This window comes from Malus domestica, chromosome 02, assembly GCF_042453785.1.
Source record: "Malus domestica chromosome 02, GDT2T_hap1".
Lineage (NCBI taxonomy): Eukaryota > Viridiplantae > Streptophyta > Magnoliopsida > Rosales > Rosaceae > Malus > Malus domestica.
The window spans coordinates 7747953-7986176 of NC_091662.1; the positions used below are offsets into that span (position 1 = coordinate 7747953).

Here is a 238224-nt window from a genome sequence, read left to right on the forward strand (position 1 = left end):
TACAACCATGCCTCCGCCGAGGCAAGGACATATCAAGGGAAACCCCCTACAGTCACCCCTTATCAGCAAGTAGGGAGTGAAGGCCAGATCCAACCAAATGAGAAGACCTCAACCTTCCAAACGGTAGCAGCACACCCCCCTGCCTCATTTAATGCTTCGCCAAGTCAGCAGACATATCAATCCCAGGGCAAAAGGAAAGATTTCCATCCTCACCAATCTCATTTTAATAAAAAGAATAAGGGGCACTATCGCGATAACTCAGGATATCGTCACAATAACGCCCGTCCCCAGGCAGTCAACGCAGTGGACCAATCACGTGCCAAGACAGGCCCTACCCCAAGGTATGAGACATACACACCTTTGAACGCTACATGCGCGTCTATCTACCCCAGTATAGCTCACCTGATACCAAAGCCAAAGCCAAGACAGCCAGATTACAAGTCCACGAAGAACACGGGCGTGTTTTGTTGCTACCACGAGTATAATGGCCACGATGGCGAGAAGTGCATCATCCTCCGTGATCATATTGAAGCTTTGGCACGTGACGGAAAAATTGATCAGTTCCTTCTTCACCCTCCAAGGGATAACCGTAACCAACGCCAGGTGAATGTGATATATTCCATAAGCGGCGGCACACCCATGTTTGAATCTTCCAATAGGGCCATGAAAAACAGTGAACGAACTTTGAGACCTGGCCATCAAGTGTTTCACGTGGAAGACATCAGGGGAAACAAGTATCAAAAGCCTAACTGGGATCCAATATGTTTCTACCCTGAGGAAGAAAGAGGTATCATCTACCCTCACAATGACCCGCTGATCGTGGAGGCTCACATAGCAAATTTTGATGTGAAACGAATCCTGATAGACACAGGTGCTTCAGTCAATATCATGTTTGTTGAAGCTTTCAAGGCACTCAATGTAGCTGAACACTTGCTCGATCGCTCGATTTCTCATCTGATAAGCTTCTCTGGCGATATCGTACAACCTTTAGGGAGTACACACTTACCCGTCACCATTGGTACAGGCCCCTACACAGCTACTATTACCACTAACTTCCTAGTGGTCAATTGCCCGACGGCATACAATGTCATCTTTGGGCGCACAGGCATCAATGATCTCAAGGCCATGGTATCCACACATATGTTGTTGATGAAGTTTCCAACCCCTTTCGGCAATGGATACATCAGGGGAGATCAACTTAGTGCTCGATCATGTTACAACACTTCAGTTAAGCAACAACACCTGCATGTCCCCAATGAGACCCTCTCTGTACATAACCAGGTAGTAAAGACCAGTCAAGATGAAGCCAACTCAGATTTTCATGATAGCAACAGTCAACCCGACGACCCTCGAGATGACTCATTCACCCAGCAAGCACAACCCGCTGAAGAGTTAGAGAATGTCTCTATCTCCAAAGACCATCCAGATCGCATGGTGAAGATTGGCACCACTTTGTCACCACCCCTTCGGTTGTCGCTGATCTCATTTTTACAAGAGAACGCCGAGGTCTTCGCTTGGTCATATAAAGATATGCCAGGCATCTCTCCCGATATCATCTGTCACCACTTGAGTATTGATCCCAAGACCAAACCAGTAAAACAGAAGCGAAGATCTTATGATGTTGAACGATACGAGGCGATGAAAGCAGAAGTTGAAAAACTCAAGGACATAGGCTTCGTCCGTGAAGTCAATTACCCAACATGGGTAGCAAATGTTGTCCTTGTTAAGAAAAATCCGACCAAGGAAAGTCTCCTGCTTTAAAAGGTCTTGTGGAGAATGTGTGTCGACTACACTGACCTAAACAAAGGATGCCCGAAGGATAGTTTCCCTCTTCCTCTCATTGATAGACTTATAGACTCTACGGCAGGGTGTGAGCTCTTGAGCTTCATGGACGCTTATTCAGGATACAACCAAATCCTCATGAACCCTTCAGACCAAGAACACACGGCCTTCACTACTGACAGGGGACTATATTGCTATAAAGTCATGCCTTTCGGCCTAAAGAATGCAGGAGCAACTTATCAGAGACTGGTCAATTCAATGTTCGCCGAACAGATTGGGAAGAGCATGGAAGTTTACGTTGATGATATGCTAGTCAAGAGCAAACATGCTGACCAACACATCACCAACCTATCTGAAACTTTCACCATTCTAAAGAGGTATCGAATGAGGTTGAACCCCAACAAATGTGCCTTCGGCGTGGGCTCTGGCAAATTCTTAGGCTTTATGATTAGCCAACGAGGCATTGAAGCTAACCCCGAAAAGATCAAAGCAATCCTCGACATGAAAGAGCCAATAACTTCAAAAGACATCCAAAGCCTTATTGGCAAAGTGGTAGCCTTAACCAGTAAGGTTACAGACAGATGTGCTCTTTTCTTCAAAGCACTCAAAGGAAATAAGAAGTACATTACATGGACGGAGGAATGTGCCAAGGCATTCAGGAACCTCAAAGAGTACATGAGTAAAGCCCCTCTGCTCTCCAAACCAGAAGTTGGTGACACTCTCATTATCTATCTATCGGTTTCGGCTTCAGCAGTCAGTTCTGTTCTTATTCGAATGGACAGTGGTGTCGAACGGCCCGTCTACTACGCTAGCAAGGCCCTACAAGATGCGGAGACACGATACTCCAACATTGAGAAATTAGCTCTAGCATTGGTCATGTCTGCTCGAAAACTTCGCCCTTATTTCCAAGCACACGCCATCATCGTGCTTACCAATCACCCTCTTCGACAGATACTCCAGAGTCCTGACACGTCTGGACGAATGATCAAATGGGCGATAGCATTGGGTGAGTTTGACATCTCCTACCAACCAAAACCAGCCGAAAAAGGTCAAGCAGTAGCAGATTTCATCGCCGACTTCACATATCATGTTGACATTGCTTCTACACCTGAAGCAGTAGCTTCATTACCATCGAAAGCTTAGAAAGTAGAATCAAAGACCCCAGCATGGAGTCTGTATGTTGATGGCTTATCCAACCAACAGGGCTGCGGAGCAGGATTAGTCCTCACTACCCCCGACAAAGTGGCGATGGAATACGCTCTTCGTTTCAAATTCAAGGCATCGAACAACGAGGCCGAATAAGAAGCCCTTCTAGCAGGCTTACGTTTGGCCAAACACCTCGAGGTTAAACGAATTGATATCTTCAGTGACTCCCAATTAGTGGTCAACCAAGTCACAAACAACTTTGATGCTAAGGATAGCTCCATGGCAGCATATCTTGCGCAAACGCGACTTTTGCTCAAGCACTTCCACTACCAGATCACCCAAGTTCCTCGAGCGGAAAACAGTCATGCAGACGCTTTGGCTCGCCTTGCCTCTGCAGTGGAAGACAAGATTGGGAGAAAAATTCATGTCGAATTGTTGGCAGAACCAAGCACCATGGTCGCGGAGGTGTGCAATTTACAACAAGAAGATAGTTGGATCACCCCAATTTATAAATTCCTTGCTCATGGCACCCTCCCAATTGACAAAGTCCAAGCTAAGCAGATTCGATACAAGTCTGCCCGCTACCTGATCATTAATGACCAACTCTACAAGCGCGGTTTCACCCTGCCATACCTAAGATGCCTTACACCTGCGGAGGCGGAAATTGTCCTTCGGGAAATACATGAAGGAGTCTGTGGAGATCATGCTGGGTCTCGATCCCTAGCACACAAGACTTTTCGCCAAGGATACTATTGGCCAACACTCCACCAAGATGCCATTAGAATATCTCGCTCGTGTGATAAGTGTCAACGTTACGCAACTATCCCTCACTCCCCTCCCGAGCCGTTCACTCCTATGATCAGCCCTTGGCCCTTCGCCCAATGGGGACTTGATTTGATCGGCCCAATGCCTGCATGGAAGGGCAAGGTCCGCTATGCAATCGTTGCAGTTGACTACTTCACAAAGTGGGCTGAAGTAGAACCCTTGGCAACCATTACTGAGGCAAAAATAGAAGACTTCGTATGGAAGAACATCCTCTGCAGATTCGGCATTCCCAATGCGATAGTCACAGACAATGGGCGGCAGTTCGACAACAAGAAGTTCAAGATGTTCTGCTCTAAGTTCAACATCAACTTATGTTTTGCCTCTCCAGCCCATCCCCAGTCTAATGGACAAGTCGAGGCCGTTAACAAAATAATCAAGCGCACTCTGAAAACTAGCTTAGACAAAGCTAAAGGTTGTTGGCCAGAATTCGTACCCCAAGTTCTTTGGTCATACCGCACTTCATATCGGACTTCCACAGGAGAAACTTCATTCTCACTTGCTTTTGGTACAGAAGCAGTTGTCCTGGTTGAGCTTGAGCAAGCAACATACCGAATCCAGAACTACATGCAGAGTGAGAACGACAAACAACTCACCCTCAACCTGGATCTAGTCAAGGAACACAGAAATCAGGCTCACCTGAGGAATGTCGCCTACAAGCAGCGCATTTCCAACTACTATGACTCAAGGGTCAAACCTCGCTCTTTCAAAGTGGGAGACTGGGTACTGAAGAAAAGATTACTCTGTGATAGAGTCCCGAGTGAAGGAACACTCAATCCTAACTGGGATGGACCATTCGAGGTCGTCGGCATCAGCCGCCCTGACTCCTACAAGCTCAGAAGCTCCGACGGCAAAACCCTTGGCCATCCATGGAATGCTGACCACTTGAATTACTATTACAAATAGACTCACATTGTACAAGTGTTAAGCTACAGCCGTTCAGCATCCTATGTAACAAAGACCATTTGGTATGAATTCAATAAAGAGGTGATTTAGCCAACTCGGCCCTAAACTCTTTTACATTCTGAGCAATGAAACACTCAAGTGTTGAAGCTTCAACGCAAATGTTTCCAATACAAAACAAAATCTAAGTATGTGTCAACAAGACTATACAAAGGATCTACATCATACATTCCAACACATTCATACATAAACATCATACATTCCAATACATTCATACATAAACATCATACATTCCAACACATTCATACATAAACATCATACATTCCAACACATCCATACATAAGCCAACTGTGCTTCGAAAGGGTTCAACACACTTTGTGTCATTCGACATTTGCCACAATGTGCCTTGACACATTGCCCTTATTCTCACCAACTAGGTGATGAAGGAACTCACCTTCGTGCCACCAACTAGGTGATGAAATGTACAACCCGTACTCTGATATTATTTGGAAACTTGCCACCCTTATCACTAATCAGGTGAAGAAGGAACTCATCTTCATGCCACCAACCAGGTGATGAAATGTACAACGTGTACTCTCCTTCATGCCACCAACCAGGTGATGAAATGTACAACGTGTACTCTCCTTCATGCCACCAACCAGGTGATGAAATGTACAACGCGTACTCTCCTTCATGTCACCAACCAGGTGATGAAATGTGATGAAAGGTGATTAAGGAATCCACATTCGTACCACCAACCAAGTGATGAAAGTAACCCACCATTCATTCCACTAACCAGAAGACGAGTGGTACAACTTGTACATGTGAACTCCTAGCATTCACAAATAATAAAAAACCCTCAAGCTTTACAACTCAACTAGGGGAGCACTTATGCTTAACAAGAGCTATAGTCATCAACAAAGTCTTATTGCAAGCCAACAATGGCTTCAGTGCATGGTATACGAAGATCAAGCTCTTCAGCCCTCTTGCATCTGCTTCAGACATTTCTCCTCTGTAACAATGCAAACACTACAACTCATAGAAAGCTTCACACGCTCTTGATCAAGACTGTTCGAAGCAAATTCAATTTATATGGTTCATCCAAACCTTCGACTACTACAAGATGTGGCTTGCATCACAATCTCTTGCTCAACAGTGTGGAAGCAAAATTTGTATACGTTGTCTCTCCCACATTTTCAAATTTCTAGTTTTCCAAAAAAAAAAAAAAAAAAAAAAAAGGAAATTGGAAATTAGGAAATTCAAAAAAGCTTCATCAATGGAGGACAAATATCAATCTCAAAAGCTTCGCACTATCTTCATCAAGATAGTGTGAAGCAAAATCAATTTATGGTGCCACCAAAAGCTTCATCAATGGAGGACAAATATCAATCACAAAAGCTTCGCACTATCTTCATCAAGATAGTGTGAAGCAAAATCAATTTATGGTGCCACCAAAAGCTTCATCAATGGAGGACACATATCAATCTCAAAAGTTTCGCACTATCTTCATCAAGATAGTGTGAAGCAAAATCAATTTATGGTGCCACCAAAAGCTTCATCAATGGAGGACACATATCAATCTCAAAAGCTTCGCACTATCTTCATCAACATAGTGTGAAGCAAAATCAATTTATGGTGCCACCAAAAGCTTCATCAATGGAGGACAAATATCAATCTCAAAAGCTTCGCACTATCTTCATCAAGATAGTGTGAAGCAAAATTAATTTATGGTGCCACCAAAACTTCACTTACAATACCAAATTTCAACACCAAAACTTCACTTACAATACCAAATTTCAACACCAAAACATACAAAAGCTTCACACATTCTTCATCAAGATAGTGCGAAGCTAATTCCAGTGGAGCTGAATTTTGGACATCTTATAGTTCTTGAGCAGATGAACAACTTTCACGAAGGAAATGTTTCTATTTGAGCGACGGAAGTTAGAGTGTTGAAGCTCCAAACATGACGGTCAGATTTCTGCAAGCTTCAAAGCTGCTGCGGTGTTTCGAAGATCTGGAAATATTCAACCGTTAGTTTGTTTTGAATTTTTGATATGTTATGGAAGAGACGAAGAGGAACAACTTCGATGAAGAAAGTATGTTGATCTGAACAAGAGAAAATGGAGTTTCGAAGCTCACAACAAGTCTGACGGGTTAACAGAAAAATGATGAACAGTTACTCATCATACCTGAATGTTTGGAGTTGTACTACTCCGATGGATCTCAAATTTGGGTATGTTGTAGTTCACACACTAAGGAACAATTTTCATGAAGACAATTTTGCGATTTGAGCTACAGAGGATGGTGTTATATTGAAGAGCTACCGCTCCCTCTACGCTGACTCCTTTGGGCTTGCCATTTTGGGCCCTCGCAAGCTAAAATCAGCTTGAAATATTTTTGGATAAGGCATATATGAAGGTGTGACATCAAAACAAGGCTTCGTTACTTTGACAAATTAGTAGCAAGCAAGACACCTCATTCGGCAACTCTCCTCGCCTGAAGACTTGGGGGACTCCCACCATATGCTACTGCACCTTGATACTCGGAAGTCTCACAATCACTCAGTGACTTGGATTTTTCAAGTCTCCAACCGAGAAATTTTCCTCACTCGGGAAACTAAGGGAACACTACCTCAAACTACATGCTTCACTCACAAAGCTTCAACAATACAAGTTTCGACAAAAGAAAAAATTCAGAGAACTTTCTGAAGAAGGCTTTGGTGTATTTAACACAATACGTTGAAATGAAGCAAAATTTATTTATTAATATTTCCGATAAGCTACAAATATGTACATATACATGAGTCAAAATAAACAAACAAGAGAGAGCCTTCACAAAGGTTGCTTAGGGGAAGTCTCAGCAGTCGGTAGAGCCCCAGAAAGAGAAAGCACCGGAGGGTGGTTATCCAGAGCCTCAGTACTAGATAGAACCCCAGAATGAGGAGGCATCAGAGGTTGATCATTTGGAGCTTCATTACGCGGTACAGCCCCAGAAGGCGACGGCAATAAATGCCTTTGGAACAAACCCACAAACCGCTAATGATCAAGTAAAACCTGACCATCAGATTCCTTCATCTGGTCAAGCTTCCTCTTCATGTTTGTAGCATAGTCATGTGCGAGCCGGTGCAACTGTTTATTCTCATGCTTGAGCCCTCTAATCTCCTGTTTGAGACTCATCACTTCAGCAACCAATGATTCAACTTGGCGGGTTCTAGCAAATAGGCGTTGGGCCATATTAGACACAGAACCTGCACACTGAACACTAAGAGCCAGAGAATCCTTAACAGCCAACTCATCAGATCGTTTGGAAAGTAGTCTGTTATCTTTGGGAGTGAGAAGGTTCCTGGCCACCACCGCAGCGGTCATATCATTCTTCATCACAGAATCCCCAACGGTAAGAGGACCAGTAGGGAATATGAAGGATGGGCGCCATATGTTGTCTGGAGAAGGCGTGGCTGTCTCTTCTCCAAGGTTCAAGTCAAAACGACGGTCGGAGGGGCCAGACATTTTCAAAGGTGTTGAAGAAGGAAGAGGTCAGACAAATCAAGATTTTAGAAGTGCAAGAAGGGAGCTTCTACTGGTGGAGATTCAAGTGTGTTGTGGAACTTAATGCCAACCTCTATAAAAATCTGCAATCGACGGAGCTTCAGAAATCGAAGAGGCGTTTGCTTTTTCAAAAGCTGGGCTGCTCAGAGAGCACGAGGGCCGATCTCAAAAATCGAAGAGGCGCTTGCTTTCTCAAAAGTTGGGCTGCTTAGAGACCACGAGGGCCGATCTCAGAAATCGAAGAAGCACCTACTTTTTCAGCCTCGTCAGCACCTGTCACATGCACACTCAGCTTTGCGAAAATTACGGGCAATCTGTCGAAGATTTCTGGTAGAAAGCACGTGAATCTTACTGTTCAATCACCACTCTCCACACGCACCATCAACTCCTCGAGTACCACGTATAACTTTGCCAAAGATCTCTGACAAAGTTTAGGCACGAGAATTTCGAAGTTCCAGCTACCCTACTATTACCCACAAGGGTAAAGGAACAGCACCACTGCTTGACAACTGGAAAGTTCTTATGTGTGTCGACCTCCGTGTTCCGTGGCAAGACAGGCTGGCAAAAACGTCCAACCTTTACTCACATTCGAGAAAAGACTCTCAACATAATTACTTTCTCAAAAACTGAAGCGGCACCGCTTTCCGAATCTCGAGAGCCAGATCCCCGACGGGATTGTTTGTTCGAAAACCGAAGAGGCACAGCTCTCAGAACTTTGAGAGCCAGATTTCCTTAGATAAAGCTTGTCTGTAATCTTCACACGCAACATCAACTTTCCAGATACCACATACCACTTTTTCAAAGTGCTCTGACAAAGTTAAAACACGTGAAGATGGCAGCTCCCACTACATTGCTATAACCAAGAAGGGTAAAGGAATAGCATTACTACTTGCTATTGGGAAATTCCTATATATGTCGACCTCCCTCCTCCACGGACAGACAAACCTGCAAAAATGCTCAACCATTTCTCGCATTCGAGAAGGCACCCTCAACATAACCTCTCGAAATACTCAGTTTTATTTCCCCCCGATAATACCTCAGCAAATAAGCCACGCCAAGAACAAGAGTATCTCATATCATCAGGGTCGAAAGCAAGAGTATCCCATATCATGCTTTCTCCCTGTCCTTGTCTTTGTCCTTGTCCACACCTGCATGATAAGGAGAGAGAGAGTAGTCAGTCGGAACCTGAAATCAAACCTCCAATCTGGAACTGACTGCCTGAAACCTTTGCCTGGTTGCTTACTTAGCATTGTTCTCGAGTACTCATCCTCAACTGCTGTCAAGGTCATGAATTCCACCGGCAAATACCTCATGACAGTTGATCAGATATTGGCTCTTTACACTGAAGCTGCCAAGCGTGGATGAGTCACTATGAAGGAATGTTCTGAATGACCATTTAAATGCAAAGGTTGCACACCACTTCTGCCATGCAAAAGATTGAAGCAGGAGGTTCAACGGTGAACTGAAACAGATCACTACAACACGACACCTTTCCATACCACATTCACTATTCCGTCAACAGCAAAAGTATCCCATATCATCAAGGTCGAACGTACTCTAGATTTGATGGACTTGTTTTGACCCTCAAATTCTTGAGTCGGCCTTATACTCTGGAGGGAACCAAAAAACCCTCCAGCATAGTTCAAGAATAAGCCTGTGGAAAGTTACTTCTTCAAAAGCAAAAGTATCTCATATCATCTCTTATCCATTTGCTTCTCCTTATCCTGGCAGTTGAATGAGAGACAAGGAGAAGGAGAACAATCATCCGGAAGCCGAAGTCGAACCTCCGATCCTGGGTTGCTTGCTTGGAAGTTTGATTGCTTACCTTGTCTGTCACCTCTTTCGGCAGATCTCTTAGCTCGGCGACTTGGGGGACTCCTACTATAGGGTTTGTATCGCACTTGACCAAGCCCGAAACTACAAGTAAGCTTCAAGTGAAATTGATACATTACCTTGTGCATCTTCATCGGTTAAAGATACCACCCCTGGATGGAGGAAAAGTACTTACAGAGAAGATGTCACATCTACATATGAGACAGATAAGGCAAGTGAAAATGATACCACACCTCGGTACTGAGAAGTTTCGTGATTACTCAGCGGCTTGGATCTTGCAAGTCCTCAACCGAGGAGCTTCCCTCACTCGGGAACTTAGGGGAGCACTGTTTGTACCATACTTGACCAATCCCGAAACTACTGAGCACCGGTCAACGTTATACCGTCAAGGACCCAGAAGAGCTTCCCTTCAACCAGGAGGCCAATCACAATGCGACACATGTCGACATCAGAAGCCAATCACAGCGCGACACGTGTCAACATCATAAGCCAATCACAACACGACACGTGTCAATGTTAGAACAAAACTAGAAATTCTCTTCTATAAATAGGGATCATTCTCCCACAATAATCTCTAATGTCATTTTGTACCAAACTATTCACTAGAACTCACAAAATGAGAGCTTAAACCTATGTATTTGTGTAAACCCTTCACAATTAATGAAAACTCCTCTACTCCGTGGACGTAGCCGATTTGGGTGAACCACGTACATCTTGTGTTTGCTTCCCTGTCCCTATTCATTTACGTACTTATCTTCACTAGTGATCGAAGCAACCAAGCGAAGGTCACAAATCTGACACTTTCTGTTGTACCAAAGTCCTCGCTGATTTTGTGCATCAACAGGTGATAATGATTAAATGTTATCATGCACGTGGCTTGGTGCTGATCAAGATGATGGAATAATCATGTACTTTCGTGGGAAATGAGCCAATCTCATGCAATTCATGCATGTGTGGGGTAATCAGCACAAGAGTATAAGGAAAATATGGGATAATTCGAGAGGTTTAGTCTCGGTTGGTTTCTAGGAAATCATCAAGGCCAAGGGATCCATTTGGGATAATTCGAGAAGTTTAAGTCTCGGTCGGTTTATAAGGTTAAAGGATCATGCATACTTGAGAGAATATTCCCAATATTTACATCGACAATCCTAGTGTTCTGCTACTATAAATACAAGGGGTCATGCATCATTTGATGGCCCCTCCAATTCAACACACAACTGCACTGCACAAACTCTCTCAACAACCTTGAGATTTTTTCTTTTCTCTTTTCGCCGACACACCTTCAGTTTGGATAAACAGCACTGGAGCTGTAGAACCAGCCGACCGTGGAGCATCTTCGGTTTGGATAAACAGCACTACGAAGGGGCCGACTGGTTATCTATCCAAGTCTCGGTCAAGAAGGATTTCTGAATCCTTATTGGTCGAGGTCATCTCATTAGTCTTCTCGACGAAGTGAGGTGTTACAAGTTACTACATTCGGAACATTGAAAGCCGAATTTGATATTTGAACTTCGCAAAACTAGCAGTCTTGTCTTCAGGCTCTAGAACCCAAAGGCCGAGACAAGTTCCTTCCTCGGCCACAATCGCAAGACGCAGAAGTCAGCAGCGCACCCAATGCGATATCAACAAATTTTACTCCTCAGCCAAGCTCGGTCGACAAGTTGGCAAGCCCCGCACATAACCAAAGGACATAGTTAGCTTATAGATTACTCGGCATGCGCGCCACGTAGACTTGGTAGTTTTTAGGGCCAACATATATGTACTTAGTTTGTCTATGAACATGATATTCAGCTTATATGATATACTCAGCTTGTCATTACATCGTGTCTACTCAATAATGACTTGATTATATTATCCAGCTTACACTGGCTACGGCTAGGTATGGTATTGTGTGTTATGTCACTATAAAATCAGTAATATTAGCAGTTTGTATATGTGACGTTGAGGCCTCTTCCCAAAGCTCTGACGAATTCTTACAAGGTATGTTATCTACTCAACTTTATTAGTAGAACTCGTATTTTGGCAAATATACTTTGAATATATTATTAGGCATGTAATAAGGGTTAGAGACCCATTTAAGTGTGACCCTTCGCAAATGTGATGAAATAAATGTACGTACCTGCATGTGTTTTGATTTATCTTAACCTACTTTAGAGAAAGTTTTGTTGAATTTTCAGTAGTTTTTAAAATTTAATAATTTTAGTTATGATTTCATGCATATTATGGCTTCGTTCGGGTGACAGCTAGCACGCCTCGATTTTGATGTTCACTGAACACCAGAGTTGGGTACAGCTTGAAGTAAAAACAGAAGCCAAAAATTGGAGCAGCCTAGAAAATTCTCGGTGGTGTCCATGTAACCTAGCGTGAGTTGGGGTAGGTTAGGTGCGAGGTATTAAATATCGATGATATCGGAAATATCAGTAGTCCAAAAACACTGAAATTTCGATGGAAATATCGGGATATTATCGATATCGATAAAAATTGAATAAATCACGGAAATTGTAAGAAAAACTTGGAAATTTTTATTGAAACTTTGCATGATGTTGATTTAGTCAATTATCTATTAGTTTATCACAAAAAATTGGAAGGAAATGCATTGCATGATAGATATAACTGATTTAAGTTGATTATATAGCGAGCTGGCAAACATTGTGAGTATAGAAAATATGTAGTAATTAATGAAAGAAGTTTAAACATACCATAATCATTTATATATAATGAATTAGTACAATATTTTACGCTTTATAAATTGCATGGTAAGATATATGAGTGACTTAGCAAGGTCTAAAATATCGATGATATCGGAAATATCGGTAGTCCAAAAACACGAAAATTTCGATGGAAATATCGGGATATTATGGATATTGTGAGCTGCAGCCCAACAACAGCAGATTCAGGCTGCAAACAAAAAACATGGTTTTGGGCTGGGGGCAAGCCTAGAAAGATAGCCCAGCAAAGCAGGTGCCCAGCAGAGCCGGAGTGGGCGGAGAAGAAGGCAGCCCAGCATTCATTAGGCTGCAGGCCTGGCAGGAAGAAGTTAAAAAAAAAAATTGGACTTGGGCTCGGTGGGCACAACAACCCTAAAACGTGTGCTGCGGGTCCGGACACCAAACGGTGTCGTTTTGGACAGTGGCCAGAGCTGAAGCTCGGCGCTGTTAGTGTTGCAGTGCAGCTCAAACGGCGCATTTTGGCTTGAGGCCATGCTAGGCGCAGCTCGGTGGGCCGCGGCTCAGCCGCTACATCCTTTTTTTGTTCTGTATTTTAGGGTTTACGAAACTTCTTGCTTCTATTTTCTTGTTTTTAATTAATTAATTTATTTTTTTATTTTTTTACTCATATTATTCAACATAGCAATATAGCATAACATAACATAACTTGCAAAAGAAAAAATTATAGCAATAGTCTCTGAATTATGACACAATTTGAGTAATAGTCCATAAACTAAAAATCCATTAGATTTGGTTCCTGACAAAATGAGGCATTTTCTAACCCCTGAAGAAAGATAAACAACAAATTCACAGTCCTGCTAAGGTCATAAACATATAAACATGATGGCGCTCTACATTAGCCCCACACTTTAAAATTTGCTGAACACACTTTAAAATTTGCATTAGCCCCATACTAAAACGAATAATTTTCACTGCAAATTAGCATGCAACTATCATATCCAATTCACTGCAAACCCACATGAACATACAATTTGCCAGTTGGTGGTGAAAAGAGATTAGCTTTTTCAATAACATGTACTCAAAATTAATACTTGTTTTGTGAACTATCAAATTTGACCTCACTTCTTGACATTTCACCAAAAAGGAATTTGGCCTCACTTCGTTCAACCAGGAATTAATTAAAAACAGCTATGCAATGAAATACCATTGTTGGTAATGAAACAAGTGAGGGAGGAAAAAAAGATAACTTTGGATAACAAGAACTGCGGAAATTGAAGATTTTTGTATTTGTAACAATTAAACAAGATCATTGACTGCAGGTATTACACCGATCTACAGTTGCACAAGACAAATCACAAATTTACAACAACACACAATAAAAATGGAAATTGAAATTGGGTACAAGAAATACGATTGCAATCTATCTTAAACGACGAAGCCGGATGAAGAGGGAGTCGAAAGAGGATCCGGTTCCATCCTGAGCTCGGTTGGGCTCTTTTATTGTGAGCCGTTGAGTTAAAATCTAACGGCTTAAAATTCGTCCGCACAATTGGTCCGCACCTTAGAAGTGGCGGTTGCGCAATAGGAGGTGCGCCCCGTAGCTTTTAATGCCTACACCTTTGCGGGAAGCATGTAACTTGACGAATATCTGGCTTTACCTCGAGGTCCCATGTTGTCAAAAGACCAAATGGTCGAAGAGATATACACAAAAGAGTGATCAGGAGGTTCTTTAGACCATGAACAAAAACCATTACAAATAAGTGTCAAGCAGGCTAGACGGTGCGCTGCTTCATTGGCTTGGCGGCATATATGGGTGATGTCAGCTCTAGTGATCTAATCTAGCAATGCCTTTGCATCCTCAACAGTAGAGCCGACTGGCGAGAGGTTGAGGGATTGGCCTTACAAAGCTAAGACAACCTGAAGAGAATCGATCTCCTGAATAAGATTTTGATAATCCATGTTTATCGCCGAAATGAGGCCTCCTCTAACCCCTGGACAAAGATGAACAACAAATTCACCGTCATGCTAAGTTCATAAACATATAAACATGATGGAGCTCCGGCATTAGCCCCACTTTAAAATGCAATACACACAATGGTCACCAAATCTCTGAACACTAAAACAACACAAAATATATTTCATAAAACTTCATTATTTTTGTTCAAGGAGAGACAAAAGCTCAAACCTCAACAAACCTAGCCCAAAAACAAGCAAACCAAAAATTTTAAATTCCAGCCATGGCCTCAAAGTTAACCAGGCCAAAACTATAAAGTGACAAACTAGGCCAAAACTTCAAACTAATTTTAGATTCGTAAAAATTAATTTCTGCATTTATAAACGATCAGTTTCACAATTCATGCATTTATGCAAGATTACTTTCACATTTTCTTTGCAATTCTGTAAGGTTAGTTCAAAATTTCTACAAGATTAATTTTAAAATTCCAACGCTTTGATAAGATCAGTTTCGAAAATTTCAGTACCATAGAGATAATAACGTAGGAGGAGGAATAGAGAGAAGTACGAAGAGAGAAGAGAAAGAAAAATACAAAGAAGAAGGTGGAGAGAGATAAAGAGACAAATGGGTAGAAAGGAGAAGGAAGAGAGATAGAAATGGACCAAGAAGAAATAATCATGATATCGCATGTGACATGAATAAGTTTAATTTCTTTCTCAAATAAATAAAAAACTTAGTCTCTCTCAAAAAATATATAGTTTTATTTAAATTACATGTTAACAAAATCTCTCCCCCCCTAAAGAAAGAAAAATAATAATGTAATCATTAATCACAAAATAAAATCATGACAATAATGTAATTTTGAACAAACGAAATTTTTACGTTTTCCTTTTTTTTCCTTCACCCACCCACATTAAAGCTAACATATCTCTAAATTTTTAAACTTGTTTCCATTTCTCTCTCTCACATTTCTCTAGAACTTCTCTACCTTCCCTATATTTTCCAACCAAAAAAAAAAAAAATCTTGTATATTTACGCTCACATTTTGTTTCATCTACTGTTTATATATTAACCAAGAAAAAATAAATTCTCCAGCTCGTCGAGAGCTCTCTCTCCAACTCGTCGAGCTCTCTCCCTCCAACTTGTCGAGCTCTCTCCCATGGCTTTTCCGTCGATTTTGATATGTAGAAGCTACGATTTCAGAGATATTCTACTTTCAATACAATTTCGACTCGTTTCCCACTAGTCCAGTCCGAATTCGATCTGCAGAGGACTCTGTTAGGGTTTTGGTCTGTTGAGATCCGAGGTAATTTTGAATCGTTTCTTATGATTGGATTGAATTGTTTCGATTCGCTTTTTTGTTTTTTTTCTTTCCATTTTTCTGAATTTGTTTTTTATTTCGTTTTCGAAGAACTGATTGGATTGATTTCAGGAATAATTTGTATTTCTATGATTTCAGAGATTTGAGGTTGCGATTTCGAATATTGGAGCTTCGAGTTCAGAGGTTTGAGACTGCGATTTTGAATATTGGAAGCTACGATTTCATAATTTTGAGGCTGCGATTTCTGGTGGTTAATACGTAAGTCACAAAACTAAATTCTCTATCTCTAAGTTTCGTTTTAAGTTTCGCATCATTAGAACCCTAGAAACTCCCAAATTGCCTCGTTTCAGTTCGTTTTATTTTTTTTGTTTTTTCTCCTGGCCGATGAAAACCTCATTCTGCAGTTACCCTAACGAATTTAATTTGGTTAGATTTACTGGGATGGAGTTTGGGTCCTCAATTGTTCACAAAATCAAGAACTGGTGGAGATAGAGAGGGAATTTTGTTGGAGTTTTATAATTTTAGCTTCACATAGATTACAACATTAATAAGCAGAGTATAAATCAAACCTGAAGAAGCCATTGCAACAGAGTTTGCAGAGGTAAGTCTTCTACTCAATGGGGACCTTATGCTTTCACTAGAATAGGGCTAGTTTACTGAATAAGAACGTGTTTTCCCCTTGAGCAGGGACTCAACCTTTATAGACATGTAATCTCAACCATTTCCTCCTATCACGGAAACAGTTTGATTAAACCCCACGTCCATTTGATTTCCAACGTGAGATATCCACTCTCTACCATGTTTATCCTTATAGTCCTACTTTAAAGGAAATAATATTTATTCATTTATTAACTCTAACTGATTTAGGTTTCCACTAAACTTAAACCCTGATGTGATAAGATTAGAGTCCAATAGGGTTCCAACATTCTCCCACTTGGACCTAAACTGATCACTTTCGTTCAAGCAATGTATTCACCAAAATCAATTCCTTAGTGATCACATGAGTTAACAGATGAACAAGCATTTCCTCACACATCGACCATGAGTGACTCAAGGCATAGAACTGCAGAAAGAACTTGCACAATAATAGCACAGTCTCTCTGTAATCACTAATACTATGAAGCCAATCACATATGATGCTTAAACATGCAGAGTAAAAAGAGTGCCATTTTTCACACTCCCACTGGATAAACCATTTCCTTAGCGTTGCAGTATCCTTGATACATTCCTACAAAGAATCATTAGCCATCACATGTGTATATATATAAAAAAGGTCGTACCCAGTGCACAAGGCTCCCGCTTTACGCAGGGTCTGGGAGAGGTGAATGTCGGCTAACCTTACCCCCATTAATGGAGAGGCTGCTCCCAAGTCTCGAACCCGAGACCTACCGCTCATGGACGAAGGCACTTGCTATCGCACCAAGTGCGACCTCTTCACATGTGTATATATATGTATGTACTAAATTATTCATACTCCTGATGTTTCGAAAAACAAATGAATAATGCAATGGGAAACTATAGGAAATATAGAACCTTATCAGGTAAATCAATAGCTATATGCCAATAACTCACATCAAAATGACACATGAATTATCATTCAGCATGTACTTTAACAACTATTTGCACTTTTACTCCCACATAGCTGCTGAATCAAACGATCCAATACTCCCATTTTTGCAACATGCATCTTGAACACAACAATTGGCAGTGCCTTAGTAAGTGGATTTGCTATCATGGAGTTGGTGTCAACATGCTCAATTATCACCTGTCCATTCTTCACATTCTCTCTAACTGAACGATACTTAATATCCATTAACCGATTGGCAGTAGACTGCTTGTTGTTTTTGGAAATGAACACAGCAGCCTTATTGTCACAGTATATTACAATTGACCTTGAGATGCTATCCACGACTTCCATAAGAGTGACCAAATCTTTAATCCACAATGCCTTCTGCGTAGCCTCAAAGACAGCGATATACTCAGCTTGCATCGTGGAGGTTGCAAGTGTCTTCTGTTTAGCACTCTTCCACGAAATGACACCTCCTGCTAGAAAAAACAAATAACCACTCGTGAACCTTCTATCATCCTCACACCCTGCAAAGTCAGAGTCTGAGTAACCTACTACTTCAAGCTTTTCACACTTCTTATACACAAGCATGCACGACTTCGTTTTTTGCAAGTATCTCAACACCTTTTTGGCAGCCACCCAATGTTGCTCTCCTGGGTTTGACTGAAACCTACCAAGCACACTTATTGAATATGCCAAGTCTGGTCTTGTGCATACTTGAGCATACATTAAGCTTCCTACCAAGGATGCATATGGTTTGTTCAGCATGCCTTGCATTTCCAGTTGATTCTTAGGACACTGAGACTTGTTTAGCTTATCACCCTTACTCATTGGCACTTCACCTCCAGAGCAACACTCCATATTAAATCGTTTCAAAACCTTTTCAATGTATGCCCTTTGTGAAATTCCCAACAAATTTCTTGACCTATCCCTGATGATCTCAATCCCAAGTACAAAGGAAGCTTCCCCGAGATCCTTCATGTCAAAAGTTCTTGACAACAATGATTTAGTTTCCAATAAAAGATTTAAATCATTGCTTGCAAGAAGTATGTCGTCCACATATAAAATGAGAAAAATAAATCTCGAACCAATGCATTTGAAATAGATGCAATCATCAACCTTATTTTCAATGAAACCAATTTCTATTACCTTTTGATCGAATTTCATAAACCATTGTCTTGATGCTTGCTTCAGCCCATATATCATTTTGCTTAATTTGCAAAGCAAATGACCCTTTCCTTCTTCTACAAAACCAAGAGGCTGCTCCATGTAAATATCCTCTTCAAGATCACCATTGAGGAAAGCAGTTTTAACGTCCATTTGATGAAGTTCTAGGTTGAAGTGTGCCACTAATGCCAAGATTATACGAAGAGAATCTTTTGATGAAACAAGTGAGAATGTTTCGTTATAATCCACCCCTTCCCTTTGGTTGAAACCCTTCGCTACCAATCTCGCTTTAAACCTTTCAACTTTGCCCTTCGAGTCCCTCTTCGTCTTATACACCCATTTGCATCCAATGGGTCTCATTGAATCTGTTTTCTCCACCAATGACCACACTTGATTAATATGCATGGAATTAATTTCCTCCTCCATTGCATGCTTCCAAGACTGAAAATTCTCACTGTTCATTGCTTCGATATAGGTTGTTGGATCAACCAACATTCCCTTGTCATGCTCCACTTCTGTAAAGTAGGTCACGTAATCGTTAGAGATCGCTGACCTTCGAACCCTTTGCGATGCTCTTCTTGGTATTTCATTTATTACTTGGGTTTCCCCAGAAACTTCCTCAATAACAGGTTCATGCATTGGCTCATTTGCATGGTCATTGATTATACCACCAATCTCAGGAATAGGTGGCAATACCTCAGGTTCGAACATAATGTTTTGCATGGCATCTGACCTTTGTTGATTATCTCCTCCATGAAAATCAGTGGGACCCTCATGTTCTTCAAACATAAAGCCATTTGAATCTCCTCCATCATGGCTGACTTCTTCTTCAATAAACTTCGCATTATTGGTTTCAAAAACTCTAGTGTGCAAGTTTGGAGCATAAAACTTGTAACCCTTAGATTTTTCAGGAAAACCAATAAAGCGACAGCTTACGGTTCTCAAGTCAAGCTTCTTTTCTTGTGGATTAAACATCCTAGCCTCTGCCTTGCACCCCCAAACACGAAGATGATTAAGACTAGGTTTCCTCGACGTCCAAATCTCAAATGGAGTTTTATTCACAGCTTTGCTCGGCACTCGGTTCAACACATAATTTGCCATCTTCAAAGCTTCTCCCCATAGAAAATGAGGGAGAGTTGTACGGCTCATCATACTTCTCACCATCTCTTTCAGCGTTCTATTCCTTCTTTCTGCGACACCGTTTTGTTTTGGTGTCCCCGGTGTGGTATACTGAGCTTGAATACCACATTCTTCAAGATATAAAGCCAATGGTCCTTTTTGTTGCCCAGCCTCTGTAAACCTGCCAAAATACTCCCCTCCTCTATCCGATCTCAAAACCTTTATTGTAGTGTCCAATTGGTTTTCAACTTCTGTTTTAAAAATTTTAAAACAATTTGGGACTTGTGATTTTTCTGAAATTAAAAAAACATATCCATATCTTGAAAAATCATCTATAAATGTTACAAAATACACATTTCCACATATTGTTTTCGTAGGAAAAGGACCACAGACGTCGGAATGGATCACTTCCAACAGTTTTTGACTCCTTGTTGAATTCTTCTTTTTAATTTTTGTTAACTTCCCTTTGCAACAATCCACACAAACATTCAGGTCGGTGAAATTTAAAACAGGCAAAATATTTTCTTTCACCAATCGTTGCATTCTTGTTTTAGATATGTGACCTAATCTTCTATGCCAAAGCATGGAAGAAAGGTCATTTGACAATGGTCTTTTAACTTGCAGTGAAGAGTCCATATTATAACAATTTAAATTATTCAAGACGGTGCAATCCAATTTCCAAAGATCATTGTCTAAAAGACAAACACCAAGCAAATAATTCAAATCATTCTTCATAAATAACCTTATGCTCTCATCGTCTCCGATGAAAGCAAAACCATTCCTTACAAGTTTTGAAGCAGAAACTAAAGACCTAGTTAATGACGGAACATAAAGAACATCAAAAAGTTCTAAAACAAATCCAGTAGATAGTCTAAGCTTGAGGTTGCCTATTGCTTCCACAGCTACTTTATTTCCATTCCCTACATGCACTTCAAAAACTTCATTACTTGTTGACGCTCTTCTTGAAGGGCCCTGCAAAGAATTGGTAATGTGTACCGAGCAATCAGTGTCAAACCACCAAGTATTTGGAGGAGCCTCAACAAGTAAAGTTTGAAAACAAACAAAAACATTGATAATTTTATTACCTTTCTTCACTGCCCATTTCTTTCTTTTCTCACAGTCCCTTTTCAAATGTCCCAATTGTTTGCAAAAATAACACTTCATATTTTCCAAGTCCACCTTATAGTTTTGAGGTCCTCTAGAGGAGGAAGCAATATTGGCAGCAACATTAGAGGTAGTATAGGGCTTAGTTTGCTTACCAATGTTCAGCATAGGCCTTTTCGTAGCATTGAAGTTCACTAAATTCACAGTCCCAGGCTTGATCTTGCTCAGCCTACTCTCCTCTTGCACACAAATAGAGATCATCTCGTCAAGTGTCCACTTTTCCTTTTGTGTGTTGTATGATATCTTAAGTTGTTCAAATGACTCAAGTAGTGATGAGAGTGCCATATGAACAACAAAAAAGTCATCAAGTGGCATCTCGAGATCCTTTAGCTTGGCTGCAGCGTCTACCAACTTCAAAATGTGCTCACGAACACTGGTTTTCCCATCGAACTTGAGTGACGTCAGAGTGGTCATCAAGTTGCCCATTTCTGCCTTCTCGGAAACCTTAAACTTTGCACCCACAGCCTCCAGGAAATCTTTCGCCTTTTCGCACACTGGAATCCCACCTCTGACTGTCTCAGTGATTGACCTCTTCATCACCATGAGAGCCATCCTGTTGGATTTCTCCCATCTTTCAGTCTTCATCCTTTGCTCATTGGTGCTGTTTTCAGTCACAGCAGGTGGCTGGTCTTCCCTCAGTGCAAGATCGTAATCCATCAGTCCTAGCACGATCTCAACATCTTGCTTCCACTTCTTGAAATTCCCTCCATTCAAGGGCTCAATGGAGGAGAAACTTAGAGCATTCGAATTCATTGAGGAAGCCACATAAAACAATCAAATAACTTCATTGAAAAATAATCAATCACAGATACATGTAACACCTTTGGGCAAGATACACGACTGCATTTTATGCATATGGACTGATCATGCATCCTTATTGTATAGCCTTCTTAATTAGGGTTCAAGTTACAACTAAAATTCTAATCTTTGGACGAGAAAATAGTTGACTCAAAGACTAACTAAAAACCTATACACTGATTAATAAAACCAACCAGTTAACTTAATACCCTTTGGATTATAGTTATCATGTCATGTACTACGAATCACCCTCCATGCAACCTCCTTAGTAAACAAAATTTTATTAAAATCCCACTTTGGTGTAGACTTTACAAACATTTGTTTTAATGGTTTAACAGCATGATTTCCTTTTGATGATAATGAGGTTGGAACTCATATCACGTTGAATCGATTTTGCTCCTGAAGAAGCACTCAAGAAAACACAACGTCAAATATCACAGCGGAACATATAATATAGAATACAGTGAATCTATGAAGAGCTAATAGAGGCTCTAATACCAAATGTTGGAGTTTTATAATTTTAGCTTCACATAGATTACAACATTAATAAGCAGAGTATAAATCAAACCTGAAGAAGCCATTGCAACAGAGTTTGCAGAGGTAAGTCTTCTACTCAATGGGGACCTTATGCTTTCACTAGAATAGGGCTAGTTTACTGAATAAGAACGTGTTTTCCCCTTGAGCAGGGACTCAACCTTTATAGACATGTAATCTCAACCATTTCCTCCTATCACGGAAACAGTTTGATTAAACCCCACGTCCATTTGATTTCCAACGTGAGATATCCACTCTCTACCATGGTTATCCTTATAGTCCTACTTTAAAGGAAATAATATTTATTCATTTATTAACTCTAACTGATTTAGGTTTCCACTAAACTGAAACCCTGATGTGATAAGATTAGAGTCCAATAGGGTTCCAACAAATTTAAGAGAGAGATGCTCTTCTTGTTACTTATTAATTAGAAAGTGAATGACTGATTTTAATGTATATGTGAAGGAGTTTTCTCACTTTAGATTATTGTGAACCCCAACTTGTGATTAAACAGTAATCCTACAAGTCTACCGTCTCTGCGTGGATACTTGATTAATAAAGACAGGAACAGAGGAGTAGTTGCTTTACATGTTCATCCAAATGATGTAGTTCCTTGATCACCTTGTAGAAATTTTGTACTTATAATCTCATTTCTCCTTGTAGCTTTATATATCTGAATAAAACCAAGTTTTTAGGTAATTAATGTTGAATTCATATTACTTCTTTCATTCACGTATCTGAAAAAGGTCCGGATTTAACTGAAAAGGTACACTTCATGCCTTTCTTTTGGATGCCCGACTGTTGTGGTTTCCATGTTTTTGTGATATCTAGAATATTAACCCTTCAATGTATCATCCTATTCATTTTTGTTCTCATTTATCAACAGATTGTTGAGGAGGCAATATCCTATTGATTCAACGTTATCCTTCAATGTCAGTTCAAAGTTACAAGTAAACTGAGGTATGCAAAGGGTGTACGTGTTAACTACTAGTGCAGATGTTCTCTTCCGATTCTCATGGTAACATTTTTCAAGTTAGTTCACGTAGAAGAGTTGTGAGTCATATAGGTGTTGCTTGAGCATTGCGGTCAAACTCATAGAGGAGTATGATGGTGGGTTAAGGTGAGTGAAAGAAGGGAAACAAATATGAAATAGTTTACAAAGTAAATAATTTATGTTGGAGGTAGATAAATTGGGGTGAAACGAATAGTTCTTTTTAGGTTTTATCAACTCTGTCTACTTCTGTGGTATATGAATATGAAGTATGTTTTCCTTCCATTGTTGTTTGTTTGAACTAATTAGAATTTGGTTTTGTTAGTCGAGGGATGTGACTTGCTCACTCACGGTCACAGATATCTTTAGGATACAAATGTGGCTTTTGTTTTTGTAATAACTAGCCACCTACAAATGAATTCTTTGTTTCTGCCGATTGAAAACTAATATTATATTACTGAGAAAAGCAAATGTTGGAGAAGCTTTTCTCCATTGCTGGCATTTGAGGACTGAATTGGAAGTTCCTAGATGGTTATTTGGAAGTCCGTTGTTCATGTTTTTTTCATAATAATGTACAAACCAGCTTAGCTCGGTAGATTTCGATTGATATCAACTTTGAGTTGATTTGTAGATGACTTTATCTGGTAGAAACGACTTTCCATTGATTTGATTAGCTTTATGATATTTCCGTTTTTTATTGGTGATATTTTTAGATTTAGGAAAGATAAAAGCAAGTGTAAGTGATAGAATGGAAGATATTAGTCTTTGATTTGAAGTTGTGATTAGTAGATTTTTGTTATAGTCGCTAGTTGTTACTAATTTTTTTTTATCATATATGAGCATATGGCCACCCACAACCACAAAGTGTGCATGAAAACTTTTTATTTTTGTTTCTAAAGTAGGAGGAGAGAGGAAGAGAGAGAGAGAATGTGGGGGTGGGGAAGAGAGCTGCTTTAATTTTTATTTTTTTATTTATTTTTAATTAGATATTTGTTAGAATCACATGTATATGAGGTTTAAAAAAAAATTTTGATTGTTTGAAATTACAATTATGCTCATATTTCTTATTCATTATTAAGTAGAGGGTTAAATTTGTAATTTCATAAGGATTTGGTTAGCAATGAGTTTTTTTTTATTAATATGTAGTTTATATATATAAAAAGAAAACAGAGAGGCAAACGCAAGTCAATAGAACAACCTGAAATGGTCATCAAACAACCTCTTAGTTTTAGAGATTAGGAAAGTGCAAACGAATATGTACGTACCAAAACTCTTTAAGAAATCAGAAATTGCGGATCATCTGAAGCGAATGGTTGCTCTTGCTCCTCATCCTCCTCAATAGGAACATTGGGATCAATCTGCCTGCGTTTTGGATGATCATCTGCTGGCTCCGAAGATGAGGAAAGCCATTGTTGTTGCTGATCATATTCATTGTCAAAGATATCTGAGGATCCACGTGGACGAGGCCTCTTCCCAAGGCTGCTCGGTGGTCTTAGAGACAAGTGAAGCAGTTCGTCTTGGTTCCGCAATAGGCAGTGCACGCCGCAGCTTTTAATGGGACACCCTTTGCTCAAACGAAATACAACTTGACAAATATCTCCCTGCTGCTCCAGCTCCTCTAAATTCACTAACGTAAACCTCACATGAGTTGCCTTTATGTCCGTTGCATACCATGGATAAGGTACACACGTTGTTTTTCCGTTGATGAAAATACACTTGTCATCAGCATAAATTTCCGTTGATGGTTCAAGAACAAAAGATAGAGCCAATCCTAATAACGTCTCCCCCACTTGTAATTTTAGAGGAATTTCAAAACGAAATTCTCTGCCTCCAAATTTTCGTTTCCTGTCATATTCATCCCATTCATATTCTGGTAGAGGTTGAATGGTTGTGGGATGATCTGAGGTATAACTGAACCACTTTGGAACTACATTGCCTGGGTAAATAATATCCAATCGAGAGTGCGGATTAATTTCCTGCAATAGTAGATATATATAGTTAACAAATTACAAACATTTGTGATCTATTTCTCTTTCAAGTATCAACAAAATTAATTTTCATTTGAACATAAATTAAGAAGAAGAGAGACCAACCTCATTCAACAAGTTGTTTTCCAACTTTGCCACCTTATCACCACTAAGTCCAGAGCAGTGACACAAGCTAAGAATCGCAAGCCCCACCTCATCACCACTAAGTCCAGAGCAGTGACACAAGCTAAGAATCGCAAGCCTCGGGGGCAGTTTTGGAATTTTCTCCAATGATGTGCAATCATCCAGATGTAACTCTTTTAGTTTTGGTGGAAGGACTGGAATTTCTCGAAGCCTCTTGCAAGCCATCAAGAGAAGTCTCTCCAAGTTGACAGCGTTGCTAATACAATCCGGAAGGCTAACAAAATTGTTGCTCGACAGATTAAGTTTTGTTAATGCGGACCAGCAATCAAGAGGCACAAGGAAATCACTTTCTGATAAATTGCATCCTTCCAGATCAAGAGACAGTCGTAAATTGGTTCTGCAGGATGAAACTTCTTCAAACTTCACCTTCTTTCCAAAAGGGAAGAGTTGGATATTTTGCAACTCACAACCATTTGCTTTCAATGTCTCAAGCCTAGTAAAATAAGCAATTGATGGCAATTCTCTTATGCCACTTTTTTCTATATCCAAATACCATACGGATTCCATCTTGCCCTCTATTTCTGGGAAACTCTCGAGCCTTCTGCAACCTCTGAGATCAAGTTCATATAAGGACCTCAATCCAAGTCTTGTTGCAAACCTCGTAAGCTTAGAGCACCCACTAAGATTCAATATTGCAAGTTTATCAAGGAATCCAACTGAATCATCAACCTCGACCAAACTTGTGCAGTCACTTAGATCCAACTCCTCTATGTTTGGGCATCTGGATAAGTTGGGGACATTTTGCAACTCACAACCATTTGCAATCAAGTCCGTAAGCCCAGTAAGATACGCAATTGATGAAGGCAATTCTCTTATGCCACTTTTTCCTATCTTCAAATGCCTCAGAGATTTCATCTTGTCCTTCTCTATTTCTGGAAATCTCTCCAACCTTGTGCAACCAGAAAGATAAAGCTCTTTAAGGGATCTCAATCCAAGTCTTGTTATAAACCTCGTAAGCTTAGAGCACCCACTAAGATTCAATATTTCAAGTTTATCAAGGAATCCAACTGAATCATCAACCTCGACCAAACTTGTGCAGTCACTTAGATCCAACTCAATTATGTTTGGGCTTCCAGATAAGTCCGGGATTTTTTTTAAGAATTCGCAACCACTTAAATTCATCCATGTAAGCTTTGCCAAATTCTATAAAACCAAAAACAAAGACAAAACAAAAGTTCACATGCTTTAAAAAGAATATAATAAAACACTTGAGTATTTTTTTGGGAAATAAAATATATGTTTAAATAATAATGATTCAAAATAATTTAAAGTATGTACCTTAGATTCCTTCAATTGTCTTATGCCACTGTATGACACATCAAAGCTAACAAGTTGTCTCGGATGAAAATTGGATGGCAAATTGAGCACATACGTATGCTTTTGATTAATATTGAATCGTCCACCGAATTCAATCAACCTCAAACTGTTGGGCAGGTAATCAATGCGTCCTGAAAAGTGTGCATTACGGTTTATAAAAAATTCAAGATTCACCATCTTCGAGAAGCTTTTTGCTTTCAAGGGTATCACATCTGGTTCGGACAGATTCACAACAGTGCCTCTAATTTTCTTTGTTCCCTAAGATGGAAAAAGAAATAATGTTAACGAACAAGTTACAATAAAATCTTTTTTTTTTCTTTTTCAAATTCATGCCAATTAAATCAAATGTAATTATGTAAGAACATATATTCTACTCACTCTACTGTCAATTAGAACATTGCGCACATCTTCATGATGCCACAACCTGCTTCGCTTGCCCGGTTCAGTGGGGGATTCTTTGTAAACTATATGCTTACCCATTTTTTCTAGCAAATCATGCATCAAAATCAGATTATCTTCAATAGTTATGATGGCTTTCTCAACAAGTACTTCAATACAATCTTGACGTACATTGAGCGTCAAACTTCTTAATATTTGTAACACGTCTTTATTTTCACCCTTAAAGAAACATGCAATGTCTAGAAAAACTTGTTGCAAGTCATAATCCCATGCATCATAAGTTTTTCGAAGTATTATTTGAATATCTGTATAAGGTTCTCCACCGTAAGAATCGTAACTGTTCAATACAGCTTGCCAACGACCTATACTCTTATTACACAAATAAGAACCTATAATATTAAGAGCCAACGGAAGGCCTCGAGCATAGGCTATTGCACTTCGTGCGAGGCTCAAATAATCATCTAGAGGTCTATTTCTTTCGAAGGCATTCCAACTAAAAAGCTCAAGTGCTTTGTCGTATCCCAACTTTTGGACTTCATTTCATATATCCACTTACCTCCATAAAAATCTAGCAAACTTCTATCTTTTGTGGTTATGATCACTCTGCTACCCTCACCGAAACAATCGACATCGACCCAGTCTTTTAACCGCTCCAATTTATCCACGTCATCAAGAATTAAGAGAATCTTCTTTTGACTCAACCGCTTCTTAATAATACTAATTCCTTCATGATCATCGACAATTTTCAACTTTGTACCACATAGAATTTTAGATAGAAGAGTCTTCTGTAGTTTGATTACGCCTCCAAGCGATGCCAGTGTTTCTCTAACATTTGCCAGAAAACAACTACCATGAAACTTATGAGCAATTGCATTATGAACAGCTTTTGCAATTGCTGTCTTGCCTATTCCAGATGTCCCCCAAATCCCAACCACACGACTATCATTTCCACCGACACCTAAAAGCTCTTCCACCTCTTTTACACAAGACTCTATTCCAACTGGGTATTTGGCCACATGCAAATATGTGCGATTTAATATTTGAGTTGAAATCTCCTCAACGACGTCGTTAATAAATGTAGTTTCATACCTACCAGATAAAAAATAATGACACATTTAATTATGTTGGCATGATACAGTAATGACAACCAATTTGGTGGCCTTAACCCTTTTTTTTATACTCCAATTCATTGATAACTTTTTTTAGCCAAAAACGTATTATTGTTATTTTTTTAATTTGAAGTTAGAACCCAAAATTTTTTAGTCGTAAAAGTGTCTTATCAATCATGATATAATACACACGTATTAAGTTATTACTTAACACCATTTTAATCATTGAGGTAATCTAATATGCTTGTTACCTATTTAGTTATAATCAAGATTCATCATTCACATTTCAGACACATTTAGTAAATTAAGCTATGCATCAAGATTTAATATACAAATTAAGCTTAAAACCAAATAGAAGTTACAAACTAAATAAAATAGAAGCTAAAGTTAAAGTTACAAACTAAATCAAAAATATTTTTTTGTTTTAAATTCTAAAAATACATCGAATATCCTATTAAAATACAATTATGAGATATAATATGCACATATATTAAATATAAATTTAATTATATAATTTTAATTTGTGTACATTAATTATATAAATTTAATTTGTGTAAGTATTAGTACTTTGGTATGATATAAAATATTACTTTTGGTATGTTGTGCAATTTTTTATTCGGTGTGTACCAAATTATTAGTGCATTGTGTTGTCCTTATTTTGGTACATACCAAGTTATTGGTAAGTTGTGTTGTCCTTATTTTAATTATAAAATGACTCTTATTTTTTTTATAATTTGTATAAAATGTTGAGTTGAAATTTGAAAAAATTTATATTTCATCCAATTAATCTGCATCCCACTAGATATAATTGAATCCTTAAATTGAGGAAGGGATGAGATACATAAAAATAGCAATTAATTAATTAATATTAGCATTTTTGATATGGAAATAAATTCAAAATTAAAAAAACAGTTAAGTTAAGAATATACCTATAATATAGGGTTTAATCAAAAGTTTGAAGGTAACAAATGTTTAGTTTATAAATGTCTAAAATGAGACATCTAATTCTAATTTTCTATGGCACTGTATATATTGATTTTAAATACCATTATCATATCAATTATGTTGGTATGGTACAATTAGCACACCATTACATATGGTTCAAAAATTGGCACAAAATTGGTGTGATGCAGTTGGTAATTTGGTTGGTACGGTAATATGGTGAAAAAATTCACCCCTAATAATGAATTTATTGCAGTTAGTACTCTTATTTGGTCTTATATTAATTTTATTATACCCATTTAGTACTCTTATTGGCTAATAACTAGATAAGGATGTTGAATATAAAGATATTGATATCATAGAGTTATATTAAAGTTTGATGACATGATGAATTATAGGATGCGTGGTTAGATGTACTAGAATATGAATAATATGTGGCAGATTTTGAATTTTTTTTGTTATTGTTGGACTACTCTAAGTGCTAACAAAGTAAAAAAAATTTAAAAGAAAAAATATTTGCTTCGGTTATGGGTTGGTTGGTATGCTTCGGTTTGTTTCAGATTTTTATCAAGTTTCAACCAAACTAAATCGTTATTTTGTAATTGATTTGACATTGTTTTGGGGGTAAACAGTAAACTTGAACCAATTCGGACCCTGAACACCTCTTAATTCTTATTTTTATTTCAGCACTTCTTAATTCTTCAGTCAACTACATAATTCATAGTAACAAACGATTTTTTTAGAAAAAAAAAGTAAAAATGCTATTTTTACCTTCTATTTGTATAACCTCCCTAATAAAGATGTATTCAAATGTGTTGATGGACTCTACTTCTATTAAAGAAATGATACAAATAAAAGGTAAGTGCAACACTATTTTTAAAAAAAATTCCAAATTCCCAACAATAAATGTTTTTCGCCATTTTTCTTTTGTTAGGAGAATACAATAATATCAATTGAGCCCTGATTTATAACAGTTATTCTCTTTTTGTTTGAAAATTATTGATTTTGCTTGAGTTGTTTTTATTAGCACACTACATATTATTAAACGATTTATATAATTACTGTTTAGGCCTAATAAGATTTAAAAATCAAACAAAAATTTTGAGTACCCCGAATCATTTTTAAGGTGTATCCCAAAAATTATTTTTCTTCAAGCTCTCAAAGCCACTCCCACCCTCCATTATAAACAAAACTCTAACCAATAAAAGTAAAAATCCATTGATAAACTTTATTTTATGCATTGTATGTCACTTTCTAATTTGAAATCAACGGAAATGCATGCATAATCATATAGTATGCAAGGTGTGTTCAACAATATGTGAATTGTATTTAATATGTGAGGTCTATTCAACCGTATGTGTGGTGTGAATAAAACAACCCTAAATGTCATTAGATTGAGAAAAAAGATTATATTTGTAAAAGGAAGTAGTAAATTCCGAAATATAGAGTAAAGCAACTCAAAAACCATATACAGGAAGGTTAGAAATAAACGTACTCTCCCTCATTGAGAGTAACTCCTTTTAGATTTGCTGCTTCTGTAAGAGCTGTCCTCCATCTTTGCACCTTCTCCAGGTCATTCTCATATTTGCGGCTATGGTTAGCAAACGCAGCACCATAACTATTTCTTTGGTGTCGGACATCCGATGGATCCACCTTGTAGAAAATTGGCCTTGTCATTTGTCCCTTTGACTTTCTACATTCAAGGATATGTACGAGCTCATCCAAGCACCATCTTGAAGAAGCATGGTTTTCAGAGAATACGATGACAGAAATTCTCGACTTATCAATTGCTTCGAGAAGAGTCGGTGATATTTCTTCTCCTGTTGGAAGTTCATGATGATCAATGACTGTGTGGATTCCATGACGGTCCAAGGCATGGTATAGATGATCTGTAAAATTGGTGCGTGTATCTTCACCTCTAAAGCTCAAAAAGACATCGTATGTCCATGAAGGAGTACTGCTGAAGGAAGAAGAAGGGACAATTTGATTGGCCATAGGAGAAATAAAGCCAGACCATAAGCTAAAGAAAGGAGCCTCTCAAAGAATTGGAATATGCAGTATGGTATGGTGTATGGACAATGGACTCTCTCTTGTTATATATATATATATATATATATATATATATATATATATATATATATATCTATCAGTCATCATGCTTTTCTCCCTACCAATGAAGCAGCTTCTTCCTTGCTACCTTTCAATGTGATTGTGATAAAGTGAAAGAATTAAAGTTGACACGAAACTTCTCGTTTCTTTCATTGCAATATCTTTTCATCAAACAGATTGTATTTTTTTTGTTCCTTTTTCGTACGCCAGATATTTATAAATCTAGTGATCTTGATTCTTGATGGGTCAATTCATCGTCCCATCACACTGTTATTAGTTGGGAACAACTCAACTACAATTATTTACTTTTTCTTTTGATTATATAATAAAATGATTCTTTTGAACAAATTATTTTTCTTTTTCATGCAATGAATGAAATGCAATTCCTTTTACATAAAAATTAAAAACATATTAATTAGCACCACAAATCTGCAGGAAATCAAATTAACCACCGACATGCCATAAAATGTACATGTTTGGATTTTTATTTTTACACAACAATATTTTTACACTATTAATCGACATTAAAAAAACTCATAAAAAGTTAGAAAGAATATAAAATACATAATAAAAATACACAAAACACACGAAATATATATATATGAAACATAAGAAAGAATATAAAATACATAATAAAAATACACAAAACACACGAAATATATATATGAAACACATCCAATCTAGCTGTGCTAGTGTTGTTAGTGTTTATAATAAATTTATGTATACTAGTATATGGATATATAACATCCAATCTAAGTTGACAAAGAATAATTTGCTTCAATTATACCAAAAAGAATTAATTATCCTCATTTCACCAATTAATTGACAAGTAATTAGTTAGTCCTCATTTCACCATCTCAATCACTTAAATGTTGTCACAGCCCGTCCCAGAATTATTAATTCCGAGGACGTGAAATTACAAAAATGACCTTAAACGGGATTAAGGTGCGTAAATTCAACATTAGTTTTACCTAAAGTTCCTAAACTATTGTTAATTAGAATATTAATTAGTGTTAGGAACTTAAACTAGGACTTAGATTTACATTTCTATGTATTAATTTTGTGTTTGGGGTTTAAGTAGGGCCTCACACCCTAATTCCCTCCCCATTTTCCGTATATTGTCACTCTCTCTCTTCCTCAGACACTCACTCTCTCTCTCCCTCTCGAACGTACGAGCAACCACCAAAATCACCCAAAACTTCTACCATCGTCAGATTTAAGGCTACCATTGCATTCCTGAGGACTCCACGATCACGTAGGTACCAATTTAAGGTGAGTTTTACTTGGAAAACCCTAGTTTCTAAAGATCCCGTGAATGTGTACTGTTCATGAGCTTTGAATTGGTTGTGTTTTAGGCCAAACTAAGCTCACAGTGAGCTTTAGGAAGTCTCAAGGAAGCTCGGAGTGTGTCGTTTGGAAGTTTTGGACGTCGGAATCACCTAGTTCGACGTTTGGCCGATTTCTTGAAATTTTGGAAGGTATGATCCCGTGGTTTTTAGTGCTTAAAACCATTCCATCGTGGTTCTACATGTTAAGGGCTTCAATTTGGTATAAAATTCGAGAAAAATGGACGAAAAACGAGTGAGAATAGTTAATTTGAAAAATTCCCAGTTTTCCGGTGACCGGAGTCCGGCGAGAGACCATCGGAGAAGAAACAGGAATATTCCGTTAGTTTTAACGGAATATTCCTAACGGCGTTAACGGTAACCGTTAGGTTTTAACGGAATATTCCCGGAATATTCCTGACGGCGTTAACTGACGCCGTCAACATGCAACGCACGTGGCCGCGCGCGGGGGCGCGTAGACCCGTGCCCAATTCGGGGTGTGGGGGCGCGTGAGACGTAGAAAAATTATTTTAAAAATATTACGATGCTCGTGAGGTTGTGTAGATCGCGTTAGAGTATTCATTTGTCAAAATTAAGCATCGTATGAGGAATTAATTGCCTAGTTTCATTTATGCGCTTTAAATGACGTTTTATAGTTGTTTCGCATATAGGTGAGACTTATAGCGAGGACGAGCACCTCCAGGGGCGTCAAAGGGGTTACGACCCGGCAACATACCAGTGAGTGGGCATTGCTTTTTATATATATACCTATATACTCGATTTCCCCAGAAATCAACTTAAATGAAAAGTATGTTGAAATGAGATATGAAATATAGTTTGGTTTGCCATGCATAGAATTTCATGAATATTATGAATTGTTGTATGATGCATATATGTGAAATGGTGATGTGGACGCACAGGTGAGTATCAGGTGAGTATTATTACTGTTATGATGATGTTGAGATATGTTGAGCTCATAAACTGCACCTGGGTATTAGTGCTTATATTATTCACCCTGCATCGCATGCTCACCTTGGATCCAAGTAGATGCTAGTCGTACAGACCACTAGGGGTGGTTCCGACATGCCAGTCGTATAGACCATTAGAAGGGTTCCGACTGGTAGGTGACCTTAGATTATGTGCACAGATGATTGATGAGAGAAGCACTAGAGCGTAACATTAACCATTAAGTCGTATAGACTACATTAGGTAGTTCCGACTTATGTGCAGTGTAGTGCCGTACAGGTCATACTAGGTGACTCCGGCTAGATGAGATTTTGAGCTCTAGATTCAGCCGTACAGGACCATTGTAGGGTCTCCGGTTGATTTATCCTTCCACCTGATTTATGTTAATGCATTCATACTAAACTGTTGAATTTGACATGGCACATTTTCTATTGAATCTGTTATGAGATTGATGATTGAGATGGTTGAGATATATATGCTTATATACTATTTTTCTGGGAAAGTATACAGGTTTTCAAAGAGGGGTTATAAATGTGGATTTATGAAATGTTTTGGAAAAGCTTTATTTTCGCCCACTCACGTTTTCTGTTTTGCGCCCCTCCAGGTTCTAGTTGAGGCGTTGGTGGCCTACGAGGACTTCTTCGACGTTCTGACAGACTAAATAAATGTAGGATTCACCCGAGGGTGTTGTAAATTAGTTATGGTCCTACTTGACTGCATCTAGACGCTTATGCTTTGTTTATGTGTGTTTAGTACACTCTTATGCACATAGAATGCTAGGTTGTTAATAACTGCAATTAGTGGTTTTTGTTGGTTCGTATTTTTTTATATTATCGTTTCCGCCTGCACTTATGGTTACGTCACGCTCATGTGACGGCCAGCACGTCCTAATCTTCGGGTTAGGGTGTGTCAAATGTGGTGAACGTCTGCCGTTGGATTAGTCAACAGAGCCATTGGGCTCAATATTCAAGCCAGTTAGTGGCCGTACAATCCACGTGGATGGGGTCACCTCCTGCAGAAGCTGACCGCATATGGGAGCATGCGCGTCAGTTTTCGTGTTTGTGTTTCAACGCATGGTTCTCCACTTGCAGAAGTGGGCCACTACAATAATATATCAGTATAGAAGAAAGGATCCTGGCAGCATTCTCTTTATAAGGATTCTGAGAATCCTCAAATAATATTCATTCATCATATATCGTGTGCTAAAAAATTATTATAAATTTTTTTATTTAAAATTAAATATAAACCGTACTTAACAAAAACTGATCGCACGATGTATGATGAACGAAAATAATTGGAAGATCTCCGAGATCCTCACAAAGAGAATCCGTCTCTCTCATTATATAACTCACAATTTTCAAAAAAGTAATGCTAGGAAAACTAAATTTATAAATTAAAATAGCAAACTAAATTACAAAATTTAATCTTCTTAACATTATTATTTACAAAAGTCAAACTTAAAACCATGCAGCTATAAGTTCAACAATATGACTTAATTAGTTGGGTAAAAAAAGATCTAGACTTTTAATTTGGGGAAAAAGAGTAGTGTTCCATTTTTATTTTTATTTTGGGTGAACAGACTTTCAATTGGTTACCCATGTCTTAGGTGAACCCTATCCCATATATAAGTTTTATTTGTGGATAGAAGCCAATGAACCAGAAACTGGAACAATTATGAAATTTTAATGGTTTAATATATTGATATTTATCTTCATTCGAAAATGAGAAATTTTAGGTTCGAATTTCGTGGATGACAAATTAGGCTGTCCATTACGTGAGATTTCATCATAAAAACAATTGACAATATAAGAAGTAAGTTAATTACTTATAAACATATGTAATGTTATTTTTTTACCCGATTTGAAATTCACTCTCAATATCAGTAAGTCATTCATAACTTAAACACATAAATTTTCATTCTCGTCTTTTCATCTTGGAAAATGATGGAGGATAAAATGTCTACATATCTCCTGGATTGATAAAACGGTAATCATCTGAACACCTAGATGAAACCTAACTTTACGTAAACAAAGTTTCCCAATCAACTGAGTCATGACCCAAAATCAAAAGAACAGCTTCCAGGACATTTCTTGGCCGGAAGGGGAGAAGGAGAGAGATTCGAGAGTGAGAGACAGAGAGCTGAGAGAAAGAGAGAGTCTCGGGGTGGGGGAAAGAGAGAAGAAGGGAAAGGGTTAGGGAACTGCCGCGTGGCAGCTGAAGAGAGGAGAGAAAATCTAAAAGGGATCCGGATAAGGTAAGATAGATGAGGGACCAAAATGAAATTCATAAACTTTTTAAGAGGAAAAGTAAAATTACAAACTAAATTTGGCGAGAGGTTTCACATATAAGCCCTCGCTTTTCTTCCTACATGCAAAGCAGTTTCCTACCTAATAACTTCAAATGTGAATGTAATCAAGTTAAAAGAGAATAATTTTCGTGACAACTTCTTTTCAAAAGTGATTTATACGAAACATTTTCATATATACCATCTTTTAATATGAGAGTAACTTTCGTGGCAACTTAATTTCATCAACAATGATTTATCTTTCTTTACTGACGCGCTCATTTTTCACCTCATGTCACCAGCACGATGCAATGCAACGTGATGCTACTATGTTTGTATGTCAAACCAATATTGCACATAGAAAGGTTACTTGAATACTGCAACAAAAGCACTTTAGATTGTTAAGTGGTTTTCTTCACACCTTTTTTTTTTTCTTTTGTACTCCTTTTTTTATTTGATGGCGAACCTGAGCACAATGGAAATGTTGCTCCATTGTGATCAAAGGTTCATAAGTTCGAGTCATGAAAACAACATCTTTGCAAAGCATGTGTAAAACTGCGTACGATAGACGTTCCTTCTCCAACCCTCGCAAAGCAGGAAACTTTGTTGGCTTGGTTTCCCTTTTTATTTCTACTCAGAGGTTGACTCCAATGAAGTTCACACTTGTTTATTTTGATTTTGTGATTTGTTTGGTGTTACACCCTTTGTCACACCACATGGGAGGAGACTTATGTTCTTCCTCTCTCATATGGATGCTACACACCACACACATTGTTCTCTCTAGTGTCTACCTCTTTACACAGAGAGGTGTTTGTACTCTCATCTTCGAACACATTAAGAATACAAGTCATAGTTCATACCAGGACCTTTTGTATAGCCTTTGGAATCCTCTTGGTATTGATATAACCATTTAGTACTCATGCCTTTGTTGCTTTCTTTTTTATCACGTAGACGCCATAAAGGTATTTTGTTTTGACCATTTTCTGCTCTGGAGATCTAAAATTGAACTGTTGTCGTTGGTCTTCTGAAATGCAACTCTGGCTGACTTTGGGTTTTGGACGACGCTGACTACAAGAAACTTTCATAAACACATATTAATTAGCACCACAAAACATAAATCTGCAGGAAATCAAATTAACCACTGGTAGTCTGGCATGCCATACAACAATATATTTACACTAGGAGATGAGAGGTTTAAACGATGAGAGGTTTAAACTAAGTTACATAAATAAATCCTTATGAAACTTGTCATTTATTAAAGTCGAACTTAAAACCCTACATGTATAAGTTCGACAACATGACTTAAAATTGGGGGAAAAAACAATCTAGACTTTCAATATAGGGAAAAAGAATACAGATTTTCATTTTTTTGTTTTTCGGTGAACAGACTTTCAATGTGGTTACTCATGACTTAGGAGAACCCCCATCCCATATAAAAGTTTTGATTGTGGATTGAAGCCAATGAACTAGAAACTGGAACAATCATCAAATTTTAATGGTATAATATGGTACCTGTAAAATATAGAAAGAGTTTAGCATCCTAGGGCTACTTAACACATACAAAACGTGTAAGTTAATCCGATGTGAGATTCATTCTCAAAAAGCTCTTTTATGTGCGGCCAATTTTCAAATCTAACATGTGGACAACATGAATCGAGTGACGTTGAGCTTGTATGGTCGTTGGGCTTCGCACATGCGACAACCTGTTGTAATATCATGAAGGAAGTTAAGATTTTATCGTAAAATTAATTGGCAATATAAGAAATATTTCAATTACTTATAAACACATATAAAGTCACTTTTTTGCCCGATGTAAAATTCACTCTCAACATCAGTAAGCCATTCAGAACTTAACATAGAAAATGGTGGAGAATAAAATGTCTACATATCTCCTAGATTGATGAAACGGTAAATCATCTGGACACCTAGATGAAACCTAACTTTTCGTCAACAAAGTTTCCCAGTCAACTAAGTCATGACCCAAAATCAAAAGAACAACTTCCAGGACATTTCTTCGAATATGCAGTATTGTATGGACAATGGACTCTCTCTTGTTATATCAGTCATGCTTTTCTTCCTACCTACGAAGCAGTTTCCTACCTACTACCTTCAAATGTGAATGTGATCAAGTTGAAAGAGAGGAACTTTCGTAGCAATTTCATTTCAAAAGTGATTTCTATGAAGTATTTTCTAACATACTATACTACCCTTCAATGTGAGAGTAACTTTTATGGCAACTTGCTTTCATCAACAATGATTTATCTTTCTTTACTGAAACATTCCTTTTTCACCTCATGTCACCAGCATGATGCAATGCAACATGATGCTACCATGTTCGTATGTCAAACCAATCTTGCACATAAAAAGTTACTTGACTTGAAATACTGCAACAAAAGCACTTTAGATTGTTAAGTGGTTTTCTTCACACATTTTTTTTTCTTTTGTACTCCCCTTATTATTTGAGGGTGAATCTTGGCGCAATGGAAATGTTGGTCTTTTGTGACCAAAGGGTCACTGGTTCAAGTTATGGAAACAACCTCTTTTCAAAGTAAGAGTAATGCTGCATACGATAGACATTCCTCTGCCGTCCCTCACAAAGCGGCCGGGGAGCCTTGTTGGCTTGGTACTCCATTTTTTATTTCTACTCAGAGCTTGGCTCCAATATAGTCTAGACTTGTTTCTTTTGATTTTGTGATTTGTTTGGTTAGAACTTTGTCACACCACATGCGATGGGAGGAGACTTATGTTCTTCCTCTCTCATATGGATGCTACACTAAACTACAGAAACGGAAACAATGCATATTTTGGAAGATATTAATTTCTTCCAATCCTATTCCCGTCCTGTACGGCTGTGTGGTGGTGGAGAGTATTACTCTCCCACTTGATGACTTTTTTTTTTCACCTTTTGTAATGTGAGCAATTGGTGTCATTGCCAGAAAAAATGGACTTCTTTCACCCATGTCTTGGGACTTTGCTTACAAAGTGGTCCAGAACTGGAGCCACATTTGAATAAATTCAGAAAGGAGAAACGCAATTTATTTTTATTTTTTTAACAAACAATAGTATTTACACTAAGAGGTGAGGGAGTTGGCTAGTCATAATAATGTAGTTCAACTTCGCTTTTGACGAGAATTAAATCTATAACTTTTCACTTATAAGTGAAGATAAATACCACTAGACCGTAATACTAAATGTCAACGCAATTATTAGTATTTATTTTTTAAAACGCCTATCCAAAGCTGATTGTGTACATTTGAGCTCCTTCAAGTCTCACAATTGAGGATGACACAGTGACTATCCAACACCTATTGTTTACTCGATAAAGCTACCAACCGGGAGTATAATGAAATGTTTGAGGAGAACGTACCTGCTGGTCTATATTTCACTTTCGAATTTGGAATTGGAGCTGAGACCAAAAAGAGAACGAATACAGCAGGGAAGAACGATGAACTGAACAACTCCATTTTCCCGACTTCAATTGTTTATGCTAAAATGCACTTCCAAAAATACTTTCAAGCCTTTTAAAAGCACTTCTAAACAAAATGATTTTGACTCTTCTTTAATTGGCGGGCCTATTTTTATTTTGGGCTTTGTTGTTAGGTTCGGCCCGGTTTCTAATAGCTCGACGTCTTGACGTTTATCACCTGATAATGCTAAGGAGACAAAATTTAAGAAATTAAAGGACATGAAAGTTGATGATTGACTTATTACTTAAGTATTGATAAAAGTGTTTATTCCTATTGGTGACACATCATTTAGTTTATAAATTTTGGGTAAATTACATAAAACTACTTCAACTATTGGGTTAGTCACAGTTTCATACCCTGTCTTTAAAAAATTTCAGTGTCATCATCTACGAATTTTTTACAATTTCATACATTCCATCAGTTTTCTGTCAATTCTTCCGTTAAATAATGACGTGGCTTGAGACGGAACCCACTATCTATTAAAAATTTAATTAAATATTAAAAAATTAAAAAAAATCATTTAATATATATTTTTTTGGATGGGGACCCACCCCTTATCCCCTCACACTTTCTTCCCCCTCCTGTTTCCCCAAACCCAAACCCAAACCCAGATCCCACCCACCCCTTCCAGTAGACCTGGCAATTCCTGACACGATCCGATAATCCGACACGACACGACATGAAATTAACATGTGTTTGGGTCGACACGATAACGAATCGGGTCGTTATCGGGTAACCCGATAAGCATCTATTAAGATAACGGGTTGATTCGGGTATACACGTGGGTAACACGATACACGATAAGCAGAATATTAATTTTATAATTTTATAACCCTAAAAAAATATTGTAATAATTATATATATTAATTTAACAATTTTATACCCCTAAAAACTATAATAAATATCTATATATATATTAAATTAACTATAATAATTATAATAATTATATATACTATAATAATTATACCCCAAAATATTAACTATCTATAATAATTATATATATATATATAGATTAAATTTTGAATTATAAAAACTATAATAATTATTAATTAATATGTATGCATCCATTGATTTGAATTTTGATTCCATAATTGATTCATTCCATTCCCTGCTGCAGTGTCGCCATTTTTGAAGAAAAAGGGAGGGAAAATGAAAATGATAAGAAAAGTTGAAAAGGAAACAAAAAAGAGAGGGAATTAGGGAAAGATGGATGGATAGGGTGGAGGGAAAAGTGAAAATTATATGAAACGTTGAAAAGGAAACAAAAAAGAGAGGGAAAAATGAAAATTAATAGAAGTGCAGTGGTGAGAATATATATTTTTTAAGTTATTAACTTTTTATCGCACATGATATATCCCACTATTTTTATAATGACACGTGATGTACTACTATGTGTACCGGTCAATTATACATACAAAATAAATAGATTTAAATCTACTTAATATATATATATACACACACACACATACATACACCATTGAACTTGATGGGATACGAATTCTCCGAAACAAATTTCAACGATCACAACCGTTAAACTTGTTTGTATATGCTTCGAGATCACATCACCAAAAAATCACAAAAAACAAACATTCAAAGATCAAGTAACGGGATAAATCTTTTCGATGGTTATAAACGAAAAATCACGATTTAACGGTTATTTTAACTCCGATTTTGATGATTTTTTACAGCTACACTCCTTGACCCTATATGAATACAATGAATGAATTCGATCTTCAATTTAAAATATTTACACAAGTGGATACCACAAAATCTTATGTTATACTTAATGAAAGTATAAATAAACTCTAAGTGTTAGTCAATCTATTATTTTGATGGGATACAAATTCTCCGAAACTAATTTCAACGATCTCAACCGTCAAACTTGTTTGTATATGCTTCGAGATCACATCACCAAAAAATCACAAAAAACAAACATTTAGAGATCAAGTAACGGGACAAAGCTTTTCGACGATTATAAACGAAAAATCACGATTTAACGGTTATTTTAACTCCGATTTTGATGATTTTTTACAGCTACACTCCTTGACCCTATATGAATACAATGAATGAATTCAATCTTCAATTTAAAATATTTACACAAGTGGATACCACAAAATCTTATGTTATACTTAATGAAAGTATAAATAAACTCTAAGTGTTAGTCAATCTATTGTTTTGATGGGATACAAATTCTCCGAAACTAATTTCAACGATCTCAACCGTCAAACTTGTTTGTATATGCTTCGAGATCACATCACCAAAAAATCACAAAAAACAAACATTTAGAGATCAAGTAACGGGACAAAGCTTTTCGACGATTATAAACGAAAAATCACGATTTAACGGTTATTTTAACTTCGATTTTGATGATTTTTTACAGCTACACTCCTTGACCCTATATGAATACAATGAATGAATTCAATCTTCAATTTAAAATATTTACACAAGTGGATACCACAAAATCTTATGTTATACTTAATGAAAATAGAAATAAACTCTAAGTGTTAGTCAATCTATTGTTTTGATGGGATACGAATTCTCCGAAACTAATTTCAACGATCCTAACCGTCAAACTTGTTTGTATATGCTTCGAGATCACATCACCAAAAAATCACAAAAAACAAACATTCAGAGATCAAGTAACGGGACAAAACTTTTCGACGGTTTTAAACGAAAAATCATGATTTAACGGTTATTTTAACTCCGATTTTGATGATTTTTTACAGCTACACTCCTTGACCCTATATGAATACAAAGAAGGAATTTAAAATATTTACACAAGTGGATAACACAAAATCTTATGTTATACTTAATGAAAGTATAAATAAACTCTAAGTGTTAGTCAATCTATTGTTTTGATGGGATACGAATTCTCCGAAACTAATTTCAATGATCCCAACCGTTAAACTTGTTTGTATATGCTTCGAGATCACATAAGCAAAAAATCACAAAAAACAAACATTCAGAGATCAAGTAACGGGACAAAACGTTTCGACGGTTATAAACGAAAAATCACGATTTAACGGTTATTTTGACTCGATTTTGATGATTTTTTTACAGCTACAGTCCTTGACCATATATGAATACAAAGAATGAATTCGATCTTCAATTTAAAATATTTACACTAGTGGATGTGGATATCACAAAATCTTATGTTATATATATACATAGTAAAAGTATGAATCAACTATAATAATTATATATATTAATTTAACAATTTTATACCCCTAAAAACTATAATTATATATATTAAATTTAATTTAAAAATTAATGACCATTTGGATCGGCTGAGATTTAATCTTTTGAGAAAGACTTACAACCTTGAAAACAAAAACTCTTTCATTTTGCATATCCTTGCACATTTAATATTTGTAATAGATTAGTAGTGTATGTATTATTTTTTTATTAGGCTCTTATTTTCAAGTGTAGTTATAATACTTAAATGACAAATGTTATAATGTTTTTAGGTAATATTTATGTGGCAATATGTGGTATGTGCAAATTTAAAAAAAAAAAAAAAAATTTCTTAACGGGTCATAACGGGTCGGGTCACTTTACCCGTAAAGTGACCCGACCCGTTAATGACCTGTTAAGATAACGGGTGTGACACTACACGACTCGTTAAGATAACAGGTGTTATACGAAAATGACACGAACACGACAGACACGACTCGTTTGCCAAGCCTACCTTCCAGCAATCCCATCCACCACACCCAACCCAAACCTAGAACCCGACCGGCATTACTCCGGCTCCGACCGTCGTCGACTGCATCATCTTTAACATCAATATCACCTTCTTGCTCGTTTTTCTTCTCTGCGCAGACCCGAGTTTGCGACCGTTGCAGTGAACGGTCCAAATGGGGACGGATCGAAGTGGGCAATCAGCGAGCTGGGGCCGGCCCGACGCGTCGCATTTGAGGGTGACACGGACAAGCTCGAATCACATCTCGTTGATTAGCTGGTGGGTTGAGACCGAGAGCTCAATGAGGAGGGTGGGTTTGGTGGAGAAGCGGTCGTGTTGGATGCACAACCATACGTGATCGTGGCGATGGCCAAAGATTGTGCCAATAACCATGGATTTCGACGGGCGAGTCTGCTGGGGCGGAATCGCCACGCCGTCATTTTGGGTGGACGGTGTGGATGAATGTGCAGAGGAGAGAAGAGAGGGAGAATGGAGGAAGGGTCGGGGGGGTGGGGTGAGGGAATGATGGATGTGCAGTGGGTGCAAATGAGATAAGGGAAGGAGGGTCGGGGGGGGGGGAGGCGGGGTGCAAATGGGATTGCTATAAGAGGTGGGGTGGGATCTGGGTTTGGGTTTGGGGAAGACGGGAAAAAAAATATTAAATGATTTTTTAAAGTTTTTAATATTTTATTAATTTTTAATAGATAGTGGGCCCGTCTCAAGCCACGTTACTATTTAACGAAAGAATTGACAGAAAACTGACGGAATGTATAAAATTGTAAAAAATTCGTAGATGAGGTATGACATTGAAATTTTTAAAGATAGGGTATGAAACTATGACTGACTCAAGGTAGTTTTATATAATTTACCCATAAATTTTGTTCCCAAATTTTATCTCCACAACATTACTCTTTATCACCCTGTTTCCTGTTTGTAAACTCAGAACGTGACTACCGCACGGGTGACACGCGTCTCCAACCCGACGTGGGTTCTAACTCCTGCCTCCCTGCCGGCCAACACCCAGGCACCAGAAATTCAAAAAATAGGAAACAAATCATTTATGTTGGCACTTCAGGTGCGGCTAAGCGGACGGAAATGTTAACCGAAATAACTGTTACTACCACTCACGTCTGAAATAGCCGTTACTACTTCCATCTCCGTCTCTTTCTAGCATTGCAGTTCTTCACTGGCACTCTGGACTTCGCCGACTATTCATCTCCCTCAACCTTCAAGAACTCCATATTTACAGTAAACATCTCCCTCTCTTTCTCTACCTACATATATATACATATATTTGTTCCCGATGATCACAGTGCTGTTAGATTCATGAAGTTTAGTACAGAAATTAAAGATTTTTTTTCTTCTGATTTTGTGTTTTTTTTTTCAGGTTAAATTTGTTGAGAGGACAAAAAATTTCAAGAATACGAAACGAGTCTGATAGATTCAGTTTTTATGATTTATGTTTTAGGTTTTGGCAATGAACATGATTTCTGTTGGAAGAAGCAGCTAAGGTAAGGTATGGAAGTCCAAATGGAACAAATCAATCAGTCCTACCTTACTCTCGGCTAAGGTATAGGTCTTATTCAAGATATTATTTCTAGCTTGCTTTACTCTAGAATTAGTTGGTAGCCCTTATAGGAGTGATTTAAGGAGACTGATTGGAGGTTGCTTGCCGGCTATTCCTTCTATCACCTTCTCATATGTATGCTTCAACTTTGTAAATGCTATACAAGAAAATATACATCTAAAATTCAACATGGTATCAGAGCAGGAATTCTAAAAATTCTGACTCTGAATTTGTTCGTTGCATCTTTTTTTTCTTTACGCTACGATGGCGGAAGACAATTCCTTTGAAGCTGAAAGTTCTCTGGCTAATGCAGCAGGTTCAAACGTTGAGGTTAATCCAAACCAACGTCTCAGTTCTGTCTTGTTGAATGAATTCAACTATCTTCCATGGTCTAAAGCCATATATCTCGCACTGGGAGAAAGATCTAAGCTGGGATATGTCAATGGGGCTATACGGGCACCGGCTGCCACAACTACTACATTTGAGGCATAGCAGTGTAAAGATCAACTGGTTATGTCCTGGTTACTTAATTCTATGGAGTGGAAAATTGCTGAAATTTTCAGTTATTTAGAGTCATCCATGCATCTGTGGAATCAAGTCAAAGAAATGTATGGGAGTAAAAACAACTCTGCTCGTGTTTTTCATCTAAAGAAAGACATTGCAAATCTGCAACAAGAAGGCAAGTTTGGATGACTCTGAAAGAAGGCATATTGACAAATATGCGGAACGAACTCGATATTTATCGACCCCATACCACTGATGCTACTGTCCTAATTAAAAGAGCTAAAGAGGATAAGATCCTTCAACTCTTGGCAAGCTTGGGGCCAGGGTTTGAAGATCTTAGAAGCCATGTACTGATGAATGTCGAGCTACTATCTTTCACAGGAGTGTGTGCTATCATTCAAAGGGAAGAAGTGAGGAAAAAAGTGATGAACTTGGAGATCAAGTCGAATATGCCTGAAACTAGGGCTTATGTTTCTAATCATAGTCGTAGTGAAGGAAGACCTTATAAAGGTAAAAGGCTTGACCTGAAATGCAACTATTGTGATTTTGTTGGGCATACTCGAGACAGATGTTGGATTCTTCATCTAGAGCTAAAGCCAAGCTCTTTAAAGGATAGCAAGGGTTCCCACAAAAGCTTGAATCATCCCCCCCCACCGAGCCAACCATGCAGCTGGTTCTTCAAGTGAAGGGATGATAAATTTCACAGCAAATCCTTCCGTATTGATCAACGAGTTCGCAGCCTATATTCACAAAAAACAGTTGCACAATGATTGTTTGGAAACCACCATGTCTGAAAGCAAAGATCACACTACTTTATTGGGAAAGTTTGCTGGATTTCTTGCAGAAACTGATTGTGTTCCACAAGGTGATATTCTAGGTATCTTAAGCTCCTTCTCAATTGCTCTTAATGCTAGACATGTGCATGATTATTGGATTATAGATTCAGGAGCTATGGATCACATGAAAAATCAACTCACCAAACTGCATGATTTCAAAACCATGTCCATACCATTTCACGTGTCAGTAGCTAATGGGAAATGAGCCTTAGTTGTAGGAAAAGGAAAAATCAATCTTCTTTCAGACCACAAACAGTCGATAGCACTTTATGTTCCTTCATTTCCTGGTCAACTCTTATTAGTTGGAATCCTCACAAAATCTTTGAATTGTCTAGCCATTTTCTCTCCTCACAACGTTGTTTTTCAGGATATCATCACCAAGAAGACGATTGGTGAAGGTTTTTTTTTTAATGGAATTTATTATCTAGCCAAATATTTCAAGACTTCCAAGCATTTTCAAGCTAGCTCCAGTATACCACAAAATCAACATCTTTGGCACCAACCGTTGGCTCACCCCTCCGAAAAAGTGATGTCTGTTTTGTTTCCAAACCTTTGTAAAGACAAGGTTCAATGTGATGCTTGTCACTTGTCTAAATCCGTCAGATTACCTTTTAACTTATCCTTGTCTAGGGCTAGAAATCCTTTCGAAATCATTCATTTCGATATTTGGGGACCAATTGTTGAGTCCTTTGATGGATATAGGTATTTTGTAACCTTTGTGGATGATTTTACAAGGGTCACTTGGTTGTACCTCTTAAAGTTTAAAAGTGAATTTGCTAGTGTGTTTCAAGATTTCCATAAACTTGTTAGCACTCAATTCTCATCTAATATTCACATATTAAGATCCGATAATGGCACTGAATATATGTCCAATAATATGTCACAATATATGAGCAATTATGGCATTCTTCATCAAACAAGTTGTGTTGGCACTCCCCAACAAAACGGGTTGCCGAGAGAAAAAATTGAGACCTTCTTGAGAAGACAAGAGCTCCTATGTTTCATATGCATGTACCTAAGAAGTTTTGATCACAAGGAGTACTTACAACTACATACATCATCAACTGTCTTCCTAGCAAAGTGCTAGGTTTTGAATCTCCTTATGAAGGGTTGAAGGAGAGAAAGATTGATTTGTCTCACTTAAAGGTCTTTGGGTGTATATGTCTTGTTCACACTCATCCTACTCACCGTGACAAACTTGATCCTCGGGTTGTTAAGTGTGTGTTCATGGGTTATTCATCCACACAAAAGGGTTATAAGTGTTATAATCCAATCACTAACAAGCTTGTAGTGTCTAGAGATGTTAGGTTTGATGAGTCAACTCCCTACTTACACAGGAAGTGGTTGATACAAATCAGGGGGAGTTTTTGCATGATTTATTTCCATTACCTAACATCCATTCTTTTCAAGAAAAAGATGCAGGGAATGACTCTCCAAGTCCACATACAAAGTCCTTATCTCAAATCTCCGAGCCACTGCCTCCAACACAAGTTCCAACTCGGAGGAATCCCACTAGAGATCGTCATCCTCTATCCAGGCTTGTTAATTATGTTACTTATATTACAAGATATCTTCTTGCAGATTTTGTCACTTCAAAAAAATATTCATCATCTTATGCTGTTTTTCTCAGTGCCCTAGATAATACTCATGATCCACAGAGCTTTCAAGAAGCAAAGAATCATGATATTTGGAAAACTGTTATGAAGAATGAACTTCAAGCTCTCGATGACAATGGAACCTGAAGTGTTATTAAGCTTCCTCAAGGAAAAAAGGCAGTAGGCAGTCGTTGGGTGTATAAGACAAAATTCAACTCTGATGGAACTGTTGAGAGACACAAAGCTCGCTTGGTAGCTCGTGGCTTTACTCAAACCTATGGAGTGGATTATAAAGAAACTTTTGCCCCAGTTGCCAAGATGAACACAGTGAGAGTATTGTTGTCTGATGCAGTAAATCAAGTTTGGCCTTTATATCAAATGGATGTAAAGAATGCATTATTGCATGGTGAGCTAGAAGAGGAAGTGTACATGAAGTTGCCCTCGGGTCACATTCAATTCCATGATCCTGACATGGTGTGCAAACTTCATAAATCTATCTATGGTTTAAAACAGTCTCCGCGAGCATGGTATTCAAAACTTAGCTCAGTACTTGAAGAAGTTTGCTTTTACAGAAGCAATGCTGATTCCCCTCTTTTTGTTCGAATTAGTTCAGTAGGTAAGTTAGTTGTTTTGATTTATGTTGATGACCTCATGGTGACAGGTGACAATATTGAGGAAATTAATTCCCTCAAGCATGCCCTCCTAGTCAGGTTTGCTCTCAAGGACTTGGGAACTCTCAAGTATTTTCTTGGCATTGAAATGGCCACATCTCATAATGGACTCTTTCTAAATCAAAGAAAGTATGTTCTTGATCTTCTAAAGGATGCTGGTATGGTCGACTGTAAGCCTGCTCGAACTCCCATTGATAGTAAATTTCAACTCGACATGCAAAATGATGCTTCCACCAATCTCACTGACTATCCAAAATTAGTTGGAAAATTGATTTATCTCACAATCACACATCCTGACATTTCCTATGTCGTGGGCCTTGCCAATCAATTCATGCATGCTCCCATCATTGCTCATTTAAGCATTGTTAAAAGAATCCTTCATTATCTCAATGGCTCTTTTGGTCGAGGCATATTGATGAAAAGGAATGGTAACACTGCTATCATGGGGTACATAGATGCTGATTGGGCTGGAAACTTCCTTGATCGTAAGTCAACCACTGGTTTCTGCATATTTGTGGGTGGAAATTTAGTCACATGGAGAAGCAAAAAATAAAGCGTCATAGCTCGATCAAGCGCAGAGGCTGAGTATCGAGCAATAACATCCACTGCGTGTGAGCTCATTTGGCTTAAAACTCTTCTATCAGATTTAGGGTTTCCAAGCAATCAGCCTATGTCTTTGTTCTGTGACAATCAAGCTGTTATGAATATCGTTTCTAATCCAGTTTTTCACGAGAGGACTAAACATATCGAGGTTGATTGTCATTACATTCGAGCACAAGTTCAATCGAAGGTTATCAACACTCATTACACATGCAATCATGATCAGTTGGCTGATATTTTTACAAAATATCTTCCTACTTCTCAATTTCAACGTTTATTGTTCAAGCTTAGCTCAACGAATCCCCTTGATCCAGCTTGAGGGGGAGTGTTGGAAGAAGCAGCTAAGGTAAGGTATGGAAGTCCAAATGGAGCAAATCAATCAGTCTTACCTTACTCTCGGCTAAGGCATGGGTCTTATTCAAGAAATTATTTCTAGCTTGCTTTAGTCTAGAATTAAGGGATTGTGTTCCCTTGTTATTGTAATTAGTTGGTAACCCTTATAGGAGTGATTTAAGGAGATTGATTGGAGGTTGCTTGCTGGCTACTCATTCTGTCACCTTCTCATATATATGCTTCAACTTTGTAAATGTTATACAAGAAAATATACATCTAAAATTCAACAATTTCTTTATGCTAATGCTTTGATTCTGTTGTTGAAGCTAGAGTTTCGTTTTCGCCAATTTGTATCGGTTAAATTTTGCAATCCAAGAAAAGTAGTATCTCTAGGAATTCTCTAGATTGTTCTAGATCGAAAATGTGAATTTTTATGATCGGTGATGATTTTGATTGATTTGGCTTCTGTTGTTCTTAGAGTGGAGGTTAGTAAGTGAAGATGATGCCGGGGACACCAGTAACTCTGTCGGCTAAGCTACGAAGGACTCCGTGCTCCACTCCGGGTGGCTCAAAAGTCAGGGAGGAGAAAATTTTGGTCACTGTTCATTTGAGGCCGCTGAACAGGCGAGAGCAGGCAATGTATGATCTTATAGCTTGGACTGCTTGGATGAGCACACTATATTTTTCAAGAATCCGGATCATGAGTGGCCTTCAAACCCGTACACCTTTGGTAAGCATTACATGAAAACTTTCATATTCTTCTTGTGCTTTCGCTAGTCTTATTTTGTTTGCTGCTGAATTCTGTTAACCACGCAGAGGTTTCGATGTGTGAAAATAATTTGATGTACGATATTGTAATTTTTGATACATTCCTTTTTGTTTTCTTCGAAGTCAAGTTTCTGAGAGAGTTTTTTTTACTCAAGTAACTCATTTGTTGTGATTTAAATGCGACAGATAAGGTTTTTGGCCTGATGTGCTCAACTCAGAAGGTTCATTCCTGCAATTACAGGAATGAACGGTAACTGAACGTCTAGCTACTAACTCGTACACTTCTATGTCATTATATCCTGTGCAACATGATATTCTGCCGATTCTAAAGTTGCCACATTTTCTTTTGACAACTAAAATTTTTGCATACGGGCAGACTAGTAGTGGTAAGACATTTACCATGAGAGGAATCACCGAAAATGCAGTGAGGGACATCTTCGAACACATCAAGAATGTAAGTCAAAGTTCATACCATGACCTTTTATATAGCCTTTGGAATCCTCTTGGTACTGCTATTGTAAGAATATGAGTATGAGATTGAGAAGTTTTAAGACCGATTATAGGTATTCAATTTGGATAGAAAGTCCTATTGATGAAAGGAATGCTGATCCTTGATAGAAAAGGACTTTATTTAGCATTGAGATCAGATTGCAGGACATGGAAACAAGTGTTTGTTTCCAATGAGGATTTTGATAGGAAATCCTGATCTATTTTGGTGAAGTCTATATGTATCAATGTTTTAAAAAACTCGCCTCAGGGCGCGCCTAGGTGCCCTTGGAGGCGGGGCTTCACCATTTTCGCCTCTGTTTTGTGGGAGTGGGCGAAATACTCGCCTAGGCTCGTCGGGGCGCGCCTAGGCGCCTGAAGCGTGCCTGAGGCGTCAACTGGGCATCAATTGGGCATCCCTTTTTCTTTTTTAGGTTGCAGAAATCTGGATTTCTTTTAGTTGCAGGGCTGTTTTTGAGTTGCAGACCAAGAAACTGGCGAAGGAGATGGAGATGGAGATGGAGACAGCGGCTAGGGTTTTTTAGGCTGAGTTTGTTTTTTAATTTTTGTCTTTAAATACCCTATAAATACTCCACTCAACTCTTTATTTTCATCATTTATTTCATTTTAAATACCTTATAAATACTTCACCCCATTTATTTCATTTTAAATACCCTATAAATACTCCACTCAACCCTTTATTTTCCTTAAACTCCCATAATTATTGCTTTATATCATTTTAAATACCCTATAAATACTCCACTCAACCTTTATTTCCTTTTAAATTACTTATAATTGCAACATTAAACCTTTATTTTGCTTGAAATTTTCCTATAATTGTGACCATTCATCCTTATTTTCCTTAAAGTTCTCTGTAATTGCTTACAATAAAATAAATAATTATAACATTTTGAGACTATATGACATAGTTTCCAAGTACAACTAGACTTAGTAATAAAGAAGATGATATTATCTTTGATTTAGTTATAATTATATTTGTTTTTACAAAGTATTATATTGTTATAAATATACTTACATATAATATATATTTAAATTTTAGGTTCCAAGAGGCTTCGCCTCACGCCTAGGCCGGGCTTCCCCTCGGACGCCTCGCCCACGCCTCACGCTTTTAATACATTGATATGTATATATATGTGTATATATATAGTGGCATCTCTTCTCATAGAACTAATGCTCAGATTGGACCATAACCTATCTGTGAGTCGAGCTCTTAATATTCTGCAAGAGAAGAGAAGGATACTGAGAGTTTGCTGCAATGGCTTCGAGTTCTGGTGCTGCTGCAGGTATGTTTTCCTTTCTGGTTTCTTGTGTACATATATTTGGGTTGGTTCTCTGTGTTTGTAATTTATGTTTTGGTCTTGGTGTTTGATTGCTCTATAAGCTCTTCCATGTGTTTGATTGCTCTATAAACTCTCTAGATGTTAACATTGGAGAGAAACAACTAGTTTTCATGATCCTCCAAGCTCTTCCAAGCAAATATAGTCATTTAAGGGTGTCTTATAACACTCAAGATAAGAATTGGGATATTGATGAGCTAATAGCACAATGTGTGCAAGAGGAGACTAGATAAAAGCAAGAGAGAACAAAGGATGTTGAAGCAGTAAACTTTGTGCAGTCAGACAAAGGGAAAAAAGCTTTCAACTCATTTTTTGGATACTCGAGTAAGAATTCCAATTCTAAGCCTACTTCTTTTAAGTTAAATGCACCTGCCAAAGTAAGGGACTCTATTAAGGGATCTAACAATCTTAAAGTCAAAACTAAAAATATCGCCAAACTTAGATGTTTCTTCTGCAAAACTAAGGGACACTTAAGGAAATATTGTCAAGTCTTCAGTGATTATCTTAAAAGCAAGGGTGTAGAAAATGTCAATGTTTGTGTTGAATCAAATTTGATTGAGATACCTGTGAATTCTTGGTGGTTTGACACTGGATGCTCAGTTCACATTTCAAATTCTTTAGAGGGCTTCACAATGTCAAAATAAACTAGATTCAAGAATTATAATGTCTTTGTGGTGAAGAAACTAAGGTTGCAGTAGGAGCGCTAAAGTTCACATTTCAAATTCTTTAGAGGGCTTCAACATGTTTTAAACACAAGCACTAAAAGGATGCACTGCGGTGATGATTCCCTTATTCTTTGGCACAAAAGATTATGACATATATCTAAAGAAAGAGTGCTAAAGTTGTCCAAAGCCAAGTTGATTCCTAAAATGAATTTTGATACTGCAACCGAATGTGTTGATTGTGTCAAGGGCAAGATGACTAATTTTAGAAAACTAGATGCTAAGAGAAGTCATGATTTGCTGGAAATTATACACATTGATATTTGTGGTCCTTTTCCAACCAAGACCATATGTGGAAACTCTTGTTTTGTTAACTTCATTGATGATTTCTCAAGATTTTGCTATACTTATCTGATATGTGAGAAGTCATCAGTTCTTGATTGCTTAGTCTACAAAACTGAAGTTGAGAAACAACTAGGAAAGGTCATTAAGATCTGATAGAGGAGAAGAATACTTTGGCAGGTACACTGAGGCTGGACAACAGAAGGGTCCCTTTGCTCATTACCTTGAACAGCAAGGTATTATGACTCAATATACCACACCTGAGACACCACAACAAAATGGGGTTTCTGGAAGGAGGAATCGAACTTTGATTGGAATGGTAAGAAGCATGATGACAAGGTCAAAGTTGCCTGGTTTTCTTTGGGGAGAAGCATTAAAGACAGCAACTTACATATTAAACAGAGTTCTTTCCAAGGCAGTTTCATCTACACCTTCAAAATTTGGAATGAGAGGAAGCCTAGCTTTGATCATTTTCATGTTTGGGGATGTAAAGCTGAGGCTCGAATATATAATCCCAATGAGAAGAAACTTGATGCAAGGACTGTCACATGCTACTTTATTGGATATTCAGAGAAATCTAAAGGCTATAAATTCTATTGTCCTCAAAGTCACACTCGAATTCAAGAAACTCATAATGCCAGGTTCTTTGAGGATCAAGATGTTGCAGAATTGTCACAAGGGAGATTTATATTTGAAGAACAGAATCACACTGAGGTTGCTTCTTCTGAAACCAATTATAGAGAAATCTTGATAACTCCCACATCTGCAATTCAGTTGGAGGAGAATCAGTCTATTCAAGACAGGATGGAACCAGATTTAAGTTTACAAACGCAAACACAACAAGATCAAATTTCCGGTTTTGAAGTTCAACAAGATTCAACCACTAAAGCTATTCATGAACTAATAGTTCCATTAAGACAATCAACAAGAATCAGGAAGACTACCATGTCAAATGACTATGTTATTTGCAGGAGAGTGAGTTTGATTTTGGCGATATAAATGATCCTCTTACATACTCCCAGGCCATGAACAGTCCTCAACATGCATTATGGAACAAAGCAATGAAGGAGGAATTAGAATCAATGTCACAAAATAAAGTATGGACATTGGTGGATTCTAATCCCCAAATCAAGGCTATAGGATGCAAATGGGTTGATAAGACTAAGAGAGATGTTCAGGGCAAAATTGAAAGGTACAAGGCTAGATTGGTTGCCAAGGGTTTCACTCAAAGAGAAGGCGTCGACTACAATGACACCTTTTCACCTGTTTCTTCCAAAGACTCCATGAAGCTTATAATGTCATTAGTTGCACATTTCGATTTAGAGTTGCATCAAATGGATGTAAAGACTGCTTTTCTCAATGGTGAACTCCAAGAAAACATATACATGATACAGACTCCTGGATTTGTTGAAAAGGGGAAAGAAAACAAAGTCTACAAGCTTAACAAGTCTATTTATGGACTGAAACAAGCATCAAGACAGTGGTTTTTGAAATTTGATCAGGTTGTTACAAGATTTGGTTTTGTGGAAAATAAATTAGATGATTGTATTTACATCAAATGGTCAGGTTCAGGCTTCATCATTTTAGTTCTGTATGTTAATGATATTCTCCTTGCAAGCTCTAACATAAAGCTTCTTAATGATACCAAGGCCATACTGAGCAAGAATTTGAGATAAAGGATCTTGGAAAGGCACACTACGTGCTTGGCATTGAAATCTTTCGAGACAGGTCCCAAAAGTTACTTGGATTATCATAGAAGGGTTATATAGAAAAAGTATTGCTGAGGTTCAACATGGAAAACTGTAATAATGGTGAAGTGCCTGTGAATAAGGGAGACAAGTTCTCTAAAGCTCAGTGTCCTAAGACATCCGTTGAGGTGGATAAAATGAAAAACAAGCCTTATGCCTCTTTAGTGGGCAGTTTGATGTATACCACCATTTGTACGAGACCAGATATAGCATTCATAGTAGGAATGTTAGATAGGTTTCAAGTAAATCCAGGAAAGTCTCATTGGATAGCGGCAAAGAAGGTTCTGAGGTACTTGCAAAGAACCTAGGGATATATGTTGGTTTATGGAAGAAAAGAGAATCTAGAGTTAGTTGGCTATACTGATTTAGATTTAGCTGGTGATGTAGATGACAGAAAATCCATAGGTAGCTATGTGTTTATGCTTGGAGGTGGTGCAGTCTCATGGAAAAGTGCAAAACAAACTATAATAGCAACATCTACTATGGAGGCAGAGTTTATAGCTTCTTTTGAAGGAATGAAACAGGCTGTGTGGTTAAGGAACTTCTTGACAGATTTAAGGATTGTAGATTCTGTTCAAAGGCCTATTAAGATGCATTGTGATAACAACTCTGCAGTATTTTTTGCCAAAAACAATAGAAGAACTTCAACTTCTAGATTGATGGATGTGACGTTTCTTAAGGTTCGAGAAAAGGTTAGAGAAGGGGCTATACAAGTGGAGCATCTAAGCACTGATTTGATGATAGCAGATCCCTTAACCAAGGCATTACCTATTGGGGTATTTAAAACTCATGTTTAGCGAATGGGGGTTCTTGAATCATTTGATCAGTGGGAGTGATCCATTGTTACATATTTGACTGTTTAGTTGCTGCTGTGAAGTTTAGAGAGCTGGTGCAGTGATGAAAAACAGGTGTTATGTATTTCAATAAAGCTTAAGGCTAATGTTTCGTTAGATAGTTTTGTTTTAGATTGTTTTATTTTCCAATGAGACTTGATATAATGGTCTGTTGTTTTTTTCTGAGAAATAAAACTTGATAGTTCATTTGATGCTTGAAAGACAGTTTGACTGTTTAAGCAGTTGTTATTGAATTATCGTTTCATGCATTGTTTGGAGCAATTATTTATTCTTGCTGTCAATGATGTGAAATAGTGGGAGCAAATTGTTTGGCTCATTTGATGATATTGATCGAGTTCACCATGGTAAAAATACAAATTGAATGTATGTGACTCTTGAAAACTATTTTGCATTATGGTTGTGATAAAGAGTTTCAGAGTTCTACATTTTGAAATGTATGTAAGATTAGTTGTAATTGAAAACTTTTGTTAACAGGACTTAGTGATCACTTCTATCTGAGTATGGTTGAATAAACTGAGTGCTTGAAACTGTTTTCATACTCAAGTGGGAGAATGTAAGAATATGAGTATGAGATTGAGAAGTTTTAAGACCGGTTATAGGTATTCAATTTGGATAGAAAGTCCTATTGATGAAAGGAATGCTGATCCTTGATAGAAAAAGGATTTTAGTTAGCATTGAGATCAGATTGCAGGACATGGAAACAAGTGTTTGTTTCCAATGAGGATTTTGATAGGAAATCCTGATCTATTTTGGTGAAGTCTATATGTATATATATAGTGGTCTCTCTTCTCACAGAACTAACGCTCAGATTGGACCATAACCTATCTATGAGTCGAGCTCCTAATATTCTGCAAGAGAAGAGAAGGATCACTGAGAGTTTGCTGCAATGGCTTCGAGTTCTGGCACTGCTGCAGGTATGTTTTCCTTTCTGGTTTCTTGTGTACATATATTTGGGTTGGTTCTCTTTGTGTTTGTAATTGATGTTTTGGTCTTGGTGTTTGATTGCTCTATAAGCTCTTACAGCTATAACCATTTTGTTGCTTATGCCTTTGTTGCTTTCTTTTTGATCTCGTAGACGCCAGAAAGGGATTTTGTTTTGAAATTTTCTGCTTTGGAGATCTACAATGAAACTGTTGTTGATCTTCTGAAACGCAAATCTGGCTCACTTCGGCTTTTGGATGACTCTGAGGTATTTACAAGAAACTATCATGATGGAGATCAAATGGATTCCTTTTCATGCTCTAACATTTCGTTCCCCCTTTTTAATGTAGAAAGGCACCATAGTTGACAAGCCACAGGAAGAAATTGTTGAGAATGGCGAACATTTGAGGCACTTAATTGGAATTTGTGAAGGTAATGTGTTAATTTAAGTTCATTGCAAATTGTAAGGTGTTTGTCCAAAACTTGAGATGATTTGTTGAATTGATGGTGTACAATTGTTGTTCCAATGAATAAATGTGGTGTTAACCATCTGATTGTAATCGTGTTTCCTAAGCTACTGGCAGTAACTTCTTATCATCCAGTGAACATATTTTCCCATTTGAATGAGAATTGGACACAAAATGTTAAAACCTTCATGCATTGCATAAGGTGATCCGTGCATCATATTTTCTGTTTTGTATGATCTAATTGTAAAGTTGTCTTTGCAGCTCAAGGGCAAGTGGGAGAAACTGCCCTAAATGATAAAAGCTCAAGATCACATCAGATAATAAGGTTGGTATACATGACGAATTTATATTTTTTAAAATGTTTCATGAAAGGTTGACTATTATATAGTGCTTCATGAAGACCGTATTATTAGCTTGTCATCCTCCTTTATTTTCGGTTCTTCCTTTCTTGAGTTGGAAACTAGGGTTACAAATTTTAAGTTGAGTCAAGTTTCCACTGCAGAACAATGTTAATGGTGGCAGCCATAAGCCATCATGCATACAAGCATTGTTTTACTCGAGCATGCATAAGGGTAAAATCACCAATTTGTTTATTTTTTTCCAGACCATAGAAAGCAGCCTCCGGGAGAGTTCAGGGTCTGTGAAGGCTTTTGGAGCGAGTTTGGCATGTTTATCCTCACTCAGGTTTTTTGGTAGCAAACAAGAACGAGATTTTCTTCCATGGAATTTTAGTATTTTACTAGAATTCTGGATATCTGCAGAACCTTGTGGACCTTGCTGGAAGCGAACATGCCTCCCAAACAAATGCAGATGGTACAAGATTGAAGGAAGGCAGTCACATTAACCGTAGCTTGTTGACACTCACAACCGTTATCAGGAAGCTAAGGTAAAGCTGTTGTCAAAACGTTGATGACTTAGAGCATCCGTAGCTCTTGTTCCTTTAGTTTTGTGCTATATAGTCACATTCAACTTATCCTAATCCTGCCTTTTCTTTTGGTGGAAACAAAAACCTTGAACTTATTTGCATTTTAGCATGGAAAGCTCCAATTTACGCAAACAGACACAAATTCGTGAAATTATACGGTACTCACTGTGAGCATGAAAGTCCATGCTCAGCAGTGGTATCTAAAAAAGAAGAGTACTTTTTTGAGATAATAATGGAGAATTCCTGTATTGTAATTTGTTGAAAATGTAAGTACATGCAAGCTATCTAACAAGTCTTTCTTTCACAGCGGTGGGAAAAGAAGTGGTCACATACCATATAAGGATTCAAAACTTACTCGACTACTGCAGTCTTCACTTGGGGGGAAATGCTCGGACAGCCATTATATGCACCATAAGCCCAGCCTTGAGTCATGTAGAGCAAACAAGGAACACACTCTCATTTGGAACTAGTGCCAAGGAAGTCACTAATAGTGCGAAAATAAACATGGTACACGAGTTAACTGCAATTCCCTCTCTGGATTGTGTAACCTCATATACCTTCTTGCAAATTAGTTAGTCTTAAAGATAAAACTAGCCTAACCTTGTGCATATAATTTGCAGAAGGAAGTAGCCAGACTTGAAGCAGAGTTACGAAGTCCAGAGCCTTCTTATTTGAGGTCTATACTGGAAGAAAAAGACTTGAAAATCCAACAGGTATGATGCTCGGAAATACAAAAAAATTTCTGGTTATCAAATATTAAATATTTTAGTCAACCTCGAAGATTGAAAATTGAAAATCATGCTCTTTGGCGTATATTTGAGTCCTAGAGATTCTGTTCAATTGAAGGGAACGAAGATTGAAAATCATGCTCTTTTGCGTATATTCAAAACTATGTTTGCTCATTTGGTTTCCATCCACCAAAGTTAAAATATGGAATAGTGATAAAAGGATAATTCCTCCCTGCCCCTATCTCCCAGATAAATTATCCAAAATAAATAATGTCCTTCTATGTATGCGCTTACTTTTAAGTTTTAACTGTAAAGAAACTTCATTTTACAGATGGAAAGGGAAAAGGAAGAGCTAAAGCGAGAAAGAGACCTTGCACAATCACTACTTGAATCAGTACGCAAAGCAAAGAAAGTGCAGAAGGTACTATTGTTTGTATGTTTATGATTTCTACTATGCATCTGGATTAATGTAATTTTTTGACATATCAAAATTCCAGGGGTCGGACCAATGTGGACCTTCTGGTCAAGTCGCTAGGTTTCTTTCTTTTCCTGGAGAGAATGAAATAGTTCCTACTCATAGTAGAGATACTCCAGTTACTCCACGCTCTCGAACCAGAGGCGCAAATCGAAGAAAGGCAATTGTAAGGAGATCAGTTACTTCAACAGACGCATCCATGCTTGTGAATGAAATTCGAAAGCTTGAGCAAAGACAGAAACAGCTTGGCAATGAGGCAAATCGAGCACTTGAAGTACTGCATGAGGAGGTAGCTTTGCATCTGCTGGGAAATAAAGAAACTGCTGAAACTATAGCAAAGCTTCTGTCTCAAATAAAGGAAATACAAGCCGTTAGATCCATTTCAGAAGAATCTGTGACTGGAGATGGGGCCAACTTGAAAGATGAGATCAGTCGATGGCAAACTCAGGCAGAAGATATTAAATCTTTAGAAGGGAAGCTTCAGAATGTTCAGAAATTGAAAGACCAGCTGGTTATTTCATTTTCAAATAGTGAGGAAAATTCAGAATGCAAGGCCCCTTGCTCACCTCTGAACCCTTCTCGTAGAGTGATGGATTATGAGACTGAGAACAAGGCGCCGGAGAACAACAATGCAACTCCTAGTGATGACACAGTGGCTGGGAGATGTAAAGTTACTTCACTAAAGAGTGATGAAAATGAATAATGATACCCGTAAGTCATCCAAAGAGGGAAGTTCTGTTGTGCAGCATTCAAGCACAGTTAATGTGAAGAAAATGCAGAGGATGTTCAATAATGCAGCTGAGGAGAATATCTGGAGTAGACCTAGTTTGGGAGTGAGGTGCTTAAAAAAAAGCACCCATGAAAAAAAGCTGTGAGGGTTTTAGGTGTTTGGTAAACTGAAAAAAAATGGCTTATTTTGGAAGCTGCTGTGAGAATAAGCTGAAATCAAAGGAAAAAGCTGAAGCTACTATTTGTAGCTTTGGAAAACTGGCTTTTTTTTCAAAGCACACGGAGCTTCAGTGCTTCTTTAATGAAAAGACCCACTATTAGACTGCTTTTTTTTCCAAAAGCACTTTTACAAAAAAGTTTACCAAACACTCTGCTGATTTATTTCACAGCCGCTTATTCTCACGGCAGCTTTTTTTCAAAGCACAACAATACCAAACCAGCCCTAATCTTATGTGACTGAGTTAAAAGAACGGGTGACCAAGCTTTCATACCAAAAGCACCTTCTGTTGTGCCAGGTAAGATACATTTCCTTGAGCATCAATTTCAAGAGTACTAGTGATGCATTGTTCGATATAATATATATTACTACATTGTATATGGCTTCAGGTTATTGCATTGGAGAAAGATCAAGAAGCTGGAATCGATGAGACGGATAATATTGATGAATCTCTTCCTGGGACATGGGAGTTGACTTTTGAGGAGGATAGGAAGGAAATCATCATGCTGTGGCATCCGTGCCATGTCTTGATCATACACCGCACCCCAATTTTATCTGTTATTCAAGGGAGAACCCTCCGACCAGATCTACATGGAAGTCGAACTCAGAAGATTGCAATGGTTGGAGCAACACTTCTCGGATCTTGGTAATGCAAGCACGGCACTTTTAGGCGATGAACCTGCAGGCTCCGTTTCGGCCAGGTAAATTCTTTCGAGTATTTTTAGTACCCTAATGACACCGATCATATATTTGAATTATAATCTGCTGAAATATTGATGTTCTATGAATTTGCAGCATCAAGGCTCTCAAAGCAATAGAGGGAGTACTTAGCTAAGAGGGTGAGTTCCAAGCTGATAGCGGACGAGAGAGAAATGCTGTACGCGAAATGGGAGATTCCGCCCGGAGGGAAACAGAGGTGAACAAGTGGTGGACAGACCCCCATAACATGCAAAACGTGCGGGAAAGCGCTGAAGTTGTTGCGAAGCTGGTCGGCTTCTGTAAATCGGGTGAGCACATTAGCAAGGAGATGTTTGAACTGAATTTCGCGCAGCCGTCGGATAAGAAGACGTGGATGGGGTGGAACTTGATATCAAATCTTTTGCATCTGAAACAAGTAGTGAAGTTGTTTCTGTTCACTGTTGTTGCAAATGAAGGTTTTGTTGTATATATTTTTGTCATGGTCAGGAATTGCCATATATGTATTACTTTGATGCAATGAATGTAAAGGGTTATTAGTACTTCTGTTCTGTATATCACTTGGGCTCCTGGATTCGAACACATGATCTCGAGCGTAAAAATAAATGATTTTTCAACTGTTTTACATTATCTGAGGAACCAAATGAGAAATTATCTTAAACCCTAAACTGTTTTTGTCACATCCCGGCCCGGCCCCCCACCACATCCGCGCTCGACTCCGCCATAGCACGATATTGTCCGTTTTGAGCCCCGGCCACGCCCTCACGGTTTTGTTTTTAGGAACTCACAAACAACTTCCCAGTGGGTCACCCATCTTAGGATCGCTCTTGTGCGCTACTCGCTTAACTTCGGAGTTCCGATGGAACCCGAAGCCAGTGAGCTCCCTAAAGGCCTCATGCTAAGAAGATATGAGAATATACATATAAGACATAGAAAATCCACTCCTTTGGCGATGTGGGATCTCGTAGTTTTATATAGGGTTTTTTTATTAGCACCCCACATATTGTTGAATACATCCCACATAAATATGTTTTATTAAATCACTCATGTATCTTAACATGAAATGACTATTTAGCCCCAAAAAATTAAAAAAAAATTGAATACACAAATTATTTACTAATATGAACCCTAACTCTAAATTGGTTGTCTAAACCCGAACCCTAAAATCCTAAAACCCTTAACTGACAAAACCCCCCAAATTGATAGAAACCTAAACCCTAAAAATAAAAAAATGTTATGAATTCGTAACCAGACGTACTTCATTATGGATTTTGTAAGAACTACAACATTTTTTTGTTATCAAAATCTATAACTACACCAAAACAAATTTTCGATTTCTCAAAAAAAAAAAAAAAGAATAAATCCATTATAATATAAACAATTTTTTCTCTAAGTGGTAAGCTTGGCAGTTGGCACTACTTTCTTTTAAATTTTGTACAATAAAAAGAATTGAACCCAATATAATCTTCCCATTATAATTTTGAAAAAAATAAAAATAAAAATTCACCCATTTCCTATCATTCTTTTTTGGGTCAAAATTTTGTGAGATTGACTCTAAAGGAGTAACAGAGAGGGATACAAATTTTGGATTTGTGCTCTACCAGTAAAATAAACCAACAATCGAATGTCATGTAGTCCACCTCATAATTAGCATTTACATGTTTAGCGAGAGTCTTGAAATTTGGAGGTGTGGTGAGAATGAATAATGAGAGAATGTGGGATGTATGTAGAAAGTTTGGGGTGTGAGGGTAGTATAGGATAGTATGTGGGGTGTACTAAGATAAATTTGATTGAAAAAGTAAATATGGGGTGTATTTAGTATGTGGGGTGTATTCAACAATATGTGGGATGTTAATAAAACAACCCTTTTATATATTGAAATATAATAAATATATAAATTGCAATAATTTTTTATGTTTAAATAGTTTTGTAATTTCCAAATCTATCATTTGACCAAAAAAAAAATTGTAATTTCCGTATGAGCATTCCAATATGATGTAGCACAATTCTTTAATTATGAATTTTTTATTTTTCAGATATTCATTTGGAAATAAAAAAAATTAGTAAACAACCAATTTCTCACATTTATATACTTCTTTTAAAAGAAGTATCCCACCATCCATTGGTGACATACCTCTCTCATGTAGCCTCGATGCATGAGGCAGAAACAAACTTTTGGTCTCCCGAGTCAAATAGTACGTCAAAATAGAGCCAGTGGATAAATTCATGCCCAAGGAGTACATCTAATGAGAATTTGAACTTGGATTGGAGCTCCAACTCTTTGCTCACTTTCAACTAAACAAATTCTTTGGGGTTAAAATTATATGATTTTTTTCTTCTTTCAAGAATGCTGTAAAACAACATAAAATTCTGAATTATGATCGAATTTCAAATTTATTTTCTCAACCAACCAAGCATAAACCTTAGAAAGAAAAATTATGACAAAAAAATAACGAATTTTCCAAACAAACAAAAAGAAGAAGAAAGGGGTATATAAGTAATTTGACATGCTTTCAATTGCTAACGCAGAAAGACTAGCAAGTGAGCCGTAAACCCTTCTCCCTTTGCTCCCTCCCTTTGTTTCCTCTACTTTTATTTTGTATAGGAGAAGAGCGACGATACAAAATTCACAGCAACAGATTCTTTCGAATAATCAAAGAGAAAAAAATTAAATAAATAAATCGGAGAATCATGGGAAGAGAGGTTCCACATCAACAGGCAGCAGTAGCAGGTGGCGCTCGCCGTGAATCCGTACAACCCCGACATCCTTCATGTTTGGATTAAAACTTGAACTTTGGGCTCAAGCAGGAGTTGGCCCAAAGGAAGGTTTGAAAAAGGGAAGAGCCCGAAGCCCAGCCCAAGCCCAGAAAGCAAAAAAGGCCTTTCCCGACTAGGTGCAGATCATTTGCACCACTTGCTCACCTGCCTAGAGACCAAGTGGTATAGACTAGCTAGCTAATCAGCCCAAAAGTACTTTACAGTGGCAGTACAAGTAAATAGCTGATGAGTCATTACCCTTCAAGCTGCATTCGGGCAAGATTATTGCTACAGGAGGCCAAACTGAAGTGTCTATAAAAGGAGAAAGAGAAATAAAAAATAAGGACACTCAATCAAACAAACAAATACAAGCACAAACTCTGCTTAAAACCAGATTTGCCTTCAAACGAAGCTGTAGTCAGCCCAAGCCTTCATCATTTTCGGGATAAATCTTCATAAAAAACCTTTGTAATAGCTCTGCTACCTATCCTAAAGCCTGTTGTAGTATCGATCTCTTTCTGTAAACTCAACTCCCTACTTCCTTTTCTAAACCTCTCAAACCCCTTGATAAACCACAAAGATAGGAAGTTGCAAGATGATCAGCCTTGCCCGACCCTCTTTGTTTTTGTCTTTTCATTCATTAGCCTAGCAATATGTTATATACTTTCAGTTGTATTCAAGTTATTTCTAGTAAGATGATGAAAAGATTCTCTTAGTTCTTGAATCTGATTTGAATATGTCTTCACAGTTCAAACCAGGTCTAAGTTCTAAACTTTCGGACATGTAAGATTGATCATTCAAAAGTCCTTGGCCTCAAGGCATAAAAAAGAACCTTATGTGGACTTAACCCATCCACGACACGCTTTGATAACAAGAAGTCCGAAGTTACTTGGGGCGCAAGTAATCACTTTATCGCTTAGTGTTATTTCTATTATATTATGATTGTAGTAGAACGTTTGAGTATAGAAGGAATTCTGATGGGAAGCGTCAAGGCCTATATCTAAGGCCCTACAAAGACACCTATTTGGGTTCATTCTGCTCTGCGGGCTCAGATAATCAAAAGTATTGTTAAACCCCACCCCCATTTTTCATCCTATTTCTATTTTCCCCTAGAACATAATTGTTATCTATCAATTTAGTCCCTTATTCTCTTTTAATCCTAACCTTTGATCTAGAAATGTTGTCTCTCTTAGACTGCCATGTGGCAGCTCTCATATCTCTCCCTTCTTCCCTCTATTCCCGAAACACTCCCCATCACAGAACCTTTCTCTTTTGTTTATTTTTTCAGTTTCTTCTCTCTCTCTCTCTCTCACTCTCTAAGCTCCGAGAGCTTCTCTCTAACTTTCACTTCACTTCCTTCACAAATCAAACCCCAAAAACCATATATTTGGAATCCTTAAGACCTAACGAACTCAATGGTACCCTTGCATGCGCCATCTGAGCACCGTGGGTTTTTCTGCCATTGAAGCCGAGAGCTTCAAAGCTCTAAAACTCGAACCCAGGTAAAGATTGTGTTCCTTCTTCAAATTTCTGGGGCTAATCATGTTATTTGTGTTGGTTTTAAGGTCAAAATCGAGGGTTTTGACCTTACCTTTTCTCTATGCCAAAAACCCGGTTCCGACGACGAACTCCGGCAAGTTCGTAGGTGTGTGTGTGTACAAGTGTGTGTGTGTCCGTGTGTGTGTATGCGAACTGTGGGTGTGTGTGAGCATGCTGTGCATGCCGTGTATACTGTGCGTGTATGTATGTGTATGTGCAAGTGTGTATGTGCGTGAACCGTGTGTGTGTGTGTGTGTGTAAGTATGCTTGCTGTGCGTGTGTGTGATTATATATATATATATATATATATATATATATATATATATATGCATGATGCTGTGCGTGTGTGTGATTATATATATATATATATGCATGATGCTGTGCGTGTGTGTGATTATATATATATATGCATGATGTCTGTGTGTGTGTTTGGTATGTTGGTGTATGGTGCACGTGTGTGTTGTGTATGTTTGTGTACTGTATGAAGAGTACAGTGTGTGCGTTGTGCAGTGCATGCTTATGCATGCCTTGTGTGTGTGTGTGTGTTTATATATGTATATATATATATATATATATATGCAAGTGTGTGTGAGCAGTGCATGCTTTGCATGTGTGTGTGTGTTGATAAGTATGGGTTGGGCTCAAGCCCAAACCACCTCTTGATCCTAACCTATCCAAATCCAAGGCCCATTTTCATTTCCTAGAATTATATTGTTGGGTAGTTTGATTAACTGTACGTTCTTGTACTTAGGGGCAATTATCGCAACGTTTCTGTCTTCGCTAGTGGCGCAGCTTTTGACGGAGTATCTGTGAGTGGACCACCTTCGAAAATTTGCATGTTTTATTGATAGAATTGCATAATTTAATAGCATGCCTTGCAAAATTATTGATTTGAGGAATACTTTACAGGAAGCATGATGATTTGATTATACGTGATTATATATATATGTTTTGAACTATTTCCATTATATCGTATTTTCTATAGAACCCTCATTCTGGTAGACTATCTGATCGATGACGATAGGATGCTAAGAATGTGTTTCAAATGACTTTCGAACACCTCTTCGTAGTATAGAGGATTGATGAATTTATGCTACGAAGTTGTATTTTAGAGATGAATTATGTTTTGTGCGTACCTAGTGAACACTATGCCGCCTGGGGCGAGGATCTGGTGTTGGCATTGAGGTCGGGAGAAATAATCCCTAGCGAAAGGCTGAGGGACACGGAGACAGGCATTGGGCCGGGAGGGAGATATCTCTGGCTACGGGTACAGAGACTGAGGTGCAGGCATTGGGCCGGGAGTATTATTATTCAGTGCACTCACTAGCAGCACAACCTGTGTTATGCTTCCTGATACGATTTCTGATATGATTTTCTGAGATTGATTTGCAGATGGATATATGAATTGTTTTATGGCATGCTAGAGTTTTCTGAAAAGCTTATCACTTATTATTCTAATAGTTTTCATTATTAAACTGTGGGGGTTAGTATGTTCATAACTGTTTTCGTACTATGTATATATATAAATTTGGTCCACTCACCCTTGTTTTGCGCCCCCATTCAGGACTTAGGATGAAGGCACATAATCCCGGCATCAAGGTACTTCCACAGCGGCATCTTCGAGTCCTCTCAGGGTAGGACCTACTCCTTGTTCATTCAATCTTATCTTAATTCTTGTTAGTGACTAGGTTTAGTTGTATGCTCTGAACACGTTCCTAAATTGTTAATTCATTGTTTTTAAATTCATAACCCATATATTTTTTTTATTCCTAGCTTTTGTATCAATTAATGGCTTTCGTCACCCTCGGGTGTCGGCCAGCACGTGCCTACCCTGGTATTCCGGGAATATCGGGGTCGGGGCGTGTCAAGTATAATGGTTATAACACTTCTGCAAATAATAAAACAGATATCATATAGTCGAGTAGTGTGCTAGTTCTTGATCGGAAGCCTCAAGGCCTACACCTAAGGCCCCACAAAGGCACCGGTCATAACTAGCATGGCCCCTTGGGTGTATGTACAACTAAAACTCAACATTCATTTCACATCTGCCATGCTAAATATGGCAGTGGCACGCCTGAGCACTTAAAAGTTAATCTTGATTGTGAGCCTCAAGGCCTATACCTAAGGCCCCACAAATGCACCTTTCAAAGTTAACTCTGTCATTCTCTTTCAGCCTTACCCGACAAGCCTTGCCCGATAACCCTACTAGTAAAGCAGAAGCCCGACAGAAAGCATCAACCGGCACCAACCTCTCGGGGAGCTGCGTGCTCGTCGGCTAGGAGACATCCCGACGGAAATTCTAGCCACGAACACTTCTCGATCTCGAAAACTACAGGTATGTATCTCTCTCTCCGTCTCTGTCTCTTTCTCTGTCTCTTCATTAACGGGAACCGATACTTGGGTTTGATTAATTTTGATTGAACGACTGGGTTTATTTGGTTGTTTTTCAGGTTTCTTCGCAAACCTACAGTCTCGATGCCAATCTCTGCCTTCTTCGCCACTATCAGGTAATTTGAGAATTGGGTTTTTAATTTTAATTGATTTTTGTTTTAGAATTACTGCAAAAGTGAATTCTTTTTAATTGGTTTATGTTTTGCAATCCATAATTTCCTGCAAAGATGAATGCTTTTTAATTGGTTTTGTTTTAGGATTCATAATTTACTGAAACACGAAATTTTTAGTTGGTTTTTGTTTTAGATTATATAATTTACTGCAAATTCTTTAGTTGGTTTTTGCTTTAGATTGTATGATTTACTGCAAAGCCGAATTCTTTGTAATTGGTTTTCAATTTTCGATTTTCGATTCTATAATTTTGTTTGCCAAGCTTTATTCTGTTTAATTGGCATTTGTTTTCGATTCTGTAATTTACTGCAAAACTGAACTTTGTTCTTTTTTTTCGCTTGGGGTGCAGTTTGAGCCGGACCGTATGAACACCCAAATTTTGCCTGCATCTTGGTTAAGGTCTGTGTTGAGTCTTGATGCTGTGAAACCTTTCTTTTAGTTGTAATTAAGTGTGTTTAATGTTTATGAGTGCTTTATTGATGTGCTGGCACTGATGGCAATGCCCTCTCCTGATTTCAGCCTTTGCCTCTTCTTAATTCCTGAAAGAGTGGTATAGCTCTCTCATTCATTTCCTCCCCCGTACAATGTCATTATTTTCGTTCACAAGTGATGGAGGTTCACATAGATTGTGCACATTGTGTCCGAGTCAAAATTGTAGAATGGTTTTCAGTTTCCTTGTTTATTAGTTTCTGGTTCTCGGTGTTTACATCTCGGTCAATTTTGCTATTAGAATTTGAGATATTTAGGGATATTGAATGTTATTCTGCTTTTATGGCCATCGAACATTATTCAGCTAGTTCCCTCTTTTGTTTCCTCTAATTCTTTATCAGCAAATGGAGGAGCAGTTCAAGACACTAATTGTTCTGTCTCACTACTTGGAGGTATGTTTCTGTCTGTAGTGTTTGCCTTCGGGTCCTCATTACTCATGCATAACTTATAAACCTACTCATTTCTGTTGCAGACTGGACGATTCAGTCAATTCTGGGATGAAGCATCCAAGAATCGTCACATAGTTGAAGCTGTACCAGGTATTTTTTGGACTTCAATTGCATAGCCGCAATACTGCAGAATTATGTTTCGGACTACTATTTCTCATAAGAAATCCGGACACTTTGCTTGATTTGTTTACATATTACAATTCCTTCTAAGTTCTAAGTTCTAAATAGGAATTGAGGTGGTGTTTCTTAAAATTTCAAAATCTCATTACCGCGCATTATATGAAAAACAGAGGCCTTAATCCGAAATTGACAGATTTATAGTCACTCATTACACAATGAATGTCTATGATAGTTTTGATGTAAAAAAATTTGGGTCGAAGATGCTCGGATAATGGTAGATCCATGAGTTTGGATTGGGACAAAAACTCTCTTAAGTTAGTTCAAGTACAAGCGTTGGGAGTCGTATAAGTGTCGCTTAAGCACTGCGGTCAAACTCATAGAGTATGATGGCAGATCAAAAAAAAAAAAAAAAAAACAGAAGGGCAAACACAAGACAGTAGAACAAGGAGAAATTATCAAACGAGTTCTTGATTTTTAGTTTACAAAAAAAATATAAACTAGAAATTAAAATAGTCATCAAACGGCTCGTTAGTTTTAAAGATCAGGAAAGTGCAAATGAACAAACAAAGTGAAACATTAATATATGCATATGTACGTACTCAAACATTAATTTCTTTGTGAGCATTTACTTCTGATTTACCAATTAACGAATAGGTGGAAATCTTGATGTGGTGTTGATTAATAAGATTTAGTACGGTTTTACTTCCTTGCAAATTCTGGGATGGAGTTTGGGTCAAATTTCAGCCTACTGTGTCTTTGTACATTTTTGGATTGGGACAAAAATTCTTAAAGTTAGTTCAAGTAGAAGCGTTGTGAGTTGTATAAGTGTTGCTTCAGTACTGCGGTCAAACTCATAGAGTATGATGGCAGATAAAAAAAAACACAAGGGCAAACGCAAGACAGTAGAACAAGGAGAAATTATCAAACGAGTTCTTGATTTTCAGTTTACAAAAAAATAGAAACTAGAAACTGAAATAGTCATTAAACCGCCCGTTAGTTTTAAAGACAAGGAAAGTGGCCCCTTAATTTTAAAGATCAGGAAAGTGCAAATGGCAAACGAACTCAAACATTAATATATATGTACTTATCCAAACTCCTAATAAATCAGTAATTTTCGATCATCTCATATGAAGTGGACGGTTGCTCTTAATCCTGCTCCTCAAGGTCAAGGGAAGCCGTTTGTTTTGGTTGCGCAATAGGAGGTGCACCCCGCAGCTTTTAATGTCTGCAGATTTGGGGAAGCGAAATATAACTTGACAAATATCTACCTGCTGCTTGAGCTTGGGTAAATACAAAAACTTGAGCCACACATGAGTCGCCTTGAAGGGACGCCACGTGAGTCGCCTCGGAGGTTCATCCTGTAGTATTCCGTTGATGAGAATACAAAAAACATATTCATGATAAGTCGGTAGTCCAGAATCATAAGTGGGTGGTTCAAAAACAAAAGATAGGGCCAATCCTGATAACGTCTCCCCCACTTGTAAATTTAGAGGAATTTCAAAACTAAATTCACTGCCTCCAACAAATTCTTTTTTAGTAAGATATTTCTTCCATAACGTCTCCCCCGCTTGAATGGTTGTGGGATGGTTAGAGGTATAGCTGAACCATTTTGGAACTTCATTGCCTGGATACATAACTTTCAATTGAGAGTGCCAAAGGGATTACTGCATGGGGTGTGCTATCCACACACCGCAAATTACTTCTCACACACCCCTTGTTAATTTTTGTCCGTTGATTTTCTTCAATTAATCTGATCCGACGGCCGAAAATTAGAAGGGTGTGTGAGAAGTAAAATGGGGTGTGTGGATATCATACCCCCAATAGCAGATATAAATGTATAGTTAACTTACAAACATTCGTCATTTGATATCTCTCTCAAGTATATATCAACAAATTTAATTTTAATTTCAACAGAAATTAAGAAGAAGAGAGAAGGAACTTGCGCATTCAACAAATTGTTTTCCAACTTTGCCACCTCATAGCCGCTTAGTCTATAGCAATTAATCAAGCCCAGATAAAGAAGCATCGGGGCAGTCTTGGAATTTTCTCCAATGATGTGCAATCATCCAGTGTTACCCATCGTAGTTCTGGTGGAAGGACTTGTGGAATTTTCCGAAGCCTTTTGCAACCAGTCAGTCCAAGTGACCTCAAGTTGACAAATTTGCTAATGCAATCCGGAAGACTTACAAAATTGTTTCCCGGCAGATAAAGTTCTTCTAATGTATCCCAGCAATCAAGAGGCACAAGGAAATCACTTTCTAATAAATTGCATCCTTCAAGATAAAGATATTGTAGCCCGGGAAGCGTTAACGTGATTGGTTTTGGGCAACCATGTATTTTTATATTTGTAAGGTTCTCACAACTCCTTGTTGTTAAATAACGAAGCCCAGTAAGGTAAGCAATTGATAAAGGCAATTCTCTTATGCTAGTGAATTGTATATCCAATTCATCTAGGGATTCCATCTTGTCCTCCTATTTTTGGGAAACTCTTCAGCCTTGTGCAACCACCAAGACAAAGGCTTTTAAGGGATCTCGCTCCAAGTTTTGCTACAAACCTCGTAAGCTTAGAGCACCCATAAAGATCCAATATTACAAGTTTATCGAGGAATCCAACAGAATCATCAACCTCAACCAAATTTTCACAATCACTTAAATCCAGGATTTTTATGTTTGAGCTTACAGATAAGTCGGGAATTTTTTCCAAGAATTCACAATCACTTAAATTCATCCATGTAAGCTTTTCCAAATTCTATAAAACCAAAAACAAAAACAAAACAAAAGTTCACATGCGATATTTTTTTGGGAAATAAAATATACGTTTAAATAATAATAGTTCAAAATAATTTAAAGTACGTACCTTAAATCCATTCAATTGTCTTATGCCACTGTATGACAAATCAAACCTAACGAGATGTCTTGGATTATAATTGCACGGCAAATTGAACACAACCGTATGCTTAATATCAATAATGGATCGTCCACCCAAGTCAATCCACCTCAAACTGTTGGGCAAATAATCAACGCGTCCAGAAAAATGTGCATTACGGTTTATAAAAATTTCAAGATTTACCATTCCCAAGAAGCTTTCTGGATCAAAGGGTATCACATCTGATTTGGGCAACTCCACCACAATGCTTCTAATTTTCTTTGTTCCCTAATATGGAAAAAAAATGAAGTATTGTTAACAAACTATGTCGTTTAATTAACAAACAAAACACAATCCCTGTTTTAAAATTTTTGTTTTTTCTTTTCTATATCATGCCAATCAAATACAAGAACATAGATTTTACTTACCTGGTTTTCAATTAGAACATTGTACACATCTTCATGAAACCACAACCTGCTCCGCTCGCCTGGTTCAATGGACGATTCTTCGAAAACTATATGCTTACCCATTTTTTCTAGCAAGTCATGCATCAAAATCCAATTATCTTCAATAGTTATAATGGCTTTCTCAACGAGTACTTCAATACAATCTCGACGTACATTGAGACTTCTTAATATTTGTAACATGTAGTCTTTATCTTCACCCTTAAAGAAACATGCAATGTCTAGAAAAACTTGTTGCAGACCATAATCACAGGCATCATAAGTTTTTCGAAGTATTATTTGAATATTTGTATAAGATTCTCTATCGAAAGAATCGTAACCATCCAATATAGCTTGTCAACGATCTATGCGTTTCTTACGCAAATGAGAACCTATAAGATTAAGAGCTAGTGGAAGACCTTGAGCATAGGCTTTTGCACGTCGTGCAAGGCTCAAATAACCATCTGGAGGTTTATTTCTTTGGAAGGCTTTTAAACTAAAAAGCTCAAGTGCTTTGTCGTCTTCTAACTCTTGGACTTCATATATCCACTGGCCTCCATAAAAATCTAGCAAACTTCTATCTTTTGTGGTTACGATCACTCTGCTACCTTCACCGAAACAATCGACATCAACCCAGTCTTTTAACCGCTCCAATCATCCACATCATCAAGAATTAAGAGAATCTTTTTTGGACTCACCCGATTCTTAATAAAACTAAAATTCTGTACCATATAGAAATTTAGATAAAAGAGTCTTCTGTAGTTGGATTACGCCTTCACGTGTTGCCGATGTTTCTCTAACATCTGCCAGGCAACAGTTGCCTTCAAACTTATGAGCCATTGCATTATAAACCGCTTTTGCAATTGTTGTTTGCCTATTCTAGATGTCCCCCAAATCCCAACTACACGACGATCGTTTCCACCGACACCTAAAAGCTCTTCCACCTTTTTTGCACAAGACTCTATTCCAACTGGGTATTTGGCCACATTCAAACATGTGCGATTTGATACTTGAATTGAAATCTCTTCAACGATGTGGTCAATAAATGTAATTTCATACCTACCAGTTAAAAAAACAATGATACATTTAATTTTGTTAGCATGGTACGGTAATGACACTACCAATTTGGTGGCCTTAACCTTTTTTTTATACTCCAATTCATTGATAACGTTTTTTGAACCAAAAACGTATTATTGTTATTTTATTAATTTTTAAGCTGTAACCTAAATTTTTTAGCTGTAAAAGTGTCTTATCAATCATGATATATTACACACTTATTAAGTTGTTACTTAACACCATCTTTAATCATTGAGGTACTCTAGTATACTTGTTACCTATTTAGTTATAATCAAGATTCATTATTCGCATTTCAGACACATCTAGTAAATTAGGCCATGCATCAAGATTTAAGATACAAATTAAGGTTAAAAACCAAAAAGAAGTACAAACTAAATCAAATAGAAGTTAAAGTTACAAACTAAACCAATTTTTTTTTTTAAATTCTAAAAATACATCAAATATCCTATTAAAATACAATTATGAGATATAGCATGCATGACACACCCCGACCGAAGTCAAGGCACATGCCGTCACGTGAGAGTGACGTAACCATGTGCACAGTGCAAAAGCACTAATGATATTGAGAACTACGAATAAATAAAAACCAAAACACTAGAAGTACTAGCTAAGATAAGGTACTAGTGCGAGATTAGATGCGAAATACACAATTCAGAGCATAAGTAGCCTAAGTGCAATTCGACAAAACAAGTACTAATTATACAACACCCAAAGGTGATCCTACATTTATGGTGAACTGTCAGAACCTCTGTCAAGCCCTCGTACACCACCAGCGAGCAAACCTACCTAAAACCTGGATGGGCTAAAAACATAAAGCATGAGTGGGCAAAAACAAAGCTTTTCAAAATCATTTCATTTCTCAAATGTACACACCAAAAACCCTACTGACACCATATATATTGTTGTGTTTGGCTCATATACTTATGAGTTGGCAACAATTTTGATAGTGTAACTTTCTGAGTGCTACAGGGAAATGGCAGTAGCCACTTTGTGTTTGGCTTTCGGTTGTGGCATGGATGTCTTGTTTCAAGAGAAGACATGGTGACTACCACAAGCAAAGTTGGAAGCAAGACTTGACTTTGTGGTTGCTTGCACACAATTGTGTATGTTTTATTGTGCATGTTTTATTTTATATGCATTAGATGACAAATGGAGAAAAGTTGTACTTTATAGACTAGGTATAGACTAGGTATAGACTTTGATGCATGCTAGGTAGGTTAGGTGATAATTATGTCATGTGAACTTAAGACTTTTTGGTCTTGTGTGTTGGCATAGTTGCTAGTGTATGCCTATAACTAGATGCAATATTTGTGCATTTAGAAATGCATTGAGAGAGCATCTGAAGGAGAACACAAAGGAGAGAAAATATAGAGTGAGAGTGAGAAACTCTTGGGGAGAGTGAGGCTCTTAGTAAAATTCTGTGAGGGTACAAGGGATTGGGGTTTGGGTTATGTTAATTTAACTCAAGTGTATCTTGTACTAGTTATTCTCATAGTGAAGAGTAATATCTCTTGGAGGACGTAGGCAGATTTTTGCCGAACCTCGTAATTTCTTAGTGTATTTATTTCTTGTAATTTAAAGTGTTCAACTGTGTATCTGTAGTTTGGTGAGACAATCTGAATCTCACTTTTGCACTGACGAACGACCAAGGCACAACAATTGGTATCAGAGCTTTGTTGGAAGCTTTGGTTCATTGACGGTTCAGATTTTTTATTCACCATGATGACTACAAACATGTCATTTTCAGTTGAGAAGTTTAATGGGAAATGTAGTTTTACTCTCTGGCAAATGAGAGTAAAGGATGTCTTGACTCAACAAGGCTTGGCTAGAGCTTTGAAAGGAAAAGATGGGAAGCCTAAAGAAATGACAGATGACCGGTGGGAGGAGCTGGAGTCGCGTTGTGTTAGCACAATTCGACACTGTATAGCTGCCAACATTATCAATAATGTTATGGATGAAGATTCTGCGCCTGCACTCTGGGAGAAGTTGGAAAAAAACTCTATATTGCTAAGAGTTTGACCAATAAGTTACATCTGAAACGGAAGATGTACAAGCTAAAGATGGATGAAGGCAGGAATCTCATGGACCACATGAATGTGTTCAATGGATACTTGGATCAATTGCGGAAAGTTGATGTTAAGGTTGAGGAAGAAGACAAAGCCCTCTTACTTCTTACCTCACTTCCAGATTTGTATGAAAATCTTGTGACAACCTTATTGCATGGAAAAGATACAGTAAGTTTGGAGCAGGTGCAGGCTTCTTTGGTGTCTTATGATACACAAAAGAAGAAGACCATTGTTGATGGTGGGCACGAGACTGCTTTAGCTGTTCAAGGTTGGAATCGTGGAAGAAAATTGGGAGGAGGATCTGAGAGAGACAACAGGTTCAGATCCGGTTCCGGAGGCAAGGGTCTACAATGCTACGACTGCAAAGAATTCGGGCATAAAAAGAAAAATTGTCCTTTGAGAAAAAGAAAGGATGATCTTGGTCCGGATTATAGCAATTTTGTGGCGGAAGACTTCGAGTTTGCCCTCTAGGTACTCGAAGCAACACTTTTCCTGGTGATGTTTAGTCTCAAGTGTTGCAGGGGTTTTGCAGCAGGTGGAGCTATGGGATTCACAGGTGATGCATTGGTCCTGAAGGAGGAGAAGTGTGTGGAATATTTGTCTGGCTCGACGGGTGTTTCTGGAAATGGGTGCATTGACAAGTTTCCAGGTTGCAGACAATAAAGAAGGGGAAAAACCTGCTGGAGAAGACGATGATGTGTCGAGATCCTGTCTGAAGCTAATTGGTGATTTTTAGCTTGCAGCAGCTGCACATGCATTGGCAGTGACTGAATCGGAACATGACCAACGAGGTTGATTCAGGGTGTGTATGCTGGTACGTAAGGCCAATGAATGCAAGGATTTTTGCATGGTATATTCGCCAAGGTGGAGATTGTTGTGTTTGGCTCATATACTTATGAGTTGACAACAATTTTGATAATGTGACTTTCTAAGTGCTACAGGGAAATGACAGTAGCCACTTTGTGTTTGGCTTTCGGTTGTGGTATGGATGTCTTGTTTCAAGAGAAGACATGGTGACTACCACAAGCAAAGTTGGAAGCAAGACTTGACTTTGTGGTTGCTTGCACACAATTGTGCATGTTTTATTTTATATGCATTAAATGACAAATGGAGAAAAAGTTGTACTTTATAGACTAGGTATAGACTTTGATGCATGCTAGGTAGGTTAGGTGATAATTATGTCATGTGAACTTAAGACTTTTTGGTCTTATTTGTTGGCATAGTTGCTAGTGTATGCCTATAACTAGATGCAATATTTGTGTATTTAGAAATGCATTGAGAGAGCATCCGAAGGAGAACACAAAGGAGAGAAAATATAGAGTGAGAGTGAGAAACTTTTGGGGAGAGTGAAGCTCTTAGTAAAATTCTGTGAGGGTACAAGGGATTGGGATTTGGGTTATGTTGATTTAACTCAAGTGTATCTTGTACTAGTTATTCTCATAGTGAAGAGCAATATCTCTTGGAGGACGTAGGCAGATTTTTGCCGAACCTCGTAAATTTCTCAGTGTATTTATTTCTTGTAATTTAAACTGTTCAACTGTGGGTCTGTAGTTTGATGAGACAATCTGAATCTCACTTCCGCATGACAAACGGCCAAGGCACAACATATACATGAGTGCTATGTGCTGCTGCAATGTAAGACTGCATATAGCCGAAATTCCCCTTCCATATTTCTGTGAAGAACATTACCATTCTCCATAACAAAAACCTTTCAAAACAATCGTACAAAACATAAACTTTATAAAACACTAACACGTCGCTCTGTAATCTGTGTGCATTAGGTTTCAAAATCGCAGGCCATAGCACTGTTGCCACATCAACCTCGGCGGCCTACTGGTACCGCGAAATGTACTATTTTGGAACCGAAGGAAGGAAAATGAGTAAACATCAACAATTTTGTTTGATTTGGCGGTGAGGGGTTCGATCGATGATTCGATATCGAATCTCAATCCTAAATATGGTGCGGCAATTTTGAGAGAGTGGGAAACGGCCTGTTCGGCAGCGATGTGGAGGAGAAGAAGTACGGCGGCGAGTATGGTTGCTGACTGATGTGGTCGAGTGGTGGCTGTCGTCTGGGTTGGGGATGAGAGTGGCTGATAGGTATTTTTCACAATTTTTCTTGAATATTTTGTTTATTTTTTATTATTTTAGATATTGTCAATTTAACAATGTTAGTTCTAGTAGGTACTGATTGATTATCTAATTCAAATCATGTTTAAATTACAAACATTAAATTTTGGCTGATATTATTAACTCTTCTCATGATAATTGTTGAAATAATATATGGTAAATGTTTTGGTGCACCTTGAACCCGACCATTTAGTATTATTATTTTATTTAAGAGAAATTAGCTTCTTATCCTTCATTTTGTTATTTTTTTCATTAAAATCTTATTTCTTTTTATTTTTTATCAAGGTTCTTGGTATTAATAACATCAATAATTATTTAAATAATAAAATATTTTTTATTTCTAAATATATTCATTTAATGTTAAAAATGTTACAATTAGTATATTTATATTTATGGCTAAATTTTTTTATCATATATTTTTATTTTTAGTTTGTACACATTTTTAATTTGCAACCTTTTTTTTTAATTTGTACTAATTTTCTTTTCAGTTTTAATTTGTACCCATATATTAATTTTTTTTTGTGCCCATATTTTATAAAGTTTTATTTGTATTTATACTCATATTTTTTTATTTATTTGTACCTATTTTTAATTTTGCTAAATGTACCCATGCTAATTATATGTACCATTCATATAATTTTTTTCGAATTTTTAATCTTAAAATGTACTTATTCTTAAATATACCAATTTGTTATATGTAAAATGTACCTTTTTTTATATAAAATATATTCAATTTTTTTCTAATCCATTTTTAAACTTGTATGTGTACATTCTTTTTTCTTTGATTTGAGAATGTATACATGTTAAGTTTAATCGAAGAAATTTACTAATTTTATTAAGCCTAATATCTTTTTTTTTTTTGTGATTTTGAAGAATGTACCCATGTTTATCCACACACACACATACTAGTATATTTATATTTTAATATTTTTAATCCCACAAATTATGATTTTTTTATTTAAAATCTGATTAATATAAACAACTATAAATTTCAAATTTTAATTTTAAAAAAAATATAGTAACGTACATAGAAATAAATTATCACATTAATTTCAGGGACTTGGATAAAAAATTGAAACCAACAAAGTTTCAGTCAAAGAGTATTCATAGTTAGGGACCGCATCCAAAGTCTCCATTTTATTTATTTATTAATACATCCTAAAATTGAGATATATCAACTATATTTTGTACTGATACATACCTATTTAATTTGAATAATGCTAGAGATAATAAATTTATAGACAAAATTTGCAAACTAAATGATATGTTAGCAATAGGAAATGAGCACGTTTATCGACGCTTAAGTAATAATCAAATCATCAACTTTTATATCATTTAGCTTATAAAATTTAGACTCTCAATCATTACTTATTTAATATACCTCCGAGTTGAAATTTTCTGCACTATTTTTGCCCGTGGCCCCTTTGTGCCTAGCTTAATTGAATGACACCTGTCCTTCTACTAACTAGAACTAACACTGTTAAGGCACATATTAAGGCCATAAACTCTATCCGGTCCATTTCCAGCGGAAGTATTGTACAGCTTGGAAACAGAAGGGTTTGAAGGCTATGAATTGAGCAGGCTGTGGAGGTTTTTGAAACGTACTATTTTCGACTTAGACATCATAAACCATCAAATAATAGTAACATATGCTTTGGATTTTCTGGGTTTTTATTTATTTATTTATGTTACATATGAGATTAACATGTCCCATAGATCACACAACTAGAATTAAACTTCATTGACTAGCCTGCTCTCCATATGTATGTATGCCTAATTTTCGGACATATCGAATTGAAATTATGAGTTTCATTTTCATTCAATTCCGTCATAAAAATCAAAATCAAAAAATAAAAAAAAAATCAAAACTTCAACATCCATCCTGATTGTAAAAAACTTTGAATTTCAGAAAAGGTGGTATCTTACATTTGAAAAATGGTTCAGCTTTTGAATATACCCAACATTTTGAAAGAATTTTTAACATCATACTATGTGGTTATTAGATTTTATTTATTCCATCATAAAGTTAATCATTGTGGTCAATATATTTCAAATATCGTAAATAATTAGAATTTTAAGATACATCCCAATTTCGATCCAAATTATTTGCGAATTTTGAACGTGAAATTCCATTCGATTGCAACAAAGTTGAAAATTTTCACCTCAAACCTTGGTCAGAAGTGGGTGAAATCGAAATTTCCAATTCAACTTGCACCTGTTCTAAATAATCTATTGGTTTGGACTTTCAAGCCCAAGACATAGTGTTGGTCCAACGCGAATCTGGCGGACGAAAATGCCCTCCATTATAAAATCCCTTCCGGTCAAACACGGTGGATACTCGGTTTCAAATACAAACGGGCAACAGTGCGCGCTTTCCCTCCTCGGACCTCAGTTAATGGCAATCGCTCTTAGAAGACTTGCGGCTGCATTCTGCACCTCGCCACATCTCCAATGCGTCCGAAGCTTGTCTCCGTTGTGCTTTGGAAATAGTTACAGTTCCCTCGTGCCTTCGGTTTCGTTTGGTATGCCCGGAACCTGCTTGTGAAAATGTCTCTTAGACAACACCTATTTTGTCATTAACTGCCATTTCTGCACTTGCTCTGTATTTCAAGATCAGAGGACAGTGCTCCAACTGGTCATCCGGAATTCCGACAATAGAGAGAGAACGAGAGGGAGTGAGATGTAGCTGAGCTGAGCTGTTGAAGGCGTACTAGTTATTAAAATTCTTTTTATTATTTATCCTAGTATTAATTAAAGTTTGTATAATTAATCCTACAGAAAGATACGAGAAAATTAGAGTATTGATCCCTAAATGGATCACAATGTAGCAATGGTTCTTTTGAGTAAACACTGTTTTATAATACCCTTCAAAATAAAGGGCTCAAAGGGAAAAATATGAACGGAATTATTCTCCAAAATAAAGGGTTAAAGAGGAAAATGTGAACATAATTAACGGAGTTACTAAAAATGATCATTGTTATAGATTGTAACAAGTTCTAGGACCAATATTCTAACTAACTTGAAACATATAAGCATGTAAAATAACACCACTCAAGTTATATTGGTAGTATATATACAGTGTATGTTATTACAAATTATGGAGATTCGAGATTAGGGAGTGCAGGGTAACTAACATTTACCCTATACAAATGACTAGGTGAAAGAAAAGCTTCCATTGATATTAACCTTATATTGTCATCGGTCTCAACGAGGAACATCGGTAGATATCGTCAAACCATTGGCTGAGCAATCTTGAGCACGCACTTGATCATGGTGATCAACATATCTCCCTGTAAAGAAGGCTGGTTTCTCAGGTCTGGAAAGACTAATAGTTTCAGTTTTTAACATATGAACAACTGATGACATGGTCGGCCTGTTGTTTGCATCCTCTTGAACACACAGTAATCCAATGTGGATGTACCTCAAAAATTCATTTGGACTGCATGAATCTTTTAACAAGGGATCCATCAACTCCAAACCTTTCGTTTCATTCCATAATTGCCAAGCCTGCAATCAATACCTCTCAAGGATGTAAGTCCTACTCCAGTTTCGATAGCTACATTAATTCAGCTCACGAATATTTTGTATAAGTATTCCAAGTAAAGAACTTACATAACCTATAAGAGTAGGTGCACAATTTGTGCGATGGAAGCCTAAAAAGTTCCTTCTCCCCGTTATGATCTCAAGCAGAAGTACTCCAAAGCTGAAGACATCCGATTTTACTGAATACAACCCTTCCATAGCATATTCTGGAGCCATGTAACCACTAATTGTAGGACCAAAATGGTTGAAATATATAAGAGTTTTGTTTGTACCATACTTGACCAATCCCGAAACTACTGAGCACCGGTCAACATTATACCGTCAAGGACCCAGAAGAGCTTCCCTTCAACTAGGAGGCCAATCACAATGCGACACGTGTCGACATCAGAAGCCAATCACAGCGCGACACGTGTCAACCTCACAAGCCAATCACAACACGACACGTGTCAATGTTAGAACAAAACTAGAAACTCTCTTCTATAAATAGGGATCATTCTCCCACAATAATCTCTAATGTCATTTTGTACTAAACTATTCACTAGAATTCACAAAAGGAGAGCTTGAACATATGTATTTGTGTAAACCCTTCACAATTAATGAGAACTCATCTACTCCGTGGACGTAGCCAATCTGGGTGAACCACGTACATCTTGTGTTTGCTTCCCTATCCCTATTCATTTACGTACTTATCTTCACTAGTGACCGAAGCAACCAAGCGAAGGTCACAAACCTGACACTTTCTGTTGTACCAAAGTCCTCGCTGATTTTGTGCATCAACATTTGGCACCGTCTGTGGGAAAGACACTTACTCCCACTCTCTTCAGCTTTGTTAAGCTGGTTTCCACCGCTCGTACACTTTCTTTTGGCCAAGCATCTCTCTCCAACATGGGGAGAGAAAGAAGCCATAGCACACAGAATGACACCCCAATTGGACCTAGTATGAAGCAACGAAGGCATGAAGGAAATAAAGTTACTTTTCAAGCTAAAGTCGATGAGCTAGCATCTCTCTCCAGGAGCAATATGAAAAGCTTTTCGAGAGGCTTCACGAGGCTAGGCATGCTCAAACACACAAGCTCGTCGCCCCTGTCGAGGTCAACAATCATCTGAATGCCCCCCAACACGGAGGGTCACCGATATCCAACACAGACATCCATGATAGGGATCGAGCTACACATCAATGTGATAATCAACATGAGACTTCTCTCAACCCAGCTGCTTCAACCCGAAGCAGGAGAAGTAGAGGAAAACACCTCTTCACAGAGGGAGTGGAAGGATCAAAAGCCGTCTATCGCGATTGTCGAGACTTCCTAAAGCAACGTCGAGAGAATCCCATCCACATAAGCTCGAAGATCAATGACCCAAGAGTTTCTGAAAGACTCGGTCCTCTTCCACGACCCAGGCCAGTCGCCAATCTAGGGAATGGGCAACAGGTCCCAGAAGAACATGAAGGTACAGGGGACTCGGAAATATTCCGACATACTTACTCTAGGAGTCATTGTGATGAGTCCAAGGAAAAATCACACTATCTTGATCAAACTTTCCTACTTCCAAGAGGCGATGGGGACTTACGGAAGAAAACTTCAATGGTGCACGGCTCAACTCAGGACCCCCTTGTCCTACAGCTCCTGGAGGAAGTAAACAAGTTGAAGGCTGAACGTCAAGCCGAGATACCTGACTGGAACCAACCCAGGCCTGGCCCCCTCATAAGAAGGATCCTCAACACCCCCTTCCAAGCGAAGACAAAGCAGAAGCTTGACTTACAACTCTATACTGGAAGAGAAGATCCGATTGAACACCTTAACCTCTTTGAGTCCACCATGGTATACCGGCGACACACCGACGAAGAACGGTGCCTTCTCTTCCCCTCGACCCTCTCTGGCGGAGCTTTAAACTAGTATTGCCGTCTTCCACCTGAGACAGTAGACTCATTTGAAGAGTTGAGGAAGCTGTTTGTCTCTCAACACATCTTTCAGACCGATCGCTTGCATTCTGCAGATGACTTGTACACTATTCGTCAGAAGCCGGACGAGTCATTACGAAAGTATGCTGGCCGCTTCAGCCATGAGTATTCTCGCTGCGCTGAGGCAGATGACAAGACCGCCCTCAATGCCTTCACGGCAGGCTTACGTGACTGTTTCTTCAAGTACATGATCAATACCAACACTTGGAAGACTTACTCTGAGGTGATGGCACAAGCTTACAACCATGCTTCCGCCGAGGCAAGGACATATCAAGGGAAACCCCCTACAGTCACCCCTTATCAGCAAGTAGGGAGTGGAGGCCAGATCCAACCGAATGAAAAGACCTCAACCTTCCAAATGGTAGCAGCACACCCCCCTGCCTCATTTAATGCTTCGCCAAGTCGGCAGACATATCAATCTCAGGGCAAAAGGAAAGACTTCCATCCTCACCAATCTCATTTTAATAAAAAGAATAAGGGGCACTATCGCGATAACTCAGGATATCGTCACAATAATGCCCGCCCCCAGGTAGTCAACGCAGTGGGCCAATCACGTGTCAAGACAGGCCCTACCTCGAGGTATGAGACATACACCTCTTTGAATGCTACATGTGCTGCCATCTACCCCAGTATAGCTCACCTGATACCAAAGCCAAAGCCAAAGCCAAGACAGCCATATTACAAGTCCACGAAGAACACGGGCATGTTTTGCTGCTACCACGAGTATAATGGCCATGATAGTGAGAAGTGCATTATCCTCCGTGACCATATTGAAGCTTTGGCACGTGAAGGAAAAATTGATCAGTTCCTCCTTCACCCTCCAAGGGATAACCATAACCAACGCCAGGTGAATGTGATATATTCCATAAGCGGCGGCACACCCATGTCTGAATCTTCCAATAGGGCCATGAAAAGCAGTGAACGAACTTTGAGACCTGGCCATCAAGTGTTTCATGTGGAAGACATCAGGGGAGGCAAGTATCAAAAGCCTAACTGGGATCCAATATGTTTCTACCCTGAGGAAGAAAGAGGTATCATCTACCCTCACAACGACCCGCTGATCGTGGAGGCTCACATAGCAAATTTTGATGTGAAACGAATCCTGGTAGACACAGGTGCTTCAGTCAATATCATGTTTGCTGAAGCTTTCAAGGCACTTAATGTAGCTGAACACTTGCTCGATCGCTCGATTTCTCCTCTGATAAGCTTCTCTGGCGATATCGTGCAACCTTTAGGGAGTATACACTTACCATTCACCATTGGTACAGGCCCCTACACAGCTACTATTACCACCAACTTCCTAGTGGTTAATTGTCCGACGGCATACAATGTCATCTTTGGGCGCACATGCATCAATGATCTCAATGCCATGGTATCCACACATATGTTGTTGATGAAGTTTCCAACCCCTTTCGGCAATGGATACATCAGGGGAGATCAACTTAGTGCTCGATCATGTTACAACACTTCAGTTAAGCAACAACACCTGCATGTCCCCAAGGAGACCCTCTCTGTACATAACCAGGTAGTAAAGACCAGTCAAGATGAAGCCAACTCGGATTTTCATGATAGCAACAGTCAACCCGACGACCCTCGAGATGACTCATTCACCCAGCAAGCACAACCCGCTGAAGAGTTAGAGAATGTCTCTATCTCCAAAGACCATCCAGATCGCATGGTGAAGATTGGCACAACTTTGTCACCACCCATTCGGTTGTCGCTGATCTCATTTTTACAAGAGAACGTCGAGGTCTTCGCTTGGTCATATAAAGATATGCCGGGCATCTCTCCCGATATCATTTGTCACCACTTGAGTATTGATCCCAAGACCAAGCCAGTAAAACAGAAGTGAAGATCTTATGATGTTGAACGATATGAGGCGATGAAAGCAGAAGTTGAAAAACTCAAGGACATAGGCTTCGTCCGTGAAGTCAATTACCCAACATGGGTAGCAAATGTTGTCCTTGTTAAGAAAAATCCGACCAAGGAAAGTCTCCTGCTTCAAAAGGTCTTATGGAGAATGTGTGTCGACTACACCGACCTAAACAAAGGATGCCCGAAGGATAGTTTCCCTCTTCCTCTCATTGATAGACTTATAGACTCTACGGCAGGGTGTGAGCTCTTGAGCTTCATTGACGCTTATTCAGGATACAACCAAATCCTCATGAACCCCTCAGACCAAGAACACACGGCCTTCATTACTGACAGGGGACTATATTGCTATAAAGTCATGCCTTTCGGCCTAAAGAATGCAGGAGCAACTTATCAGAGACTGGTCAATTTAATGTTCGCCAAACAGATTGGGAAGAGCATGGAAGTTTACGTTGATGATATGCTAGTCAAGAGCAAACATGCTGACCAACACATCACCAACCTATCTGAAACTTTCACCATTCTAAAGAGGTATCGAATGAGGTTGAACCCCAACAAATGTGCCTTTGGCGTGGGCTCTGGCAAATTCTTAGGCTTCATGATCAGCCAACGAGGCATCGAAGCTAACCCCGAAAAGATCAAAGCAATCGTCGACATGAAAGAGCCAGTAACTTCAAAAGACATCCAAAGCCTTACTGGCAAGGTGGCAGCCTTAACCAGATTCATCTCTAAGGCCACAGATAGATGTGCTCCTTTCTTTAAAGCACTCAAGGGAAATAAGAAGTACATTACATGGACGGAGGAATGTGCCAAGGCATTCAGGAACCTCAAAGAGTACATGAGTAAAGCCCCTCTGCTCTTCAAACCAGAAATTGGTGACACTCTCATTATCTATCTATCGGTTTTGGCTTCAGCAGTCAGTTCTGTTCTTATTCGAAAGGACAATGGTGTCGAACGGCCCATCTACTACGCTAGCAAGGCCCTACAAGATGCGGAGACACGATACTCCAACATTGAGAAATTAGCTTTAGCATTGGTCATGTCTGCTCGAAAACTTCACCCTTATTTCTAAGCACATGCCATCATCGTGCTTACCAATCACCCTCTTCGACAGATACTCCAGAGTCCTGACACGTCTAGGCGAATGATCAAATGGGCAATAGCATTGGGTGAGTTTGACATCTCCTACCAACCAAAACCAGCCGAAAAAGGTCAGGCTGTGGCAGATTTCATAGCCGACTTCACATATCCTGTTGACATTGCTTCTACACCTGAAGCAGTAGCTTCATTACCATCGGAAGCTCAGAAGATAGAATCAACAACCCTAGCATGGAGTCTGTATGTTGATGGCTCATCCAACTAACCGGGCTGCGGAGCAGGATTAGTCCTCACTACCCCCGACAAAGTGGCGATGGAATACGCTCTTTGTTTCAAATTCAAGGCATCGAACAATGAGGCCGAATACGAAGCCCTTCTAGCAGGCTTACGTTTGGCCCAGCACCTCGGGGTTAAACGAATTGATATCTTCAGTGACTCTCAATTAGTGGTCAACCAGGTCACAAACAACTTTGATGCTAAGGATAGCTCCATGACAGCATATCTTGCGCAAACGCGACTTTTGCTCAAGCACTTCCACTACCAGATCACCCAAGTTCCTCGAGCGGCAAACAGTCATGCAGACGCTTTGGCTCGCCTCGCCTCGGCAGTGGAAGACAAAATTGGGAGAAAAATTCATGTCGAATTGTTGGCAGCACCAAGCACCATGGTCGTGGAAGTATGCAATTTACAACAAGGAGATAGTTGGATCACCCCAATTTATAAATTCCTTGCTCATGGCACCCTCCCAATTGACAAAATCCAAGCTAAGCAGATTCGATACAAGTCTGCCCGCTACCTGATCATTAATGACCAACTCTACAAGCGCGGTTTTACCCTGCCATACCTAAGATGCCTTACACCTGCGGAGGCGGAAATTATCCTTCGGGAAATACATGAAGGAGTCTGCGGAGATCATGCTGGGTCTCGATCCCTAGCACACAAGACTTTTCGCCAAGGATACTATTGGCCAACACTCCACCAGGATGCCATCAGAATATCACGCTCATGTGATAAGTGTCAACGCTACGCAACTATCCCTCACTCCCCTCCCGAGCCGCTCACTCCTATGATCAGCCCTTGGCCCTTTGCCCAATGGGGACTTGATTTGATCGGCCCAATGCCTGCAGGGAAAGGCAAGGTCCACTATGCAATCGTTGCAGTTGACTACTTCACAAAGTGGGCTGAAGTAGAACCCTTGGCAACCATTACTGAGGGAAAAATAGAAGACTTCGTATGGAAGAACATCCTCTGCAGATTCGGCATTCCCAATGCGATAGTCACGGACAATGGGCGGCAGTTCGACAACAAGAAGTTCAAGATGTTCTGCTCTAAGTTCAACATCAACTTATGTTTTGCCTCTCCAGCCTATCCCCAGTCTAACGGACAAGTCGAGGCCGTTAACAAAATAATCAAGCGCACTCTGAAAACTAGCTTGGACAAAGCTAAAGGTTGTTGGCCAGAATTCGTACCCCAAGTTCTTTGGTCATACCGCACTTCATATCGGACTTCCACAGGAGAAACTCTATTCTCACTTGCTTTTGGTACAGAAGCAGTTGTCCCGGTTGAGCTTGAGCAAGCAACATACCGAATCCAGAACTACATACAGAGTGAGAACGACAAGCAACTCACCCTCAACCTGGATCTAGTCGAGGAACACAGAAATCAGGCTCACCTGAGGAATGTCGCCTACAAGCAGCGCATCTCCAACTACTACGACTCAAGGGTCAAACCTCGCTCTTTCAAAGTGGGAGACTGGGTACTGAAGAAAAGATTACTCTGTGATAGAGTCCCGAGTGAAGGAACACTCAGTCCTAACTGGGACGGACCGTTCGAGGTCGTTGGCATCAGCCGCCCTGGCTCTTACAAGCTCAGAAGCTCCGATGGCAAGACCCTTGGCCATCCATGGAATGCTGACCACTTGAAGTACTATTACAAATAGACTCACATTGTACAAGTGTTAAGCTACAGCCGTTCGGCATCCTATGTAACAAAGACCATTTGGTATGAATTCAATAAAGAGGTGATTTAGCCAACTCGGCCCTAAACTCTTTTACATTCTGAGCACTGAAACACTCAAGTGTTGAAGCTTCAACACACATGTTTCCAATACAAAATATAATCTAAGTATATGTCAACAAGACTATACAAATGATCTATGCAAACATAGCCAAACATTCATCAATGATAGGGCAAACACTTGAAGCTTGATAATGCAAACACTTGAAGCTTGATAATACAAACACTTGAAGCTTGATAATACAAACACTTGAAGCTTGATAATACAAACACTTGCTTGATAATGCAAACACTCATAAACATACAAAACAAAAAAAAACCCTCGAGCTTATAACATGGCACATGCCATACAAACAACAAACTAGTGCAGGCAGAGTACATGCAGAAAGTGAAAGCACTTCTAGTCATCCTCCTCTGAAGTTGAACCCCTGATCATATCACTCTGAGTCCTACCGCCATTTTCTGCATCTCCAACCTCATCATCACCCTGATGACTCTGCTCATCAGCACTAGCATCATCGCCCGACTCATCTGCACTGCTCGAATAAACTGCAAGGTCGAAGGTTTCACCTTTTCGATGATGCTCATCTATTTCTTCACGGTATTTTCGAATAACACTTCCATCATCATAACGATCAAGGACAGCCATCCACTTTCTTTTTTCAAAGTGCACTTCCCGGGTATAGCGAGGTCTAAGGACATGGAGAAAGGCCTGGGAACCCAAGAACTCATTCACAGCAGCTTCCTTCTCAGCCGGGATACTACTATTCAGCTCAGAAACCTCAACCAAGGCACTATCCAACTCCCCTTTAACCTTGGAAACCTCGAGCATAGTTGTCTCCAACTGTTTCTTAGTCGCTTCCAACTGTACCTTGAGTCTCAAGTTCTCACCATTCCGCCTCTTCAAACTCTCAAAATGTTGATCCTTGACTTGGATGGCCTCAGCTAAAGCTTTGCTCGTCTTCCTGGCATCATTCACAAGCTGCTTATTCTCTTTCAATTTCACCTTGCACCGTTCAGCCTCTCGCAGTCTGTCGTGATACTCGGCCATGACCTGCATGACAAGATGATCATCACTACTAAAATAATGCTAATAAAGAGGAGAAAACAAGGGAATGACAAAGTAACACTCACATATGAAGACAGCTTCAACATCCGGTCGCAATCCGATTCATCTTTAGCTAAGGGCTCTCCGAGCTCATCGAAAGTGAATCGACGCCTTGCCAGGCAATTGTTGATATACCCAAAGTCCTTTGGCCGCATGGCAACCTTCAAATCCTTCCAAGGGACACTGCCAACCTCTTCCTTATCTTTACCCTTGCTGCTAGAACTAGGATCACCTTCCTGCCCAATGTGTTCCCTAACTGGAGGAAAGATGGGATTAATAGTCGGAAGAGGAGGCAGCAATCGCCTATCTTCCCCGGCAACTATGGCAGCAGCACATCCAATGGCCTCAGCTTCAGCTTTCTTCGAGGCAGCAACCTTGAGGACTTCTTCTCGAGACTTAGTTTTAATAATTGGTCTCACTCGGTGCTTGCGAGCTTCCTTGTGAAACAGGATGTCTTCTGAAGGAACTAACATGGGCACTCTCCTCTTCTTGGTGCTAATCTCCACTTTCTTGCCCACCTTTTCCACTGAACAAGGAAAATCAAAGTAAGGAATACCACATTATATATCTAAAAAAAAAAATAAGGGAAGAACAAGGATCAAGTGAGGATACAACTTACTCGCTCGTCTCTGGCACTCGGAAACTAAGGGCTGGAAACCGTACTTTCGAAACAAGGGACGTAGCTTACTCAAGTGTCTATCTTCATTAGGCACCCTCAGCACTTTCTCTACATCAGCTAGCTCCTGTCCGGAGAGTTTGATGGTGCCTCGTGTCACTGCATGAAGAAAAATCTTAGAAACAAGAGAAAATCACAACAATAGCAAATAATGAGAAAATGGATACATTACAACCTACAGTCTGGAAGTGAGTAGGAACACGTCGCTCAGGCGTGACACCCTTAGCATGCTCCCAATCATTATAAAGAAAGCACCAACGTTTCTTCCATGTGCAGTACGCCTTTCTCTTATTAAAGACAACACGCTATCTCTCGCTCCGACATGCACATTCGGCATAACCAGTACATGCTTTCACCGGGCGCATCTTATAACAGTAGCGCCACTGATGGAAGGAAGGCTCACCTAATCCACACTCCATCCAAATAATATAAAACCCGATCAAGGTATCCCAAAAACCAGGGTTGAGTTGCCCAGGTGCATAACCAATAAAAGCCAGCATTCGTTGCAACCACGGATGCAAAGGTAAATTTACCCCCAAGGTCACTAATGTCTGGGTATAGAACATAACATGACCCTTGGGCGGCTCCGAAGGCAATTCTTCACAACGCACCAAACGTATTCCTACACTACGGGGGATACTACATGATTGCCTTAGGGCCTCAAGCTGCTTTTCGCTATTTAACAAGTTATTTTCTAAATGGTCCGTTGTGAACTCAGAGTGAAATATGGGTATGGCATCACAAACAACTCCCTCACCCACTCGTATGGAGGAAGAACCAATCTCGGCTAAGGTTTGACAATTGTGAGGATCAGAACGACATATGGGTATGGCGTCACAAACAACCCCCTCACCCACTAACATGGAGGAATAACCAATATTGGCTAAGGTTTGACAATTGTGAGGATCATCCAACGTTTCTTTTGTAGAAGACTCTAACAAAGGCCATGAAGACCCCGACATTGCAGGCTCAAACCTAGAGCCCGAGCTAGGGGAGCCCTCATCACTAAGACTTCCAGACTCCGACATCTACAACAAACAGAAACAAACTCTATCACTACATGCAGGATCAAAACATAAGGAAGTTCACAGGGCATGAAGAACAGCTCAACCAGTTCATTATGTTCTTCACAAAATACATGAACATTCCAACAATTCAACAAAAAGGAAAACATCCAATGTAGTGGAGAAGACTACCAACCTGAAGATGGTGCAGCAAAGCAATGCTAGAATCCCTCTCAAGTAAAAGGCACTCTGTCTTCAAAAATCACTACAAGATGAGCAAATGAAGGTAAGGTAAAGAATGGAAACTTATCCTTCTTATATATAGTTCAACATGGCTATTAACATTCAAAATTTAAATTCAAACCATGAGAAAGCCCCACATGGAAAATCTTCAAACTTCTAACATTAGGGAGTTTCAAATTTCAAATGTTTCAGTTCCCCCCTCCAACCAAAAAAAAAAAAATCCAAAAAAAAAAAAATCCGAAAAAAAAAAAAAAAAAACGAGAAGGGGGAACACAGCAGCTTCATCAATGGGATTCAACTCCCAATCTCAAAAGCTTCGCACTATGTTCATCAAGATAGTGCGAAGCACAATCAATTTATGGTGCCAACAAAAGCTTCATCAATGGAGGACAAATATCAATCTCAAAAGCTTCGCACTATGTTCATCAAGATAGTGTGAAGCACAATCAATTTATGGTGTCAACACCAAAGCTTCACCTATAAAGCTTCAACACCAAAGCTTCACCTATAAAGCTTCACCACCAAAGCTTCACCTATAAAGCTTCAACCCCAATGCTTCACCTACAATACAAGATTTTAACACCAAAACATATAAAAGCTTCGCACACTCTTCATCAAGATAGTGCGAAGCTAATTCAAGTTTTGTATCCTAAAAATAGCTTCAACTAGTCACGCTATATACCCAAGCAAAAATCTATAGTCAATAAATTTACCTATTAAACTATTTCCCAAACACAAAACCTTGTGACAAATAAACAACTTTTGTTCACAAAACCAAGATTCCCTTGAACTTGTACAAAAACATAGGTCAACACAAACATTTGTTTTGTTCTACACCCATAACATCCCTGTCATAAACAAACAAGCAATTATGTATATGTTTCCAAACATATTATAATAAATCAAACAACAAACCAAAATCCCAAATTTAACTAGAAATCCAACCCAAGCAACTTATTTCCCTCTCTTCCTCTTCCGCCTCCTTTCATCTATCAAATTTCTGCAACCTTTGCTCTTCTCCAGTGGAGCTGAATTTTGGACACCCTATAGTTCTTGGGCAGGTGAACAATTTTCAAGAAGGACTCGTTTCTGTTTGAGCGACGGAAATTAAAGTGTTGAGGCTCCAAACACGACAGTCGGATTCCCGCAAATTTAAAGACTGCTGTGATGTTTCGAAGATCTGGAAATATTTAACCGTTAGTTCTGCTGAATTTTTTATATGTCATGAAAGAGATGATAAGGAACAACTTCGATAAGAAAGTATGTTGATCTGAACAAGAGAAAATGGAGTTTCGAAGATCACAACAAGTCTGACAGGTTGACAGAAAAATGATGAACAGTCACTCATCATACCTGAATTTCTGGATTTGTACTGCTCCGATGGATCTCAAATTTGGATAGGTTGTAGCTGACAAGGTGCGGAACAACTTCGATGAAGAAAGTATGTTGAGCTGAATAAGAAAAAATGGAGTTTAGAAGCTCACAACAAGTCTGACGGGTTAACAGCAAATTGATGAACAGTTACTCATCATACCTGAATTTCTGAAGTTGTACTACTCCGATGGATCTCAAATTTGGATATGTTGTAGCTCACAAGATAAGGAACAACTTTCATGAAGACGACTTTGCAATCTGAGCTATAGAGAATGGTGTTATCTTGCATCCACTCAGGCTGATTAGTGGAAACGAAAAGCAATTCCACCAAAGAAAAGATGAAAAAGAGAAAAAAGCTACCAATTGCACTTGATCTTGTCTAGGCAATAGCATGCAGCATCAAACACACAAAAGTTGGAAATATTTTTAGATAAGGCATATCCGAATGTGTGACATCGAAACAAGGATTCGTTACTTTGACAAATTAGTAACAAGCGAGACACCTCCTTCGGCAACTCTCTTCGCCTGAAGACTTGGGGGACTCCCACCATATGCTACTGCACCTTGATACTCGGCAGTCTCACAACCACTCAGTGACTTGGATTTTTCAAGTCTCCAACCGAGAAGTTTTCCTCACTCGGGAAATTAAGGGAACACTACCTCAAACTACATGCTTCACTCACAAAGCTTCAACAATACAAGTTTCAACAAAAGAAAAAATTCAAAGAACTTTCTAAAGAAGGCTTTGGTGTATTTAAAACAATATGTTGAAATGGAGCAAAGCTTATTTATTAATATTTTCGATAAAGCCACAAATATGTACATATACATGAGTCAAAATAAACAAACAAAAGGGAGCCTTCACAAAGGTTGCTTAGGGGAAGTCTCAGCAGTCGGTAGAGCCCCAGAAAGAGAAAGCACCGGAGGGTGGTTATCCGGAGCCTCAGTACTTGACAAAACCCCAGAAGGAGGAGGCATTGGAGGTTCATCATTTGAAGCTTCATTACCAGGTACAGCCCTAGAAGACGAAGGCAATAAATGCCTTTGGAACAAACCCACAAACCGCTGATGATCAAGTAAAACCTTACCATCAGATTCCTTCATCTGGTCAAGCTTATTCTTCATGTTTGTAGCATAGTCATGGGTGAGCCGGTGCAACTGTTTATTCTTATGCTTGAGCCCTCTAATCTCCTGTTTGAGACTCATCACTTCAGCAGCCAATGATTCAACTTGGCGGGTTCTAGCAAATAGGTGTTGGGCCATATTAGACACAGAACCTGCACACTGAACACTAAGAGCCAGAGAGTCCTTAACAGCCAACTCATCAGACCGTTTGGAAAGTAGTCTGTTATCTTTGGGAGTGAGAAGGTTCCTGGCCACCACTGCAGCGGTCATATCATTCTTCATCACAGAATCCCCAACGGTAAGAGGACCAGTAGGGGATATGAAGGATGGGTGCCATATGTTGTCTGGAGAAGGCGTGGCTGTCTCTTCTCCAAGGTTCAAGTCAAAACGACGGTCGGAGGGTCCAGACATTTTCAAATGTGTTGAAGAGGGAAGAGGTCAGACAAATCAAGATCTTAGAAGTGCAAGAATGGAGCTTCTACTAGTAGAGATTCAAGTGTGCTGTGGAACTTAATGCCAGCCTCTATAAAAATCTGCACTCGATGGAGCTTCAGAAATCGAAGAGGCGTTTGCTTTCTCAAAAGCTGGGCTGCTCAGAGACCACGAGGGCTGATCTCAAAAATCGAAGAAGCGCTTCCTTTTTCAAAAGCTGGGCTGCTCAGAGACCACGAGGGCCGATCTCAGAAATCGAAGAAGCACCTGCTTTTTCAGCCTCGTCAGCACCTGTCACATACACACTCAGCTTTGTGGAAATTACGGGTAATCTGTCGAAGATTTCTGGTGAAGTAGAAAGCACGTGAATCTTACTATTCAATCACCACTCTCCACACGCAACATCAATTCCTCAGGGGCAAAGGACCAACACCACTGCTTGACAACTGGAAAGTCCCCATGTGTGTCGACCTCCGTGTTCTGTGGCAAGACAGACTGGCAAGAACGTCCAACCTTTACCCACATTCGAGAAAAGACTCCCAACATAATTACTTTCTTAAAAGCCTAAGCGGCACCGCTTTCCGAATCTCGAGAGCCAGATCCCCGATGGGATTGCTTGTTCGAAAACCGAAGAGGCACAGCTCTCAGAACTTCGAGAGCCAGATTTCCTTAGATAAAGTTTGTCTGTAATCTTCACACGCAACATCAGCTTTCCAGATACCACATACATCTTTTTCAAAGTGCTCTGACAAAGTTAAAACACGTGAAGCTGGCAGCTCCCACTACATTGCTGTGACCAAGAAGGGTAAAGGAATAGCATTACTACTTGCTATTGGGAAATTCCTATATATGTCGACCTCCCTCCTCCACGGACAGACAAGCCTGCAAAAATGCTTAACCATTTCTCGCATTCGAGAAGGCACCCTCAACATAACCTCTCGAAATACTCAGCTTTATTTCCCCCCCCCCCCCGATAATACCTCAGCAAATAAGCCACACCAAGAACAAGAGTATCTCATATCATCAGGGTCGAAAGCAAGAGTATCCCATATCATGCTTTCTCCCTGTCTTTGTCTTTGTCCTTGTCCACACCTGCAGGACAAGGAGAAAGAGAGCAGTCAGTCGGAACCTGAAATCAAACCTCCAATCTAGAACTGACTGCCTGGAACCTTTGCCTGGTTGCTTACTTAGCATTGCTCTCGAGTACTCATCCTCAACTGCTGTCAAGGTCACGAATTCCACCGGCATATACCTCATGACAGTTGATCAGATATTGGCTCTTTACACTGAAGCTGCCAAGCGTCGATGAGTCACTATGAAGGAATGTTCAGAAGGACCATTTAAATGCAAAGGTTGCACACCACTTCTGCCATGCAAAAGATTGAAGCAGAAGGTTCAATGGTGAGCTGAAACAGATCGCTACAGCACGACACCTTTCCATACCACATTCACTATTCCGTCAACAGCAAAAGTATCCCATATCATCAAGGTCGAATGTACTCTAGATTTGATGGACTTGTTTTGACCCTCAAATTCTTGAGTCGGCCTTATACTCTGGAGGGAACCAGAAAACCCTCCAGCACAGTTCAAGAATAAGCCTGTGGAAAGTTACTTCTTCAAAAGCAAAAGTATCTCATATCATCTCTTATCCATTTGCTTCTCCTTATCCTGGCAGTTGAATGAAAGACAAGGAGAAGGAAAACAATCAACCGGAAGCCGAAGTCGAACCTCCGATCCTGGGTTGCTTGCTTGGAAGTTTGACTGCTTACCTTGTCTGTCACCTCTTTCGGCAGATCTCCTAGCTCGGCGACTTGGGGGACTCCTACTATAGGGTTTGTATCGCACTTGACCAAGCCCGAAACTACAAGTAAGCTTCAAGTGAAATTGATACATTACCTTGTGAATCTTCATCGGTTAAAGACACCACCCCTGGATGGAGGAAAAGTACTTCCAGAGAAGATGCCACATCTACATATGAGACAGATAAGGCAAGTGAAAATGATACCACACCTCGGTACTTAGAAGTTTCGTGATTACTCAGCGGCTTGGATCTTACAAGTCCCCAACCGAGGAGCTTCCCTCACTCGGGAACTTAGGGGAGCACTGTTTGTACCATACTTGACCAATCCCGAAACTACTGAGCACTGGTCAACATTATACAGTCAAGGACCCAGAAGAGCTTCCCTTCAACCAGGAGGCCAATCACAATGCGACACGTGTCGACATCAGAAGCCAATCACAGCGCGACACATGTCAACCTCACAAGCCAATCACAACACGACACGTGTCAATGTTAGAACAAAACTAGAAACTCTCTTCTATAAATAGGGATCATTCTCCCACAATAATCTCTAATGTCATTTTGTACTAAACTATTCACTAGAATTCACAAAAGGAGAGCTTGAACATATGTATTTGTGTAAACCCTTCACAATTAATGAGAACTCATCTATTCCGTGGACGTAGCCAATCTGGGTGAACCACGTACATCTTGTGTTTGCTTCCCTATCCCTATTCATTTACGTACTTATCTTCACTAGTGACCGAAGCAACCAAGCGAAGGTCACAAACCTGACACTTTCTGTTGTACCAAAGTCCTCGCTGATTTTGTGCATCAACAAGTTTAAATAATAAACATATACTATTATGTTATCTCTTTATAATAGAGGTAAGTACATAAGTTGAAACAAATAATTGGAATGTAAGATTACTAATATTAGATAGAGGTATTTGTGTAAGTTGAAATTGTTGTGCGGAAGCGTCAAATATGAAACTAATAAGCTAATATGGCAAAATATGACAAGACAAATAATCCAAATGACATAAGGATTTATACTGGTTCGGTGTAAGCCTACGTCCAGTTCAGAAACGATGAGGAAATTCTACTAATAGTCAAAATGGAGATTACAAATAAAGTTGAACTCTCAAATCTCAAATCCCACATGCACCCAATAACTCTCACTCAACCAAAGAACAAATGAAGAAGAAGAAACACATATCAAAATCTCTTCTCACCCAAAAGCTACACAACGTAGCACCAACATCTTTGATTAAGTGATTACTAACAACGGAGGAAGCAGCAGCTCTTATTCAAATGGGAGAGCCGAATGCTCTCCCTTGTTTCTCTCATCTGCTGCCGCTGCTTTTCTACTACTCCCTCAAAACAAATGGCAGCTGCTGCTGCCTTGTAGAAAACCCTAGCCACACCCATGACTATTCACATGGACCAAAAAGGCAAGGCCCTTTAAATGGGCTGCTGGGCTTACAAATGACAAAGGCCCAAATTAATTGAGTCACAAAACCAACAATCTCCACCTTGACGAATTTCACATAGCATCACAAAGAGTCGAATCAACCATCTCCATAAGCAACCAAAGTATGAACTAGAGACAAAAGAAGCTAATTCAAATTCCACAAGTTCTCGGTACACATAATGATCTCCACCTCGACTCAAATTGTACCAAAGCCAACAAAAGTAGAATATTTCTCTACCGTCTTCTCCAAATTTGCAAACCATAAGTTATTTCTTTTAACAAATCATAACCATTTACATGAAGAACGAATCTGATATAGGACGGAATTGGTGTTATTTTAATTTTCCCCCACCTAAAATAACACCAATTCCGTCCCACATCAAAATCACACCATGTAGCACCTATCACAGTAAGAATCAATAGCACCTTTAGAAGAAAAATGAATCCGAGGGGCTAAAAAACATTATAAATTCAAATATAAATCTTCAAGCACTATTGAGGATAGACTTCAGTACGTTATCATGGAAACCTCATCTTCTGGTGTTTGACTAGGCGGATGTCACCCCTGAATTATTCTCCCGTCTCAAGGACATGTCGGATCCAATTCTACCGAGCTTATAAAATGCCTGTTGTGAGGGTACTGGAAGAGTGACTGAGTAACTATTAAGCATTAGGACTACAGGATTCATGGTTGGCCTATCAGCTGTATTTTCTTGTATGCATAATAACCCAATGTGGATGCATCTCGTCACTTCAGTTCTTGAACTAGTCCTCATTGTGAGATCTATTAGATTTAAAGTTATCCCTCCCCTCCAACTTTTCCATGCCTGCAACCATTAATTTGTGAATTTGTAGAAATATAATCAGTGATAAATTAATTATTTGTTTCTTGGTTGCATTACGTCTCAGTGACACCAAAACTACTATCTATGGGTGCAAAAATTAAGGCTCAAGTAATGAGCCACTTCCCATGAATCTTAAATTTGGGGGAATGGAGTTAGAATAAAGGAGCATGATCGAACACTTCCATGGAATGTGAAACATGGAGAAATACAAGGCGTGTGGAGCTTGGAGTCCAAGCATTTTATGTCTACAAAAAGGCTAATAATTACACAAGAACGGGGGGAGGGGAGAGGTAGGAGATCGTTCTATATTTTACAAGTATCCTGAACAAACACTAACTTGAGCGTCAGAGTGTTTTATTGCAGGTCCCCCTCCTCCCTCATTGATGGCGAGCGAAGATGGAGTTTAAAGCTTCTCAACGTGTTCAAGATTACTTGTTGGAAGAGAATTGAAGTACCTGAATTTTTCCGCTCAAACAGTATCTATTTTAACAAAGCTCAGAAGATCCTTCTCATTTTCTCCATGATGAAAGCGGCTAACACACCAAAATTATAGGCATCTGACTTAACAAAAAAGTGCATCGTATACACTGAAACCATATATCCATTGCACATCCATAAATAGAATGTTGTTTTCATCCAATCCGACGGATATCCCATACATTTTTTGTGTTCCGAACCCCCTTGACGGATATCTCATGCAAAATTAAACATTTGAACGAAAACTTGTTATTTGTTTTTGTTAACAGACGCTTTTTAATGCATATAGTGAAACACTCAAAGTACACAAAAAAAGTCTAACAATTATCCTGGAACAAAAACTTATAACCATAAAGAACTCATCACAGTCACAATTAAAAAAGTAATTAAACTAATCCCATTACATGAAGCACTACATAAACTATTCAGAGTCAGGATTAAGCTAGCTTAGTTTGACAAAAATAAAAAATAAAAACTAAACTAGCTTAGCTAATTAAGTACAAGTGTGATCATGATTAAACTACTTTGCTCTTCGAAGAACAGAAAACCTGAAGATGCACTTGGAAGTTTTCCAGTCCCAGTCAAGGTAAAGACCGATTTCATCATTTTCCTTCAAGCCTCTCCGAACCATAAACTCCGGTCTCCAACCTCCATTCAGAACGTAAAAATCACCAGAGTTCCAATGCTTAAAAGTTAACTCATGCCGGTTGCACGTATCCCAGTCCACAACTGTAACTGTTAAGCCCTCTTTACTGTCGACCATCTTGGCTAACTTGTCGTCCAAGTAAGACATAACGTGTTTTTGCACTGCCTCTTTTGGCATCAACAGCCTGCTCAGCTCTCCGAGGTCGCTCGCCGCTAGCCTTTTCCTGATTTTCCAAATAGAGTTGTAGTCCCAGGTCGGATCCCACAGATACAGATCGGTGGAGGGTTCGTGTCCTCCGCGAGGATCATTCAAACTATTGTCGAGGCCAACGCCGAACAGTCGTACTTTTGAAGGGTGGTGGTCTTCTTCTTCTAGTTTTGTTGATGCACAAAATCAGTGAGGACTTTGGTACAACAGAAAGTGTTAAGTTTGTGACATTCGCTAGATTGCTTCGGTCACTAGTATGGATAAGTATGTAAATGGATAGAGATAGGGAAGCAAACACAAGATGTACGTGGTTCACCCAGATTGGCTACGTCCACGGAGTAGAGGAGTTCTCATTAATTGTGAAGGGTTTACACAAGTACATAGGTTCAAGCTCTCCTTTAGTGAGTACAAGTGAATGATTTAGTACAAATGACGTTAGGAAATATTGTGAGAGAATGATCTCTATTTATAGAAAAGAGTTTCTAGTTTCATTCTAAGCTTGTAGGAGCCAGGGCGATTGATGCCAACAACTTCAAACGGTCCATCCCAGTTTGGACTAAGTGTTCATTCACTCGGGACTCTATCGCAGAGTAATCTTTTTTTCAATACCCAGTCCCCCACTTTGAAAGAACGAGGTTTGACCCTTGAGTCATAGTAGTTGGAGATGCACTGCTTGTAGGCCACATTCCTCAAGTGAGCCTGGTTTCTGTGTTCCTCGACTAGATCTAAGTTGAGGGTAAGTTGTTTGTCATTTTCTCTTTGCACGTAGTTTTGGACTCGGAACGTTGCTTGCTCAAGCTCAACTGGGACAACTGCCTCTGTACCAAAGGCAAGTGAGAATGAGGTTTCTCCTGTTGATGTCTGATATGAAGTGTGGTATGACCAAAGAACTTGGGGTACAAATTATGGCCAACAACCTTTAGCCTTGTCTAAGCTGGTTTTCAAAGTTCGCTTGATTATTTTGTTGATAGCTTTAACTTGTCCATTAGACTGGGGATGAGCTGGGGAGGCAAAACATAAGTTGATGTTGAACTTAGAGCAGACCATCTTGAACATATTGTTGTCGAACTGTCGCCCGTTGTCAGTGACTATCGCATTGGGAATGCCGAATCTGCAGAGGATGTTCTTCCATACGAAGTCTTCTATTTTTGCCTCAGTAATAGTTGCCAAGGGTTTTACTTCAGCCCACTTTGTGAAGTAGTCAACTGCAACGATTGCATAGCAAACTTTGCCCTTCCCTGCAGGCATTGGGCCGATCAAATCAAGTCCCCATTGGGCGAATAGCCAAGGGCTGATCATAGGAGTGAGCGGCTCGGGAGGGGAGTGAGGAATAGTTATGTAGCGTTTACACTTATCACATAAGCGGGATATTCTGATGGCATCTTGGTGGAGTGTTGGCTAGTAATATCCTTGGCGAAAAGCCTTGTGTGCTAGGGATCGAGATCCAGCATGATCTCCGCAGACTCCTTCATGTATTTCCCAAATGACAATTTCTGCCTCTGCGGGCGTAAGGCATCTTAGGTATGGTAGGCTAAAACCCCGCTTGTAGAGTTGGTCATTAATGATCAAGTAACAGGTAGCCTTGTATTGAATTTGCTTAGCTTGGACTTTGTCATTTGGAAGGGTGCCATGAGTAAGGAATCTATAAATTGGGGTAATCCAACTATCCCCCTGTTGTAAGTTGCACACTTCCGCAACCATTGTGCTTGGTGTTGCCAACAATTCGACCTGAATTTTTCTCCCAATCTTGTCTTCCACCGCTGAGGCGAGGCGAGCCAAAACATCTGCATGACTGTTTGCCGCTCGAGGAATTTGGGTGATCTGGTAGTGGAAGTGCTTGAGCAACAATTGTGTTTGTGCCAGATATGCTGCCATGGAGCTATTCTTAGCGTCAAAGTTGTTGGTGACCTGGTTAACCACCAATTGGGAGTTACTGAAGATATCAATTCGTTTAACCCCAAGGTGTTTGGCTAAACGTAAGCCTGCTAGGAGGGCTTCATATTCGGCCTCATTGTTCGACGCCTTGAATGTGAAACGAAGAGCATACTCCATTACCACTTTGTCAGGGGTCGTAAGGACTAGTCCTGCTCCACAACCATGTTGGTTGGACGAGCCATCAACATATAGGCTCCATGCTGGGGCTGTTGGTTCTGTTTTCTGAGCTTCCGAGGGTAATGAAACCACTTATTTAGGCGTAGAAACAATGTGAACAAGATAAGTGAAGTCAGCGATGAAGTCTGCTACTGCTTGGCCCTTCTCAGCTGGCTTTGGTTGGTAGGAGATGTCAAAGTCACCCAATGCTATCGCCCATTTGATCATTCGCCCGGAAGTGTCAGGACTTTGGAGTATCTGTCGAAGAGGATGATTGGTAAGCACGATGATGGAGTGTGCTTGGAAGTAAGGGCGAAGTTTTCGAGCAGACATGACCAATGCTAGAGCCAATTTCTCAATGTTGGAGTATCGTGTCTCTGCATCTTGTAAGGCCTTGCTAGCATAGTAGACAAGTCGTTCGACATTACCATCCTTTCAAATGAAAACGGAACTTACTGCTGAAGCCGACACCGACAAATAGATAATGAAGGTGTCACCAACCTCAGGTTTGGAGAGCAGAGGGGCTTTACTCATGTAGTCTTTGAGGTTCTTGAATGCCTCAGCACATTCATCAGTCCATGTAATGTACTTCTTACTTCCCTTAAGTGCTTTGAAGAAAGGAGCACATCTGTCTGTGGCCTTAGAGATGAACCTAGTTAAGGCTGCTACCTTGCCAGTAAGGCTTTGGATGTCTTTTAAAGTTACCGGTTCCTTCATGTTGAGAATTGCTTTGATCTTCTCGGGATTAGCCTCAATGCCTCATTGACTTATCATGAAGCCTAAGAATTTGCCAGAGCCTATGCCGAAGGCACATTTGTTGGGGTTCAACCTTATTCGATACCTCTTCAGAATGGTGAAAGTTTCAGATAGGTTGGTGATGTGTTGGTCAGCATGTTTGCTCTTAACTAGCATATCATCAACGTAAATATCCATGCTCTTCCCAATCTGTTCGGCGAACATTGAATTGACTAGTCTCTGATAAGTCGCTCCTGCATTCTTTAGGCCGAAGGGCATGACCTTATAGCAATATAGTCCCCTGTCAGTAATGAAGGCTGTGTGTTCTTGGTCTGGAGGGTTCATGAGGATTTAGTTGTATCCTGAGTAAGCATCCATGAAGCTCAAGAGTTCACACCCTGTTGTAGAGTCTATAAGTCTGTCTATGAGAGGAAGAGGAAAGCTATCATTCGGGTATCCTTTGTTTAGGTCGGTGTAATCAACACACATTCTCCGCAATACATTTTGGAGCAGGAGACTTTCCTTGGTCAAATTTTTCTTAACAAGGACAACATTTGCTAATCACGTTGGATAATTGACTTCGCGGACGAAGCTTACGCCTTTGAGTTTTTCAACTTCTGCCTTCATTGCCTCGTACCGTTCAGCCTCATAGGATCTTCGCTTCTGTCTCACTAGCTTAGTCTTAGGGTTAATACTTAAGCAATGACAGATGATATCGGGAGAGATGCCTGGCATGTCCTCGTATGACCAGGCGAAGACCTCAGTGTTCTCTTGCAAAAAAGAGATCAATGCCAACCGAATGGGTGGTGACAAGGTGGTGCCAATCTTCACCATGCGATCCGGATAATCTTTTGAGATAGAGACCTCTCTAACTCTTCAACGAGTTGTGCTTGCTAGGTGAAAGAGTCATCTCGAGGATCGTCGGGTTGACTGTTGCCACCATGAAGATCTAAGTTGGCTTCGTCTGGGCTGGTTTTTATGACTTGGTCATGTATAGAAAGGGTTTCCTTGGGCACATGCAGGTGTTGTTGCTTGACCGAAGTGTTGTAACATGATCGTGCACTAAGTTGATCTCCTCTGATGTAACCATTGCCATAGGGGTTGGAAATTTCATCAACAACATATGTGTGGATACCATGGCCTTGAGATCATTGATGCATGTGCGTCCCAAGATGACATTGTATGCCCTTGGGCAATCAACCACCAGGAAGTTAGTGGTAATGGTAGTTGTGTAAGGGCATGGACCAATGGTGAAAGGTAAGTGTATGCTCCTCAAATGTTGCACGATATCACCGGAGAAGCTTATCAGAGGGGAAATCAAGCGATCGAGCAAGTGTTCAGCTATATTAAGTGCCCTGAAAGCTTCGGCAAACATGATATTGACCGAAGCCCCCATGTCTACCAGGATTCGTCGTACTTCAAAGTTGGCTATGTGAGCTTCCACGATCAGTGGGTCATTGTGAGGGTAGATGATACCTCTTTCTTCCTCAGGGTAGAAACATATTGGATCCCAGTTAGGCTTTTGATGCTTGCATCCCCTGATGTCTTCCACGTGAAACACTTGGTGGCCAGACCTTAAATCTCGTTCACTATTTTTCATGGCCCTGTTGGAAGATTTAGATCTGGGTGTGCCACCACTTATGGAATATATCACATTCACCTGGCGTTGGTTACAGTTACCCCTTGGAGGGTGAAAGAGGAATTGATCAATTTTTCCTTCAAGTGCCAAAGCTTTAATATGATCACGAAGGGTGATACACTTCTCGCCGTCATGGCCGTTATACTCGTGGTAGCAGCAAAACGTGCCCATGTTCTTCGTGGACTTGTAATCCGGGTGCCTCGACTTTGGCTTCGATATCAGGTGTGCTATATTGGAGTAAATGGCCACACATGTGGCGTTCAAAGGTGTGTATGCCTCATACCTCGGGGTAGGGGCTGTCCTGACATGTGTTTGACCCACTGTGTTGACTGCATGGGGTCGGGGATTATCGTGGTGATACCCTTGGTTATCGCGGTAGTGTCCCTTACTTCTTTTACTAAAATGAGACTGGTGAGGATGGAAATCTTTCCTTTTGCCCTGAGATTGATATGTCTGTTGACTTGGCAAAGTATTAAGTAAGGCAGGGGGAGGCACTACTGTCGTTTGGAAGGTCGAGGTCTTCTCATTTGGTTGGATCTGGCTTCCACTCCCTACTTGCTGATAAGGGGTGGTTGTGGGGGGTTTCCTTTGATATGTCCTTGCCTCGGCGGATGCATGGTTGTAAGCCTGTGCCAACACCTCAGAGTAAGTCTTTCAAGTGTTGGCATTGATCATGTACTTGAAGAAACAATCACGTAAGCCTGCCGTGAAGGCCTTAAGGGCGGTCTTGTCATCTGCCTCAGCGCAGCGAGAATACTCATGGCTGAAGTGACCGGCATACTCTCGTAGTGACTCGTCCGGCTTCTGGCGAATAGTGTACAAGTCATCTGCAGAATGCAAGCGATCGGTCTGGAAAATGTGTTGAGAAACAAACAGTTTCCTCAATTCCTCAAATGAGTCTACCGTCTCAGGTGGAAGATGACAATACCAGTTTAGAGCTCCGCCAGAGAGGACAGAGGGGAAGAGAAGACATCGCTCTTCGTTGGTGTGCATCTGGTATGCCATGGTGGACTCAAAGAGGTTAAAATGTTCAATCGGGTTCTCATTTCCAGTATAGAGTTGCAAGCCAAGCTTCTGCTTTGTCTTTGCTTGGAGGGGGTTGTCGAAGATCCTCCTTGTAAGAGGGCCAGGCCTAGGTTGGTTCCAATCAGGTATCTCAGCTTGTCGTTCGGCCTTCAACTTGTTTACTTCCTTAAGAAGCTGTAGGACAAGAGAGTCATGAGTGGAGTCATGTACCACTGGAGCTTTCTTTCGTAAATCTTCATCTCCTCTTGGAAGTAGGAAGGTTTGATCAAGAGCATGTGATTTTTTCCTGGACTCGCCGTACTGACTTTCAAGGTATGTATGTCGAAACATCTTTGAGTCCCTTATACCTTCGTGTTTCTCTAGGACTTGTTGCCCCTTCCCCAAATTGGTAGCCGGCCTGGGACGTGGGAGGGGACCTAGTCTTTCAGAAACCCTTGGGTCATTGATCTTCGAGCTTATGTGGAGGGGATTCTCTCGACGTTGCTTTAGGAAGTCTCGGCAGTCACGATAAACGGCTTTCAATCCTTCCAACCTTTCTGCAAGAAGGTGTCTTCCTCCACTTTTCCTGCTTCAGGTCGAAGCAGCTGGGTTGAGAGAAGTCTCATGTTGATCAATGTTTTGATGATTAACTCGCTCCTCATCAGGGATACCCATGTTGAAGGAAGGTGACCCTCCTTATTGGGAGGCATCTAGATGATGGTTGATGTCCACAGAGGTAACAAGTTCGCGTGTTTGAGTACGCCTAATTCTTGGAGCATCTCAAAGAGATTCTCATACTGCTCCTGAAGGACCTCATTCTTCATTGCTATCTTGTTGTTTTGTGATTCTAGCTCATCGACTTTAGCTTGAAGAGCAACCCTCTTTCCTTCCTTATTTCGTTGTTTCGCACTAGGTGCAAGAGGGATGTCATCCTGTGTGTTGTGGCTTCCTTCGCTCCCCATGTTGGAGAGGGATGCCTGGTCAAAAGAGAGTGTACGAATGGTGGAAACCAGCTTAACAAAGTTGAAGAGAGTGAGAATAAGTGTCGTTCCCACAAACGGCGCCAAATGTTGATGCACAACATCAGTGAGGACTTTGGTACAACAGAAAATGTTAAGTTTGTGACCTTCGCTAGATTGCTCCGGTCACTAGTATGGATAAGTATGTAAATGGATAGAGATAGGGAAGCAAACACAAGATGTACGTGGTTCACCCAGATTGGCTACGTTCACGGAGTAGAGGAGTTCTCATTAATTGTGAAGGGTTTACACAAGTACATAGGTTCAAGCTCTCCTTTAGTGAGTACAAGTGAATGATTTAGTACAAATGATATTAGGAAATATTGTGAGAGAATGATCTCTATTTATAGAAGAGAGTTTCTAGTTTCATTCTGACATTGACACGTGTCGTGTTGTGATTGGCTTATGATGTTAACACGTGTCGCGCTATGATTGGCTTCTGATGTCGACACGTGTCGCGCTGTGATTGGCCTCCTGGTTGGAGGGAAACTCTTCTGGGTCCTTGACGGTATAACGTTGACCGGTGCTCAGTAGTTTCGGGATTGGTCAAGTATGGTACAAACAAGTTTCATTGCTAATTTTTCGATTGAACGTAAATGCTTGGAAAGTGTGGAAGATAAGAGAAGCACACTGTTGGTATATATAAAGATTTAATCATGCTTGGATTAGGAAAGTATTGGTTCCTAATTTCATCAGGAAACTTTTCCTTTTGTTTCATCTTTCCCTTTCTAATTATTCCTGGTTCGGGTAGGTGTTATGTGCAGCAGTGCTCTCTTAAGGTCCTATTTTTTAGGACTTGTGAGGACCTCTTTTATATGAGTCATAGGATTAATCTAACGGTAAAAAAACTTATGAGTTTATATAAACCTATTTCACCCTAAACAAAATAAAAACACGCTAACAGGCTTCACGCTCATCCTTCCTTCATGCTTCGCGAGAGAGAGAGGAGCAAAATTGCAACCCGTTCAATCTCAGAGGAAATCTTTTGTCAAGGACGTCGTCCCCACCCTCCCTCTCTACTGCTATGCTCCCACACTTGAAGATCGTCGCTAATAGTTCCAGATCGTCCCTGGGAAGATTGTTCTTCCATCATACAACAATCTGCAATTAAAATTAAAAGTGAAGCAAAAAAAAAAAGGAAGAATGGAGTCGAGGTTGAACCACCACCACAAAGGAATATAAAATAGAATGGTGCTATTAGGAGAGCATTAGATGAAACCCAATTAAAAGAAGAATGGTGATCTTGATTAAATTACAGCTTCCATTCTACTTTTTTTTCGACAACGGGGAGGGGGAAATTGGGAGAAATTGAAATCAATACAACCACAAAGGAAACCCTTTCGTAGTTTCGAAGAGAATTTAATTTTCCGAGGGCACTATGATTGTTGAACAGGGGTGTAGAAGAGGAATGATTGTTGAACAAAAACAATAAAAAAAATAATAAATAATTCTCATTAAATATGTGACACAACTCCAAGTAGTTAGATAATTTATTTTGAACAGTTCAGATTAAAAGAGCAGGATGAAATGAGAGAAATAAAAGGGGAGAGTCCAATTAATCAAAGTCGTCGTTTGATTGGTAGACTGGTCCCAAAACAGCTCTTAGTTTGTCTCTTATGCATCACAAGCCTTATTGCAATTACCTAAACCATTGAAAAGAAAAATGAATAAAATAAAAGGTAAATTACACATTATAATTTAAACAACAATGCAGTTTCCATCTTAAAGAGCTATCTAGGATGTACTTCGGTGATCAATGAAACCTCATTTTCTGGTGCTTTGACAGAGCTGCTCTTGGAACGATCCGACCCGGTTGTAATCACCTCCGAACTATTCTTCCATCCCAAAGACATGTCAGATCCAACGTTACTATCTCTGAAAAATGCTGGTTGTGAGGGTACTGGAAATGTGACTGAATAACTATTAAGCATTAGAACAACAGCATTCATGGTTGGCCTATCGGCTATATTTTCTTGCACACATAGCAACCCAATATGGATGCATCTCATTATTTCATTTCTTGAACCGTTCGTCAACGCGGGATCTATTAGATTTGAAGCTGTCCCTTCCCTCCAACATTTCCATGCCTGCATTGTGAAATTCGTAGAAATATAGTTAGAGATAAATTATTTTTCTTGGTTGCATTATGCATATAGTTTAAGTACTTACGTAGCTTAGAAGATGCTCCATGTTCTCGCCGTGACGAAAGGAATTAGTTTTCTGTCCGCTAACTATCTCCAAAACTAAGACACCAAAACTATAGACATCTGACTTAACAGAAAAGTCCCCCTGCATCCGATATTCTGGAGCCATATATCCCCTGCATATCGAAACAAGAATAATATATGTTGGTTTTATGATCACTAACTTAGATGAGAACTTTGGATTATTGGTATAGATTAACACAATTATAATATAAGCCATGTAGCCTTGTCGAGTACTTACTCGGTCCCCACAATTCGACTGGTATTGCCTTGTGTTTGATCAACCCCAAACAATTTTGCCATGCCAAAATCTGATATCTTGGGAGTCATTTCTTCATCTATCAAGATATTACCGGCTTTGAGATCACGATGAATAATTCTAAGCCGCGAATCTTCATGAAGGTAAATGAGCCCTCGAGTAATGCCTACAATGATTTTGTAGCGCCTATCCCAATCCAGTTGTGCGCGCTTGATTGGGTCTGCATGTTCAATTCAAACCAAGGTTACAATGTTTCTTATATGTTACAAGAATGAGATTTTATAGTAAAATTTTGAAGTTAAAGATAAAATTGTACAAAAAAGAACATTGAAGCATAAATACCAAATATGATGTGGTCCAGACTTCCATTAGGGACAAACTCATAAATAAGAAGCCTTTCAACACCTTCCAAGCTGAAACCCAAGAGCCTAACTAAGTTTCGGTGTTGAAGCTTTGCCACTAACGAGACCTCATTTTTAAACTCCGAATTTCCTTGTCTAGAATTTACGGAGAGCCTTTTCACTGCTATTTCTTCTCCATTCAATAACCTACCCTGAAAGAGTATCAAAACAAAAAGGTTGCATTCAAGGAATATATAAATGAAATTGGTGATGTTGCCCATATATATCATGATGTTCTTAAGATTGGCAGGTTAGGTTTTTTCCCAATAAAGCCGGCCTTGGTGTTATCAATAGTGGAACAATCACTATATATTGTATTTTATTTCGTAAGGTATGATGTGAGAATCTTATCTTCAATAGATGTGTTATATATTACCTTGTAAACAGAACCAAATCCCCCTTGTCCTAGTTCATTGGCTTCAGAAAAGTCATCTGTGGCAATTTTAATGGCGTCGAAATTGAATTGCAAGGATTCTGCACTTCCAATTTTGTCCGTGTCTTCGCCTGTGGTACAATTTTAACAAAAATTTCATATATGTAACATAATTAGATCTAGATGACGTTACAGTATTAGGCTTCCCACTTGAAGCAAATTGAGTTAAATTAATGTTACTATGTTTATTTTGTTACGGTACGTACCTGGACTTAAATTATTTTTAAGCTTTTTCTTTGCTTTCCGTATTCTTAGACAAATGCCCATGAACATTACTAGTACCAAAGAAGCAATAATTGGCACAACAATAATGACGACAGTCCGAGATTTGCTGATCTTCGATCCTGCAAAGTAAAATCAGAATTATATCTTCTCTAATCACATGACATTCTGAATAACATGTTTAAGTAATTGATCTATCAGAGAGAGGAGTTACCATTGATCAATTAAATTTTGAGATCAGTGTCAAGCAAATATACATTCATCGGCTTATGTAATGGAGTGTATATACATATACGTTGTGCGTACGTACCTTGTGAAGTGTTAGTTTTATTGGTTGATGGTGGAGGAGAATGTATTGGTGGCGGAGATGGCAGTTGTGTGACAGTTGTAGGGTCAATGAAGCTGTAAACCTCGAATCTAAAGTGACAGCTAGGTCTATAAACTCTCCCACCTTCTTTCCCGTCACAACATATGGGGATATCTCCAAAAGCCCCACCTAAGCACTCACTGCACTCTTGCTCTGATATGTCTGGCGTGCATTGCGCGAATGCATATATTGTTTGGAAAGTTGGGGTACTTGTGTTTCCGAATGCAAATTTCCGAAGAGAACCGCCAGCTGCAGCTTCACTTCTTATGCTGTACAGTACCGTACGCAGGTCTTGGTAGAATCCATCCTGGCGGGACGACAATATGTTCTTAGTGTTCCACAGATAGAAATGAGGACTAATTTCCATGACGCCATAGATGGAGCGGTTTGAGTAGCGTAACATGCAATTGTCATTCCAACCAATTGCTTCCTTCTGATTAGGGCAAAGCTTTGGGAGAGCATATCCGGAGTTATTTAGGCAGCTGCGGCAATCTTCCGCCTTGACATCTCCTCTACAAAGTCCGATTGCATAAATGTGCTCGTTCAACGAGTTTAGGGGATATGATGCATTGTAAAAGCCATACCCGTTGCCGCTTTCGTTGGAGGGCAGGGAGGAGAGGAGGCGGTTGAGGTTTGTCTGATAGATACTATTGGTGGTGTAGTTTCCATTTTCGTTTGTGCAATTGAGGGATAGAGAACCTGGAAGTTGACCAAGGGCTTGATTAATCATGAGGAACAGAATGGGAAAGAGGCAGAATAGAAATCTTGAGGAATCCATTGCTGGCATTATTTGATATTTTTGCTCAAATTGGTTTGTAAAAGAGGATTATAGTTATGATGGAAAACTTGCTACACGTCTATTTATGAAGAATGAAGTCAATGAAGTCAATGATCATCAGCGAGGTTTCACATTGTTATAATTGAAGATGCTGATATAGACGGTAGTGCTCAATTAAATATTTAAGGAAGCTTCTTCCGAGACTGGGCGTTTGTTGCACCGGACTGTCTCGGACTAGACTAGATGCAGGGACTCAGCTGGACTGGCTTAGATTAGACTAAACTGTACTAGCTTAGTGAAACGTTTAGTGCAGTGTCGGACTAAAAAGAAAGATAATAACAAACTACAATATTATATTTTTTTAATTCATATCTAATAATATTATATTAATTAATTCTACCTTTTTTATTCTAATAAAACTCTCCCTCTCTCTGGAAGCCTCCATCTTTTTCTCCCCCTTTATCTCCCTTGTTCTTTCCTTCCCACGCTCTCATTCCCTCCCCTAATTTTTCCAATTAATTGCCAAATTTTTTTTCTGCAAAATGAAGAATCGAGCTTGATTTTTCAGGTTTTTGTTCGGTGCAAGATTCGAACTGGAGAGAGCTTTCCAAGTCTGTGGATTCAATCGGAGCCGAAAGTCTATGGAGCGGCGGAACCAGCCTGCAGCGATGCTTGGCGAGCTGACCGGCGACGAGTCGGGGTTTGTGGAGGTGAACAAACGACGGCAAAAGCAGAGAGAGCAGAGAAGAGAGAGAGAGCGCGCGACTTGATTATGGGTTCTTCGAGATTCAAAACGAGCAAAAGAAGAGTTGGAGACTCTAGATTCTCTGCGATTCAAACCGAAATCTCGTACCCGATTTTTTATGCTCCTCTCGTCAGCAAAGCCATGGCGACTCCATTATTCTCTCTTTTTATCTCTTTGATAGACGTTTCTAACTTTTCTGGTAGGGGAAATACGGCGAAGCTCAATTGGGATTTCTGGGAAGGGAAGGACGGCGAAGCAGGGAGGGGTGAAGCGAAGCACATACGAGCAGTCCGCTCCGTTTCGGGGTCTCGCTAAGACCCCCTGGCGAGCGTTTTTGTCGGAGCGAGTGAGACTTAGTCTCATTAAACCTAGTCCATGTCGGGAGCAAACATGGGACTGGACTAACCCTAGTCCAGTCCAGTCCAGTACATTTTAGTGAGGGCAAACAAACGCCCCATACTATTAGGTTTCACACTGTTATAATTGAAGATGTTGATATAGACGGGAGTACTCAATTAAATATTTAAGGATCCCAGACTTATAGTATTCAACCATTGGAATATGAGTGGTTGGCTGGGCCAACTTCTCTTTTGCTTCACAGGTGCGAGAAATTTTTAGTTGTGACGGGAACACAGGTGGTACACCACGTGTCTTTAAGTAAGTGGTGGGAAATTTTATTTTTTAAGTTATTAACTTTTTAACACACATATCCCACCATTTATATAGCGACACGTGGTGTACCATCCCGTGTGACAGTCACACTGAAAAATCTCTCCACGGGTGCATGCATTCTCTCAGGCCATCCTCCAACCGAAGGGTCCAGAGGGCCGAAAATAGCCCGAAAATCGTCTCCAACCGAGGGCTAGGCCAGAAGGCTCATGGGCCCCACGGAATCTGAAAGGGCCAGAGGGCTGGCCCCTTCCAGCCAGCCCTAGGCTGGCCAGAATTTTGTAAAATTGTGTCGGATTTCCTTTCGGATATAACCGACATGAATATTTTTTAATATTGCAATAATCCGACATGAATATTTTTAATTATTGCAATAGTGTCGGTTATAACCGACACGAATAGTAATTTGAATACAACGACTAGACAGGAATAATTTTGATTAATTGCAATAGTGTTGGTTATAACCAACACGAATAATATGAAACAATTTGAATACAACGGCTAGCTGACTGCAGCTAGCCGTTGTATTCAATTTTTTTTTTTTATGAATTTAAACCTTTTTTTTCTATAAATACCTAAGTCATTCCTACACCATTTCTCACATAATTTTCACCCTTCCATACTATCTCACTTCATTATATTTCAATTCTTCAATTTTTTCAATAATTTTCAAATGGCCTTATCTGCAATGAAAGGTAGGGCTTGGACCCGAAAAGAAGATGAAGCTCTTTGCAGGGCTTATAGATGGGTCTCGGAAGATAGTGTGAGGGGGATTTCTCAAACAAGTAAAGGTGTTTGGACTCGTGTGTCCAAAAAATACTTAGAGTTCTACAAAGGCACCATTCCACCGAATACCCAAAACCACGAGAGTTGTTCTTCAAGATGGAAGAAACATCTTCATCCAAGTTTGAATAAATGGCATCAAGCACTGTTAGCAGCTGCAAGTAGACATGAAAGCGGCGCCAATTACTACGACGAAGTTAGTGTTTTCATAGTTTATTTTAAATGTTTAATTATATTACATTTAATTTCATAAATCAATTTCTTTTAACTTTTGTAATTATATTTAATTATATTACATTTAATTTCATGAATTAATTTCCTTTAATTTTTGTAGTTATATTTTCTAGGTACGCCAAGCAGAGGAATTGTATATGTAGGGCAGCTCAAAACCCTTTCAGTTTCGCAGTTGTTGGGAAATTTGTAAAGGGTGGGTGTTATTTGAAGATCCACCTCAACATAGAGTAGGTCATACGCCGATGTTCGGAACTGCATCCCCAGCTGTAGATATGGATGAAGATGGATCTCCTACCATTCAACAAACAAGGGTAGAAAATCCATTTCCGAGCGAAGGTTCTTTACCTAGGGTTATGGGACGAAACAAGGCACGAAGGTTGAAGGAAAAGGGCAATGCAAATGATGATTACACCGCTCAACATGAAGTGGCGGCCTCATTGCAATTAATGGCGGAGCAAAATGCCCGTAAGGTGGAAGAAAGGAAGTGTAGGCATGAAGAACGGGCCAAACAAATACAAGAAGAGATTGATGATAAAAATATGGAAATGAACACTTCGAATTACACTCCAATGAGTAAGGCTTATTTTGATAGGAAAAAAAAATTATGACTCGGCAGCAGTTGTTTACCTCTAACTATACTCCAACAATGGCGAATGATGATGTTGATTATGAATATTAAATTTAAGTTGTTGTAGTTTTTAAATTTAAGTTAATGTTGTTTTTAAATTTAATTTGTAGTTTTAAATTTAATTTGTAGTTTTTAAATTTAATTTGTCGTTTTTAAATATAAGTTGTAGTTTTTAAATATGAGTTGTAGTTTTTAAATTTAAGTTGTTATTGTTTTTAAATTTAAATAATAAATTATGTTTGGCCCGTTCTTTGGTTTTTAAACCCATGCACATTTTTTTAATCATTTTTTCCAACAACAAATTTCTTTGTAATTTTTCATCTTTTTTTGTGTCACAAACCATGTGACGGGTTTAACTCCTGACAACTTTAATAATTTATTTTATCCTTTTGTCCTGCAGCCTATTTGTTTATCATTTTTTTGTCCAAAAACCAATTTGTTTATCCACAGGGTAAAACAACTTGTTATTGTTTTGTTTATTATATTTATAATTTTTTTTCTCATGAACTCTCTGTCTATTACAGCCTGTCTCTCTAAAATTGGGTTCTCTTTGCTTTGCATGTTTTTTTTTTTTTTTTTTTGAAAAATGCATGTTATTTTGCTATCTATATAAAACACAAACACTCGGTTACTGTTTATTAACAGTAAAATGTCTGAAATGTCTGAAAGTTGGTTTTTCCTTTGCATGTTATTATTTTATTATTTATATTATCTATATACTAAGACCTAGTGAAAAAGTACTGTTCATGAGCAATGAATGGAAAAGAGGCAGAATAGAAATCTTGAGGAATCCATTGCTGGCATTATTCGATATTTGTGCTAAAATTGGTTTGTAAAAGAGGATTATAGTTATGATGGAAAACTTGCTACATGAGAACGAAGTCAATGAATACCTCACTTTACGCAAGACGCGGTGGTGGGAATACCAGACTTTTAATAATAGCTCTAGCTACGATATGGTATTAGTACTTGCTACCATTCCTCTATACATGCATGTTTAAGTGTTCTACATGATATCTAATTATCTAGCTTTTCGTTTACAACTTTTTCACGTATCAAGCCTACGGAACTCTTATGAAAAAAGAATGCTATTGTGGCGGTCTCAAGCCACTAACACACTGTCATATTGGTAAGTTGAAATTTAAAATGCATAGTAATCTCAAATCAAATACTATATGATTAGTTTAAAATGCTACTACAATAACATCATTGTATAAGCAAGTTTCTCTTTTATATTATATCTTTGTAGGTATTCTTTCATCAGCGAGGTTTCACACTGTTATAATTGAAGATGCTGATATAGACGGGAGTGCTCAATTAAATATTTAAGACTTATAATTGAAACTGCAAGGAGGTTTCACACTGTTATAATTGAATATGCTGATATAGAAGGGAGTGCTCAATTAAATATTTAAGACTTATAATTGAAACTGCAAGGAGGTTTTCTTAAACGAATATGATATGCTATGAAACCGAATGAAGCTTACGGTCTTTTATTCTCTTTTGATAATTTCGTGGTAAGTTTCTATAACACTCATTAGTTATGTCTTCGAGGTTCTGATGGCTAGAAATGCTGATGTAATGAATTGTGGAATATTGTAATAGTTTATGGTCAATGTGATCCCATATCTATTTTATAATTGTATCCTTAGATCATGTGGGAAGACTAGCAAGTAGCAATGATACTTCTTTTTAAGTTAGTTTCTCTTCTTAACAAAACCATTGGGATAATAACCTTGCATGTACATCCTTTCAAAGCCATCCATATGTCCATATTGGTAAGCATAGTTTTCCTATTTTTCTTTTATTATATATTTCATCAAATTGTAGTATTTTGACCAACAATTTGTTATTATAAAGGAATTAGCTTCATTTTTCACAACTTGATATTTTCAATTTGGTGGCTGCACTTCATGAAGTCACAGTCGACCATGTACACACATTTTTCAATTTCAAGCCAAAATTTGGTGTTCCTTTCTTTTGGCTGATAGCATTATTGCCCTTGGATTATATTTTATCCCGCTAGGGTTCAATATAATTTCTATTCGAGAAGCATGAGTATTGATTAGGCTTATTACCATAAGATCGTAACCTAGCTAACGAACACACATGATGATAATACCAAAAAAAATCAAAGTTCAAACAACTCGCCAAATCATATAACATTCTCTGTTACCGTTTTTACAATATTTCTATTGTTTTTTATTTTCCATTCTTGGCCAATAAATTTTTCTAGCAACTTACTATATGCAACTTCCTTTTTTTCATTCTCTACACCATGGATTTGTGTCATTTGATAAGGATATCGTACAATTACACCTTTTGCTATAGTTTTTCAAATGTGTTACAACAGTTTTACATCACTATTGATATTCTACGTCTCCACCTTGCAAAAATTACACGGTACGTTGCCACTCCTATCATCTGCTTATCTATCATCTAGATAATCTTAACAAACATTATGTAATCCGTATTTAGCAAAAAAACCTGAACTTATATAAAAACACAAAATAATTATGTATAAAAATGAACATAAACAAACCAGTTCATGCACAGTTTATGTAACTGTTTGTTTCAACATTTCCACATTCGTTCATTTGATTGAAATATTGTTCTATAACAGGTTTAAACTTTGTTTTTCCAATACCTTATAACATAATTCCACCTTGGACAAATTACAAGATATGGTATTACTACTTGCTACCATTCCTCTATACATGCATGTTTTAAGTGTTCTAGATGATCTCTAATTATCTAGTTTTTCGTTTACAACTTTTTCTCGTACCAAGCCTATGTAAATCTTATGAAAAAAGGATGCTATTGTGGCGGTCTCAAGTTAATAACACATTATCATATTGATAAGTTGAAATTTAAAATGCATAGTAATCTCAAATCAAATACTACGTGATTAGTTTGAAATGCCACTTCAATAACATCATTATATAAGCAAGTTTCTCTTTTATATTATATCTTTGTAGGTATTCTTTCATCAGCGAGGTTTCACACTGTTATAATTGAAAATGCTGATATAGACAAGAGTGCTCAATTAAATATTTAAGGATCCGAGACTTATAGTATTCAACCATTTGAAATAAAGGAAACCACAGATTGGAACAGGAGTGGTTGGCTGGGCCAACTTCTCTTTGCTTCACGGGTGCATGCATTCTCTCAGTCAACAAAGTAAATCAATTATAATATGCAATTCTGACAATTATTTACTCGTTTGGTTCGATATTATCTATATACTAATTTCTTTGTAATTTTTTTATCTTTTTTTTGTCAAAAACTATGTGTCGGGTTTAACTCCTGATAACTTTAATAATTTTTTTTGTCCTTTTGTCCTGCGGCCTATATAATTGTTTATCCACAGGGTAAAACAACTTGTTATTGTTTTGTTTATTATATATAATTGTTTTTCTTATGAACTCTTTCTCACTGGCTGTTGCAGCTTCTCTCTTAAAGTGGGTTGTCTTTGCTTTGCATGTTATTATTTTATTATTTATATAAAACCCAAACACTCGGTTACTGTTAATTAACAGTAAAATGTTTGAAATGTCTGAAAGTGAGTTGTCTTTTCTTTGCATGTTATTATTTTATTATTTATATTATTTATATACTAAAACCGGGTGAAAAATACTGTTCATGAGCAATGAATGGGCGAAAATAGCCCTCACCTGCTTCCTATTCTCAGCTTATTTTTCTTAAAAAAATTAATAAAAAATTTTTGAAAATTTTGAGTTTTAATCATAAGGACAAAATAAAAGATAAAGTGGATATAATCATGATTGACTTTTTAGTGTAAAAATATAATTTTTTGTTAAAATAAACAGTAGCACGAGTTTTTCGTTAAAGTTTTTTTTTGTATTGAACAGTTAATTTACGATTTTGCCCCTCCTACACACGTGTTGTTCATCGTGGAAGGGGAGAAGGATGGAACCAGAGTCTTCCATTTGCTTCCGGGCTCTTCCATTTGGTCTTCATTTGCTTCTAGAAAGAATCTCTAGACCTCTCTCTTAGAACAACGAAACATCCTACTCTCTTCAACAGCGTCTCCTTCCTCCTCCTCCAATGGACAACATCTCCCCTCCAGGCTTCCCTCATTCCTTCTCCTCCGTTGGACAACATCTCCTCCGCTCTTTCTCTGGGTATTTATTTCATCTCTATTTTCCCTCATATCCCTTCTTTTCGTTCAATTTTTTTTTTTGATCTCTCAGAAGCGTTTTTATATTTCTGTGTTTGTCTACATCATTTTTTTGTATTACTGTGTTTGGATGTTAATCAATTGAATTGCTCCAACTAATTTAAAAATATAAATTCGGATATCCTAGTGGGTTTTCTGTGCAAATTTCGTTTTAGTTATGATAAGGTGTTTATGGATTTGGAATTTTATGTGTTTATGGATTTTGGAATTTTCAATATGATTTCCAATTTCCTTTGCAGCATTCTTTTATAGGTTTTTGAAGTATCTATGTGATTTATGTACGATGCATGGACACGCGAGAAAGCCACCGTATCCTGTATCTGACACGCTGAGGATACGGATACGCGGATGATACGCATGGATACGTGTTCGATACGTATGGGAGTGAAAGGAGTGAAAGGATACGTTTGGGATTGATGAGATACGCGTATCGTATTGTTCGGATACGTGTATCCTACTTTTCGGATACATTTGAAACTGAAATAGGAGGATAATCACAAAAAAAATCACAAAAAATCCACATAGAATCGTGATTGATTGAACTTAGTTAACTGAAATCACTCTAAAATCAGAGGATAAAAAGGTCGTACCCAGTGCACAAGGCTCCCGCTTTACGCAGGGTCTGGGAGAGGTGAATGTCGGCTAGCCTTATCCCCATTTATGGAGAGGCTGCTCCCAAGTCTCGAACCCGAGACCTACCGCTCATCAGAGGATAATCAGAAAAAAAATAAAATTCGGATTTACCTCTCAGAAATCACTCTGTTTGGCAGACTTTCACGAATCCCCATTGACCGTCATCTGCAACTGTTCTGTGACCCGTCGTCTCCATCTGCACCTGCGCCGTCGTCTCCCTCTTCTTCGTCTACAACTGCTCCGTCGTCTCCTTCATCTGTCTGCAACTCCTGGTGAGTGGTAACCGGTGAGCTTTCGTTGTTTTCGCCAATCTCAGCTTTTACTGATTCAACCCATTCGAAGACAATAATATTATAATACCCATTCGAAGACAATCTAATTTCCCGAGCACAATAATATAATATTATAGTACCCATCCATTCCACTACCCCATAGTCCATTCAAATCTGACGACTTTTGCTTTTCTGTTTTTAACTTTTTAGTTATTATAATATTATTGTATTTTGTATATTATAATATATTATTAGGTAGTAGTATGGATATTTAGATTATAATAACTTTGTTTTTCAAGTTTTAAGACTAATTGCTTGTTGGATAGACTATCTTTCTTACTGTTTAGAGTTTATTGAATAATAAATTTGAATGCTTATTTTATAATGTTTTAGATATATTTATTTTTATTTATTTATTTATTTATACATATTTTTAATTGCCGTATCCCTAACGTATTGTGTCCTCGTTTTTTGAAATTTAACGTATCCTCATATCGTATCGTGTCGTATTCACGTATCCGTGTCCGTGTCCATGCATTCCAAGACATCATGACTTCAGTACACATCTGATCTCCATCTCTGCTTTGTTCATACAGTTGAAAGATTAGCCTAGAGTCCCCGTTAGTTCTTATTTCCTAAATAATTGTGAATTAATGGTGCAGGGGCAACTCCGAAGTTGGTTCTTCAATTGATGAATTTTAAGGGTCTGGGTATTACTCATGTCAAGAGTCATCTTTAAGTAATTGATTTGATCCAATCAATTTCATGATCTATATATATTTTCTGTACTAATTGTACTATATATAAGATTCAATACTTTGATTAAATATAAATTAAGGGTTCATCTCTGATTAATATTGTTCTACATTTTCTGCTTTGATTTTCATCATCAGATGTATAGGAGCAAGAAGATGGAAGAGCCCAATCAAGGTGAACAAATTAACAAATTGCACAGAGGCTCATCTACTCTTCCAATCATTAATACAAAAGTTAGGGTTTACATATTTATAAACTTGAGAGATCTTGCTTTCTTATTATATGACAGATCTAGCATAATAGCTCCAATCAAACGCATAGTGTCTATTTTAATTTTCTCAGTGTTAAATGGCCACTTCTCCTTTACAAAATGGTGCGCTGATGAGCAGATATTATATTATATATTTTACCCTATTCTTAGTTATAATTTATTAGTTTATTTTGGTGAATTTTGATACTTTTGTGATGTATTTTCAATTTAGGACATCCGACTTCCTCTTGAGAAAAAAAGTGATCAAACGGACAAATTTTGTAGTGATTCCAATTGGAGGATGTTCGTGAGTCTTTCGAGATGATTGTATCAAAATTCCAGGTTTCTCTACGAAGCCGTTTGACCGTGATGATGAAATAAAGATCCAGCGCGCAGCTTTCCCAGATTGATGTTTCTGAACGTTTTGGATATTTTGGAGGTCAAGATGGCATATTTTGAGTAAGATTCATTCTTAGGATTTGTAGGGGACGTTTTCAGCTTTTAAAAGAGATATTTTGGGACCAAATCGGAATTGATTTGGTCGATCAAAAGACTAATTTTATGATAATTCCGAATTTTAGTTCAAATAGGAAATCTTTTATTTTCTGTTTTATTATTTTATTATGTTTCTTAGTTTTATTCTAAGGAAAACTAATGAAAATGACTTGAAAACTTTGAGTTTTAATGATAAGGATAAAATAAAGGGTAAAATGAATAGTATCATGTTTGACTTTTTAGTGTAAAAATGTGGTTTTTCGTTAAAGTGAATAGTACCGTGGACTTTTCGCTGAAACTCCCTTTATTCTAAGACCTTTTCTAGGTAGGATTTTATTTTATAATAGTATAAATAAGGCTTTTTAGCCATTAGGGTAAAAGGACGCAACATTGGGGGAAGGGAGCACGCACTAATTTAAAGAGTCTTTCAAGTTTATTTTCTAGTGTTTTCTATCCTTATTTTTAATAATATTTTGTTTATGGTTGTTTGTAACTAATTTCCGTTTGCTAGGGCGAAGTCTTGAGCCTTAGCATGAATATGTAGTCTTTATTCAATTGCTTATGATATTATGCATGTATACTTTGAATTATTAATCACTGTGCTTAAACTGTCTTTGTGCCTTAATGCTTCGCGACCATTAGGATGTTTAGATAAGTAATTTGATGCAATTTGGTTGGAATATCACCGGAGGATTGAGTATTACTTTTTGTGATTAATAATTGTAATTTCACCTAAGACGAATATCACGCTCTTAAGGGTTGCATGGTTTTTCAAAAGGGTTTTCCACAAAACTTAATGAGTCTTGCATGTTCATATTTGATCTGAATATCACAGACGGATTGCATGTTAGATATACGTTCTTGCTTGAATATTACGAGGAGAATATGCATAAGGAAAACATAACCTTCAAAGTTACATGTGTAATTTATAAGTAAATGGTAAAACTACATAGGATTGTTAGGAGGACGGCGGAACCCTAGGCTTTTACAATTTGGTTTTCAAAACTATTTTCTTTAGTTTTTCTTTGTCAATTTATTTAATTGTTTTTATTAAATTCGTTTTTATTATTTTAGGTCATAAATCAAACATTTTCCAAATCTTGTTTTAAATAGTTAATTAAGAATTAGTTTAAATACAAATTATTTATTCAATCACTGTGGACACGACCTTGCTTGAGCCGTTTATACTACAACTACCTTGTTCTTTTGCAAGTATTTTTAAATGTTTTTATCCTTACTTTTGCAGGTGGTAAAATCCTTATCAAGAAATTAGTACCGTTGCCGGGGATTGTTTCAAATAATTTGTGTTTATCATATTCTTATTTAATTATTTTTGTAAATATCTTTTTATCTAGTTGTTGATCTTATTTTTATTTTTGTAGGTTATTGTTTGATTAATTTTGAGAGCAATTCAATGATGAAAGCTACCGGAAGGAGGATTGCCTTTATGGGTTTATTTAGCAGAAAAGGGATTTTATGGATTTAAACCTACAGTTTGTGCCCTTTGTTGTTTAAAGAGCTATGATATTTTGCAATGCCCTGAAAGAGAATGTTTTCCTGAGTTTGTCGAAAAGTATATCAATATGAGAAACAACTCAAAAAGGCATTGGAACAATCCCTATTCAGAGTTCTACACTCCAGGTTTAAAAAAACATCTTTATTTTATGTGGGCATGTAATCAACAGTGTTTTGAGCAACCTAATGTGCCAGAAGAGCTTCCGGTGGAGAACAAAATTTCTATCTTATTGGAATCAACTGAGTTGTACATTAAAAGAATCAATTAAGGATTTCAGATTCAACCATTAAACTGTGGGAAAAGTTATGATGATCAAGAGGAAATTGGTGTAGAAACGGAAGAAGAGATTGGTGTAGGAACTGAAGAGCAATCTGCCACCCATTCACGTCCAGGGGAGAAAGCGGCACATGCTGACCCTATAATCCCACTCGAACTGCTACCCATGTTTATGTACCACCACCAAAACCTTTCCCACAAGGCCTGCAGGAAGACATGAGTGTTAATATGTTAGGGGAGGTTCACACAAATTTAACATCCAATATGTCGCATGATCAATTCTCAAATACACTGATCGATTTGAATACGGGGCAAACAATTACTGATACAGTTTTTGTTGCTGAATTAGACATTCCAGCAGCACAGCAGGCTCAGTTCTACAGTTTTTGTTGCTGAATTAGACATTCCAGCAGCACAGCAGGCTCAGTTCTACATGGGAAAGAAGGGGCAATTTAATGGTAGCCAAATTCTTCGGGCAGTGCAGAAATTGTGGTGCTAAATACAAGGTTTAAGTCAGTTCAGCGGAGACGTAAGCCTTGCTGGAAGGGACCTTATTTGATTTCAAGGACTCAGTCTATGAAAGATTTAGCAACGGAATTTAAATGCACAGTTCAAATCACTCCGTACCAATTGCTAACGTCTGATGTTGTTAAGGAGTGGATAATTCTAAAAGAGCAAGTGATGTGATCATCAATTCTTTCCATCTACGTCCAATTATAACGTTAACTAAAGCGCTAATTGGGAGGCAACCCAATTTTTTCTAACTCTTTTCTTTTTATTTCGTTTATTTTATTTTCCTGTTTTTATTCCTAATTACAAAAATCACAAAAAATAAAAAAAAATCGGAAAATTGAAAAAAAAATGCAATTTTTATTTCTTGTTATTTTTCTCTACTTATCTAATTACGTTTCTGATTTGTGATTGCAGGTTACATTTGGAACTGATTCAGCCTAAACACAACTACTCACGGATTCAGTTTTTGTTGCTGAATTAGACATTCCAGCAACACAGCAGGCTCAGTTCTACATGGGAAAGAAGGGGCAATTTAATGGCAGCCAAATTCTTCGGCCAATGCAGAAATTGTGGGTGCTAAATAAAAAGTTTAAGTCAGTTCAGCGGAGACGTAAGCCTTGCTGGAAGGGACCTTATTTGATTTCAAGGACTCGATCTATGAAAGATTTAGCAACGGAATTTAAATGCACAGTTCAAATAACTCCGTACCAATTGCTAACATCTGATGTTGTTAAGGAGTGGATAATTCTAAGAGAACAAGTGACGTGATCATCAATTCTTTCCATCTACGTCTAGCTATAGACATTAACTAAAGCGCTAATTAGGAGGTAACCCAATTTTTTCTAACTCTTTTCTTTTTATAACGTTTCGGATTTGTGATTGCAGGTTACATTCGGAACTGATTCAGCCTAAACACAACTACTCGTGGATTCACAGCATTCATCTGTTCACCTCAGTATGCATTCAACTATCCAGTCATCACAGCTTTGCATTCAACATTAAGGTGCAGAAATTTAAAAGGAAAGCCAACTGGAGTTTGAGTTTCAAAAACGTTACAGTAGGTTTGCAAAGAAGACTTTGTAATACTTGGACCCACTCCACTCATTCACTCTCGTTTCAATATAAAAATAATAATACCACAATACAAGTTTGGGGGTGGACCGAGTAGTACAGAGGAGACCAGTACTCAAGCTAAGTTCAGATCCAGATTTTGCACGAATTTTCTTCGACTCATCATTCATCACGATTCATGCAAGCACATGAAAAGCAATAAATAAGCATATAGAAATTCACTGATCTAACACATGCGAGAACAGATCAAAGAAGAGGGAGTCGGAAATTATACCTTTGGCTTTGGATCCGAGCATTTCTTGTTTTGTTTTCCAGTGCATCGCCGGATCTGAGATTTTGTAGCAATTCCGTTGTCTCTTCCATGGTACTGACGTCAGCTCAAAGTTCCTTGCACAGAGAAAGACCACATGCATGTGTTAGATCTTGCTACATTTCACTGAAAAAAATCAATCTGAACCGAAACTAACAAAATTTGAGGATGATTTTACCTTCGATATCCCCTCTTCTCAGCTCACTCTGGTATGCTGGGTTTACAGTGATTTGGGGGGGGGGGGGTGTATGTTGCTGCTGGGGTCTTAGTTGCAGCAGGAATGACTACATTAGAGCGAGATTGGAGCGGCTATGGAATGGATGGGTTGTGAGACTGGGCGATGGGCTTAAGGTTAGAGACATGAGAGCATTTCTCATATTTTAGAGAGCGAAGGGGCTGAGACAAATGAAAGAGAGGGTTCTGATATGGAGAATTGGAGATGCAAAGCTCGGGTGTTTTAGCTTTTCAATTAGCATCCTAGGGAACTCACCATCTGGCTGCACGACACGTGTACAAATCTGGAGCCTTCCCTGTCTATCCGAGAAGGCTGTTTTGAAATGGGGAAATAAAGAGCCGTTTGGCCCTGGGTTTGATGAAAAGATGAGCAGTTGGCTCTGGGCAGAGCAAAACCCAAAAACATGTACTGAAAAGTCATGTACACTTTGTGTTTTTGGGTCCAATTCCAAAACATAACCAGAATCATGACCCATACATTAATCCGCAACTTAACATTTACTTTCTTCTTCCCCACCTCTTACTGTAGAAGTAAATTGGCGCATTAGAGGAATCCAATTATACTTTCATTGGACATTATATACTAGTAAAAGTGCGACAAGGGGAATGGAAAACAACATACCACGCCCTCATCTGGGTTTTCCAGATTGATATTTGGATGTATCCACCCAGTGCGGTTCGCCTACCCAAAAAGAAGATAACATGTCAAGAACTACACTTCGAGCCAAACAAACAAGAATTGTATTTGGTCCTTACGTATATAAGGTCTGGAAACTGTACAGTTTTTCCAAGTTGAAAACATCACGTAAGTTACCTGTAGTGCTGCAACAGCTTCTACAGCACCAGATGCTCCCAGTAGGTGACCAATCATGGACTTTGTAGAGTTCACTCTCAACTGTAAAACGTAAAGATCTCATCGAACATGGAAATACAGGAATCAAGAAAACAGACGATGCATGTTATGTACTGTTGTTACCTCAGGATTCTGGCCAAAACAATGAATCAGAGCATTATACTCCTTGACATCTCCGGCCGGCGCGGATGTGGCATGTGCATTAATGTAATTAACATCTTCCCTAGACACCCCAGATTGTTCTAAAGCCTTTTCAATGCAGAGAATAACCCCGGCCCCTGTTTCCAAGGACATCAATAAAAAAAAACCATATTGCATAGTAAGATAGAGATGAATGATTAGAAAACGTGTTTGTGAGACCATAGAGCTTGAGGGAACCACAGGATACGTCCCTACGGACTTTGCACCTTCAACCTTACAGACGATGTGATCCTATACAGAAAGAAAAAAAGGATATCCAGACAGACACCCAAGTGCCATTGCCAAGGTCATAGATTTAGAAGATACCTTAGCATGTTCTAACTCTTCTAGATGCAAAACGCCAGCTCCTTCCCCCATAACAAAGCCATCACGGTTCTGTCCAAAAACCAAAAACAAGATTTCGTTAAAAACAACACCTGTTAAACGTTTAACTTATTCTTTCGCAATGCAATAACTTTGCACTTGTTAAACGTTTCTAAAATTAAGAAACTCAACTCTCAAGCTCTGTAGACATGACTAGGTTTAGATATAAATTACGAACACATCATTTCAAAAAAGCTGACTAGATTCCAACACAAATTTACATTGAGACAACCAATATATGACATGCCTTTCGATGATTTTTACCATTATTGTTCTTAACAATATTTACAGAAGTTTCATCATATAACCAATCACAGTGGAAATAAAAGAATAAATGAATCTAGCATAGTTATTGGTCGCATTACACTATCCCAAGGGCGTGATGCTTTGGTCGGATCATTGTTTCTTTGTGACAGTGCTCTGCATGCGACAAAGCCTCCCAATCCTCCAGTAATTGCATAAGAACTAGATTATTGTACGTGCAAATCTGAGTAAAACTAAGAAATAACATTTGCAAAGAATGGGAGCAATGTTGACTTTGTATTTTAGGTAGGATTCCTAATTGATATCAATTCCGTGTAATCTCCTGTAATCTCGTGTAATTAGTTTTCTTCCTACGTTAGGGTTGTACACCTTGTATAAATACCTCTCATTGAGAAGAATAAAATCATCACTCAAAGCATTCTCTTCTTGGCACCAGAGCTAGGTAAGAAAAAAAAAAGCAGTGCGCTGTGCGCAGAAACAAAATCACCAGCCGCGCAGCCAGTTGTGTTGCGCCATCCGACCAGCGAGCGACGCCGTCGTTGCTGACCTGAGAACCCAGAACTACCAGCCGCACATCCAGTTGTGCAGCGCGCCGTCCGACCAGCGAGCGACGCCGTCGTTGCTGATCCGAGTTCACCGAGCCGCTCCCTGCATCCACCACCACAAACCAAGATTTAACCCGCTACCTGAAGTTTGTCCCAGATTCCGGGTAGACCTAAATCGCCATCGCCTTGAACCACGGCTTTCTACTGTTGGTTTCATCTGCACCACAAGATTTCGACCGCAAATCTATTTTTTTTTGTGCCCAGACTCCGTGACCCACTTGCTGCTATCTTGAAGAACAGCAGAAAAAATGGTGCTATTGCGAAAAGAAAAAGGAAAAAGAGTTGATGTGCTATTGCAGAAAGAAGAAAGAGAAAAGGGGTTTTTTGTTTTAAAAAAAAGTAGGAGGGACGGATGAAGAAGTAAAGAAAGAGGAAAAAGACAAAAAAAAAGGGAGAAGAAAGAAGGAAACAGCAAAAAAAATAATAATAATAATTTGTTTGTTTTTTGGTCATTGTTTTACAGGACCTTTGGTTGGAAGTTTGGACGTTACCAATCACCCATACACATTGCAGCAAACTCATCCAGAACAATGGCGGTCCAAACTCATGCACTGATTGCCAAAGCTAAGGTAGCTTCTAAACATACAGACAACGATGGTAAGACTTTAAAAGTTTCTGCATCTGTTACGAATAATACATGGATAATTGATTCCAGTGCTATTGAACATATGATTTGTGAGACAGGTACAAATCCTAAAACCATCCACCAAAACCGTTGTGAGTGTTGCCAACGGTAATGTTGTTCCCATTATTGGAGAAGGCACTGTCTCCCTGTCAGATACCCTTAGTCTTGATACCGTGCTTGTTGTTCCTTCTCTTGACTATAATTTATTATCTGTTGCTCAAATTACTGTCGTCCTGCATTGTCTTGTGATTTTTTGGCCTTCCTTTTGTGTTTTTAAGGACATTCGGACTCGCAAGACGATTGGTTATGGTATTAGGAAGGGGAAGCTCTACTACTTGGAGCTGACATCGAACAGTTCCCGAATGTTGACTCACACTCTTGCGGTGGAAGGAAATTAGGGGGATATGAATAAAGCTTCGGAGGTTTGGTTGTGGCATCGTCGACTTGGACATGCTTCTTTCGGCTATTTACGGAGGTTGTTTCCTAGCCTATTTGTTAAGCATGATGTTTCTAGCTTTAAATGTGGTGTTTGTGAACTAGCTAAAAGTCATCGTGCTTTATTTCCATCCAGTTTGAATAAAAGTTCTGTTCCATTTATGATAATTCATTCTGATGTTTGGGGTCCATCTAAAATTGCTACATTTGGTGGTGCTAATTGGTTCGTTACTTTTATTGATGACTGCACGCGTATGACTTGGGTTTGTTTGATGAAATTCAAAAGTGAAGTTACTTCTTTATTTCAGCAGTTTTACAAAATGGTCCAAGTACAATATATATAAGTCACAAATACAGGTTCAGGTTCTCAGGAATGATAATGGTGGCGAATATGTTCTCAGGAATGATAATGGTGGCGAATATGTTAACTCTGAACTTCGTGCCTTTCTTGACCATCATGGGATTGTTCATCAAACTACATGTCCATATACTCCACAACAAAATGGGGTTGCCGAACGCAAGAACCGTCAGCTTCTGGAGGTTGTTCGTGCTTCTTTACTCGAGGCGCATCTTCCGTTATCCTATTGGGGAGAAGCTCTCACCTTAGCTGCGTATCTCATTAATCGTGTTCCATCCCGATCGGTTGATTTTTAAACACCTCTTCAGGCACTTTCTTCACATGTTGATGCTCATGCAGTCCCTAATCTTCCACCTCATGTGTTTGGTTGTGTGGCCTTCGTTCATCTTCATGAACAACAGCGAAGTAAGTTTGAACCTCAGGCCTTACGATGTGTGTTTGTGGGGTATGCATCTAGGCAGAAAGGATACCGTTGTTATCACCCTCCGACGAATAAGTTGTTTGTCACTATGGATGTTGCGTTTCATGAGAATGATATGTACTTTGCCAATCCCGAGTCTTCACTTCAGGGGGAGAATCAGAAAGTAGTTCAAACTCTTGATTATACTATTTCAGATATAGATAGAGTGAATGATTTGGATTTAAGTGGTGATGTCTTGGAAATAAGTGGTGATCATTCACACGAAAACAATGATGTGAATGAATTGGAATTAAGTGGTAATGTCTTGAGGACAAGTGGTGATCATTCACATGGAAACAATGTTGAAAACCTTGAAAGGGACGAGTCGACATCGCCAGATAACTCATTACCTGATAGCTCACTGCCAGTTTCCTCACCACAGGACAGCCCTGTGTCGCCAGCTACCTCACAGTCGATCTCAAGTCCCAATAACCATAATCAATTGTCTTCGATCCCGGATGCACCACTACCACGTCGTCTCCCTGATCGCGTTAACCGAGGTATTCCTAAACTTACTTATGAAGCCGACCCTAAATGCGAAACTAGGTATCCGGTGAGTAAGCCCAACCCTGAGTCTAATGTGTTATACCTGTTAAGTAATTATGTGTCTACCAGTCACCTGTCAAAATCAAACAAGTTGTTTGTGCATCAATTATCTACTGTATCTATTCCTAACAGTGTGCAGGAGGCTTTAGCTGATCCACGTTGGCAAACAGCAATGAATGAAGAGTTGAAGTCTTTGAAGAAGAATGCTACCTGGGAGATCACAGATTTGCCAGCTAGCAAGAAACCTGTGGGATGCAAATGAGTCTATACTGTGAAATACAAAGCAGATGGGACAGTGGATCGTTTCAAGGCAAGACTGGTAGCAAAAGGATACATCAAAAATATGGAATTGACTACACAGATACATTTGCACCTGTAGCCAAGATCAACACAGTTCATGTTTTGTTGTCCTTGGCTGCAAATCTTAATTGGCCCTTACAATTCGATGTGAAGAACACCTTCTTGCATGGAGACTTGACAGAAGAGATTTATATGAATCTTCTACCGGGATGTAATGCTCCACATAAAAAAAAGTGTGCAGGTTGAAGAAATCCTTATATGGTTTAAAGCAGTCCCCTCGGTCATGGTTTGGAAGATTCACAAAATCTATGAGAGCATTTGGCTACAAACAAAGTCACTCTGATCATACTCTGTTCCTGAAAAGACGAAATGGGAAACTTACTGCACTTAGTGTGTATGTAGATGATATGGTGGTAGCAGGTAATGACCCAGAAGAACGTGCAGCCTTGCAAAGATATTTGTCTACAGAATTTGAGATGAAAGACCTTGGATCCTTGAAATATTTTTTAGGGATTGAGGTATCGAGAAGCAGTTCAGGAATTTTCTTATCACAGAGGAAGTATATTATTCATTTGTTGCACAAAACTGGCATGTCAGCTTGTCAACCAATAGCTACACCATTAGAAGAAGGATTGAAGCTTAGTGTTGATCCTAATCAGGTACCAGTTGACAAAGGGAGATACCAAAGGTTAGTAGGTCGTTTAATGTACTTGGCACACATAAGACCGGACCTTGCTTATGCCTTAAGTGTAGTGAGTCAATACATGCATAATCCTGGAGAACAACATATGAATGTAGTGATGAGAATTTTGAGATATTTGAAGGGAAGTCCCGGCAAAGGAATTTTGTTTAAAAGGAATAATCATCTTAGAGTTGAAGGTTATACTGATGCAGATTGGACAGATTCAATTGATGATAGGCGCTCAACATCAGGTTACTTTACATTCGTTGGGGTTAACTTGGTTACATGGAGAAGTAAGAAACAGAATGTGGTTGCCCGTTCCAGTTCAGAAGCTGAATATAAAGGTATGGCTTTGGGGATTTGTGAAATTATGTGGCTTAAGCTCCTACTTCGTGATTTGGGTATACTACATGATCAGCCCATGAAATTATTTTGTGATAATAAAGTTGCCCGTGACATTGCACATAATCCGGTACAACATGATAGAACAAAGCATGTTGAAGTTGATCGGTTCTTCATCAAAAAAAAAAATTAGAAGGAAAAATAATTGAGCTACCGACAATAAGAACAGAAGATCAGTTGGCAGATATCCTCACGAAAACTGTTTCAAGTCATTAGTTTTCAAGTTTCTTACACAAGTTGGGCATGAGTAACATATATGCACCAAATTGAGGGGGAGTGTTGACTTTGTATTTTAGGTAGGATTCCTAATTGACATCAATTCCGTGTAATCTCCTGTAATCTCGTGTAATTAGTTTTCTTCCTACGTTAGGGTTGTACACCTTGTATAAATACCTCTCATTGAGAAGAATAAAATCATCATTCAAAGCATTCTCTTCTAGCAATACCAAGAGGTATCATCACTGAATCTGAACCATCACAGAGCATAAGGTCCTGCGTAAGATTTCAAAGAAAATTGTATATCAGTTATTATAATATACTTAAAGATCGTTCATCAGTATATCATTATTTTCAATTTTGCATCGAAACTACCACTAAATTACTTCACGTTGTAGGAATACTTACTGCATTGGCTTTAATGATATGATTTGCCGAATTCAAAGTACAGAAGCTGCTTGTAGCACAAGCAGTAGAGGTTGAATAGTTTGGGACCATCCAACCCTGCAAGTGTAAGAGTAAATATCAGTTAAAAGGACAAGTACAAAATCAGCAGCCATCACGAAGTGTAAGAGTATATATATTATAATCTCACAAGATCCATTGCGAGCATGGCAGAACCCATATTTGTGGTTGTGAAAGGTGCACAGAAAGGGTTCACCTTCTTATAGGAAAACCGTAAAGCTTCAATTGCATCATAGAAGATCCGTTCAATATCAAAACACAAAATGGATTTATCAAACATGACTGAAGTGATGAAAAACGCATCAGATCTTGTCCCAAAATCAGATTTTGTGGATCAGTGTGAGATTATCTGGCTTGGAATTTAATTTCTGTGAAAAGAATCTTTTGCGTTTACAAGATGTTTTACTACAGGGGAGAGATACTAGAAGAGAATGTTTTGAATGATGATATATTCTTCTCTATAAGAGGAACTTATAGGTGTACAACCCTAACATAAAAGGAAAGAAAACTAATTACAAGTGATTACATGGGATTACATATCAATTAGGGATCCTACCTAAAATACAAAAGTCAACACTTCCCCTCAAGTTGGTGCATATATGTCGCTTATGCCCAACTTGTGTAAGAAACTTGAAAACTTGTGACTCGAAACAACTGTTGTGAGGATATCTGTCAACTGATCTTCTGTTCTTATCGCCGGTACTTCAATTATTTTCCCTTCCAGTTTTTCTTTGATGAAGAACCGATCAACTTCAACATGCTCTGTTCTATCATGTTGTACCGGATTATGTGCAATGTCATGAGCAGCTTTATTATCACAAAATAATTTCATGGATTGATCATATTGTATACCCAAATCACTTAACAGAAGCTTAAGCCACAAAATTTCACAAATCCCCAAAGCCATACCTCTGTATTCTGCTTCTGCACTGGAACGGGTAACCACATTCTGTTTCTTACTTCTCCATGTAACCAAGTTACCCCCAACAAACGTAAAGTAACCTGATGTTGAGCGTCTATCATCAATGAAACCTGCCCAGTCTGCATCAGTATAACCTTCAACACTAAAGTGATTATTCTTTTTAAACAAAATTCCTTTGCCCGGACTTCCCTTCAAATATCGCAATATTCTCATCATGACATTCATATGTAGTTCTCTAGGATCATGCATGTATTGACTCACTACACTCAAGGCATAAGCAAGGTTCGGTCTTGTGTGTGCCATATACATCAAAAGGCTTACTAACCTTTGGTATCTTCCTTTGCCAACTAGTACTTGATTAGGATCAACACTAAGCTTCAATCCTTCTTCTAATGGTGTAGCTATTGACTGACAAGCTGACATGCCAGTTTCGTGCAACAAATCAATAATATACTTTCTCTGAGACAAGAAAATTCCAGAACTGCTTCTCAACACCTCAATCCCTAAAAAATATTTCAGGAATCCAAGGTCCTTCATTTCAAATTCTGTAGACAGGTATCTTTGCAAGGCCGCACGTTCTTCCGGATCATTACCTGTTACCACCATATCATCTACATACACAATATGTGCAGTAAGCTTCCCATTCTGTCTTTTCAGGAACAAAGTATGATCAGAGTTACTTTGTCTGTAACCAAATGCTCTCATAGATTTTATGAATCTTCCGAACCATGCTCGAGGGGACTGCTTTAAGCCATACAAAGATTTCTTCAACCTGCACACTTTTCTTTTGTATTTATCTGGAGCATTACATCCCGGTGGAAGATCCATATAAATCTCTTCTGTCAAGTCTCCATGCAAGAAGGCGTTCTTCAAATCGAACTGTTGTAAGGGCCAATTAAGATTTGCAGCCAAGAATTCAAAACGAGTCTGATAGATTCAGTTTCTGTGCTTTATATTTTAGGTTTTTGGCAATGCACATGATTTCTTTATGCTAATGCTTTGATTCCGTTGTTGAACCAATTTGTTTCTGTTAAATTTTGCATGCAAGAAAAGTAGTCTCTTTGTCACCATTAGGAAATCTCTCGATTGTTCTAGATCGAAATGTGAATTTTTATTATCGGTGATGATTCCGATTGATTTGGCTTCTGTTGTCCTTAGAGTGGAGGTTATAAGTGAAGATGATGCAGGGGACACCAACAACACCTTCGGCTAAGCTGCGAAGGACTCCGTGTTCCACTCCGGGTGGTTCAGTTCGTTTGAGGCCGCTGAACAGGCGAGAGCAGGCAATGTATGATCTTATAGCTTGGGACTGCTTGGATGAACACACTATAGTTTTCAAGAATCCGAATCATGAGCGGCATTCAAACCCGTAAACCTTTGGTATGCATCACTGGAAAACTTTCATATTCTTCTTGTGCTTTCGCTAGTCTTATTATGTTCGCTGCTGAATTCTGTCAACCGCGCAGAGGTTCCGATGTGTGAGAATATTTTGATGTACGATATTGTAATTTTTGGTACATTCCTTTTTGTTTTCTTCGGAGTCAAGTTTCTAGGCAGAGTTGTTTTTACTCAAGTAACTTATTTGTTGTGATTTAAATGCGACAGGAATGAACGGTAACTGAACATCTAGCTGCTAACTTGTAGACTTCTATATACATTATATCCCGTGCAACATGGTCTTCTGCTGATTCTAAGTTGCCACATTTTCTTTTGAGAGCTACAATTTTTGCATACGGGCAGACTAGTAGTGGTAAGACATTTACCATGAGAGGAATCACCGAAAATGCAGTGAGGGACATCTTCAAACACATGAAGAATGTACGTCATAGTTCATACCATGACCATATAGCCTTTGGAATCCTCTCGTAGACGCCAGAAAGGGATTTTTGTTTTGAAATTTTCTGCTTTGGAGAACTACAATGAAACTGTTGTTGATCTTCTGAAACGCAAATCTGGCTCACTTTGGCTTTTGGATGACTCTGAGGTATTTACAAGAAACTTTCATGATCGAGATCAAATGGATTCCTTTTCATGCTCTAACATTTCATTCCCCCTTTTTAATGTAGAAGGGCACCATAGTTGACAAGCCACAGGAAGAAATTGTTGAGAAGTTGGCGAACATTTGAGGCACTTAATTGGAATTTGTGAAGGTAATGTGTTAATTTAAGTTCATTGCAAATTATAAGGTGTTTGTCCAAAACTGAGATGATTTGTTGAATTGATGGTGTACAATTGTTGTTCCTATGAACAAATGTGGTGTTAACTATCTGATTGTAATCGTCTTTCCTAAGCTACTGGCAGTAACTTCTTATCATCCAGTGAACATATTTTCCCATTTGAATGAGAATTGGTGACAAAATGTTAAAACCTTTCTGCATTGCATAAGATGATCCGTGCATCATATTTTCTGTTTTGTATGATCTAATTGTAAAGTTGTCTTTGCAGCTCAAAGGCAAGTGGGAGAAACTGCCCTAAATGATAAAAGCTCAAGATCACATCAGATAATAAGGCTGGTATACATGATGAATTGATATTTTTTAAAATGTTTCATGAAAGGTTGACTCTTATATAGTGCTTTATGAAGACCGTAATATTAGCTTGTCATCCTCCTTTATTTTCGGTTCTTCCTTTCTTGAGTTGGAATCTTCCTTTCTTGAGTTGGAAACTTGGGTTACACAATTGAAGTTGAGTCAAGTTTCCTCTGCAGAACAATGTTAATGTGGCAGCCATAAGTCATCATGCATACAAGCATTATTTTACTCGAGCATGCATAAGGTAAAAATCACCAATTTGTTTATTTTTTTCCAGACCATAGAAAATAGCCTCCGGGAGAGTTCAAGGTCTGTGAAGGCTTTTGGAGCGAGTTTGGTATGTTTATCCTCACTCAGGTTTTTTGGTAGTAAACAAGAACAAAATTTTCTTCCATGGAATTTTACTAGAATTCTGGATATCTGCAGAACCTTGTGGACCTTGCTGGAAGTGAGCATGCCTCCCAAACAAATGCAGATGGTGCAAGATTGAAGGAAGGCAGTCACATTAACCGTAGCTTGTTGACACTCACAACCATTATCAGGAAGCTAAGGTAAAGCTGTTGTCAAAATGTTGATGACTTAGAGCATCTGTAGCTCTTGTTCCTTTAGTTTTGTGCTATATGTTCATGTTCAACTTATCCTAATCCTGCCTTTTGCTTTGGTGGAAACAAAAACCTTGAACTTATTTGCATTTTAGCATGAAAAGCTCTAATTTACGCAAACAGACACAAATTCGTGAAATTACATGGTACTCATCTGTGAGCATGAAAGTCCATGCTCAGCAGTGGTATCTAAAAAAGAAAAGTACTTTTTTTGCGATAATAATGGAGAATTCCTGTATTGTAATGTGTTGAAAATGTAAGTGCATGCAAGCTATCTAACAAGTCTTTCTTTCAGTGGTGGAAAAAGAAGTGGTCACATACCATATCGGGATTCAAAACTTACTCGACTACTGCAGTCTTCACTTGGGGGAAATGCTCAGACAGCGATTATATGCACCATTAGCCCAGCCTTGAGTCATGTAGAGCAAACAAGGAACACACTCTCGTTTGCAACTAGTGCCAAGGAAGTCACTAATAGTGTGAAAATAAACATGGTACACGAGTTAACTGCAATTCCTTCTCTGCATTGTGTAACCTCGTATACACTTCTTGCAAATTAGTTAGTCTTAAAGATAAAACTAGCCTAACCTTGTGTAAATAATTTACAGAAGGAAGTAGCCAGACTTGAAGCGGAGTTACAAAGTCCAGAGCCTTCTTATTTGAGGTCTATACTGGAAGAAAAGGACTTGAAAATCCAACAGGTATGATGCTCGGAAATACAAAAAGATTTCTGTTTATCAAATTTTAATATTTTAGTCAACCTCGAGTCCTAGAGATTCTGTTCAATTGATGGGAATGAAGATTGAAAATCATGCTTTTCGGCGTACATTCAAAATCATGTTTGCTCATTTGGTTTCCATCCACCAAAGTTACAATATGGAATAGTGATAAAAGGATAATTCCTCCCTGCCCCTATCTCCCAGATAAATTATCCAAAATAAATAATGTCCTTCTATGTATGTGCTTACTTTTAAGTTTTAACTGTAAAGAAACTTCATTTTAAAGATGGAAAGGGAAAGTGCAGAAGGTACTATTGGGGTCGGACCAATGTGGACCTTCTGGTCAAGTCGCTATGTGTCTTTCTTTTCCTGGAGAGAATGAAACAGTTCCTACTCATAGTAGGGAGATCAGTTGCTTCTACAGATCCATCCATGCTTGTGAATGAAATACGAAAGCTTGAGCAAAGACAGAAACAGCTTGGTGATGAGGCAAATCGAGCACTTGAAGTACTGCTTGAGGAGGTAGCTTTGCATCAGCTGGGAAATAAAGAAACCGCTGAAACTACAGCAAGGCTTCTGTCTGAAATAAAGGAAATACAAGCCGTTAGATCCATTTCAGAAGAATCTGTGACTGCTGAAAGGGCCAACTTGAAAGATGAGATCAGTCGATGGCAAACTCAGGCAGAAGATATTAAATCTTTAGAAAGGAAGCTTGAGAATGTTCAGAAATCAATAGACCAGGTGGTTGTTTCATTTTCAAATAGTGAGGAAAATTAAGAATGCAAGGCCCCGTCGAAAAAGAAAAAGATCCTTCCTTTCAACTTGAGAAACAGTCCAAACATGCAGCATCCAATTCGTTCCCCTTGCTCACCTCTGAACCCTTCTCGTAGAGTGATGGATTATGAGACTGAGAACAAGGCGCCGGAGAACAACATGCAACTCCTAGTGATGACACAGTGGCTGGGAGTGGTAAAGTTACTTCACCAAAGAGTGATGAAAATGGTACCCGTAAATCATCCAAAGAGGGAAGTTCTGTTGTGCAGCATTCAAGCACAGTTATGGGTGATGTTTCTATCACTATCTTGTGTTCTTGAGCTTTAAATCCTGTTGTGTTGCAATTATTGTGGTTTAATTCAAGGGCTTAATTCCCTGCATGCATCCCTTTCTTTTTCCAGATTCCGACAAAGGAAAACAGACGAATTCGAGCCAGGTCACCCTCATGTCAGCCACACATCACACAGCCCTCAGGCTCTCGGGTGATGGATTCCCGCCTGGCCTGTCCACCGGGGCTCCCCTGAGCCCCATTGCCTGCATGGGCTGGAGCCAATTGCTAGGGCAATTGGGTGATTGGAATCGCCGGTCCATCGGGCTAAAGAGCACGCTGGACTTGCTCTTAATTGTATTTAAATGTATATGTGAAGGAGTTTTCTCACTTCAGATCATTGTGAACCCCGACTCGTGATTAAACAGTAGTCCTACAAGTCTACCGTCTCTGCGTGGATGCTTGATTAATAAAGACAGGAACAGAGGAGTAGTAGTCGCTTAACATGTTCATCCAAATTATGTAGTTCTTTGATCACCTTGTAGAAATTTTGTACTTATAATTTCATTTCTCCATGTAGGTTTATATATCTGAATAAAACTAAGTTTTTAGGTAATTAATGTTGAATTCATATTACTTCTTTCATTCACGTATCTGAAAAATGCCCGGATTTAACTGAAAAGGTACACATCATGCCTTTCTTTTGGATGCTCGACTGTTGTGGTTTCCATGTTTTTGTGATTTCTAGAATATTAACCCTTCAATATATAATCCTATTCATTTCTGTTCTCATTTATCCACAGATTGCTGAGGAGGCAATGGTCCTATTGATTCAACATTATCCTTCGACGTCAGTTCAAAGTTACAAGTAAACTGAGGTATGCAAAGGTTGTATGTGTTAACTACTAGTGCAGATGTTCTCTTCCGTTTCTCATGTTAATATTTTTCAAGTTAGTTCACGTAGAAGAGTTGTGAGTCGTATAGGTATTGCTTGAGCACTGTGGTCAAACTCATAGAGTATGATGGCGGGTCAAGGTGAGTGAAAGAAGGGAAACAAATATGAAATAGTTTACAAAGTAAATAGTTCTTTATAGGTTTTATCTACTATGTCTTACTCACTCAGAGTCACAGATATCTTTAGGATATAAATGTGGTTTCTGTTTTTGTAATAACTAGCCACCTACAGATGAAATCTTTGTTTCTGCAGATTGAAAACTAATATTATATTACTGAGAAGAGCAAATATTGGAGAAGCTTTTCTCTATTGCTGGCATTTGAGGACTGAATCGGTAGATTTCTATTGATATCAACTTTGAGATGATTTGTAGATGACTTTATCTTGTAGAAATGACTTTCCATTGGTTTGATTATCTTTATGATATTTCCGTTTTTTATTAATGATATTTTTAGATTTTAGGTAAGAGAAAAGCAAGTGTAAGTGATAGAATGGAAGATATTAGTCTTTGATTTGAAGTTGTGATTAGTAGATTTTTGTTACAGTCGCTAGTTGTCACTAATTGAGTTTTAGTTGTTACTAATTTTTTTTTATCATATACTAGCATATCACCACACATAAAGTGTGCATGAAAACTTTTTGTTTTTGTTTTTAAAGTAGGAGAGAGGAAGAGAGAGAATGTTGGAGTGGGGAGAGAGCTTTATTTTTTTTTTATTTATTTTTTTTTTAATTAGAGATTTGTTAGTGGGGAAAGAGCTTTAATTTTAATTTTTTTTAATTTTTTTAATTAGAGATTTGTTAGAATAATATGTAGGTGAGGTTTTGAAAAAAAAAATTGCAAAATTTTGATAGTTTGAAATCACATGTAGGTGAGGGTTTGGTTAATAAAGAGTGTTCTATTACACTATATTTGGATGAGAGAAATAAACTTGAAATTTGGATTAAAGACAGAATTTATAAATTGACATACACCAATTCTCTTGTTTGGATTCATAAATATAGAAATTTAGAATTTCAGCATGGAAAAAAAACTTGGAAATTGGAACCTCCAATTCCTAAGTTTAAATTCCATGTAAATAGGTTTCATTTTCCAATTTCTATGATTGAGAGTTTAAAAACAACAAATTCAATATTTAATTCCATTGTTCTTTTAGGTTACCAAAAACAATTCACAAATTCTATAGAATAAAATTTCATCATTTAAATTTCCGTCATTTTAAAATTCCTTAGTAATCTGAAATTTCTTCATCCACACATAGTGTTAATATGTAGTTTAAATATATAAAAAGAAAACAGAAAGGCAAACACAAGACAATAGAACAAACGAGTTTTCGGTTTGCAAACTGAAATGGTCATCAAACAGGCTCTTAGTTGTAGAGATGAGTGAAGTGCAAACAAATATGTACATAGCCAAACTCCTAAGAAATCTGAAATTGCGGATCATCTCAAGCAGACGGTTGCTCTTGCTCCTCTTCCTCCTCAATATCAATCTGCCTGCGTTTTGGATGATCATATTCATCATCGACGATATCTGAGGATTCACGTGGATGGGGCCTCTTCCCAAGACTACTCGTTGGTCTCAAGACAATATCTGACGATATCTGAGGATACATGTTATCGTCAGGATTGCTGTTAAAAAAACCGTTCTCTGTGAATTCACGGGCAATTTCTTGTACCAGATCCTCTTGCAAGTGAAGGTTTGAGGGTAAATCCGGGGCTCTTAGGTTGTATGTGTTGTTACCATCACCACCTGTGGAATTGTCGCTGTTTGCAGGGGCTTTGAAGCTGTTATTCCCGCTTGGAGCAGGGCCGTGACTACCAGGCACATTGGAGGTGGATGGTGCTGCCGCTGGATTGTTGCCTCCAAAACTCACTCCATTCCTCCCAACACTCCCATTTGCACTTGGGCAGGGAAGAGATTGTTGTCCTCCCCCGCTGTTATTGGACATCTCCTGTAGCAGTTGCTGGATCATTTGTTGCTGCAAGGCCTGGTTACCCTGGGAGCCAGTTGAATGAGTTTGTTGTAGCAAGCTATTGGAACTAAGTGACCGCTGCTGTAGCTGCTGTGGCTGTCGCGAGGGTAGATGGGCACTTGACAAGGCACTACCAGGTAAGTTGTGCATGGATCCCGGTATTAATGCGGCGGCACCTTGGAATGTTGATGATGGGATGCGGTTGGAATTATTGAAGGAAGAAGATGCCTCCTGTTGAAGAGAGTTTGCATTTGAATTCATAGAGTTGTGTCTCAAAAGCAGATTCTGGTAAGCTCCAGGACCGACCATCTGATGGTGGTTGTTCATTTGGTTATTCAGTCCAGGATGCAATGCCATTAGCTTATTGAGTGTGTTCCTGTCAGTGGGCAAACCCTGAGCACTTGCTAACTGCTCCATTTCCTGCATCTTTTGCAGCCCTAAGTCTTTCAACGACTGCAACTCCAAACTCTTTGCGAGCTGCCGTCCAGTTGTCGGTACCCTGGAGAAAGCAATCAACATCAGTGTAGCCCTTCAGAATCGAAGTCTAATACCCAAGAATTCAACAAAAGCACTTCACTGATAGATTCATAAACTCACATATTGCTGTTTGTTTGTAGATCCTGCTGAGAAATCCCATCAGATCCACTGTCAGCTATTGTGCTTTGGCATTTCTGAGCAACTTGAACCAACTGATTCACCTGGAGAAAAAGTATGCTTCATAAGTGCAAGGCATAAAGTCTGCCCAATTGAACCTACTTTTATTATCTGCTAAAATTTTGGTCTGTTTAATTAAATTGAATCACTGACCAAAAGAACACAAAGATATTAGGAATGTTAGCACAAGTACTAAAATCAAACTAAGATGGTTCACTGGAAAACAATCAGATCAAGGAATAACACCAGTACAACCAATTTAACATGTCTTAGAGTTAAACTGTCTTTCTAGGTTCCAGAATTGCACATTTCTCATAAGTTAACACATGAATTAAATCACTGGATATCACTACCAGTCATCATATTCTCACAATTACCAAACTCAAAACTGAGAGGTAAGGTAACAATCAAAATTAATGATTAGAATGAGAAAATTGCTTCTAGCTAATGCATCTATCCAGTTTAATGCATAAGTCAACAAAATTCACACATCATTAGATAAACAATGCTGACGGATGGATACTCAAAGGATAGGAACATCTAAATAAGATATTTGTAACAAAAAGAAAAGCATATCTACAAACCCAGTTGAAATGGAACTGAAGAGAGAGAAAAGAAACAGCACAATGAAGTGCATTAAACAAGGGAACTCACAGCAGGCCGTTGCCGCTGATGATCTAAATATTGCCTCAGCCTATGATCACATACACCACCATCATAGGGACGCTTAATGGAAGATACTGGCTGCATTGGTTGTTGAAATTGCTGTTGTCTCAACTGCTGCTGTTGTTGTTGCTGTTGTTGCTGTTGCTGCTGCTGAAATTGGGCTCTCTGCATTGGATCCTCATCCTCCTCAATATCTGAGTCGGACGGTTGCTCTTGCTCTTGCTCCTCATCCTCCTCATCCTCCGAATATGAGGATCCACTGTCTTGGTTGCGCAATAGGCAGTGCACGCCGCAGCTTTTAATGGGACACCCATTGCGAAAACGAAATTCAACTTTACAAATATCCTTGTCCTCATCATACCAAATTCCATCAACTAACGCAAGCCTCACATGAGTTGCCTTTAAGTCCCCATGATAAAATATCAAATGGTCCAACTGTATTTCTCCGTTGATGGAAATATCCGTATCATCAGACAAAGGATGATAAGTAAATGGTTCAAGAACATAAGATAGAGCCAATCCTAATAACGTCTCCCCCTCTTGTAATTTTAGAGGAATTTCAAAACGAAACTCACTGCCTCCAACAAATTCTAGTTCCAAGTCGTATTTACACCTGTGCCATTCATCCCCTACATATTCTGGTAGAGGTTGAATGGTTGTGGGATGGTTAGAGGTATAGCTGAACCATTTTGGAACTTCATTGCCTGGGTAAATAATGCTCAAGGGCGGATATTCTTCCTGCAATAATAGATATATATAGTTAACAAAGTACAAACATTTGTGATCTGATCTCTCTTTCAAGTATCAACAAAATTAATTTTCATTTGAACATAAATTAAGAAGAAGAGAGACCAACCTTATTGTTTTCCAACCTTGCCACCAATATATCCTGCAATTATAGATATATATAGTTAACAAATTACAAACATTTGTGATCTGATCTCTCTTTCAAGTATCAACAAAATTAATTTTCATTTGAACATAAAGTAAGAAGAAGAGAGACCAACCTCATTCAACAAGTTGTTTTCAAACTTTGCCACCTCATCACTACTTAGTCCAGAGCAGTTACACAATCTAAGCTCCTCAAGCGTCGGGTGCAGTTGTGGAATTTTCTTCAATGACGTGCAACCATCCAGACATAACGATTCTAGTTTTGGTGGAAGGGCTGGAATTTCTCGAAGCCACTTGCAATCCGACAAGTCAAGAGTCAACAAGTTGACAGCTTGGCTAATACAATCCGGAAGGCTAACAAAATTGTTTCTTGACAGATCAATTTCCTGCAATAGTAGATATATATAGTTAACAAATTACAAATATTGTGATCTGATCTCTCTTTCAAGTATCAACAAAATTAATTTTCATTTGAACATAAATTAAGAAGAAGAGAGACCAACCTCATTCAACCACTCGTTTTCCAACTTTGCCACCTCATCACCACTTAGTCCAGAGCAGTTACGCAAGCTAAGCTCCTTAAGCGTCGGGGGCAGTTTTGGAATTTTATCCAATGATGTGCAGCCATCCAGATCTAACTCCCATAGTTTTGGTGGAAGGACTGGAATTTCCCGAAGCGTCTTGCAATCCCTCAAGGAAAGTTTCATCAAGTTGACAGCTTCGCTAATACAATCCGGAAGGCTAACAAAATTGTTTCTCGACAGATTAAGTTCTCTTAATGTGGACCAGCAATCAAGAGGCACAAAGAAATCACTTTCTGATAACTTGCATCCTGAAAGATTAAGAGACAGCCTGGATGAAACTTCATCAAACTTCACCTTCTTTCCATCAGGGAGGAGTTGGATATTTTGCAACTCACAACCATTTGCGTTCAATGTCTCAAGCCCACTAAAATAAGCAATTGGTGGCAATTCTCTTATGCCACTTTCTCCTATATACAAACATTTTAGGGAGTTGGATATTTCTGGGAAACTCTCGAGCCTTCTGCAACCTGAGAGAGAAAGTGATTTTAGGGACCTCGATCCAAGTCTTGTTGGAAACCTTGTAAGCTTAGAGCACCCAGAAAGACGCAAACTTTCAAGTTTATCGAGGAATCCAACCGAATCATCAACCTCGACCAAACTTGTGCAGTAACTTAGATCCAACTCCCTTATGTTTGGGCTTCCGGATAAGTCGGGGACATTTTGCAACTCACAACCAAATGCATTCAACTCCGCAAGCCCAGTAAGATACGCAATTGATGAAGGCAATTCTCTTATGCCACTTTGTCCCATATACAAATACTTCAAAGATTTCATCTTGTTCTTCTCTATTTCTGGAAATCTCTCCAGCCTTGTGCAACCACTAAGATTAAGCCGTATAAGGGATCTCAATCCAAGTCTTGTTGCAAACCTTGTAAGCTTAGAGCACCCAGAAAGATGCAAACTTTCAAGTTTATCGAGGAATCCAACCGAATCATCAACCTCGACCAAACTTGTGCAGCCACTTAGATCCAACGCAGTTATGTTTGGGCTTCCAGATAAGTCATGCATTTTTTCCAAAAATTCGCAACCACTTAAATTCATCCGTGTAAGCTTTGCCAAATTCTATAAAACCAAAAATAAAAACAAAACAAAAGTTCACACGCTTTAAAAAGAATATAATAAAACACTAGAGTACTTCTTTGGGAGATAAAATATATGTTTAAATAACAATATGATTCAAAATAATTTAAAGTATGTACCTTAAATCCCTTCAATTTTCTTATGCCACTGTGTGGCGCATTAAAACAAACAATATTTCTTGGATGAAAATTGGACGACAAATTGAGCACAACCGTATGCTTAATATCAACAATGGATCGTCCACCCAAGTCAAACCACCTTAAACTGTTGGGCAAATAATCAACGCGTCCGGAAAAGTTTGCATTACGGTTTATAAAAAATTCAAGATTTTTCATCTTCAAGAAGCTTTTTGCTTTCAAGGTTATCACCTCTGGTTTAGGCAGATTCACAACAATGCCTCTAATTGTCTCTGTTCCCTAAGATGGAAAAAGAAATAATGTTAACAAACAAGTCACAATAAAATCATCTTTTTTTTTTCTTTTCAAAATCATGCCAATTAAATCAAATGTAATTATGTACGAACATATATTCTACTTACTCTGCAATCAATTAGAACATCACACACATCTTCATGATGCCACAACCTGCTCCGCTTGCCTGGTTCAGTGAGCGATTCTTCGTAAACTATATGCTTACCCATTTTTTCTAGCAAGTTATGCATCAAAATCCGATTATGCTCAATAGCTATGATGGCTTTCTCAACGAGTACATCAATAATATCTTGACGTGCATTGAGCGTCAAACTTCTTAACATTTGTAACACGTAGTATTTATCTTCCCCCTTGAAGAAACATGCAATGTCTAGGAAAACTTGTTGCAAGTTTTTATCCCAGCCATAATAAGTTTTTCGAAGTGTTATTTGAATATCTGTATAAGGTTCTCCATTGTAAAAATCGTAACTGTTCAATACATCTTGCCAACGACCTATATTTTCATTGTGCAGATGAGAACCTATAAGATTAAGAGCCAACGGAAGGCCTTGAGCATGGACTATTGCACGTTGTGCGAGGCTCAAATAATCATTTGGAGGTCTATTTCTTTTGAAGGCATTCCAACTAAAAAGCTCAAGTGCTTTGTCGTATCCTAACTTTTGGACTTCATATATCCATTGACCTCCATAAAATTTTAGCAATTTTCTATCTTTTGTGGTTATGATCACTCTGCTACCCTCACCGAAACAATCGACATTGACCCAGTCTTTTAACCGCTCCAATTTATCCACGTCATCAAGAATTAAGAGAATCTTCTTTTGCCTCAACCGATTCTTAATAAGACTGGTTCCTTCATGAGCATTGACAAAGTTCAACTCCGCACCACCTAGAATTTTAGATAGAAGAGTCTTCTGTAGTTGGATTACGCCTTCACACTTTGTCAATGTTTCTCTAACATCTGCCAGAAAACAACTGCCTTCAAACTTATGAGCAATTGCATTATAAACATCTTTTGCAATTGCTGTCTTGCCTATTCCAGATGTCCCCCAAATCCCAACTACACGACGATCATTTCCACCGACATCTAAAAGCACTTCCACCTCTTTTGCACAAGACTCTATTCCAACTGGGTACTCAGCCACATGCAAATATGTGCGATTTAATTCTTGGGTTGAAATCTCCGCAACGATGCGGTTAATAAATGTAGCTTCACACCTACCAGTTAAAAAAACAATGACACATTTAATTTTGTTAGCATGGTACGGTAATGACACTAGCAATTTGGTGGCCTTTACCCTTTTTTTATACTCCAATTCATTGATAACTTTTTTTATCCGAAAACTTATTATTGTTATTTTGTTAATTTTTTAGCTGTAATCCAATTTTTTTAGCCGTAAAAATATCTTATCAATCATGATATAATACACACGTGTAAAGTTGTTACTTAACACCATCTTTAGTCATTGAGGTAATCTAATATACTTGTTACCTATTTAGTTATAATCAAGATTCATTATTCGCATTTCAGACACATTTAGTAAATCAAGCCATGCATCAAGATTTAAGATACAAATTAAAGTTAAAAACCAAATAGAAGTTACAAACTAAATCAAATAGAAGTTAAAGTTAAAGCTACAAACTAAATCAAAATCATTTTTTTTTGTTTTAAATTCTAAAAATACATCAAATATCCTATTAAAATACATAAAAATAGCAATAATTTAATTAATATTATCATTTTTTATATGGAAATAAATTCAAAATTAAAAAAACAGTTAAGTTACGAATATACCTAGAATATATCAAAAATGAAAGCACTTTAATCAAAAGTTCAAAGGTAACAAATGTTTAGTTTATAAATGTCTAAAATGAGGCATCTAATTCTAATTTTATATGGTATTGTATATATTGATTTTAAATACCATTATCATACCAATTATGTTGGTATGGTACAATTAGTGCACCATTACTAATGGGTACAAAAATTGGCACAAATTCGGTGTGGTACAATTGGTAATTTGGCTGGTACGGTAATATGGTGAAAAAATTCACACCTAGTAATGAATTTATTGCAGTTACATTTTTAAGCTTTTGGAAACAGTTTTATAAAAAACTCACATATTTGTTCTTATATTAATTTTATTTTACCCATTTAGTACTCTTATTGGCTAATAACTAGATTAGGATGCTGCATATAAAGATACTGATATCGTAGAGTTATATTAAAGTTTGATGACATGATGTATTTTGGGACGCATGGTTCGATGTACTAGAATATGAATAATATGTGGCAGATTTTGGAATTTTGTGTTGTTGTTGGGCTACTCTAAGTGCTAACAAAGTCAAAAAAACATTTGCAAATTAGATTTAGGCCTAACCCGTTCAAATCAATCCCAACCAAATTGTCGACTATGGTTTTGGTTTGCTTCGGTTTAATTCAGAATTTTTACCAAGTTTCAACCAAACTAAATCATTATATCGTAATTGATTTGACATTGTTTTGGGGTAAACAGTAAACTTGATCCAATCCGGATTCTGCACTTTTTAATTCTCAATTTTTTTTTCTAACACTTCTTAATTCTTCAATCAACCAACATGATTCAAAGTAACAAACGATTTAAAAAAAAAAGTAAAGATGTTATTTTTATCATCTATTTGTATTACTCCCTAATAAAAATAAACTCGCATGTATTGGTAGACCTTAACTTTATTAGAAAAATGATACAAATAAATAATTAGTGCAACACTATTTTTAAAAAAATTCCAAATTCCCAACCATACATTTTTTTTGCCATTTTTTTTTTGGTTAGAAGAATACAATAATATTGAGCCCTAATTTATAACTGATATTCTCTCTTTGTTTGAAAATTATTGATTTAGCTTGATTTGCTTTATTAGCACACTACATATTATTAAACAATTAATATAATGACTGTTTACGCCTAATAAGATTTAAAAGTCAAACAAAAATTTTGAATACCCCAAAATCACTTTTAAGGTGTATCCCAAAAATTATTTTTCTGCAAGCTCTCAAAGCCACTCCCACCCTCCATAATATACAAACTCTAACTAATAAAAGTAAAAATCCATTGATAAACTTTGTTTTATGCATTGTATGTCACTTTCTAATTTGAAATCACCAGAAATGCATGCATAATCATACAATATGTAAGGTGTGTTCAAAAACATGTGAAGTGTATTTAGTATGTGAGATATACTCAACCGTATGTGTGATGTGAATAAAACAACCCTAAATGCCATTAAATTGAGAAAAATATTATATTTGTAAAAGGAAGTAGTAAATTCTGAAATATAGAGTAAAAACAACTCAAAAACCATATGCAGGAAGGTCAAAAATAAACGTACTCTTTCTCGTTGAGAGTATCTCCTTTCAGATTTGCTGCTTTTGTAAGAGCTGTGCTCCATCTTTGCACCTTCTCCGGGTCATTCTCATTTTTGCGGCTAGGAACAGCAAACGCAACACCATAACTATTTTTTTGGTGTCGGACATCCGATGGATCCACCTTGTAGAAGATTGGCCTTGTCATTTGTCCTTTTGACTCTCTACATTCAAAGATATGTACGAGCTCGTCCAAGCACCATCTTGAAGATGCATAGTTTTCAGAGAACACGATGACAGAAATTCTCGAGTTTTCAATTGCTTTGAGAAGAGTTGGTGATATATCTTTTCCAGTTGGAAGTTCCCTATCATCAAGGAAGGTGCGGATTCCGAGACGGACCAAGGCATGGTACAGATGATTTGTAAAATTGGTGCGTGTATCCTTACCTCTAAAGCTCAAAAAGACATCGTATTCCCATGAAGGAGTAGTGCTGAAGGAAGAAGAAGGGACAAGTTGATTGGCCATAGGAGAATTAAAGCCAGACCATAAACTAAAGAAAAGAGGCTCTCAAAGAATTGGAATATGCAGTATGGTATGGTGTATGGACAATGGACTCTCACTTGTTATATATATATATATATATATATATATATATCAGTCATCATGCTTTTTCTCCCTACCAACGAAGCAGCTTCTTACTTACTACCTTTCAATGTGACTGATAAAGTCAAAGGATTAAAGTTTGACACGAAACTTCTCCTCTCTTTCGTTGCAATTTCATTTCATCAAACAGTTTGTTTTTTTGTTACCGCCGCGCTCCTTTTTCGTATATTCAAAGATCTGATGATCTTGATGGGTCAATTCATCGTCTCATCACACTATTATTAGTTGGAAACCACTCAGCTACAATTATTTACCTTTTTCTTTCGGTTATATAATAAAATGATTCTATTGGACAAATTATTTTTTCCACTTTCAAGCAATGCGTACCGATGAAATGCAATTTCTTTTACATAAAACATATTAATTAGCACCATAAATATGAAGGAAATCAAATTAACCACTGACATGCCATCAAATGTACATGTTTGAATTTTTATTTTTACACTATAAATCGATACTAAAAAACTCATAAAAGATTATGAAAAAATATAAAACACATAATAAATATGCATAAAACACGAAACAGATGAAATATATATATGAAACACATCCAATCTTAAGTGAGGTAGTGTTGTTAGTGTTTATAATAAATTTATGTATACTAGTGTATATAACATCTAATGTAAGTTGACAAAGAATGATTTGTTTCAATTATACCAAAAAGAATTTCACCATCTAAATCACTTAAATGTGGTGAATGTCTGCCGTTGGATTAGTCAAAAGTGCCATTAGGCTCAATATTCAAGGCAGCAAGTGGCCGGACAACGGACGTGGGTGGGATCACTTCCTGTAGAAGCTGGGCGCGTATGGGATCGTGTGCGTCAGTTTCCGTGTTTGTGCTTCAACGCATGGCTCTCCACTTGCAGAAGTGGGCCACTATAATAATAGATCAGTATAGAAGAGAAATCTTTGCCGCGTACTCTTTGTGAGGATTCATGAGTTCTCAAATTATATTCGTTCATTGTATATCGTGCGATCATAAATTATTGTAAATTTTTATTTAATATTAAATATAAACTGTACTTGACATAAAATGATCACACGATGCATAATAAACGAATGTGATTAGAGAATGTTCAAGATCCTCACAAAGAGGATCTGGCAAGCATCCTCTCTCTTGGTATTAAATTTGTTGAGAGGACAAAAAATTTCAAGAATACGAAACGAGTCTGATAGATTCAGTTTTTATGATTTATGTTTTAGGTTTTGGCAATGAACATGATTTCTTTATGCTAATGCTTTGATTCTGTTGTTGAAGGTAGAGTTTCGTTTTCGCCAATTTGTATCGGTTAAATTTTGCAATCCAAGAAAAGTAGTTCTCTAGGAATTCTCTGGATTGTTCTAGATCGAAAATGTGAATTTTTATGATCGGTGATGATTCTGATTGATTTGGCTTCTGTTGTTCTTAGAGTGGAGGTTAGTAAGTGAAGATGATGCCGGGGACACCAGCAACTCCGTCGGCTAAGCTACGAAGGACTCCGGGTGGTTCAAAAGTCAGCGAGGAGAAAATTTTGGTCACTGTTCGTTTGAGGCCGCTGAACAGGCGAGAACAGGCAATGTATGATCTTATAGCTTGGACTGCTTGGATGAGCACACCATAGTTTTCAAGAATCCGAATCATGAGCGACCTTCAAACCCGTACACCTTTGAGCACACCATAGTTTTCAGGAATGAACGGTAACTGAACATCTAGCTACTAACTCGTAGACTTCTATGTCATTATATCCTGTGCAACATGGTCTTCGGCCGATTCTAAAGTTGCCACATTTTCTTTTGACAGCTACAATTTTTGCATACGGGCAGACTAGTAGTGGCAAGACATTTACCATGAGAGGAATCAGCGAAAATGCAGTGAGGGACATCTTCGAACACATCAAGAATGTAAGTCATAGTTCATACCATGACCTTTTATATAGCCTTTGGAATCCTCTTGGTACTGCTATAACCATTTTGTTGCTTATGCCTTTGTTGCTTTCTTTTTGATCTCGTAGACGCCAGAAAGGGATTTTGTTTTGAAATTTTCTGCTTTGGAGATCTACAATGAAACTGTTGTTGATCTTCTGAAATGCAAATCTGGCTCACTTTGGCTTTTGGATGACTCTGAGGTATTTACAAGAAACTTTCATGATGGAGATCAAATGGATTCCTTTTCATGCTCTAACATTTCATTCCCCCTTTTTAATGTAGAAAAGCACCATAGTTGACAAGCCACAGGAAGAAATTGTTGAGAATGGCGAACATTTGAGGCACTTAATTGGAATTTTTGAAGGTAATGTGTTAATTTAAGTTCATTGCAAATTGTAAGGTGTTTGTCCAAAACTTGAGATGATTTGTTGAATTGATGGAGTACAATTGTTGTTCCAATGAACAAATGTGGTGTTAACTATCTGTTTTGTAATTGTGTTTCCTAAGCTACTGGCAGTAACTTCTTATCATCCAGTGAACATATTTTCCCATTTGAATGAGAATTGGTGACAAAATATTAAAACCTTTCTGTATTGCATAAGATGATCTGTGCATCATATTTTCTGTTTTGTATGATCTAATTGTAAAGTTGTCTTTGCAGCTCAAAGGCAAGTGGGAGAAACTGCCCTAAATGATAAAAGCTCAAGATCGCATCAGATAATAAGGCTGCTAGACATGATGAATTTATATTTTTTTAAATGTTTCATGAAAGGTTGACTCTTATATAGTGCTTTATGAAGACCGTATTATTAGCTTGTCATCCTCCTTTATTTTCGGTTCTTCCTTTCTTGAGTTGGAAACTTGGGTTACACATTTTTAAGTTGAGTCAAGTTTCCTCCGCAGAACAATGTTAGGGCTGGTTTGGTATTGCTGTGCTTTGAAAAAAAGCTGCTGTGAGAATAAGCGGCTGTGCTGTGAGAATAAGCGGCTGTGAAATAAAGCCAGTAGAGTGTTTGGTAAACTTTTTTGTGAAAGTGCTTTTGAAAAAAAAAGCAGGATGATAGTGTGTCTTTTCATTAAATGAGCACTGTAGCTCTGTGTGCTTTGAAAAAACTGGCTTTTTTTCAAAGCAGCAAATAGCAGCTTCAACTTTTCCTTTGATTTTCAGCTTATTCTCACAGCAGCTTCCAAAATAAGCCTTTTTTTTTCAGTTTACCAAACACAAAAATGACCCTCAGCTTTTTTTCACAGTGGTTTTTTTTTAAATCACCTCAATCCCAAACGGGACCTTAATGTGGCAGCCATAAGCCATCATGCATACAAGCATTATTTTACTCAAGCATGCATAAGGGTAAAATCACCAATTTGTTAATTTTTTTCCAGACCATAGAAAGCAGCCTCCGGGAGAGTTCAGGGTCTGTGAAGGCTTTTGGAGTGAGTTTGGTAATGTTTATCCTCACTCAGGTTTTTTGGTAGTAAACAAGAACGAAATTTTCTTCCATGGGTTTTTACTAGAATTCTGGATATCTGCAGAACCTTGTGGACCTTGCTGGAAGTGAACGTGCCTCCCAAACAAATGCAGATGGTAAAGGATTGAAGAAAGGCAGTCACATTAACCGTAGCTTGTTGACACTCACAACCGTTATCAGGAAGCTAAGGTAAAGCTGCTGTCAAAATGTTGATGACTTAGAGCATCTGTAGCTCTTGTTCCTTTAGTTTTGTGCTATATGTTCATGTTCAACTTATCCGAATCCTGCCTTTTGCTTTGGTGGAAACAAAAACCTTGAACTTATTTGCATTTTAGCATGGAAAGCTCCAATATACGCAAACAGACACAAATGCATGAAATTACATGGTACTCATCTGTGAGCATGAAAGTCCATGCTCAGCAGTGGTATCTAAAAAAGAAAAGTACTTTTTTGCGATAATAATGGAAAATTCCTGTATTGTAATTTGTTGAAAATGTAAGTGCATGCAAGCTATACAGGATATGTATGAAGGAGCAAAGACTGCCGTAAGAACTCATGAAGGACAAACCGAAAGCTTTCCCATAACTGTAGGATTACATCAAGGCTCATCCTTAAGTCCTTACCTTTTTGCGTTGGTAATGGATGAGTTAACAGGACATATTCAAGATGATATTCCTTGGTGTATGCTTTTCGCAGACGATATAGTGTTGATAGATGAAACTCAAGAAGGGGTAAATGCAAAGCTTAACCTTTGGAGAGAAGTGTTAGAATCTAAAGGTCTTCGCCTAAGCCGATCAAAGACAGAATATATGGAGTGCAAGTTCAGTGCAAATGGAGGCCAAAACGAGTTAGGGGTGAGGATCGGAGATCAAGAAATACCAAAGAGCGATCGTTTTCGTTACCTAGGATCTATCTTGCAAAAGAACGGAGAATTAGATGGAGATCTCAACCATAGAATACAAGCTGGATGGATGAAGTGGAAGAGTGCATCCGGCGTGTTGTGTGACCGCCGTATGCCACTGAAGCTCAAGGGAAAATTTTATAGGACGGCAATAAGGCCGGCGATGCTGTATGGCACAGAATGTTGGGCGGTGAAGCATCAACACGTACACAAAATGGGTGTAGCGGAGATGAGGATGCTTCGTTGGATGTGTGGGCACACGAGAAAGGATAAGATTAGGAATGAGGATATCCGGGGTAAAGTAGGAGTAGCCGAAATTGAAGGAAAGATGAGAGAAAATCGGTTACGGTGGTTTGGACATGTGCAAAGAAGGCCTACTGACGCTCCGATTAGAAGATTCGACTATGGGACAGAGGTTCAGGGCCGAAGGGGTAGAGGAAGACCTAGGAAAACTTTGAGAGAGACCCTAAGAAAAGACTTAGAGTACTTGGATCTAACGGAGGACATGACACAGGACAGAACACAATGGCGTTCTAAGATTCATATAGCCGATCCCACTCAGTGACTTGGATTTTCCAAATCTCCAACCGAGAAGTTGTCCTCGCTCGAGAAATTAAGGGAACACTACCTCAACCTACATGCTCCACTTACAAAGATTCAACATACAAGCTTCAACAAAAGGAAATTCAAAGAACTTAGCGAAGAAGGCTTTGGTGATTTAACACAATACGTTGAAATGAAGGAAAACTTATTTATTGATATCCCCAATAAGTTATAAATATGTACATATACTTGAGTCAAAATAAACAAACAAGAGGGAGCCTTCACAAAGGTTGCTTAGGAGAAGTCTCAGCAGTCGGTAGAGCCCCAGAAAGAGAAGGCACCGGAGGGGGATCATTCGGAGCCTCAGTACTGGACAGAACCCTAGAAGGAGGAGGCATCAGAGGTTGATCATTTGGAGCTTTATTACGCGGTACAGCCCCAGAAGACGAAGGCAATAAATGCCTTTGGAACAAACCCACAAATCTCTGATGATCAAGTAAAACCTGACCATCAGATTCCTTCATCTGGTCAAGCTTCCTCTTCATGTTTGTAGCATAGTCATGTGCGAGCCGGTGCAACTGTTTATTCTCATGCTTGAGCCCTCTAATCTTCTGTTTGAGACTCATCACTTCAGCAGCCAATGATTCAACTTGGCAGGTTCGAGCAAATAGGCGTTGGGCCATATTAGACACAGAACCTGCACACTGAACACTAAGAGCCAGAGAATCCTAAACAGCCAACTCATCAGACCGTTTGGAAAGTAGTCTGTTATATTTGGGAGTGAGAAGGTTTCTGGCCACTACCGCAGCGGTCATATCATTCTTCATCACGGAATCCCCAACGGTAAGAGGACCAGTAGGGGAGACGAAGGATGGGCGCCATATGTTGTCTGGAGAAGGCGGGGCTGCCTCTTCAACAAGGTTCAAGTCAAAACGATGGTCGGAGGGGCCAGACATTTTCAAAGGTGTTAAAGAGAGAAGAGGTCGGACAAATCAAGATCTTAGAAGTGCACGAATGGAGCTTCTACTGGTGGATATTCAAGTGTGCTTTGGAACTTAATGTCAGCCCCTATAAAAATCGGCACTCGACGAAGCTTCAGAAATCGAAGAGGCGCCTGCTCAGAAATCGAAGAGGCGTTTGCTTTCTCAAAAGCTGGGCAGCTCAGAGACCACGAGGGTCGATCTCAGAAATCGAAGAGGCGTTTGCTTTCTCAAAAGCTGGGCTGCTCAAATACCACGAAGGCCGATCTCAGAAATCGAAGAGGTTTGCTTTCTCAAAAGCTGGGCTGCTCAGAGACCACGAGGGCCGATCTCATAAATCGAAGAGGTTTGCTTTCTCAAAAGCTGGGCTGCTCAGAGACCACGATGGCCGATCTCAGAAATCGAAGAGGCACCTACTTTTCCAGCCTTGTCAGCACCTGTCACACGCACTCAGCTTTGCGGAAATTATGGGCATTCTGTCGAAGATTTCTGGCGAAGTAGAAAGCACATAAATCGTACTGTTCAATCACCCACTTCCCACACGCAACAGTAGCTCATGGGTACCACATATAACTTTGCCAAAGTTCCCTGACAAAGTTGAGACTACTTTTCCAGCCTTGTCAGCACCTGTCACACGCACACTCAGCTTTGCGGAAATTATGGGCATTCTGTCGAAAATTTCTGGCGAAGTAGAAAGCACATGAATCGTACTGTTCAATCACCCACTTCCCACACGCAACAGTAGCTCATGGGTATCACATATAACTTTGCCAAAGTTCTCTGACAAAGTTGAGACACGTGAAGCTTGCAGCTCTCACTACATCGCTCTGACCAAGAAGGGTAAAAGAATAGCAAAGAAATAACACTAACAAAGTTTAGACACATAAATTTTGAAGGCCTAGCTACCATATTATTACCCACAAGGGTAAAGGAACAGTACCACTGCTGGATAATTGGAAAGTCCCGGTGTGTCAACCTCTGTGCTTCGTGGCAAGGTAGACTAGCAAACATGCCCAACCTTTACTCACATTCGAGAAAACACTCCCAACAAGATTGCTTGCACCAAAATCGAAGAGGCATCGCCCTCCGAATCTCGAGAGCCTGACTCCCAACATGATTACTTTCTCAAAAATCGAAGAGAGGGTAAAGGAACAGTACCACTGCTGGATAATTGGAAAGTCCATGTGTGTCAACCTCTATGCTTCGTGGCAAGGTAGACTAGCAAACATGCCCAACCTTTACTCACATTCGAGAAAACACCCCCAACAAGATTGCTTGCTCCAAAATCGAAGAGGCACCGCCCTCCGAATCTCGAGAGCCAGACTCCTAACATGATTACTTTCTCAAAAATCGAAGAGAGGGTAAAGGAACAGTACCACTACTGGATAATTGGAAAGTCCCTGTGTGTCAACCTCTGTGCTTCGTGGCAAGGTAGACTAGCAAACATGCCCAACCTTTACTCACATTCGAGAAAACACCCCCAACAAGATTGCTTGCTCCAAAATCAAAGAGGCACCGCCCTCCGAATCTCGAGAGCCAGACTCCTAACATGATTACTTTCTCAAAAATTGAAGAGAGGGTAAAGGAACAGTACCACTGCTGGATAATTGGAAAGTCCCTGTGTGTCAACCTCTGTGCTTCGTGGCAAGGTAGACAAGCAAACATGCCCAACCTTTACTCACATTCGAGAAAACACTCCCAACAAGATTGCTTGCTCCAAAATCGAAGAGGCACCGCCCTCCGAATCTCGAGAGCCAGATTCCCAACATGATTACTTTCTCAAAAATCGAAGACACCGCTCTCCGAATCTCGAGAGCCAGACCCCCAGCATGATTGCTTTCTAAAAAATCGAAGAGGCATCGTTCTCCGAATCTCGAGAGCTAGATCCCCGACAGGATTGCTTGTTCGAAAACCGAAGAGACACCACTTTCCCAACTTCAAGAGCCGGATCTCCTTGGATAAAGCTTGTCTGTAATCTTCACACGCAACATCAGCTTTCCAGATACCACAGACCACTTTTTCAAAGTGCTCTGACAGAGTTAAAACTCGTGAAGCTGGCAGCTCCCACTACCGTGCTATGACCAAGCAGGGTAAAGGAATAGCATTATTACTTGATGTTAGGGAGACTCCTATATATGTCGGCCTCCATCCCCAACGGACAGGCAGACCTGCAAAAATGCTCAACCCTTCCTCTTATCTGAGAGGGCACTCCCAACGAAGCCTTTCGAAATATTCAGCTTTCTTTCCCCCCGATAATACCTCTGTAAACAAGCTATACTAGAGCAAGAATATCTCATATCATCAGGGTTAAAAGCAAGAGTATCCCATATCATGCTTTTTCCCTGTCTTTTCCTTTGGCCTTGTTCTTACCTGCAAGACAAGGAGAAAGAGAGCAATCAGTCAGCACTTGGAATCAAGCTTCCAGCCAGGAACTGACTGCCTGGAACCCCTTACCTGATTACTTACCTGGCATTGCTCTCGAGTACTTATCTTCAACATCTTATGCTTTTAGGGAAGATACCGCATCTGCCTGAGGAACAGATAGGGCAAGTGAGAAGGATACAAGGAAGCATGTGGAGACAAGCGTAACAGCACACGTGCCGATACATCCACTACTCTGTCAAAAGCAAAAGTATCCCATATCAGCAGGGTCGAACGTACTCTAGATTTGATGGACTTGTTTTGACCCTTAAATTCTTCAGTCGGCCTTATACTCTGGAGGAAACCAGAAAACCCTCCAGCCCAGTTCAAGAATAAGCCTGTGGAAAGTTACTTCTTCAAAAGCAAAAGTATCCCATATCATCTCTTCTCATTTTTCTTCTCTTTATCCTTCATGCTGCCTGCAAGATAGGGAGAATGTGAACAATCAGTCGGAGCTCTGATTGCTTACCTTGTCTGTTACCTCTTTCAGCAGATCCCCTAGCTCGGCGACTTGGGGGACTCCTACTACATGGTTTGTATCGCGCTTGACCAAGCTTGAAACTACAAGTAAGCTTCAAGTGACATTGATACATTACCTTGTGCATCTCCACCAGTTACAGATACCACCCCTGGATGGAGGAAGAGTACTTCCAGAGAAGATGCCACATCTACCTATGAGACAGATAAGGAAAGTTAAGACGATACCACACTCCAGTACTTAGAAGTTTCGTGGTTACGAGATCATTCTCCCACAATATTTCCTAATGTCATTTGTACTAAATCATTCACTTGTACTCCCTAAAGGAGAGCTTGAACCTATGTACTTGTGTAAACCCTTCACAATTAATGAGAACTTTTATATTCCGTGGACGTAGCCAATCTGGGTGAACCACGTACATCTTATGTTTGCTTTCCTATCTCTATCCATTTATATACTTATCCACACTAATGACCGGAGTAATCTAGCGAAGATCACAAAAAGTGACCGTTTTCACTACCTAGGATCTATCTTGCAAGAGAACGGAGAATTAAATGGAGATCTCAACCATAGAATGCTGGATGGATGAAGTGTAAGAGTGTATCCGGCGTGTTGGGTGACCGTCGTAGGCCATTGAAGCTCGAGGGAAAATTTTATAGAACGGCAATAAGGCCAGCGATGTTGTATGGCACAGAATGTTGGGCGGTGAAGCATCAACACGTACACAAAATGGGTGTAGCGGAGATGAGGATGCTTCGTGGGATGTATGGGCACACGAGAAAGGATAAGATTGGGAATGAGGATATCCGAGGTAAAGGAGGAGTAGCCAAAATTGAAGGAAATATGAGAGAAAATCGGTTCCGGTGGTTTGGACATGTGCAAAGAAGGCCTACTGACGCTCCGGTTCGAAAATGTGACTACGGGACAGAGGTTCAGGGCCGAAGGGGTAGAGGAAGACCTAGGAAAACTTTGGAAGAGACCCTAAGAAAAGACTTGAGTACTTGGATCTAACGGAGGACAAGACACAAAACCGAGCGCAATGGCGTTCTAGGATTCATATAGCCGACCCCACTTAGTGGGAAAAAGGCTTTGTTGTTGTTGTTGTTGTATTCAAGGGAGGACCCTCCGACAAGATCTACATGGAAGTCGAACTCAGAAGATTGCTATGGTTGGAGCAACACTTCTCGGATCTTGGTAATGCAAGCACGGCACTTTTAGGTGATGAACCTGCAGGCTCCGTTTCAGCCGGGTAAATTCTTTCGAGTATTTTTAGACTTAGTACCCCAATCACACTGATCATATATTTGAAATATAATCTGCTGAAATATTGATGTTCTATGAATTTGCAGCATCAAGGCTCTCAAAGCAATAGAGGGAGTACTTAGCTAAGAGGGTGAGTTCCAAGCTGACAGCGGACGAGAGAGAAATGATGTACGCGAAATGGGAGATTCCGCCCGGAGGGAAACAGAGGAGGTTGCAGCTGGTGAACAAGTGGTGGACAGACCCCCATAACATGCAAAACGTGCGGGAAAGCGCTGAAGTTGTTGCGAAGCTGGTCGGCTTCTGTAAATCGGGTGAGCACATTAGCAAGGAGATGTTTGAACTGAATTTCGCGCAGCCGTCGGATAAGAAGACGTGGATGGGGTGGAACTTGATATCAAATCTTTTGAATCTGTAAACAAGAACTAAAGTGCTTTCTCTTCACTGTTGTTACAAATGAAGGTTTTGTTGTATAAATTTCTGTCACGATCAAGAATTGCCATGTATGTATTACTTTGATGCAATGAATGTAAAGGGTTATTTTAGTACTTCTGTTCTGTTGGGCTCGTGAATTCGAACACATGATTCCGGGTGTGAAAATAAATGCTTTTTCAACCGTGTTGCTTTATTTGAAAAACCAAATGAGAAATAATATTAGAAATACTATAAATATATATAAATTGCAACCCTATGAAGCTTCACTTTTCCCTGCGATTGGCTTTGGGTCTTTTCTGTGCAGCTTAGGTGGAAGGCGAAGAAGGCCCTCTGCTGTGGGCCCGAGGCATCAGTGGTTTTTTCGTTTAAATTGTTTTGTAATTCCCTTATGAGCATTCCAATCCGCTGTAGCACAATACAATGAATTCTCATTAAACAACCAAGTTCGACTCCTGGCAGCGGAAAAATGTTTTTATTATATAATCTTTTATTGGCACGGAAAAGATTAGTTGTGAATTCTTTAATTATGAATTTTTTATCTTTCAGATTTTCATTTGGAAACCAAAAATTAGTAGACAACCAATTTCTCATATTTATATAATTAGTCGTTAATTCTTTAATTATGAATTTTTTATCTTTCAGATATTCATTTGAAAACCAAAAATTAGTAGACAACCAATTTCTCACATTTATATACTTCTTTTAAAGGAGATATCCCACCATCCATTGGTGACATACCTCCCCCATGTAGCCCCGATGCATGAGGCATTAACATAAATTTCTCACATTTATATACTTCTTTTTAAGGAGGTATCCCACCATCCATTGGTGACATACCTCTCTCATATAGCGCAGATGCATGAGGAAGAAACATATTTTTGGTCTCCCAAGTCAAATAGTACGTCAAAATAGAGCCGGTGGAAGGATTCATGCCCAAGGAGTACACCTATGAGAATGTGAACTTGGATTGGAGCTCCAACTCTTTGCTCACTTTGCGCTAAACAAATCCTTTGGAGTTACATTTATATGATCTTTTTTTTTCTCAATAATACGGTAAAACAACATAAAGTTCTGAATTATGATCAAATTTCAAGTTTATTTTTCTCAACCAACCAAAGCATAAACCTTAGAAAGAAAAATTATGATAAAAAAATAAGGAATGGTTTTTATCACAAATGGTCTCTGAAATTTACCCTCACCATCAAGATGGTCCCTGAAATTGAAAATCAATCAATGTAGTCCCTAAAAATAAGTGTCGCAAATCAATGTGGTCATTCCGTCACAATTTTGTTAAAAATTTCGTTAAGTGCTGATGTGACACATAAATGGGCCCCATAAGTTTTACGGATTTTTATCACAAATGGTCCCTGCAATTGACCTACACCATCAAGATGGTCATTAAAATTGAAAATCGATGAATGTAGTCCTTGAAAATAAGTGTCGCAAATCAATATGATCATTCCGCTACAATCATGTAAAAAAATTTGTTATGTGCTGATGTGAGTTAATAATTACTTAAAAAAGTTGTCTAAATATTTTTTTGAACAATAGAATATTTTTTTTTATAATAGGACCTACTCCGAAGAGAGATCCCTTCCATAAATTCTCAAAGGCACAAGGCTTAACCAAGGCCTAAGAGGGGGTTTGGAAATAGTTTTCAACTAACAGTAGACGTAACTTGGTTATAACCTCATTATCTCAAGGCAGACCTCGTCGTTCTTTGAGTCACAAGACCACCAGGAAAGCGCCAAACAAGCTCTCAAGATTTAACAGTGATGTCCCAGAAGTCGTTGACAATTAGCCAAGTTGTCACCAAAGGTGATCTCAATCCAGATTCAATTCGGTGAAGGGTGTCGAATTGTGTAAAAATGAGTGTATTGAGATTTTTTTTAGAGAATAGACAGCGAATAAGGTAGATGAATGTGGACTAGGATTAGAGGTAATTGTAGGACTGAGTTTTTGGGTTCACAACTTTTTATTAACTATTAAATTATTAAACTTATTTGTAATTTTTTTAAATTTAATTAGATTTGTGTGATTCATTTATGTGTTACATCAGCACATAACAATATTTTTGACAAAATTGTGACGAAAATGCTACATTGATTTGGGATACTTACTTGCGGACTACATTGATCAATTTTCAATTTCATAGACCATTTTGATGTCACGGGTCAATTTCAGGGACTATTTTGAATGTTGCGGGTCAATTTCAAGGATCATTTGTGAGAAAAAAAGACTTATATGACCTATTTATGTGCCACATCGCGCTTAACAGAATTTTTAACAGAATTGTAATGGAAGAATCACGTTGATTTGTGACACCTATTTTCAGGGACTACATTTTATTGATTTTTAATTTCAGGGATAATCTTGATGATGATGATCAATTTCAGAGATCATTTGTGATAAAAACCTAATAAGGAATTTCCCAAACAAAAACAGGAAGAAAAGGGTATATAAGTAATTTGACATGTTTTCAATCGCAAAAGCAGGACTCTAGACGAGAGCAAGTGATTGTCCCAAAAAAAAAAAAAATACGAGAGCAAGTGATTGTCCCAAAAAAAAAAAAAATACGAGAGCAAGTGAAGCCGTCAACCCTTCTCCCTTTGCTCCCTCTCTTCGTTTTCTCTACTTTTATTTCGTATCGAAGTAGAACGACGATACAAAATTCAGAGACAGATTCTTTCGAATAATCAAAGCAAAAAAATCAAATAAATAAATCGGAGAATAATGGGAAGAGAGGTTCCACAGCAACAGCAGCAGCAGCAGGTGGCGCTCGCTGTGGAGCAGCTGCTCGCCGTGAATCCGTACAACCCTGACATCCTTCCCGATCTCGAAAACTACGTCAACGAGCAGGTCTGTATCTCTATCTCTATCTCTGTCTCTTGATTGAAGGAAATCGATACTTGGGTTTGATTAATTTCCATTGAATGACTGGGTGATTTGCTTATTTTTTAGGTTTCTTCGCAAACCTACAGTCTCGATGCCAATCTCTGCCTTCTTCGCCTCTATCAGGTAATTTGAGAGTTGGGATTTTTAATTATGGTTGTGTTTTGTTTTAGAATTAGTGCGAAAGTGAATTCTTTTTAATTGGTTTATGTTTTGCAATCCATAATTTACTGCAAAAATGAATGCTTTTTAATTGGTTTTTTATTTTTTAGAATTCATAATTTACTGAAAAGCGGAATTTTTTAGTTGGTTTTTGTTTTGGATTGTTTAATTTACTGCAAATTCTTTAGTTGGTTTTTGTTCTAGACTGTATGATTTACTGCAAAGCTGAATTCTTTGTAATTTGTTGTTGGATTTTGTTTTAAATTGTATGATTTACTGCAAAGCCGAATTCTTTGTAATTGGTTTTAGATTTTTGATTCTATAATTTTGCTTGCCAAGCTTTATTCTGTTTAATTGGTGTTTGTTTTTTACTCTGTAATTTACTGCAAAACTGAACTTTGTTGTTTTTTTTTTTTTTTTTTTTTTTTTGCTTCGGGTGCAGTTTGAGCCGGACCGTATGAGCACCCAAATTGTTGCCCGCATCTTGGTTAAGGTCTGTATGAATCTTGTGCTTTGAAACCTTTCTTTTATTTGTAATTAAGAAGGGTGTTTAATGTTTATGATTGCTAATTGATGTGCAGGCATTGATGGCAATGCCCTCTCCTGATTTCAGCCTCTGCCTCTTCTTAATTCCCGAAAGAGTGGTATAGTTCTCTCATTCGTTTCCTCCTCCTCACAATGTCATTATTTTCGTTCACGTGTGATGAAGGTTCAAATAGATTGTGCGCTGTGTGTCTGTGAGTCAAAATTGCAGAATGGTTTTCAAGTTCCTTGTTTATTCAGCTCTTATTAGTTTCTGGTTTTCTGTGTTTGTCATCTCGGAGAATTCCATTATCAATGAGATATTTCGGGTTATGGAATGTTATTCTGCTTCTTTGGTCATTGAATATTGTTCAGCTAATTCCCTCTTTTGTTTGCTCTAATAATTCTTTATCAGCAAATGGAGGAGCAGTTCAAGACGCTAATTGTTCTATCTCACTACTTGGAGGTATGTTTCTCTCTGTAGTGTTTGCATTCGGGTCCTCATTACTCATGCATAGCTTATAAACCTACTCATTTCCTTTGCAGACTGGACGATTCAGTCAATTCTGGGATGAAGCATCCAAGAATCGTCACATAGTTGAAGCTGTTCCAGGTATTTTATAGATATGTTTTTTTTTTCTTTTTCCGTGAGATATATGGTTTCGATTTACAGAATTGTTATGGATTTTGTCCAGCTACTGGTTTTTTGACTAACATCTTTCGTTTGTATTATATGGAATGTTGTGTGTTACGCATGGACTTACAAAATAATTGGCTGCAGGTTTTGAGCAAGCAATCCAAGACTATGCAGTTCATGTTCTTTCCTTGACATACCAGAGGGTTCCCAGATCTGTGCTTGCTGAGGTATATTTTTTATATTTATACATATTCCGCAAAGTGTTTAGGACTTCAACGCTTAATCCTACCAGGGGAGGGGCATTGAATTTTTTATATTGGGCTCTGCAAAACGTGTAATCAATTGTGCTGTCACAGGCTATCAACATCGAAGGTTTAGCCCTGGACAAGTTCCTTGAGCACCATGTAGCTAATAGTGGTTGGATTCTTGAGAAAGGTCAAGGCAGGGGTCAACTCATTGTTTTACCTCGAAATGAATTTAACCATCCTGAGCTGAAGAAAAACACTGACGATGGCATCCCATTAGAGCACGTGGCTCGCATCTTCCCCATTCTTGGTTGATCATCGTCTCTGCTGATCTCTGTGCTTATGGACACTCTTGCCATATTTTGAACACAAACTTGAGCATTCTGAGACCAGCTGCAGCTCTAACTTTTACGATTACATGGCTCAGTTGCTTCATTCCGTCTTCGGTAGCTTTGGTTTATTCTGTTTGAGACTTTTGAGTTTTATGTCGAAAACTAGACGGCTGCTTATCCGCGGGATTCCTTGACTGTAATTTTATTGAAGCTATAAATTTTCTTATTCGAAAACTTTTCCGAGGCACCACAAAACCTACTCCTCTCCCTCCTTTCTGTTCTTCCTTTTAGCCGTTTTCGATCGCTTAGATTGATAGCTGTTTCTTCTCAGTTTCGGCTGGCTCCTTGATCATAAAAGAACGAAGACATTTTAGACAAAATGATCTTTGAGATTGACACAACTCCTTTGGTCTTTAAGATTTCAAATCGATAGAAGTGATTATTAAGTTTGCCCACCATCCCTTAATTATAGAAAAACTAATGAAAATGACTTGAAAACTTTGAGTTTTAACGATAAGGACAAAATAAAGGGTAAAGTGATAGTATTAGGTTTGACTTTTTAGTATAAAAATGTGATTTTTCGTTAAAGTGAACAATACCAGGAGTTTTTCGTTAAAAAAGAATCAAAATAACAAAAACACTCTCGATATAATAAGCAATGGGCCAAAATAGTTTGACAAGAAGTGAAGATATTTTGTCATTTTTCTCCTTATTTAATGGAGATTTTCACTGAAGAACCAAAATAATTGACGATGAAAAAACTTAAGAGACCAGCTTTATCGATTTTAAATATTAGGAACCAAATTAAAAAATCATGTTAATATTATACACTATTTTGACTAAAAAACTCTGAACAAATAAAATTTCACCCATATTATTTGCTCGTTATTGTATAAACAATATTATAAATTGACAATCAAACTTTGAACCTCGAATGCAAAATAAACACTCTCAACCAAAACTATTATTAATTAAATGGTAAAACTTTTATTTGGCCAAATTGGACAACTTATTGAATGAATATTTTACAGTGATCTTTATATTAAACGCCAAGTCTTGGCCTAAAATTAGCGCTTAAAGGCAAGAATCGCTGCATCTCCACTTCTACTTCTACAACAGAAGGACCCGATATCCCGCACTTCTTCTCCGGCAATGTCAGTTTTTACGCCGGTCTACAAATTAACACGACGGAAAATAAAAGAATCGACGGCCTGCAACTCTAAAGTGGAGCTCCAACGAGCAATATATTTACAGGTTTGAAATCTACCGTCCACGAACTAACGGAGAAAGAGCTCCTAAGAATCTCTTAACTGTTGACTATTTACTCTCTTGTACTATGGTATAACTTCCGACTGAGATTTCTTTTCTTTTCATGAACAAATCACTGCTGTATCGTACACGACCTGCCTCTAGGAAGAGTATCCTCTCAACGAACGCCGGTTCCACTGCCTTTGTTTCTCCCTTGTTCCTGACATTGGTAACACGCACTCTATAGTTTCTTATCCGTGGATCAGCATCTTTTGGAAAATGCTCGAGCCAAATGAAGGCGGGAGTGTATTACTGAGGAAAATTGATTAAAAACTTCAGTGGCATATCGTCTCTCCGAAGTTGACCCAGTTCACAAAGCTATCGGGATACTCCTCGAGAACGTTGGAACTCTCCCCGTTATGAAAGGACAACCCCGTTCCTGCCTGCTCCTTCCCCTACAGACCCAAAGGCCACAACAGAAGAAGTATTAACGAATGACATCGATGTCATATGTTGAAGCGAAGAAAATTATTTTCTGAAGGAACGAAATTCTACAGAACCTCGGAATTAATCAATTGGTTTCATAAATGGCAACTATTAAGTGACAATATTCATTGTAGATGGTTACTCACCTTCATGCTTGATCCATATTCACTAGTAGATGGAGTAGAATCCCCAATTATTCCGTTAACAACATTCTCCGCTGATAGCCCCTCAATTGGAGATGCAAGTACTGACGACCTGCAATTATTGCATCTCAAGTCTCAGCCAACAGACAATGTTCAATACACCACCCCGAAAAAGAAAAGGAAGAAAACATGCTTTCAGGATTCCCATCCTCTATTTAAATTTTGTTGATCTCTTTTCCATGATCAACGAGAATATTATCTCTTCAGAGCTCAATTAAAAAAGTACCTCTCAAATGGCTCCTCCTCACAAGAATTCCCAGATGAAGATAGCCAGTCCAGGTCAACAAAGTTTGAGAAGTTGTACGTATCTCCACGTTCGGAATAGTAAATATGCTCACTTTCACACCGGTATCTTTGAAACTCTCCAAAAAGTTGCCTGCGAGGCATCGAGGGAGTGTACCTATAGAGAAACCCAAACCATTGAAGCGTCATGATTTGTATAACAAAACCATATCATCCAGTCTTCAGAAATCACAATATAAATGAGTTGAAACATAAGCAATGCACAGAGAAGTTCACTAGCACGTGATATGCCATAAATTCTTCCTCGTATGGTATGGAAAAACAGAGAACATAGAGACAAATAACCAAAATACAGTATCTTATAGGAGTAAAAATTCTCATTTTGTATTTATTAATACCAACCAGATAGAATACAGGATTCATTCCAAAATCAACTATTTCACTCTATGGATCACTCCAAAGTACTTTTTTTAGGTTTCCTAGTTTCTCATGTGCTCTTTGATGAGTTTCTTCTTTTGATTGATTTCTAAATTTTTGATAAGTTACGTAACAATAAAGACTTGGTAAGAAGACCTTGAAAATGCAATATCACTCTCAGAAGTTGATATATCAGGTGATGACTCTGAAAGAATCTTGCTTTCTTGTTGTGATCGATCAGGCATACAAGGGTTTGTAAATTTCTCCTGCTTAACATGTGGGGATGACATAAGTGAGCTGCTTTCTTGAAGAATGTTGCCATCGGAATAAGATCTTTTGAAAGTGGACCTACAGATATAAAAGGGATCAGGTGAGCAAATGGTTCAGCAATCAAATTGTAGGAGCCATGCATGAGTAGAAAGCAGCTGAAAATTACACAATAAATACAAGATTAAACAAGTGTTACGGCCCGTTTATCATTAGTATTTGGTACATGTGTTAATGAAAAGATATCCATCATAAGATCATGCTAGTGAAACCTCATCGCAACATATTCATAGGGGTTAAAGTAAGCACACAAATAAGTGCCAATATTTCATTGGAAGTTTCATTTTCCATTTTGGACCAAAGGCTCCTGTGATGTGGCTAAAAACATACAATGAAACAAAAAGATGATTGAATTAAATTTACTCCTTGAAATACCAAGTTACCAACAGGGTTTTATCAAACTGAGCTAATTAATGTCAGAAAAATCGCATAGGACTTATAGGAAATTCCAGCATGACTTGTGCAATGCATGGAGACTCAAATTGATTTATTCTATCTGACAAAAATAATGATTCTCAAGGCTTTGATTGGGCTACTACACACCTTCCATCTAGATCCTTATCTTTTGGTTCATCCTTCCCGGAGTAAAAATTCTGGTCAGAATCCAATTCCCACAGTGCAGGTTTGCCTTGTTGTGGTTGAAAATGCCCTAGAAATCTGCTCAAAATATAAAAGGAAGAAGTAAATTCTAGCAGTATATGCATGAAATAATAAAAATTAACATAAATCAACGCAAGCATCGGCAAACAGAACTTCTAAAAGACCAGTTTCAACGACAGGCGACAATAACTGTACAATAAGTTATAACTAACAACCAGAAAAGGACACTTTAAATCAGGGGAAAGAATTAGCCTCTTAACGGTGCCAAAGTTGAAAACAGTTAAACAAGAAAATACAAGACTCGGACTTGGTGCAGAACTTACACATTAATTGCATCTTGCTTCTCTGTATCCATGTAAGCATTGCTGTAATACCGTTGAAGAGTTCTAAAGAATTCCTGAGACTGAGTTGCTGCTCTCCACTGACCCCTTCTCTCAGAAAACATCTGTACAGAATTACAAGTTCAAAAGTTTCAAAGAACCATAGTGAAATAAAGAATCAAGGTCATTGTATAACCAATGATTTTATTTCATTTATTTATGTATGTTTTTTGAGTTGGATCTAATCAACCATCAGATCCAAAGCATATTAATTCAACAAAAATCGAAATCAAATTTATTACCTTATTATGTGCAGCGGAACCACCATACTGGTGTGCAAGTGTGTCACCCATTCTTTCGTAAAATCCCATCAAATCTTCAGCCAAAGTAGCATCAAGATCTATCCTTGGATTGTCTATAGCTCCCAAAGCATGAAGCTGGTGTCCCAATGCAGCCAACCCATATGCATACTGAGCAACATTTGTGCGATCCAGACAGTCTATGCAATTGGTTCTAAGCACCCCGCTCTGGAACATGGATGGCTTGACAGAATGATTACCATTTGCAATATTTCTGCCTCCACTTGGTTTACACTCTATGTTATCAGCATCCCCATTACCATTAGCTTCCCCATCACCATTAGCATTATGTATTTCGGGAAACAAGTTACTGTCGAAATGCCTGTTCCACATTACACTGTCAATGTTTTAACAACGCGATTTTCTGAAGAGCATTATACAGCAGCAAACCTCTTATGAGATTATATTTATCTTATCCTTTGAGTTACATTTTTACTAGGGTAGTGAACATAGAAGCGAAACCACTTTCTCAAAGAGAGTGCCCAACAGGAAACGGAAAATTGTTCCCCAGTCTAGATGCACGCAGAAAACTGGTTCAGATCTTTTTCAATTTAGAGAGAAGAATAAAAGTTTCCCCAGGATTTAGTGAGGCACACCAGTAACAAAAGATGCACAATAAAGGACCGGTTCTATCTGCACTTTTTTCTTTTTTGTTCCAATGACTAAAAAGAACAAATGGTGAAAATCATAACAGACAAACAGCAATTGTTCTCAACACATCAGAAATTGTACAAAATATTTGTATGGTTCATATATCCAATAGTAGGCATGCACAAATATTATTGGAGCATGAAAACTATTAAACGAGATGACAACTTACCCAGAGGAAGGCCACTTAATGACACCGTCAGGTCTCAGTGCTGGGTTAACTTGACAATAGAAGAACCCAGTTAGTGTCAATGCATATGTAGCCACCTTGCCCAAGAGTAGTAAAGCATCCGTAGCTTTGCTGGACGGAGGAGAAACAAGGGTAACATTTTCAATCATAATAATTTAGGGTGCCACATTATTAAATTAAATATTACAAATCAACCAGAAGCTATACCTCCGGGGATGTTTGTGGAGGTCCCAGTGAAGGAATTTCAGACGGTTCTCATCAGATAGGTCTTTATTAATGAAATCAATTGCATTAGCAAACTCTCTACGTAGTATCGATTCTCGAGGCCTCTTCTCTTGTGTCTGTTGATTGGCGAAAAAGAAGATAAAGAAACTAATAATTAGAACAGAAACATGAACCAAGAGGGCAAGAGGGCAAGAGGAGAACCAAAAAGAACATGCCAATTTCAGATCAGCATGTGTACTACATTTAGGCTCAGAAGGCAGATTCTAGGTGAAAATTAGTTTCTTCGATGACATGCAGTTCGAGAAAGCAAGAAAATAAAATGATGAATATTAATATGATACAGCATCAACATAGAATCTCTCGCTAATGAAATTTACCTTGATCAGATTCAATATAATAATGGGGTTCCCATATCTCTTAACAAGATTTTCAAAGTGCAGCCTAGTGGCTTCATAGTTTTGGTCCTTTTTTGACACTGGAAGGAGACAAAAAATTAGTTACAGGAATTCACAGAATAAATCTTGACAGATGCAGCTTATGCAAGGACATACATATTATATCTGGTTTGATATTTAAACGTGAGGTTTCCTGTGACCAAAATAGAGGGATTGAGCCCCGGTTCTGCACAACAGAACTTATCTGCATCGGAAACCCCTCAGGAACATCCTCACAGACAATCTGTTCTGTCTCAACGTCATTAGCTACTCTTCCCTCTTCATTAACACCACGTTTCAGATACCTATATGAGTAAAAGCAACAGGTGAGTCATGCACAATCCACACATGTCGATAAGTGTGTGAACCTCCGAGAAATCTAAAGTTATACAAGGGTACTATGAAATAAAATATCACATCACAATTTTGACAATCATGGTAAAGATCATCCCATCACTTAACTTCTTTAAAGTACGGACCACAAAATCAGCACAATAAATCCCAGATGTACCAGAATAGCGGGTTCCTGATTACATTTTACAGGATTATTCAAACCCAGTAGCCACCAGTTCGAACATACTCACCAGGAAGCCAATACAATTTTCTCAAACCATGTCAATGCATCCATTTACATTAAGCATGGAATTTGATAAGGGAACCAAAGTATGAATGCCGCCTCACCTGGTGCCTGCATAATGACGTGAACGTCTTGCAATAAGGGTCAGCTTGAAGTCACGTCCAGATATAGAGAGAGTGGCCTACATTTAAATATCATTAATCCATCAGTATAAAATTCTAAAATAAAGATCAAAACGAGGGCAGAAAGATTGCACTCAAGTTTTGCTATAAAATATGAAACAGACAGAGCAGGTAAAGATTTTAAGAAAGTAAATAACACAAAAGCACATTCACTTGAACAGATAATCTTCTACAGGACTTCACTCCACTCACTCCACAAAGGAAACCAAAGATGTGAGCACCTTTGTATTAAAAGGCAGTAACAGGTACTAAATTTTGTAGTTAAAATAATTTACATAAAAACAGCGCCATTAACGGGTATATCTGAAACCTGTACTAAAGTACCATGTGTTAAACTAACCAGATGAAGCATTAATAGCTTCTTTCCAAATTGCCTAAAAACCCTTCAAACTTCACCTGTTTAAAGAAGCCATAAACCAATGCAACCGTCCAAAGAGTATTTTGGAGGTGATTCCGAATTCCCCGAGTTAAAAACTCATTCCAGACAAACATGGTTTCATAAAGGACATTTCCTGTCTCATTCTTACACATGTTCTTTTGCAGACTACGCATAACATGGTATGAGTAGCTGAAAAAGAAGTCCTTTGTAAGGTCCACTGTGCATAAGAGCTTCTTGTATCTGAAGCCATCAAAGAAACAGAGAAATTATTAGCTGTTAAAATCAGACAAAAATTTAGAATAAAACATATGGTAAGAAAAAATAGCCAATTGGGTGAATTGTAACACAGAATATGAAAGGATTTTACACCATAAACCTTGGTAACACAATGCTTCTCCATAAATGGATAAAAAATGTAACTAAAATTCAAGAACTATGTCCTAATATTTGCAGAATTTCATTTAAATATATACCACATGCAGACAAACAAAAACCAGCAATTAATTTGGGAATGAAAAAATCAACCCCTTTATAACTTGTACAAATGATTAAAACGAGGAGATGGAGAACAATTCAAACTGTAAAGATATACTAATCCTAATCTAGAAGCCCAGACAGCATATCATGACATTATTATAAACCGAGGGGGAAGAATGTCACATCGTAAAAAAAGTAATTCCCTTCAAATAGATGAATAAAATACAGTTTTTTTTCTGAGCAATATTCATTGTTTCCTTCAACGTCCCCTAACTAAATACATGTAAAAGAAAAATGGACTAAAGACCTGTTTTCATTTTTAGAATTAGTAGTACTGGATTGGACAGAAGAATTCAGAAGCGGTATCATTTCACTCTTGGAGACTGCATATACAGTATGACCACAGATTGCGCCTATTTGTCTTCTTTTCGTGATAAGCAGCATGTAATAGGGCCCTAAAAATTTAACGAATCCTGAAAGCAGAAACCTAAAATGAGTAGTGAAATTATTTTAATTTTTCATTAGTTGCACAAGAAAGTGATGTCAAAGTCCTATACCAACAATTCCATAACAATTGGTGACAAACTTCAATCCACCGGTAGCCTTATTCCCTTCATGTATCCGCCACAACAGGTCAGAACATTCTCTTTCAGTGTACGTGGTAGAATCTTCACGAATGTTAAGCTCACAAGGGTCCAACCGGTCAATCTTTAGTACTCTCCAATACGTTCTACTCTTATCTCTCCCGATCATGTAAAAGTTCTGAGGCATGAAAATGAAAATGTATAAGTTAGTACGCATCAAAACGCAGTTTCCACGAAGTATAATTAACATTTAAACTGATGAAAATGCAGCAATAACTAAACATGTCATAAATCAACAAAATTTGAGATTTCATATGGAGGCAATACAATAAAGCAAACACATTTCTGATTCAAACTTCACAATTAACCAGTGTAAACAATTTCAGCCCACCAAATGACAAGAGATTGAATAAAAACGGATCAAATGGAGCTGAACCATTACCGCTCGTGTCTCGTAAAGCCGGAATTTCTGCATATCTACGTGTTGGGAAGGAGCCCGAGTTTCGCCGCCACCCAATTGAGACATAGGCTCATTCTCTGAGGACGCCATCGATTCAAGCTTCGAAATTTTCAGATCCCCGAGCCTCAGGCTCAGGGTTTCTATCAGAATGGCATGCACAGAACAACCAAATCAGCCACACAAAATCTTGTACGACCGAAGAACTACTCGAACTTCATTCACCTAACGAACCCCATGTATGAATTGTGGGATTTGGCTGCTTCAAATACAACATTCACAATCAAAATCCCAGCTTTACAAGAAACCAAAAAAATAAAAAACCTTCAGCTGCAGACTTTGACCTTGCCAATTCCAGCTCCTCCTCTTCCCATTCGCAAAACCAGGGAAATCGAAATCTGGGTTCGATTCGGCAAAGTAAGATTGAGCTTTTCCTGGTATAAATTTCTGATCTTTTCGAACGAGCAAATCGAATAAAGGGGTCGGAGAATCAAAATTTTCAGGGATCGAATAACCCAATTGCCAAAATTAAGCAGCCAATTGGAATATATACGTACAATTATAGATATTTACAGAGAGAAAACGCAGAGACAAAAGATAGAGGAGAGAGAAAATGGAGGTTTGAAAATGGAAGCTTTATATGGAAGGGAAAAGCAACTCGGAGAATATCAAGCAGAAAATTTTGGGGGCGGAAAAAGATGATAAATATAAACGAAAAATTAAAGAAAACAAATTGTGGAAAAATAGAAGAGTTGGGAGGTTCGGGAAGAGAAGGGGGTTGAGAGCTCAAAAGACAAGAGCGCTGTAGAAATTTAGGAAAAAAACATAGGAACAGACCTAATTATTGCTCATGATGTTTTAATATTATTATTTTATTTTATTTTAATCTAAGTTTATTTTAATAAGGTTTTCATTTTATAGAAAGCGAATTATGATCACCTGCTTGCAAATTCACGATAGTTTTCTCTTGTAAGGACCAAAAGGATCACAAGAATACTTTAACTTCCCTTAATTGCTATCGTGTAATTCATTATGACAAAAATCAAACTCATAACAAACCGTATAGAGTACCGAATTGAAATTCGCCTAAATGTTGAGCCACCCGTGGTGGTTAATTTTTTTTGTACGGTTTGGTATTTTTCTTTCAGAAAAAGGGAAGGAGATCTCACAGACCCAAAGGTGGCCACAACCTTGGGTGACCGCTCAGTCAGTCCACATATTATTTAATAAGTTTTTTTTTTTTTTTAAAACTTCATATGGTTTTTTATTTTTTTATTTTTGGAAGAAATATGATTTATATTCTTAATTTATTGTGATATATTTTATGTAATTAGTTGCTAATTTTGGCTAATTTTCACTATAATTATTTGCTAATTTTGGCTGACCTTGGTTGCTATTTAATTCCTTTTATCGGCCGACATAAATACCAATTATTGAAGTTAATTAATTGACCATAATGATCGTGTTCATTAGTCTAATTGCCAATTGTAAAATTTTTGACTTTTTGTTGCTTTTTAAAGATTACTAATCTTAAAGGTTAGTTATTGTAAGAGTTTGATTAAGTAAATTAGACGCAAAAAGCATCATGTCGTAATTAGACCATCGTAATCACTAATCAATGCTAGAAAAACAGAAATTTCAAATTTATCCTATTAATTTGGAATTAATACTTCGTTTTATCTACAATTGGCATTAGTAAGTTCTATCACAATACTTTCAATTTATGAATATATGATTATATAGAAGCCTAGGGATTTGGCTAATAATTGGTGAAGGCAAGACGGGGTCCAAAGTAGAATTATGTTACGTATGTGGAACTATCAATTGTACAAAAGAAATTTCAAACACTAGATACAAACAATATTGTGTAAGAAAAGAATCAAGTTTGAGACATCAACAATGAGCAAAAACTCATAATTAATTGAGTTAAAAATCCTCTGCTGAAAAGTTATTACTTAATGTGGTCTGGTTTGGTTATTACTTGGTTTATCTTGTCATATTTTCTACACAGCTGGTGAACTACGTAAGTTTTCATCTCACTACATTTCTCAGGATATTCATAAAATGCTAGTATAAACGTGTTGATCGTCAGCAAACCCTAGCACCGTAACCCTAACCCTAACCGCACTTGCTACAGTATAAACACTGTAAACAAGTAACAACTTCACAACTCATGTGTTATGAAAGGAACGAGTCACTCACGGACTGCCGAAAAGAGAAAGTTCCACTAGCTTTGACTTCAATGGCCGTACCAGAAACTACGACTGTGAAATATATCAGTTCTTATTGATTTATTTATTTCCAAAGCATGCATTTTGATGTTGACAAAATATATATTATATATTTTGCTGATCGCTGATATCGGACGATCGCCAGGTGGATGTGCAGTGCAGTTATGAAATTAAACCACTCTGATTTCGTCCTGATGCAGTTGCATCCACGATTTCTTGTCATTTTAATTTAACACCTGTCACTCTGCTGTATATATAGCTAATGATTGAAATTGATTAGCATTACCGTTCACATTAGCATATTGACCTTAACAAAATAGAAACGTGTTTCCTAGTTCAAAGCATGATCAATTATTCAAAACAGAAACGTGTTTCATAGTTCAAAGCATGTTCAATTATTGATGCTTTGGTGAGATTTCCATGTGCTCAAAGTCTCCATATGATTTGCAAGCAAGGTTTTGAAAAACGCTAAGCATTAGTCGAGATGATGATCAAATCAAGTGTCTAAGCAAGGTGTTGACGAATCAAGCGAATTCAAGTAAATTTATTAAATTTTGTAAAAATAAGTTTATGTTTATACTTAAAAAATATATAATTGTATTAAGATACAAAAATTGAAAAATAAAATACATATAAATTAGAAAGTATTAGAACATATTGAAAACATGAGGAACCAGAATATAATGAGTGTTTATTCAAGTATTCAATAAGTCTCTTACAATTTGTTTAAAAAAAATAAAATGTAAAATAAAAGTTATTTATTTTCTGTTTAAGTAAGAGTCGGGACCTAAGTGGATGCCTAAGCTAGTCTAGGCAGGCGGCTAGATGGGCTAAGCAGACATCTTTCTTAATTTTAAACGCTAAGGGGTTAATCAGGACGATGACCAACCGCCTAATGTCACTTAATAGTGTTTGCAAGGGAGTTTGATTGGACCAATTTTTCGATATGAATATCGTATCATTGTTATTGTCATATTCTCTAAAGTAAGAGTTAAAAATTGTTAAGAGTTATCAATCTAAGTCTGCATATAGTTAATATAGGCATACATCATGATTGTATTTTAAGAATTTAAGACATAGTATTAATAGATGAATACACGTGTTGTGCATACCTGAGTTTAGCAAGCTGACTAGAGAATATTGTGCTTCACCCCATATGCATCCAAGTTCTCTCCTTGTTGTTTAGATTATTTTAGTGTAATTATCCGATCGTTTGAAGAAAAAAAATACACTTGCTATAACATTAAAGAATTTATAACGGTGTCGTCGTCACATTAAAAAAGTTTATCGTAAATGTAAACTCTCGTTGTGTTTAAAGAAAGTTGCATAAACTCACTGGCAATATGACAAGTAACTCAACCTTTTATAAGCCCTTGTAATGCTTTTCTTTCCACCAACTATGTGAGACTCTTTTACTCATTTATGTGAGACTCTTTTGCATTCACATCCTCACACGTCCCCCTGTGAGACTCTTTTACCTTTACATCCTCACATGTCCCCTAGGTAATGGATTTTGTGAGACTATTTTACCTTGACATCCATGCGTGCTTTGATACAATGAAAAAAGTTAGGGCTTAGCATAAAATCAATTGGTAATATGAAGATTAGTTCAACCTCTTATAAACCCTTACAAGATTTCTTATTTCACCGATGTTGAACTCTTTTACCTTCACACCTCATAATGTTAACAACCATACCCCAACCACGAGGTGTTGCCATCACAAACAACAACTTTATAATGCTTAATCAATTTGGCTGGGAAGTGGGCACTGGTAGGCTGTTGTGAACTGGTGAGCCAGCATATACCATATGGGTGAGGCAAGCTTGAGTATATACCATATGCAGTGTTAGTAACCAAACCATATTCTTTTCTTCTATGAACGACCTACCAACTATAATAATACACAGAAGTACAAAAGAGGTCTTTTTTATTGTTTTTTTCTTTCTTTTGATAATACTAGTTCCTTGTTAGGCACGTGTGAAATCATTGCTAATTTGTTAAGGATATCATTCAACTCATTTGATAATTCGATTCCTTTATATATTAATCAACCGTAATGTTAACAGAATCCATGAATTTCCCCGCTCTCCTCTTAATTAAAAGCATAGAATTTCATGAGCTTTGCGTAAATACCACCCAAACAAAACAGCTTGCCAATTTTTCATTCACGTAGAGGTAACTCTATGAAAACCTCCCTAAAAAAACTCTTTTAAACTCACCATGTGTCTTTTTAACATGTTTGTTCATTACTCCGAAACTCCTAAATTAGGGACAAAACCAGAATTTCAAGATGGGCTGGACTGAATATCCGAAAAAATATTATTTCTTACTGAAACATTGTTTTGACAACGAAGAAAATATATCTCTACAACGTTTTTCAAGAAGAATTGATAAATTACAATATTTGAAGTAGCATCCTAACCAACAGTATAGAGCACATCAGCCTCCCTCACAGCTGGGACAGTAGTGGTTATGATTGTCCATTAAAACGTCTCCACATCTATAGCAGAAAGCAGTTCTGCACCTGTAATAAAAATATAAAAAAAACAGAAATTCAAAGTGCATTCAAGAATTTACTGAACGAAACTAGTTGAAATAGTGTCGAGTAATTTGTATATTACAGGTTAAATACAAGCAGAGCAATGGGGTAATGCCTATATCAAGCTCTAAAAAGCGGAAAGCTTGTTCGTATATATGTAGTAAATTTACAGGTTAATTTGTAGACTAGTCATATAAACGAAGAAAATTCAAGTTTAAGTTCTGTAGCAGAAAGCAGTTCTGATCTAGAAAGTATTTATGTTTCTTCTCGTTCTTTTTGAACGTAGCCAAACAGTGTCAAACAGTCACGCTTCAAATGAAGCTGAGGCTGAAGCTGAGCGGAGCAACTATGCCAGTTATTATGTCAATCTATCATCATAGTTCTGTTCACTCTTTTCACAAATCTAGTAAAATGTATCGAGGCATGGCAGCCTTATTTCTCTACATACTCCTTCGGAACTCCAGATTACTCCTCATTTCCCAGGCAAGGACAAAGGATTCTAAAGATAAAAAATTTAGCTCAAACACATTTGTTATTTGAGAATATAACCTTAACGGAGGTGACAGAAAGCCAACAATTTCTTCAACTACGGATTTATTATTGTATTGTAAAGCTACTCACGGGTAGATGGTTTTCAATCATCTGAATTCCGGGGAGTCAGCAATTGCTGTTTTAGAGGTTGAACGAGATTACGAAGTGAGGAATCTGCTTTATATTGTTGATGCTTAATATATAAAATTTTGCGCAATGGTATTTGCCTTCTAAAGTTGTACTAACTGGTTTTGTTTATCCAATGCAGTTTCGTCATCTTTGGTTCTTATCTAACTTTAAACAATAACGAGCAAAACACGAGAACATAATCAACCTCATGAGATTTACACAACAACCAAGGAAGGCAAAGCAATCGAATTCCAAGTGATTTGATTATAACAGCAACAAACAATGAAATTTTTACTGCACATGAATAACCAAGAAGTAATTTCAACAAATAATTGAAGTAGCATAGCAGATAAAAAACTGACCTGTACATCTTCATGAACATGTGCAACCCCCCGATTTTTCCACATAGAACCTACATTTGGGGCATCTCCTCCATTGTTGCTTCTGCGCAAGGTCCATCAACATGATATATGTTGGGGAAAAAATTTAGAGTACACAACTCTAACACAATTGTTGGAGAGACAACACAAGTAAACAAATTACTTGTATTACACTCACAAGGACACAACTTTAGAAGCAATGACACTCACTTACTTTCTAGAGACACTCTAGATCACTCACACTCCTACAAGACTACTCTTAGTTCTCACTCTCACTTGGTTGCCTACTTCTTCTTGGTTTCTTACTTCTTGGCTACAAGCTTACAACACCGCACCCATATTTATAGGGCATGTTTGACGACTTATACATTCACTAGAATTTTCTAGTGCATTGATCATGCACACTTTTCCATCTCTTTTGCTAAATCGACTTGGGCTTTTTATAACAACCACACAATTTGGCTTCTAGGTCTTTCTACAATCAACCCACCGACTTGGGCTTGCATGACAACCTTACAATTGTGCACATTGCTAGAATTTTCTGGATTTGTGTAGAATGGGCTGGGGTTGGTCTCTTTTAACACTCCCCCTCAACACCAGCTCATTCTTTTCTCCATGCTGAGTTGACGACGAAACTTTTCAAACTTGCTGGTACTCAAACCTTTAGTGAACAAGTCCACAACTTGTTCATCTGTATTGATTTGTCTCATTTCAATCTCTTCTTGCAAGACCTTCTCTCTAATGAAATGATAGTGTACCTCCACATGTTTAGTCCTTGCATGAAAGACTGGATTTTCCGCCAAGCAAATTGCCGATTGGTTATCACAGTACAATGGTACTGGATAATCTACTGGTTGATGTAGATCACTCATCAACTGTACCAGCCATGCATTCTCTTGAGCTGTCATTGATGTTGCTCTATACTTTGCTTCTGTGGTTGACAAAGACACCGTTGGTTGTCTCTTGCTGCACCACGAAACTACTCCAGAACCAATTATGAAGACATACCTAGTGGTCGATCTCCTGGTGTCATGATCTCTTGCAAAGTCTGCATCACAATAGCTAGCCAACCAACTTACCGTCTTCACCTTTCTTGTACAAGAGACCATAGTCAATTGTACTCTTTACATATCTCAATATTCGTCGAACCGCTTCTAGATGAGGCTTCTTTGGATTTTGCATGTACCGACTCATCACACCAACTGCATAAGAAATGTCAGGTCAAGTCAGAGTCAAGTAGATTAGACTACCTACCAGTTGTCGATACATTGTTGCATCTTCCAAGCCTCTGCCTTTATGTGCACACATCTTGGCATTAGGTTCCACCGGTGTTGAGATTGGCTTACATTCAAGCATCCCAAACTTCTGCAACAAGTCTTTTGCATACGTACTCAGGATGAGCTTCACTTTTAAAGCCCATTGGCTGCATCATGTAGATCTCCCGATCTAACTCTCCATGCAAGCAAGCATTCTTCACATCCATCTGGTATAGATTCCAATCTTTGTTAGCTGCAAGTGCAAGTAGGACTCGTACGGTCGTAAGCTTTGCTACTAGACTAAACATTTCATCATAGTCTAGTCCATATTGCTGAGAGAAGCCTCGAGCCACCAACTGAGCCTTGTACCTTTCAATTGAACCATCAGGACGACGTTTACCTTGTACACCCATTTACAGGATATGGGTTTCACATTCCTTGGCTTTGGCACCAAATCCCAAGTCTGATTCTGCTTAAGCGCAATGATTTCTTCTTCCATAGCTCTTATCCATTCAGAACTCTGTGATGCATCTTCAAACGTCTTAGGTTCTTTTACTACTCCATCAACTATAGCATCATTGGCATATTTAGGATTTGGCTTTTGTACTCTTGTTGACTTCCTTAATTGTGATTGTGGAATTTATTCTTCCACTTCACTAGGTCTAACTTTTCCTGGTTGTTGATACACACCAGTTTGCTAATGGCTCTTAGGTACTTCTTGCTCGACATCGTCTCCAGAAAACAAATCTTCAGACTCATCTGGACTTGATTAGATTTGGGCAGCTTGGTCTCCCAGTTTCCCCTGCAACGTATCTTTAAACTCTTTCGATTCGGGCAACGCCTCATTTTCTGAGCACCAACAAGATGATGCTTCTGCGTCTCATTCTTCCTCCACGGCTAGAGACTCTACGACATCCCAATCATCTTCACTTTTCTTCTCTGAGTTGGTGACGTTACTTTCTGCAGGCCTTTTGAACTAGCAATCCTTCGCCATATGGCCCTTTTTTCCACAATTGTAGCACTTGCCCTCAAACCTTTTATTATTCTAGGAATGACCATGGTTGCCGTGATACTTCGGAGCTCCCCCTGACCAAGAACTCCCTCATCCTTGATGACCTTTGTCACCATTTGTTTTAAATCCTCTGCCAACACACCACTTAAAGCTACCTTTACTTTCGGTGTAGAACGCTTCCTCCACACCTTTTGATGAGACCCCTCCCATTTGCTTTGCCAAAGCTTCTTGATCGGCAAGCAAATTCTCAAATTCAACAAGTGATGGTTGGGTCAGCCATCCTTGTATTGTACAGCGGCAACGAAGCCTCGATATTCGGGTCTCAATCCATGGATAATTATTTTTTTTATCCTGGATTCTACAATGGCAGCACTAAGATCTAACTCAGAAATTTCACGGCAAATAGACTTTACCTTGTGGAAATATTCGGCAATCGTCATGTCTCGTTGGGTCATCAATAACAACTAATTCTCGAGAAGCTGCAATCTTGTATCATTCCCCTTTGAAAAGAGTGTTGCGAAGGTGTCCCACACTTTTTTCGGTGTCTTGGCCTTCCATATGTGCTCCAACATGTCATCCTCGACTGTGGTTTTTAGGGCGAACATGGCTTTCCCTGCCTTGATCTTCCACTTTCGCAAAATGCTGCTAGTGTCTTCTTCCGGCTGCGTAACTTCATTACCGCCGACGACATCCCAAAGATCTTGGCCTTGTAGGTAAGACTCCATACACGTCGCCCATGTGTTGTAATTTTTGTTGTTCAACTTCTTGATTCCTCCAACAACTTGAAGATCTCCCATTGTGTTGGCAGAACTTCGATAAGCCGAACAAGACTGACGAATAATCTTGCGAAGTACTAAACTTCTCATGATTCTCAAAAGCTTCACTAGAGACGGTCCCTGATCATACCGCTCTGATACCAATTGTTGGGGAAAAATTTAGAGTACACAACTCTAACACAATTGTTGGAGAGACAACACAGGTAAACAAATTACTTGTATTACACTCACAAAATATTACAACACTCACAAGGACACAACTTTAGAAGCAATGACACTCACTTACTTTCTAGAGACACACTCTAGATCACTCACACTTCTACAAGACTACTCTTAGTTCTCACTCTCACTTGATTGCCTACTTCTTCTTGGTTTCTTACTTCTTGGCTACAAGCTTACAACACCACACCCATATTTATAGGGCATGTTTGCCGACTTATACATTCACTAGAATTTTCTAGTGCATTGATCATGCACACTTTTCCATCTCTTTTGCTAAACCGACTCGGGCTTTTTATAACAGCCACACAATTTGGCTTCTAGGTCTTTCTACAATTGTGCACATTGCTAGAATTTTCTGAATTTGTGTAGAATGGGCTGGGGTTGGTCTCTTTTAACAATATCCTCCTTTTCCCTCTCATCCTTATTCAACTTTAGAAACTCCTCGCATTTGATCCCCTCATGCCAAGGAACCTTACACTGAGCGCAGAACATTCTCCAACAATTCGGACACACCGATTGCCTCACAACCTCTGTCCCATCATCAATCAACATTGCAGAGCAATCCTTATAGGGGCAGTAAAATTTCTCTGACCCAAGAATAACGGCCTCACACAATGCACTTCCCCGCCGATAAAACACCTCTGGAGGCAGAATCGGCCGGCAATACTCCGGCTCCAGCAACCCTATACAATTCGGAACAGGGCACCTAATGCTGGTAATGTTATCTTGAAGCTTGGAGACCACGTATTTGACCATGCAATCAGTACAATATGCATGACTGCAATTTTTTATGTCAAACCTGTCGTGTGCTTCCTTGTGTTCCACGCAGATTGTACACACAAAATCAGCCGGGTCATCAACATCCTTTGAAATATTAGAAGACTCCCCAAAAGTTAACACATATCAAGTCTCAAGCTCTAATACATACATTTTTCATTTTATTACTCCTTTGAACAAGATCAAAATGAACATTCACAATGATCCAGTATCCACATGTAAATAAGATATAGAGTTCCGTGTAAACATTAATCTACCCAAGGTGACTGTAGTTGCAACTAGAATTTATATTCATATATACGACATTAGGTTAGGAGCGTTAACTATTTATTGGTCATTATTTGTTAGGTAAATTTTTGGAGGGAGGGTTGGAGGGCTTGAGGCTTTTAAGAAACTTGGTTTCTTCAGCTTCATCTTCATTTTAATCATCATGTCACTCAAGATATTTCTTTGATTCTGTTGTATCATTTATCGACCTACCCGAATCTTAATTAGGTTAGAAGTTTGGGAATAAATAGTTTCATCTTCTGCTCGGCCCTTCCCACACCGAGTTCATCGACTTCGGCCACACAACGTTATCGAACTGTAAAGATCAAAAGATTTCAACCTAACCCAATAAACGAACGGAAATTGTACGTGTAAAGAAAAAAGAAAAAGAAGGAGAGGAGTACCTGGAATTTAATATATCAGTTCAATATCTACTGAGGAAAATGCTTGTGAAGAACAATGAAATTAAGAAATCGGGGCTCATGGAAGAACCTTGACCTCAAAATTAGCTTAATGCTATTTGCTTAACAATTCTCTACACTTAATTAAATAACTCTCTACACTTCACAAGAAAATAGTGGAAGATAAGTACTGCCATATAGAAGTTCTTTAGCCATTACGAACGTCATTTTGCTACAAACGAGGCCCTATCCTAACAACTAGAAAAATAAATGTGTTTTTTAATCAATATAAAATTGCATACAAACTCGGTTGGAGTTTGAAGCTGCTGAGAAATCTTCACCTTTCCAATGATCCATACTCAGAGCTCAAGCACAGAAACCTTGGCCTTTGGCTTCACCACCGCGAGAATCGATGCTAATGTGACTAGTCGATTTTTCATTTTTGGTTGTTTTAAAACTAAACTTAGGAAAATTTTCACAAACACCACATAAGGGAGTATCACGAAAAGACCGTGGTGCTTTCAAGGATAGGATTGTCTAGAATTTCATTAGGGGCCTGGATTACTGGTTTTTGTGCTAACCTTGGTAGAGGCGAGGTTCTAGCTAGCTACTACATTTTGGGGTGTTTTTATTGGTATGAAGCTTGTGTGAATAACGGAATTGAGAATATTTTGGTGCTTTCAAGGATAAAATGTTGAAGTTATTTATTGATCATCCTTTGGGAAGTTTGGTTATGAATTATTATAATCTTTTCAAAAAGTTTGTCTTATGAATTTCTGAAAATTTATCATGAAACCAACTTTGTTGCTAATATTTTGGCCTTTCCAAGATTATCCTGCAATCGATGTCCCTTTTTTTGGTGAGTTCTTCCTTTTCGCCATTTGATACTAATCGCTAATATTGCTTGCCTGGTTGGCTTTGTGACATTTTTATGTAGTTTTTCTTTTCTTTCTGAAATTATGCCTAGTTGTCGACCAAAAAATAAAAAGACACATGTTTGTTATTTCTTTTTCTGCTAGGTTTATATACTTATGATCCTAAATTTACTTTGAGAATAGCCAATTTTTTTGAACATCATATAAGCATAGATCCCAATTAAAGATAACAAAGTAAAAATACCATAACTTCATGTTCAATAGGCACAGAAGCATTGTTTCTGACACGATGCAAGCGCACAAACTTTCAAACAGAAAATGTCAACAAAATCAATTACTGAACGAGTTCAGATAAAAGTTGATGAAATCAAGTACAATATAAGTTCCAGAAGATACAAACACAAAAAATAGTTATACCAAGTATTTGGAATATTTGATGTATTCTTCTCCAACGAAATAGTAAAACCAAGTATAAGGAAATATAGATAGGAATAGATTAGGATTCAGCACTGCAACTCACAACACAAATTTCATACGGATATAGAGTACCATATGATGAACCAAATCCAAACAAGAATATTATGAACTGATCAGCACTTCAACATGAACATGCAAACAATCAAATTTTCACAAAGCACTTGCCCAACTGTCAAACAGGTCAGGAGGGAGAATGGGACGACAATGCTCGGGACTTAGCGAACCTGAAACGCAATCAGGAGTGGGGCACGGAATGCTTACGATGTTCTGTCGAAGCTTGGTGGCCACGTGCTTGATCATGCAGTCCTTGCAATAAGCATGTCCACAGTTTTCTAGGGCAAACCACTCGGATGAAACCTTGTGCTGAACACAGATTTCACAAACAAAAGAAGAGTGGTTGTTGTCGGAGGAGTGTTCTGGTTCATCATCCCACTTTTTGGCAGGAGGAATAGTACTATTTTTGAGATCTTCTAGTTCTCCTTCCGTAGGTGTTCTACTGAAGTCAAGGTTGGACCTGGCAGTATTGGGCAACCTAACAACTTCTTCTTCTTCTTCTGATGGATGCCAAGATTCTTCTGACCTAACCTCTTTTTCTTCTGCTTGGTAACATCTTTGATCTTCTACTTTGGATTGGTAACAGTATTGATCATCTTCTTCGTCATCTTCTTGGTACTGATCTTGTCCTTCCTCTGGCCTAACTTCTTCTTCTTTTTCTTTTTCTTCTGCTTCTGATTGGTACCGAACTTCTACTGGTCTGTCTTCTTCGTCTAATTGGTACTGACGTTGATCTTCTTCCTTCTCCTCTTGCCTAACTTCTTGTTCTTCGACTTCTTCTTCACTGAGAGGAGTGGAGTTAAGATCAAGTTTGATTCTTTTATTACCCACGTCATCGTCGTCATTGTCATCATAACCACCATCATCATAATAGTCCTGATCATTGCCGTCGAAGTCATCATGATCATCATCACAACCTCCTACTTGTTGGTCCCAATCTTCTGGCCAAACTTCTCCCTCTAAGTTATATCCTTCGGCGCCTTCACTGGGAGCAGGAGTGGAGTTAAGGTCAAGTTTGATTTCTTCAACTTCTTCTACTTCACCGTCACCGCAATCCCTTTGCTTTGCGTTGTTGGACCAAGTACTCTCCAAGAACATCCTATCGTCATCTTCTTCATCAGTAGAAGCAGGCATGTTTAGATCCAAGTTAATCGTTTCATTTATTTTCTCCGTTTTGTCGGAAGAAGTACTCGAACTTGACCTAGTACTTTTTACTTCTTCTTCCTTATCGCCATCGCCGCTCGAGATGTTTCTTCTAGCTCGCTTGCTTGGACGATTGTCGCTGCTGGACGCATCATAATCACTGATCTCGATCTTTCGCTTTTCAGAATTAGGGTTAGCCAAACTACCAAAGCTCTCCAAATTTTCCTTGATCTCCATAAACTTCATATCTTTCACAAACTGACTGTGAATTAGGGTTTAAAATTCTCTTAAGCTTTGCACCCTTTCGTCTTCTTCTTTCAAGTCGCACACTTCTTGTAGGGTTTAGGTTTGCTGTAAAGGATTGTAAAAGTAGAACATGTTGGTTTAGCGTGAGATCTTTGCTTAAATAGGAAAGTACGTAGATACGAATCGAATCCTGACCTTTTTCGGTTCGAAGATCAAATCCTTACAGAAAAGGGGATCCATCAAATTCGGAAAGTAGGGCCATGGGCGGCCCTGTAGTAACGCTGAGCTTTTATTTGGGCCTGGGCTGGACTAACCTTTACATCTTCAAAACGGACCGTGTCGAAAAGTTTAAGAACGAGTAGGGCTAGAGCGCTACTACTCAATCCAGGCCGGACTAACCCGGTCTACATCAAACAAACTCAATTTTCAGCTCACCAAGTATTTGATGTAATGCATGTTAAGTATATCTCGGCATCACTTGACATACTGCGTGGAGAGCACTCGAAAAATTCTTTCGTTTAGCACTCATCAAATTGCTTTAGCATATATCGATTTGTTAGCCTTATTCCTCCAATTTGCATCATGAATCTGCTGCCACTGACTACATCTACATAATATTTTATTATTAGATTTAAATCTACAAAATAAAAATTGATGTTTAGGAGAGACTAGTTAGCCTTATTCCGGCCTTTCCTTCTTGTCTCCCTTGTGAGTTGTGACTAGAGCTTCCCTGATTCATAGTTTTCCATCCCAAATAAATAAACATGCCCATTAATCTTGTTGTCGACTTTAAATCTCTTTGCTTTTAAATTCATCTAGCCCTTTCCTTTGTCAACCAAATTCATTTATATGATTTTGGTCAAGTGATTAATTTTCATCTATATGAATATATAATTTCTGCAAATTTGAGCTTAACTAAGTTGACTAAAGTGGTATACTTTATCTGTTACATTTGAATTCCAATCCCTCCTCATATGTAGATGATTCTAATATATAATGTAATTGTCACTTAAGTTCGAATCTCTTCTTTGTATTTAAATGAATTTAATGTAAAATATCATATGTATATGAACATAGACTTAAATACGTAGAGTGTCATTTGTATCCAAATAGAGCCTTAAATATACTCAGTAATACTGAAAAGCTGCTAATATCCTTGGTTAGTAAAAGACCAAGATTATTTATAGCTGATGGATGGATATGTGTCTATGTTGCACATGTTATTTTGGCAACTGCTAATGAAGAAAACGCAGCCGACGAGGAAACCGCAACCGGCGGCCGCTCTTAAAACTGTCAAGCTACATGGTCCTGCTACTAGCCTACTACTTCAGAAGTGAAAATTGCTGTGCTTCTGGGTCATCAACCACGTCGCCAATGGTGAGCTTCTCCTTATCAGAAAAGAGATGTTCTAGGTTGTATGGCCCTACATCAGAAGGGGGTCCATTCCAGAGAGCCTTTGCAAGCTGCTTGTGGATCCTCTCAGTGGGATGAAAAGAATCCCACCATATATATTCATCAGCATTATCGCATAACTGGTAATCCTTAACTTCCTTTGTGCCTCCACAGCTAAATATGCCCCCATATGGTCCAGTTCCACAACAAGCATTCACTCCATCCTTGAAACCTACACAGTAAATTTAAGATCAAGTTACTACCAGTCACTTTATGTGCACCCTCTGTAAATATATGAAATAAAGCATGCTTACCATATTTGGAGGGATCCTCTATTCTTTCAAGGAGCCAATCATAAAAATTGGAGTTGCAGTACTTGAAATCCTTGAGCATATATTGAAGACTGTTGAGTACAGATTTTAGGGCATTGTTATGTGCTAGTGCAAGGGCAGAAGCTGCTTCAAAACATCCCCCTCCACCGGATTCCGGGTTCATACTGTTCAGAGCTCTAAAGGCAGGCAAGCAACCTAGTGGACACAAACTTAGGAAGGCAAACTTTCGCCCGCCTTTCTCATATAACGCCTGCATAAGATTGCAACAACCCAAACATCAATATGCCACGTTTTGGGATAGATTGTCGGTTGTCACTGATTGTACATAACCATGCATGATCTTTATCTCTCTCTCTTCATGTTATCTCGTATGTGACGAATCATGTGATGAGAGTGAGAAATGCGCAGTTGTTATATACAGCTGGTGATATACAAAGCTTTAATAAGACTTACTTGAATTGTCTGTGTCAAGTTTCCAATGACCATTCCCACAAATTGTTCAGGGTTATATTGTTCCTGCATTTTTGGACTGCCTAAATAACCACCCATGTAATCGTTGCTTCCCATGCTAATGAAATAAACTGCTTCTGATATCACTTCCTTTGCTTCCACTTCTCCTAATTTTTCAGTCAATGATTTTTGCACCTCTTCAAAGTTTTTCAATTGTGTTTGAAGATCAATCGCCTAGAAATTACATATTGATCAAGAAAAACAGTCATAGACAAACCACAAATGTATATGAATCAACAAAAACATAATTGCCGTTTATAAACTTTTAATAAAAAATACAGACTGGAGCGCACTAGTATTACACACAGTAAAGAGGCACTAAATCGTGGTTCTATAGCTGCTTATTGGCCATCGATTGTATATTTCTGATCGAAAGTTTGTAACTAGCTCTATTTGTGCTTATTTTTTCGGAATCTAATTCAATTTCCTACACAATAAATAGGAGGATAATGATTCATAGCAATAAAAGACTGAAGGTTTTCCTACCAATCCTTGATTGGTTTCAGAAAGGACTCCAGCTCCACCAGATGCAAAGTTAACACCATTGGCATAATCAGCAGTTGATGGTTGTAAAAATGGAGGGATTAGTGGCAGCTTTGCATATTCAGCTGCATCATGAGCATTCAGCGCTAGTTAAGGTAATTACCATTTAAAAAATTTACGAAAACATACATCAATAGTACTCACTTACCTATATAATCTACGATGATTCGACCGTCGGAGAAGCGTCCGGTGGGAGTTTCAAAGAAGCCATTCTTCCCATATGGCTCGTAATGTGCTTGGTTCTCAGGAATGGTGGTGATGTGATTGTTGTTGCCAGGATCAACTGTGGAGTCACCAAAGATGAACAAGGCAGCAGTCCTCCTGCTTAGTGTTTGATCACTACCACATGATCCAAACCCAATTGAGAAAAGTAGAGTACTTAAACAGATGATGATTTTTTTATGGTTCAAGAGACAAATCTGCAGGCTTGCCATTTGAGATGAAATTACTCCCTTCTGTCCTCTAGGCGCTTGTGTATATATATATACAAGTGGATGCCAAAACGTCATTAATTTTTAATGGAAACAAATTACGTTGTAATTATCATCCTAAAGGAAAAGTCAATTAGTATAAAGCCAACTAACATTGGGCATTTCACTAACCAATCTTATTCTGGAGTAGATATCATATGGGTCCTATTTCTTGTATTATAATTCAATTAAATCTTAATCTTTGTCAGGCGAAGGACTAGGATGAATTGCTAAGTCACATCATCGAGAGTATTTTATTTGCAAGATAATATTAAAGCGACCGTTTTTATTTTTTTTATAATTATATTAGCTGATTACGTATGACAAGTGATGTGTTAATAATTATCAACAATTACGAAAAGTCGTAAATGTGGATGCAAATTTTCTCCTCTTCGATCTTGGACGATTTTGCACCTACAAAACAACTAGCACCTTAGGTTAAGGCCAAAAGCCTCACGCGCCCACGATGAATGGGGGGGGCTTTGGCCGAAGAACCTCCGATGCCAAAGTTAGAAATTTAGAGAGAAATAGTGTTTAGAGTGTTTTGGAATTTTTGCAAGAGGTTTGGAATGAATTTTTGGTGAGAATAGGAGCCTATTTATAGGATTAGGCTTCCCCATTTTTCACCAAGGAAGGGCCGGCCACACCCTTCCCTTTTCTTAGTCAATTTGTGGTTTTTTATTAGCCCCTTTATTGGCTAATAAAATAGAAATGAATGGGATCTTAAATGATTAGCTTTATTTGAGTAATAAAGTGGAGGAAAATAAAAAAAAAGGTAGGGAAAAGATGGGAGGGAATATGGCCGGTTACTATGGGATTTTTAGGTTTTATTTTAGGTTTAATTAGCCAATTAATTGGCTAATTAAATATGAAATGAGATATTTTATTATTTATGGTATTGATTGGCTAATTTAAAAGGGAAGGAAAGGTGGAAAAGGTAGAAAAAAAGGTGATGGAATAGACTTTGAATGGGGTAGCCGGCCCTATCCCATTTTTTAGGTTTGAGTGGATGTTTCAAATTGGTAATTAAGGGATGATTTTAGGAGATATGGGAAGAATATATTATTTAGATAATTAATTAACTAAATAATATATTAGGGAAATTAAGTTTTGGAAATAATTACCTAAAATAAGATAATTTGGAATTAGTTACCTCTTCTGGAGCATTTTTGAATTGGTTGAGGATGATTACCCACTACTTGCGCGTAGGAATCCCGATATACCTCAAGGGTATTTTTGTCCTCTTTCGTTCACAAATCCACGTGTCGCCTAGTGAATATTTTTTGCTCCACAAATGCCCCCACACCTGTTGAGCTGTTTGCAGAAAAGGGCAATAGGTGTAGAGATTTTCTTGCTTTAGGAAATTCTGAACTGTTTCCTATTTTGTTGTTGATTCTTTCTTTCAATAGGAAATTAAATCCTTCTAGGAAAAGGAAATAAATTTCCCCAAAGCTTATTTAAGTCCACCTTAAGTGGATTGTTAAATCAACTTTTAGAGTGAAACTTATTCATCCTTACAAGAGAAAAAGAGAGCTTAGAGGATATTTGTTCCCCCTCCTCTAGCAATCTTCTACGTCTTGCCCGTGTAAAGGATCGCTCTTCGTTGCTTCCAGGTAAGAAAAAATTATTTTTCTTGTCTTCTTGATTTTCTGGAATCTTTGGATCTTGATTCTTGGCCTGATGGGAATCAGAGACTTGTTATAGGTTGATCTGGTGAACCATGGCATGGTAATGCCATGAAAATATATATATTTTTTCTTGCTGGGCGTTGAAGCAAGCCAGGCCGTGGGGCCTGGCAGGTTTGCTGGTCCTGCGGCTTTAAGCCTAATTCCTTTGTTTTTTTTTTTTTTTTTTTTTTTGCTGCCGAGAGCTGTTTCTTTTCTTTTTTTTTTTTTTTTTTTTTTTTTTAACAACTCTCTAACAAATCTTCCTTGTACTTTTGTAGAATTTTCAAGCATGTCTTCCTCGAGCCGTAAGAATGATGATGGTGTGCCCCCGCTGTACTGTCAAGGCGGGTCTTTGAGCAAGATTGGCTACTTCAAAGCTGCTCACATCAAGATTAGCTCCGACAATTTGTTTAGAGATTTTCTTGAAACGTATTGGCATGCCATTCCGTCGGGAGTGCGTGTGAGGCGAGTTAAAGATGGTAGCAGCCGAGAACCATGTAGTGGAACTCGGAGAACTATCAAGTTCCATCCTTACTATTTTGTGTTAGGGTTTACTTTCCCTATGCCGCGTTTCTTCCAAGAAGTGCTTTGCTCTATGAAATGTGCGCCTGCCCAATGTTCCCCGAATGCGGTCCGAGTGATGGTGGGGTTCCACAATTTGAACCAATTCTTTGACTTGGGACTAACCACCAACGAATTTTGGTATTTCTTTGACATAGGTCGTATTGATGGAGTTGGACAACTGCGAATCCGTCATAAGCTTTTTGATAATTCGAGTAAAGGAGATCATGATTGGGCCAAAGAGACTTTGGAGATAAGTGGAGAATGGGAATCTGATTCTTCTCCCGAGCTGCGTGTATCAACGGTCTTCATATCTGGTAAGCAGACTGCTTAGTCTTTTCGGCTGCTTTGCTTTAGTGCCAAATCATTCTTCAATTTTCTGATTGTCTTCTGTTTTTTTTTTTTTTGTAGATTCGGAATTTGGCTCAACTCCTAGGGTTTCTCCAGATACGAAAAAAGTGCATGTCGCACTGGGTATTCCTTCCGAGTATCGTGAGTGGCGTTGGCTGCTTAGTCCTCTTCGTAGGGAAAAAGGTGGACTACCCCCAGAAGAAGAAATAAAACGAATCAAGGCAGACGCGATGGCTCGTCCTATCACTGTGGTGGAGCCTACTACCAATGAAGGTGGGAAAAAGAAACATTCCCCGCCTGCTCAAGAGATACCTGCTGAGAAGAAAATGAAGACTGCTCGTGGGGATTCTCCGGATGCTCCCAAGATTGTGATTGACCTGACTTCCTCTAAGGGCGAGAAAGAACGAACTGCTACATTTGTGCCAGTAACGCCTATTGCTTCGAAGGCTGCTAGCTCGATTGCTGAAAAAAATGCTCAGCGTAAAAGTTCTTCCGTGCCTTTGGTACCGAAGTTTGTGCCAAAACGTCCGTCCGGGACTAAACCTGACTTACCCTTGAAGAGACTTGCTACTATGAAGAGTGATAAGGTGCCCCTGTCTGCTAAAGTGGCGCCGAATACTGCTTCTTCCGCTGCTGCAACCATCTCGTCTGCTGATAAGAATGAAGCTGCTCGCTCAGGCAGGCTTGAAGAATCCGCCAAGGTCGTTTCTGAGGAGGCTGCTAAGATTTGTGCTCTTTTGAAACCAGATCTTCTTGAAGACATGGATGTATGCGCCCAATTTGTTGATGGCGTCAAAGAGATTGTTGGTCCGAGTCTTTTTGCAAAGCATACACCCGAGTATAGGAAGACTGTTCTGCTAGCCATGATGCAGAAAACAACAATTCTGGCAGCCGAGTCTATGTTCCTTGACCAAGAGGACACCAAGGCTGCTAAAGAGATGGCAAGAACTATGGCTGCCGAAGCTTATTCCTCGGTTGAAAAAATCAAAAAATTGGAATCTGAGCTTGCTGCTTTGAAGGAATCTCATACTTCTGACCCCACTTCTCAGCAGCTTGAGGCCGCTCACCAGGAGATCATGGATTTGAAGACTAGGTTTGATGCGGTCCAAACAAAGAATGAAAGTGCAGAGAAGGAAATCGAGCGTTACATACCTCAGATTCGAGATCTTGAACGCTCCATATCTGAACTTCGCTCCGCTGCTTATGCAAAGGATGAAGAATTGATTGCTACTTACAACCAAGCGATCCACTTCAAAGAGGTTGCTGACAGGCTTGAGCCTCAAGTGTCGAAACTTCAAGGTGTTTTGAAGACCAACGACAATCTGAAGAAAGAAATTGATGAGTTGCAGCGAGTTCGTGCTTGCCTGTTTGAGGAGAATGAGCAGTTGAAGAGTGAGAAAAATGGTTTCGAGGCTTCGCTTATTCAGAACCAATCTGATTTTTACAAGCTGGGCTATGTAGATCATCTCTATGGGCGGCCGTCTGACTTTGAGTTTTCCGGTAAAGACTTCGAGACCTTCTCTATTTCCCCAGAAGACTTGCTCGATTTTACCTTTGAGTCTTCTATCGGTGAAATAGCTGGAGGAGTTGATACCCAGGCTGGAGCAGTCGAGGGTAAAGGTCCGGAGGATGCCGCTGCTGAGAACACCAAGGCTGCTGAAGGTGTAACAACCGAGCAGTTGGGAGATGTCCAAACTACCTAAGAGTAGTCTTCTAGGTAGCTTTTAGGGTTTCATTTTCTTTCCTTTGTTGCTTTTGCTTGAACTCCTTTGGTATTTGCTTGTTGTTTATCAATTTTGCTATAAAATTTAATAAACTCGCTTCTTTTGCTTTTCCCATTTTTTTTTTAACCTTTAGACCTTATAAGCCAGTGGCAGGCGTGCTACTTTTCTATAAGTAGACAGGCCCACATAGCCTATGCAACCGTAGGTGTTGATGTAGAAACTTTTGCAAAGTTATTAACCATAGGGTTGGCAGCCGGATGCCTTACTTACAGAAGCAGACGAATCCGCGTAACCACTTGGCTATTCAACCTTGGATTTTTCCAATTCCGTAGGCTGTGTAGCAAGTATCACAACACTTTAGGATTTGGTATAAGTTATTCTGCGTTTGACAGAGGTGAAGCTTATCAACTACGTAGCATGTCGGTAGTGGATAAAATCTTCGTGTGTGCACGCTAACTTGTTTAACCTTTCACAATAATGTGCGGTTGCATAAGTCTAGCGTGGTTCTACTGCTCGAAGGGCAAGCCGTAGGCAGTCTTCTGGAAATCCGTAGGCTACCTTAGTGCACTCGGTAACAGCTTTAGGTTTCCAGGGCAGCCGCCCATTGGGTGTGCTGCATAATGTGCCCCCTCCGTCTCTAGGGCCCGGTTCCCTGCGGATTAAGCCGATAGACCCATAATCCTTCAACTAGCTAAGCCTTGAAACAGACCATTGTGGCTACTTCTAGGAATCCCGGTGCAAGCCATCATGCACCTAGTCATTCTAGGGCAGCCAAGCTCATCCACGTCTGGATATTCGGAGTGTTGAGTTTATCCTCCTTCCTTGGAGAGCACAGTTGGTCCCTTGGGGGGTGTAATTTTCTTTTGAAGTGCAGAAAGAAATAAGTTGTTGTAGACATATATTAAAGCCAAATTACAAATTACTTTTGAATTATTTATTGAAAAATAAAATGAGCAAATAACTTGGTTGCAAAAACTGCATGATGATTGGATAGTCCTCGGTTTACGAGGTGGTGCCCGTTAAGATGCTCGAGTCCTCGGGTCTTGATATAGTGTGAAGTCACACATGGTATTTCCTCAAATTGTAGGCGTTCCATTGCTTCTCGATCTCTTTATCATTCATGGTAGCAAGAGTATAACTGCCTTTACCGCCGACTCTGTTGATCTTGTAAGGACCTTCCCAGATGGGGTCCATTTTTTTCGAGCCTTCTCTGCGGGCAGTGATGAAAGCTTTTCTTAGGACTAGGTCTCCGGGTTGGAACTGCCGGATCTTGGCCCTTTTGTTGTAGCTGGAAATGAGTTGCTGCTGGTAGGCTGCGATGCGGGTGATGGTTTGTTCGCGCCTTTCTTCTGCCAGATCTAAATCTGTGGCCATTTCTTTACTGTTCTGCTCAACGTTTGGCAATAGAGTGTTGATGCTTGACACGATGATGTTGGGAGGTATGATTGCTTCCGAACCAAACGCCAAAGAGAAAGGGGTTTCACCGGTTGCTCGTCTTTTGGTGGTGCGATATGCCCATAAACATCCTGGAAGCTCATCTGGCCATTTTCCCTTTTTATCGGTGAGGGATTTCTTGAGACAGTCGAGGATCGTCTTGTTGGATGCTTCGGCCTGCCCATTGCCTTGAGGATATCTTGGTGTGGACATGTGTTGTTTGATGCCGTATTTTTGGAAGAACTTTGCCAAATCTTTTCCCACAAATTGAGGACCGTTGTCAGTGACGATGGATTGAGGGATGCCAAATCGGCAAATGATGTTCCTCCATATAAAGTGCTCTATGTCCGTCTGAGTCGTGGTTGTCATGGGTTCTGCTTCTACCCATTTGGTGAAATAGTCGGTTGCCACGATCATCATGCATCTGCCCCCCGTAGCAGGCGGCATAGGCCCTACCAGGTCGATTGCCCACTGCATGAATGGCCAAGGACTCGTTTGCGGGTGTAACTCACTAGCGGGTAGTGCTGGTACTGGTTTGTAGCGTTGGCAACGGTCGCATTTTTGTACTAACTCCTTAGCATCTTGGTGCATGGTAGGCCAGTAATAGCCTGCGTTAAGAGCCTTTTGGGCTAAGGATCGACCTCCAGAGTGATTCCCACAAACGCCTTCGTGGATTGAGCTTAGAACCTTCAAGTCATCGGGAGGTGCCAGGCAGCGGAGATGTGGTCCGGTGTAGGATCTTCGGACGAGAATGCCATTCCACATATAGTAGCGTGCCGACTTAATTTGGAGCTTCCTTGACTCCAATCTTTCTGTGGGTAATGTGCCGTTGACCAAGTAGTCTATAATTGGACTTTGCCAAGTGGGAGTTACACTAACCTGTGACACTTCGGCTATCGACTCCATCTCTATGCTTGGCTTGTCTAGATATTCCACCGGAATGGAGCGTTTGAATTGGTGGTCAAGGGCGGAGCCTAAACCAGCTAGTGCATCTGCATGTGCATTGTCTGCCCGCGGAACTTGAGTGAGAGTGTAAGTCTGAAATGCTTCAAGTTGCTGGCGTACTTTCTCTAGGTATTGTGCCATCCTTGGGTGTTTTGCCGTGTATTCCCCAGTAGCCTGGCTGGTGATTAGTTGGGAATCAGAATGAATTGCGAGTTTCTTCACCGCTAAGTCTTTTGCCATTCGGAGACCCGCTAGTAGAGCCTCGTACTCTGCTTCGTTATTGGATGCTTTGAAACCTAGGGTGATCGCCTGCTCGAGCATTGAGCCATCTGGAGTAACAAGAACTACACCTGCTCCCGAGCCTTTATAGTTGGATGCACCGTCGACATGCAAGTTCCAGAAATCTTTGTTGGATGGAGTAAGTGTGGCTAAGGTACTCTCTGCTGCTTCTGGGGCGTCGTTGGGCCGCACTGTTGCGTTGCCTAGGCTAGGTGTGAATTCTGCCACGAAATCTGCCAAGGCTTGGGCCTTTATCGCTGTGCGAGGTTGGAAAACTAAACCATATTGGCCAAGTTCCAATGCCCATTTCATCACTCGTTGTGATGCGTCCGGACCATGTAATATTGATCGTAAGGGATATTGAGTCATAACAATGACTGTATGAGCTTGAAAGTAGGGTCTGAGCTTCCGAGCCGCAACAACTAACGCCAAAATTAATTTTTCAATCTTCGGATATCTTGTTTCCGCATCGAGAAAAGCTTTAGAAGTGTAGAATACCGGCAGTTGGGCCCCCAGCTCTTCTCGTATGAGAGCAGAGCTCACTGCTACCTCGGAAACTGCCAAATAAATATATAAATCCTCCGCTGCTTCCGGCTTGGATAGTAAGGGAGGTGATGTGAGATAACTCTTCAAGTCTTGGAAAGCTTTTTCGCATTCTTCATCCCATTTGTTTCTTTGTGCCCTCCTGATAGCTTTGAAAAAGGGTTTGCATCGATCGGTGGATCGTGAGAGGAAACGATTGAGGGCGGCTGCTCGTCCGGTCAAGCTTTGGATCTCCTTCAAGGTAGTTGGAGATTTCATCTCTATGATTGCTTGGATTTGCTTGGGATGTGCTTCAATTCCTCGTTGGGTTACTAAGTACCCTAGGAATCGACCTGAAGATACTCCAAACGTGCACTTGGTGGGGTTGAGCTTCATCTTGTACCTTCTAAGGATATTGAAAGCTTCTGCTAAATTGCGAATGTGATCTGATCGCTGCTTGCCCTTTACCATGATATCGTCGACATAGACCTCCATGGTTACCCCAATTTGCTTTTTGAACATCATATTTACTAGCCTTTGGTAAGTGGCTCCCGCGTTCTTGAGGCCAAAAGGCATGACCTTGTAGCAGTAAGTGCCTCGCTCTATCACAAACGCATTTTTCTCCTTGTCGGGCTCATGCATGGCTATTTGGTTGTAACCGGAGTATGCGTCTAAGAAACTAAGTAACTGGTTTCCAGAAGTTGAATCTACTAATAGATCAATCCGGGGGACAGGTTAATGGTCTTTTGGGCATGCCTTGTTGAGGTCAGTGTAGTCTATGCAAACCCTCAATTTGCCCTTCTCCTTCTTCATGACTAGTACGACATTAGCAAGCCATGCCGAGTGTGCTACCTCCTCTATGAAACCGGCCTCCAATAGTTTGTCGATTTCTGCCTCGATGATCGCTATTCGTTCGGGAGCGAAATGTCTTCTTTTTTGAATTACTGGTTTGGCAGTTGGATCGACGTGCAGCTTGTGGCAGGCCACTTTGGGATCAATACCAGGCATGTCGGATGGTGACCATGCGAAGATATCTCGGTTTTTCCTAAGGAAAATTGTGAGTTCTTCCTTCTCGTCTGGGCTTAATCGTGAGCCAATTTTAGCCGTCTTTTCCGGCTGCTGGGGATCAAGAATGATGTCCTCGGCGTCCTCTTCGGGTTTCCATCCTATCTTGTCTGCTTGGGCGCCATCTTCTCGATCCACCTGCTGTAATTGCTATTTGGCAATTTCTTTACCCTTTTGGACTTCGGTAACCTTTACGGGGGTAAAGGTCTTCTTCTTTGTTTCTTTTAACATTTGCACAGTGCATCGTCGGGATGAAACCTGGTCAGACTTGATCTCTCCGACTCCTCCTCCCGGGATGCGGAATCGGATTTTTTGATACTTGACGGAAGTGACAGCATCCAGCTTGATCAACCAAGGTCTCCCAAGAATCCCATTGTAGGGAGATGGGTCGCTTACAATCGTGAATGTTTGCTTTGAGACGACTGGCGGTGTTTTTACGTCAAGTATGATATAACCGATGGCAGTTGAGGTGTGTCCGTTGAATCCAGTAAGTACCTCTGCCCGGCGTATGATTGTACTTTCCAGGCCCATCTTCTGAATGACTGAAAGTTGAAGTAGGTTGACCACACTTCCATTGTCAACCATCATCCTGTCGACTATAGCATGGGCTAGTTGGACAGATACTACTAATGCATCGTTGTGTGGGAAGTCGACTCCTTCTGCATCCTGCTCTGTGAAGCCAATGATAGGTCCAGGTTGGGTATCGACTGCATGAACTTGTGAGATTAGTAAAGCCTGCTGGATCTTCCTCTTTTTGGAGTTATTAGTAGCCCCTAAGTGCTCGGACTCAGCGAAAATGCCATTGATTCGAATCGTCTTAGTTGGTGGCTCCTCATCTCCGTCTGCATTCCTTTTTGGCTGCTCAGCTGGCTTGTCCAAATATCTATCGACTTTGCCTTCTTTCACGAGTTTCTCTAGGTAGTTCTTCCAAGTGTAGCAATCGTTGGTTGTGTGACCGGGACCTCGGTGGAATGCGCAGTACTTAGTATGGTCCAACTTGGAAGTATCTCCTTTTGACTGCCTCGGCAACTTGAACCATGGTTCATTCTTGACGTCTCGAAGGATTTGATGAATCGGAATTGAGAACTTAGAATAGTTGTTGGTCATTGGGCCTTCTTTGGTCGTGGGTCGGTCCCTGCGCTTGAACTCCTGCCTGCCCTTGTTGGGTTGTTTTTCATCCTTCTTTTGAGCAGTTGCCAACTCTTTTCGAGGTTGTTCGGAAGCTTTTTCTGCTTGTCGAGCCTCGTCCCAAAGCGCATGCTTTTCTGCTAGAGCAAAGGAATCTGCTAGAGTTAGGTCTTCTTTCATGATCATTTCTCCAAACAGTGGGTGGTCTGCTGGCAGTCCTTTTTGGAAGGCTGCACTTGCTATCGAGTTGTCGCATCCGACGATCTTCGCCTTCTCTGCTTTGAATCTCTTCACGTAATCGCGAAGCGACTCTTTTGGGTTTTTCTTTACGTTGAACAGGTGATCGGACTTCTTCTTGATCGATCGATAAGATGAGTATTCTTTGGTGAAGACCAAGGAAATATCATCAAAATTCTGGATGGATCGTGTCGGCAAGGTATGAAACCAATCTTGTGCCTCGCCTTGTAAAGTAGTGGCGAATATTTTGCACATAAGGGCGTCATTATTCCGATAAAGGACCATCGCATTTCGGTAATGCTTCAAATGTCTTTCGGGATCCCCATCTCCTTTGAAAGATGTGAAGTGTGGCATGCTAAACTTGCGCGGAGGTTCTGCCTGCTCGATCTCATCCGCGAAAGGTGACCTGCTCATGTTGGTCATATCTCGCCTTAGTGCCTCATCAACCATTTCGTTGCGCCGAAAATCACGCATCCGTTCATTGAAAAGCCTTTCTACCTCTTCTTGGATTTGCTTTTGTTGGGGTAGCGGAGCTTTTTGCTGCCCTTGGTCTTTTTCTACCGGTCTAGGCTGCTCTTCTTCTCGCTCGGCTCGTCTACGCTGTGGCTGCAATGGATGAGATAGATTCCTAGCAGGCGAGGGATTTCTTTGCAGGCTACCGGTTGAACTAGAGCCAGATTGAACGATCGTTTCCTTCCGTTTGTCAGGCTGCCTGCTCCGATGTGATGTGGAGGATACTCCTTGTGAGCCTAATCGCGAATGAATGCTTTGCCTGGAAGGTTGCCCATGTTGATTATCAAAGCGTGGCCCCAACCGTGAATGTATACTTGCTCGTGGGCCTAACCGAGAGTGCACGCTCATCCGCGCGCTAAGACGGGAGTATACGCTATTTCGGGGGCCCAATCGAGAGTGTGCACTGTCTGAATGCTCCACTTGTGATGGGTTGAATGGCTGCTTTCCAGGACGCTGTTTAAAAGGCTCCTTGTCTACCCTTGTTCTACTCCGGGAAACTTCATCGTGAGCGCGATGCATCTTAGTACGTTGTAAAAGTTGATTCACCAAGGTGGTTTGTTGTGCAAGGGCGCTCGTCAATTCTATGACTTGTCGGGACAAGTTTTGTTCGCCATTCGGATTGGAAGAACTTGGATGGAATGCACCTCCTTGAACAATGAAAGGGTGGTTGACTCCAAGTGCGAGATTTGAGTTGGGGAATGTCAAATCTGCAGAGAAATGTGGTGAAAACGCCTCAGCCTCGATAATTGGTCCGGATGGTTGAGATTGTCTCGGGCGGACTTGGGCAGCTTGGGAAACCATGAAAACAGGCTGGGCTGCGGGGGCAGGCTGGATCACTGGGGCAGGCTGGATCGTTGGAGCAGGCTGGGCTACAAGAGCAGGCTGGATCACGGGAGCAGGCTGCTCAATGCGCGGTGCATGTGAATGCGAGGCTTGGGCTTTGGTCCACGTAAACTTGGATGGCACGACTCGGGCCGTGGTGAAGGCTCCATGGACCTCGCCACGAGTGGCTACCGAAGTAGCCACCGTGGTGGTTCCCATGGCGGCTGTGGTGAAGGCTCCATGGACCTCACGAGCGGCTACCGAAGTAGCCACCGTGGTGGTTCCCATGGCGGCCGTGGTGAAGGCTCCATGGATCTCGCCACGAGCGGCTACCGAAGTAGCCACCGTGGTGGTTCCCATGGCGGCCGTGGTGAAGGCACCATGGACCTCGCCGCGGGTGGCTACCGAGGTAGCCATCACGGTGGTTCCCATGGTGGAAGCTCGTGGTGATGATGCCGCTCCCCTTCTTGTCGCATTTTGCCTCATGGATCTCCGTAGTCCCATTTCTTGAATACTAGAATTTTTACTTGCGGAATTTTCTAAATTTCTAGTCATTATATTTTTCTTATACGTTTTATCAAAGAACCTTTGCAAGTAGAAAATTCTAATAATAAGAACGTATGAAAAATATTCAAATAGACTAGAAAATAAAGAAAAAACCTTTTTGTACGAGAGTCTTCTACGAGTATGGATTACAACTCTCAATGAAAGCACCAATTTGTGGATGCAAATTTTCTCCTCTTCGATCTTGGACGATTTTGCACCTACAAAACAACTAGCACCTTAGGTTAAGGCCAAAAGCCTCACGCGCCCACGATGAATGGGGGGGGCTTTGGCCGAAGAACCTCCGATGCCAAAGTTAGAAATTTAGAGAGAAATAGTGTTTAGAGTGTTTTGGAATTTTTGCAAGAGGTTTGGAATGAATTTTTGGTGAGAATAGGAGCCTATTTATAGGATTAGGCTTCCCCATTTTTCACCAAGGAAGGGCCGGCCACACCCTTCCCTTTTCTTAGTCAATTTGTGGTTTTTTATTAGCCCCTTTATTGGCTAATAAAATAGAAATGAATGGGGTCTTAAATGATTAGCTTTATTTGAGTAATAAAGCGGAGGAAAATAAAAAAAAAGGTAGGGAAAAGATGGGAGGGAATATGGCCGGTTACTATGGGATTTTTAGGTTTTATTTTAGGTTTAATTAGCCAATTAATTGGCTAATTAAATATGAAAGGAGATATTTTATTATTTATGGTATTGATTGACTAATTTAAAAGGGAAGGAAAGGTGGAAAAGGTAGAAAAAAAGGTGATGGAATAGACTTTGAATGGGGTAGCCGGCCCTATCCCATTTTTTAGGTTTGAGTGGATGTTTCAAATTGGTAATTAAGGGATGATTTTAGGAGATATGGGAAGAATATATTATTTAGATAATTAATTAACTAAATAATATATTAGGGAAATTAAGTTTTGGAAATAATTACCTAAAATAAGATAATTTGGAATTAGTTACCTCTTCTGGAGCATTTTTGAATTGGTTGAGGATGATTACCCACTACTTGCGCGTAGGAATCCCGATATACCTCAAGGGTATTTTTGTCCTCTTTCGTTCACAAATCCACGTGTCGCCTAGTGAATATTTTTGGCTCCACAGTAAATACATAAAATGTTAGTCTATTTTTTTTTAAATTGTTTTATGAAAATGTTAGTCTATTTAGAAATTTGTTATTATCATAGCCAAGTCTTATGGTCAAGGGCTCAAAGGAGATAGTGAGATGCAACGATGTCGTTGGCTGGTCAAATTCCAAAATTAATTCTCATAAATTTATAAAAAATTGTTAAAAAGAGAAATGAATGTTCACGGACGGTGCGTTTCAAGTATAAGGGTTCATCCGTAATTATACCGCACAACGAAATCCTCCCTGCAATCTTGTTCCACAGCGACCTCGTTTTCGCGAGTTCGCCACTGCTCTGCAAACCCTAATTACTGCAATTTGAAACATCTCTTCCTCCGCCCTATTCCAATTCGATACCCCAATGGCACCGACGACTTCGTCGAAGAAAAGTTACAAGGAGAAAGTTACTCGCCGCAAGTGAGTTAAACATTTCAATTTTTTACTATTTTTTCACTTTCCGACGCACATTAGGCTTCCAAATTTCCAAGTCAGTATATTTAGTCTTCATTTGGATTCAAAGTTTAAATTTTTATTCTATTTTTATTTTGTTTTAGTTTTTATGAAATTAAGCTGCTTTGTTAAAATCTGGGAAAAAATTCAGCTTGATTTGCATTGTCACGTAATTATTGGGAAACGAATTTGGAATGCAGAGTATGTGTTTGATGTAATGCTTGTGTGGTGCTGCATGCAGGGAGGAGAAAGCGGCGGAGCAACCGGACTTGCCGAAATACAGAGACAGGGCTAAGGAGCGAAGAGAAGATCAAAATCCCGATTATGAGCCGACTGAATTGGGTTCTTTCCACGCCGTTGCGCCTCCGGGGAACATTGATCTCCGGTTATTATCTAATTTTTCTTGTTCAACTTGTCAATGGTTATGCCATTTTAGTAGCTAATTATATTTAAATTGGTATTTGCAGGGCAGCTGAGGTGCAGAAGTTATCCATTGAGAAGAGCAAGTATCTTGGAGGTTCGTGTTACGCATTATTTTAGAAATTTGTTCCCACTTATTTGCAGGGTCTCTGTTTTCAGTGTAGTATTCATTTTTTACCATGTTTATGAAGTGAAGTGGGATAGAAACGACGTTGCATTTGTTGCTATCTATGAGAATTCACGAAGTCACCTAATCAATAGTTTTAGGGCTAGCCACTTTGTTTACATGTGGAAGGGCATTGACTTATTTTATGCTGAACTCAATTAATATTGTTCAGGTGATGTGGAACACACACATTTGGTCAAAGGATTGGATTACGCTTTACTTAACAAAGTAAGAAGTGAGATTGACAAAAAGCCAGATGATGGAGATGATGTTGATGCAAAATCTAGGTAATTCCGTAATTGTATATGGATTACTTGTCTTACTGTCAAGTTTTGTGTAATCTTAAAAAATTCGGTATTAAATTTCGCAAACATGATGTATTGGGCATTAAGTTCTTTTGATATTGACCTTTTCAAGTGTTAATATGAAGAATGATGGCCATATCTCAAGAAACTTCTTTAGCTGTTTCATAGTGTGTGCTAACACGTGTGTGCTTCCTATTCGCTGACAGAGCATCTAAGGAAGACCAAAAGTTGTCATTTCGCACGGCTACCGCAAAGGTATGTTACTTTTGGTGATATGATGAGGCAGTTATATTCTTAAGTCATTATCTGTTTACATTGATGTCTCATTTCTGTGTTTCAGTCAGTTTACCAATGGATAGTCAAGCCCCACGCCGTTATCAAAACCAATGAGATGTTCCTTCCTGGTAGAATGTCATTTATTTTTAACATGGTAAGAGCCTTTGTTTCTCTTTTGATATTAAGTCTGCTTAATCTAGATCGGAGTAGCCTTTCTTGGGAACAATTTCTGCTCATGTTTTAACTTGCCTGAACCTTTATAGACTTTGGGTGGCCTGTTCAGGATAATTGTGTGTTTAGTTACCACCTAAATCATGTGTGGAAGTCAAACTTTGAGTAGAAGTGTGTGTAGACACTTCTCTGAGAGCATCGAGCTTGCTATTGTAGGATACTGAATGAATGTGAACTCCCATTTTCCTGGCATTAACGTCTTGTTCTCTTATTTTGCATCTCAGGAGGGCGGATACACTCATGACATCCCAACCACCTTGCATAGGAGTAAAGCAGACTGTCCACAGACAGAGGTAAAAAGATTCTCAATCTTTCATGAGGTTTTCCCATCATCGTTGGACTGTTTATCTGATTTTGGCTTCTACATTGTGTAGGAAGCGGTAACTGTCAATGTTGATGGTTCTGTACTGGACCGAATTGCTAAAATCATGTCATATCTTCGTCTTGGATCTTCTGGGAAGGTTCTCAAGAAGAAAAAGAAGGAAAAAGATGCAAGAGGTAATTTCCTATGCTGCTTTTGGTAGAAAATGACTGAATAATCAGTTTTAAACAACATAAGACCTAGATGCAATTGTCTATAATAAACTGCCATAATTATCCTTATAAGTCGAAGCAATCAGATACATAAAGCATGTATTTCAAATCATTGTCCATGATAATAATTGTATGGGCATTTTGCCTAGATGGCTATATGGTTCTGTGCTTGGAGCTAAGTATCCCAAACTCGTGGTGAAACAGGGCAGCTAACAACCGTTCCAGATAGTCATCTTATTCAACTCAGATTTTCAGACGGAAACAAAACCAAACTAAACTAACTTATGTCGGATGTTGGCATTTTAAAATATGCTGTGATGAGTGAAGCGATCAGATTCCATTATTTAATTTTGAGATTCCACACCAACTATTTTCATCCTTCATCCTTTCTGCGCTTTGTGGTTGTTTATTAGTGTGATTACTTGATCAACAATTTTTATTGGCCTCATTTATTTTTGGTACAGGAAAGATTTCAGTTGTTGGTAATGAGTATGCTGGAGAGGATAAGCCCTTGAAGCCTGATGTTGGGATTTCGAAGAATGGAACTAAAAGAGAGATTTTGCCACCACCACCTCCGCCCCCTCCCAGGAAAAATCACATAGATTCAAAAGCACCACAAGGCCCAACTGTTGCCAGAGTAGATGAGGATGACATTTTTGTTGGGGATGGTGTCGACTATGTTGTTCCTGGTAAAGACTTGAGTCTAAGCCCTCTTTCGGAAGACATGGAAGAGTCTCCTCGGAACAAGGAAAGAGTTTCTTATTTTGATGAACCTGCTTATGGTCCCGTCCAACCCGTCCAACCCGTCCAACCCTATGGGGTGCCTCAAGAATGGCAAGATATGGTATGTCTATCCTTTCCTTTTCATTCTGGAAATTGTAGTACAACTGTATATCTGAACAGAAACTTGACTTTCATTTCGCTATGGATGAGTTATTTTCTGTTGCATTTTGGGTTCAGAACGGATACGATGCGGCACAAACACAGCCAATGGTTGATGCCTACCAGGGTGAGTGGCCAGAATACCAATATGCAGAGCAAATGTCTTATCCTGAACAATACCTCCAGCCAAATATGGAAGGTTACGATGCGCAAACAGGCTTAAACATGCAGGATCCACGCTTTATGACTCAAGAGCAGAAGGATCGGGGTTTAGGATCCGTGTTTAAGCGGGATGACCAAAGACTTCAACAATTAAGGGAGAAAGATGCCCGAGAAAAGGATCCCAACTTCATCTCGGAGAGTTATTCTGAATGTTACCCTGGCTATCAAGAATATAATCGTGAGGTTGTTGACAGTGACGATGAAGATGACTTGTCAAAAATGGATATGGGTGGACGAGTAAGTTTCTGATAAAACTTGAAGAAAATATGTTTGATTCTTTCTAAAATTTGTTGCAATCATTGCTTATGTTATCAATATATTTCTCTGACAGGCTAAGGGTCGCCTTCACCGGTGGGACTTCGAGACAGAAGAAGAATGGGCCACATACAATGAGCAAAAGGAAGCTATGCCCAAGGCAGCTTTCCAGTTTGGTGTGAAGATGCAAGATGGTCGTAAGACACGAAAGCAAAACAAGGACCAGAAGATCACTAATGACCTGCACAAGATCAACAAGATACTTGCTAGAAAGAAGATGGAGAAGGACATGGATGGTGGTGAGGGTGGCGGCCATTATGACGATGATGAACAGCCTGGCAAGAAGATTCGAGTTTGAAGCTAGTTTACTTATTAGGGAACTCAGAGGTCAGTCAGCTCTATGTTAAGAGTCTTGGCTTGTTTCCTTCTTGGTGACAAGCTCGTTGGCGTACATGGACCCAAACCTTGGCTCTAATACCATGTTGAAATTTTTTAGATCGACGGGCCCAGGGGACCCCACTCTATCTACACCGATATTGTCCCTAACTTTCCCTCTTGCCCAATTCGTCAGGTGTGGAGTTTTACCACAAAAAGCTTCGATATTAGTTAGAGTGGGGTAATCATATTTAAACCCCATTATTTTCTTTTCACCCACCGATGTAGGATTCCAACAAGCTCGGAGCCCATCTTTTGAATATAGAAGCAGCAAGTACATCGGAAACTGCCTTAACACCCGTTGCATAAAGTCATTTCTGATGTAGTGGTCGATTACGTACTTTCTGTAAATCATCATAACATGTTCAATTATCTATCTAGTACTCATATTGTAGAACCAACAACTCTTGTTACAGGCTAGGGGTTGAGTTTAAGGGTCAATACATTTCTATCATATTTTTGTTGCAATCATTTCTTCTGTTATATATTACCCGACAGGCTAAGGGTATTCACCGGTGGGACTTCGATGCCGGCGGCCATTATGACGATGATGAATAGCCTGGCAAGAAGATTCGAGTTTGAAGCTAGTTTGGTTATTAGGTCAACAAACTGTAATATTTAATGGGAAAATTTTGATGCATCTTCAAACTGCGCGTTGGATGGAGGGAAGTGAATGAAAAATATCCTTTTCGTTGTTTGGGTGTTTAACAGAAACGAATTGAAAGATCACAAATCAATATAATTATTTTTAGCACTTTGTTCAGGGTTTGGCTCTCTTTCTTTCCCCTTCCTGAACCAAAAGAAATCCGACACTCATAAGTCCGACTCATCAAATTACTGGAGAAGCCAACAAACTAAAACAGTATCGTTATGTTTAGATGAAAAAATTTAAAATTATTAAGAAATTTTTTAAAATTTGTGAATTTTCTTATTTGACAACTTAAAACTAAAAGACAATAAAATTTGAATCCGAAAATTGTTAATTTAAAAATCTCTCATAAAAATTTGGAAATGCCACTTATTTATATGGAATTTAAACTTGGGAATTGAAGGTCCCAAATTCCAATTTTTTTTTTGCACACAGAATTTCTAAATTTCTATGTTTATAAATTCAAACAATGGAATCAGTGTATGTCAATTTATGAATAATATTTGTCAAAATTCTAAATTTATTTTTCTCGTCCAAACATACAAAAATTATTTTAAAAGGAAACAACTTCTTCTCGTCGTGCTCGAATTAAGTGCCCGTATTGATCAAAAGAAAAAAAAAAGATATAATGCAGCCAAATTCCCATTCATCTACTTTACAAAACCATACTTTTTCCACGATGGCCAAATAAAAACTTGGCAACGTCGGTATACAAACTTCTAGTTAAATTGTTTCGTCCTGTTAATCCTCCAGTATCTCTAAATTTCGAGAAAGACTTTTATGATATAAATATACTATCACAGTGACATCTTGTGCAATTAAAAACGAAAAAGCCAAAACTAGATGAGATTGGACTGGATCAATCTTTGGATATCTATGTCTATATAAATGCCCATTCATTTGCTATCAAAAGAAATATATCTCTTATTTTTATGTTGGAAACAAGCAGTGAACTCAACACCGAAAAGAAATAAGAGTAAACAAACAGGAATAAAAACCATCCCCATCAACAATGCAATTTAACTGGTCGGAAAAAGAAAACGTAAACTAGCATGCAGAAAAACAAGCCAAGAAGAGAGTTGCCCCAATGGCATCTCATTTTTCGAGCGGATTGAGAACATGACCAGTGAACAAGATAGTTTCAGTCATTTCCTCTCTGATGAAAAGCATGAAAGGGTGATCTGCCACAAAGTCTATATTTTGGGGACGAGGTGGACGACGACTTTTACAACCGAAACCCTTAACTACAGCAGTAGAAACAGCCGCAGCTTCTGTGCCCTTTTCATTAACTTCAATGAAAGATTTATGATATATTTTGCATTCATCAGGAGATGCTTCCACCATCTCCGTTAAGTCACCGCCATTGAAAGGCAGCAGCAGTCCTAAATCCTTGAGAATTTTGGATGCTTCAAATGTAGAGGTAAATTTAAACATTGGAATTTTGAACTCACCAACTCTGACTGGTGTCTGGGGACGGTGGCTATCTAAGAAACCAGGCTCGGAACAAACTCTCTTCACCAAAGCAGGGAGCCCATCTCTTGAATCCGGAAGCAACAAGTACATTGAAAACTGACGCTTCATGTCTTTGCCTTGTTCGTAAAATAGTTTCAAGACTTTGAAACCGTCAAACTCTTCTACAAATTGTTTCTTGGAGCTTGTCATGAACGGAGCCTTAACAGAAGTACCGTTAAGAAGGTGGAAGTCGTCCTCTTTTGTTTCCCGTGCATTGAACTTGTCGCTCCAAAGGCCTTTGAAGTATAAGGCATTTGAAAATATAAGCATGGTGTACTTGTCAACTGACTTAGGAGGAAGAGCCTCAGTAATATGGCCTTTCGTTTCCTTTTCGGCCCATAAATTCACTTCATGTCTCACTTCTTCAGGGTTCTCGAAACTAACATGTCTTATAGCCGCCTTATAAACAGTGTCCACAACCTCTTTGAAAGAAGGTTTGATGGGGAGATAATCCTTAACCCAAAGGCTATTGGCAAAGCATAGGCGGGGTCCGCCTCTATTGGATCCGTCTGCAAAGATTAGAGGGACAAGATGGGAGGCGAGAGAGTGGAGTTGCTCGGTGGAGTCAGACTTGAGGAAAGAAAGCAACTGGTCCTGTGTGGGACCTTTTGAACCGGCCGTTAACAGCCACAGTACGACCTGGATGGATAGCGGCGAGTACACGATGTTCTTCTCTTTTCCTTCAGTCATAAGAAGATGACTAGTGATTTTGAGTGCGACGTCGGTGAGGTTGCTGGCTTCTTTGGGATCCATGGTGAAACTGTCAATGTTTGTGAAACTATCTAGGTTTTGATCAGAAGTAATGTGTGATATCTTCGGTTTTTTCCTCGATTGATCGCTATCGGACAAGGGAAACGAGTCGTTTGCCTCGGCTACGGCAGGAGCAGCCGCACCAGTGGAAGCAACTGCCGGAGCACCGCCATCCAATTGTACGGAGGAGGTCAACGTGCCTTCAGACGCAAGGGAGGGAGCCGTTGGGTTTTGTTTGGGATCCATTCTTTGAGAGTATAACGTTGTTAATGTGAAAAGAGGGATATGAAACTGTTGGATCGGTCGGTATGTGGAAGGAGGAATTCCGGTAAATATTCAAACCCTAGAACACTGACGGCTGTGTTGTAAAGTAACCCTAAATTAGGCTTCTTATATAGGCACAAAACCAGGGACCTTGGGATGTGGAAGCCCATCTCTTACTTGCCGCACAAGAATATTTGCTGTAAATTTCCTTAAACGATTACTTTTATTTGTCATCGCCTCCTGAAAATTTTCCATGTGTTTACCAACAATGGTTAACAATTTTTCATTTTGCATTAGAATCTGATGGTATTTATTTTTATTTATAAGTAAGAAAGTTTAAATTTGATCTACATGAGTAACTTATTTTGCTATAATATACCATATGATATTAAGAAAAATCATGATTTAACCAATCACAATCAGATGCTCTTTTGACTAACAGAAAATACTTTTAATCATTTCATAACACCTCATTTACCGACATTTAAAATGATATGCATCGCATTAAAAAATCATTTTTTTTAGTGTAGTGGTCGATTACCGTCAGAATATGTACACTACTATACTTCTCTTTAATATCCAATAAGGAATTCCATTTGCTAGAGAGTAGGATAAGTCCCTGCTTATCGAAGGGTGACATGCTTGATGGTACTAAGTTCTTTGTTATCATGGCCGAGTAAAGGGGCGTGTAAATTTTTTTTTTTTTTTATAAGAATCGATCTTAAAAATTTTTGATTAAAAATTTAAAAAAATATTATTAAACTATTATACTATGTGACGACTAAAATTTAAGGGATGTGCTATCCACACACCCCATTTTACTTCTTACACAACTCTTGATAATTTCTATTCGTTGATCTTCTTCAATTCATCCGATCTGACAGCCAAAAATTAAAAAGGTGTGTAAGAAGTAAAATAGGGTGTGTGGATATCACACCCCAAATTTAATTGCAAGAGAATGTCCCATCACCCCTGTCTGGGGCACAGACAAGGATTGTCTGCCCTCCACTTCGGGTCCCCTTTCCGTGCCTTTCTGTTTGTGTGATCACGGTTAAGCCACGTTAACATTTTATATTATTATTTATTTTTATCTTATTATATCTATAAAAAAATAATATAAAATATTGACATGGCTTAACCGTGACCACACAAAACAAAAGGGCACGAAGAGGACACCGGAAGTGGAGGCAGACAATCCTCGTCCCTGGGGCACTAGCCGAACGAATTTCATTCGTAATCTTTTGCCATAAAGCAAACGACATGTCAATTCCTTTTTAAGATTAAAAATAAAAAATAAAAATGTGCACACGACGGGATGTTTGTTATTGTGATCAAACGGACGCCAAAGTCTTTCCGTACATCTCAAGAACTCCGCTGTCGTTTTTACTATTTTCGTCTTCTCTTCTTCGTTGATCGCGAAACCCTAAAATATTAAATCCCCAATCGAAGCAGCTTTCTTTCTCAGTTTTGTTCAATTAACCGCTCGAATTGATCATCAGGTACGACTACTGTCGGTTTATCTGTTTTTTTTCTTTTTCTAATTAATTTAATTCAATTCAATTACCCTAGAACAAACCAGAAGCAAAATTCCCAATTCCCGAATTCGAATTCGTGTTATTTTTGCAGAAAAAGGATAATTAATTTACGATTTTTATTTATTTTTCAGCTGCATATTTGTTTCGTGTTCGTTTCCCTTAATTAATTCCGAATTTTTACCTTGCTTTGCTTGCTGTAGACTTCAAAGTTTATTCTTTTTCTGGGATTTATTTGTCTGATTTTTGTGACATATTCTGGTTTCGATTCGAACCGAAAGCTTGAAACTTGTGCAGGGACTTGAGGAATTGTATGGAGATATTTGAGGGGACAGTTCCTCGTTCGTCCCTTCCGAAGATAGACAAACACCAACCCCAATTCCGTTATGATGACGAGTATGATGGGTCTGATTGGCCGGAGCCAGAACACTGCGGGAAAGTTAGTTACCCGGCAGTAGCATCCAAGCCCGAGATGCATGACTATTCGTACCAGTTTCCCCTGGAATCCAAAGATTTTGTTGATGGCAGTGGGTATGATTCGAGCGAAGAGCCTTGTGATTTACCTCAGAATAATATGCAACCTGAGGTTAATTTGAAGAATGTGCTGACTGGGGTATTTTCCATTCTGACTGGCCGGAACAAAGCGCCTGGTCTTCCATCAGACAAGCAGCTACCCAATTCGAATGTTTCGTTTTTGGGCTCAGAAAAGAATGGTGATACCTACGTGCACTCGTCGGTTTACATACCCAGTGCCCCACCCCTTCTTGAGCCAACAGCCTTTAATTACAATGCGTACAAAGATGTTTTGGAAGCTGAGCCCCCTGAGTGGCTTCCTGATAGTTCGACTACAGTTTGCATGCAGTGCACTTTGACTTTCACTGCACTTGCTCGTGGGAGGCATCATTGTCGGTTCTGTGGAGGCATTTTCTGCAGAACATGTAGTAAAGGAAGGTGCTTGTTGCCTGTCAAGTTTAGGGAGAGGAATCCTCAGAGGGTCTGTGATGCCTGCTATGATAGGCTAGATCCTTTACAGAGTGTTCTAATTAACAGCATTAGCAATGCTGCGCAAGCGGCAAAGCACGATGTCATGGATTGGACTTGTACAAGAGGATGGTTAAATCTTCCAGTTGGGTTTTCCATGGAACAAGAGATATACAAAGCATCCAACACATTGAGAAGTTATTCCCAGGTGCAATTCTAAACTTTAGCTATGTTTCGTTAAGTTAGTTTTTCCTATGCTTCTGGATTTTTAGTTTCCTGCAAACTCGTTTTTCATTTCATCTGCATGGAAACTAGCATAGAATGGCTTCTAAAGAGTTCTCATTTTCCAAACTAAGTTGATTTCTGACATATTATCTTATATTTGACAGGTTGCTAGGTTGAATCCTGAGAGGTCCATACCTGCAGCAGTTCTCGGAGGAGCCAAAGGTCTGGCAATCTTAACGGTTGCAAAAGCTGGTGCGCTTCTCTCATACAAACTCGGTACTGGTTTGGTAATTGCTCGAAGGTCAGATGGATCATGGTCTGCTCCATCATCCATATTTTCTGTTGGCTTAGGATGGGGTGCACAGGTAAATTTGCAAAATCTTCATTGCTTAAGTTTGAAGAAAGGCATTATTGAGGAGTAAGAACTCATATCCATCATTTACCACATATATTCATATGCATTTGTCTACAGCACTTTGAAATTGATTTTGGTCTCTTCCGCTTCAGTAAGTTGAGAAATTCTAAATGTTGGCAGAATTTTCTACTTAGTTCTATCTCAGGCGGTAATCTTTGCATTCCCACTGTTTCTTTTTCCAGATTGGGGGTGAGCTCATGGACTTCATAATCGTGCTTCATGATTTAAAAGCTGTGAAAACATTTTGTAGTCGCATGCATTTTTCTCTTGGTGCTGGGTGTAGTGCTGCAGCAGGACCTATTGGTAGAGTGCTGGAAGCAGACATGCGTGCTGGAGACAGAGGTTCTGGAGTGTGCTATACATACAGTTGTAGCAAAGGTATGATAACATGTTTGGATTCGTAAATATTTCTAGTTAATAACTAGGATCATCCGCTTTATATCATGGCACGCGAGTCTTTTCATTGGTACGAGTAGAAAAGCTTAGTATTGGTTTGTCCTTTTATTTTCAAACTCTTAATACGTAGCAGCCATTGTTTATTTAACACATTGAGGGTTCCATTAATTGGGGTAGTATGGAAGCTTGGGAAAAATCCGACTCCTGATGGTGTGCCGTTGCAATGTTATGACAGGTGCATTTGTTGGAGTATCATTGGAAGGGAACATTGTGGCCACTAGGATGGATACCAATCTACAGTTTTATGGTGACCCTTACTTGACGACTTCTGATATACTACTCGGACCTGTGGACAGACCAAAAGCGGCTGAGCCCCTGTATACGGCCCTGAAAAACCTGTACTCCTGTCTACAGTGCTAGTTCCGGCTGCATCTCCGAAGTCTACGTGTTTAAGCTTTCTGTGCAGAACGCGATCGATGGGGTTCGTGATTCTTTTCTTAATATTTCACCTTTGGTATGAAACTGTACATTAAAGTTAATAGAATGAAGATTCATGCCCGACAGTTATTATTATTATTTTTTTTACCCCAATTGTGAAATCACTTGGAACTCCTCTTGTATATAAGCAACCCATATATGTATACATATCAAATTATTTGACAATGCAGCGCTGCACCGTATTACTCGCTGCCTTTGTGCCAGCGTTGGCATCGGTAAGTCTGTAGAGAGTAAAAGTGAAAATGTCTTGAAAAAAAGCTGTGCGTTTGGGGAAGAACCAAAGCTTATTACTTACCAGGCTTCGTTTCTTTAACCGTGAATGAAGATGCTTTATACTTTGCTGTCTCTAAAAGATGAGAACTAAAATTCCCAAGTAGTTGGGGGCTGCTTGAGTTTGCTTTTGAAAGGGTTAAAAACGTTTTCTTTGACAATCAAATGCGCCTATAGCTGTAGTTGGTTTAAAAACTTGAAAGATATAACGATTCATAGAAATCAGAGGCGCTTTTTGAAGGACTTGACAAATGCTATTTTTCTTTTTCTTTTTTCCAAAAATTCCAACGTATTTAAAATAAAAACAGGTCGACCGAAGCAATTCTCTATTTTTATGTTAATTTATTCTCATTGATTTTCTTCAATTCATTCGATTTTATGACAAAAAATTAAGAGGGATCTGTGAGAATTAAAAATGGGTCGATGGCACTACTCTAGACGAAAATGTTGCCAGTGCACTGGTGGAGTTGCTTTCAAAGCACATCATCCAACGGGACATAAAAAGTGCAAACATTTTGATTGATTTGGATATCAATCAAAGAGCGGATGGAACACCTGTTGTGAAGGTCTCTGATTTTGATAGAGCGGTCCTCCTTCCAGCTTACTTGCACACATGCTGCATCGCCCCCATAGGAATACCTCCTGCTCATGTTTCCGTTAGGACACCTCGCGGGATTGCCCCTGAGGTTTTGCGAGCAGTGCAAGAACACAATATGTATGGATGGGAAGTTGATCAACTTCTGACGAGGGGAAAACGACCATATATAGTTAACAGATGACTTTGAGGTGGTTCGGTCGTTGAATGAGCCAGTAAAGACTCAAGCTGGTGTGGCGATTGAGGGAACAGAGGCTGACTTTAGACACAATGAGATTTCTTGTTGACTTGTTCTACCAATGTACTGAGGTGAATCTGCAGAATCGTCCTACGGCTGACATGACAACCTCTATGAAGTCAGAACTGATATTGGAGCACAGCAAAAATCTTTTGACATCCGGAACTTAGAAATCCTAGGTTAAAAATTAGGTAATAAATTCTTATTTGTTTTGAGCCTTAATTGTGCAATATCAATTGGGATCAATATTAGTCGATCTACTCCAATTGTGATTTTAAAAGAGGCTAAAAAATTGAAGTATATAATTAGGATTCTCAATCCAATGAATAAACTCAAGATTCAATAGGATAAAACTTAACATTAACTGTGATTAAATCCTTAAATGACGTGACTAGGGATGGCAATTTAATCCATCAAACCCGATACCCGCAGGTAACCAGTCTGAACAATTCGGTTTCGGGGATTAAATTTCGGGTTTTTTACAATTATGGGTAACCGTTGGGTAAATTATTCGGTTTCAGGTTCGTTTATGGTTATAGGGGTATCCGTTCCAAACCCGTACCCGAAGCCGCCCCGTTTTCATTATTTAATAAAAAAAAATATATATATATTTTTTTTATTGGCTTAAATGTTAATCCTTGTGTTTTAGTCATTGAGTCAATTTAGTCCCTGTGTTTTCAATTTGGCCAATTTGGTCCATGTGTTTTAGTCATTGAGTCAATTTAGTCCATGTGTTTTCAATTTGGCCAATTTGGTCCTTGTGTTTATCTCCGTTAGCCAATTAAGGACATTTTATCCAATTTTTGAAAAAAAAATTATAAATTATTATAAACTTATTTATAAAATTATTTATTTGATTCTAAAATATTTAAAAATGAAATAAAATTTAAAATTTAAAAAAAAAAATTCTCCTCCCAACTCTCCGACCTCCTCCCTAACATTAAAATAAATGGGCCTGATTTAATAATCCGGTACTTATTTAATACAAGGCTTAAATGTCAAAATAGTATCTGTGTTATAGCCATATAGCCAATTTAGTCTCCGTGTTTTTTATTTGGCTAATTTAGTCATCATGTTTGTCTATGTTAGCCAATTAAGGACATTTCATTCAATCTCTTTTAAAAAATTCATAAGAAAAATTTTATGAGATATAATTACCCTTTCTCTTTACAGAAAAATGAAAGTCAATGAGAAATAACACATATAAGAGATAAAACTTTCAATCTGAAAAATGATTAAGGTTGTGACATAGAAAAGAGAGGGGGTAAGGTTAGGGAGGAGGTTGGAAAGCTGGGAGGAGAATATATATTTTTTAATTTTTAAATATTTTAAATCAAATAAATAATTTTATAAATACGTTTATAATAATTTATAATTTTTTTTTTCAAAAATTGGATAAAATGTCCGTAATTGGCTAACGGAGATAAACACAAGGACCAAATTGGCCAAATTGAAAACACATGGACTAAATTGACTCAATGACTAAAACACAAGGACAATTTTAACATTTAAACCTTTATTATTTATTTTTTTTATAGAAGAATGAAAGATCAGGAGTTCACAAAACCATATACTCATCGACAAGGGAAGCTAAACAAATGAGATCAAAGTCTACATGAAGAGCCGCCCTATCTTCCCCAGAATGAACTCTCCAATGTAAAACCACCGATGCTGTCTGCCGTTGATGGTATGGAGATAAAATCTACAACTGACAAGGAGAAGCTTTCATAGTCTGTTTCTGTTTTGTAAACTTTGTAACTCCTAGTCCTAGATAAATTAGTATGATGTAGAACAGATGGCAGAGGTGACTGAAGAGCAGTTCGGAAGATGCAAAACTGGCAGCAAGACTAGCGGAGTGCAGGACTGGTGGTCGGTGTCAGAATAAGGCTTATAATACGCAAAACTGTCAGCAAGACTCACTAGGTTCTGTTGTGAAATAAGGGCAATTTTGGCCAAAACCTTCGTTTACTATCCCAAAACTGTATCTTAAGTTTTGGGGATACTTTTGGAATTTTGTTAATTATCTGTTTTCCTATTTGAACGTTAAGTCCTATTATGGTTTGGATTTGTATTTGAACTTATAAGTACACCTTCTTGGTGTTAGGGTTTTGTTATCTTATTCTTATTACCAATCAAACTTGGGTTTAATTTACCTCTCTTTCTCCCGAGAGAATTCTAGGTTTACCAGTATTTTCTAGCCAAGGAATATCCTTCTATGTTGTATCCCAATGCGTCAAGTATTATGTCTGTAATCTCTATATATATTAACGTGAAGCCTCAGCTCAAAACATAGAGTTGAGTTTACACAATTTTCAATTATACATCTTTCATCCAGTTCTCTAAATATATAGAGAGAAAAGAAGATGGGCAACAAAATATGCAACGGAAACAAAAGGGGCACCAGCAACAAATTCGGTAAGCACCTTTCCAAAGTGGTAAAAAATGTATGCGACTTCTGTCTTCAGTCAATTCATCTCGAAAACTCATTCAACATCAAAGGGTGCACTCATTCTTACTGTCAACAGTGCATTGTTAAATTCATAGTGTCCAACCTCCAATTAAATGTCACTTCCATTACCTGCCCTGTACCGGGCTGTGCCGGTGTCTTAGACCCAGAGCACTGCCGCCAAATCCTCCCATCCGACGTCTTTGTTTCATGGAGCAATGCCTTATCTGAGTCTGTACTTTCCCCTGAGAGCGATATTGACTCAACCTTCATATGTGATTTCTGTGTTGAGCCAGTTAACCTGAAAGACTCATTTAACATAAGGGGTTGCACCCATTTTTACTGTCAAGGTTGCATTGTCAAATTCATAGCTTCCAAGCGCCAAGACAATGTCACTCGCATTATGTGCCCTGTACCAGGCTGCACCGGCACGTTAGACCTAGAATACTGTCGTGCAATTCTCCCGAAAGATGTTTGTGATCGGTGGGGAAAGGCCTTATGTGAATCTGTGGTTATGGCCCTTATGGGGACTGGGAAGAAGTACTTATACTGTCCCTTCAATGCGTGCTCGGCGCTGTTGATTCATGAGGATCCGGAGGGTACCACTCAGTCTGTGTGTCCTCATTGCAAAAGAGAATTTTGCGCCAAGTGTAAGGTTCCTTGGCATACCGAATTTGATTGTGCCAATTTTCAGAAACTGGAAAAGAGGGGTGAAGACAAGATGCTGGAAGAGCTTGCCAAGAGGAAGAGGTGGAGGAGGTGTCCAAATTGCAAGTACTATGTTGAAAGAAAATCTGGGTGCAGCTACATGAAATGCAGGTCAGTTTTGTACTTCTCTGCTCTTTTTTTTTTTTTTTTTTTTTCAGATTGATTAATTTTCTAAGGGGCTGTTTTGATAGATAACCATTTTTTTTTTCAATTATCAAACGGCCCCGTTAGTGTAAAATGCTGTTGTATCAAAAAAAGAAAGTTTGATTGATGCAGACCTAGGTATAGCTAAGTTGCTTAGATTAATGTGTGCTTCCTCCCGTTGACTTTAATTATATAAGAGTATTGCTCGAATAAATAAAATTTAATTAGCTGATGGATTTCCAATTTGAATTACTTCTAGATTAAGATACTATATTACCCTCCTACAACTTAGATGGACTTTATATTTTGGTATAGATTTTTGTTTCATCGTCATTCATTATTTGTTTTTTCTGATGGATTTCTTGTAGGTGTCAATATATATTTTGTTACAAATGTGGAGCAAAAAGATCAGATGCTTTTCACCACTGTTCTAAAAATCCCCGCCTAGCGCCGCCTAGGCCCCCCCTTGCGCCGCCTAGGCCTCGCCTAGCACAACCTAGGCGCTAGATGACTGACAACCGTCCCGATTAATGTCTAGGCGTTTGAAAATTAAGAAATGGTGCCTAGACTTGCTGAGGCACACGCCTAGACCTCCTAGGCACCCGCCAAGCCCGCCTAGACCCGCTTAGGCACCTGCCTAGGTTGCGACTCACTTATATAGTAAACAGATAACTTTCATTTTGTATTTTATTATTTTCAATAAATTGTAAGAGACTTGTTGAATACTTAAATGAACACACATTATATGCGTGTTCTCCATATTTTCATTATGTTCCAATACTTCATAATATATATGTCATTTTATTTTGTAGTTTATGATGTAATTATATATATTTTAAGTATAAACAAACACTTATTTACACGAAATATAATAGATTTACTTAAATCCGCTTAGGCCCCTCCTAGCCACCTAGACGCTAGGCCCCAACCTACCGCCCGACTAGCGTCTAACATCTTTTAGAACCTATCTTTTCACTGTCCGTAGGAATTAAATCTGCTGATGATGACTGAGCTCGAAAAATAGTGAAACGATTGATGTACGTAGTTGCTGGTCATGTTTTTTGTGATAGGTTTGGTAGCTTCTTTTTTTTTCTTTTTTAATTTTTTAATTTTTTTTTTTTGTGATTTCCTAGATTGATGAATGTAATTATTAAAAAAGCTCTCACTGCGTTTCCAATATGCAAGAATCCTAGATGTTCAGGATATCATTATTGCTTTGATTTTGTTTGGAATAGATTGAATGGCTAATGGATGTGACGGTATATTAAAATGGTTAGCACAATAACATGGAATGAAATTTTGTTGGAAGGGATTTTAATACTGAAACAAGAAAAGTTATAGGATTAAACTCAGTTTATTACCCTCAAGTTTCATGGTTTTCAACATTTAGTACATCAAGTTTTTTTCGTCCTAGAGTCATACCTAAAGTGTTAATTTTGGGACAGTCTCATACATCCGTTAGTCAATCTGTTAACTCTTCCGTTAAATGATGACGTGGCGCCCACGTGGACAATGACTGGGCGCCACGTGTCATTAAAAAAAACTATTAAAATAATTAATTAAATAAAGTAAAAAAAAAAAATCCGCAGATCCCCTTTGTCTTCCCCACCCCGACCCCCCTCCCTTCTCCCTCTGCACATCCGCACATCTGCACATCCATCCTTCCCCCTTCTCCCCAGATCCCCTGAATTCATCGGCATTTCAGCAAACAGCTGCAAACCAACACACAACACAAAGCCAAAATTAACCAAACCATCATTCAATTTTCCACGCATAAAAACAAATCTTTCCACATTTGCTACATTGTAAGCCAATAAAACACAATCGAAAAAGGCAAAAACGAACCTCTTCATCGTCGGGCTTGCAAACAGTCTTATCGATTTCCCTGGTGTTCTCAATCGTCTACGGGATCTTCTTCGTCGGCTGCTACAGAGCGCAATTAACAACACTAATTAGCTAATCAATCCTTTGTCTTCCCCACCCCGACCCCCCTCCCTTCTCCCTCTGCACTTCCACACCCCCTACCACCCTATCCTAACGCGCCGCCTCAAAGACCACAGATCTATGGAAGCAGCTTCTTCCACTCCTTCCCTGTCCTCCCATTTACACCTGCTCCAATTTCCCATTTCAATAACCCACAAAAATCATAAAAACACACCCACAAAACTTATAAAAACAGAGAAACAGAGAGATAGAGAAAGAGAGAGACCGCTGGGATTGACGACGAAAACGAGGTCGCGGTGGCGAGCGGAGGAAGACCCATTTTGCAGAATGGAGCGGTCAGCGCACAGATCAGGACCTTTGGGGAGCTCGGCTCTCACAGCCCATGGTGTCGCCATTGAAACTCTCGCTCTTCTCACAGCCCATGGTTTCGGTTTTGGTTCTGTCTGTGGAGGGGATGGAGAAGACGAAGGGGGTGGAGGGGTGGAGAGGTGGAACCGTGGAGGGTCTTCCAGAAGGAAAAAAGGGGCTCCAGTGGGGAAGACGAAAGGGGAAGGAAAAAAGGGGGGTTTTGGTTTTTTTATGTTTTTTTTAAGTACTTTATTTAATTAAAATTTTAATTATTTTAATTTTTAATTTTTTTTAATGACACGTGGCGTCCAGTCATTGTCCACATAGGCGCCACGTCATCATTTAACGGCAGAGTTAACAGTTTGACTAACAGATGTATGAGACTGTCCCAAAATTAACACTTTAGTATGACTCTGGGACGAAAAAAACTTGATGTACTAAATGTTGAAAACCACGAAACTTGAGGGTAGTAAACTGAGTTTAACCCAAAGTTATATTAACTTTACTCCTCCCAAAAACAATTAACTTCTTATTTCCTTGGACATCCATTATTATGAATTTATGTGCCCTGAACAAGGCTGCACCGGCGTGCTAAACCCCGACTAATGTCATCCAATCCTCACAGACGACGTCTGATGGGTTAGGCAATGCCTTGTGTGAATCTGCACTCACGGTTGCAAGTGATACCAGTTGAACTTTCGTACGTGACTTCTGTGTCGAGCCAATTGATTTAAAAGACTCGTTTATCATGAGGCCTTTTTTTATTAGCATCTCATATAAGATTGAATACACCCCACATTAAATTTAATATTAGATAACTTATTTAACCTATTACGTAATGACAATTTCAACCTTAAAAAAAAAATTAAAAACACCCCAAATCATTTAACTTATATATCCGAAGATTATATATCTTCTTCAACTCTCAGACAAAAATGAATGTTCTTGATGACCCTTAGATGAAGACACTGGTTCTTGTTCTTTCTCTTTCTTATCAAGCAAAGAAAATTGTCATGAAGTGGTGATATCAATGCACCTCCAGGAACAGGGAAGGAAGTCATAACTTGTTACAAAACATAAACAACACCCATCAATGCAACATATCATTTTAGGTTCATCTATAGAAATAGAAACTGCACTAAAGTGTCTTAGCGTACCTGAATATGTTAAGTGGGAGAGTCATCCACAATCACTTAAGATGGAGGTATCATCTCCTTACTTTCCTCAGGGCTGTTCTCCAAAGATGAAGATGGAGAGCCAAGTCCAAGACCACTATATATTGCTACATTCTTCCGAGCTGTGTTATCACGATTCATTTTGATTTGAACCTTCAATGTCCTTTGATCAGTTGGATTGCCTTGTCTGTTTGAAGTTTCATCTTTTAAGGAACACCTTGTTGGCGCGAGCCTATTAGATTAGGAATATAATAATATTTTCTAGTTTGGTTAGAACTCCTTTGATATTACTTTTGTCACAAGTTGTATCTTATATATATTGCTTCCTAGAAGGAGAAGAATAATTCCAGTTTTAAACCCTAAAAATGATAGTTTTAACTTCTCAACTACTTGAGTAGAAGGCAAACATGACTTCCGTTTAACTGAAATGTTTCGAGGGATTACCCTTGAATTATGTGACAAATGAGCATTGTTAGCAACTAAGCCACCTTGTACACTACCAAATAAGTTCTGCTCAGTTGGTCTCTTGTGAGCTGTTTATTAAAGCAATGCAAATATAAGAACATGCTGAAAGTTTTATACTTTTTTAGTTTTCTATTCCTGAGTTTTTTGTTTTTGTGGCTGAATGTAAATGCATAAACAAAAAAACTGCAGTGATTGTTTGGCACCCAAGAGCTAGACATTCCTTATGGCTCTCTCCATATGTCTCTCTGCACACACATCATGATCTTAAAACAAGAAGGATACTTCCTTGATCATTTTTCAATTCCATGTTCTTAATTTCTTTACTTAAAATAAACAGAAGAAGGATTCTTCCATGATCTTTCACTTGCACCTAAGATGTGAAGAGTATGAAGTGTATGTAGAAAATGTGGGGTGAAAAAAATGACGTTTTATGGGGAAATATGTGGAGTGTATTAAGATAAATTTTAATTGAAAATCAAATGTGGGGGATATTAAGTATGTGAAATGTATTCAATAATATGTGGAGTGTATTCAACAATATGTGGGGTTTTAATATAACAAGCCTTTATGAAGGGTTGCTATCATTTTACTGTCAAGACTGCATTGTTAAATTCGTAGCGTTCAAGCTCCAAGACAACGCACTTGCATTACGTGCCCGCTACGAGCTAGGCTGCACCGGCGTGTTAAACCGTGATCACTACTGTCGTCGACGTCCTATCCTCCCGACTGAAGCCTTTGGTAGGTGGGGCAAGGCCTTATTGAATCTGGGGTAATAGGGCCTGATCAGAAGAAGTACTTGTACTAGAGGAGGTTCCATGGGGTAATAGGGCCTGAATCTAGGGTAAGGTTCCTTGGCATACCGGGAAGAGAGATAAAACTCAAAATGGCCATTTGGGGCTAGAATTCAGTCTTGCCTAGGCTAGAATGCCTCCATTAAATCTGCAGAATCGTCCTACGGCTGACAACCTCTATGAAGTATGAACTGATACTGGAGCACAGCAAAAATCCTACGACATCCGGCACTTAGAAATCCTAGGTTAAAAATTAGGTAATAAAATTCTTATTTGTTTTGAGCCTTAATTGTGCAATATCAATGGGGATCAATATTAGTCGATTTCAAATCTTCCTCTATGTGGTTTAGATGTATAGGACCCTAAACCTCAAAAACTTGGAAAATTTGGAAAAATAGCCAAATTTTGGACCATGAATTGAATTTTAGCCAGCCATTATACATTTTTATAATTTTAACCAAAACTTAACATGAAAATACTACAATACCCTTGTTAACTAAAATAATTACAAAAATATATCTTCTCCATCCATTCATTTTGCAGTTCTTTCGACTCTATCCTGCAAAACAGTCAGTACTGCTCCCGCGCATCGATTTTGTTTGTTTTTTCAAAATAACTACACAAAACCCTAAAACACCCTAACCAATTTCCCGCTATTTCGATGAGATCTGCTACACATTTTGCATATTTTATCGAGAAAAGTTATACACTTTATGTTTGGTGGATGACTATTGAAAGTTTAATTCTAGAGCTTTATGAAATTTTGTTAAATATATTGTTCTTCCTTCAATTTTAGCTTCATATATATGTTTTATTTTTTATAATGATATTGATTCAAATTGTGAATATTTTTTAGATTTGGGGTCAAGCAATGGGCGATCCCGATTGCCCGGCGGAGAAGGCAATGGTTCCCAGAAATAAACACATCGTGCCCGAGGGTTATTGAATAACCCCGGATGACGCAAACGTGACTCCGTTGGAACAGACAATTGATGAAGATGAGGAAGTTGCTAGTTCTGTAAACTTGACAAACATGAATATAGTTATGCAATTATTTTGGTTAAAATGGGTATTGAAGTATTTTCAGGTTAAATTTTGGTTAGAATTATGAAATGTTATAATAGTCGGTTAAATTCTATTCATGATCCAAGTATTGGTTGTTTTTCCAAATTCCCCTGAAAAGGTCTACCCCAATCTACAGTGCTAGTTCTGGAGTGTATTGTTTAAGCTTTCTATTCAAAACTATCGATGCGGTTCGTCTATGAAAGAACCGAAATCTGCTAAGATTTGGGACAGGGTTGGGTTTGCTTCTGAAATAGATAAAGGCGTTTAATAACTACCAAAATCTCTTATGACTACCGTGTGTAAAAAAACCTTGGTTCTTAAAGAAGCACTTGAATTTCTAATAATTTTTGAACTTATTTATAATAAAAAGAACTTCTAGCACAAACCCTTATGAGCAAAAGTGCTTTCCAAATAAGCAATCTCAAATATACTCTTAGTGAAATAGGATTGTATTATTTGGTTAAAAAAAAATAGGATTGTATTACAAGTAACTATTGTCCATAGAAGTATTCTTTGGTATTCCTGCTGAAACCCATCAGTCGTTCGGCTATCACAACCGAGTGAGACTCGTATTGGGGTCACGTTTGGTTTGTGAGGGTATGGACAGTCCACATATAGACTAAAGAGTTTTTCTATCTTGGTATTCGTTGTCATTGTAAAGCCTTGAGTTACCACTGGATGAGACTTTCTTAGGTGCTCCAGAGTAGCCGTTATTCTATGTGTTTAAACTGTTAGATCTTTATTAAAAAAATACAAAAATTAAGATCTAACGATTAAAACACCAAAATTATCGATACTTCGGAACACCCAAGAATTTGTCACCGGATTCCTCTTCTGTCTAAGCCACACTAACGTTGGGTCATAATGGCATTTAGACATTTCCCTACCTTTGACTGGTCTCCTATGTATGTCTGTGGCATAATGGTCATTCAAAATTGCCCAAAGTAAAACGTTTTGGGAAAATAAGTAACTAGATTCCGATTATATCTCCAATAGGTTAACCTTATTATCCTCAATCTTTTTATATTTTACTTTTCTTTTTACCCTTCGTCTTATTGATGAAGGAAAGTCCTATTCTTTACCACTTACGGACTCTCCTCGTGTATATATAAGATGAAGTTGATGATCCAGAATTCAGCCCTAGAAGATTCATCACATCGGGCAGTCTATATAATTAAACCTCACTATCTGTAATTATCCTCTTATTATTTGTTCAGTTGACACACTGCTAACTTAGATTCTTAACCACTGAAGAGAGAGAGAGAGAGAGAGAGATGGGCAACAAACTTTGCACAGGAGAAAAGTTTGGTAGCAAAATTTACTCAGGAAAAAAACTGGGAGGCAAAGTTTTCACAGGCAAATACATAAAGGGTAAGCACATCTCCTCCGTGAAAAATAAGAAACTTGAACATGCTATTGATATTGGTGATGACCCATCTTTTGTCTGTGACTTGTGTGAGGCGAAAATTCATCTTGGAAACTCGTTCAAAATCAAGGGTTGCGCCCTTTTTGTGTGTTGTTCAATATGTAGTTGTTGGGGCTTAAAAAGACTTCACTACTTTGGAGATGTTTATCTCACAAAAAAGAATGTAATGCAGCAGAATTGATAGGCAAGAGAAAGAAAGAATATTTAAAGTATTACACAAGATTTTTATTCACTCACAAACTTGGTACAAGAGGAAACACTCAAACACTCAAACACTCTTAGAAGGTTTGTTGCTTCTTCTCACTTCTCACTTGGCACTCTCACTTCTCACTACTTGCTCTCTTGGTTGTTTTTTTTTTTTTTTTTTTTGCTGACTTACTACTGCCCACCACCTTTGGGCTTTGTATTTCAACCATACAAGTTTACAATCAGCTAGACCTTTCTAGCATGCACACCGACATTGGCTTGCATAATGTCCTCACAATTTTTCTAGAATTTTCCAGTGCATGATCATGCACACACTCCCACCAACTTACATAGCTGGAATTTTCCAGTTACTATTACCGACATAGATTGTTAGAATTTTCTAGCATTTGCACATTGGCTTTGGGTTGGATCACTTGTCTTGGGCCGAAGACAAGATTACCTTTTAACATCCCCCCTTAATCTTGTCTTGTGACGCCGATTAAGTTTCTCAGTCTGATAAAGTCTTCTTGTTTGAGTGGCTTGGTGAATTTGTTGGCGACTTAGTCTTGAGACTTCATGTATTCCACTTGCACATCGTTTCTTGCAATGCACTCTCTTATGTAGTGATAACTGGTATCTATGTGCTTGCTCTTGTCATGAAATATTGGATTCTTTGCTAGAGCTATTGCAGACTTGTTGTCGACATAGATCTCTGTTGGCTTTTCTTGTGGCATGCTTAATTCTTTTAGCAAGTTTCTCAGCCAAATTGCATGACAGACACATGAGGTAGCGGCTACGTATTCAACTTCACAGGTAGAGAGAGTGACAATCGGTTGCTTCTTTGACATCCATGTGAATGCAGTGTCTCCTATGAAGAACACAAATCCAGTAGTGTTTTTTCTATCGTCGGAATCTCCTGCCCAATCACTGTCACTATATCCAACAAGTTTGTAGTTATCAGAACTTGAATAGAACAAGCCAAAGTTAACAGTACCTTTAAGATATCGAAGAATTCTTTTGGCGGTCTTCAAATGTGTAGTTGTGGGATTCTCCATGTAGCGACTGACTAATCTGACAGCATAGAGAATATCTGGTCTTGTGCAAGTCAAGTAGTGCAAGCTTCCAACTAGACTTTTGAAAAATGTTGGATCTACGCTTTCTCCTTTGTCATGCTTGGTTAGTTTGACTCCGCACTCCACTGGCGTGCTTATGGGCTTGCGGTCGTCCATTTTGAACTTTTTCAGTATCTCTTTTGTGTAGCTTTCTTGGGAGATGAAAATGCCTTCTTCGTTCTGCTTGACTTCAATGCCTAGGTAATATACCATCAGCCCAATGTCAGTCATCTCGAATTCTTTGGTCATCACTCTTTTGAACTTTTCAAACATGTTTGGATTACTTCTAGTGAAGATTAGATCATCCACATATAAGCACACAATTAGAATATCTTCATGAGGGCACTTGATGAAGTTGTTCTCCTGAAAGTACTTGTCGATGCGACTATTCCATGCTCGTGGCGCTTGTTTTAACCCATAAAGGGCTTTCTTCAACTTCAGAACTTTGTCTTCATGCCCTTTGATTTCATAGCATGATGGTTGCTAAATGTAGACTTCTTCTTCAAGTAGTCTATTTAGGAAAGCGGACTTCACATCCATTTGTTGAACCTTTCATTTGTTTTAAGCTGCCAAAGAAATTAGTAATCGTATAGTTTCCAACCGAGCAATGGGTGTAAATACCTCATCATAGTCGATTCCGACTCTTTGACTATAGTCATTCGCCACTAATCTTGCCTTGTATCTTTCGACCTCTCCGTTGACATTCTTCTTTGTCTTATACACCCACTTGACTCCGATGGCTTTGTGTCTTTTTGGAAGAATAGCGAGTTCCCATGTATCATTCTTTTGGATTGCTTCAATTTCTTCATCCATTGCTTTCCTCCACTTAGTATCTTGCACTGCTTCTTGGAAGTCAACTGGTTCACAATCAGCAAAGAGATAGAAAATCGTAGGATTATCAAGTCTTTCAGTTACCTCATAGAGATCTCGTATACTTCTTGTGCGTGGTACTTCTCTTTCATTTAGGCTCCCACTTGACGATGCTGATGCTAGTGAATTGCCATGATTGGTTGATGTTGGTGAAGCATGTGGAGTAGTGGATTCTTGTTGAACCTCTTTTGCTTGCTTCATCATCCCTTGTTCATTCTCTTCTTCAAACTGAGGAAGGAAGTGTAGATCACCTGCATGAGAGCCAAAATCCCAGTCTCCTTCTTCATCGAACGTCACTTCTCGACTGATCACCGTCTTCCTATTGTTTGGATTATACAGCTTATAGCCTTTTGAATTTGATTCATAGCCGATGAAGATGAACTTCTCACTTTTATCGTCGAGTTTCGTCCTCCTCTCCTCTGGTACATGTACATGGGCTATGCTTCCAAAAACTCTTACATTAGAAATATCTGGCTTTCTTCCTCTCCATGCTTCTTGAAGAGTCTTTCCCCACACACTTCTTGTTGGAGACTGATTGGATAAGTAGACAACACATGCTACAGCTTCTGCCCACAACTCCTTAGGCAACCTCTTACTTTTGAGCATACTTCGAGCCATGTCGAGGATAGTTCGATTTTTTCTTTCGGCCACACCATTTTGTTGAGGGGATCTTGAAATTATCAAAGGTCGACGAATTCCATTGGCTTAACAGAATTCTTGAAATTCATTCGAAGTGAATTCTCCTCCTTAATCAGATCTCATGGCTTTGATCTTGCAACCACTCTCATTTTCTATAGCGGCTTTGAATTTCTTGAATGCTCCAAAGACTTCTGATTTCTGCTTCAAGAAATACATCTAGGTTTTCCTTGAAAAATCATCAATGAAGAGAAGGAAATAATTATTTTTACCCAAAGAGCTTGGCTTTATTGGACCGCACACATCGGTGTGAATGAGCTCGAGTGGCTTTTGGGCTCTTGTGGTCGACTCCTTTGGAAAGCTTTTCCTGAACTGTTTCCCAAGTAAACATCTTTCGCAAACTTGATCAGGGTAGCTGATGCACGATAAGCCTCTCACCATCTCCTTCTTGGACAATAACTCCAGTCCCCCAAAATTAAGATGCCCAAAACGAAGATGCCAAAGCCAGGATGTGTCTTTGTAACATGTTTTGAGACACTTTGCAACATCATTTTGAATATTCATAGGAAACATCCTATTCTTTGACATTTTCACCTTGGCAATTAATCTTCCTTTGTCATCTCTAAGAAAAAGGCTATAATTTTCATGTGAATATCATAACCTTTTTCTAAGAGTTGACCCAAGCTCAAAATGTTGCTTTTCATATTGGGCACGTAGTAGACATTTGAAATTAATTGGTGACCGCCATTTTTCAGGGGAATTAGGATGTTACCTTTTCCTTTGACAGGTATTTTAGATTCGTCTCCAAAAGAAACATTGCCACTCACCGATTCATTGAGCTCTATGAACATGCTTATTCTTCCGCACATGTGGTTGCTGGCGCCGGTATCAAGGTACCATGTATAGTCTTGGTCTCTATCATTGTTCTTGCATGCTAGTAGCATGACGTCATTATCTTCTTTCACATAATTGACCTTTTCATCAGGTATGTTGCTTGGAGCTCTACATTCCCAAGCATAATGCCCAAACTTTTGACAATTGTAGCATTGAACTTGAGATTTTTCATACCTCAAGTTGGAGCGCCCTCTTCCACGACCTTTTGTTGAGCTTCCTCCTCTTTCGTAGTTGCTATGGTTGTTAAAGTTCCAACCACGTCCACGTCCACGTCCATGTCCATGTCCGCGTCCTCAACCACGACTTCTTCCGTACTGGCTTCTCTCGTTGTCGAAGCTTTCTTCTTTCTTCTTTGGCTGAACATGCGTCTTGAGGAGCTGCTCATCATTTCCTTGCCTCTTCTTATGTTTCTCTTCATATGCTTGTAGCGAACCCATTAATTGTTCTATACTAATTTCTTCCAAGTTTTTAGTTTCTTCAATCGTCACAACAATGTGCTCGAACTTGGGATCCAACGAGCGTAGTATCTTCTCCATAATTCTAACATCTTCTAACTTTTCTCCTTTTCTTTTTAATTGATTGGAAACGGCTAAGACTCTTGAGAAATAATCAGAGATTGATTCAGACCCTTTCATTTGTAGAGATTCGAACTCACCTCTTAATACTTGAAGACGAACCTTTTTCACTTATTCGGCTCATTTGTAAGAGGTTTGAAGTTTCTCCCATGCTTGCTTGGCAGAGGTTGCACTCGAGACCTTCTCAAAGCCATTGTCATCTAATGCTTGGTAGATGAGGTAAAGAGCCTTCTTGTCTCTCTATCTTGAATCTTTCAAACTCCTATTCTGGGGTTGGGACAGAGTAGCTTCATCTTCTGGCTCAGTGTAGCCTTTCTCCACGACTTCCCATACATCGTGTGCTCCCAAAAGGGCCTTCATTTTGATACTCCAATTATCGAAGTTGTTGTTGTCGAGCACTGGAACTTGAAAGGCTGCCATAGCGTTGCTAACCATAGCTATGGTACCACTTTGTTGGGGCTTAAAAAGACTTCACTACTTTGGAGATGTTTATCTCGCAAAGAAGAATGTAATGCAGCGGAATTGATAGGCAAGAGAAAAAAAGAATACTCAAAGTATTACACAAGATTTTTATTCACTCACAAACTTAGTACAAGAGGAAACACTCAAACACTCTTAGAAGCTTTGTTGCTTCTTCTCACTTTTCACTTCTCATTACTTGCTCTCTTGGTTGTTTTTTTTTTTTTTTGCCAACTTACTATGGCCCACCGCCTTTGGGCTTTGCATTTCAACCACACAAGTTTACAATCAGCTAGACCTTTCTAGCATGCACACCAACATTAGCTTGCATAATGTCCTCACAATTTTTGTAGAATTTTCCAGTGCATGATCATGCACACACTCCCCCCGACTTACATAGCTGGAATTTTCCAGCTACTATTACAGACATAGATTGCTAAAATTTTCTAGCATATGCACATTGGCTTTGGGTTGGATCACTTGTCTTGGGCCGAAGACAAGATTACCTTTTAACAGTAGTGTCCAATCTCCAAAACAATGTCACATCCACTATTATGTGCCCCGTACAAGGCTGCGCCGGCTTGCTAGACCCCGACTACTGCCGTCCAATCCTCCCAGATGACATCTTTGATGGGTGGGGCAATGCTTTGTGTGAATCTGCACTCGTGGATGAGAGTGATGATATCTGTTCAACTTTTGTATGTGACTTCTGTGTTGAGCGAGTTGATCTAAAAGACTCGTTTAACATTAAGGGTTGCTCCCATTTTTACCGTCAATACTGCATTGTCAAATTCGTAGCATCCAAGCTTGATGACAATGTATCTTCCATTATATGCCCTGCACAAGGCTGCACCGGCTCATTAGACCTTGACTACTGTCGTCCTATCCTCCCAACCGATGTCTTTGATAGGTGGGGCAAGGCGATATATGAATCTGTGGTTATCGGGCCTCAGAAGAAGAATCACTTATACTGTCCCTTTGCCACGTGCTCCGCGCTGTTGATCCACGAAGGGCCAGAGGATACCAATCAGGCTCGGTGTCCTCATTGCAAGAGAGAGTTTTGTGCGAAGTGTGAGGCTCCTTGGCATACCGAATTCAATTGCGCCATGTTTCAGAAACTGAGAGATAAGGGTGAAGACAAGATGCTGAAAGAACTTGCCAAGAATAAGAACTGGAGGAGGTGCCCACGTTGCAATTACTATGTTGAAAGAATAGATGGGTGCAGCTACATGAAATGCAGGTTAATTTCATATAATTCCCCATCAGTTTCGGAATTAAATAACTTAACTGTTATCCTTCAACTTATATAAATTTCATCTTTTGGTTCATATTTCTTTGCCCTAGTGTTCGTTGATCATCAAATTTGGTTACAATTATGGTTGCAGGTGCGGATTTGCTTTCTGTTACAGTTGTGGAATTCAAGCTGTCGAACATACCCGTTATTGTCAAAGCTGTAAGAAATAATCCTAATTATTTTCTCAAGAGACGATCTTGCTGCAGTACTACAGAAGGTTGATGCAGGTGGTTGGATACCGGAAATTAGATCATTGTTCAGTTTGTTTACTCTAATAAGATGTGTATTATCTATTGAATTCAATATTACGTACTTTTGAAATCGCAAAACTGCAACGGGGGCCTAGCGAAGTTGGTAGGGCAGTGTCCTCTGCACCAAAGTTCAAATGTTCCTCTCTCTAGTTTAGATTAGACCAAAAAATCGTCCGAATATTACTTTTTCAATTTTGTCTTGGTATGTATTATCATCTCTACTATCATATTTTTAATCAAAAGGGTTTATTCTGCTCTATAAAGAAATAAAAGAAATGATGGATGATGAAAAGGATAGAGGAAGAGTGGTGGGAAGGATGTCAAAAATGCTTTTATGGGTTCACTGTCTGTCCTCCCACGTAGTACGAGCAGTACATTTACTTGCCACAGCCCACAAGACAGACGCCGTTAGTGAGCCCTTCATCCAACTTATGATCATTTGGTCTTGCTGCATCCACATAGTGTAGGCTGCGTTGACAGCAGTGGTGCCAACAAGGTGTTTGGGAGGACAGACAATCGAATCAGATCACGGCTTCTCAGTATTGGCAGGATTTGAGCCAACCACATAGGATTTTTTGAGACAACCATAGCGTAGCCTTCATATGTGATTTCTGTGATTTCTGTGTTGATTCAATATTCTGTGATTTCACATTTATGCTGTGAAATCAACACATAAAAGCTAGTATTGTCAAAAATGCTTTTATGCTTTTATGTGTTGATTCACATTTGATGTAGCTGCTCTATAATTACATGATTTGAGGATTTCATATGCGATATTGATTCTACCTTCATATGTGATTCCTGTGTTGAGCCAGTTAACCTGAAAGACTCATTTAACATAAGCTGTTGCACTGATTTTTACCGTCGAGACTGCATTGTTAAATTCATAGTCTCCAAGCTCCAAGACAATGTGACTCCCATTACGTGCCCTGTACCAGAATGCACCGGCACTTGAGACCCAGAGTAGTGCCGTGAAAGCCTCCCAAAAGACATTTTTGATCCGTGGGGATAGGCCTTATGTGAATCTGTGGTTATGGCCCTTACGGCGCCTCGGAAGAAAAACTTGTACCGTCCCTTCAATGTGTGCTCGGAACTGGTGATTCATGAGTATCCGGAGGGTACCACTCGGTCTGTGTGTCCTCATTGCAAAAGAAAGTTTTGCGCCAAGTGACCCTTCCTTGGCATACCGAATTTGGTTGTGACAAGTTTCAGGAACTGGGAAAGAAGGGTGAAGACAAGATGCTGGAAGAGCTTGCCAAGAAGAAGAGGTGGAGGAGGTGTCCAAATTGCAATTACTCTGTTGAAAGAATATCTGGGTGCAGCTACATCAAATGCAGGTCAGTTAATTTGTACTTCTCTACTTCTTCTATTATTTTTTGCAGATTGGTTAATTTTCTAAGGGGTTGCTTTAATAGACAACCATTTTTTTTTTTTTGGATTTTAACGAAAAGCCCACGGTACTGTTTACTTCAACGAAATACCACATTTTTACATTCAAAAGTCAAACATGGTACTATTAATTTTACCCTTTATTTTATCCTTATCGTTAAAACTCAAAGTTTTCAAACCATTTTCATTAAAAAAAAAATTTCAATTATCAAACGGCCCTATTAGTGTAAAACTAAAAAAGAAAGTTTAATTGATGCAGACCTAAGCATAGCTAAGTTGCCTAGATTAATGTGCTTATTTTCTGTTGATTTAGATTAAAATAGAATATTGCTTGAAAATTTGATTAGCTGATGGATTTCTATTTGGATTTGCTCTAGATTAAGAAACTATTACCCTCCTACAACTTAAATGTACTTTACATTTTGGTATAGATTTTTTTCTGATTGATTTCTTGTTGAGTTTTTGTAGGTGTCCATATAGTTTCTGTTACAAATGTGGAGTGCAAAGTTCAGGTTACTGTACTCGTTTCAACCAACGTAGGATGACTGAGCTCGAAAAATAATGAAACGATTGATGTACGTAGTTGCTGGTCATGTTTTTTGTGATGGGATCTGGTCAAATTCTTTTGTAATTTCCTAGATTGATAATGCAAATGCTTAAAAAGCTCCCATTGCGTTTTGATTTTTGTTGCATTGATTTTTGTTTGGAATATATTGAATGGCTGGCTGATGGATGTGACGGAATAGTAAAAAGGTTAGCACAATAACATGGGAACAGGATCCCTCATGATCCTTTCAAACTGAGTTCACTAATCAATGAATTCGGCCTGTTGAAATTTGATCCAACGGCTACAAACAAGGGGCATTCTAAAAGTTATAATAATTGTAGCCGTTTGATCAAATTTCAACGGTCCGGATTCATTGATTAATGGGCTTAATTTTGGTGGATTCGGAAGGGATCCGGTTCCAATAACATGGAATGTAATTTTGTTGGAAGAGATTCTAAAAATTATATTAAACATGGTAAGATTAAGTGACAATCATGTAATTATTTTGAATTATAGTAGTATTTGTAAAATTATTTTGGTTCACTTTTTTATTCGTACCTAAACTAAAAGCATCATCTAGATTAAGATACTATAGCATCTTTTGGTACGCCATATAAAACACCGGATAATACTAATAATACAAAATCCGGTGTTTGATGTCCGTACGTATTAAATAATCACTGAACTAATAATCCAGACCATCCATTTTATCGGGTTCATGCCCGCTTAATTATACTCTCCCACGACACGATATAATTTAGTCGGGTAAGGTAGAAAACACGCTTCTCTTGCTTTCTCTGTCTCACTTGCATCGCTCGGCCTCTCCTCTCCTCCTATTCTTCTTCTTCTTCTCTCTGTTCCGCCGTCCTCTTCCTCTTTTTCTTGCAATTTTTCTTCTTCTTCTTCTTCTCTATCGGTTTCTGCCCTCCTCCATCTATTTTTCTTGCAATCTTTCTTCTTCTTCTTCTTCTCTATCAGTTTATGCCCTCCTCCATCTACTTTTCTTGTAATTTCCTTTCAATTAATTGAATTTGGTTATTGTTCTCTCTAATTTTGCACTTGATTATAATTTTTTGTATTAATTAAAATTTTAGGGTTTGTCAGTTTTCAGATCTGAAAAAAAAATTGACCTGTATATTTTTTTTATTCATTTTGCGGCCATCTCCCCTGACAGAAGAACACTACCCACTTGGTTTGTTTTCCTGGTATGGGTCGAATCGTTGAAAAAAATCAATTTGGTTGGGTTTTTGGCAAGAATTGCAAAGATTCTGAGTTAGATATGTTGAAAATTCGTACCCAGTTGAAGAAATGGATTAGGCAATTTTTCCCAACTTCTTGAGCTTTTTCTTGAATTGGAGTATTTATTATTTCCGTGTTAATATGCTAAATGGGTTTAATTTTGGTTGGTGTGGGTTATAACTTATAACCTTCTGAATTTCTCTCTTTTTTCTTTTGAGCTTTTTGATGAATTTGGTTATTATCTCGGTTGAAACTCTGAGGTATGAGTACGACCTGCAGGGAGATGAATTCATTTGAAGTGGGCTTATTGATTTCTACTCTTCTTTGGGTTTTGCAAGCAAAACTAATGAAAATTTTGAGTTTTAATGATAAGGACAAGATAAAGAATAAAGTAAATAGTATCATGATTGACTTTTTAACGTAAAAATATGATTTTTCTTTAAAATAAATAGTATCATGAACTTTTCGTTTAAAATTTCCTTAATTTAACCTCCTAGACATCAATGATTGCAGGTTATATCCAAAATGGGGAAATTGAAAGTGCATTTGATTTATTTTATAGAATCTTGGCATTTGTGATGAAGCATGATGAATTCAATAATATGAGCATGCTGGGTGCCGTGTATAAATAATAAGGTGATTTGGCTATAGTAGAGTACCAAACAAATATAGTATAAATAATATGATCATTAATTTGATGTTGCATTGCCAGTGGTGAAGCTAGAATTCTGAATGAGAAGGGTTCTTTCACAAATATGCATATATATATATATATATATATATATATATATATATAAGTGTGTATAAAAAATTGAATTCATAACATGTTGACATATGCAATTTGTGTAATCCTCACAAAACTGAAAAAATTCTCTTAAATTCAATACTAAGAAGAAAAAAATGTAAAAACTCAGACAACCAAGTAAGAGGTAGGTTGTGGAAGGCTAAAGAAAATACAAAGAAGTAGAAAAAGAAGGAAAAGGGGGAGAGGTCTGCAAATGAAGAAGGTGGGTTGCTTTAGAAAATTATAGGGTGTATATTACTATTAGGTGAGAGAATCGAACCAAAAGTGGGGTTGCTTTTTCCATTTAAAATTGCACATCTCTTTTAAAACTCCCCCGCCAAACTTATCGTTTCATTAGACAGCCGAAAAGATTTAAAATCAAAACAGCTTAACGACGTCGTTTGCTTCATCTTCTTCCATGAGGTTCACACCTCAGATGAAGGCAGGATGGGTCAGAGACTACCCTAGTCCCTTGGTGGCTCCGCCCCTGTGCATTGCACTAAACGTCCGATTAATTTAGTCAGTACTATCTGATGACTATTTATCATGTTCGACTGAAATAGTCAATACAGTCTGAGCTGCCAAACGAGACCTATCTGTTTGATGCACCTCTAGATTAAGATACTATATATTATCCTCATACAATTTATTTGGACTTTACATTTTGGTATAGATTTTTGGTTCATCGTCAAAGTTGATTATTTTCTTTTCCGATGGATTTCCTGTTTGAGTTCGTGTAGGTGTCAATTACACTTGTGGAGGGCAAAGAGGTTTCTTCATCTGTCGAAACTGTGCCCACAAGCGTACGATATTTAAATATTTTTTCTGCTGATGATGACCGATTTTGAAATTATGAAAGGGCCTGTTTAGTTGCTGGCCATGCTTTTTGTGAAAGGATTTGGTCATTGTTTTTGTAATTTCTTAAATTGATGAAAAAAAACAATTGCGTTTCCAAAATTCAAGAAACCCTGATATTTATGGAATATTATTGTTACTCTGACCTTTGTTGGAAGAGGTTGAATATTAACAATTGTGTGAATTATTCAAAAGCACATATCTTTGTGGAGATTGGGGCACATCAAAGGCAAGAAGGGGAAACTTAGGAGTGTATTCAATTGAAGTTTTAAGGAATTTTAATGGACTTATAAATTCATATATTTAATAGAGTTTAATTGATTTCTAGGGATTTTATGTAAAATTTTGAGTGAATTCCCTCAAATTTCAGGAAGGGATGTGAGATTTGAGAATGCTTAAAATACATTACGAAATCTCTCAAATTCCATCGATTTCCCTAATTGAATACACTTATTAAAACATCTTTAAAATCCTGATTAAATACACATTGACTTTTAGAGAATCACTTAAATTCCTGATTAAATAACCCTAAATTTGTAAAAAAAATTAAAATCTCTCAAATTCTAATTGAATACAACCCCCTTACATTGTAATTAGTTTGCCAAAAACCGCAACTATTATATATATGAAAACCCTTAGATATAAGCAAGCGGTGGGGTCATTCAAAATTGCCAAAAGAAATTTTTTGTGGAAGATGGTAAAAGGTTACCACTTACAATTGTGAACCATTCAACAACCTTTAAATACGTTCACATGTTTTAGTCTATGCCAAACTATGAGTCATGCACCTTAAGCTGTAGGGTCCACCAATGATGAGATTTGGGTGGTTTTATTAATTATGATTAAACCCTCTGAATAAATTGGAATCAGATCAAAATTCGGTTGTCTTCAGAATCCTTGCTGAGCAAGGAAGCTACAAGAGGTCCAAACTTATTTAACCCCTATATTGAAACACTAAAGTTTACAAGAGCGAGCCGCCCTATCTTCCCTGGAATGAAGGCTTCTCCAGTGCTCTAAGTAGAGAGAACAGAAGAGAGATGGGCAACAAAGTTTCCAACGGAAACAGTAGGAGCAGCAGCAGCAGCAAGAAATTGAGCAAGCACGTTTCCGTCAGAACCAAACACATAGGAGGATTACATACGAAGGAAATAAATTTGGGTTTCGCTCAGATCTTGGAGAAGAACCAACATGTTTATACTGATCCAACATTTGTATGTGACTTCTGTCTTCAGTTGATTCATCTGGAAAACTCATTCAACATCAAGGGTTGCACCCATTTTTACTGTCAAGAGTGCACTTTTAAATACGTAGTCTCCAGTCTCCGAATAAATGTCACATCCATTGTGTGCCCTGTACCGGACTGCCAGGGTGTCTTAGACCCAGATCACTGCCGTCAAATCCTTCCATCTGACGTCTTTGTTTCGTGGGGCAATGCTTTATATGAGTCTGTACTTGCCCCTGAGAGCGATATTGATTCGACCTTCATATGTGATTTCTGTGTTGAGCCAGTTAACCTGAAAGACTCATTTAACATAAAGGGTTGCACCCATTTTTACTGTCAAGGCTGCATTGTTAAACTCATAGCTTCCAAGCTGCAAGACAATGTCACTTGCATTACGTGCCCTGTACCGGACTGCAGCGGCGAGTTAGACATCGAGTACTGCCGTCCAATTATCCCGGAAGACGTCTTTGATCGGTGGGGAAAGGCCTTATGTGAATCTGTGGTTATGGACCCTCGGAGGAAGTACTTATACTGTCCCTACAACTCGTGCTCGGCGCTGTTGATTAATGAGGAACCAGAGGATACCAGTCAGTCTGTGTGTCCTCATTGCAATAGAGAATTTTGCGCCATGTGTAAGGTTCCTTGGCATACCGAATTTGATTGTGCCATGTTTCAGAAGCTGAAAGAGAAGGGCGAAGACGAGATGTTGGAAGTGCTTGCCAAGAATAAGAACTGGAGGAGGTGTCCAAAGTGCAATTATTACGTTGAAAGAAATGAGGGGTGTAGCTACATTTTATGCAGGTCAGTTGAAATTGTCTGCTGCCTCTAGATTTTCTGTAGATTGGTTCAATTTTTCTATGCTCGGAATCAAATCCTTAATTTGAGTTAACTGTTGTTCTGATATTTTAGTTTCTTCTAGATTTTCTGCAGTTTAGTTAATTAATTTCGAAATTAATATATATATATATATATATATATATATATATATGACTATATTTTACTGTGGAACTTTATCATGTGGTCTTTCGTTTTATTATAAATCCTATGTAAGTGGTGGATTAAATAAATTTAGTGTAAATTATCCTATTATTTATAAACAGTCCATGAGTCACGTCCAATTAGATGAACATTATCTTTTTGGTGTTTTGTTTTATTCTTTCTCACAAAAGTTGATAACTATTGTTACAGGTGTCGACATGCTTTCTGTCACAATTGTGGAGTAGAAGCCTCCGTAACTTCTCATACCCGTCTTTGTCCAAGCTGTAATGAATAATGCGTTTTTGGTCATCTTGCTGTAATACTACAGGTTAAATGCAGGATGCGGCATTACGTAATAAGGAGGAACTCATCTATTCGCCGTCACTTTGCTTATTAATTCCTTCATGATACTAGTATTATCATCATTAATGGTTCAGTTTGTTTACATGTTTATAATATTTAATGGGATTAATATCACTTTTGGATGTTTTTTCATATATGTAGAATTTGGATCTTCCTTGTCTTTTCTATCATAGTTAATAATCCAAAGAGTATATTTTACAAGTAGTGATACCTATACATCTCATTTTATCGTTCACACACATTTTTTTAATTTTTAATCGTCGAATTGACTGAATTGAAGAATATCAAATGATAACAATTAAAAAGAAGCATGTGAAAAGGTAAAAAAAGTGTGTGAACCACCCTATTTTACTCTATCATTCAAGACTAGTGGTTGATTTATTTCTTATTCTGCCATTCCTAGAATCAAGATCCCTAAAATTTCTGAATTACGGTGAGTTTATTTGATGTTTGTTGAAGAAAATGGAGTGGTTGATGGGTATGAATGAAATATTCCTGAGATTTTGAAGGCCCCATATGAGCAAGATTCAAACGAAGGTCTTTGCATGGTCTAAAATTTTGGTGGCTCTATTTTCTTTATATATTTTTAAGTGTATAAATTGATATAACGCAAAAGAAACTAAATAAAAATGAAGCATAGTGTGTACCTCTCTGTATCCCCTATGTTTTTGGGTTCGAAACTTTTTATTTTTTTAATACAAAAAGCATGGTGTGGTGGTTATGTAACAAAAAGCATGGTGTGGTGGTTATGTACCAATCATATCACTGTACAAAATATTGAAATTAGAACCATTCTTGCTCATCCAGAGTTCGTCTCAAGAAAAATTTATCTGTTAAACAAATAACTGATTATGATATTAATAGCATGAACTGTTAGTTTTTTTAATTGTATTTTTGCTCACTTCTTAAAGTTAGAATGATTTTTTTGTCAGTAGTTCTATATATAGCGAGGCCAAGAGTTTTGAACTGATGACCCACACAAAATATTTCCCTCGCTCGTGTGTCAACGTGCCATCCACGATTA

General features: G+C 38.7%; 17 protein-coding genes, 6 long non-coding RNA genes and 1 pseudogene across 39 annotated transcripts; 16 read left to right on the forward strand and 8 right to left on the reverse strand.

Moving 5' to 3' along the window:
• Window positions 1–14688: 14688 nt before the first annotated feature.
• Window positions 14689–23603, forward strand: LOC103416005 (uncharacterized). 2 transcript variants are annotated; one of them, XR_011576728.1, is made up of 4 exons: window positions 14689–14974; window positions 15635–15963; window positions 16117–16236; window positions 23214–23603. It is a non-coding gene; the product is annotated as an uncharacterized lncRNA (long non-coding RNA). The 2 variants fall into 2 exon arrangements; XR_003767116.2 differs by having other exon boundaries at window positions 14689–15963.
• On the reverse strand, window positions 20547–31352 carry LOC103401420 (disease resistance protein Roq1-like). Of its 3 annotated transcripts, none has more exons than XM_070814699.1 (6): window positions 30752–31352; window positions 27185–28294; window positions 26768–27064; window positions 25412–26632; window positions 20917–25294; window positions 20547–20803 (listed from the first exon to the last, which is right to left on the reverse strand). In XM_070814699.1, the coding sequence occupies exons 2-5, from the start codon at window positions 27305–27307 to the stop codon at window positions 24593–24595; spliced, it is 2343 nt and encodes a 780-aa protein (XP_070670800.1). In that variant the 5' UTR covers window positions 27308–28294; window positions 30752–31352; the 3' UTR covers window positions 20547–20803; window positions 20917–24592. The 3 variants fall into 3 exon arrangements, with proteins under 3 accessions (XP_070670800.1, XP_070670804.1, XP_070670807.1); XM_070814703.1 differs by having other exon boundaries at window positions 27185–27291; window positions 30752–30895; XM_070814706.1 differs by lacking the exon at window positions 27185–28294 and having other exon boundaries at window positions 30752–30885.
• A 1146-nt stretch (window positions 31353–32498) lies between these two features.
• Window positions 32499–33398, forward strand: LOC114825231 (uncharacterized). Its single transcript, XR_003773885.2, has 3 exons — window positions 32499–32637; window positions 32721–32843; window positions 33362–33398. It is a non-coding gene; the product is annotated as an uncharacterized lncRNA (long non-coding RNA).
• Window positions 33399–49490: 16092 nt separating this feature from the next.
• Window positions 49491–61109, forward strand: LOC103454864 (kinesin-like protein NACK2; annotated as a pseudogene).
• A 3412-nt stretch (window positions 61110–64521) lies between these two features.
• LOC103453981 (uncharacterized) lies at window positions 64522–66633 on the forward strand. Its single transcript, XR_011576737.1, has 2 exons — window positions 64522–64830; window positions 66432–66633. It is a non-coding gene; the product is annotated as an uncharacterized lncRNA (long non-coding RNA).
• Window positions 66634–67071: 438 nt separating this feature from the next.
• LOC103453988 (eukaryotic translation initiation factor 3 subunit K-like) lies at window positions 67072–70910 on the forward strand. Of its 4 annotated transcripts, XR_531937.4 has the most exons (5): window positions 67075–67202; window positions 67318–67374; window positions 67779–67828; window positions 68260–68310; window positions 68391–68703. XR_531937.4 is itself a non-coding variant. In XM_029089451.2 (4 exons), exons 1-4 carry the CDS (start codon window positions 67923–67925, stop codon window positions 70467–70469), a joined length of 243 nt encoding a protein of 80 aa, XP_028945284.1. In that variant the 5' UTR covers window positions 67854–67922; the 3' UTR covers window positions 70470–70910. The 4 variants fall into 4 exon arrangements, 1 of the variants encoding a protein (XP_028945284.1); XR_003767117.2 differs by lacking the exon at window positions 67779–67828 and having other exon boundaries at window positions 67072–67202; XM_029089451.2 differs by lacking the exons at window positions 67075–67202; window positions 67318–67374; window positions 67779–67828 and adding exons at window positions 67854–67979; window positions 70402–70910 and having other exon boundaries at window positions 68391–68457.
• A 35957-nt stretch (window positions 70911–106867) lies between these two features.
• Window positions 106868–110195, reverse strand: LOC103429368 (cysteine-rich receptor-like protein kinase 26). 2 transcript variants are annotated; one of them, XM_070814712.1, is made up of 8 exons: window positions 109268–110195; window positions 108942–109079; window positions 108679–108806; window positions 108244–108454; window positions 107884–108121; window positions 107608–107758; window positions 107202–107525; window positions 106868–107081 (listed from the first exon to the last, which is right to left on the reverse strand). In XM_070814712.1, exons 1-8 carry the CDS (start codon window positions 110109–110111, stop codon window positions 106998–107000), a joined length of 2118 nt encoding a protein of 705 aa, XP_070670813.1. In that variant the 5' UTR covers window positions 110112–110195; the 3' UTR covers window positions 106868–106997. The 2 variants fall into 2 exon arrangements, with proteins under 2 accessions (XP_070670813.1, XP_070670811.1); XM_070814710.1 differs by having other exon boundaries at window positions 107184–107525.
• Window positions 110196–116862: 6667 nt separating this feature from the next.
• LOC139192535 (uncharacterized) lies at window positions 116863–117941 on the forward strand. The gene is made up of 2 exons (XR_011576741.1): window positions 116863–117306; window positions 117602–117941. It is a non-coding gene; the product is annotated as an uncharacterized lncRNA (long non-coding RNA).
• Window positions 117942–118088: 147 nt separating this feature from the next.
• LOC139192531 (uncharacterized) lies at window positions 118089–121427 on the forward strand. Its single transcript, XR_011576735.1, has 4 exons — window positions 118089–118267; window positions 118930–119006; window positions 119161–119732; window positions 121151–121427. It is a non-coding gene; the product is annotated as an uncharacterized lncRNA (long non-coding RNA).
• A 63-nt stretch (window positions 121428–121490) lies between these two features.
• Window positions 121491–126252, reverse strand: LOC103454875 (uncharacterized). 4 transcript variants are annotated; one of them, XR_011576732.1, is made up of 8 exons: window positions 125752–126250; window positions 125049–125117; window positions 124665–124819; window positions 124503–124583; window positions 124311–124370; window positions 123633–124211; window positions 123419–123531; window positions 121491–121764 (listed from the first exon to the last, which is right to left on the reverse strand). It is a non-coding gene; the product is annotated as an uncharacterized lncRNA (long non-coding RNA). The 4 variants fall into 4 exon arrangements; XR_011576731.1 differs by having other exon boundaries at window positions 123419–124211; window positions 125752–126252; XR_011576729.1 differs by lacking the exon at window positions 121491–121764 and having other exon boundaries at window positions 123032–123531; window positions 125752–126252.
• Window positions 126253–128656: 2404 nt separating this feature from the next.
• On the forward strand, window positions 128657–129915 carry LOC139190798 (uncharacterized mitochondrial protein AtMg00810-like). The gene is made up of 2 exons (XM_070811278.1): window positions 128657–128909; window positions 129101–129915. The coding sequence occupies exons 1-2, from the start codon at window positions 128657–128659 to the stop codon at window positions 129913–129915; spliced, it is 1068 nt and encodes a 355-aa protein (XP_070667379.1).
• A 2495-nt stretch (window positions 129916–132410) lies between these two features.
• Window positions 132411–137778, forward strand: LOC114822707 (kinesin-like protein NACK2). Its single transcript, XM_070814742.1, has 9 exons — window positions 132411–132765; window positions 132991–133369; window positions 133452–133535; window positions 133831–134253; window positions 134343–134467; window positions 134814–135012; window positions 135127–136299; window positions 136413–137157; window positions 137487–137778. The coding sequence occupies exons 4-7, from the start codon at window positions 134152–134154 to the stop codon at window positions 135223–135225; spliced, it is 525 nt and encodes a 174-aa protein (XP_070670843.1). The 5' UTR covers window positions 132411–132765; window positions 132991–133369; window positions 133452–133535; window positions 133831–134151; the 3' UTR covers window positions 135226–136299; window positions 136413–137157; window positions 137487–137778.
• Window positions 137779–138549: 771 nt separating this feature from the next.
• On the reverse strand, window positions 138550–147481 carry LOC103412262 (TMV resistance protein N-like). Of its 2 annotated transcripts, XM_070814697.1 has the most exons (10): window positions 146880–147481; window positions 143621–144728; window positions 143202–143498; window positions 141922–143064; window positions 141535–141804; window positions 141384–141416; window positions 140516–141265; window positions 139805–139905; window positions 138688–139706; window positions 138550–138597 (listed from the first exon to the last, which is right to left on the reverse strand). In XM_070814697.1, exons 1-10 carry the CDS (start codon window positions 147377–147379, stop codon window positions 138590–138592), a joined length of 5229 nt encoding a protein of 1742 aa, XP_070670798.1. In that variant the 5' UTR covers window positions 147380–147481; the 3' UTR covers window positions 138550–138589. The 2 variants fall into 2 exon arrangements, with proteins under 2 accessions (XP_070670798.1, XP_028945255.1); XM_029089422.2 differs by having other exon boundaries at window positions 138550–139706.
• Window positions 147482–148556: 1075 nt separating this feature from the next.
• On the forward strand, window positions 148557–158022 carry LOC103426753 (kinesin-like protein NACK2). Of its 4 annotated transcripts, none has more exons than XM_070814728.1 (9): window positions 148557–148775; window positions 148927–149194; window positions 149298–149398; window positions 149509–149622; window positions 149705–149786; window positions 150084–150150; window positions 150805–150865; window positions 150956–157463; window positions 157564–158022. In XM_070814728.1, the coding sequence occupies exons 2-8, from the start codon at window positions 149188–149190 to the stop codon at window positions 151082–151084; spliced, it is 561 nt and encodes a 186-aa protein (XP_070670829.1). In that variant the 5' UTR covers window positions 148557–148775; window positions 148927–149187; the 3' UTR covers window positions 151085–157463; window positions 157564–158022. The 4 variants fall into 4 exon arrangements, with proteins under 4 accessions (XP_070670829.1, XP_070670824.1, XP_028945272.1 ...); XM_029089439.2 differs by having other exon boundaries at window positions 148567–148775; window positions 150084–150194; window positions 150806–150865; XM_070814723.1 differs by having other exon boundaries at window positions 148557–149194.
• Window positions 158023–160428: 2406 nt separating this feature from the next.
• LOC103454020 (eukaryotic translation initiation factor 3 subunit K-like) lies at window positions 160429–162933 on the forward strand. Its single transcript, XM_008393612.4, has 8 exons — window positions 160429–160768; window positions 160871–160927; window positions 161406–161456; window positions 161545–161607; window positions 161901–161951; window positions 162032–162098; window positions 162267–162349; window positions 162479–162933. Exons 1-8 carry the CDS (start codon window positions 160643–160645, stop codon window positions 162680–162682), a joined length of 702 nt encoding a protein of 233 aa, XP_008391834.2. The 5' UTR covers window positions 160429–160642; the 3' UTR covers window positions 162683–162933.
• Window positions 162934–163663: 730 nt separating this feature from the next.
• LOC103454029 (phosphoinositide phosphatase SAC3-like) lies at window positions 163664–172026 on the reverse strand. Its single transcript, XM_008393618.4, has 17 exons — window positions 171400–172026; window positions 171041–171314; window positions 170572–170776; window positions 170322–170487; window positions 169555–169777; window positions 169081–169157; window positions 168517–168704; window positions 168343–168440; window positions 167948–168081; window positions 167723–167851; window positions 166846–167224; window positions 166547–166668; window positions 166167–166280; window positions 165453–165644; window positions 164863–165036; window positions 164580–164688; window positions 163664–164402 (listed from the first exon to the last, which is right to left on the reverse strand). The coding sequence occupies exons 2-17, from the start codon at window positions 171146–171148 to the stop codon at window positions 164283–164285; spliced, it is 2538 nt and encodes an 845-aa protein (XP_008391840.2). The 5' UTR covers window positions 171149–171314; window positions 171400–172026; the 3' UTR covers window positions 163664–164282.
• Window positions 172027–185415: 13389 nt separating this feature from the next.
• On the reverse strand, window positions 185416–187614 carry LOC103454912 (GDSL esterase/lipase 5-like). Its single transcript, XM_008394511.4, has 5 exons — window positions 187298–187614; window positions 187093–187214; window positions 186550–186780; window positions 186079–186346; window positions 185416–185996 (listed from the first exon to the last, which is right to left on the reverse strand). Exons 1-5 carry the CDS (start codon window positions 187581–187583, stop codon window positions 185695–185697), a joined length of 1209 nt encoding a protein of 402 aa, XP_008392733.2. The 5' UTR covers window positions 187584–187614; the 3' UTR covers window positions 185416–185694.
• Window positions 187615–192981: 5367 nt separating this feature from the next.
• Window positions 192982–198846, reverse strand: LOC139190801 (uncharacterized). Its single transcript, XM_070811286.1, has 5 exons — window positions 196426–198846; window positions 195889–196305; window positions 195079–195789; window positions 194044–194985; window positions 192982–193308 (listed from the first exon to the last, which is right to left on the reverse strand). Exons 1-5 carry the CDS (start codon window positions 198844–198846, stop codon window positions 192982–192984), a joined length of 4818 nt encoding a protein of 1605 aa, XP_070667387.1.
• Window positions 198847–200704: 1858 nt separating this feature from the next.
• On the forward strand, window positions 200705–205177 carry LOC103454089 (suppressor of mec-8 and unc-52 protein homolog 2-like). Its single transcript, XM_008393679.4, has 11 exons — window positions 200705–200950; window positions 201225–201368; window positions 201451–201500; window positions 201742–201856; window positions 202081–202129; window positions 202215–202304; window positions 202606–202674; window positions 202756–202879; window positions 203380–203759; window positions 203876–204256; window positions 204351–205177. Exons 1-11 carry the CDS (start codon window positions 200895–200897, stop codon window positions 204630–204632), a joined length of 1740 nt encoding a protein of 579 aa, XP_008391901.2. The 5' UTR covers window positions 200705–200894; the 3' UTR covers window positions 204633–205177.
• A 1191-nt stretch (window positions 205178–206368) lies between these two features.
• On the reverse strand, window positions 206369–208055 carry LOC103418226 (serpin-ZX-like). Its single transcript, XM_008356364.3, has one exon. The coding sequence runs from the start codon at window positions 207864–207866 to the stop codon at window positions 206454–206456; it is 1413 nt and encodes a 470-aa protein (XP_008354586.2). The 5' UTR covers window positions 207867–208055; the 3' UTR covers window positions 206369–206453.
• Window positions 208056–209160: 1105 nt separating this feature from the next.
• Window positions 209161–212096, forward strand: LOC103454079 (uncharacterized). Of its 2 annotated transcripts, none has more exons than XM_008393660.4 (5): window positions 209161–209383; window positions 209698–210605; window positions 210787–210987; window positions 211220–211415; window positions 211669–212096. In XM_008393660.4, the coding sequence occupies exons 2-5, from the start codon at window positions 209730–209732 to the stop codon at window positions 211851–211853; spliced, it is 1458 nt and encodes a 485-aa protein (XP_008391882.2). In that variant the 5' UTR covers window positions 209161–209383; window positions 209698–209729; the 3' UTR covers window positions 211854–212096. The 2 variants fall into 2 exon arrangements, with proteins under 2 accessions (XP_008391882.2, XP_008391890.2); XM_008393668.4 differs by having other exon boundaries at window positions 209188–209383; window positions 209714–210605.
• A 3301-nt stretch (window positions 212097–215397) lies between these two features.
• LOC114822713 (E3 ubiquitin-protein ligase RSL1-like) lies at window positions 215398–217580 on the forward strand. Its single transcript, XM_029097723.1, has 2 exons — window positions 215398–216299; window positions 217568–217580. Exons 1-2 carry the CDS (start codon window positions 215398–215400, stop codon window positions 217578–217580), a joined length of 915 nt encoding a protein of 304 aa, XP_028953556.1.
• Window positions 217581–228604: 11024 nt separating this feature from the next.
• LOC103418208 (E3 ubiquitin-protein ligase RSL1-like) lies at window positions 228605–231890 on the forward strand. Of its 2 annotated transcripts, XR_011576703.1 has the most exons (4): window positions 228620–229518; window positions 229664–229799; window positions 230639–231160; window positions 231681–231890. XR_011576703.1 is itself a non-coding variant. In XM_070814685.1 (2 exons), exons 1-2 carry the CDS (start codon window positions 228833–228835, stop codon window positions 229740–229742), a joined length of 765 nt encoding a protein of 254 aa, XP_070670786.1. In that variant the 5' UTR covers window positions 228605–228832; the 3' UTR covers window positions 229743–230099. The 2 variants fall into 2 exon arrangements, 1 of the variants encoding a protein (XP_070670786.1); XM_070814685.1 differs by lacking the exons at window positions 230639–231160; window positions 231681–231890 and having other exon boundaries at window positions 228605–229518; window positions 229664–230099.
• A 3661-nt stretch (window positions 231891–235551) lies between these two features.
• LOC103418227 (uncharacterized) lies at window positions 235552–237365 on the forward strand. Its single transcript, XM_070814687.1, has 2 exons — window positions 235552–236660; window positions 237048–237365. The coding sequence occupies exons 1-2, from the start codon at window positions 235675–235677 to the stop codon at window positions 237130–237132; spliced, it is 1071 nt and encodes a 356-aa protein (XP_070670788.1). The 5' UTR covers window positions 235552–235674; the 3' UTR covers window positions 237133–237365.
• The last annotated feature ends 859 nt before the right edge of the window (window positions 237366–238224 follow it).

What these genes read in the sequence shown, in the direction of transcription:
- LOC103418227 (XM_070814687.1), top strand. Translation starts at nt 235,675, where the DNA reads ATGGGCAACAAAGTTTCCAACGGAAACAGTAGGAGCAGCAGCAGCAGC. An exon ending in TGTAGCTACATTTTATGCAG is followed by an intron (nt 236,661 to 237,047) that starts GTCAGTTGAAAT and finishes CTATTGTTACAG; the next exon opens with GTGTCGACATGCTTTCTGTC.
- LOC103454079 (XM_008393660.4), top strand. Translation starts at nt 209,730, where the DNA reads ATGGAGATATTTGAGGGGACAGTTCCTCGTTCGTCCCTTCCGAAGATA. An exon ending in CATTGAGAAGTTATTCCCAG is followed by an intron (nt 210,606 to 210,786) that starts GTGCAATTCTAA and finishes TATATTTGACAG; the next exon opens with GTTGCTAGGTTGAATCCTGA. An exon ending in GCTTAGGATGGGGTGCACAG is followed by an intron (nt 210,988 to 211,219) that starts GTAAATTTGCAA and finishes TTCTTTTTCCAG; the next exon opens with ATTGGGGGTGAGCTCATGGA.
- LOC103454020 (XM_008393612.4), top strand. Translation starts at nt 160,643, where the DNA reads ATGGGAAGAGAGGTTCCACAGCAACAGCAGCAGCAGCAGGTGGCGCTC. An exon ending in GCCTTCTTCGCCTCTATCAG is followed by an intron (nt 160,928 to 161,405) that starts GTAATTTGAGAG and finishes CTTCGGGTGCAG; the next exon opens with TTTGAGCCGGACCGTATGAG. An exon ending in CCAGATCTGTGCTTGCTGAG is followed by an intron (nt 162,350 to 162,478) that starts GTATATTTTTTA and finishes GTGCTGTCACAG; the next exon opens with GCTATCAACATCGAAGGTTT.
- LOC139190798 (XM_070811278.1), top strand. Translation starts at nt 128,657, where the DNA reads ATGAGTCTATACTGTGAAATACAAAGCAGATGGGACAGTGGATCGTTT. An exon ending in TATGAATCTTCTACCGGGAT is followed by an intron (nt 128,910 to 129,100) that starts GTAATGCTCCAC and finishes GTGTGTATGTAG; the next exon opens with ATGATATGGTGGTAGCAGGT.
- LOC103429368 (XM_070814710.1), bottom strand. Translation starts at nt 110,111, where the DNA reads ATGCCAGCAATGGATTCCTCAAGATTTCTATTCTGCCTCTTTCCCATT. An exon ending in TAAAAATAATTTAAGTCCAG is followed by an intron (nt 108,807 to 108,941) that starts GTACGTACCGTA and finishes ATTGTACCACAG; the next exon opens with GCGAAGACACGGACAAAATT. An exon ending in TGGAGCATCTTCTAAGCTAC is followed by an intron (nt 107,526 to 107,607) that starts GTAAGTACTTAA and finishes TTCACAATGCAG; the next exon opens with GCATGGAAATGTTGGAGGGA.
- LOC103412262 (XM_070814697.1), bottom strand. Translation starts at nt 147,379, where the DNA reads ATGGCCAATCAACTTGTCCCTTCTTCTTCCTTCAGCACTACTCCTTCA. An exon ending in GAAAATTGAAGGGATTTAAG is followed by an intron (nt 143,065 to 143,201) that starts GTACATACTTTA and finishes TTGGTTTTATAG; the next exon opens with AATTTGGCAAAGCTTACACG. An exon ending in CAAGGTTGGAAAACAATAAG is followed by an intron (nt 141,266 to 141,383) that starts GTTGGTCTCTCT and finishes CTATTATTGCAG; the next exon opens with GAAGAATATCCGCCCTTGAG.
- LOC114822707 (XM_070814742.1), top strand. Translation starts at nt 134,152, where the DNA reads ATGCATAAGGTAAAAATCACCAATTTGTTTATTTTTTTCCAGACCATA. An exon ending in AGGCTTTTGGAGCGAGTTTG is followed by an intron (nt 134,254 to 134,342) that starts GTATGTTTATCC and finishes GGATATCTGCAG; the next exon opens with AACCTTGTGGACCTTGCTGG. An exon ending in ACCATTATCAGGAAGCTAAG is followed by an intron (nt 134,468 to 134,813) that starts GTAAAGCTGTTG and finishes TCTTTCTTTCAG; the next exon opens with TGGTGGAAAAAGAAGTGGTC.
- LOC103453988 (XM_029089451.2), top strand. Translation starts at nt 67,923, where the DNA reads ATGGCAATGCCCTCTCCTGATTTCAGCCTTTGCCTCTTCTTAATTCCT. An exon ending in TCTTAATTCCTGAAAGAGTG is followed by an intron (nt 67,980 to 68,259) that starts GTATAGCTCTCT and finishes ATTCTTTATCAG; the next exon opens with CAAATGGAGGAGCAGTTCAA. An exon ending in CATAGTTGAAGCTGTACCAG is followed by an intron (nt 68,458 to 70,401) that starts GTATTTTTTGGA and finishes TAATTTCAACAG; the next exon opens with AAATTAAGAAGAAGAGAGAA.
- LOC114822713 (XM_029097723.1), top strand. Translation starts at nt 215,398, where the DNA reads ATGGGCAACAAAATATGCAACGGAAACAAAAGGGGCACCAGCAACAAA.
- LOC103401420 (XM_070814699.1), bottom strand. Translation starts at nt 27,307, where the DNA reads ATGCATGATTTGCTAGAAAAAATGGGTAAGCATATAGTTTACAAAGAA. An exon ending in ATGTTCTAATTGACAGTAGA is followed by an intron (nt 27,065 to 27,184) that starts GTGAGTAGAATA and finishes TTTCCATCTTAG; the next exon opens with GGAACAAAGAAAATTAGAGG. An exon ending in AAAACAACTTGTTGAATGAG is followed by an intron (nt 25,295 to 25,411) that starts GTTGGTCTCTCT and finishes CTACTATTGCAG; the next exon opens with GAAATTAATCCGCACTCTCG.
- LOC103454089 (XM_008393679.4), top strand. Translation starts at nt 200,895, where the DNA reads ATGGCACCGACGACTTCGTCGAAGAAAAGTTACAAGGAGAAAGTTACT. An exon ending in CAGACTGTCCACAGACAGAG is followed by an intron (nt 202,675 to 202,755) that starts GTAAAAAGATTC and finishes TACATTGTGTAG; the next exon opens with GAAGCGGTAACTGTCAATGT. An exon ending in AAATGGATATGGGTGGACGA is followed by an intron (nt 204,257 to 204,350) that starts GTAAGTTTCTGA and finishes TTTCTCTGACAG; the next exon opens with GCTAAGGGTCGCCTTCACCG.
- LOC103454912 (XM_008394511.4), bottom strand. Translation starts at nt 187,583, where the DNA reads ATGGCAAGCCTGCAGATTTGTCTCTTGAACCATAAAAAAATCATCATC. An exon ending in AATCATCGTAGATTATATAG is followed by an intron (nt 187,215 to 187,297) that starts GTAAGTGAGTAC and finishes CTCATGATGCAG; the next exon opens with CTGAATATGCAAAGCTGCCA. An exon ending in CTGAAACCAATCAAGGATTG is followed by an intron (nt 186,781 to 187,092) that starts GTAGGAAAACCT and finishes TGTAATTTCTAG; the next exon opens with GCGATTGATCTTCAAACACA.
- LOC103418208 (XM_070814685.1), top strand. Translation starts at nt 228,833, where the DNA reads ATGTGCCCCGTACAAGGCTGCGCCGGCTTGCTAGACCCCGACTACTGC. An exon ending in TGCAGCTACATGAAATGCAG is followed by an intron (nt 229,519 to 229,663) that starts GTTAATTTCATA and finishes TTATGGTTGCAG; the next exon opens with GTGCGGATTTGCTTTCTGTT.
- LOC103418226 (XM_008356364.3), bottom strand. Translation starts at nt 207,866, where the DNA reads ATGGATCCCAAACAAAACCCAACGGCTCCCTCCCTTGCGTCTGAAGGC.
- LOC103426753 (XM_070814723.1), top strand. An exon ending in CTTAATTGGAATTTTTGAAG is followed by an intron (nt 149,787 to 150,083) that starts GTAATGTGTTAA and finishes TTGTCTTTGCAG; the next exon opens with CTCAAAGGCAAGTGGGAGAA. An exon ending in AGGCTTTTGGAGTGAGTTTG is followed by an intron (nt 150,866 to 150,955) that starts GTAATGTTTATC and finishes GGATATCTGCAG; the next exon opens with AACCTTGTGGACCTTGCTGG.
- LOC103454029 (XM_008393618.4), bottom strand. Translation starts at nt 171,148, where the DNA reads ATGGCGTCCTCAGAGAATGAGCCTATGTCTCAATTGGGTGGCGGCGAA. An exon ending in CAATTGTTATGGAATTGTTG is followed by an intron (nt 170,488 to 170,571) that starts GTATAGGACTTT and finishes TTCTGCTTTCAG; the next exon opens with GATTCGTTAAATTTTTAGGG. An exon ending in GTTCCGCTGCACATAATAAG is followed by an intron (nt 166,669 to 166,845) that starts GTAATAAATTTG and finishes AATTCTGTACAG; the next exon opens with ATGTTTTCTGAGAGAAGGGG.
- LOC139190801 (XM_070811286.1), bottom strand. Translation starts at nt 198,846, where the DNA reads ATGGTTTCCCAAGCTGCCCAAGTCCGCCCGAGACAATCTCAACCATCC. An exon ending in GAGAGATCAAGTCTGACCAG is followed by an intron (nt 196,306 to 196,425) that starts GTTTCATCCCGA and finishes CAATTACAGCAG; the next exon opens with GTGGATCGAGAAGATGGCGC. An exon ending in CACCTCCCGATGACTTGAAG is followed by an intron (nt 193,309 to 194,043) that starts GTTCTAAGCTCA and finishes AACGTTGAGCAG; the next exon opens with AACAGTAAAGAAATGGCCAC.